This window comes from Miniopterus natalensis, chromosome 6 (assembly GCF_054644295.1).
Source record: "Miniopterus natalensis isolate mMinNat1 chromosome 6, mMinNat1.hap1, whole genome shotgun sequence".
Classification (NCBI taxonomy): Eukaryota; Metazoa; Chordata; class Mammalia; order Chiroptera; family Miniopteridae; genus Miniopterus; species Miniopterus natalensis.
Window position 1 is genome coordinate 36,483,631 of NC_142086.1, and position 288,358 is coordinate 36,771,988.

General features: G+C 40.1%; 5 protein-coding genes, 1 long non-coding RNA gene and 2 pseudogenes across 8 annotated transcripts; 4 read left to right on the forward strand and 4 right to left on the reverse strand.

The window, feature by feature from the left end:
* Nucleotides 1-15,605: 15,605 nt before the first annotated feature.
* Nucleotides 15,606-51,384, forward strand: TMPRSS7 (transmembrane serine protease 7). The gene is made up of 18 exons (XM_087817867.1): nucleotides 15,606-15,711; nucleotides 17,356-17,608; nucleotides 20,828-20,958; nucleotides 23,775-23,842; nucleotides 24,924-25,117; nucleotides 26,053-26,091; nucleotides 26,815-27,043; nucleotides 28,084-28,214; nucleotides 30,053-30,165; nucleotides 33,801-33,907; nucleotides 38,187-38,323; nucleotides 40,207-40,314; nucleotides 42,364-42,474; nucleotides 43,309-43,425; nucleotides 44,931-45,102; nucleotides 47,438-47,706; nucleotides 49,230-49,366; nucleotides 51,163-51,384. The coding sequence occupies exons 1-18, from the start codon at nucleotides 15,664-15,666 to the stop codon at nucleotides 51,331-51,333; spliced, it is 2,535 nt and encodes an 844-aa protein (XP_087673993.1). The 5' UTR covers nucleotides 15,606-15,663; the 3' UTR covers nucleotides 51,334-51,384.
* Nucleotides 51,385-55,717: 4,333 nt separating this feature from the next.
* C6H3orf52 (chromosome 6 C3orf52 homolog) lies at nucleotides 55,718-98,713 on the forward strand. Of its 3 annotated transcripts, XR_015714666.1 has the most exons (9): nucleotides 55,718-55,916; nucleotides 62,425-62,554; nucleotides 71,250-71,377; nucleotides 75,541-75,611; nucleotides 79,322-79,503; nucleotides 83,898-84,233; nucleotides 95,723-95,816; nucleotides 96,044-96,177; nucleotides 98,110-98,713. XR_015714666.1 is itself a non-coding variant. In XM_087818156.1 (6 exons), the coding sequence occupies exons 1-6, from the start codon at nucleotides 55,779-55,781 to the stop codon at nucleotides 83,900-83,902; spliced, it is 654 nt and encodes a 217-aa protein (XP_087674282.1). In that variant the 5' UTR covers nucleotides 55,718-55,778; the 3' UTR covers nucleotides 83,903-85,270. The 3 variants fall into 3 exon arrangements, 2 of the variants coding, with proteins under 2 accessions (XP_087674282.1, XP_087674283.1); XM_087818156.1 differs by lacking the exons at nucleotides 95,723-95,816; nucleotides 96,044-96,177; nucleotides 98,110-98,713 and having other exon boundaries at nucleotides 83,898-85,270; XM_087818157.1 differs by lacking the exons at nucleotides 95,723-95,816; nucleotides 96,044-96,177; nucleotides 98,110-98,713 and having other exon boundaries at nucleotides 71,253-71,377; nucleotides 83,898-85,270.
* On the reverse strand, nucleotides 91,170-101,138 carry GCSAM (germinal center associated signaling and motility). Its single transcript, XM_087817800.1, is given in 7 exon segments — nucleotides 91,170-91,211; nucleotides 91,214-91,468; nucleotides 92,343-92,371; nucleotides 94,843-94,889; nucleotides 95,888-95,932; nucleotides 98,226-98,294; nucleotides 101,110-101,138. Coding segments are annotated over 7 exon segments (516 nt in total).
* LOC148092883 (leydig cell tumor 10 kDa protein homolog pseudogene) lies at nucleotides 93,867-94,735 on the reverse strand (annotated as a pseudogene).
* Nucleotides 101,139-107,847: 6,709 nt separating the features above from the next.
* On the reverse strand, nucleotides 107,848-176,034 carry SLC9C1 (solute carrier family 9 member C1). The gene is made up of 25 exons (XM_016200101.2): nucleotides 175,884-176,034; nucleotides 174,013-174,113; nucleotides 170,894-171,022; nucleotides 167,460-167,625; nucleotides 164,607-164,732; nucleotides 160,762-160,923; nucleotides 158,560-158,659; nucleotides 151,406-151,580; nucleotides 146,390-146,471; nucleotides 144,356-144,522; nucleotides 143,553-143,678; nucleotides 140,790-140,884; nucleotides 137,277-137,396; nucleotides 132,448-132,643; nucleotides 129,158-129,343; nucleotides 126,718-126,867; nucleotides 125,211-125,262; nucleotides 123,924-124,072; nucleotides 122,497-122,622; nucleotides 121,326-121,424; nucleotides 120,598-120,771; nucleotides 116,513-116,644; nucleotides 116,191-116,376; nucleotides 114,114-114,240; nucleotides 107,848-108,026 (listed from the first exon to the last, which is right to left on the reverse strand). The coding sequence occupies exons 1-25, from the start codon at nucleotides 176,032-176,034 to the stop codon at nucleotides 107,848-107,850; spliced, it is 3,456 nt and encodes a 1,151-aa protein (XP_016055587.2).
* A 29,537-nt stretch (nucleotides 176,035-205,571) lies between these two features.
* LOC148092884 (uncharacterized) lies at nucleotides 205,572-206,427 on the reverse strand. Its single transcript, XR_015714667.1, has 2 exons — nucleotides 206,348-206,427; nucleotides 205,572-205,939 (listed from the first exon to the last, which is right to left on the reverse strand). It is a non-coding gene; the product is annotated as an uncharacterized LOC148092884 (long non-coding RNA).
* CD200 (CD200 molecule) lies at nucleotides 206,138-231,529 on the forward strand. The gene is made up of 6 exons (XM_087818159.1): nucleotides 206,138-206,179; nucleotides 217,368-217,449; nucleotides 220,621-220,941; nucleotides 223,245-223,517; nucleotides 225,058-225,165; nucleotides 230,250-231,529. The coding sequence occupies exons 1-6, from the start codon at nucleotides 206,168-206,170 to the stop codon at nucleotides 230,255-230,257; spliced, it is 804 nt and encodes a 267-aa protein (XP_087674285.1). The 5' UTR covers nucleotides 206,138-206,167; the 3' UTR covers nucleotides 230,258-231,529.
* Nucleotides 231,530-233,373: 1,844 nt separating this feature from the next.
* On the forward strand, nucleotides 233,374-234,000 carry LOC148092885 (immunoglobulin lambda-like polypeptide 5 pseudogene; annotated as a pseudogene).
* The last annotated feature ends 54,358 nt before the right edge of the window (nucleotides 234,001-288,358 follow it).

Below are 288,358 nucleotides of genomic sequence, written 5' to 3' on the forward strand. Positions count from 1 at the left end.
CCACTCTGAGAACCAAATGCCATAAATTCAAGAATAAAGCCTTTGACCCCCATGAATTTTTTGAGTACCTTCCTTGTGCTGATTATTTTAGACTCTGGAGGTGGGGTGGGGGGGACACAGGAAGGAGCAAGCCAAAACCCCAGTTCTTAAGGTGCTCTCTATCGATGCCCAGGAAGCGTCCGATGGATGGGTGGTTTTGTCGAATGGATGGGTGATGAATGGCTGAAGGAATGAGCAGTTTACACTTCCCTGGCAATGATCTTCCCCCTACGGCCAGACCCAGGGTCTGATGTCAACATTTATGCAGTCTCTTCACCAGCCAGGAGCGATAGGCAATGCAGATTGTGTGCTTACAGTTATTTATAGGGTCTGAACCCCTCAACTATTGCCTAAGACAGATCTAGCATGGATGGGATGGGTTTTAAAGATTTTCTGCTCCACAGAAAAATTAAGAGGGCAAATAAGCCTGGGAACCACCAATTCATCTCATTCTTGCTACCAGGAGAAACAAGGGGAAAAAGCGATGCATTCGAGTAAGAAAAGGAGTAAGGTCTTTTATTACTATAAGGAATTGTTAATAAATAAGAGAAGGTAAAATAAATGAAACTATAAACATTACCACACTCTGTTTGGGCAGTGGTTTTTCAAACTGTGATCTTTGCAGTCCTAAGCTACCGTAGAGATTTCTGTGGGATCCACATAGCAGGGGAGGGCAGGGCTGCTGAGGAGGCAGACTCCTGGGTCCCCAGTCCTGCTTCAGTCCAGGCATCGCTGATCTTACCCATTTCGTACATTAAGACTCAGCAGAAGATTTTAAAAGAATTAATATTAAAACACACATACACAAAACAACAAAACAAACAAGGGAAAGGATTACACTAAAGGAAATTAGCCTGAGAGTCACCTAAGGGACCTAACGTGTCCTCTGACAACCACTGGTGACCTGTCCGTTCCTGGTAAGATGTCGCGTGAACATGTCAGCTGAATTCCTTCTTCAAACCTTCTCTTGAAGTTGCCGCAAAAGCAAAAGGGGGAGGTTGACAGGTACGCAAAAGTGAAATATAACTGGGAGGAAATTTCTGGAGAGAGATGGTGATACTTGTGTCTGTTTGGGATTGGGAGTCGAGGGGCATGGGAAATAGTTTTCATCAGCAGGGGTGATAGGTTTGGGAGAGAGCTTCCAGGCTCTGCCTGTTTCTCACATTGCCCAAGCTCCACCATTGCTATGCCAGAGACAATAAGAAGCAGAACAACAGAAAAATCAGCACAGAGCTAGAAGGAAGTAGCCTGCCAAATCCATGGCAATGCCAGGGCCCAGGTGGAGTGAGGAGCATGCATTAAGAGCAGTGCTGAACTTGCCAACACCTGGGCATCTCCTCCTTCCAACATGCCCAAGCCACCCCCTCAGGCTCCCAGCCCTTTAGTCCCATCAGATGATTACAGCCTGGAAATGAGCCTGTTGAAAACTGTGAGGTCCTAGGGCGGAATGGTCAGCATTGAGGTAGGAGGTAACAGAGGGTGAGACAGCCCAGTTTGTAATTCCCAAGGCTATCCGCGCCCATATTACTTCCAGCTCCCCAAACTCACCTGAATCTATCCAAGCTATAGCCTCAGATTCTTTCCCTTTTCCCAACTGTGCATTTGCAGTCAAGGTAGCTGATAACCTCAGGGAAATGAGTCCACAGGCAGCAATTGGAACCCCTGAGGGGTGCAGTAAGTACAGCCATCAAAAGACACACCAATCTGCCCTGCCAGATGGAGCACAATTCACAGACCGGATCGAAGAATCATTTACATTCAGTCTAATACACTAAAGATAATAAGGGAAAATATTGGAAACACAGAGCAATAATCCATTATAAAGAATAAGTTGGAAATATGGAACATAAAAAATAAACGAAATAAAGATTGATAGTAAAATGGATTAGAAGAACAAATGAATAAATTGGAATGTAAAGACAAGGCACACTGTAAAAAAGATAGGCACAAATAGAAGGTAAATACAAGATAAATATTAAGTGATATGGGTCAAAAACCATATAATTGGAATCTCAGAAAGGAAGGGGGGGGAAATCAATGCACAGGGGGAAGAATTTAAGAAATAATTTTGAGAATTGAATTGAATTAAAAAAAGGCCTAAGAACTCAGTTTTAAAAGACTTATAAAGTGCCAAAATAATAAAACAATGAGAGCTCTCAGTGGGAATCATTATAGTAAAATGTATGACCTTTGAAAATAAGTAAAAAACTCTCAAAGCTTTCAAAAGAGTAAAAAGCTCATTACATATAAAAAAAAAAAAATCAGTTTGACATTGAACTTCTCAACAGTAACTCTGAATGCATAAAGTAATATTTTCAAAAAATATTGAGTACATAATATAGCTAAGTAACTTTTAAAGCCTGAAAGCAAAAATATTAAAAACTTGGTGGATTAAGTATTCCAGTAAGAAAGATATATTACCTGGAAAAGCTATTTCATATGGGAAATGACAATAAGTGAGTTAGAAAACTCTATTTTTATTTAAATATACAAGGGCAAAGGCAAATAAAAGAGAAAAAAATTTATACCTGTAACAACTCAAACTAAAATTCCAGACAATACCAATATGGTATGTAAAGCATGAGTGGAGAAGACAGAGAAAAGGGGTAGGTGAGACTGCTAAGGGAAATGTCCTGTTTGGAGAAAATACAGAGATATTGATAAGAAATTGTTAGGAGAATACAACTCACATCATGAGGCCAACTTAACATTGGTTCAAAGCCCAAAAGAATTAAAAAAGGAAATTACAGGCTGATTTCAGTGAGAACATAGATATAAAAGATTCTAAATAAAATAAAACCTAACCAACTGCAAACGTATATTTTAAATATCTGCTAGAATGATCCACTTTCTCTCTTTGAGATAATTTTTTTTTTTTTTTTTTTGTAAACTAGATGGGCTCTTGGGGAACCCACTTTTTAAAAGAGCTAGCCCGGAGTAAAATGTGAACCCGTGTTCTGTTCCTTCGTTCCTGGATTTTCCTCTTCTAAAGTCATAGAGAGACCATTTATTCCAAGTTCTGCTCGTTACTTATAATAATACTGGAGAACAAAGGTGATATGACTTATCCAACATCATTTAGCGAATTAATTTTTGGAGGAGAATTTAAACCCATTTTCTTGGATTCCAGAGCAGTGCTCATTCCTTTCTATTACACAGCCTTTCTGCTAATTGTCTTTTAGTAACTTGTCCTAAGGCATTATTAACTAATGTCCTAAAGGGACATTAATTTTTTCCCCCCATTTCTTTCTTTCTTTAAAACTGTCCCTTCCTGGTAATCAGCAAAAGCCATCTATGTGCTGAAGGTAGGAAATGAATAGAAAATCATCCCTGTCGGTCAGCCAACAAGAGTGTATTGAGTCCTCAATATACTTGAGGGATTGTATTATGTGTTAGGAGATACAAAGAAATGTGGACATTGCTCTTAATTGAATAAATTTGTAGTCTAGTTGAGTGAACAGAATAGAATCTACAGCTCCTTGTATCTTTAGTTGTTTCCTTAAGTTTAGGGGCCAAACGAGAGCAGTGTGCACTTGGACCCTCTGGAGGAAGTTCTCTGGCCTGGGATGGTCAGGGAATATTTGCTGGAGGAGACGGAATTTAGGAACCTCTGCTTTGTGCCATCATGGGAACGCATTGTCTGCTTCTACCATTTGTCCCAGGACCAAATAGAGTTAAAACATGAAGAAGAGGCTTGGATTGTAAGACAGATCCTTCCTGGGTGGACAAGGGCCACAGTGACTGGAGAAACACCTACACTCCCAATCCTGGGAGTCCTATTCCATCTTGGACCTCTAGGGAGCTTAAAAAACATCTTGAAATTTGTTTGTTTTCAAGTTACGATTTAAAAGGCCAAATTCATTCAGCTTAGTAAGAACTGGCCTTGATGGGAAAGGTACAAATTATTCCATGGGATGGTTGCAGGCCCACCATGGGATAAAGACACCCGGATCTCAGCTTCACACACCTGCCGCTTCAACCCGCGAGCCAAGGTCAAGCCTCCTGCAGCTCATAGGAACAAAGATTTGCTAATGGCTGGTGCCATCTGTAGGGTTGTACCGGCTGCAGTGTGAATGCATGTCCCATTCTTTGGCTCTCTAATATGTCAAAGACAGGAGGATGATTTAAGAAAATGTGACTCCAGGAAGAGCAGGCCAGAGTTCTCTACTTTCCATATCACCTCTCCCACCAACAGCTGTGACTAAAGCTGGGTCTTAAGTCAATGGAAACACAAAGCTTGCTGTTTTAAAAGGTCTTATTTTTTACTTCCAGGCAGGCTGCTGTCTTAGTTATCATTTACAGAAAGCTCTAATGACATCATAGATGGCAGCACTATTGTTAATAGTAAATGTAATTGCTATGACCTCGAATTAGCAAAACTGCTCATTTCACCAGTCATCGAAACAGAAATAATCCTATTGACTAGAAATCTTTCACTGAGATGGTAACTGTAAAGCACACAGATAAAATTTTAAATCAGGGTAGCTTTATTGGCTGACAATCGCACATCATTCTTGCAAGTTGTTTTGTATGCTGAGTTCTTTTGGATATTCTGAAGGTTAAATTTCCTCATTTAAATAAACCGTGGTCAGCTTCCCTAACGATGCAGATTCAAGGCCATCTTTACACGGCCTTGGTAATGTCCTCACTTGTGCAGATAATGAATAACCTTCAGGCCACTCTCTCCCCTGAGAAAGATAAGATTCTCTGCCCCCAAGCATTGTTTAAGAAACACTTCATCACTGACCCTGACAAGAGTGCTTGCAGGGATGGCAGTGGGGTGGGGGGTGGAGGTGGGAGAGGGTATGGGAGAATAAATGATGATGGGGAAAAATAAAATAAAATAATAATAAAAAAGAACTACTTCTAATGGTAGGTGTCAGTCCTTGATAATTTCTTTACGCATTTCAGCTCCATAAAATAATCTAATAGTTTGATTAGATCCAGAGTAAAGTCATTTTTTTAAAAAAGAGCAACCATTTTCGTCTCTTAAATTATAGATCTACTTAGCATGGTATGTATTCTTTTTAATTACAGGCAGAGTGATTGAGAATTAACTCTGCATAGTCATTATGCAAGCCCTGTGTCTCCTCAGGGACACCACTGTGCCTTTGGAACCACAGGCTAGGGGGCCACTCAGCAGCATTCCTCCAGGCATCTGGTGCTTAATTTTTCTCCATGTGATAGTGACATGCTGTAAATTATAGAAATGGCAATTTTCACATCAAAACAGTTCTTTGCTGTTATGTGCACTCAGCAAACAATAGAAAGAAAATAGAGTATTTTTTAACATTTATACTTTCTGCAATACATGATTAAGCCAAAATTGCCTTGTATTGCAAGTGGGAGTTGTGACATAATCCACACTCATGAGCATCTGAAAGCATGCTCCTGGGAAGCACACAGTGATTCAGATGTTGGTTTGTAGCTGTGTTGTTATCTTGCTACTGCTTTATTAATAACACAGATTTTTATGTTTAGCATGCTTAATTTATTGACTATCATTCTAGCTTCAAGGTATTTGTGCATTGGGCCGGTTTGATAATTTTTCCTCTTTATTTCAAAATAGCTTTTTTCCCCTTGATAAAACTCGGTAAAATATCCAAGCAATTCAGGGAACAGAAAGACCCTTTATAATCCCATCATCCAGGATACACTGCCCACTGATTAGCACCTATGATTGTTGAATATTAAAATGCACTTGTGGCCCTGGCCAACGTGACTCAGTGGATAGAGAGTCGCTGAAGGGTCTGCAGTGACTGAAGGGTCTCAGGTTTGATCCCTGGTCAAGGGCATGTACCTGGGTTGCAGGTTCGATTTCCAGTTGGGGTGTGCTCGGGAGACAACCAGTGGATGAGTCTCTCTCACATCACATTGATGTTTCTCTCTTTCTTTCTCTCCCCTTCCTCTTTCCCTTCCACTCTCTCTGAGAATCAATGGAAAAAATATCTTTCAGTGAGGATTAACAGCAACAAAAATGTGCATGTGTAAACAGCATGTTTTTAGAAAATCTATATCTCTGTTATCCCTTGGCAGCAAACTAGTTTCTCTTTGCTATGACCTGTCCACTATGGAAGCTTCACAGAAATGGGAAGAACAGATACCTTCTCCCAGCAGGATGTGACTCACGGGGATGCCCCAACCAGGTAGAAAAAGGAAGCTGCTCCTTTCTACATGGAAAGCTCTTTTTTTTTTTTTTTTTTACTGAAAATCCATTGAATGGATGTATTACATTTCATTTAATTAATCTTTTAGAATTTTCCAAATTTCACCCTTAAAATTAATGCTTTAAAACATTCTTATACATATAGCTTAACAATAATTTCCTTAGGATAATTTCTTAGAGGCCAACTATCCATTTTTGAATAATAGTCTCAAATAACCATCCACAGCACCAGTGTACAGTCTCACCTGCAAAGTTTAAGTGTGGCTATTTCTCTATACTCTCATTAGTTTAAAAACATATTTGTGAATATTTTGAAAGACACCATCTGCCTACTAGAGTGTTGGTGGAACTTGATGTTCTTCCTGGGCAGCTGCAAAGGAATTTTATGATTACTGGCTTCTGGTCCCAAATCTCAGAATTTTTCATCTCTGCCAAAGAGCACACTAAATCCATGAACTGTTCATGCTTGTTAATGACTCTGTAAAGCACGCAGGGTTGATAGACAAAAGGGTCAACTGGTAAAAATAATATTGCAAAATATGGGACTAAAACATAAATTATCTTTCCAGAATTCAACTTAAATGTCTTAGACAAGAGAACCACAGCAAAATGTGGTTAATTGATTTGCCACTCAGCTAAATAGAAAATCTGATGTGGCTATGAGTCTATTATATATTCTCAAAATAAATATGTCAACTTTTATGGCCCTGAGCTAAGAATGTAAAACTATTTTGAAGGGCAAGGGTAAATCTCACTATGGTTCAGATGAGTTTAGGGCAAATATTGCCCTACTGACATTTATTTTAATGAAACACATTGAGTGGCCTTCTATTGGGTAAAGCTAAATATCCATTCTGGTTCCACATTCTTGGATCAATAATTCTTTGGGAGAACATTGCATCAGTCTTAAGACTGGATGAGCTTGGCTCACATAGAGTGCAAAAGGAAAGACTGCCTGAGAAGAAATCTTGCTTCAGAACAATTGAAGGAAAAAAATAATAACCTAAGAGAATTTCACTTGCAAGATATTTATTAAGCATCTACTAAATATCAGGTGTTATATATAATACATCTCCTCTAATGCTTATAACAATCTTGCAAGGTGAGTATTTACAAAGTTTTCCAAATAAGGAAAGTGAAGATTAGAGAGGTCAAAAGAACTGCCCAAGCTCGCACAATTAGTAAGAAGGGGAACTGGAATTTGAACCCTGAACATTATGATTCCAAAGTTTTATGAATTCCATTATGCAACACCGCCTTCTAGATCCTCGACACAGTGACAGGCTCTGGGGAATATCCAGGAGAAGATGAGGTCCCTCCCCTCCAGGAGCACTTAATCTTTCCCCAGTAGGGGCTCACAGGGAAGAGCTGTTCACAATTCAGGAAAGCAGCCATGATTTTCTGGACCCAGCTCAAAAGATGTGTTTAATTCCTTCCTGAGTTCAGAGCACCCTGTGTACATAGGTAACCAATACTTGATCAGAATTATTCCTGCAAAACCGTGTGCATGTTGTGTAAATCTTTCTTTTTGTTTGGAATCCTTTAATTAGGCCCAGGATTAGGATAAGATGAGTGAGGCACTCTCCTTGGGTATAAAATTTAATTTTGAGAGCAAACAAGGCTGCAATACTCCCCTCTGGTAAAAGAAATAAGAATGGAGAAACCAGGTCTTTAGCAATGTTGTATCCATCAATTCATAGTAATTAGTCAATGTCATTAACTCTTATTTAATTAGTACATTAGCCAAGATTTACTCAGCACCTGCTATCTGTCAGGCCCCACGCTACCCTCGGGGTTTTTGTGAGGAACAGGCTCCCTCAGCTGATGTGGGTTTATCAGGAAAAGTCAGGAATCAGCCCCCTACCTGCGCAGTCCTGCCTCGTGGCCCTGGATTACTGTGGGGAGCGATGACCCTCACAGCCTGATACCAGCCCGGGGGGGGGGGGGAAGGGGGGCAGATTCCATCCTTGCTGACTTGCTAAGATGCCAGGACATTTTCTCAGTGAGGCAGAAGAGCCTGAATCTTAAGAAAGGGAATTTGGCAGCTGTGGGTAATTGTTAGTTGGCGCTATCAAGGACTTCTAGTGACATTCAACTTGTGCAAGAAGTGCAAAAATGCCGTTTAAGATAACTTTTCGGTCCATTGGCGCAAACTGATGCACTGAATGATTACTTAGCACAGACATCCGCTCATGTGCCCTTCATGCTTGACAAGAAAAGCTAGAGGATGGCAGCACACGCCAGTAGGTCGGATGCACGGAGCCGCTGGGGAAAGGCAACCAGGCTCCACAGGAGGCCCCTGCATCCTGGTGCTGGCCCAAGAGCCCTCCCAACCGTGGTTTAGAGTTCTCACTAGAGATCGATAATAATGTGACAGCCGGGAGACCTGGCAAATGAACAGCCGTCTTAGACACCCGAAGGTTTTAGGGAAGCCTTGAGCAAATAAAGGTGGAAATGAATAAAAAATAATTTAGTAGCTAATGCTCCAGAAAGCACACAGACATTGTATGTATTGGCTGGAACAAAACCCGAACCTACAGTTGGTTTGTAATTAAAAGAAGAAAAACAAAAAAAGCAAAACACTGTTTCATACAACTGGCCTCAATCAAGGAAGGAAATGTCAGAGAGTCAAACCACTCTTGGGAGAAAGGGTCTAATTTAATTCTGAAATCGTTCTTTCTTCTGGGGGTGAGGGGCTTGGGAAGGGTAGGATTTTTACTTTGTCACATCACTGATGTTTTTATTTGGATTTTAGCTGTGCTCCCAAGCATCTGACTTTTGACAGAAATGACCAGAAAGTAGACTGAGGCATTTCTCCTCTGCCGTTTGCAAATTACATCAAGGCCACTGGGGCCTCTAATTGGGACTGAGTTGGGTTGATGAGCCAATAGTTTAATAAAGGTGTTTATTTCAGGTTCCAGAACGTGCACACAGCCTGTGGGGAAGTTGGTATGACAAGGCAGTAAACTCCAAAGAAGCTTGAAGAATGGAGCACCATAACAGAGATGAAATTGGTGGAGAAGCTAAACTAACTGTGCAGGGTAGGGCAGGACTGGACCCTGCTAAGAAGCGAGATGTTCTCCAGGACCGGTTAAGCAATGGGGTACACATTTAAAATGACTTTATTGCTCCTGGCCCTTTGTTTTCTCCTACTCTTATTTTTATTTCTGCTTTTTCTTCATACCTCCTTGTGCCAAGTTCATTTGATTCATCTGTTACATTTCATTCTATCATTATTGTTTTCATTTATTACTCAGTCATTTCTCCAATCCTATTCTTTCCATCTGATTAATCTAACTTTTACAGTTGGATTTTAAAAAGCATTCCTTTGTTATCTAGTGACCTTCACATAATTTCCGAAGTCAATACTTTTTAGTTCAGCAGATTCATTCCTTCATCAAACATTGAGCTGACTCAGCTCCTACAGCGAGCCAGATGCCTTGCAAGCTCAATATGTTGATAGCTTTCTGTGAGAAGCTGTTTACCAACTTGGGCCAATGTGGGCCCCCTAAGGTCTCTCTAGTTAAGGATGTGTTATAGAAAGACTTCTGAGCTAGTGCACCCAAGTGCCCCTTATTAGCTCAACCACATGTTTATATTAAATTGTGCAGTCTTTTTACCAGGTACCTAAAAAGGGAAAAGAGGTCTTTTTAATGTGTTCGCTAAGCCAGGAAGAATATAGGCATAAACTGTTACCCTCTTGTCCCCCCATTTACTGGTCTAGTGCAGGACAACCTCCTCTGACCGTTCGCCCTTGGTATTGACATGGCTGACCACGATGCTGTACTAATGGCTCCTCCTGGACCAGGACTCAGTCGTACTGTGCCATCCTCCCCCTCCTCACCATGGAGGGAAAAAGAGAAGAATATAATGGGGTTTAGGATAACATCTAGACAATACGGTTAGAATGCCACCTGCAGCTGCCTCAGGCTATGGCCAGGTTAGAGAATTTCTGCAGTGCTCTTAGAAGCAAGTTTACTCTATTGAAAGAGGCAATTCTCGAATAGTCTCTCCCACTCTTACAGACCTTGCAGGGTGTTATGGACTTAATTATGTCCCACCAAATTATATATTGAGGTCCTAACTGCCACTACCTTAGAATATGACTTTATTTCAGATATAATTGGTTAAGATGAGGTCATATCAGAGGAGGGTGGGTCCTTAATCCAATATGGCTGGTGTAGTTATTAGAAGAGAAGAGACACAGAGACACATGAGTGGAGGATCCCATGTGACAACTAAGAGAGGTAGAGACTGAAGTGTTATAGCTGAAAGCCAAGGAGCTCCAAGGAGCACCAGCTACCACCAGGAGCTAGGAAGAGGCAAGGTGGGATTCTTCCCTACAGAGTTCAGACATGGCTTTCTAGCCTCCAGAACTGTGAGACAATCCATTTCTGTTATTTTAAACCACAGTCTGTCATGGCAGCCCCAGGAAACAGATGTACTGTGTGTGCCAAGAATGCAATGTCCTGATGGCTCTCTGTCTTGGTTATTTTTCCGGGTATGTTTTGGGAGCAACTTGAAGCATGAGTTAATCTCTCAGTCAATGGGTAGGCTTACTTATAACTTGCTATAATAATGGTATTTCCCCAAGCTCAGCGTTCCTCAGCTGTGACATAAACGGCAATCACCTGAACCATATTGTGTCAGTCCTGTGGGACTTAAGGGAAAAAGGAAGCCAATGCAACCGTGCTGTACTCACGCTGTTTGCTGAGCCTTCAGTCTTGTGTCTTCTACCACCATCCATGTCACAGGCTAACTTACTAGCTTGTAAATAAGGTAAGCCAATCTCACATGCAACTGATTCCTGAAGGGGCCTTCCCCCCAGGCTCTCAAGGCTATTACATCAAAGAGGCTAATACAGGAGGGACCTTGTTTTCAAGGCTTTTGGAGACAGGCTATACATATGGCAAAGCCAAATAACCAAGACAACATGAAAGATGTTGATTATTATAACATTATTTAATTTTCATGTACTGGTTTATATAATAAAACTTTTAAGTAAAGGAAAAGAATTGTAGAAAAGCTTGCAGGAGAGCTACAAGTAAGGCGGTGAAAGTGTCAGGGCTTGAATAATGTAACGTGCCCTGGGGTGCAAGATTCAGAGCAGAGGGCTGCTAATAGCAGCCTCCTCTATGATTCTGTGGCATCTTGTTGACACCTCTTTGAGACCACTTCTTACATAATATTGTCATCAGTAGCTTGCATGACTGCTTCCTCAATTGAGAATTTTTTAAAAGGTAGTTATATATTTAATTCATTTAAAAAATATTTGGCATCTGTCACATGGTAGGCATGCAATAAACGTTGAGTAAACAGATGTATGGGTGAATAAATGGATGAATAAAGATTGAAAATGTATTATTTGAAAGAGCGAATTTAGTTGATATGACAGGTGGGCACAGGAAGGTGGCATGGTGTCCCACCGAGGAAGACCTTAATGCCAGGATAAAGGGACTGAACAAAAGGAGACCGGGCTGTGATTGACAAATATGTAGGTGACATTAGAGTTATTTTAGGAAGATTTGGCTAGTGGTGATATGCACCTGTGAGGGATGAGCCTAGAGGAAGAAAACCAGTTAAGGGGATACTACAATAGTCCCAATCTAAGGGTTCTCTAAGATGTCCCCTATAGTTTCATTTTTCTAAAAGATCCATGGGATGTGACACAAAGGATTAAAAGGATGCTCCCTGGGAGTCAGAAGGGAAAGGGAAGCCATGATCACTGTCATGTGAGTTTATTACAGGACACTGAGTGTGATAGTGTTAAATGGCTGGCTGGCTTCCCAGGCTCCTGGGAAACCTTATGAGTCCTCAGGATTCACTCTCCTGCTGCAGAGAGCTCGGTGTTGACTGATGATCAGATGGCACCTCAGCACATGGCCATTTATCATAATAGAGAAAAGTGGGTCCTAAGTGACAGAAACGAACTTTATCAGTTATGGGAGAGCTGACCTCTCCTCTGGTTAGACAAGGATGGAGGTGTCACCCCCACTGCAAAGTGCCTTCTAGTCCAGGGGCTCAGAACCTTGCTCAGGTTAGATCGGTGACTTGGCCCTACCTCCAGGCCTTCAGATGCACTGAGCTTGCCTTTGGGACAGAAGACTGAAATATTTAGAATGTTTCTGTGTGTTGAATTGATTTATTGGATAAGTTATGCACTCCCAACGACCGCTGCCGTATTCAATGGGGAAGTATTTCTCCTTCGATCCAGTTCACTGCACGCTCTCTGCTTGGCTGGCCAGAAGGCCGACGCCTCCCTCACTTCCTTCTGCACAGGGGCCTTTGTTCCTGGAAAGGAATAAAAACCTTCACTGCCTTTCCAGCTGTTCAAGATGGGAAGCATCGGCCTGCAGCTGACCATTGTGACTGCTTTTGGTCTTGTGTTCTGGGATCAAAGGGGCTCTGTGCCAGAATGTTCACGAGCGAGACAGCAACAAGGGGGCGGATGCGTGCTCGCTCACCAAGACTTCACCTTGTACCTCAGCTTTTATTGCCTCTCAAAACCAGTGGCTTCTCTGGAGTACTTGCCTCCTGCAGGTGATAATTCCTCCCCCCAACACCTTGTCAAAAAAAAGTTGCAAACATACAGTTGAAAGAATTCTATAGTGTAAATGCATATACTCACACCTACACTCTACCATTAGCATTTGCTATACTTGCTTTATCATACATCTGTCCATCTAGAGTCAATCATTCTTTTACAGCCCTTGTCTCTACACAATGAAAACATTTTCAGTAATAGTTATGAAATAAAATAAATAATAAAATGGCTAGAAAAACACAGTGAACAATTTATTTGACTTTGTATGTATAACTACTTTAGTAAAAACAAGTTAACAAAACAGATATTGCATACAAAACATTCCACGTGAAGATATCGCACCTTGCAGTTCACACTCTGTATGACATTCATACTTATTAAAAGATGAGTAATAAAAATGCGCTCATTTGGCCCAGCCAGGCGTGGCTCAGCAGTTGAGCGTCGACCTAGGATCCAGGCGATCGGGGTTCGATTCCCCGTCAGGGCACATGCCCGGGTTGCGGGCTGCAGCCGATAAATGACTCTCATCATTGATGTTTCTATATCTCTCTCTCCATCTCCTTTCCTCTCTCTGAAATCAATAAAGATATATTAAAAAATAAATAAAATTATTTAAAAAAAATGCGCTCATTTGAAGCTTACATATACATGTATTATTAACATTCAGTTATAATAGCAACAATTATTTAAAACATATACCAGTCAAAGATTTTTTTCAGAGAGGAGTATTTTATCACTGACATTATTTAGAATTGCTGGAAAATGGTGCTAAAAAAAAAAAAAAAAAAGCCTATAGCAGGTTTTATGACTGCTTTTAAATTCTCTACGTATAGTGCAGCCTCCTAGGATTTGCCACCCCTTCCCATTCCTGGTGATGTCAAAGAAAAACAGAGCCAGACACTAGTGAAAGGCAGTAAAGACAGATTTTACTCACTCCTATCGCAATACGTGAAAGAGACTTCATGACAGAACTGAGCTCACTTCCAAGTACAGTAAAGAGAGCTGTTGATTTATGGCCAATGAGCAGAAAGAGGGGCCAGTGGATAGAAAATTAATAAGAGGGGACATCAAGGGCAGGGGAATTCTTGATCAAGGCAGGCCAACGATTTGTATATTGAGTTGGGGATTGAGGAACTTGTTCAAATATCAAGGCGGAGATTCTCACTAAACTGACATCAGGATTCTTGCTACAACTGGCTGTGCAGATGAAAAACAAGGCCCAAGGACAGGCCTAGTCAAAAAGGTCCCGGACACCTGGCTGGCGAGGCTCAGTTGATTAAGCGTTGCTCTGTGCACCAACATGTCCCCGGTTCGGTTCCCAGTCAGGGCACATACCCAGGTGGTGGGTTCAGTCCCGGGTCGGGGCGCATATATAAGGCAACCAATTGATGTTTCTCACATCAATGTTTCTCTTTCTCCCCCTCTCCCTTCCTCTCTCTTAAAAGAAAAAAAATCAATAAAAACATATATATATATGTATTTTATTTAAAAAGGTAGACTCAGAGGAGCCTGTCTAATGTTTGATTCTTAGGAAAGAGTCCTTGTCAGTGACCACTGCCCAGGGCATATGGTCAACTTACATTGGTGAAATAAGTTGTTCTAGAAATAAGGAAAATAATACAGAAAGGATGGGTAATTAAAGAGGACTTCATTTTTAAATATCCCAATGTTATAATTAAAAAGTCTAAAGCATTATTAATCATTTCATCAGTGCTATTAATAAATCATAAAAGCCAGGAAGGGAATTTGTACTACGTGACATAATTTTTTTTGTCATTCTGTCTTTACTCACTAATCTTTAACCACTTTCAGCAGGCAGTTTCTCACTTGCTTTCTTATGACCAGCCTTTAAATGATAAGGAAGTTTGTGCCTGGGTCAGCAGAGCAGTATTTCTTCTTTAAAGGGCAATCCACTAGCTCTGGCCAGTGTGGCTCAGTCAGTTGGAGCATCCTCTCGTGTACCAAAGAGTCATGGGTTCAATTCCTGATCAGAGCACATACCCAGGTTGCAGATTCGGTCCCCGGTCGGGTGCATACAGGAGGTGGCCGTCTCTCTCACACTTAGATGTTTCTCTCTTTCTAGAATCAATAGCAACCTATCCTCAGGTGAGGGTTTTAAAAAGAAAAGAAAGGAGCGATTGATTAGTTTTCCATTGATGCCCAGTGCCTGCAGGGAAGCACGTCCTTGTCACAAGGACAAGGTGTGTGATGTATGAGCAATCCTAGCCTTTTCCCTTCCCCTGCCTCCTGAGCAAAATTCTGACAAGGCCCCTCACCACTTCCCTCCTCTCCCCAGCTTGAACCGAATTCAGGTCGATGTGGGGGAGAAGGGGAGAGATGGGAACAGGAGACTTTTATCCAAAAGGGCCTGGGTTTACTGAGGATTGCAAGAGGAGGGGGAGGAAAAGGGGGGGAAAAATCCTCTTGACAGGGATTTTCAGAGGGTAGCTGGAAAGCCGAGAGCTAAATTGGAGACAAGCTTCCAGAGCAAGAGCAATGGGATGTGGGGATCTGTAAGAAGTGGAGCCGAGGGTTATAAATTAGATCTTTTAATATTCTTTAGTAGAGGCTGGCAAAAATTTAAATGATTTGTAAATATTTGGGGGTTGTTGGACAGTATCCTTGCGAGGCAACCTTGCCCTGAGGCTCAGCTCTGAGGGGCCTGACTCACATTAGAGTTACATTAAGAAACCTTTAGTTTGGGGTGCAAAGCTGACTGCTAGGTCCCTTTAACATTCACTATATAGCAATGAGGCAGCTTCAGTTTCTGAACTGGACCCGGTGGAGGTAAATTGATTCCTTTCCTCTGAAAGCTAGCTTGAACGCGGTGACCAGTTCTTCTCAAGCGAGAATGTGAGGGAGTGAGAGCTGGCTGTGAGACACCGTTGGAGGCTCACATGCGGAACTCCTAAAAATGGACAAAGAAAACAATGATGTTTCATCCAAGCCTGCTGACGTGAATGTAAGTACCGCATGGGAAGCGTCCTCTGTTACTTGAGTGCCACTTATTGTTGACCCTGTTAGTGAAATGAGACCATGTTACTATATAAAAATAAGGGGAACAATAATGAAATACCTTCCCCTCCTCCGTTACTTAATGGATTTTACAAATGTGGGCTTGTTTTGAAGTGCTGTACTTGGCAACTGACGTGCAGCTGTTTTTCTAAAACTCCAGGGAAATTGTACTGATCTCTACACAAATTCCACTTTAAAATTTAATCAGTGCTAACTGAGACTGCCTATAATGTGTTCCTGCACTCAAGGCCCCAACCCTGGCCTTGTCAGTTCTATGCGTGCTGGCATTTCTATGTGTTTTCCTCTTTTATTTCTTTGGGGGGGATATTTGAAAGTAGCTTCACACCGTAATCAACTCATCCTGCAGTGGGATGTTTTTCTCTTTAGAAATATCATCCTCAGTCCTGCAGGACATCACACGAAATGAGGTCTAGTCTCGTTCAGTTTCACCAGGAGGGACATTTCACTCCAGGGGATGACAACGGTGTTTGGCAAAAAAGAATGGGGGAGCCATGAATAATTCAGGATGTACTTGCCACATATTATCCCACGGATTGGTAGGAGCAAAGGCCAGAAGACATGTGCTTTGAAGGGAGGGGTAAGAGAGAGGAACAGGGAATGAGAGAGCTCTTAGGAGAGCTCAGAAGAGAGATTATTTCTTTGGAGTTGGTGTTCTAGATTGTTGCCTTTAAGAGAATGTGTGGTTAAAAGTCATTTCATCACTGGAGTTTAGTTACCCTGACATGTATAAATCTCTCCTCCAAAGAAGCTAAACTCTCGCATACATTATTAAAGAATTCACGGGATCAAATGGCAGAGGGTTGAGGAGAAAGAAAGAAAAGAGGGGAAAGAGTTAAATAATGTATTTTTCCCTCTGGCATATAACATTTTGCACATGAATACAGTAAAGCCAATAATTTTCTCTGAGCTCTCTCTTTAATTCTTTATTTTGTAATCACCCTTTCGTTTGTGATTGAGGTACGGATCAGTGCAGTGACTGGCATAAACGGGCATGCATGTGCGGCAAAGGTGAAACAAGCACCTTGATCCCATCCTACTCACCGCAATGTCAGCCTTCACTCCTTCCTCCTACCGCTCAGTCCTGAAGCCATAATTAGGAAATCGACTCATTTCTCTGAGGAACTTTTATTGTTATTTTCAAACTCGTTTCAGCCCAGAAGAACTTGGTCATGGGAGAAGGGCTATTTTAATACAAACATTTTAAATACACACGCATCTTCACAGCTGTGTACACAGGAATCGACCCACAGAGAATCCTAACCTCCTGACCTTCAGTTCCTCTAGTCTACACTCTATGAAATTCAGGCCTATCCGCTCCAGCATCTATTTAGCCAAACTGGGGAGTTGAGGAGAGGACCTGGGAACCATTTCACTGGAGTTCACATAATGTCTGTGTGTTTTTTCTGATCTTCAATGTGTGATCGATGCAAGTCAATTTATTGCATTTAAGTTAATCATTTGACTGACATATTTAGACATTTTAGCACCAAGATTCTCTTTACTGAGTGATTCCATTTAAGCTCTAGACTACTTCTAATTAATAATACATCTTTTTTTTTTTTTTTTAAAGATATCCAATATCTCAGTTCAGGTGGTCAGTGCCCCAGGGAAGCTGCCAGGGAGACCAGCGAGACCACCAGTGAGACCACCAGGGAGACCACCAGGGAGACGACCACCGAGAAAACCCATCAACAAAGCCAAACCCAAGAAGCAACCCAAGAAGAAAGCTCCCTTTTGGAATGTCCAGAACAAAATCATTCTCTTCACGGTGTTTTTATTCATTCTGGCAGTCATAGCCTGGACTCTTCTGTGGCTCTACATCAGTGAGTTAAAATCTACCTTCCATTGGGTTTGGGCTTACCCTGCGAGGTCAGCAGGAGAAATGCAGGCCAGATCTGACCCTGGGTGTTTCTGATAGACTTTTCTTATTTCTCAGACTAATAGCCATTTCTGAAACTCTTGAGGTTTTTGGAGGAAGAAACCAGAATATTCTGTCCCCTTTCTTCTTTCCCTACTACTGCTTTGTTCCCACAGGTGAGCAAGAGGAGCAGAGATGGGAGATAGGATGAAAAGAGCTGAGGAGGGTGCTCAGGAGCAAACTTTCACTAGTTCAGAAATGTAATCCATTTAGTCCAATTTTAGCTTTAGAAATGAATGGAATGCTAAGCTGTTTCATTTCCTCATTCCACCCACTGCCCGTTTCTAGGCAACCTGATATTCCAGCTCTCTGAGCTTCATTGTACTCGTGAGCCTTTCTTTCCTCTGTTTTTATGTTTTTGTCTATCTGATTGATTGGATGGGAGTCATAGCTAAATTCTTCCATAGAGAATACTAACCCATGCAGAGCAGCAACTGTAGCCTTTGTTGACTTATGCTAGACTTCCCACTCTATACATCTTAATATGTTTAATACAGGATATGTGTTCTATCAAGGATATTAAAATTTGTTTGGAAAGCAAGATTTATAGGTAAAGAAATTAATGAATATTGTCTTGAGCAGTTCAGGTCACCTATAATTTATGTGGCACAATGCAAGACATCAGGCATACCAAGATGCATCTCCTCCTTTCAAAAACTCACAGATTTTCTACTTTCAAAAAACTCACAGTTTAGTGCTGCAAGAGCATGAGAGTTTATTTTTTGTTTATTTGTTTGGTGTGTTTTTTGTTTAAGTAATCACTTTATAATCATAGAAAAGAGACAACCAACCTACCCAGGGTAGAGTCCAGAAGAGGCTTCATGAACTGGTTTCTGGAAATTCATTTGACACATCTTGGAGCTGTGATGAGCTCACATGAAGAGCTGGGCCCTGTGATCGGCTTGGGGACGGAGTGGTAGATAGGAAGAATCTCTGTTCTTACAGCCTAGTGGGGGGGCAGGAAATCAAGTCAATGGGCAATTAAGTCAAACACAAAAGACGAATAATCCCAACCCAGAACAAATCAATTTATGTCTCATCAGTTCTCTTCTGGCCCTCAACTGATACATTTGCATTGCCCTAGTATTTTTGTATAAAGTTTTGGATGGTCATTGTATAGAAGTAGTTTGTTGGCTGTGTTAAAGTCAGAGAAGATCCTTTCAGGAAGACAGACCAGTATGAGCAAAGGGAAACTGGTATGGACAAGCGAGAACTGTTCAACAAACAACAGTGGTTAGTTTCAATACATCAAATTTGGGTGTAGAGGGTGGCCTGAAGAAATAGTGTAGACAGCTCGTCAGGGAAACCAAGCAGAGTCTTATGTGTTGGGCTGAGCTAGTTGGATCAATGTAGTCAGTTCAAGACCAATTTGATCTCCCTTACATTGTTGTTATGCTTCCTCTTGAGTAGTTACTGATGCCAGAAGGATGTGTATGTGTGAGCTTCCAGATAGAAGCCACAGCTCTCATTCAAATTTTAAAAAGTCTGCAAGGGGGGAAAAACCTCAAAGAAGCACTTCCCTGGTAAAATCAGCAACAAAACAACCTTCGTTTTATATGAGAGGTCTAGTGATCCATCCAAAGTTACTTAACTTGAAAGAACAAATCTAGGACAGAAGCTCAGGCCTAGATCTGCCCCTTACCTTGTGCCCCTCCTCCCCTCTCCACTGCCTCACTCCACTGCTTGGAACTAATGGGACCCTGGGTGGGTCTTACAAGGAAGGTCGCTTCTTATCACTCACAAAGGCTCTACCTTCTTTTTTCTATTTCTTATTAAATTTAATGGGGTGACATATGTTAATAACATTATATGCGTTTCAGATGTACAGTTCTATAGTATTTCATCTGCACGTTCTGCTGTGTGTACCACCTGAGGCCTCGTCTCCTTCCATCATCATATGTTTGACCCCATTTACCTGTTCACCCTTCTTCCACCCCCTCTCTTCTGGTAACCACCCTACTGTTTGTGTCTATGAGTTTGTTTGTTCATTTGCTGCTTTTTGTTTTATATCCCACATATGAATGAAGTCCTGCGGTTCTTGTCCTTTTTTCATCTGACTTATTTCAGTTAGCATGATTCTCATGCACCATCTTTTTAATTCAGCCATCACCAATTATTTAGCATTTCCACGTGCTTTTCCTCTCCTCTCCTTCTTCTCTTCCTTACTTCCCACAAACACTCATTGAGCTTCAAAGCTAAGTCGGGCACTGGCTACTCTATGTTAGGGGTTGAGAGACAAAAAGAAGGTCCTGTTCCTCTAGAAGGACAGCCATCCCGACGGAAGTCATGATACAGCGGGGCTGGTGCCACAGGAAAGAGATCACCACTGCCATGGGTTCCTGGGGGATGGTGCCACACAGGAGGAAGTCTTTGGTAACAAAAAGAAAAGGCAGAAAAGAAAGCCCTCATTTCCCCAAGCTCTTCTCAAACAACAGCAGTGTCTTTGCCTGTTGTCTGAAGGCAACCCAGACACAGTTGTGTCTTTGCCTGTTTCTGGGCAGACCTGATACCCAAAGCCATGGTCCTCACTAGGCAAAGTGTCTGAGCAAAAGTGACCTGACTGAGCTGAGGACCAAACTTAGTGGCTCATCGGGAGGATGAATTTTCCCTGCACAGCACAGAACTGAGGCCTGGCCCCGCAGCCGGTGTAGCAGCGACGCAAGTCAGACGGAGGATGAGCGCCCAGGGGCTCAGTGCAGGTCCACTGGGGGCCCTTCCCTTTTCTCCCACTGCTCTCACTTCTCCTCAGAGCTTGACGATAAACATTTCTTACCTCCTTACCTTCCACAGACTTGGGATCCATAAAATTTGTATATATTCTTTCTGGTCCCTTAGTGACTCTGTGACTTGTAGAATGTCTAAGAGGTGTATCTTTTATCTTTTAGTCTTGTTCTTAAGTATTTGTCAGAAGCTGATAGAGAGAATATCCTAAGGGAAACGGTGATATACTGCTGACGAAAGAGATGTTATTAATTGCATTTTGAACTCTGCAAGCTGTGAACCAGTAGAATATGTAGTTGCCTAAAACTAAGTCATTTCAGGAGCTGATACTGGCATAGATCAGTAATGCCTCATGAGCACACATATGGGAAAGCCCTTACCTGCCCTTTCTCCTGTCTTTCAGGCAAGACGGAAAGCAAAGATGCTTTCTACTTTGTTGGAATGTTTCGCATCACCAACATTGAGTTTCTTCCTGAATACCGGCAGAAGGAGTCCAGGGAATTTCTGTCAATGACACGGACTGTACAACAAGTGGTGAGGTGATGTGGGGGGTGGGCTGGGGTGAGAGACTGGGCAGGGTGGGGTCGGGGTGAGGGGTGAGGGGAGGAGGGTCACAAGTGTTACTGTGCGCAGAGGGGGCAAAGAACATAGTCAAGGAAACATGGGACTTAGCTCATGTTGGCTGTAAAATAGAACTGTTTATTTCTCTCTTTCTGCTGGAAGTAAAAAGAAATGGCTTTAGAGCTTCAGTTTCAGTTTTTCTCATCTGTAAAATAAAGGGGTTGGATCAGGTGATCTTTAAAATACCTTTTAGTACTGACTTTACCTGTGTGCTGGTTGATTCTGTGATCAGCATACATTTATTTCTACCATGCACTGGCATCTATTCACTTAAAGAAAACTTTCTCATTGAAGAAGTAGTACATATTTATTATGAAAATTTAGAAAAGTCTAAAAAATATAAAAGAGGTTTAAAATAAGTAAATAAAAGAGTAAAGTATAAATTTTAAAAGTATAAATAAAAATGTATAAAGTGTAAAGCCCATAAAAGTATAAAAAGAACATTAAAATTTTCTTTAACATCGCCAAAGATAAGTCCCGTTTTACTCTGGACCACACAGGCATAGGAGATAGCTCAATATTGAAGTGTTAGTAGATATTCAGTCTTATAATCTGATCTTTAACTCTTACCATTAGGTTGCATTTTTCTATGCAAGTAAATATTCCTTAAAGAAATAAATGTTAATAGCTGCAAAGTTAGAAAAACCCTTTTTATTGGGTATTTAAGTTGTTTCCAATTTTTGCTACTACTGATAATGCTACAATTAAAACTGGTGCATAAATTGGGTGTAACTGATTACTTCCTTGGGTGATTTCCTAAAATTATTTCTGATCAAATAGAAAATTATCGATTCATTGATCTTGGTACATATTACCAACTAGAAAATTTCTTCTAAATTGTATCTACATATTAATGGAGAAGGTGGCCTGCACAGTGGTGGCTATACTACAGTGACAGGTACACTGTGGTGTAGATTGAGGAAGGGCTGTGAGAGAGAGCAAGCAAAGACAAGAGTGGGCACAGTGGCTCTTATTTATGGAAGGCTTTCTACATTCTGGGTATGTGGTTAAACCTTTTATTTATTTATTTATTTATTTATTTATTTATTTATTTATTATTTATTTATTTGAATCCTCACCTGAGGATATTTTTTCCATTGCTTTTCAGAGATAGTGGAAGGGGGGGGGGGAGGAGAGAGAGAAATATCGATGTGAGAGAGACACATCGATTGGTTGCTTCCTCCACAAGCTGAGGATGGAACCTGCAACCGAGGTAAGTGCCCTTGGCTAGGATCGAACCCACTCTAACCACTGAGCCAAACCTGCTAGGGCTAAACGCTTTATTTGTAATATATTAATTATTCCTCAAATTATCACAAAGAGGTAGGTATTTTGGTCACCACTTTACAGAGAAAGAAAGAAAGAAAGAAAGAAAGAAAGAAAGAAAGAAAGAAAGAAAGAAAGAAAGAAAGAAAGAAAGAAAGAAAGAAAGAAGAGAGAGAGAGAGAGAGAGAGAGAGAGAGAGAGAGAGAGAGAAAGAAAGAAAGAAAGAGAGAGAGAGAGAGAGAGAGAGGGAGAGAGAGAAAGAGAGAAAGAGAGAAAGAGAGAAAGAAGGAAGGAAGGAAGGAAGGAAAGGGAAGGGAAGGGAGGGAGGGAGGGAGGGAGGGAGGGAGAGAGAGAGAGAGAAAGAAAGAGAAAGGAAGGAAGGAAGGAAGGAAGGAAGGAAGGAAGGAAGGAAGGAAGGAAGGAAGGAAGGAAGGAAGGAAGGAAGGAAGTAGGGGATTAAAAATACAGTGGAGGCCCAGCAGGTATAGGTAACTTGTTCTGTGTTGCACAGTGAATTTAAACTCCACAGCTCATATTTTTTTCCACTACGCTATATTATTTCTCAGGTTATTTTTTTCCCCTCCTGGGCAATTAGGTGTGTAATTTTTGCCAATGTGTAGAAAGGGGAATTCAAGAGATGTGACAGATGAGTCATTTTGGTTTTAGAAACGCTAAGTAGGGGCCAAGAAGGTAAATTGATTGAAATAGCTTTCTTTTGAGATGCAATTAATGGAGTTTTAAAACAGCTGGGTGTTTCCCTAGAGACTGGTGAGTGGGGGAAGGGGATGGTTGTCCTGGCTGTGGGCACCACTCGCCCCCTAGTGGTTAATATAGGAATGTGTCCTTAAGAATTTAATTTTTCAACGCCATTTATTAATAGAAAAGAGGTTGGGTCAAGTACTTTTACAGTGTGCTTAAGGAGTTTGGTTTATTAATTGTGGAGAAAATTAACTTTGGAATAGACAGGATAAAGAAATTAATTAGGGTCTATAAAGACAAAAATAAATTAATAAAGGTAACATTATTCTTCAGAGAAAGCAGAATGAAAGTTAAGTAATCCAAGACTGCTACAGGAAGTAAAAATTTATTTGACTTCAAGGAATAGCCTTGGCTGGTGTTGCTCAGCGGTTAGAGCCCTGTCCTGCACACCAAAAGGTAGAGAGGTTTCAATTCTCAGTCAAGGGCACGTACTTGGGTTTCAGGTTCCATCCCTGGCCTGGCCAGGGAGCATGCAGGGAGGCAATCAATCAAAGTGATGTGTCCCTCCCTTCCACTTTCTCTAAAAAAAATAAAAGTAAAAAAAAAAATCAAAGAACAATGTCTGGTTTTGGTGTTAGAGGCCTTTAGTTCGACCACTGTTTTTCTCCTTGGTAGCTAACCAGACCTTGGACCTAGAGCATGCTAGGTACTGTGAGAGGAAGCCAGTGCGAAAGACTTCAGACACCTCGGCTTTTCTTTTTCAGGTAAACCTGGTTTATACAACATCTGCCTTCTCCAAATTTTACAAGCAATCTGTCATTGCAGATGTCAGGTAATGTGAGTCCCTTGCTTTAGGATTTTTATGTTCACCATTATAAATTCCTCTCAAAACCCTGAAAGGGCCAAGATATCACCATTATCAAGCAACTTCTTGGGGTCGGTTGTGGGTTAATTCCCTTTTAACACAACAGTGACCCACTTCTTTGCTATGCTGTCATGCTGAGTTTTTCTCTTTATCTACCCTCTCCCCATAGCTGGGACCAGGACCCCTGTATTAATCACATTGGGCAAAATGTCCATTAACATGGCCACTATATTGGGTGGGAGCAAAAATAAAACAGAGACCAATATTTCTCATAATATGTTCAGTAAAAAACTGATCACTAGAGACCTTCTAAGAGAAAAAAAAGGATTCTATGGTCAAGCAATTTTTTGGAAAAATTATATGCCCTGTATAGTATCTCACCTTCCCCTATCCCCAATATATCTATAGAGATTCATAATCCACTTTGGCATGAGAGTCTTAGAATAAAGCAATTTGTTTACTTTCCTTCACTTTTATTTCCCAAGTTATTTACTATAGAATACTATCTTATGTATTTTTTTAATAAAATATGACAATATTTGTGTAGATAGGAGTGCTTGCTCCAGGGTCAGGCTGAAACCAAAATGGAGTGGATTCCTGGATTTGCTACTTACTAGCTGTGTGGTTTTGAGTTGTAGTTGGCCTTAATCTTCTCATCTGTAAAACTGGAATAATAATAGGACCTTTCTGATAAAATTAAGTGGGATAAAGCAGATCTAGCACTGTGTATGGACACTGTGAGGTATCAAAAATTAAAACTTCCTATTTGTAATAGCGTTGAAAACTGATTGACAGCCATAGAAATAGTATATTCTCCATGGAGATGCAACTATACGCTAATGGTTCTAAATCTGAGCCCAACACAAGAATACACGCCTTCCTTTTCCAGTCCCCATAATAGGAATCAATGACTTCCTAGAGAAGAAAGTTATGTTCAGTTGAAAAATGTGCTCAGTGGCCTTACCTCGAAATCAGTTGGGTCACTGGCTTCCTGCAAAAATCTACTTCCTACGCCGTACCCCTGAACACCTTTCTCTGCTCTCTACAGCAGTAACAACAAAGGTGGCCTCCTGGTCCACTTTTGGATTGTGTTTGTCATGCCACATGCCAAGGGCCATATCTTCTGCGAGGACTGTGTGGCCGCCATCCTGAAGGACTCCATCCAGACGAGCATCGTAAACCGGACCTCCGTGGGAAGCTTGCAGGGCCTGGCTGTGGACATGGACTCTGTGGTACTAAATGGTGATTGTCGGGTAGTTCTCCTTTAGGCGTTCCTTCCTGGGGCACTCCTGAGGCTGTCATTATTGTAGTCACCATTGTAATGAAGTATTCTCTTGTCCCAGTGGAACAGGATTCATCGAAGACATGGGAGCTATGCTGATAAAGGAAGTTGCTAAATGTTACATACACTGATTGGACAATAGAATTGGAGACAAAATATATATTAAATTGAATTTATTAAAGTGTATCTCTCCTTATATTAAATTTGGCTTATTCAAACTAAGGTTCCAAGGAACAAAGTCCTGCAGAAGGAAAATTTTTCTGAGGTTTATCTTGTCTCTTCCCTCATCCAGGCAGAACTGAACCTATGTTACGTAGTATTGCCCAGTGCTCCAAACGACCTGACCCATGGCCTTGTCAAATGCAAATTTGATCATTTGTCTTGATAATATAATGGTTTAATTATTGTGTGACACAAAATTTATGCAGCTTTCTCTTTTCATTTTAATTATATATATGCTAGGCATATGGTAGGTAGTAGATAGGTATCTGTTAAGTGAATGAGAATTCTGTACCACATATACTATTTCAGATGTAGGACTAATTAATATGACTAATTATTATCATATTTGCTGTTTCCTTTTTACCTTTAAGAATATTTAAAAGTTGTTACTGTGGATAGTTTCAAGCATACAAAAGGAAAGAGAGTAGTAGAATGAACTCTCATACACCTTTTACTCGGCTTCGAAAACTATCAACTCGCGTCTGTCCTATTTGATCTCTAAATACCTAAACAACCTCCCTTCCCCTGCCCTCCCCTCACTGGATTATTTGAAAACAAATCCCAGATATGTTGGATTGTTTTTAAAGGACTGAAAATATCTTTCTAGGCAAAGTTCTAACAAAATGAAATGCTGAGACTGACAGTCTTTTTTCTATGTGTTTTTTCACTGCAGCTGGGCTTCGGTCAGATTATTCTTCAACCATAGAATCTGGTAAATGATGCCATGTGGTTTCTTTTCCCCTCCCCCAACTGCCTCCAAATCAGTATCTTTGGGGGCTGTCGTTTTCCTTTTCAGTTGGTGGTATTTGTTAGTGCTCTTTCAGTTACAAGTGACAGAAATGTACTCAAGCTGGCTTAAGCACAAAAGAAACCTGTTTGACTCATATAACTGGGACATACCTGGGGTGGGGGAACTGGCTTCAGGGTGGCTGGGCCAAGTTCTAAGGTAAAATGTCATTAGGACTCTGCATCTCTGCTTTCCCCTATTGAGGCTTCATCAAGTGTATTCTTCTAATGTGTTGGCATAAATGGCCACCTGCAGATCCAAGCTTATAATTGATCAGTTTAGTAAACTTGGTGGGAAATAAACCCACATATATTTCCTGATAGTTCCCACAGAAGTGCTGGGACTATGTCCCATTGTCTCAGGTTGGCTGACATGCCCACGCCTGACGCAGCTTCTTTGACTCTGGCCAGTCTGGGTCGTGTGCCCACCTCTGCACCGGAGGGTGAGTTTAATCCCAACCAAACCATACAGGCATGGCAGGGATAGTTTCTCAAAATAAAATCTAGGTGCTAGGCTCAGGAGAGAGGGGAATGGGCTGCAGGCTGACAAAGACAGCGGATGTCCTCCAGGTGACCTCTTCTGCTCTTTGCTCTTCTGTAAAGGTTTCTAGAAAAGGTCATTCCTAAAACAAAAGTGCTGTCTCCACAGACAAAGGCTGCTCTCAGTACATGTATGCAGATCATCTGTCTCTGCGCTACCCTCTGGAGATTTCTGCGACCTCCGGGAGGCTCATGTGCCACTTCAAGCTGGTGGCCATAGTGGGCTATCTGATCCGTCTGTCGATAGAGTCCGTCCAGATCGAAGCTGACAACTGTGTCACCGACTCCCTCACCATTTACGACTCTCTCTTGCCAATCCGGAGCACCGTCTTGTATAGGTATTACGCAGGCACTCTGTTTGCGGGTGGAAAGGGTTTTTTTTTTACTCTTTTGTAGTATCTGGGTTCCCCTTGGATTTTTTTGAAACATTAGCCTATAAGATACAATATTTATTTTTCTTTTGTAGCATAAAAGAATCAAAGTCAATGTAACAGGACCTTCAGCCAATATTTCTGAAATCTAACAGATTTTTTCTTTCATTTTACTTTTATTGCCATCATAGTGAAGTAAAGTGTTTCAATAAAGTGTGAGAATAAATATTCTGTGATGATTGCATAACATTAATAAAACAATTAAATGTTTTTCCTTACTGTAAAAGAGCATGCTGTTCATTGTGCAAGTGAGGTCAGAGGAAACAATACCAACTATTTCACAAGCCCATTACTCAGAACAAATATCTCTTATATTTTTGCATAAATCTTTTCATTTACTTATGTAATCACACACACACACAGACACACACACATATATATATCCTAATAATTTTTTACAGTAGGAGTGCTTAGTAGTTTGTTAACCTAATGACAGTTGGGCTTTAGTAAGAATTTATTATTTGTTACTGTGCTAAAAATGTGCATGAATTATCTTATTTTTAATAGTGTTTACATATGTATACAACAGTATTTTCCGTATGCATGTATGTATTTATCTTTTGGGGATGAATGTGCATGTTAAAAATCCATATAGTATATAGAGATATGCAGCGAACAGTAAGACAGTCGCTGGCTCCCACTCCTCAGTCATCATTATTGATTTCTTTTCATCCTTCCAGACGTGTTTAGTTATTATGTCATTTAATCCTCACTGCAATGCCTTTCACCTTGTTTGCCCTCGAGGACGGCCATCCAGGGGAATTCTTTGGTAGTCTTCTGTGCCCGTGTCAGCTCCTCTCCAACTGCTGTGCCCTATGGCCACTAGTTGAAGAAGACTTGGCTGGTGGAGTTCGATTAATAAGCACTGTGTGGAATTAGTGCCGGACGGAGGCCCCCTCCTCAATAACCTGCCGTTCATGTCCTCTTGTTCTGTTATCTGGTTTCAGAATTTGTGAACCCACAAGAACATTAATGTCATTTGTTTCTACAAATAATCTCATGTTGGTGACGTTTAAGTCTCCTCAGGTACGGAGGCTATCAGGAATCCGGGCATACTTCGAGGTCATTCCAGAACAAGGTCAGTCTCCCCCAATAAAAAAAAAAAGTCACCCTTAGAAATATTTGTTCTGACGCTCCTGTCGGATCTCTCCCGAGGCTGTGTTATAACACTAGTTGTGTAAGTCAGGGACCCTGACTCAGGGTCCAGTCAGAAGAGAGAGATCGTATCAGTTATTCTAACAGAGAAAATTTAATGTAAAGAACTGTTACCTCAGTATAAAGGTGTTAATTAGGTAACTCAGAAGGCAAAAAGAAAACTGTAAGGCGTCGCGGCTGTCATACGTGCAGGAAGCAACTGGGATAGAGCTTGGAGGAGGGGTTTGTAGAATGAAACTCTGAGGAAGGTTGCTGCTCAGCTGGCGTCGGTGTCTCTGAGTTCAGAGGTGAGTGTTCATGGACCTGGGGCCCAAACCTCTAAGGAGAGGGTGCCAGAGAGTTGAGGCTGGTATCTTTGAGGGAGAGTCAATAAAATGGATGTTGGCAAAACTGCTAACAGGATTCAACTCTGTACAGGAATGAAGTGTTATCCGCGGGGGTGAAGAAGTGTCGCTGGGGTGATGCTCCCAGGAACAAGGGGCAGGAAGTCTGACTCTTCCTCCTCTGGCCTTCTAGTGTCCCACTAGCACCCCCTATTGGCAGAGCCTCTCAGGAAACCAGGTAGCAAAGAAAGATCGTGGTTTGCAGAGTCCCAGCCCCAGCACTGCAAAAGAAAGAAGGGCTGGTTTGGAGCTGATAGGCAAGTAGCTCAGTAACCAGCACATTAGGCTGTCACAGAAGACATTCTGTGACTTCTCATTTACAGTGATGCATGTGAATGCATTCCTAGAAAGTGCCTGTGAAGCAAAAACTTTGAGGATTTAATGAGTTTTACTAGGTAACTGAACAAAACGAATCCCACCTCATTCTTCTCTTTTTGACTTGAGTTAATGAAGTAAAGCAAAACACAAAGAAACCTGGGTCTCTGTGTAATATTTGTTGCAACTGATCAGATCTTGCAGGTCATGTCTTGGTAACTTTTTTTTTGAGCATTGATCAAGCCAAAAGGATCAGAATGGGAGATAAAGATGAAGAGGAAAGAGGATTTGGCTTAAGTAGATAGTGATAGCTATAGTTTCATCTACATTTTAGGGCTTTGGATTATTTTGATAGTTTTTCTGCTTTAAATATTACAAAACCAAATGTAAAATTGATTTATTGAACAAAATTGAACTAGATATTTTAGATATTGTTGGGTTGAAAATTATCTCTAACTCCAAAGGTTAAAAATGTGATTATCTCAGAAATAGTATAGTATACATTGCCCATTCACTCAACAAATATTTATTGAGCATCTGTTATATGCCAGGAATGACTAGGTGTTAGGGAAATAGCATTAAACAAAATAGACATAAATCAGTGCTCTCAGGGAGCTTACATTCTAGCAGAAGGGTTACCGTATCAATAAGAATACACATTTAGATTGCCTTATTTAAACAGAACAACATGTTATGTAAACTTGGTGTATTTCAACAACAAATATACAATTTGTTGAACAAAATAAGTTCAGAAGCTTTAAAAAATGTGTTTAAACTATGTTTTTAAGAAAGTAATAGCATCCTGTAAATCTGTAACCAAAATACATTATTTGAAAACAAATATAGAATTTGAACAAATAGTTTAGCTATATCTATATAGGGTACTATTTCTTTTTTAAAAAACTAGTTTAGATATATACATGTATATGTATATATATATATATATGCTTGTTGATTAAGAAACTGTGCATTTGTAGCAAAAGAAATCTATGCAGTGTGTTTTCCCATAATCTCATAGCTACAAACCATTGTGTGTTATCGGTGTGTTGTTTTTTCCCCCCAGAGTGTGAAAATACAGTGTTGGTCAAAGAAATCACTGGCTTTGAGGGGAAGATTTCCAGCCCATATTACCCAAGCTACTATCCTCCGAAATGCAAGTGTACCTGGAAATTTCAGGTAGCCTAATTTTCCCACTATCTTAAAAAAGAATGTTATCCTATTTTTAGTAGCAGTTTATTTTTTAATTAAATTACCTTTATTTTAAAATTTAATTACAAAAAAGTATTAGTTAATTTTATAACATTTAAAGTCTTGAAATATATTATCTAGAACATGAAAGTTTTTGCAATTCTAACCCTCTGTCTACAAATTAACTATCCTTTGCAGGCTGGGGCTTCTTTTTCCTATTTATTATTTTGTTTGTTTGTATTAAAAATGCAAAGACATTATTATGAAATCAAAGAATTTATTATTTTATTATAACGGAGTTCATTTATTAATTTTTAATTACTTCATTATCAGCATTGTAACAGAAATAATAAAGAAATAATAAATTGGATTAGACAATATATATTTCAGTTGTATAAGTAAACCAGAATGCAAATTTATATGAAATATGCACATTTCCCACTAGGGTTAGACAGGGTGTTCCTACTTTTAAAAAAATTTTAAAAAAATCTTAGTCTGTAACTATTTTTCTTTCTCCAACTGTAGTATCATGTGGAGGAAGATAGGGCAAGATGTCACCTTTGTTCTTTCAATATATATGTATAAAACCATTATTGTGTGACATAGCAATTAGATGTAATCAGCATGCAATATATATTTTGCATTCATTCAATATGTCATTATTGAATGCCAACTACATGTCAAGCGGTATTCTAGATACTGGGATCCATAAGATCAGACACACATGCATAAAGGCTCTGCTTTCATGGAGTTTACCATACAGTAGGGGAGACAGGCAACAAATGAGCAATTGAAATATATGTAGTATGTTACATGGGGGTACAGGGCTATGGAGAAATGAAAGTGGGGAAGGGGGCTCTATAGCTGAGTGGGTGGTGGTTAGTATGAAGGGTAGAAGTCAAGGATTTGTTTTCTTAAATAAGATGGTCAGGGAAAGCCTCACTGACAAGGGGACATTTGCACAGAAATCAAATCTGAAAGCCATGAAGGGACTAACCTTGTGCATGATAACTAGGATAAGAGTGTCACAGGCAAAGGGAAGAGCTGAAGCAAAGGCCCTGAGGCAGGAGCATGCTGGCTGCATATGATTCATGCAAATCAGTTAAATATTTTTACTAATATTTATTAAATTAAATTAATATTTATAAAATGTATAGTTTTATTATACCTAAACCTGTACTTAGTGACAATGTCCTGATGGCTTACTTCCTTAAATTATTTTTTATCATTATTTCAAACATTTTCAAAATAATTAAAACATAAAGGTACTGGACCCTTGCTTACTGCCAGCGTCTTTTTTTTTTTTTTTAAATCTTTATTGATTTCAGAGAGAGGAAAGGAGAGGGAGAGAGAAAGAGATGGAAACATCAATGATGAGAAAGTCACTGATCGGCTGGCCTAGTCTGCAGCCCGGGCATGTGCCCTGACGGGGAATTGAACTCCGATCGCCTGGATCCCAGGTCAACGCTCAACCGCTGAGCCACGCCCACCTGGGCTTCCTGCCAGCGTCTGAAGGCCTCAGAGCCACAGAATCTGAGAGCCTCAAGTGACTATAAAGACTGAACAATGAGGAGAGAGTGAGGGGAAGAAAGGATGAAAGGAAGGGTAGGGGATGGAAGAAGGAAAGACAGAGAAGGACAAATACCTTATGATCTCACTTATATGTGGAATCTGAAAAAACAAAACAAAACTGCCCAGCCGGCATGGCTCAGTTGTTGAGTGTTGACCTGTGAACCAGGAGTTCACCAGTTCGATTCCCAGTCAGGGCACATGCCTGGGTTTCGGGCTTGATGCCCAGTCGGGGGCATGCACAAAGCAGCCGATCAATGACTCTCTCATTGATGTTTCCGTTTCTCTCTCCCTCTCCATTCCTCTCTCCAAAATCCATAAAAAATAAAAACAAAGCAACCACAACAAAAACTGAAATCACAGATACAGAGAGGAGGTTGGTGGTTGCTAGAGGTGGGAGTTGGGCAAAATGAGTAGAGGTGGTGAAAATGTACAAGCTTCCAGTTATAAAATAAATAACTCATAGGGATGTATTATTAACTATAGTTAATAATACTGTCTTGTATATTTGCAAGTTGCTAAGAGAGTAGATCTTAAAAGTTCTCATCAGAATAAATTTTTTTTAACTGTATGGTGATGTATGTTAACTAGACTTACTGTGGTGAACATTTTGCAATATACACAAGTATCAAATCATTATGTTGTGCACCTGAAACTCATATAATATTTATGTCAATATATCTCAATACAACAACAAAAATAAAGAGACTAGGGTTGAATCACAAAATTTTACTACAAACTTAACTGTGCAATTAATATGTTGTTTTCGAAAGACAAAATGAATTAAAAAGTGATTTAATAAAGCTGAATATAAGTGGATAAGCAATATCATACTAGGCAAATGTAAATAGAAAGAAAGCAGGGAATACAACCTTAGTGCTAGGCAATGCTGAAATCAGGGCAGCAACCTTCATTGAGAAAAGGAAGGTTGTGCACAGTGAAGATATAATTATGACAATTATTTGTACACCAAAGGACATAGCATTAATACGTATAAATCAAAACCTATAGCACATACAAAGAGAAATAAATAATGCTTAAATAAGAGATTTTAATTCCTTTCTCTTGGTTCATAACAGAGATAGTGGGAGACAATAAAAAAGGTTAAGAAGGGTATTAAACCATACAAATAATGAGGATATTATACAACACACACACACACACACAGAAATTACCCCTTTTTTAAATGACCTTGGAGCATTCATAAATTTGATCTCAACAACCCTTAATAAATTAAAAAAAAATTAAAAGCAGTATAGGCAATAAATAATCTTTTATCTGATTAAGGTAGAATTAGAAAACTTGAAAATGGGTGAACCAAAATTTTACTCCTTGGAAATCAAAGGAGTCTCAAATAGTTCTAATTAAAATTAGAACTAAAATAATGGCATATCAGACGTAATGTGTATGCATGTCATACAGTGCCATGAATCAGGTAGAGGAGGGGAGTGGGGGGAAAGGGGGGGACATCTGTAATACTCTCAAAAATAAAGATTTTTAAAAAGTCAGTTGTGTGTGTGTGTGTGTGTGTGCACATGCACACTCATATGTACTGTACTATATAGGCAACTCCCTTTTTTGTCTGGTCTCTTTTGAGAAGACCTAGGGGTGACTCAGTAACTGTGAAGAGAATGCTGATTCATTTCTCCTTTATCTAAAAAATCTGAATAGTGCTTTAAATAAACTATGTCATTGTTGTCATCGAAAGAGGAAAATGTGTTCACTCATTAATAAGTGCGTGTTTTCAAAATTAAGCTCATTTAATAGGAGGAAGCTGAAGCCTAGACATGATCTAATGTGACATAGCTACTCAAACGGGGGTCTCATAGCTGTTTCCCTGGCACTGGGCCGCCCCCTTTCCTCTTGACCTTGCTCTCTTCTCCTGTGTTTGCTCAGGGTTAGTGGTCCACCCCACCACAGGCCACAGGCCACAGGCACACAGAAGAAAATGCCCTTAAAAGAAGCCAAGGGAATGGGTTCTGAGTAAGAAAATCTTAGCCTGAAACATGTCCTTCAATTGAATAATTTTTCTCACTTATGCTTGTTTTTCACAGACGCCCCTATCAACTCTTGGCATAGCGCTGAAATTCCATAACTATTCAATAACCAAGAAGAGTGTGAAAGGCTGTGACCACGGATGGTGGGAAATTAATGAGCACATGTAAGTGGTTTCCATATATGAGGAATCTGATGAAAGACCTTACTCAGAGGTTCAAAGCCTTGGATTTCTTGTTCCCAAAGGGTTTGCACTTTACTATTTACAGATAAACAAACTGAAGAATATAGGAGCTAAATAACTTGCCCAAGGCCACTCAGCTTATAAGTGATTAAACCCTTGGGTTTATTTGTTTGTTTGTTTTTAATACTTACCCAAGGATTGATTTTTTAGAGAGTGAGGAACGGAGAGAGAGAGAGAAAGAAACAACGATGTGAGAGAGAAACATTCACTGGCTGTCTCCCGAATGCACCCCGACCAAGGATGAAACCCACAACCTAGGGATGTGCCCTGACGAGGAATCGAACCTGCAGCCTTTTGGTGTGGGGGGACGATGCTCCACCCAACTGAGCCACCCAGCCAGGGGAAAATCTATGTTTTAAGGCTCCCAAGTCCTTGTTCTATTCTGTTGGGCTATGGATGTGCATATTATACTTTACAAAAATAGTTTATCAGATCAAGTCTTTCAAACCATGGAGTCATGGAGGAAAATAACAAATAGGAGCCCTGGTGGTATAAAACTTAGAAACCATTAGTCAAGCCTGTGCAGTAGGAGAGTCCTGATTGGCCTGGTTATATTCTGAGGTTGGGACATGGGTTGAGGTTGATCAGAGAGAGGCTGAGAGAAATCTAGATGCCTGGGCTTCCCAAACCAACATAGTAGATCCTCATTCTCACCCTTAGTTTGTCCTTTAGTTGTTGTTATTGTTTATTTGCTCCTAAAGTTATAATAGGTCTTATATTAAAAAATAGAGGTTGCCCTGTCTTGCAGAAGGATAGCTTCTCTGTTTACTTTGAGATAAGAATCCTTGTGAAGCTAGCCTAAGGGTTTTTGCCTGCTAATTCTCTTCCCATCATTATTTCATGAATGAAACCTTTTCTTTCTTTCATTTACAAAAAATATTCTTACTGGTTTTTAGAGAGAGAAACATCTGTTGGCTGCCTCCTGCACTCCCTCTACAGGGGATCAAACCTGCAACCCCGGCATGTGCCCTGGTTGGGAACTGAACAAGCAACCTTTTGGTGCACCGGAGGATGCCCAACCAGCTGAGCCACACCAGCCGGGGCGAAACCTTTCCTTTCTCAAGGATTTTCCTGAGCAACCCCCTTTCATTTCCTTGAGACTCTTAGATTATTTGCTAAATAGTCATTGGTCCTGTTGTCATTGGAATAGATTCTATGTGATTTAAAGACATTCTTGGATCCGTCATTAACCTGTGCCTTGTAATCCTTTGGGAGTATCTTTGAATCAAGGATCTATTATATCAGAAGCAGAAGACCTGGGTTCAAATTTCAGCCCTGTCATTTAATAGCTACATTAATTAAGACACATTATTTAACCTCTTTAATCTGTAAAATGAGGTAAGAATTCCTACTTAATCAGGTGGGTTTGGGGGGGGGAACATTCAATGAAATAATGCATATTACACACCAAAAAACCCAACATTAGCTAATATTATGATTCACGAGATTGCTTTGGAAATGACATTAAATGGATAAATACTATAGAAGGCTTTAAGGATACTGCATTTTAGTATTCTAATTAGAGTTCTGTAAAACATATCCTTAGAATGCTTTTGTAAGGCGTATGCCTAAGGTAGAGCTGTGTTTTGAAAATGAGATACTCCCCCCCCCCACCAAGTAGCAATCTTTAATACCCCCAGTTTCCATGGGTGGAATCTGATGAAAGGCCTTACACAGAGGTAAGGTTGGTCTCACCCAGATGTGTTGCTGCTAGGGTCTGAGCAGAGACTCCTTCCAGACATTACCGGGAAAGCTTTCTGACCTAAATACTTCCCCTGAAGGGCCAGCTCTTCAATTTGTCCTATGGGCTGGCTAAAGTCCTATCAGATTATTTTGATACTAGCTGAACTCTGGGATTTAAAATGCCAGCCCTATCCTTTATCAGTCCTTTTCATCTAAAAAGGAAATGCTCTAATGAACTAATTGCTGACAGCTTGCTGAGGGTAGCCTAAGGGTGTCGGGTTTGTCACGGGGGAGGAAGAAAGGGTAATTCTGCCACCAGAAAGCTTACTGATCTTGAGTTGAGAGAGCCTGGGGAGGGGGTGTGTATGCTCAGGGCAGTTTGAATGCAGTAGATGAACCCTGAATACACGGAAGGCCTTCAAGTTCCTGAGGAGAAGGCTGCTGTTGTGCTAGAAAGTGGTAGGGTTTAATATCAGACAGAGTTGTGTCCAAAATCCTGCTCCTACTTACTTGCCATTTGAACTTTAACGAATTGCTTCACCTCTTTACATCTCCGTTTTCTTATCTGTTACATGCCTGTACATGTAAACTGAATCTTGCTAAATTGCTCCAACCTTTCACTTTATTAAAACTTTTATTCCATTAGCCACCGACATGCCTCATTACCGACTGTTCCTCTCTAAACTTCAGCCCAAGCATGGATACAAAGATCCTTTCCTCCTGACTCCTTCTCAACATTCGAGTGAGGTCTTTCTTTGGCAGAAAACTCTAGTAAATGTTAACAGAGAACATGAGTAAAATCACTATAAGACACAGATAACAATCATCATGTTTTTAGAACATAGTTTGTATTCTTTTCTAAAAAAATTAATTTTTCAATTACAGATAACATTCTATATTATTTTGTGATAGTTTCAGGTATACACCATAGTGGATAGACAATCATATACTTTACAAAGTGCTCTCCCTGATATTTCAAGTACCCACCTGGCACCACACACAGTTATTACAATATTACTGACTATATTTCCTGTGCTCTACTTCACATCCCCATGACTATTGTGTAACTGCCAATCTGTGCTTCTTAAGCCCTTCACCTTTTTCACCCAGCCCCGCAACATTCCTCCCCTCTGGCAACCATTAGTCCGTTGTCTGTATCTATGAATCTGTTTCTGTTTTGTTTGTTCATTTATTTTGTTCTTTAGATTCTACATATAAGTTTGTATTCTGATCCCAAGATGACCAACTAGAGTAGGCTCTGGCCTCAAAACCTTGACTTGGCTTTCAGGTGCCTCTCAGACACTGGCTTCCACTTGGCAGCTGTTACATTTTCCTCTTATCCTAGGAGCTGGTTATTAGTCCATCAAGTCCTGAACTTCAGCCAGTTGCAGATTCTTAATGAAATGCCCATGAATATTTCCTCCTTCAAATGTTGAAATCATGGGTTACCTCCATGCTCCTCCCACTGAATGAATGCCCGTTTTGTCCTGGAACACACCTGCTCCCCAAGTGCTTTGGGGACCTGGAATGATTTACAGTCACAGATTCCAATGGAGGACGTCCCCCCTCAAATCTTGTGTCTCCTGTTTCCTTTTGAGACCTTGTAGGTTTCACCCTGGGAAAGGCCTTACCTACATAGGGCAGAGGCCTAATTTATGATGAGCTCCTGTGTAATAAGACTTCATGTTTCACTGATCACAGTACTCATATAATAATTACTAACAGGAGGGACATTTTTTTTTTTCCTTTTTTTTAAAATATATATCTTTATTGATTTCAGAGGAGGAAAGGAGGGAGAGAGAGAGAGAGAAACATCAATGATGAGAGAGAGTCATTGATCAGCTGCCTCTTGCATGCCCCTGACTGGGGATCGAGCCCGCAACCCAGGCGTGTGCCCTGACCGGGAATCGAACCCCGATCGCCTGGATCCTAGGCCGACGCTCAATCGCTGAGCGACGCCCGGCCGGGCCAGGAAAGACATTTTCTATGAAGTGATGACAAATAAGAAAAATTGAGACAGAGAAATATTATAGATAGATATTACTGCTTTGAAACTTGGCCAAGGATAAGCTCTGAAGTGTGCATCAGATTTCAATTTAGTTTGAAATAATATTGTTCTCTTTTGCTTTAAGTGTTGCTGGGATTCTTTGTATATTTTCCACCTGAGCTCATGCTCTGCTCTATAGAGAGGTTTGTAGATATAAGCAGGCAATATTACACAGTGATTTACAGCAAAAAGTGGGGCCTAGGAGAATGAAACCCTATTTCTTCTGATTATAAGCGTTGGTGAGGAAAGCAAGGGGGTAGGTAATAGACAATTGATAGTACTGCTCTTGTTTTCTTTAGCAAAGGGGAAAACCTAGGGGGCAGACATTAATCACAGACACTTAGCTTAGAAAGGGTAACTATGAGCTCTACCATAAGAAGTGCGTATGATTAACACATTAGTGAACTCATTGTCAATGGGAATGCAATTGAAAGACCCTCAGACCTTGTGCTCTGATTTTTGTTCCTTCAGGTACTGTGGCTCCTACATGGATCACCAGACTATCTTCCGAGTGCCCAGCCCCCTTGTTCACATCCAGCTCCAGTGCAGTTCGAGGCTCTCAGACAAGCCACTTTTGGTGGAATACGGCAGCTACAACATCAGTCAACGTAAGCCTGGGACCAGCTCCTTAGAAAACCTTAGTAAACTGGTGAAAGGAGGCTAATACTTTATAGCTCTAAACTTAGAGAATTTAAAGGAATGAAAACTGCTTTATTTCTGCAGTTTGCTATTAAATTTTAATTTTTCTAATAAATACTACAAATAAATATATAACAAATATATATAATGTAAACTGAATACATAATAAATAATACACAGGTTACATATTTATTGCTGCTATAGTTTAATTTATAAAGAAATAATTGTTTATTATTGATTTATAAACATATTTGAAAAATAACATCTCTCATTACTCCTAAAATAGAACAAACCCATGTCTTCATTTGTTCTTGCTAGCCATAATTCTTTGTAAATATGATATGTACACCAACTTTTGGTGGACCTGAGACCAACAGTTGTGACTCACTTTGGGAGCACTGGTCGGTCAAGGAGAGCTCAGCTGCCAGTCCTCAGAATGTCAAACTTCACATTGAGAACTGCTGGAACATGACCAGGAAACAGTCAATAGAAAAAGCCATGTTTGAGGGAAGTCATCAGAGCTGGAGGGAGTAGATACTGACTTGCTCAGGAAATTCTTGACATGTTAAAAGGGGAAAAGCCAAGGTTACCCACTTGGGACTCCATGAGGATAAGACTTGAGAGAAAGCTCCTTCAGACCACGTCTTTTTTTGGCTAATCCCCAATATACCTGTTTGTGGATTTAGAATAGTCCACTTCTGAATATGAGAATATTAGCATGTCCAGCAAGGACACAGGGACATAGTAAGCCATCTTATTTTCCAGGAACTCATCCTCTCCACTGTGTGCCATTGAGATAGTGGTGGCCTGACCACGCACTCTCCCCAACTCCTGCACAAGAGAGTGCTGTAGTCTATTCAGGCTGCTACAACAAAATACCACAGACTGGGCAGCTTGTAAGGAACAGAGGTTTATTTTTCATAGCTCTAGATAATTGAAGTCCAAAATCAGGGTGTTAGTACGGTCAGGTGCGGGCCCTCTTCTACATCGAAGACTTCTTCTTGTATCCTCTCACAGTGGAAAGGGCTAGAGAGCTCTGGGAGGGCCTCTTTTATAAGATCACTAATTCCATGCATGTCCCAAGGCACCACCTCCTAACACTATCACATTGGGCATTAGGATTTTAACATATGAATTTGAGGAGGGGCATAAATATTCAGACCATAACAGTGCAGAAGGATTTATTATTTCTAGTACATGTAGTTATAAGCCAAGATTCGTGATTCAAGACCAGGGATGGAATCTTTAATGTGCAGCCTGATTGAAGTGGGGAAAAAATGATGGGCGGGGAGGAGGCAGGAGTATGGAGTTTTGAGGCCAGTCACTAATTTCTCTAGGTCCAAATTTCTAAGATCTGTGGTTACTCATATATATCGAGACAGAGATTGCTTGAAAATATACTAAAGGCACAGACTCCTCAGAATAATGCATCTGATCATAGAGGGTTCAGACCCTAGAGTCCATTTATAACCCCCTGGGGTGTCCGAAGACTGCAGATAAGAATGCTGGGCTCTCTAAAGTACCCTCCAGCTTTCACTTTCTTTGAGTCAAAGGCAAAATCAGAGAACTGAGTCAAGGATGGAGGGAGTAGAAGTTTGACTGTACATGTGACCTGGCTGCAATGCTGACTCAGAGTTTTGGTGAATTCCTTTGCTTTCTTTGCTCTCCTAAATTCTGCTGTTTTTGTTTTTCAATTACCAAGTACCTATAACCTAGACTTGATGGAGAAATTATGTAATTACTACTGCTACAGTCAACTCCCTAATCACTTAACACTTCAGATTTCTTTATTAATATGGTCTGGTGACTTTTAGGGACTCACAAAGGTTTTCTTATTTTTTATTTTCTGCAGCCTGTCCTGCTGGATCTTTTAGATGCTCCTCCGGCCTGTGTGTCCCCCAGGCCCAGCGGTGTGATGGCGTCAATGACTGCTTTGATGAAAGTGATGAACTTTTCTGTGGTGGGTAATCAAGCTTTTACTATGACTGTCTTATGAATAAATAACTTGTCAGGGCCATTGTTGCCTCAGGTGCATACCTGGGTCTTCGAAGCTGTTATCTATTGCTGCATAACAAATGACCCCCAAACTCTAGGGTTTACAACAGTCATTTATTCTAGATCATGAATCTGTGTGTTGTCTGGGATGTGACTGAGTTCATCATGTGGCTCTACTTCAAGCAGTGAGTCCTCCTGAGTTTAGTTCTTCCCAGGTTGAGGTCAGGCCTACACCTTGTGGCTCTTTTCCTCATTGACCTAGGGGGCTAGCCAGGGCAGTGCCAGAAGCAAAGGAGGGAACAGCAAAGTCACATGGTTCCTCTTAAGATGCGGGCTTGCAACTGGCACACCATCCCTTGTGTCATATTCTATCAGTTAAAGCAAGTCAGGCAGCTAAGGCCATGTCAAGGGACAGGGAGATTTATTCTGCACAGTGTGGGGTCATGGCAAGGGTGGGGGTGCATACTATACCACAGGAAGTGAGGACCTGTGACTAATAACTTAGTCAAACACAAGCTTAATTACAACAATCCCATTTTTTAAATTTATTTTGTTTCTTACAACAGTCCTATTTTAAAGCACAATTCTTTCACCTAAAGAGAATCTCAGAATCTGCAGTGAAGTAGCTCATTTATGGAGCATGAATAGTGTTATTATTTTTTACCTGCATCGTTTGCATCGACATCACATTGGTGATGACTAAGGGTTGGGGTATTGGATATTCCTATTTTGGGCAGAGAATTTCTGTTGGTTTTTCATTACTCTTTGCGCATCCCCTCTGAATCTATTTCCAGTTTCTGGAAGCAATATGGGGATAATTGTTCACTGGATTATATGGCACTATTGGTAAAATTTTCTCTGATGATACAGAGTTTAATTCCAATAATTGCGATTGTGAAGCTTTTTAATCTTATTTATCTTATTTATATTCTTGGAGAAATATTGCGGTTAATATAACTAATTGTGAAAAAATTGTATTCATGAAAAGTAACCTTTGACTCTATACTCTTAAAAAAACTGACAAAACAATAAAACTATTTAAACTTATGATGCACTGACCTTTTGAATCTATAGGGTCTTCGATTTATAAAGGGGACAAATACTGACAATTATAGTAACTGAGTTTGCTTTTGTTTTTTACATTATTATTTCTTGCTTCAAACAAAAGTAATTATTCTTACTTTAGAATAAGAACTGTTGTGTGTTTTTTTGGTAATCATTGTTTCTCATCCTGCCATTCTGAGAGCTGTTCCCTAGTAGTCAACTAAGTACTTTTGGAGACTTAATGAATTATTGTAGGACAGCAATGTCCTCTCCCTGCTCCTCACAAGAGATACCTCTGAAAAAACTCTAAAAAAAAAAAATAATAATACCTTCTAAGAGTGCCTGCTAATACACTGTGCCTGTCGCTGGTAAAAAGGCAATTTTTGAAAACACTCCAAAAAATACTGTGATTAATTTACACTGGTATTTCCTAATTCAGGATATGAATCTCTCAGGATAAAATAATTTTAAAGAGAGTTGTCCTTACATATAGACTATAAGTCTGTTGTCCTCTAAGATTTCACACTTATAATTCATTCAATAAACCTTTAATGAGCACCTACTATTTTGGTCAAAAGTTTGAGGTACAGAGAAGAATAAGACAAAATCCCCAATCTCAGGACCCTCCCACTTTGTTTAGGAAGGTAGATATGTTCAATTTAAATAACAGCTTATGATTTTTTTCTTAAAATAAAATCGGATGATGCATTTAATTCTAATTAAACAAACAACCCGCCAGAGTTTAACACATTTCGCAAAAGCAAAAAGTCAGATCTGACAAACTCAAAGTACAATGAATTACACCAAAGTTTAAACATTTGCTTTTCTCCGTGAGTGTGTCAGTTTTGAGGAAAACAGACTTTTCCTTTTACTTAAGTCCTCTTAAACTTTTGTACCTTTGGCGAGGCCCCGCTCCTCAGAGTCCGGCCGATGTCTCAGGCTCACAAGCTTCCGTCTGTTCTCATTCTAGTGACTCTGAAGCCCGCCTGCAACGCCAGCTCCTCCAGGCAGCCGGGCCCTCTGGTCTGCGACGGCTTCAGGGACTGCGAGGACGGCCAGGACGAGCAGAACTGCACTCAAAGTGAGGACTGGTCCTCAGCACTCTGCTGCTCTTCCTATGAAATTTTTAAAAATAAGAATCAAAACACCCCTGTTGGATTAGGATAATCAAGGTGTCTCAGTTTTCCCAGGACTTTTTCAGTTTTAGTACTGAAAATCCCCTATCCTGGGAATCCTCTCGAGCCTAAATGGGACACTTGATCACTAGCTGGGGTGGAGTGTGTGTGTGTGTGTGTGTGTGTGTGTGTGTGTGTGTGTGTGTGTGTGTGTGTGAATACTGGAAGATTTTCATTCCTTATGGCTTTTAATGCTGCTCCAGACTAAAGGACACTGTGGACCTGATACAGGGAGCTTGCTAGGAACCATGATGGGACACGACATTTTTTCTAGCCTCTTCAGAGACCCACACAGCCAGGGCTGTGAACAAATGTGCTGTAGTTCAGTCTGTCCATTTCCCCCCCTTAACGGTATAAAAGGACTGAGTATGGTGCTGATTTTCCCTAAAAATTTTCACAGAGAACAAGGTAATAGCAGAGAGGTCACGACCTAAAGCCACTGACATGGCCTGCTGCTTTGCAGCTCTCCTGCAGTGGAAGAAAGGCAAGGCCCTGAGGTTGATTCTCAGCAGGTGTGCCCCCCTGCCCCCTGCCCGCCTGCCTGCCTGCGTGCCTTCCAATGGCTCTGCTGAGGTGAAGGGACAGGTCACTGGGGGGTCGCTTCATTTCCCTCTGCCGTGTTTCCCAGAGCAGCAAATCCCCAGCCTGTGCCTAAGCCATCCTTGGTAGAGTTCAGCTCAGTGTCATCTACTCAAATCTGTTTTTGGCTAGAAAAACTGTCTTCTTTTATTCATTTTTAGGCATTCCATGCAACAACAGGACGTTTAAGTGTGGCAATGATATTTGCTTTAGGAAACAAAATGCAAAATGTGATGGGACTGTGGATTGTCCAGATGGGAGCGATGAAGAAGGCTGCAGTGAGTAGCAGGAAGTTTCTTCTGATTTCTTCTAGTCCCTCTTCAGTTTTTTCATTCTTTTTTAAAAAAATATGTTTTTATTGATTTCAGAGAGAGGAAGGGAGAGGGAGAGAGAGACAGAAACACCACTGATGAGAGAGAGTCATTGATCGGCTGCTTCCTGCACGAACCCCATTGGGGATCGAGCCCACAACCCAGGCACGTGCCCTGACTGGAAATCGAACTGTGACCTCCTGGTTCATAGGTCAATACTCAACCACTGAGCCATGCCAGCTGAGCCAGTTTTTCATTTTCACCCCCTTATTGGTGTACTCCCCCTGGTAGAGGTTGCCTCAGGCCCAGAGAATATTGGTGCACTGAATCTGAAATCATTCCTCAAAATTAAGTATGTTAGAATAGATTCCATCTTTTTTTAATCTTCACCTCTGAGGGTTTATAAAATTATTATTATTAACTTTAGAGAGAAAGGATGGGAGAGAGAGAAGGAGGGGGAAACATTGATGGGAGAGAGAGAAGGAGGGGGAAACATTGATGGGAGAGAGAGAAGGAGGGGGAAACATTGATGGGAGAGAGAGAAGGAGGGGGAAACATTGATGGGAGAGAGAGAAGGAGGGGGAAACATTGATGGGAGAGAGAGAAGGAGGGGGAAACATTGATGGGAGAGATCTAACATTGTTGCCTCTGTGGGTGCCTGGACCTGGACTTGAGCCAGCAACTGTTTTGTGTATGGGACGGCGCTCCTACCAACTGAGCCACCTGAGCAGGGCCCATCTTCTTTGTTGATAACAATCATTAATGTACCAGATGTTTATAATGAGAACTTCACTTTCTAATAACTCTAATCAAGGGATAAGTTCTTAAATAAAAAACCTATGAGAAAAGAAATGCATACTGGCACGCAGCGGAAGACTTTGTTAATTATGCTTTATGTTAGATCAAATTTAAGTGCTTGTTCTTGCTTTAGCTATGGTTTGAGAACTGTAAGCTGCCATATGTTATTGTTATTTGTGTGACCTCTAATTGGCTAAGTGGCACCGTGTTAACTCTGCATCCCTATCAATACTGTCTACACTGGAAAAGAATTGCTCTGATAACTAGTTTTTCTTTAATAACTTTTCATTAGTCTTGGACTTACAAAATCTTTCTCAAGTGCTTTTCTCAACCCAGGGCAACTTCAAGGACATTCTCAATTCTGTTGCATTTGGAAGTAACCTTTTCCTTTTTACCTAACAACCCCACGTGGCTGTTCCTGTCGGTGCAGCTGTTACTAACAGGTCCCCTCCTCCCCTCACATTATTGTCTGAGGTTCTGTAGCAGCTTGCTTTCTGGAGGGAGTGGTTTGCGGCTGCTCATTTCAAAAACACCTATTCATTGCCCCCTATCTAGATAAGCAGATTTCAATGGTTTACCTGGTTAATCAGTCACAAACTCAGCACTAAACTAGCCTTAATTCCATTTTGCTTCCAACGCTGCCTTTAAATCCCGTGACTCTTCCTCTTCTAAAGGCTGCAGCCGGAGTTCCTCCACCCTCCACCGCATCATCGGGGGCACCGACACGCTGGAAGGGGGGTGGCCCTGGCAAGTGAGCCTCCACTTCATCGGATCTGCCTACTGTGGAGCTTCGGTCATCTCCAGGGAGTGGCTTCTCTCTGCCGCCCACTGTTTCCATGGAAACAGGTAGGGCATCTCCATCTGTACTTTGAAGGGGCACAGTCTGACCACAGAGGATACATCTGCCTTCACGTTGAGGGAAGGAGCTCCCTGTTGGTGGCATTCACTTGATCACGTTGGTAGTTTGGGGGGGGGGGGTTTGTGTGTGTGTGTTTTTGACACCAGTTTTATGCCAAACATTTCTTCTAGGAATTATTGATATATAAAAAAAGAACAACACAAAGGAACATCAAGAATAGATGATCTTTCACTAAACTGAGAAAATAGGATGGGCCTTTCAAGTCAGAGGGAACAAACCTATGGGAGTGTGTGGAGAATGTGGACACAAGTCTGAGGATGGCTGGTGTGGGGGCCCTGTTTTAAAGTGGGAGGGTAACAGTTCTGCACCCAGTTTCCAATGTGGTGATGAGGGTTCCACCAAGCAATTATCTGACACAATCTCGGTGCCCTAAATTCAACTCAATTCTGACACTACCTACCGAGAGGGAGTGTCATTCCCAGGGGTTAAGGGCTTAGTCCTATAAGACCGCCTCTCCCCTATTTCAGATGCTAATTGCAGCCCAGGTTGGCACTGTTACTTCTGACTGACCAGCTATAGGCGGAAGGTTCCAACCGCTTTCTCCTTGGGTTCTATTAATTTTCTAGAGTGGCTCACTCAACTCAGAAAAACATTTATTACTGGATTACCAATTTATTATAAAATGACATAAGCCAGGAATAGCTAGATGGAAGAGATTCATGGGGCAAGGTCTGAGGAAAAGGCACAGAGCTTTCATGTCCACTCTGAGTGTGCCACTCTCCCCAAATCTCCACGTGTTCACCAATCAGGAAGCTCTCTGAACCCTGTCTTTTTGGCTGTTTATGGAGATTTCATCATGTATATATGTATATATATATTTGATTAAGTATTTGATTAAATCGACCATTGCCAATTGATTCAACCTCCAGCCCTTCTCCCCTTCCAAGAGGTCAAGGGAGTAGGACTGAAAGTTTCAATCCTCTACTCAAGTGGTTGGTTCTCCTAGCAACCAGCCACCAACCTTACGTGGATCCAGAAGTTGCCTCATTAAGGTAACACAACACATTTGTCTTTCTCATCACTTAGGAAATTCTAAGGGTTTTAGGAGCTCTGTGCCAAAAATAGTATGAAGACCAAATACATATTTCTCATATATGTCACAGAATCACAGAAGGGGGTTTTGTAAAGGTCCATTAAGATTGGCGTTGGAAAGGCTCTGTCTTTATTGATGGGATTGTTATGGGGCAGGCGCTCTTCCAACTAAGGGTGAAAGGAAAGTTTAGAAAATAACTTCACTTAAAGTATAATCTTATTTGGGACCTACTGGATCATAGATAAAAAATATCATTAATTTCTTATTCAAAATTTTTTAAGTGGATGGAATATTTCAACCAAGTTATACAATTAGAGTGTTTGCTTTGCCTGGAAATTATAGGATTCTTGCTAATGACTGCAATGGCTTTTATGTGACGATTAGTCTTTTATGCTGTGAAACTGCTCCAAGTAATATGTTAACCTTAATACCCTTCCAAGTCCCCAGTACCACCGATGAGATGTCAGCTAAGCAAATTAAGGGCCACACTCTTTGGGTTCTGCCTTTATTTTTCTTCCAAAGCTTCCACACCCTCTTCACCCCACCAGAGTAAGGTTACTGAGCCTGTGGGGATGGAGACCTCACATGGAGATTAAAAGCCCCTCCATTGCTGTGTGAGAGGCCACAAGGGTGAGGAACAGAGTTCTGGAAGGACTAACAGGGAGTGTGGCCCCTGGAGATGGCCATGCCTGAGCAGTCAGAGCAGTGATCTTCAAGCTTCCGGTAGTTTGCAAAAAAGAAGTTCATTACATTCCTGCTTATAGCACTTTGACTTCTAATCTATCCTGGTCTTCATACCATTGGAATTTGGCAAAAGGACCCCCAGACCCCTGTCTTACTAGCCCTGTTTCCATCAAATTCTACTGCCAGCATCACTTGGAAGAATATAACATTAATTCTAGTCACTAACATTCTTGACCTGTGTGTGGTTCATGAAATACCAGTGGTAAGAACATTTCCAACATTTCCTTAGGATGTCACTGAGGGAATTTTCTGGCACATAGCTGTCATTCACCACCCTTACTACACCTTAATTTATCTCTGTTTTTTGTCTGGAGACAAGGGAGGCTCAGAGAAGTTGTGCTTCTTGCCATGCCTGTGGACAGAGCCAGTGCCTACGATGGGGACTGAAAGTCAGGCCTCCCTCTCCTCATCTCTCTGTGAAGTGCTTGTTTCACTGCTACGGTTCATGAAGCCACTGACTCCGTGCCTCGCTCCTTTCCCACCAGGCTGTCAGACCCCACGCCATGGACCGCTCACCTCGGGATGCATGTGCAGGGGAATGCCAAGTTCATCTCCCCAGTGAGGAGGATCGTGGTCCACGAGTACTATAACAGCCAGACCTTCGACTATGATATTGCCTTGCTACAGCTCAGTGTCGCCTGGCCTGAGACCCTGAAACAGCTCATTCAGCCAATATGCATCCCTCCCGCTGGCCAGAAAGTGCGCAGTGGGGAAAAGTGCTGGGTAACCGGCTGGGGGCGAAGGCACGAGGCAGGTGTGTGTATGGGTGAATGGCCATGCTCTTCCCCCCCCAGATAATTATAACTTGTGTTGATGTAGTGCTTTGGGGTTCCTAGAGAGGGTTTTTGTACGCGGTCTCATTTGAGCCTCTGAACAACCCTGTGAGGTAAAATGGAGGAAGGTATTTTATTCCTGTTTTATGATGCTTTCCCTTTACCTCCCCCACCAAAAAAAGCAGGACCCACATCATAAGGGTTAGGGATAAGGGTCTATGAGCAAGGCAGGGTTGAATAGATAGCCTTTCAAACTCATAGGGGCTTGCTAGGTTTTCCAGCGTAAAATAGCAAGAAATTCCTCCTATTTTTAGATTTCCCTTTTATCCAAAGAAGTGATTCATTTTCATAAAGAAGAAAAGACTAAACACACACACACACACAGACACTCTACTGTGTCAACTCTTAGACAACTGTCTGGAGGATTACACAAGAATGTCTTGCCCAAGGACAACTGGCCAAGGTGTTGAGAGTGAGGGCTGAAGTCGAGCCTGTCCTTGGCTCCCCAGACTGCACATTCAGGCCTGGGGTTCCATCAGCCTAGAATTACTCTACTGAGAGGAGTGGCTTTTTATATTTTCTTCACCCAGAAGAGATGTCTTTTTCATTATGCACAAAGGCCTGCATGTAAGATAGGGTAGCCCTACATCTGCCCTGCCAAAGTTTTCCATGGTCTAAGAGTCATGGTTGATTCTAAACATATAGTGAAAAGTCCAAAAGTTGGTGAACATCTCCCCAAGGGTTAGTGTTAATACTTTCCCTTGACCTCCCAACCATCTCGGATTTCCTTGTAGGCATTTCCAAGGGTTTAGGATACTCTAAAGATTCACTGTGGGCAGCTTCTCAGATGCTCATTGCCTTCATTTAGTTATTGAAGTTATGGTCTTCACTGCCAATTTGGACCTGCCGAGGTTTCAGTAGACTCAACTGAAGTCAGCTAACTGCTTGAACACTTCCAGCCTCTCAGGACTTTAACTACATTATCATATCCCACAAGAGGAAAGAGTCTATTCAACCAACTCATCAGGAGATATTTACTGTACAAGCATGAGTGTATGCATGTATTTGTCTGAGTCATCTTAGCTACCAGGTAGATTAAAAAGGAAGTGAGAAAGGCTATCTCCAAAATGTCATGTTTTTATGGTTCCTAGGACACTCCTATATATCAGTTATGCTGCTGCACTTGACTAGTAAGTGTTGGTAATAACGGTTGCTGACTCACAGTCCTACTGAAAGCAGGAGGACATGGTGAAGAGTGTGGCACAGTGGCTCAGGTGAGCAAGTCAGACCTTGGGTTTAATCCTGCTCTGTTACTTGCTAGTTGTGTGCCATTGGGCTTAACCTCCTAAGCCTCCAAGTCTTCATTAGGAAAGTGGGGATCATAATAAAATTTATCTAAAACATTGTTATTGAGCATGGAAGGAGATAATGTGAGTAAACTGTTTAATAAAACTCTGTATAGGTAAAGTCATTGCCATGATGGTGCCTCCAATATGTTTTCCAGACAATAAAGGCTCCCCCGTTTTGCAACAAGCAGAGGTGGAGCTCATTGACCAAACCCTCTGTGTGTCCACCTATGGGATCATCACTTCTCGGATGCTCTGCGCAGGTGTCATGTCAGGCAAGAGAGATGCCTGCAGAGTAAGTCATCTTACTGTTCCCTTGCTTAACATGTTATACTTTCCATAAATGCTTTCAAGTTTGGTCTACACAACACTGGGAGATAACAAGGGCTGGTGCTTCACTTAATTCAGATATTAACTATAATCCAATGGTGTAAAATCATGGAAAGGTGATTAAATAACTGGGTCTATAAAGCTCAGTGTTCTAGTCCCCATGTAGTTTCCTCCAACACTTAGAGAATGAGGTTAGTATTTCTCATCCTGCCATAATTTTCTAAGAACCAAAAATTAAAAACCAAAGCCACGCACCTGCGCGTGCACACACACACAGAGTATTAGGATTGCTACTGATTTCCTTAGCAGCAACCATTTACTTTATTTCTGAAATAACAAGGGTGTTATTCACTTACTCCTTTGACACCAGATTGTGAGAAACAAAAGAGGAGTGGGAGAGGTGACAAAGGATATTTGGTATGCCTCTGTCACTTCTTGACAGTGGTAAAGTTGGAGGCCACTTTTGGGGGGACAATGCTCTGAGCCTCAGATTCTAATCTATGCAGTTATCTAAAAGATTTCCAAGAAGTGAACAAGTGATTTAGAGGATGAGAAAGACAGTGGGAGCTGTTCCCACATCTTTCCACAACCTCAACCACCGTGCCATAAAAACTCACCATAATAGTAATTTCTATCTTCTGAGCTCCTGTTTTGTGGCAAGCATTGTGCTAAGCCCTTTATATAGATTAATTCAAATAAATCTTTTATCCTCATTTTACAGAAGAGGAAACTGGGGCACAGAGAGGGTAAATAAATCACTCAAGGTCACACAGCTAGTCAGTAAATACCTGGCCTGGGATTGGAGCCCTTATTTCTCTAATGCTGAAATTACCGTGTTCTCGGAGCTTGCTGCTGCTAGTCAATTATATAGGTCTGCTCTACCCAGCCACCAGGGTTTACAGGTTAAATTAGACTTAGCAGAGTTGGTGTGGCAACAATTAAAAAAACAACCTGACTCTGCTAGTCAGAATTTATCTAAATCAGGTTTAGAATTGTGGGGATGGGATACAGGGGCAAATTTAAAATGCTTTTTTATCTTTGCCTCTGAGTACGTCATAGCTTTTCTTATCTTCCAAAATGAGAAGATATAAATCTAGATATTATCATTTAAATGATGAATACTGCAAGAATTATTTTAAACTTTGAATTGTTTCGGCCTTTGCTTTGTGGAGTTGAGGTATCAGAAGGGACTGTCAAGTGAGGGTGATTTGTCTGTGACAGTTGCCGGCCAGAGATTTTTAAGGTTGCTGCATTGGACCTGGCTAACTAAGCAGGGTCTCTTCTACTTTCTCCCTTGGGACCATGAGCCAACCACTGACGGTGCATGGCCCAGCGGTAGAGGTCAACCGTCCAAGGTAACCATGCCTCAGAAGGTTATTGTGAAGATTAAATGACCCCAAACAGTGCTTAGCACATAGCTCACATTAAATATTAGCTATTATCACTATTATTACTACTATTGAGGTTTATTATTTGTCTGGGGGTATGTGAGAGTTGTTTCCTGTGCAAAAATATTCTAATGTTACTCTTGGCCTAAACAATCAAATTTCTTGCAATGAATACAGAATTTTGATTATAAGAAAAATAATTCTAAAATGACATTAGAAGTTTCACATTATTTCTTGACACTTGCCCAAACTGCATAATAATTAATCAAGCAAAAACCTGTGGGAATGGGAGTTTTAAACACAATCCATTAGACACATTAATGACAAGATTAATGGCAAATGTACTTCATACATACATTATCTTCCCTTGTAGGGAGATTCGGGTGGACCTCTATCTTGTCGAAGAAAAAGTGATGGAAAATGGATTTTGACCGGCATTGTTAGCTGGGGACATGGCTGCGGAAGACCCAACTTTCCTGGTGTTTACACGAGGGTGTCAAATTTTGTTTCCTGGATTCATAAATATGTCCCTTCTCTTTTGTAATAGTACAGGTTGGATTTTGACTGTAATTTATGTGATATATTATTTTAAAAAGAATGCAGTAATTATAAATAAAATAAGACACACTATTTTTCTTGAGCAAGCTTCAGATTGCATGCATTTGGTATTTATTGAAAAGCAAAGATATGCATTTTATTCCCTAAAAAATTGCCTCAAGGATATAGCCATATTCATTCTCAAATACCAAAGGGCCACTGATATAGAAATGGAAGAAATATTAGGTAATGCTAGGCCTCTAAAACAAGAAATGGGCAAGGTGCTGAGATAATTCATTCTTTATGTTCCTATTCAAGGTACAGCTATTTATAACGTTTGGGGCAAATCTGATATATTGAAGTAAGAAATTTCATTAAAAAAACATTCCTGATATTTAGTGTTCTAATGAACTTAAATACACAAAAAATGACTCCTTCACAAATGCAAATAAAGCTAAATTCACTTATCAACAGAGGAAGTACCAATATTGCTGCTTTTCAATCCCAATATCATAGCAGACTTTCTTCAGCCATGGCATGTGGTAATATTATGTTCAGAGAAATGAATCAACGAGCCAACAGAACTGACAGTGATTTTCACTGAAATGATAGAGTGAAGCACCGTGGTAGTTGGATTGAAAGCACTTGCATGGGATCTAAAGAAACGGTGGTAATTTTGGTCAGCAGTTGAAAGCAAGGGAATTTTTGAATGATTGCTTTGAAAATGAAATTTTTTAGCAATATTAGCATCTGAATTTTGGTTCTTTTATAAAATTCCAATTGTCAAGAATTTTTATTTTCAGGGACTTATATTACCTAGCATAATTGTAAGCCTATAGTACATGCTCAACTTATCGTAGTGATTTATTTTGTCCTGATTTAGAGGATTTCACACTTGATCTCAGAGTAATCTTTCATTCACAGAAATCATATTTAACAATACTACCAGACTAGCAGGATGAGAAAAGAGTCCTCAAGTAGAGGTTGGGACACTCACCTGCATTCTAGGTCAGCTGTCTGGAGATTAAGAAAATTGCAGCTACGAGAAATCAGGAACTGGTTGCAAGTAAGAATTTAAGTGGTTCAGGTAATATTGGGAGGTGTCAGCAAGTGTTGGTGATCAAGAAAATATGTCAAGACAGGAACACAAATCAATACAGAAAGAAAATATGTTTAATAAAGGGTTATTGCTGGAGACTAAAGGTCAGGGGTGGATATTAGTTGCAGAGATACTTATGGTCATGGAAAGTAAGGGAATATTTACTGAGGCTCTGCTTTTGTCAGGCACAGTAATAAGTGCTTTAATTTAATTGCTTCCTTTAATCCTCCTACCTCTACTGGGTAGGAATTATTTTACAATGAGGAAAGAAGTTCACATTAAACACCTTATCCAAGAACATCTAGATGCTGAGAGTTCTAACTTTGCTTGTCTTCAAAACCTGTGCTGCCATATGGATGTCAACCACGTACAGGGGGTAGGCGTATGGGATTCGGAAAATGTAGCCTAGATTACAGACTACATAAACCTAGCTCTACAATACTCAGAATGCATGAGGAGATCTAGTCTAGAGTGTGTTTGTGACAGGAGACATTAGCTTTTTGATCCCCTGGGGATGTGAAGAAGATTGTAGGCATTTGTTCATGGAGAAAAGATAGCTTGGAAGATAGCTATGATCCATGTGACATGACAGAGGGAATCTCCCACTGAGATCCCGCAATCAACCAGAGAACTACGGGAAAGGTCGTCTGGGCCTCGGGTAAGGACGGGAGTCAGGGTCTGAGAGGTCTTAGTGCTTCCAGTCAGGGTGTCTGGCCCTGGGCCTAGCAAACCATCATGGCTGAGAATATCATTTGAGTGCATCAATATGTACAAAGGCACTGTGCTGGATGCAGAGCTAAGTATTGGAAATACAGATGCCTCCAGAAGTTTAAACAGTGAAGAACACAGACAAGAAAAAAATTACTGCTCATATTCTACTTCAGCTGTTCTGGCCTCTTCCTTGGTTCTCAGGCAGAAAAAGTCACCCAAGCTCCAGTAACAGATCTTTTGTCCTGGGGTTCCCTCTTCTTTCTGAAATCTGCACAGCTAACTCTCTTACCTTTCTCTTTCTTCCTTCCTTTCTTCCTTTCTTCTTTCTTCTTTCTTCTTTCTTCTTTCTTCTTTCTTCTTTCTTCTTTCTTCTTTCTTCTTTCTTTCTTTCTTTCTTTCTTTCTTTCTTTCTTTCTTTCTTTCTTTCTTTCTTTCTTTCTTTCTTCCCTTACCACCTTTAACTCTTTGCTCAAATTTCACTTTAAAAAAAAAAATTTGAGGCATATTTGATATATAACATTATATTAGTCTCAGGTGTACAACACAATTAGTTGATATTTGAAAAAAAAGATCACCACAGTAAGTCTAGGTAACATCTGTCACCATATATAGTTGGACTAAATATGTGACATATTAAGCACAAGTGCAATGAGTATTGGTAGCAGAGAAGAATCTGGATAACTTTTGGTGGAGGAGGGGAGTCAGGGAAGATTTAGTGGAAAAAGTATGTTTCAGCTAGGATTTAAAGATAAATGAGTGTGGCCAATGCAGAAAGTAGGCTGGAGTGGGAGGAAAACATAACAAGCAGAGCAAACATCATATACAAAGAAGTGAAGATGGAAATAGAATGGGCTAGAGAAAGGCCTGCCAGGAAGAGGAGTCTGGTCAGGCCAGAGGGGTCTACTGACTATTCAATGCCTGAGAGGGGAGACTAGATGTCAGCTATTGTAGGGAAAGGTATACACTCAGGGTCTTCTCTCTTTGTACCCCAGATTCATTCTCTGCTCGCAACCCTGGGAGGCTGGCGCCCAACCTCCATTACCAGTTTCTAATAGGAGTTTCAGGGAGGAAACTGGCAAGTTGCAAGAGAGGTGAGAATATTTACGCCTACTCTCTTTCCTTCCTGCTGGGCTGCAGTCCTGACAGTGGCTGCAACTGTTTTTGACTATAGATCCTATCAGGAGGGCCCTCCTCAGTGGTCCAGTAGGTCTCAGAGTGCTGATGGCTTCCTTCTGTTGCTAGTCCTCAGGTGCCTCAGCACCCCTTTTGGTTCCTTTAACCTTGTTCCTCCATAAAAAATATCCCAGCTAAGAATGTAGTAGATTCTTGCAGGGTCTACATCTAACAGAGGAAAGCAGAGAAAGCAGAAGTCAGTGCAGGCCAGCAACCGAGTGGCTGCCCTCAGCAGGATCCCATCCAGCAGGCAGATGGAGCCTAGAGTCCACATGATCTGGGAGCAGGTACTAGACAGCTAGAGACCCCATATCTAGGCAGCATCTGAACAGTAGGCAAGGAGGGTGCCAGACTTTTGGACACAGGGTCAACATCTTCTGAAGGAGAACTCATTTACATGTGTCCTGTCCACACCTCAGACTGCTCTCAATATGTGTGTGCGCTGGGGCAGGGCTGAGAGCAGGGAGGCAAGCCTGCTCTGAACAGCAGCTCCAGAGGATCAACGCGTACCAAGCTTAGCCAACATAATTCCAGCTCACAAAACCAGAAGTTATGGACTATGGATTGTGTGTGGGCGTGAATAATTTTCCCTTGGGTGTGTATATGGTGGTGGGGGTGTCTGTGGCTCCTCTTCCCAAAGGTAGATAGTAACAGAGAATATTTATGTATGAATACTTGCTGTCAGTCACTGTTTGAATGTTTTACTGACATTCACTCTTTGAACCCTGGCAACAACTCCAATATTAATGGGTTCTGATGTTATGCCAGGTGAAGAAGCTGGCACAGAGAGATGACACCCAAGGTCTCACAGACAGGAGCCCTGTGAGAAGGGATTAACTTGGGGGGGTCTGGCTCCAAAGCCAGCTGTCCCCTCCACCACTGACATGGTCTCTTTGCCTGCCGCTGGGCTTGTAAAAGGGAGGGGTGTGTTCGTGTGTATAACTATTCATCTTCCTACAGAAGATGCCGGCAGCAAGGGCTGCTTCACAGATATTTGTTGATTAAATGAATGAATTTTTTGCTAGGCAGCGAAAGCTAAGTCAAGTCCCAGAAACAGACAGCTCTGGGGGTGGAATGACAGCTGTCTTCATGGCACAGCGCTGCCAGGTCACCCGTGCCCCAGCCCTCCGGCCAGCCAAGCCCTCCCGCTTTGGATCTGCAGGAACCCGGGAAGGCGGCGGCAGGCGGCGCCCTGAACCAACCAGAAAAACAGCTCTCAGGCGCGCGGCCGGGCTGCGGAGCCCTCGGCCCCGCCCGCTGCCCGAGCTCCCCCTCCCCTTCCCTCCTCCCCTCCTCCCTCCCCCCCCTCCTCCCTCCCCCCCCCTCCTCCCTCCCCCCCCTCCCCTTTTCCCTCCCGCCCCGCCCTCGGGGGGTGGGGTGCGAGCCCGCCGCGCGCCAGCTCTGGACTCCGCACCCTGGGTGTGCGCCGCCCGCGTCCGGGCGGGCACTTCAGTCCTGCTGTGCCGTCCATGGAAGGGGCCGGGCCCCCGTCGCCCGGAGACGAGCTGGAGCTCTCGGTGCTCGTGGGGCAGGCGGACGAGCAGACGCCTCTCAATCGAGCCGCCCAGGTCGTCCCTTTTTCGGCGGAAGAGCCCCGTGCAGCCCAGGTAAGGTCTCCCGGGCCCTGGCGGCGCTGCCCCAGGGCGCTGGGATCCGGGCTCCCCGCCAGGGCCCGAGCCTGGCCCCGCGGTGTCCGGCTTCCAGCCCGCTCTCCAGGCTGGAAAGCCCTCGGGTGGGGCGGCCCCCGGAATGCCCGCCAGCCTGAGCCTGCCCCCGGCCCCTGCCAGCCCCCTCCCAGGCCCCGGCCCCCCAAGACACTTGGAAGAATCCTGCCTAGGAGGCGTGTGTGTGGCTCCTCTCTTCCGAGAGGGGATCCCCAGAGAAAGAGGGAGTTTAAAAAAAGTCCTGTAACTTTTAAATTAGCCCCCCCCTCCCCAAAGAGAGAGGACTAGAGTGACAGATGGCGTCCTCTCCTTTTCTGCAGAATCTCTTGGGTTCCCTCTTTACTACCTTGCCGCTTCCACGGTCCCCCTAACTCTCACCCACGGCCCACCTTCGAGCACCCAAACTGGCGCACAGCCGCTGGACACACACTTGCTCTCCTTCCTCAATGCGGCCACTTGATTTCACCCCAAGAGAGATGGAGATGGTGGAAAAAGCAGCGAGAACAAGGGCTGGGGGTGGGGTGGGGGTATGGATGAGCTTGCCCTGCTCACCGAAGGAAATTAAGTTAAAAGTTTTTGTCCCAAAGAGCTAGACTGCGCGTCATTTGCTTCGGCGTCATCTCAGCCTCCAAGGAAGTCCTCGGTAATGTTTTGGCTGGACTGTTTTCTGATTGAACCCTGCCAGTGACAGGAGCGTTATTCATTCTCATCAGATGCTTGTAAAGCAGCAGAGGCTTGGAATTCCCAGCCATGTACCTTGTGATTAACCTCCAACACTGGCTGGAGTTTTTCTGGGTATGGAACTCCCCATATATATGGTTCCATCCTGGTATCTCTACTCTGCACCTCCACACACCCCCTTTGACTGCTCCACTGTTGATTTCAGGGAGAAGCAGGAAATTCAGAAGGTGAAAGCATTGCTTCTGTTTTCACACTGATTCCTGGAAATATTGTCAAGTTTGCTGTTATAGTTGCCTATAGGTACCCTGGAGAGTAATTTGTTACCTTCTATTTGAGCACCACCCAAGGATGAAAGTGGGAGGAAGATGGTCTAATGCTTGTGCAAGTGGCCACAACTGTGGGCTTGCTGTACCAGTCCTTCAAGGAAGTGTCAGGAATGGGAATTAGGAACACTCGCCTCATGTTAAATCCAGGACGACCCAAAGACTTCATGGCTTGGGAATGAATCCAAAGATCTGAGTTCTGGTGACAGCTTCACCGTTAAAAGATGTGTCCTGGGGCAAGGCTCAGGCCTGTTTTGCCCAGCTCTCCAGTGGTGATAATGTCATGGGGCTAACCCGGTTTCTCCATGAGGCCTGGCAGTCCCTTGTTGAAAACTGGAGTAAAAGAAAATGCCAAACACATGTAAGGTATCAATATTTTAGAATTGTTTAGCACCCACCTAGTACAGATTGCTCTTTCGTGTTGTAATTCAGTGATTTTCAACCCTTTTCATCTCATGGCACACGTAAACTAATTACTAAAATTCTGTGGCACACCAAAAAGTATATTTTTTGCCAATCTGACAAAAAAAGGTATAATTTTGATTCATACACACCCGATGGCGATTGTTGTGTTGGTTGCTGTCATTTTTTCAATTTGACAATCTAAGGGAAAAGAGATCAGTGCCCCTAAGTAAACAGTCAGATATCTGCATGTTTTAAAAAATCCTGTCAGCACACCAGTGTGCCTACTATGGCATACCAGTTGAAAATCGCTGTGCTAATTATTTCCTCCTGAGTCAAGTATGTAGAGATATCCTAGACTTCCTTATGAATTTGCTTTGTAGGTCATCGAATGGGAAACGAGTGGTCAGTGACATAATGGCTTGAAGGTGAAGTGTTACGTGAGCACTTGGAGGGCATTCTAGAAATGCTTCAATGGGAAAAACTTTTTAAAAAGGGAAAAAAGAGAAAAAACTCGTATCTAATGTGTTAATCTTTCTCTTTGGTTCTATAGAATAAGTTGAAGTGTATTTTAAATTGAAAAATCAATATAGAGTTCTTAAAAGCATTGGGTCACACAATATTCAGATTCTTAAGAATTTGTGTGTAGATCTCCTTAAACTGTATGTTAAGATTTCCAATTTTGAAATGTAAACTTGATCCTAGCTGGGGTTTCTCAATGGTTAGAGCCTCGGCCCACAAACTGAAAGGTCTTGGGTTCGATTCCAGCCAAGGGCAGTACCTCAGTTGCAGGCTTGATCCCCGGCCCTGGTTGGGGTGCATGTAGGAGGCAACCAATCAATGACTCTCTCACATCGATGTCTCTCTCTCTGTCCCCCGCCCCCCCGCCTTCCACTCTCTCTGAAAAGCAATGGAAAAAATATCCTCTGGTGAGTATAGAAAAATAAATAAATAAATAAATAAATAAATAAATAAATAAATAAATAAATAAAAGTAAACTTAAGTCCATGTAATTTTATTAACCACATGTTTTGTACCTACCATGTGCCAAATACTTATCATACATAAATGTGATTAATTATCATAAGAAACGTAAGAAGCAAGTGTCAGTATCTATTTTGATTTGACAGATGAAGGAACTGAGTAAAGAACCTGAGACTCAGAGGAGTCACCAGAATACTCAAGTTCACCCCGTGGTGGCTCTGAGATTTGAACTCAGGTTTTTTTAGGTCTCAAAACTATGCTGTTTTTGTTTATTTTATACAGCTAGATATATACCAATATATAATTTAAATATATAAGTATAATATATAATTTATACTCATTTATGTATAACTACTTAAATTAGATATTGCTAATTCCTGTTCATTCATAAACTTACAGAAGTTTATTTAAGAATTGGGTTGCATATTTGAACTGATGTAGCTGCAGGTAGATGGGCAGATGGGTGAGAAGTAGGGAAGAGTTTTAGATCCTTGGGAAGAAGATGCTCCATCTCATGGGTATCTTTCTAGGTCAATCTGGGAGAGTACATGAAGGAGGTGGAAAGAACTTATTTCCCTTTCTTGATCTGGGTTTGGGGCTGGAGGGAAAGGAATACACGTTCACTTAGCCTGCCTGCACTGTAAACATGGCAATAGGGTTGGGTGAAATGAAAAGGAAATTGTGGGTAATAGAATGAGACTGGTTTTCTTTTATGGCTCATTACGTGAGCTCTGACCTGTTTCCAAATAGAAGTCCCAGAGACATTTTAAAGAATGACAACATCATTATGATAATAATAATCCAGTTCATTGATACTTTTGAGGCAGGCAAGACTTTATACAAACAGGCTAGCTAAAAATTAGCTCCATTGCAATGAGTGGTTCAGAATTTAGGACAAGAATCAACTGGCTCCTTTGTGCTTGGATCAACAAGTGGATTAAATCCCACAATGAAGATTATAAAGTTCAGATTTTCCTACATGCTAAGAAAATGTCCCTAGATCTATGTAATATCTGTTCCTGACTCAGCCAAAGAGAAGAAAAGCTTTTTGTACCCAAGAGATAGGTAATCTGGCCATTGTTCAAGGGCCTTGTGTCAGGTATGTAGACTCTTCTGTGAAGAGGGATGTGAATGTAGACTCTTCTGTGAAGAGGGATGTGAATGTCTGGGGAACGTTCAGATGAAAGCCCCACAAATTCTTGAATCATTTAGTGCAATCATAGAATATAAGACTCAGTTTGCAAAAATCTCCAAAGTTCCTCACAGAAGAACCTGCCTATGGCCTCTCCTCATGACCTAAACTTTGGGCAAGAGAAGATGAGGAAGCCAGGGAAGGAGGCAGCGTGTCTTCGTGACCTGGCTTTGAGGGGAGACTCAGCACAGGGAGTGCACACCTGCTGCATTGGAGGCCCCCACCCTCAGGGCACCGTGGGCCCTCCCGGAGACTCTTCTGGAAAATACTGATTCTTGGGTTGGTTCTAGTGCGCAGAGAGCTGAGAGCGCTGTACTCCAGTGTCAGGTTGGGAGTGGCTGACGGACCATTTTATAGTGACTTAAAGCCTGTGAAGATTAATTACACAAGGTAGTCTCTGCCTTAGGATGATGACAGACAGGGGAGGGGGCCAGGCTGTGGGACGGCAGCTTTGGGCTGGACGGAAGAGGCATTTCCTGTGTCTCCGTGACAGCTGTGTAATTCTGAGCTGACTTCCCCCACAGAGTTGTGGTCTCAAACCACCAGAGTTCTAGGTTTGTCACCTCTAAGGGACAGTGGAAGTGAAGGCCCAAGAAATCAAAAAGGTGCACTGGTGCTCACTCTGTGACTCACTTGAGGCTCGAGACTCTGTACTCCTCTTTATGGTCCCGGTTGCCTCTTGTATCGGGACTAAAATGGCACATGTCTCGGTAGCTCTATAAATAGGAAGATATGTTTCTGTCTCCTGAAAAGTTAAAGGCTCCTCTCACTGGGACATTTCCCCCCTACGTGGCTTATTGAGCCCTCGCCTTTGGTGGCTTTGAAGCAGTTCTCTGTCTTTGGGTGCAGGTGAGAGGTGGCTTTGTTCCTGGACGTCAGAAACACCCCAAGAGGGTTTTCCTCTGTTCAGAAAGTCCCAGGGCCTCTATTGCTCTCTCATCCCGATCTAAAGAGCCAGCATGGGGTGCACTTGGATGCTGCAAAGTGTGTCCTCCACTCTAGAATTTCTCAAGGTACATTCTGGAAACTTTTGGAGCCCTCTGGAACTCAGCAACATGTTAATAAGTGCCTGTTACCTGTATGAGCCATAAGAGTGGGATATAAGAATGGGGAAAAAGAACCACCCTTCTCGAGATGTGGTTTCGCTTTACCTGGGAAGATAAGGCCAGTATCTGTTTATATTTGAACTTGAAACCAGACAAGGCAGTGGCAGGTGAGCTGTGTGGACAGCTCATGGACTAAGACCCCTCTCCATGGGTGTGGTGGTGGGGAGGCCTCCATGAATAAAGAGATTTGGCCTGGCCCTCCAGGAGTGAGGAGGCTCCAGACCAGAGGTCTTGATCCTGGCAAAACAATTGGTTCACTTTGGGAAGTTTAAAATTATAAGCTGGGGCCTTCCCTCACCTCCTTACATCTTGGTCCTCTAGGTCCAGGTAGGGCCTAGGCCTGTGTAGTTTAAATTCCTCCTCAGGTGATTCTGATATGCAGCCAGGCTTGGGAACCATTTATTGAGAAAGTTTGAACTGTAGTCCTAAGGTAGACAAACAGTTTTCTTTTCTGATGGCTACCACCAAAATCACAGTGGGAGAGGAAGTGAACAAGGTGTCTGTCAGTTCGAGAGTGAGCTCCCGGATGCGCCTTGCTGCTGCTCGTGGGGCAGGTGAACACTCAGTCATGATTGCTCCCATTTGTTCAGGTCCTAATGTTTGTTTAGCAAGTGTTTCATGTGCATGATCTCCAGTTTTTACAACATCCCTGTGAGCTAGATTATAATTTGTTTTACAGTGGAGGACTTTGAGGCTTGGAGTTTTAGTAGCTTGCTGATGGTCACCCTGGCTTTAAGTGGAGTAAGTGGGATTCTGATACAGAAACACACTTTTCCCCCATCATATTCCACTGTTTTCCATGATGTCCATATGGGAATTAGCTAATGGCCCAGTGGGAAGTAGGGAAGTCATGGAACCTGTTAGGGCCAGTGGCAGTGCTGGGAATGGAGGCAGCCCCATAGCAGCCGGGCTCGTTCAGAACCTGGAGCTCCGCACAGTGACACAGGGAGGCTGTAGACAAAAGGGAGCCCAGCCAGCTGTGCAGTGACATGCAGCAGGGATTAGTCCTGGACAGTCTCTCGGAATTGCATCTTTTAAAAGGCTAAAGGCTCCCTCGCAGGGCTGTTAGGATGACGTGAACTAGCGTTGGCTGTAGTTATTTTACTTGACCCTACACTGTGCCTCACTATGCCCATTACAGCCTGTTTCCTGGTGTCACTCCCATCCTTCCCCTCATTTCCCTTCCCAGACTCTTATTACATAGAGTCTGGGTCACAGCAGTAGCTTTTTAGCTTTTTCTTGGTATGTCCACTCTGAACTACACATCACCTTTCTTTAAACCTTTCATTCAGCTTCTGTGTTCCAGAACCTTCAACAGGTCCCCAGTAAACACCAATTAAGTCCAAACTGCTCTGGCAGCACTCAGAACTCTCTCAAATATGCTCTAACCTGTCACTCTTTCTAACCTTACCTCTCATTACTTGCCCCTGAAACCCATCACTCAATCAGATAAGGCTCTTGGCCTCTTCTATTATAAATCAACACCAACACCAAGGATGCTCTTTCCTGGGTTTGGAATCCTTTTCCCTGTCAATCCTTCAAAATCCTCCTGTTTCCCCACCTCAGACCACCCCCCAGCACATTGCTTGCTAACTCTTCTGTGAAGTTCCCCTCTACCCCTTTGTAAACTTGACTCAGTAGAACGTAGCCCCTTGAGGCCAGAACCCTGCTGCCTTCACTTCTGTATCACCATCCCACGCTAAGTACTGAAACATGCTTGTTGAAACCAAACGACAGCCTCACAGTCTCCCTCTGCTTTCCAGGCTGACCAGAAGAGCCCTTGGAGCTCCTGTAATAACACCTTGTTTGGAAAATGTAAACTATGGATGGCCATCACCTCCATTTTTCTAGGTCTCTTCGTAGTGATCATCATCAGCTTATGTCTTTTTGGAGGTAAGAGGGCTGATACATGATTATATTGATGCATTGTAACAAAACTGTTTAATGCTATGACTTACGCTGAAACGGTATATGGACTTATTGCTATTTCATTATTTATAATTTGAATTTAAAACTGGTTTGGAATATGTTACATGGGTGGGAGAAATACATGATTCTTATTTGTTGTTTGTTTTATAAACTCTGGAAGTAGTATGGAAACCACTTTACTTTAAATTCTACCCGTTGGATCTTGAAGATTTCTTGAATTTTTTACCTGTTTTATTTTATTTATTTATTTTAAAAAATATATCTTTATTGATTTCAGAGAGAGGAAGGAAGAGGGAGAGAGATAGAAACATCAATGATGAGAGAGTCATGGATTGGCTGCCTCCTGCACGCCCCTGACCGGGGATCGAGCCCGCAACCCAGCATGTGCCCTGACCGGGAATTGAACCATGATCTTCTGGATCCTAGGCAGATGCTCAACCACCGAGCCACGCCCGGCTGGGCAAATTTTTAACCTATTTTAAACACTACTTTATATTTTTTTGTATCTCTAGACCTGCTTTTTTGACTTTTTTCTTATAATTTCTTTAGAAAAAAATTCTTACTTTATCTTATATACCTGGCATATGATTATCATACAAAATAATGTATTTGAAAGTTTAAAAAACTTTACAGAAAGGTGCGCCTGTAAGCTGTCATTATTCAGACTTATTTTGGAAATAACTTTATTGTATTTATGCTGACTGTATGGACAAAACAAAACCTTACATGATGTTAACTGTACATTTTACATACATTTTCTCATTTTTAAATTATTTATTATGAATATAAAAAATACATGTTAAATTGCTCATAAAACTTGTCCATATTAATTGATTAATTAATTTTTTATTTATTTTAGAGAAGAAGGGAGGGAGAGAGATACATTGATCGGTTGCCTCCCACACATACTCCAACTGGGGATCAAACCCACAACCTGGGTATGTGCCCTCACTGGGAATCAAACTCACCATCTTTTAGTGTAAGGAATGATGCTCCAACCAACTAAGCCACATTGGCCAGGGCCTCATCCATATTATAAATGTTTTATTATATTTTCTTCTTTCTGTCACTTGCATTTTGAAAATAATTTGAGATCAGATACTCTTTTGGTAGTCCTATGGCCTACCTTTTAAGATTTTAATGTATTTAAGATCATTTTGCCCATTTATTAAAAATTATTTATGAACATCTTTAAGAATTTTTTAAGTTGAAGTATAATTGGCATATCACATTCTATTAGTTTCAGGTGTACAGCATCATGACTCAATATTTGTATACATTGTGAAATGATTACCACAATAAGTCTAAAAGCTTCTGCTTTTTTTTTTTTTAAATGACTGCATGCGGTAGTCTTCCCCACCATTTTGAAGCCTTTTAGGTAGTTACCAGTTTTTTGATTATCAGTATTAAGTTTTTTATGACGCATAAAAAGAGCACCCTCCAGTGGGCAATCATTTCAATTCAAAACAGGAAAGAAGAAAACTATTTTTATTTGTATGTGTGAGCAATTGTAGGGAGAAAGGACTCTTCTGGAGCTGGGATACTTCTGAGGGTGATTCAGTCCCACCAGGATTTGGGTTGAGTCAGGTTCTCCACGGCAAACCCAGTCATAGGATGAGAGCAAGAAGGGGAGCCCCTGAGTCTCCCCAAAGGGGGCCCTGGGAATTTTCCTCTGGAACTGCACTTGCCATTCTCTTCCTGTTCCTCCTTCTCCCAACCCCTTCAGCTCCTTTCCCAAAGTTGTGTGGCCTCCGAAGCAACAGGGAAACATTGATAACATGTGCCAACCTCACAGTGACAGCGTGTGAGTTTCTCTGGCAGGCACCATGTTTACTTACTTAGGACACTGCTGAGGTGGGATGGATGAGTCTTTGAGGCCATAGGCTGGTTTGGAGGTGGGGAGAAGTTAATAAGAGGTGCTACACCTCCTCCATCCTGCTGAGGACAGTCATTTTTGTGTGAGCATTTTGTGTGATACTCCCTCCTCCCATCAACTCCCACGTGTGGATGTAGAAACTGGAGTTGAGTCACACAGTTTTGTTCTATCACAACTAGTTGGTGCCATCCTAAAAGTTGACAGATTTGTCTGTTGGCATCTGGGGCCTGTAACAAAGGGTGATGCAACAGATCTAGGTGGTTTAATATCCAGGATTCTAAAGGGCAGGACTCAAGAGCTGTCTTCTACTATCAGAAAGTTATCCGGCCCCCTTCAGCTCGCAAAGAGCAATCTGCAGAGGAAGGGATTCCATTTCCCTCAGCACTTTCTCAGGGGGACATCGAAGTTCATAGGATGGTATTCGGGGGAGAACTTTTTAACACTTGTAGTGGAAACTTCATTTTCCATTTGGTTAGAAAGTTGTATTCTTAAAATGTTAATGCTGCCTAGCTGATGTGGCTCAGTTGTTTGGAGCTTCATCCTGCACACCAAAAGGTGACAGGTTTGATTCCCACTTGGGGCCTGTGCAGGAGGCAACCCATCGGTATTTCTCTCAATGTTTCTCTCTCTCTTCCTTTCTCTAAAATCAACAAATTAATAAATTAAAATTAAAAAAAATTGTTAATGCTGTAAGAAAGATTTTCAAACTTTTACATTTTTTAAATCAGAGAAATACTTTTTTTACTTGGCACCTCAGCCCCTCAGGAGTTTGAGCCTGTGGGAGAGCCATGATAGGTGGTGGGGCTGCAATACTTGCAAAGGGGGCGAGGACAGGACTCCCCTCTGTGATGGCCTCAGACTCACCTTAAGCAGCTCTGTAGCCACTCTGGGATGGCAGTCTGCAAAAATCAGCCATTGCCTAAGTGCCAAGCCCATTGATAGGAATCAAATACTTGTAGAACTTCTGGACACTGTGTTGAAATGCTGCTGCCTGGGAAAAGGGCATTGTCGAGAGAGTCAAGGGCTGTAGCTGTGGCTGGCTGGCCGGGTGCACTGAGAAGCGAGGTTCCTCAGGAACTACATGTGCCATTCTCTTCTTCCTTCCCTTCCTCTCAGCTCAGTAATCTCATGTCTTAGGGCTCTGTAGTTCTGGTGGCAGAGGTGTGAGTAACTGTGGAGCTGGAGTGGACACAGCAGGGGACACACAGTACACCCACCCCAGAAGGCAAAGGGTAACTAGTTGGGGAAGAGACAATGGAACACCCAGGGCGAGGCGCCTGGGGGTGTAGGTGGGGGTGGGGTTGGAGGGGTTGGGGGGTGGGTCATGTCACTGACATTGTTAAGAATGCAGGCAGAGCAACCTGTGCTCGGTTTGGTTTTATTATTGATTCTCTGCAAATTGTGCACCCCTCATTGTCTGCACCTGGGGTGGCCCCTCCTGCCGCTCTGCCTGTGGTATGCCATTGAACTCACGCCAAATTCACGGCTCAGCCTAAGGTGCTGAGCCGGGGCTGCGTGCACACTGTGAAGGGGACGCTGGCACTCTCACAGGCTCACAGCAGACAATGAGATCATTTTAACTGGAAGAGTTTATGAGCAGGGCCCAGGGAATCCTGTTGAATTCACAGGCCTTTAGGGAAAAGGTTAGTAATGGATTTGCTGCTCCCTAAGGATTGATTAAGTCCTTAGTGTGAAGAGTAAAAGATAAAAAGCCCTCCTCTCTCTCAGTCATCTTCTTTCTGGATAATTTGGAGAATCAGTTAAGCATCCTCAAGACTTTTGTTTTCTTTACTAATTTTCCCCAAGCAGGGAGGAGAGAGACGCTGAGTAATACCTTACAAATGAAAAACCTTCCTTCGTTTGGGCAAAATATGTAAAATATTATGAAAACCAAACTATGACCAGTAAATGCATGCTTAGAAATACGATTTAAAGATGATCAGATTTAACACTCTAGGGATCCCTATGTGATATCTCCCAGCATTATGGATTTCTGTCTGACCCCTGTGTCCTTTAACATGTAGGCTTTTCCATGAGTAGGGACGCTATGGTACCAAGACGTAAGCAGGGACTTCCCAAGTGATGCTGTAATGAGTGGATTTATTTTGTCTGTGAATTGGGAGAAAGAGCTCCTTTTTATGATATCACAAGGTGTTGGCAGACAGACAGGTTGCACAGGGCAATGCTCCCTGGTATTGGGTGACTCACGGGAAAATCCTAGGCAGAAAGCATTAGCAAGCTCCAAGCTACCAAGGTCTTTGGGGGCAGGAACATAATAGCAACTCTGTAGGCCTAGTACTTTGAGATTCCTTCATTTTCACCTGTTCTTCTTTCCCTCAAGTTGCATATGTTTCTCTGCCTTCCCAAGACTGACCCCTTCACCTGTGCTTTCCACAGAATCCTCACCAGCTTGTTCTGACCTGTGGACCTTCAGAATGATCATCGCTCTCTAAGCACCCTCAGGCTCTTCTGAACTGAGGCCTCTTCAAATGTGCTAGCGCCTTCTCTCCTTCAAAGCAATCTTCCACCAGAATCTTCCCACTTTATATGGGTATTTTTTTCTCTTTCTCTTCTTTCACCGGCAAAGTTCTAGAAAGAGAGGTCTGCATTCGGATTTGTCGCCTGCGCACTCCTAAACCATTTGTATCCTTTGATCCCAATTTGTCCTTCCCAAGGTCACCGCAATTGCTTGATCATGAAACATGATGAACAGCCGCCCTCCTACCCCCTGTCCTATTTGCAGCCTTCAGCTCTATTAACTGTATTGTACCCTTCTGGGTCCATGGAACTCCCGGACTTTAGGTCTCCTGCTGTTTCTGCCTTTGGCCTTCACGTGTGGTGCATGAGACTTGTATTCAGCCGTCTTACTTTTCACATTCTTTTTTTTTTTTAATTTTAAAATTTATTTTAGAGGGAAATGGAGATAGAAACATCAATGATGAGACAGTCATTGATTGGCTGTCTACTGCATGCCCCATACTGGGGATTGAGCCCGCAACCCGGGCATGTGCCCCGACCGGGAATCAAACCTTGATCCCCTGGATCCTAGGTTGATGCTCAACCACTGAGCCACACCCTGCTGGGCTTCACATTCTTCATCCTTTCCCTTGAGGAGCTCATTTGTTCCTCAGTCAATAGCCATCTCCTCTTGGAGGTGACTCCTAGGTCTGTCTGTATCCACACACTTTTCCCGAGTTTTAGTCATACTTTTTGCTGGACATCTCTATCTGGAAATAACTATCATCTCAATCATTCTGTATGTGAAACTACAATTCTTGTGTATTCTTTTCCCAGTAAGCTCACCCTTTATAGTTTCACAGCGAATTATGAGGCCAGGTTGATTCCAGCTCTGCCACCATCAAGCTGTGTAAATTTGGGCAAATTCTTCAACCCGTTTGGCTTCAGTTTCCATACTGATAAAATATAAGTGATTTCTGAATCTGAGTCCACAGATGTACTCAACCCAGTACTTACTAACTCAATTGACCTGAACGAATTATGCTTTTACTCTAAGCCTCAATATCTTTATTTTAAAATGAAAACATTAATGTCTAACTCATAAGGCTGATGTGAGGATTACATGAGGGAATATCTATAAGTGTTATCAGCGTGTCTGTACATTATGCTTTATATAGTAGCCCTTATTCTTCCTGTTACCCAGGCTTGATATTTTGGAACATTTTAAAAAAATATATGTTTTTATGGATTTCAGAGAGAGGAAGGGAGAAGGAAAGAGAGATAGAAACATTAATGGGAGAGAATCATTGATCGGCTGCCTCCTGCACGCCCCCTACTGGGGATCGTGTCCGAGACCTGGGCATGTGCCCCTGACTGGGAATCGAACTGTGACCTCCTGGTTCATGGGTCAACGCTCAACCACAGAGCCACACAGGTTGGGCATTTGGAACATTTTTTATTTCTTCTTTTCTTCCATATCTAGCAAATGACCAAGCTTTATCAATCATGCCTTGATAATGTCTTATAGCAACTTTCATTGTTGACTACCCAGCTACTGGAAGGCACCATGCTACAAACTTTATAGGTGTTGGTTCGCATCTTTGCCATCACCTACAATGTATGTTGGTGTTTTCTGTTGCAGAAACAGCTTCAGAGTTAATTTAAGTGACTTGCACAGATCACATTGCTAACAAATGGTTGAGCTTGGTTCAAGCTGAGTCCGGCTACCTTTAAAGTCAGCTCTATTTCCACTATCCTGGGCTTTCTCCTTCCCACCCTCCCTCCCTCCCTTTCTTCCTTCCTTGCACTTCCCACTGCTGTCAATCAAAATCTCTCTCTCCCAATCTTGCGCCTCTCTGCTGCCACTCTCTCCTGGTTCCCTTTCATCCCATCCATCGCCACCAGGTTTACCTCCACCTCCTTCCTGGGTGACATTTAACAGCCTCCATTACCTCCTGCAGACCTCTGGCATCTGAGGCCTCCCTCATTTCTTATATTCCAACCAAAGAGTTGATTTTGTGTACCTGCAATGTAATTTACATGTTTCAAGCTTTTTAAAAAACATTTCCTCTAAATGGAATGTGCTGCCCAGATGAAGTCTCATTAGTGACATAAAACCTCTTTGCTGACTGGGTAAAACCATTGTTATTGTTATTTTAACAAACACAACTTTTTAACCTGGTCTTGAGGACAGACGATACAAGTTAAGTATATGTCATTAGAACTATTGCTATTGGAGATCTCTTTTCGAACTTGGCATCTCTTCTCAGGACCCTTGAGTTCAGCAGTTATGTGAATTATGTATCCATCCTCTGGCATCCCCTTTTCCTTTCCCAAGCAATGATATCTACTTTGGAAATGTACGCGGTGGGTGTAGAGCTCAGAGATATCCATTGCAGCATTATTCACAGCAGTGGAAATCTGAAAACACTGAAAGATTCAAGAAAATGAACAAACCAGTTATGAACATCATGCAGCCATTAAAATAATCTTTGCAAGGGATTTCAAACACACGGGGAATGGCTTTTGACATGTAAACAACAACAGAATGAAGACAAATAAGCAATGACAGCAAAACACCAAAAGCAGGATACAAATGACCTTTTCATTAAGACCTCAATAATATAATATAAAATATGGGGAAAAACTTTTTGATTAAAGAATTATTAGTATGTTGCTTTGCCACAATTTCCTATACTTTGCAAGTTGTCTGATACTGTCAGAAAAACTAATGTAATGACTTACAACAAATAAAGATGCAGGGGTAATTCCCTGTCTTTGAGGGTCCCCAAGATTACCACTAGATTCAGTGATTGCTGGGAGGACTCACAGGACTTGGCATATAGTTGTAGAGATGACTATGATTTATTACAGCAAAAGTATATAAAGCAAAATGCAGAAGAAACAAGCTCCCAAGAGTCCTCTCCTGGTACAGTCCCATAGGACACACTTCATTCCTCTAGCAATGAGTTGTGTCAACAAGCTGTGAAATCTTCGCACTAGGGAAGCTCATTAGACTCAGTGCCCAGAGTTTTATTGGGGTTGGCCTGATAGGCAGCCTCTGCCTGGCACATACTAACATTCCAGACTCCCAAAAGGAAAGGAGATGTTCATCATAAGCCGCATTGTTTGTACAAAGAGTTGAGGCACAGCGAGCCACTCTTATCAGGGAATGGTGGGAACGTTTCCGAGACTCAGGTTCCCACCGGCCAGCCGGCCGGCCTTGAGTAGCTGGGCCTTTCTACGCTGGCAGCCTTGGCTGCTCCGTTAACTCTTCTCTGCTCATTCCCCTGTTCCTCGTGCCTCACGTTTCCAGACTTCCTCAGGGAATAAGTACCAGAATTCTTCCTTCCTTTCACCTGCTCCCCCATCAGATTCACTGGATTGATTCCACTAAGATCTTTTCAAAGGCCAATAAAAGAGGATGATTATGTTACATTTGAAGCACGGAATTTGAGAAAAAAGTCTACAGCAACTCTAACACCTGGTTCCGCCCACCCACACCTTTCTCAGGGCCAGAGAGGTGGTCTGTGCGTGGGCTCAGATGGTAAGGCCGAGGCGGAGCTAGGAGCATAATTAGTACCATGGGTGCCAGCTTCTAGCTCCTGGCACCTGACTTTGTGTGTTTTTCCTTTAGCTCTAACTGCATAAAAATCAGTTAGCTCAGGCATTAGAGCACCAGCAGCCACACAGAGCTCATTGTCCCAGGAATGTCAATCCGGCATGCCCTGGCACTGAGTGCAATTTGGTTTCCCTTCTGCAAACAGAGAGTGTCAACATTCCTCTCCTGTGGCCATGTTCTCGAGTGATGACTTCATGCCCATCCTGTGTAACCCTGGGAGATTTCAAAGCATGGGCTCACGCGCTCATATTCGAGTCCCCCTCTGTTCTGGTCCATGATGATTCCTTGAGCTCACTCCCTGTCCCCCATCACCCATTGTTCGTCCCCCTGCCCCGGCTGCCCCTCAGCACCTGCCTTGACACCTGTGTACGTAGCTAAACTGCTGGTTCAGTCTAACAAACAAATTCATGTTCTTTTCACTCCATCCTGCTGGCCCTTTCCCCAGTCTATATGCAGTGAACTCTGAGACCCCTCAGGGCATAAAACCAACAAATAAAATTTTTATTCGGTATTACCAAGAGTGGAAAGCATTTCCGTTCATACTTGCTTACTCTTGCCAGGCTTTATCTTTGATCAGTGCTCATTGTTTTTTGTTTTGTTTTGTGTGTTTTTAAAGTATAGCAGCCAATGAATAAATAAGTTTATTATTTTATGTGTATGTTTGCTTTACTTTTGCCTTTATTTCCATCCTTCACTCTCTTTAGTAGCTTATGTCGATGAAGATGAAAATGAAATCCTCGAGTTATCATCAAATAAAACGTTCTTGCTCATGCTGAAGATTCCAGAGGAGTGTGTTACTGACGAAGAATTGCCTCATCTGCTCACAAAAAGGGTAATGGGACCTTATGCACTGTTTACTGAGTTCAACCGTTAGAATATGGGTTCTGCTACAACAGTAGGCATAGAGCTATAGAGTAAGTAGCTACAAGCTTGGATTTTTTTTTTTTTTTTTTTGGGGGGGGGTCTGGATTTTCACAGAAACAGACTTTTACAAATGGACTTTTTGTCATGCAAAACCAAGGGGAGAGCCCTGGCCTCCAGCTCAGTGCATCTGGAGGGAAGATAGCGTTTTGTCTCTTCACTCTGCTCTTACATTTGATTTAACTTGTAGTTTCATTGAGGGTCTGTGATGTGTTAGATAGTAAGCCAAGTGCCAGGGTCACAAACTGTGCCATTAGTGGGGGCTCACAGCCCAAGTAGAGGGAGCAACTAGATAGATAGTATAAAATGGTGTGATAGATTCTATTGCTGAGATGCATACAGGATGTTTTACAACCATAAAGGGGGGCATCTAGACTACCTGAGGTAGAGACGGAGGCTTGGAAGGCCTCCTGGAGGAGGTGATACTCGGGGTACGGGTCTGCACAGCAGTGTACTATGGCCTCCACATGCTATGTAGTGGGAACTTGCAGAGGTGAGGCTGATCCTGAAGGTTGTCTTACTCTTTGGTAAAGCCCTAAAGATTTTAATCTGCAGGTTGATGTGGTCAACTTTCATTTTCACTTTTCCGTGTAATGGTGAAAAAACACTAGAGCTAGAGTTTAGTTAGACATATCGCAGTAGTCCAGATGACAGCTGAGGGAGCCTTGAACTAGGGCAGTGTCAGGGGCAAGAAGGAAGACTCAAGTGAGATTTAAGAGGTCTTCTCACGCAGTCAGTAGGGCTTCATGGCTGGGTGAGTGTGGAAATGAGGGAGAGAGTGATTCCAGGCTCCTGGTTGGGTGGCCCCCTGGGTGAGTGGGGCATGATTCATGGAGTGGGAGGTTCAGGGGAATGAGCCTTCTGTGAAACACGGGTGCTCTGCAGCCAGACCGAGGGCTGGTTGGGGCAGTTTTGGTCATCCTGTCAGAGATGGGGTGGTTCACAGCCAGACCCACGCGTTTCTGGCAGGGAAAGCCAAGCCAGGCAGCCTGCCGTCCCCTCGCCTTCGCAGCGGCAGGCCCAACGCGGTGAGCCCTGTTCACCTGGCTCCCGCGTGAGGCCCGCCAGAGCCCCTGAAGGAGGCGATTCTGCCTCGGTCACCCCGGAGTCAGCTCTGAGGATCCAAGTGCATAACCTCGATTGCTCTTTTGGTCACAGGAGTTTGTACTCTGGGAAGGTGATTCCTGGTTTCTCTCCCTTCTGTCTTTCCTTATTTGTATCTTATCTGCAGCTCCCCTTTCCTCCTTCCTTCTGGCTGCTTCCAGAGCAAGCCAAAGAGCGAAGAGCCCCTTGCTGCTTTCTTCCTTTTGGTTGCTTTTTTAATTGAGGGCTTTTGCATCTGATGAGCAGAAATGAAATGAATCAGCGACCACACGTGCCACCAGTTACAGACTGGACTCTATGCCAAAGGAAAACGGATGCTAATCATTCACCTGAGACCCGTATCTCTGGCACAGAGCCAGCCAAGAGCAGATTCGACGGGTATTTTTGGCTCATTACTGTGTAGCTGTAAAGGGACTGGCGGTGACTCCCGGGCCAAGTTCACAGGCCTCTGAGCCGGTTTCTTCTTTGATCAATGAGAATCATATTGCTTCCCTTTCACCCACAGGTGCATATGAGATGCATAGAAAGAACCTTATGAAATATATTTTTTTAATGATCTGATTTGCAGATGATAAAAGTAAGGTGCACTGAAGTGAAAGGACTCCTGACCCCCAGCTTCCCAGCCAAATATGTTCAGGAACAAAAATGAGGAACTTGGAGATATTGTTGTTTTATTGTCAGATTGAGAACCCCCTTTCTTCCACTTAGGCCAGTTTCCATAATTTTCTGGATGTGGAAGGTAAATGGGAGTGGATATTGGCATACTCTGTCCTCTCCCTTGCTTTGTTGCCTTGCTTGTGTGAGCACAGTTTTCCTAGCCCCTCTCATATCTCACCGCCAGAGTTTTCTCTGAGGGTTGGGGCCATTTCTCTGCTAAAGCCAGCCCATTAGCTATGTGCATGTGCTGGATGCGGGAGTTAGGATGGCACCTCTGGTAACCTACGGGAGGGAATTTCCCTTATTCTGGAAGCTGTTTTTTAATTAGCCAATATGCCTGGCTCTCATAATCAGCTCACTGGGCTCCTAGCTCAGTCTGCACCCAGCCTCTTAAGCACAGTTTGGGAGACACCAGAGCAAGGGCTAAGGAGACCCCTGTTTCTTTGGGCCCAAAGTAGATAGTGTGGTTAACAGCTTCCAAATACGTAAATATGTCCTAATTACAGCAGGGGACTATGCCACCAAAAAGAACCTTTGAGTGGACACTAAAAGTGATCTGGTATACCACTCCATCTTTTAAATTTTTAACTTGAATGTTTTTCTGAGCACCTGCTATGTGCAAAACACAGTACTAGGTCTTAAGGATTAATAAAGGAAGGAAGGGAAGGAGGGAAAAGAGAAGATTGGAAGGAAGGTGTCCATATAAGAATGTCCAAATTTGTAGAGAATTTTTATGAGTTCATTTGAGATAAACTGATATCATGGTGGGGAGCAAGATCTCAAATGCTCTCAAGAATGACTGTTTTGCAGTTTCTTAAATATGTTCGGAATTAAGGAGGGAACATAGGGAAGATCACATGAAGATGTGTGAAATGAAGGCAAGGAAATCTCTATGATTAGATTATAGGATAGTTAACAAGATTATATGCTTCCTTGTGGGTCTGAAAAAGAGGAATACTCCTGGCATTTCAAAGGTGTGTTAACCTAGATGCCTAGATGTGCAAGAACAATGAACAGAATTTGCTTAAAGCAAATTAAAACAATGTAAAGCACAATGTTATACCCTTCAGATTGGCAAAAATCTAAAAGTCTGGTAACACTAAGTGCAACAAGGTTGTGGGAAATGGACCACTTTCACATTCTTTAAGAAGAGTAAAATGGAAAACAATTTGGCAAGATCTAGCTCAGTTGGAGATGTCCTTACTCGTGGACCCACCAAGTCGATTTCTTGGCGTATGCCCAAGGGAAACTCTTACACGTAAGAGAAGAGAGGCACAGAGATATTCAAGGGTGGTATTTTTAGCATAGTTTGTAACAGGAGAAAATTGGAAACAATGCACATGACCGTCTTTGAGGAATGGAAAAGTTGGCACCGTCATTTAATGAAATCTCCGCAGAAGTTAGGAAAGGCCTTCATCTAGATGCACCATTATGGGTAAATCTCAAACATAATTTCAAATGAAAAAAAAAAATCATAAAAGATTATGTAGACTATGGTGCATATTTTATTTTAATAAAAACACTAAATTACATACTGCTGTGATTACAGCAGGAAGTATTACATTTATAAAGCATGCGTGAGAAGGATACACGCCCACTCCAGGACAATGGCTTGCACTGGGCAGGGGAGGGAGGGAAGATGGAATTGTGTAAGAAGAGTAGCTTTAGCTTTGCTCTGTTTCTTACAGTGAAAAGCTGAACTGAATGTGGTAAAATGTGAAGGCAAGAATCCTGGGCCATGGGAACTCAGGTGTCATTATTTTTTGTGATGACAATATTTCACGCGTAAAAAAAAAAAACTTCATTATCTTTGCAATTATGCAGCAGCCCCACTTGGTCCCATTTTCCAGGGAAAGTGCCCTCCCTGTGGTCTATCATGGCCATTTCTTCTTACAATGAAGCTCTAGAGAAAGAAAAGAAGAGCCCTTGTCCAGTGATGTGCCAGGCCCTGAGTGGGCTGTCCTGCCGTCTCCCCAGCCACTGCGTGTTCTCTCCTTCCTGTGTTCCTTGGGGTCTGTGTGGGCTCAGGCTGCTGACCACTGTCATCATTAAGGCCACAAAGTGTCAGTGCAATATATGAGAGATGTGGAAAATCCCAGCCTGGCCACTTGTTCCTTAGGAAATGAGATTCTTTTAAGTGAGGGTGAACTTCATCTTTGGTTGATGCCAGGCCCACCCCTTTCTTCTTCACGATCCAGTCTTTGGATAAGTTAGTTTCTAGCTAGTGTGGAATCTCCTTTGGGAGTGGTTTTGCTTCGTCAGGTGATACGCAGTAGCATGGGTGGTGGTTTTACTTGTTCCTGTTTGTTTCAGCTCACAGATGTGTACAGCTCGTCCCCGTCTCTGAGTCGTTATTTTACTTCAGTGGAAGCAATGGACTTCAGGTAAGAATGCAGAGAATCTGGAAAGCGACACTTTTTACCTAGAAGGACTTCCCGAGTCTCAAAGCACAAAGGGAACCAACGATAGAATTGTAGTGTCAGGGCTGGGAGGGTCTTTAGACACCAACTATCTCAACTCCCTAATTCTGCAAAGGAGAACAGTGAAGCCCAGGTTAATTAGATAACTCAACAAGGTCACACAGAAGAGAGGAAAAGCCAGTCCCAGGCACACCATTCCTGTTTAACAGAGAATGCACAAATGAACTGAGACTACAAACAGAAATAGATCTCAGATAGGGATGTGATGTAAATGATAGAAGCCAGGTATTGGCTTGTGATTTTGAGCAACACAAGTAATACAGGAGCCCACGTTCCTTTTATAATATGAAAAATATGAAGATATGTACTACAGGGAAAGTCTGCCTTCTGTTCTCCACCCCCGCCCCTCTTACCCACAGACACTGTGTATGCCAGTCAATTCCATACACATAGTGAATTCCACTCCCTTCTACAGAATGAACAGTCATCAGCAGTTTGGTGTGATTTCTTCTATACATGTATTTACCGTACATACTGTATGTACTCCACATGTATAGCATGTGCACACACACATATTTTTCTTTTGAAATTTCCTCCTAATCTTTAATGTTTTTGTCTGTGTCAATAAACACATCCTTTTGTATTGTTAAGACAAAATTTACCTGACTAAGCTTTATTATCTGCTATTCCTAAGGTACCCCTGGAATGTGACCATGAAAGGCATTATTCCTTTGAGCTTCCCCTCTCTAACCATACATTTCCAAAGCCCACAGTATGAATAGATCTGAAAGGGGAAGCGTGTGAAGCAGGTGTAGCACAACAGGGTAGGACGGAATGGACCTGACCTCTGGAAGCTCATGCAGGGGCAGGTTGCCTTGGCAGCACTAGTCTTCCTTCTTTGCGGATTCCTATGTACATCTTACCTTATGGAGACTCTTTTTTCTTTTAAACTTTACTTTTCAATTACAGTTTACATTCAATATTATTTTTATTACTTTCAGGTGTACAGCATAGTAGTTAAACAATCATATCCCTCACGCAGTGCTCCCCTGGTATTTCCAGTACCCATCTGACACCACACGTAGTTATTACGATATTATTGACCGTATCCCCTATGCTGTACTTTACATCCCTATGACTGTTTTATAACTACCAATTTGTACTTCTTAATCCCTTCACCTTTTTCACACAGTCCCCCAACCCTCCTCCCATCTGGCAACTATCAGTCTGTTCTCTGTATCCAAGAGTCTGTTTTAATTTTGTTTATTTTGTTAATTAGATTCCATATATAAATGAAATCATACGGTCTTTGTCTTTCTCTGACTGACTTATTTCTCTTAGCATAATACCCTAGGTCCACGCGTGCTGTCGCAAATAAGATTTCATTCTTTTTTTACAGCCGAGTAAGGTGACTTCTCTGGCATTGCTCGATTTAATCATAAATTGTTAGTATTATTAAAACACCAATAGAAAAGGGAGAAATGCATAATTAGACCCAATATGCTTTCCTCCATGCACCTGCCCCAACTTGCAACTCAAAGACTGAGACAGAGTTGAGAGAAGGATGTATTCCCAGCTTGAAGGGCTTTCCCAAGAATACAGCCTCCGATTATGAGTTTAGAGGAGGTGGGATTGATAATGGATTGGGGTTGAGACTGGGAAAAACCCATCAGAAAAATGAGTGAAACGTAGTTAGAAATCTGAAGACTTACTGTTAGAAAATCTGCCTCTAAAAGCTATTGATATTAGTATTTTGGATAAAGAAATTCTGCCTGGGAAACATTTTTGCTTCATTTTTAAAAGTCTAGGCAGAGTTTCAACAATGTTGAAATGAGGAACCAAAGCCATTGCCTCCAAAAACGCCATTGCTGCCTGTGAGCAGGAGACAGCCATGTGCCCTGCTGACATTTGTGTCAACAGGGTGATCCTGACCTCTTTCCTGGACCCGCCTAATGGGAACCTGGGAAATGCCCATTGATTCATGAGCTGCTGGACCCACATAGGTGGTGGGCATTTGAGCCAAAGCCCACAGGGTTCTCTGCTTCCCTGAAAATCCCTTTTCTCCTCCTCAGAATTCAGCCCTTTGTAAATTCACCCCGAGACCTGAGTTGGCGGGGTGACAGTGGGCTCCCCAGGCTGTGTTAGGCAGAGCAGTCCTCTCATTCAGCATCTGGCCTGGTCTTCCCCAAGTCAGCCTCTGGTCTTTTCCATGAGCCACCCCCAGTCCTGGCCGGTGGGAATTCAGGGTGGCTGTGTGAAGATGTGACCATCATTAGCGGTAATTAGAAGATAAAGCACAGGGACACCTGTAAACTAGAGCTGCTGGCTTAGAGTTTGAAAGTGCATTTTTCAGCCTGCCTGTAGTGGCATCCTTGAAACTCTTTCTCCAGAGTCTCGACTGTTATTCTTTTGAATGACAGGGTTTGGCACATTTCTTGGCTGCCTTAGAGTTTCTAAACTGTCAGCCTCCTTAATGTAAAGGAATTGGCGTATGTGACCTCTGGCCACACGAGGGAGCTCTTTGCCTGTCCTTAACTGGGGCAGCATTCACTACTGGGACCGGTGCTTTTTTTTCCTCCTTTTTAAAAAAACTATGTTTTTATTGATTTTAGAGAGAGAGGAGGGGAGAGGGAGAGAGAGATAAAAACATCGATGAGAGAGAAGCATCAATTGGCTGCCTCCTGCATGCCCTCTACTAGAGGTCAAACCCACAGCCTGGGCATGCACCCTGACCAGGAATGGAACTGATGACCTCATGGTTCATGGGTGAGCGCTCAACCACTGAGCCACACTGGCTGGGCGGGACTGGAGCTTCTATAAGACTTGCCTTAGGGTGAGAGTCTCAGATGTGATCACCTCTTAATTATTTTATTGCTTGCTCTTAATTTGGATCTTCTTGAAAGTAATAGGATAATTGTGGAAAAATCTTAATGTTGATGTAACATTTAACAAATAATGTAATCTTATCAACTGAGAATAGCCCTATGATTATTTTTATTTTGGCAATGGGAAAAATAGGTTCTAGGAAGACAGCACTTCTTTTCCTTAGGTCCCCTTCCTAAGAGCTGCAAAGCTGGCAGCCTCAGGAGTGGAAATGGGACAGAACAAGTTTCTTAGTTTGGGGACAAACTGAGGAGGTATGATTTGCTGCTGGTACACAGGGCAGTCAGTGGGAGCCCAGGAGTTCTGCACCCCTGATGGCAGGGAGCTTTGGACCCTATCTTAAACAATAATGAACTGGCTAAAGTGAATAGCTCTGACTAACGCGCACTTGCTGGGGCAGGGAAAGGAGTGTAGTGTGAGCACATGGAGAAGGGAACACCAGGGGAGAAGAGAGCTTTCCTTGCCTGCCTTGGGGGTCAAAGGCGGGTGTTGGGCAGATAGTGTGCCAGCCCTTGGATCTTCCTTGACAACAGCCGGGTCACATCTCTCTCTTCAAAGGCCTCTCAGTGGACTCCTAGGGGATGTGTTCTAGGTGGAAGGAAGAAGTGAGGATCACCGGGACGTTTTGTGCTGGACCTATGGAGGAGGGTTCCTCTAGGACAGCACACCCTCTGCTATTTTATATTTGGAAGAACATGAGGAACTAAAAGAAATATTATTGCTAAAACCAATTCCAGAGTTGTAATGCGATTCAGTTATATTTGACTTTCTCTGTTTAATTTGCCTTTCAGAGAGGAGAATGCCACAATAACCTACCACCTGCAGTTTGAGGTTCCATCGAAAGATGACAATTTTCTGAAGTATATGATGAGTGAGGAGTTGGTGCTGGGCATTTTGCTACAGGATTTCCATGATCAGAACATGTCTGCTTGTGAGGCTCTGGGGCTTGATCCAGAGTCCCTCTTGCTCTACGGTAAGTCGAGGAAGTCAAGAAGACAGAGTTGTGACCGTAAACAAGTGAACCATCCTGGGGACAAGTGGTTTGGGTAGATTTCTATGCAGGTGATGTTTCATGTTCTGTGGAGGTTATACAGTCTCTGCCCTCCACCCTGAGACTGAGTAGTTGGGGGAAAATCATGAAAAAAATAATTGAACTATCAAGATGGGGATTGCTGAATGTTTCCTTGTTATAGTTCCCCCATGTGCTAAGCCCCATACCCCACTTCATAGTGTCATTAGTGCACTCATACTTCATTTTATTGCGCTTTGCTTTCTTGTGCTTCACAAATGTTGCATTTTTCACAAATTGAAGGCAAGACCCTTCACAAGCAAAAATATTTGACTCGCTTTATTTCCACCCTCTCTTTATTGCTGTGACCTGGAACCCAACGCGCAACATCTCTGAGGCAGGACTGTAAACCTCATGGAAACACCACAGTTTCATAAGAGAAGGAAGTGTTAAAGAACTTTAAATAAGCCATATAGCTAAATCATTGAAAGGTTATCTCGGTATGGGGACTTACCTCTTTTTCTGTTGAAGGCCGCTGAGTTCATTAAGAAATTAATAGAGGGGCATAAAAAGGCAAATTAATCTCTCTGCTGAGAAAATTTTAATAAATTGACTCATCCACTTTTAAAACGAAGAGCAGAGTGAGCAAATTAATATGTTGTTTAATAAGCATAGAAGACACCCTGCTTGTCAGGAGCACTTTGAACACTCTGCACGAGACCTGGCGAAAAGGAAGGTGGGGGGTGGACTTACTGCAGCTTTGACATGTCCTTCTGTGTGTCTCCCGAAGCCTGGCCCCTCTCTCCGTCTCCTCACTTCCCACTCCGAGTCCCCCTCGGAGATGCACCGGCTCTCCTTAGCCCCAGGTGCCCACAGTCGTGGGTGTCTTATTTCCCCGTCGACCATCCGTCAGAAGCACTCTCTGCACATTAGTAGTAGTCAGTCCTAGTGGGATGAATGGGACGGGCAGATCAGAGGAGATGTGCTTAGCACCAGGCACGTTGCCAGAGCCCAGCATCAGGGGGTGGAACAGAGAGGTTATAAAGCCCCCTTGGGACAACAGCGTGAGAGCTGGCGTTTGTCATGATGGGACTGATTTCCTGATGACAGGAGGTGAGAGGAGACTAATCTCGGCCTCGGGACGCAGAAAGTTGTAGTAAGCAGTTCTTAAAGCCTCCCTAGAAATGATAGAAAGAAAGACATTCAGAAGGCCAAATTTCAGCTCACTGGGATAGCCTCCAATGAATAGTTTCCCCACAGAGCAGCTGAATAAATGCAGCATGTCTGTGGGCCAAGCTGATGGTGCACATGTGTGGAGTGAAGGGTTATGCACCCTCTACAAGAATTTTAGGAAGAAAAGAAGGAAGGAGGGAGGAAAGAAAAAGCAAGAAAAAAGATAGAGAAAGAAAAAGAAAGTAAGAAGAAAGAAAAGAAAGAAAAAGAAAGAGAGAGAGAGAGAAAGAGGGAGAGAAAGAGAGAGAGAGAGAGAGAAGGAAGGAAGGAAGGAAGGAAGGAAGGAAGGAAGGAAGGAAGGAAGGAAGGAAGGAAGGAAGGAAGGAAGGAAGGAAGGAAGGAAGGAAGGAAGGAAAGAAAGAGAAAGAAAGAAAGAAAGAAAGAAAGAAAGAAAGAAAGAAAGAAAGAAAGAAAGAAAGAAAGAAAGAAAGAAAGAAAGAAAGAAAGAAAGAAAGAAAGAAAGAAAGAAAGAAAGAAAGAAAGAAAGAAAGAAAGAAAGAAAGAAAGAAAGAAAGAAAGAAAACCGAGGGCCCCCTCCTGTGTAAATTGGTGAGAGAGGGAGTCTACGCTACACGAGATGCTCTGACCACGCTGCTGTGGTGACTGGTCTTTATTTTCCCAGCCCCCTCTGTAAATACTGTGGTTACCAGTTCTTTCCAGACATAGGCGAGGGAGGGGGGAGGGTAAGAAAAGGTTTGAGAGTATTACGAGGTTGGGAGTATAATAAAGGGTGTGTTGCTTTTGAGGCCAGAGACATTTCCTGCCACTGGCCCTGGGGGTGCTCCCCAGGAGACTGTACTTTTTCTCTCAGACATTTCTTCTGGGGGCCTCCTGTGACCCCCATGGGCTTGGTGGGTTAAATCCACTTCTGCGATGAGCTGGGTGGCTAGTTTTCTACAAAGATGTTTTAATTCTTCAAAGAGCAGAGATTCTTATAATTGTTGGGTTCATGTACCCCTTAGAGAATTAGAAGACAGCCAAGTGCCTTCTCCCCAGAATAAAAAGCACAGAACACCTCCCCCTACAAAACATTTTACAATTTCAGGGATTCCAAGGACTCTCTGAGTCCACTCTGTGGTTCCTTTAGGGTTCATGGGTGTGTGTGTGTGTGTACTTGAGAGTCAGAACCTTAAATTAGGCTCTAATTTGGATTCGAGGGGCATTTTATGTGTATATCTCATTTTCTAATTTGAAAATACAATGACTGATGTAGGTGCAGGCATATTTTGATGCCTTATAAAAATAAAAACTTCCCTTACTGTTATAACTAGAAGGGAATTTTTATATTTATCTTTTCTTCCCAGTTTCATTCTGAGATATAATTGACTTCACACATACTGCACAGTGATTACCACAGTAAGTTCAGTTTATATACATCACCTCACATGGCTACAGATAAAGAACAAAAATTCAGCAGAGTAAACTTTAGAGATCTAATTGGTTTCCTTGGGTGATTCATGAATCAAGCAGCCTCCCATTTAGTAAACAGAAAGGTGCACAGAGGAACTATACTAAATGGAAGGGTTTTATAAGCAGAAAGAGGGTGGGGCAAGGAAATTGAAAGAGTGGATTATTTCAGGCAAGGTGACCTTCCCTTAGGGGAGGACTGGGGGTTTTGTCAGGCAGATTACCTCACCAGTGACCCAGAAATTCCAGAGTGGCTTTCGGCCTTTCTCAGGAAAAAGGTTAAGCAGTAAGTCTTGGTGGGGCTTAGCAAAAGTGACTTCATTCTGAGTCTGTTGTTTTCTTTTGAACCATACAAAAATTTTCTCCTTGTGATAAGACTTTTTAGGGTCGTCCCTCTCAGCAGCTTTCAAATGTACCACATCTCAGTGTTAACTATAGTCACAATATTGTACAGTACGTCCCCAGTACTTAGGTATGTTATAACTGGAAGTTTGAAGTTTGTACTTTTTAACCACTTTCACCCAAATTACCCCCCGCACACACACACATGAACCACCAATCTGCTTTCTTTTTCTATCAGTTTCATTTTTTTTTAAGATCCCACATATAAGTGACACCCTGCAGCATTTGTCTTTCTCTGTCTGACTTATTTCACTTAATATCCTCAAGTTTAAAAGAATTTTGTTTAATGGATTAACTCCTTCCCCCTCCCCGTCTTTGAGCCTGTGCACCTTATGGATGGGTGGGGCCTGGGTATAAGGAGGAGAAGTCGGTTTTGCAAATGTCAAACAGTGGCTTCTTTTGGACTTCGGGGGCTATTTTGAATCTGGGTTAGTTATTTTGCCCTGGTTTCTCACAGGGAAAGGAGCCAGCTGGTAGACTGAGGGGCAACAAAGGCAAAAACCAGGGGTCCACTGAGGCACTGGCTGCTGACATAGGCACCTGTGTGAATCCTGTCCTTGAAAGGACCACCTGGGGCATCAAGGGAAACCATTCTGGTTGTTCATAGATTCTCCAGAAAACCTGGAGAGTTCAGCCAAAGAACACTAACTTTCGTTGAGGGGAGTTCTGCACCCGCCTACCCTCCTCAGGGATATTTGACAATGTCTGCAGGCATTTTGAGTTGTCACTATTGGGAGTGTATGTTGGATACTAATATCTAGCAGGAGGTCAGGGATTCTTCTTATACGTCTTACGGTGCTGTCTACTACAAAGAATTACCCAGCCCCCAGTGTCAACTGTGAGAGCCCCGTGGCGGAGCACGAAAAGATCTCTACGCAGTGTCCCAGGCCCTTGCGTTGCCACCGACCCCTTAGTTGGGCCAGCTCACACCATTTCCCTGGTCAGAATTTCTCATGATAGATTGTGCATCTTTTAAAAAACTGAAAATTCGGAGGTATTTTTATAGTGAGATCATGAAAAAGGACTGAATGTTAAAATGTCCTCAGTATCCAAAACACTTCAACAAATGTTATTTGTCATGAATTATACCCAAACAAATGAGCCAACAATGTGCTACTTGATTTTGGGAAGGATTCAGAGGTGCGTGTGTGTGTGTGTTGACTGAAGAGTAAATTTCCTCTGTTAGGAATTTACAAATATCCCAATTTTATCCAAATATATATTCAAACCAAATAAAGTCAAGTGAAAACATGCATGTTTAAAAGAATCATAATTTTTTAAAAAATTAGTGTCTTTTGTTTGTATTTTCTTTTCAGAGTGAAGCAGTGGAGGCCGGTCTGTGTCTGAAAGCGGTGCTCCCCTGAGTTGTGGGATGAAGACAATTCATTCTATTTTACAGAAAAGATACTGTGAATTAACATAGAAAGACTTGGAATGACCTCCTGATTGTGCACAGTTATGCCAACAAGCAAAACAGCACCGAGAGCTGCTCTGGCTTCACTCGTGATGAAGACAGGAAGCCAGATGGGGCAGGGCGACGGGGCAGCTGGTTGACTTTTGGGTGTGAGGTCATTACTATTCTTGAAGCACCAGCTGTCTCCACCCACATGCGGACACTTTCCCTTTCGAGCACAGGGAGAGGAGGCGGCCAGGTGAGGGCGACTTGAGCCAGTGGCTCACTGGGATCCCCTCCCACTCACCATCACATTAAATCTACCTCTAAGCAAGCCTGTGTGGAAAGGGAAGGCACTTAACAAGACCCGAGCAGCACGGTTCTGGGGCTGCGTTCAGGACCTGCAGCTGCATTTTTTAGCAAACCAGCCGGCAGGCACATCATCCGATGTTACTGTTATTCATAGCTGTAGAAATGAGATGTGTGTCTTTAAATTACTTCGCGTGTCCTCACTGTGGGTGACTCCTGGACACCTCTGCTAGGAACATGGTTCCCTGTGAGTGTTGAACACTCTGCTCTCATTTTGGAGAGTTTTTCCAAGTATATTTTCACAACCTTCCATCAGGGAATCATGAAGACTCCTTACCGCCTGCTGTGGCTGTTGCACCCCGGCTTTTCATGACCCGGTGCCAATGGCCTTCCTGTAGGACTTTGTGTCTCCTTATGAAGGTGGTTGTGAAACAGGAAGGACCACGCTCTGAAACTAACTGTTGGAAGCTTAATGCCAGTTCATTTGCAGGGTGGGGGAATATCAGTGGCTGGATCGGTCATTTGCAGACATAGCCTTGCCTGCCATGAGAGAACAGAATATTTTTTTCTCGGGCAAATTGTTTGCTGGAACTTTTCCAGGAGGAAGAGTTTGTGGTCCTACAGTGAGAGCTCCTTAGCCCTAACATCTCGGTTAGGTCGGCCTCGGGTGGAAGTTAGCGTGGGGTAGCTGTGCCCGGGGATGTGTGCGTGCTGTCTCAGGGAGACTGGCCTTGAGTTCTTTAGGACCCTGGGCTCTGGGTGATGTGAAAACTTTCCTTCTTATTTAATGAGAAGATATGTTTATTATAACTGTCTCATTTTGATGATAGTTCCTCAAACTAGCGAAGCAGGTGAATTATCCTGCTTCCTCTTTATTTTTTACATGTCAAGTATAAGCTTTAGTGTGTTTGTACTTTTTAGAAAATAGCGGAGAACTTTCATGGAAAAGGATTTTAAAATGTTTATGATAAATTATTTTTGCCTCTGCATTGTCGCATTTGCATTTGCTCCATTGGCGTGGACTCTCCAGGGCTGATGTGGGTGGGTGTTTTCTTGCAGTAAATGGTGTTGGAAGTGATTTTCTCATTTCCCTGAAGGCAGCTTCCCCTTCTGAGGGAATCAGATTGAACCCGGGTGGGCAGAGTCCTCTGTTTCGGTGAGTGCAGCGCAGGCACTTACCTTCCCCTTCCTCCCAGGCCCCTCTCTGGCAGGGCCGGGTGTTCAGAGGGCCTGGGACTGGAAGGAGGGGCTGCTTCATATCTGGGGTCAGTGCTTCTGTGAATTAACTAAGGGGTTGGTTTTGATCTTCCCTTCTCCTTTGGAAAGCACCAAAATGCAAGTACCTTGTCCTGGGTTTTGACCACTTGCGAGTCATAGGATTTTCCATAGGGTAAACTCTGTGGCCCATGTGGTGTGGAAAGAACTGATCTTTGTGACTAAAGCATTTTGGGGGGTTTGGAAAAAAATGACACATATACACTGCTCTGCTATCAGAGGTGAATCTGTTATCACACATTTTAATGACAAGCATAATGCCTGGTGCATAATAAGGTTTTAGCAAATACCTGTGAAATATTTCAATGATTTGAGAAATAAAACTGGTCTTTTCTGGAAGTCCCTTAGGTATGGATACAGCCAATCAGAAGAACCCATCCCCCCAACCCCAACAAAAATTCTGTCCAAAAATTCTTAGTTCAAATTTTTTTTGCCTTGCAATTTAACTTAGTTCTGCAGATTTTTTAATGATGAGTTTTGCAGAAGGCAATCAATAGAAGACACCAGTGAAGAAAGTAGTGATAAGCAAAGAAACTTCTGGTCTTATAGGGAGTCAGGCTCTGCACAGATGAAAAAAGGAACAACAGGGGGAAAAAAAGGTATTGAAATTAAATAAAGACATACTATAGAGCTGTGGGTGGTCAGAGAAAAGAGTAGCCATTATAGTTTAATTGGAAAAATCTTTGTCTAGGAAGTAGGGCATAAACTGATCCTGAAGCAGTGGTGGGATTTGAATTAACAGCTTTGCCTTTCTTTACACGTTTGTGTCATATTAGGATCAGGTGCACGTTATCTCCTTTCCCGTTTAGACTCTGGACATAAACTTCTGCCCTATTCAGAGTCTGATTGGTGCTGAGAAAAATGGTAGCCGTCTCTCTAAGTCTTTCCTTCTCTGCTCCCACTTCTGTTCCATTGCTTTAAAATAAGTTAATTCACATTCTTACTGCATTTCTGGCAGCTGCATCCAAACACATCCTTCAGTATTTTTCTTTATGATTAGAGATCATATCCTCTTAGTGTTAGAAGGTAGTCCCCTCCTCTTATAGTTAAGAAACCAAGGTCTGGAGAGTTAAGAAGACAAACCCAGAGCCCCCCAGTTTTGGGGAGCAAAGCTCAGCACACTGGACAACCACACACCATCAATAACCTCCCACCCTGATGGGCACCCCAGGGTCATGCCCAGTTCAGGCGTGGTTGATATCTGGGAATTTACAAGAAGCATGAGTGGAGAGAGGACAGGGGTAAGTTGAGAAGTGTCATCAGCAGACTGTAGAAGATTCTGTGGGATTATGATGACACTCAGTCCTTCCCCAAGTACCTTGCAAAAGACCCCTCTGTAAGAAAGGGGAGGGACTAAGAACTGAGGCCTTCTCAGATCCAGTGGTTTTTAAGTTGCTTTCTGAACACAAGACACTGACTTGGAAGAGAACAGAGTCACAGAAACGGAAACAATCTCTTATTCTCTGAAGGTTTCTGTGGAGTTCTGGGGACTTACCTCTTTCATGCTGCTTATGCTCCTCCATCCCCAAGAATAGTTGTAGCCCTTGTCACCCACGGTTGTCCTACTAACATTAACATTTTAATTTATTCAGTGTCAACGGTAGATTTTCCTCACCTCTTTGCCCTTTTTCTTTACCGCTTTTCTGTTCTAAATAAAAATTTATTCACTGACTCAGGTTACTTATAGGTACTAGTATGAACGCAAACCAGAAACCACAGAGCCCACAGTAGCTGCATAAAATGTGCCTCTGAGAACTCTGGCTGTGTGCAGTTGAGACCAGCATGAGGAGGGGAGTTTTCTGATGTATTTGTGACTTGAAGTTACAACTTAAATCCTCAGCCTCATTTTTAAAAAAAAAATCAATAACAGGAATTTTTTAACTAAGGGGCTGCATCCCCAACCCCTTGGAATTGTATACAAATACTATGTGTGTGTGTGTGCATTTTCTGTGAAGAAGGTACACAACTTTCATCAGAAATCCTGAAATTTGTAAAAAGGACCAGCATTACATACAGACATTGGAGGTATTTCAAAGCACTCCCAAAGGGCTCTCCTGCTCAAAAATAATTCCCTTTCACAATCCCTCAAATTTTGTTATAAGAACAACTTTCTTTGGTTAAGCATTTATACTTAATATGTTCCTGATAAAAGGCACATACTATTTCAGACACGTAATGCTTTTGCAGGATAAGACTCAAACAAATATACTTATCATGTTGTACTAAGAACATTTGAACCTATCAGCTTTCATAATAGTTCAATATTCAAGTGAATAATTCCAGTGTAAAACCCAGAATTTCAGGTTTCTGCCTTGCACATCAGCACATGGTTTTTCTCTACATCATAAAGATTTTGGTTTCCCTTTGCTCATTCATTTATTCAGGGTCTATGTTAAATAAATTACATATATTAGGTGTAATCCTCCTGTTTATGGGTGAAAAGGCTGAGCCTCCAGGTTACATGCTCAGGGTCATGGAGGCAGGAAGAGAGAACTGTTGTAGGCGGTGGGAAGGCCCAGGTGTTAGACGGGTGGGTTCAGACCAGACCTGGGTTCAGCAACCTCGGAACTTGAGTTCTGGCTAGGGAAGAATTCAGAGCCAAGGCCCAAACTATAAGAGAACATTTATTTGGTAAATCACAGAGGTAGAAAAAGTAATTTTTAGAAGAAATGGGCTTAGGAAACAAGTTATAGAGGCAAAGGAAGGGCCCTTGGAGCTTGGGAGTGAGGAAGCTAATGGTCACGCACCTTCTGGGGAGGGGGATTGGAGGGGAAGGGAAAGGTAAGGGCATGCGCCCAGGAGGGAGAGCTCACTGGGTCCTGTCCTAAGGTTTTAAGGATGGAGATTTTAGGGGAGGTCCCAGGGGAAGATCTCAATAGAATATTCAGTAGTTTCCAAGGTGTGTCCTTTCAGGATTGTGGTCTCCACTGATGGTTTGGTTGGTGCTGGGGCAGGGGGTCATTACCCAATGCAGGTGGTCCTGAGGTCAGCCTTGGCGTCACTTGTCTGGTTTTGCTGCTTTTCTGGGCCCTGGAGCTAAAATACAACTGAGGCCCAGCTGGGCGTGGCTCAGCGGTTGAGCGTTGACCTAGGATCCAGGCAATTGGGGTTCGATTCCCGGTCAGGGCACATACCCAGGTTGTGGGCTTGATCTTCAGTTGGGGCCGTGCAGGAGGCAGCCGATCAATGACTCTCTCATCATTGATGTTTCTGTCTCTCTCTCCCTCTCCTTTCCTCTCTCTGACATCAATAAAGATATATTTAAAAAATAAATAAATAAATAAATAAAATACAACTGAGGCCTAGATGTTATCTCTAGGGAGTAAAGGTCAGAGGGTCCATGATCAGCTATATGCTAGGGCAGGAAAGGTCACCCTGGGGGTGAGGTCCTACCTACAATTGTCCTTTGCTAGGTGCCCAGGACTTTCGACCCTAGTGACCTTTTGTACCTGGCCCATCGTCCTTACTCTGCTCATGTCTGTCTAACTGGCTACCACAGAACCAGGATTTAAACAATTGATTATCTGACTCTAGAGTCCACACACTGTCCCTTAAGCCATGTTAACATCTTGTACCTGCCACCACCCATGCCTCCTTTTGAACTTGAGTGAATCTTGGCCAAGGGTAAAAGTTAGGGTTCCATGTGAAAGAATTCTGCTAAAAAGAGGAAGTTAGCCAGGATAAGACACTAAGATGTGATTGGCTTTTTAGCTGAAAACCACTGACTGGCTGAAGTCTCAGCAAACCTGTGTTGACACATCCAATCTCAAGCCACTGGATTTATCCTCATTGGGCACTTAGAACATTTTAAATAACAAGATTACTTAACTTTGGTTAGTTTTGGGGGAAAAAACAACAAACACATGAGCATCTACTGCTTGTATAACAAATGGCTTACTATTTTAAAATCCCTAAAATTAAAACAATGCATGGGTTAAAACAGGAAGTTGAGAACACAGGTGTGGATATAGAAATAGTCTAATTTGTTAATTGTTATTGGGCTCACTCATCTAATTTGTGGTTTAAGATTTCCATACCATTTTATGAGTTACAGCAATACCCCAACACATTTCTGTTTAGTTTATCTCAGTTCTGATTGTTTAGGGCAGGGGTCTACAGACATTTTGTGTGTGTGTGTGTGTGTGTGTGTGTGTGTGTGTGTGTGTGTGTGTGTTTACAGGGCCCAAAATAAATATTTTTGGCTTTTTTTTGGGGGGGGAGGGTGCAGGACCCACAGTGTGTATCATAATTACTTGAATCTCCTGTGGTACCTGAGGCATTATATAAGCAAATGACCATGGCTGTATTATTCCAATAATGTTTTATTTAAAAAAATAGTCAGTTGGCCAGATTTGGCCCATGGGCCACAGTTTGATTACCACTGTTCTAAGAGTATTCATAATTCTAGGAGCACTGAAGAAAAGATGAGAGAAAATAGTCAGAACATATAAAGAAGTGCTTATTCTAGAAGGGATGTGTGTATGCATGATTTTCCCCACGCGGACCTTTTATTCATATTTTATACATGACATAGTATTTAATACACACATATACCATAGAGTAGAGGCTCTTCTATGTAGTACATTGAAAGAACACGAAGTTGGAAGCCAGGAAATCAGATTCCAGGTAAAGAGCTGCCAGTAACTTGCAACATTACTTTGGGCTAATGAGTCAAAATAAGATTGTGGAATTAGAAGATCATTCTTTGATGCTACGATTTTCATATTAAGATTTAAATGCAAAGTTAAATAAATATATGGACTAGAATTATACGAAAACTATATAAAATTTTGGCCTGGGCATTACTGATTCACCCATGTAACCAACCAAGCCACCAGGGCCAGAAAGTGAAAGGACACCATATAAAGGACACCACTCAGAGGTATGGAGTGAGGGGAACATACAGGTGCCCACCCGAAGGCTGTGAGTGAGGAGGTGGGTCCACAGACACATGTGGAATGAGTGGACTTCTCCTTGGGTACACTTCGTATGATGGGTAAAGATTCCTTGTGACTTCAGAGGACAACCATGTGGACATGTTATAAGAAGAACCTGGACAAAGGAGCATTACCCTTTGTGATGTGCATAGCTGTAGGGGTCCAGGAAGCCCCTCTTGCCTCTGAGCACAGCAGCCCATTTCCAAAGCCACTTAGAACCAAATACCGCCCGGCTGGGCGTGGCTCAGCTGTTGAGCATCAACCTAGGGTCCAGGCAATGGGGGTTCGATTCCCGGTCAGGGGTGTGCAAGAGGCAGCCAATCAATGACTCTCTCATCATTGATGTTTCTATCTCTCTCTCCCTCTCCTTTCCTCTCCATGAAATCAATAAAGATTTTTTTTTTTTTTAAAAGAAAAAGAACCAAATACGGTCACTCCCTTCTCTAAGGGTGGTGTTCGGGATAGTTGGTTGATTTTTGGATGTTGACTGTTGAATAGGATCTAAGAGGCCCTCTGGTTTATAAACCATGCTCTTCAGAGACCCCTGTAGAAAGGGCTATTTTGTGTATGCGGAGGTGAGGGTGGGAGAGGCAAGTAGAGCTCCCCAACCCCAGCTTTTATGTGCCAGTTTGGAATAAATGTTGGTCCAACTGCTTCCCTACAAGTTGGAAAACCTAGCCACAGAAGGGCATGGTTGTAGATGTGGATGTTGCAGGGTATGAGAGGAGATTCTATCGGGCACTAGAACTTCATACTCATCTTCTGGGGAAGGCGGATGCCTAGGGGTAGAAGGCATATGGAGAAGTGAGTACTCAGTCTCGGTTTCTCTAAACGACCCTCTGGGCTTCTTGGCCTGGGGGATCACGTTCTCGTAGTACTCCTCAGCAGAGTTCCCCGATGGCCTTCTCCCGAGGACGCGGTGATCGATGAGGGCGTAGCAGAGCTCCTCTGCAAAGCTCTGGTCATTGTTGCCCTGCTAGTTAAAGGAGAGCCATCGTCAAGACTTGGCCTCTTGTCATCCTCTTTACACTTCAGTCTCAACACAGGCGCGACCCTGGGCAAAGTCTGTCTTCCATAAACCACGTCCCCTCCATCTCTTGGCCTTTTTCCCAAGTGGCTGCCTCTCCTCCAGCACCTAGCCCAGCAGCCGGAGTGCTCATGCTGCCTGGAGTATTCAGCTTACCCAGGTACTTGCTCTCTGCCCCGTGTTCCAGAGTGATCCCCTGACCACTCTGTGTAACTTCCAGTCTCAGGGCCCTGAGAGCAGCCCATTCTTATAAAAGAGAACATTCTGATGACACCTAAATATGATTGTGTTATGATATTTAAACACCCATTCTACAGATATTTGCACCAATATGAAGAGAAACAATGGAAGAGAAGGTCTCATTCAATGAAACCTCAGAAGATTAAAAGGAAAGCAGCAAAGTACACAGGAAAGAGCCAGGATTTGGGATTGAACCTTGGTTCTGAATCAGGAAAGCTGTCTGGCTTTGGGGAATTTCACTTAATCTCTCAGTTTTCTCATCTGTAAAATGGGGAAAATAAAAGTACTAATCTTAAAGGGTTGTTGTGACACTTACATGAGATGATGCGCACCAAGTGCTCAGCACACTGCCTGGCACAAACTCAGTGCTCCACAGGTACTAGTTTCTTTCAATAAATAATACAACAGAGGTGTCTGCTGCTTCTGCCACCAGACCTATATACATCCCTGGGCTTAGAAGCACAAGCATCTAACGTCTTTCCTTCATGTTAAGGTCAGAAGGGGCCAACTTCTCCTGCCATCTGGGGTGTCTACATTTTCACTGTCAACTCAGATAAAGGCTTAGAGATGTTCATGTTACCTGCTTGGTAGCAGATGATGTTCCTTCACCTGGAAAATAAAATACACTCAATAAATTTCGGGTCATGGGGAGAACTGAAGGGGGACTGGGATATAAGCAAACAGAGAACCAAGGAACAGCTGGGCGAGCCCTTATCAGGCTTTCCTGCCCTACCCCTCATCCCTGAGGAATGACAGGGCCAACTAAACAAGGCACAGCCAGAGCTATGCCCAGGCTGAGAGGCTGAGTGGAGGGAGACACATTTGGTAGGTCTTCTGTTAAGAAATCACACTTCCCTCCTGCCCTCCCCCATCTCTCCTTCCTTACACAAAGTTCATTGCATGTCTGCCCTGTACCAGGCAATGAGGAGACAAAGAATCAGAAACAGTCCCTGTACTGAAGGGGCTCACAGGCTAGCACAGGAGACAGACAGGGACCTAAGATAGGTCCATGATGCAGGGGAGGGCTGTAGTTTTTACTGTAGGTGACAGGGGAGGGTGATAGTGTGTGAGCGCATGCTCAAGGAAAGCTTTGCAGAGCAGTAAACTCTTTAGCTAAACATTCCCACTCCTGAACCTGCTGGCAGATATAAACAGGAGCAGTTTTTCAAAAGCAACTGGCTCTGGCCATTCAGCAAAGAGGGAAACGGACACACTTGCTACCCCCTCGCAAACACACCTGCTCATAAGCAAATCTGAGCTTTCACAAGGAAGCCTCGGGATACCACCCTACAGGAGGCGGGTGTGCCCCTGTTAGCCGCCTGCTCACAGGTGTATAGGCCTACTTTCCCTCAGCTCTGATATCCCAGATGCTCTCGTGGCCTTCTAGGGCTTCCCTGATTCTCCCACAGGAAACTGGTGGTGAGTTTCTGCAGAACAGGCCTCATTTCCACCAGCTTTTTCTCTGATGCAGATGAGGGTTTCCTAGGAACCACAATTCCCCTGGGTGAACCGGCCCGGGTGGGAGGGCCTATTATTCATTCACACTCTTACAGAGGGAGTTTCTAAGATTCAGAGTGAATGGACTAGGCTCTCTGGTTTAAGCCCAGGAAGGCAAAGGCAAACTTCGTTTTTCTTTAGAAGTGTAGTTACCTGTCTTCAGGCCTATACTTTCTAATTCTCTTTTCTTTTCTTTTCTTTTCTTTTCTTTTCTTTTCTTTTCTTTTCTTTTCTTTTCTTTTCTTTTCTTTTCTTTTCTTTTCTCCTTTTCTTTTCTTTTCTTTTCTTTTCTTTTCTTTTCTTTTCTTTTCTTTTCTTTTCTTTTCTTTTCTTTTCTTTTCTTTCTTTTTTTTTTTAAATGACAAAGCCATCTTTATTGCTCCGGGTTAAACCAGGCAACAAAGAAATTGGGGGGTGGGAGGAGTGGAGGGCTACAAAAAGTTGGTGAACATTTCCTCAGGGCCACTGCTGAGTTCTTGGCACCCTGGGAAGCTGACCCAAGCACCACAGATGTGCTGGTCATCTGCTCACGGGCCAGGCCCACCCCGGAACCTCTTCAAGGCTCTGGGGAGCAGGGCTCCTTCTATCCATGCTGCCGCCTGTGGGGTCACCTGTAGAGGCCTGAGCATGGGGCAGCGTCCGAGTCCTTAGGAAGGTGTCCTGGTGGAGGGGGAAGAGCGTGCCTACTTCTTTGTGGCGGGGCTTTCAGCGGTACCAGCTTCTTGGGCAGGCTGGCTCCGGCTTTCACATCACGTTCAGTCTTCTTCCGGATCCCGCCCTCCAGGCCCTTCTGGAGCTTTTGCTGTTGCACAATACGCGCCTTCTTGGGGGCGATAACACGACCTCCCTTCCTCGGACCCTGGTTCCACTCCAAGGCCGCCACCACCGCCACCGTCTTGCTCATAGATGGTCTCTGTGCCTGGAACTTGCGCTGCCTCTGGGCCTTGATCCCCTGATTCTCTTTCTTACATGGGATACCATTCACCGCCCTCTCCTTGAATTCTCTCCTCTCTCCTTAACTTCAGTCTTGTCCTGTGACCAAAGACCACTGCCTCGGCTCCTAGGTGGCCTTCCAGCATCTGCTTTTGCCACGCTCTGCACTATCTGGTCTCTGCAGAACAACCTGGGTGATGTCTTCAATGCAAATGTAACTGTAAATGTCCCCTGTTCAAAGCCCTTCAGTGCCTTCTGTAGTTCCCAAGACAAAAGCCCCATTCCTAACCTTGATGGCCAGGCCCTGCCCCTCCTGTGTTCCCTGAGCCCAAGCCGGCCTCCCGCCTCCTCCGTGCTGCCCCTTCTGAGTGCCTCAGGCCTCCGCCTCTTGCATTTACTCTTCCCAGTTAAGTCCTTCAGCCTCCAAACCTCAAGGACTAACTGAGTGAAGGATATGGAGATCAATAAGCCAGTGCCTGCTTCAGTGAGCTCACAGTCTAGTGGAGAAACAGCCGTGCAGTCGGACCAATTGCAGCAAAACATGTTAAGTTTGTACAGAAATATGCTCAGGGAGCTCTGGGAACACAGAGAAGGGGCAGTTTGGAAATGAAAGTCTATCAAAAGTGAAAGTGCTGAAAGCAATAACTTACTTTCCTTTGGGAAATCTTGCCTGGCTTTAAAAATGTGTATATTTTTCCTGTAAAAGAGAAGGAGGGTAAATTGGTTTTTTGAAATTCAGAAACTCTCAAAGGAAATTATACTCCCTACAAAAACTTATTTTTAATTCTTTCATTTGTTAAAGTTTTATAATCCCCTCCCTTCAGCATTGAGAAATGAAAGGATTAAAAAAAAAAAAAAAGGAAAATGAAGACCAAGTAGAGTCTACTTTTTTGTGTTTCTCTCTCTTCTGCTTCCTTTTCTCAGTCTGGCATGGAATTGATTTAGAAGAATTATGGTGATGTTATAGGTAACATTTTTGGAGATTTTTTTTGACAAAATATTAATTTCTTTCACATCATGTGAGTTAAGGAGCCATGGTTATTTCCAATCCCAACCCTAACCGCAATCTATCATCTCCAAACAAAGAAGCCAACAAACAGATGAGCACAGAGGTGACCACACTGAGTAGACGACACCCCAGAAAAAACACGACATAAATATAATAGAAGCCTGTTATCACCTCAGGAATCAAGGCCAACATCTGCTCTAAGGAGAATGACCATATGTCCTGCTTTGCCACGACAGTCTAGCTCATGTCGTTAACAATCACTTAGTGACCCTTAACTATTTTTAGAATCCCCTTCACTCTCAAAGGGTCCCCAGTTTAGATAATGAATTATATGATAGAGGTGGTTATACATTCTCTGTGCAGGGGACAGAAACGTGTGCTACTGTGCAGGGGGACTCTGGGGTTTGCAGTGTGAGCGAGGGGCCTTTCTCTGCCTTGGTAGCCAGTTTTATCTTTGCGTCTGAGGCTTTCCTATTTGAGGAGCATGTACCACCCATGAGACTCTTGTTCCTGTTTTTTAGCAAACCCGAAGCATCATTTTCCTGACTGACTCAGATGATTGTTAGGGCTCGTGACAGGCTTCCTCTGTGGCCACAGACAGCAGGGAGTTCACAGGTAACTTGCAGCAAATGCCACACTGAAACCACACAGAGGGAAATAACTCCTGAAAACAAGGCTCCACTCACCATGGGAGGCAGAAGCACCCTTCAGCAATGTGGCGGTCCCAGCACCTAAAATACCGGAGAGATGACACAAATCACAAAGTTGGTTTCTGCAGCTTCGTTAGGGCGACTCTTTTCCCTTTGCCATTTCTGTGAAATTTTTTCTCTCTCTCATTCTAGGTGTCTCCTTGGACACATCTATCATGCCAGAATGCCTTCATCCTTCCAGGACATTAACTGCCTTTTGGAAATATGAAGATGACACTGTCAACTCCTGATTAGAGAAGAAGCTCTCTGCTGTGTTCTTGGAAAAGGTAAAGGGCTTCTCATCCTCACTTTCAGTGACTTACCTGGCCCTGTGATGAAGGACACACAGAGTTATCTCCAGGAAATCAAGGCACAAGTGTGTGAACATTTCAGAAATTTCCTCCAGGCATGGGTTAGGCAGTGCTTATAGAGGATCCCACTGCACTCTGAATGTGCCCTGTACATACCGTATTATAATCGCCTGCTCACTAGAGTGTATTCCACACTGGACCATGATCTTCATAAATACGGGGACCATATGTATCTGTTCATCGTGGTATAGATCACCAACATACACCACAGTGCCGGGCATGTAGCAAATACATTTTCAATACATATTTGATAAATGAACAAAGAGCTAAGAACAGAGCAATGCTAATTGGCTCAGGAGATCATCAAGTCTGCCTTCATGGACTCAAGACTAGCTAAAGAAACAGGACTTGTTATAATCTACATGGCAGAAAGACTTAGGATCTCCCTACAGGCGGACGTCTAGGCTGAAGTCTACAGTATCCTCTGGGCATCTTTCAGAACATGAGGCGTAGTCAAATCCCACCTGGCCACATGTGAAAGCCATTTATAAAGTACTGCATGTTACACTAACACTATGTTAAAACATTTGGAAAATACCACCCAAAAATATCTTCCCCCATGCACTTTCCCAGGAAGCTCCTCCAGAAAAGGCAGTGAAGATGAGGCGACTGCCTGTGACCTTGGCTGTGGGCACCAGGACGGCTGAGGGCTCTGGCAGCCTCTAGGGTCAATGTCCTATCAGAGCCTTTGGGGCTGAGAGGCGAGGCTGTAGTTCTTCCTCCTCTTCAGGCTATATTTAGGGTTCTTTAAGCCATTTGTTTATGCCTCCTGTTTCTATGGCTAAAAAAACACCAGAAAAAAACCATTGAATCACACTAATGCTAAGAAATTGGGTTCACTGAACATGGGAGTGAAACAAAAGGAGACGGTTGATTTTGAGTTACAGGATCAATATCTCTGGACTTCTTGAGTCATAGTTTCCTAATCTATAACATGAGGGTACTTATACTGCTTACCTCATGGAGGTCAAGTAAAGTTAAATATGGGCTAAAGCTATTTTTACACTGGCTATTTCCCGCACTCAACGTTTCTGCAATATGTTTTTGCATTTCAATGAGAATATTTTGGTTTGGGGTGGGTTCAGATAACCTCTGTAAAGGAGGCCAGATGAATGTCTATGACACAAAGCTATGGGCCAGCAGTTCTAGGTTCCTGTCTCTTGCACAAAGCTTGCCTGGCTCCCAGTCTATTCGATCTCTCCCTTGTCATAATGCCCATGGCCCTTCTGTCCTGTTTCATCATTTGGAGTGTATTCAATAATATGTTCAATGATTCCTCCTTAGCTTGCAGTGAAGAAATGCACATTATTGGGGAGAATCTCTGGGTCCTTAACTCCTAACCCAAGATTTGGCTCAGTGGTTGCTTTTAAAACGATATTCTTTCATAATTTTTTGAAATCATGGGGAAAGTGCAGATGACTCTACAGACCACAGAACAACTGGCTTTGCCATCCTTTGGGATTCTTGGACCCTGGGACACTATTTCCATTTGTTAATGAGCTCTGGCATTCAGAAGGCCTGGTTAGAGAGGATTCATGAGAAAGCATTGGTTTAACAGCATCAAGGTAATCACGTGTGTTTTTCTCCACAAACCTTCCAACAGTTGTAGTGACGTGGGGGATATGGTCACCTCAGGATTAGAAACATAGAGCTTAAAAATGAAATGGCTGGATGGAACTTGAACACAAAGATACTTGAGATAGACAAGCAAAGAGACAATAGGAAAATAGAGGTCTTACTTCTGTTTGATACAGGTTACACTAAGCTTTTAACAAAATGGAACATCGCGTCCAAAGGTTCAACATAATTTTGTTTTTTGTCTTGTCTCTTCATTTACTATCATTACAGCTGCTGCTGGGTGCAAGCAGGGTCCTGTACCGTGGGGTAAGTGATGTCAGGACCTGACCGGCTTCGCTCTTCATGGGCGAAGGCTGGGAGAGAGGTTCTGCTCCATTTGCTCTCACCTGGATGTTCTCTGCTTGAGGTTTTGTTTTCTCAGATCCCAGGATATCACTTGCGTGTTCTGCTGCCACCTAAAACTCAACATACCAAGAATGAGCTAAGTATTTCCAAGCTTCCCAGCTCTCTTTGTAAGTTTTCCAACTGTCCTTATTTCTGCTGTTTGTGTTGTAACCCCAGATCGCCTCAGCTTCCCTTTGTCACCCTCATATCTGTCAATACGCCCCCTAAAGCATACACAGCAATCTTTGCTCTGACGCTCTCTCCGTTGCCATAGCAACAGCCTGCCAGTGTTTTCCATGCACAGCCAAGCCTAAATCCTTTGTTCCCAAATGTCCGGGAATCCTCAGGATGACCCCGAGAATATTTGTGTTTAGAGAGGCCTATCTGCTTGGCGCAGTTTCAGGGACTCTACACAGTAATGGGGAGGTCACTGCCTCTGGCTCATGTAACGTGCCGTCTTCCACAGAAAGCACCAACACAGAGAGCATGAGAGATAAGGGGAAGAAGGGGTAAATTTAAAACACACACAAAAAACCAATAAATTGTTTTATTGTTTGGATTGGATTTCTGTATAACAATTTTTTCATTTTGGGGGGATTGGGGATATATAGAGAAACAAAGTAACAATTAGATGCTACTTACTGTATGCTAACTACTTACTATATGCTTTATACACATATACACATATATACTATATATACTACTTATTGTACTATACATACTATGTATACTACTAATGAAATGTATATAATGTATATAACATATACACTTTCCATGTTATATCACATTTAATCCCAGAATAAATCCATGATGTAGATATTATGATTCTATTTTTTACCAGTGAGGAAACTGAGGCCAAAAATTAGGGGACTTATCTGAAGCCCCCAACCAGTAAATGGGAAAGTGTGGGTTTGCTTTTGGCAGATTCCTGTCTCTAAGATTCCGAGCTCATCTCATGAAAGGATAGGCGTCATTCTGCCCCAAACCAGGGGGAGTTTTCCTGGCCTTTGTAACAAATTTGATCTGGGGAAACATGGTGGAGGTGTGCTAATTGGGTGATAACTGGGTGAAGTTAAAAATCAGATATAAATAAATATAAGACTTCTCAATATATTAAGAGAGGCATTTTAAATCAGCATGGAAATGAAGATGTTGGGCCAACTTACTATTTGGAAAAAAATATATCTGACACCATATACTGAAAGTATGGTGCTCAATCTAAAACAATACAACCATAAAAAATTATAGTGTAGATTTATCTTATCTTGGGATGAGGAAAGAATTTTAAGCATAAATTGGTAGAATCAAAAAATCATTCTAGATTTAATTCAATTGTGTTTAAAATGTAATAAGAAAAACAAAAAGTTTGGATGGCACAAGACACAGAATGGAGAATTTTTTTTTTTTTTTTGTAGTATTTATGAGCAAAGGCTAATTCTTTTAAACAAAGTAGAACAAAATCCAAAACAAAAATGGTTTAAAGATATTTCTGACTTAGATGAAGAAATACACATGGCTGAAAAATATAGAAGTTAACATAAGATATGCATCTAATGTTATCAGTAGTTATAACTGCGATTTACCAGCTTATTTTCTTTGTTTATACTTTATGTATTTTCCAATTTTTTGCAGTACGTATTAATGTTATAATCCTTTTCCCCCGCACTAACCTTCTAAAAAAAATTACAAATGTGACATCAATCATGACTTTTTCAGTCACGTCATATTTATATTTTGTTTTATTTTTTTCTCAACAGTTATTTCTTTATGTTTCCAATCATTCATCCAACACTTATTGAGTGCCTACTATATGCCAGAAGTAATCCCAGGAAACAGGAATTCAAAGATGAATAAGAAACAATCTCTATTTTTTAAAAAACAATCTCTACATTTGAGGACCTCGGATCTAGACATAAAAACAGGGATTTATAATCTGATAGAAGAATGCTGGAGTTGCAGACTGACAAAGGCTTGTGAGGATGTGAGAGGAGTTTCAACACTAACTGACTCTCAGGGAGGAACAGGAGACATTCCCTAGACTTATCAAGTCTCTTTATAGCGGGTGGCATTTTGGGTCCTGTGCTCTAGCTCCCAGTGGCATGAACTGATAAACTCAGACCTGGGATACCAAACATAATTCTATAAAAGCACCCCCTCTATCTGATAGGTCATTTTCCCTAGACCACCTCCCTTGGTATTATAAGGATCCTTTGTTTTAAGTGACATTAATTTTTACAATAGTTGCTTTGATGTCAATGAAGATGATGGTCTAAGAAAACAGTATCTTCTAATTATTGAACCTTACTATGTGTCAGGCACTATGCCAACATCACACACACTAGAACCCTCCAAGGTAGGTATTATATCACTATTTCCATTTGAAATGAGAAAACTGAGGTTCGTTAAAGTTAAGGCAAGTTCTCTACCAGTTTCAATGACCTCTCTCTACCTGTTTCAGGAAGTGTGCCAGACGTGATCTCATAATGACAGGAAACTTGCTATTTATTTTGAACTTAAATACTAGTGATTAAAAAAGTGGCGGTGTCTTTGAGCTTCTTGTGGTACATTATGAGACCAGGAGAGCATCTCTTCTTGGGCCTCAGAGAGTTGTTCCATTTCCCAGGTGGTGGTCTATCACATAGTCCTCACTTGATAAAGTCCTCCCCCTTTCACCTGTTCTTCACCAGCTGCCCACTATGATTCTCTGGAGAATGCCAAACCTATAAGCAATTAAACTTGGTGTCTGGCACATAGTAGGCACTTCATTCTTGTAGTTCTTACTTAAGTCTCTTTCCCCGTCCTCCAAGAGGAGACTTTTTTTTTCTATTTCTGACTACATTGCCCTGACCCATCTCCTCTGGTCCCTCTTACGGAGTCTGGACTCACCTGTTTTCCCTCAGCAGAGTGTTCCCCATCCTCTCAGTCCTCTCGGTGCCTTCCCCTCAGCCTGCCTTGCTCTCTCACAGGGCAGCTCCTGACTTACAGATGGGGCTGTGTTGCTCTGGCCACCAGTGCAGAGAGAGCTAAACGGAGAAGACTATCTCTGCACGGGGAGGAGGGGAGGAGCCCAGGGAGGGGAGAGTCAGAGGTGCACACGTGCACTACTTCCTAAAATGTCAGAACCTGAAAGAACCAGGCTATTGTTCTTAAGCAGAAGTCATTGGTCAATGAGAGCGCTGAGCCCCTGGGGAAGCCCCATCTGCAATTACAGTCAAGTCACGGAGTTTTCTCCTCAGGCACCTAAATTATTAAATCACTTTGTAGCCTTTGAAAAGTGAGAGGGGGGATTTTGATTTTAAAATAAGAGAGATTTAAAGCAAATTAAAAGTCAAGCCACAGACCAGTAGAAAATATTAGCAAAACACACATTTGATAAAAGATTTTTATTCTGAATATATAAAGAACCCTCAAAACTCAGAGGAAAACAGACACTAAAAAACAAAATGAGCAAAATATTTGAACAGACACTTTACCAAAGAAAATATACAGATGACAAATAAATACATAAAACCATGCTCAACACTACGGTCATTTGGAGATGTAAATCTAAACCACAGTGCAGTACCTTTACACACCTATTAGAATGGCTAACATTGAAAACAAAAACTGACAGTACCGAGTGTTAGCAAGGGATTCAGATGGAGCGTCTGGAAGCCTCGTGCACTGCCGGTGGGAACACAGTGTGGCAGTTTCTTATGAAGTTAAACCTAACCTTACCGTACAGCGTAGCAATCCACTCCCAGATGTCTATCCAAATGAAATAAAAGAAGACCTGCAGGGAACCTCTATGCAAATGTTTATATCTGCTTTACTTATAATTGCCCCGCAAAAAGTGATGAGCGGCTAAAGGCTTGCATCCACACAAAGGAACGCTGCCTGGCAATAAAAAAGGAATGGGCTACTGCTGTATATAACAGCATGGCTCAGTATCAAATTACGCTAAGTGTGGTAAGTGGAAGAAGCTAGACTGAAAGTCTACTGTTTGTGATATTCAGGTCAGGACAAGGCAAAACCGTAGAGACAGAAAACACATCACTGGTGGCCAGGAGGAGGGGCGAGAGTGAGGTTAACCTTCAAGAGGCAGGAAGGAATTTGTTTCGTTGTTGTTCTGTGTCTTGTGGTGGTGGCTGCATGACCGTGTGCATTTCTCATAATTCATAGAGCTGTATACCAGTAAGGGAGCACTGTTACTGTATATGAATCACATCTCAATGGGAAAATGAGGTTAAAATAAGAAATGGACTTGAGGACAAGAATCACAAATTTTTGTATTGTTTTTATATTTGATAGTTGGTTCCAGTTCGGTCATTCATTTGCTCCTCGGTTCCTTCAACAAGTCCATGTTGAGCGCCTGCTGTGTGCCGGGCGCTGTGGGTTCAGCGGTGAGCAGAGTTGATGCTGGCCTGCCCTCATGGAACTCCTTGAAATAAAATAGAAGAAAATGCAAAATACTTTATGGCTTATCCTGGAGTAATACAGAGGTCATACCTGCAACAGCCAGGAGGAGCATGGGGAGCGGCTTAGCAGAAACAGCGTTAGGGAAACTGGGGCACTACTTGTGCCACGCCAGGCCCATCGCACAGCACCCTCGCCGCCGTAGCTGCTCTCTAGACTTGAGTCTGTCTGTGTGTGGGATTTCCTCAATGGCCTCTGTACATTTTGCACTACCTAGAGGTCAACGGTAGGGAAGCAGGCTTTCTCAGCAATGTGGAGGAAAGACGAAATGGACAAGGGAGCTTAGCCGGTGAGTAGGGCTGTTGCTGACTCCTCACCAGTGTGAATTAATCTTTCCCAAACCCTGGGTAGGGCAGCCTGAGCAAACAGAGTGTACGCTGCCCCATGGGGTGGCTTAATTAGGTCCAACGTTGAGCAAAGGCTTTTCTGACTTCAGAGAGTCAAGCCATAGGGGTAAGGGTTGGAAATCAACCTGCCATTTTAATTTAGGGATGGGCTGGGGATTGCTCTCTAACTTTCAAATTTCAGTTATACTCAGGCTACTAGATGGAGAAGCTGAGCTATGGAAGTGTTAGCTACTAATGAAACCTTATGATTGTGTAAGGTGGCAGGAAAGAGCAAGGCATTTATAATATACACATTTATTGCTGTGAAACCAACTCTGGACTAAATAATCTACCTCCAGTCCACAAATAAAAGTATATAGCAAGCCCTGGCCTCTGTGGCTCAGTGCTTAGAGTGTCAGCCCAGTCAAGGGCATGGACCTGGGTTGAGGGTTCCCTCCCTGCCCCCCGTTGGGGTGTGAGGGAGGCAACCATTCCATGTGTCTCTCTCACATCGATGTTTCTCTCTCTTTCTCTCCCCCTCTCTCCCTCCCTTCCACTCTCTCTGCAAAGCAATGGAAAAAATATCTCCAAGTGATATTTTGTTTGTTTTGTTAACAAACAAAAGTGTAGCAACACATATCCCACACACAAAGAAGCCAAAATAGCAAATCTTGGAATCTTACATTCTCTTTATTCTCCTCAGTGCCTAATACTTAGGAGAAACTCTATAAATTGAATCTGAAATAAGAGCCTGGATGTTTGTAAGCAAATGATGGTGAAATTAGAGGAAGTTTGAGCTGGAGTTTTAAAATTTACTTTCTGATCCTTTGGCATTACCATAGAGAATCAATGGCCAGTGCAAAGACTGTTTTGCTCTAACCCCAAGGTCATAGGACAGTGATAATCAGAATAACCATTTGTTGAGAGCTTTCTATAATCCACACATTGTGTTAAATGCTTTAGATACAATTTCTCATTTGCTCATGCAAGAATTCTATGGGGTAAATGTTAGTTCCTCTGTTTTATAGATACGAATACTCAGTAAAGTGTTTTGCTCAAGGACACCCCAATATAAATTCAAATAGGGTTGGGACCGTATCTGTAGGGTGTCCCCCAAATTATAAACACACTTTAACTCCTGTCAGATCACTTACTTTTCAACCCTTTTCAGGTTTAACTGATTTGAAATAATGGGTGAAGCCAGACTAAGCTTGGAACAAAGAAAACTATCCTAAAGTGCCACTAGCCTTTTTTTTAATGGGGTTATATATGAAAAATAAAGTTTACGGTACAAAACCACAACAGTAGACGAATTGAGGACGCACAAATACTGAATGCAATGATTCTTGATGTTTGCGATTCCATGTTCGCGTTATCAGCAGTGCCTGGACCAGAACGGTCATCAGTTTGAAAACACGCAATGACAAAAAAATTATTCATTTCTGTAGATTCTTTTACATGTTGATAATGAACTGTATGTTAATAAACACTGACTTCATAATCGTTCAAAGTGTGTATACATTTGGGGGGGACACCTGTATTTATCGTCCTGTTTAATAAGTACCCGTAGAAGGATAAGCTTGGCTTTGAACTCTGGTCTATATCACTCCAGTGCATCTGGAAAGGCTGATACATTATTTGCATGTTTGGAGTGTGTTATGGTTTCCCAGGCCTTGAGTGGTTTTCAAACTTCCAGCTGGCCTCAGCTGCCAAGGCAGGTTAGAGGCCTTTCAGTGAGGTGATTCTTTGTGCCCCTTCAGTCTCAAAGAACTGGACGGCACAAATCTAGCCTTAGCCTACTCCTTTTTAGATGTTTGTGATTAAGAAAGAAAGCTGGGAGAGCTGCTTATGCATAAGAAAAATGCTTTGGAACATTTTATGATAGGAAAAGGACTGGTTTGTTTCAGAGTTCTTGTAGAGCCAGGAACTGAGTAGCTTAGCTGAGACTACCCTATTCTGCTTCCCTCCAGAAAGTACACAGAGACAGTGAAGCCTGCGTGGTGGGTAATGCTGAGAGGTCTTCCCGAGTATATTTTTCTAACTATGTACTCCTGGTGCAGGGTGTGAGCTGATGAGAAGTCTTGGCTAGTTCCAGAGTCATGTGTCTGGAACCTATGACTATTAATTGCTGATATTCCTTACTAAAGAGCATTTGGTTCTGAAGAGGAGGAAGCAGAGTTCCAGGACCTCTTCAAGCGAACCTTGGGGCTGGGATTTTGTTTCCTGGTGGAGGGATGCTAGCATATAGCTCCACCCAGTTGCTAGGAACAATAATGGCACAGAGGGCTATTTTACTGTAGGGAGATTGTTTGGAAACAAAATGGAACTGTGTTTAGGTCACTGACAGGGCTTTTCCAGATATAACAGGCAGGTAGACGCACCAGCACTTCCCTGTCATTGTTTGGGCCACGACAACCCTTGGAAAGAATGTCTCTTCACTTGTAACACTTGTTTCCTGTTTCTCATTAATAAGATTAAAATAGAATAGGGAAGGTTAAATATCTGGAGAAAAATGAAAACTAGGTTTAGTCATTGTAAAAGTTAAGAGCTAAATTAAAAAAACAAAAAACATTCCAAGGGTCAAAGGACTAACGAAAGCCTTTTATCTAAAAATTTTAAAAGCTGCCCAGCCAGGTGTGGCTCAGCGGTTGAGCGTTGACCTGGGATCTAGGTGATCGGGGTTTGATTCCTGGTCAGGGCACATGCCCAGGTTGCAGGCTCGATCAATGACTCTCTCATCATTGATGTTTCTCTCTTTCTCTCTCCCTCTCTTTTCCTCTCTCTGAAATCAATAAAGATATATTTATTTTTAAAAAATTAAAAAATAAAAATTTTAAAAGCAGACAATGCTCTGGGCTTTCTGAGCAAGTAAGTTTCCAAAGAGTCAAATGGAAGTGAGCTAAGCACCCTCCGCAGGCCAAAGTCTGTACAACACATTCTTTCAGATGAAGGAAGAATCCTGGGCACAACGGTATCCTGCTGACGAGGGCCGGAACACACCAGGCATGCTGCTGATCATGTCACATCTCAGGGCCCTGTTCAGGGTTCTTTCCCAGTGTGAAATGTTTACACTCTCTAGGACCTGAACCTAGTCAGACACTGACAGTGACTATCATTTGTGGAGTGTAGCCTACTCCTCTCCAATGGTCTAGATTTCCAAAGCAAAAGCTAGAGAACTTATAAAGCATCACAAATTATTTTGAATGTTGTTAGAGGGTTTGAGTCCCAGTGTCGTCACATCTAATATTGACTTTGAGTAATTTATCTGAATTCCCTAAGCTCCATTACTTTTTCTGTGAAGTGGGGTAATGGTAGCACTTTCTTCCTAAAGGTCATGGGATGATTGCCAGAGCTAATGAAGGCAAAACCCCCAGAAGAGTGTCTGGTGCATGCTGAGCTCTCTGTGACAGCTACTGTTGTGGAGAGAACTACTCCCTCCTGTTGTCTTATTCCAGATTCAGGGCTGGACTCTCCATTGCCCTGACACCCCTGGCCTGACAACACCGCCTCCTTCATTCTGCTGAGATGCAGTGGCTGACCAGGTTGACAGATTTGGAAGCAGAATCTGGACTTTGTCAAGCCCCTTCTTCTTGATTTCTTTTTGAAGAGAAATTGCCCTTAGAAATGTTGTATGTTCTACTGTTCTCAGCTACACAGTAAGCTTAATGATAAATGCCTGCTGCAGTTACTATATACAATTCTGGAAGTCAGAAGGCCTCTCTCTGTCAGCTCAGCCACTAATTAAGGTGTGTGTGGGGGGGGGGGCTTGGGTGTGTGTTTCAGTTTCCAGCTGTCTTCATCCTCTGTCTTAATTTTCAGTTGGTTCAGAACTCAAGAGAGGAAAGGTACTCATGGAAAAGATCCCCCAGCCCCCCAACACTAAAAGAGCTGCTATGCAATTATCTCTGGGGGTGGGGGGGGGGGGGAATGGTTGAGGTGAGTTTTGGAAAGAAGTGATCGTTTGATTTAGCTTTCCCAATAAGAGCAAACCAAATTATCTGCTCCACAAGGACATCTTGTGAATGGAGCCTCTATACTTGGCTTCTAAAATGTGCCTCCCACTAGCTGCAGCAAGAACAAAGCTTGGAATAGCGTTCAGGCTTCCCGGCCCCCCATGGAAGCATGACCTTGAAGACAAACATTTAAATGTTTATTAATTCTTCAGATACTTATTTAGTACTTCACATACTGGAAGGGTATATGGTGTAATAGCTAATCACCACAAAAGGCTTGTTGTCAGTCTCTGCTCTGCCTCTTATTAGCTGCAAGGCTTTTGGCAAATTACACTCCTCATTTTTTCGTTTTACTCTTTTGTCAATTTGGAATAATAGTAACAAGCTTATGTGGTTGCTGTGAAGGTTCTGTAAGCTCGAAACTGTATAGCATTTGTTCTACATCTGGCATACAGAAAGCACACAGTAATTCTTACTGTTAAGACAATTTTTTAAAAATATGTGTTAGGCATTGTGCTCCTTGTTATAAATATAACGGTGAACGCTGGAAGTTTCATTTAAGCCTGTGTCCTATGGTTTGGTATAAATCAGTTTCCATTCTTTACTATTTCAATACCCGGAACACTCCCAAGAAAGGTGAACTACAATAAATGACAGAACTCAAACCTTGGTTCAAGAACAATGTTTCAACTACATTTTAATAAGTAATACTTTATTTTTCATAAAGTGAATTGAACCATTTTTGCTCTGGGAACAATAGACAAACTAGGTGGCATAAGCTTGCTTTCTGGCTCTAAAATTAAAGCTTACTCTAAAATTTTCTGAGGTGTTTTAGATATTTAAAGTAACAGATATTTTAAATCAAGGAAATTTGGCAAAACATAAGAATTTTAAAAGGAATGGTTGCAAGGTCCAAACTTCTTTCCATGTGGCACCAAGAGCATCCACAAGGGATCCAGCTTGAAGTCGCTCCCTCTTGATGTAGGGACATGTATTCCAGAAACAGGACGCATCTCACGACAGCAGCAAATATTTGCATCAGTCTTCAAAACAGCCTTGTCAACCATTCCTAACAGAAATGGGAAAAACAATAACAAACAAGCCCAGAAATAGCTTGGAATATTTCAACATTGACCTGCTATCCAGAACAGGATGTATTAGAGGGTCAGTGTCGTTCCCACATGATAAAAACTGGGAGTCAGAGTCGGAGAAGGCACCGGGGCCTGTGGAACTGGACAGGGGAATTGGCGGATTATCAGGAGGAGGGTTTCCCATGTGGGAAACACTGATGGAAGCCATTCTCACTCACTGAGCTTCAGCTCTGGCTGGTCCCACTCCCATTCATAGCACTGTGACCGCTGAGTGTAAAGGGTGGTGGAATGGAATGGACAACTTTCAAGTACTTTATATTTGAGGAATGCTTAATCGTTTCACAGCCATGTTTTTCATGATAAGAGTAATGTAATCACATAAAAAAAGAGAGGTGAACAAAACCATCTGTACTCTCATCTTTCTAACACCTAATTGAATCATCGAATCATTTGGATTTGTCTTTTCTGGCCTTTTTTTATGTTAAAAATGTTGTACATATAGTTTTGCCTTCTTTTATATTTTACACTGGACTGCTCGACTAATCTTTGTAATGGTTGTATGGTATTTCCTTGTAGAGATGATGTCCAGTAGTGAAATTGCGTACTTTCCTGTTGTTGGGCACTGGGCTCTTTCTCATTTTTTGCCATTAGAAAGAGTCGTGTGCTGCATATATGGTACATATGTCTACTGTAATGCTTCGGATTACTCTCTTTGGATTGATCCCTAGATGCAAAATCACTTAGTCAAATGTGTGAGCATTTTTATGACTTTTGTTACGAATTCCTTTTACTCATCTCCCAGAAAAATGTGAGAAAACAAGCATGACTCTATTTTCATCAATTTCAAAGGAATAGATGTTATCGTTGAATAAAAATTGTTTAAAAAAACCACACAAATGTCAATACATTATTGTTATTTCATTTTGCATTTCTAATTTTCTTCACAATTTGGGTATTGTCGCTTCCCCGAATTGGCTGTTCATAAGTTTGCCTATCAGAATCATAATGTGTTCCTTATCATTTTGTATACATTTTTCCCAGGTAAAGCTATTGATCGTATTGCAAATAATTCTTGCAAATACTTTTTAATAGTGCATTGTTAGTCTTTAAATCTATTTTTAAATATGGTATTTGTCATAGAAAGTGGCATTCGAGAGTCAACATTTTTAAAATGAAGATAAATGATTTATCTGAAGGTCATTTTTTAACCTAGTGATATGCTCTATGTAACGTAGAGTCCTATGAAGCACTCATATATACAGATAATTCCCCACAGATGCCACATTTAAAACACCAACAGCCAGACTGGTCTATTCATTGTTCCCCCAAAATCTTGCTCTCTTATGTCCTCTACTCTGAACATCCTTTCTTTTCTCCGTAAAGACTTTGCTCATGCTCAATAAGCAGCTGTTTCTTTTTTTAAATTCATTATTGACTGTTTATATATTCCACAGCCTGAAAAATGAGCAGCCGAATTGAGAGCAGCCAATGGTGCAAGTGAGGTTTAGTAGAATATAGAGAGGAAAGCACGAGTCTATCAAGTTATCCAAATCTAGATTAAGGAATCTTACTTTAGAATTAACTTTCCAAGTTAGAATTTAGAAACAGTGTCATTAGAAGAAGCAACTGGCTAGTGGAAATGATTGTATTGCAAATAGTGACTATGGAAAGCGGTATATAATTCACACCGCCACACAAAGCACAGATGAGCTTCTGGCTTCCATCTGTGTCTGTCTGCAGGAACAGGGGCGGCCCTGGCCACACTGAGGCCGTGGCAACTTACCAGATGTTCATCGAGGTTTATTCTAGGTGTGCTTAGAGGTGTTCTTCTCCTTGAGAGTACCGAGTGTTTCTTTATGCTTTTGAGGCTAGAAATTAAGATAGGAGATAACAGTCAGATTTCAAGACTGTTAATAAAAGCAGGGCTGATGTCAAATCTGGCCTGTAGGGCAGAAGACCAAGAACTGGGACTGCTTGATGTTGTGACAGGCCTTTTCGTTAGGTGAAGATAAAGCCACAATTCTGGGGTGGTGGTGGTAAGGGTAGGATTTGGGGGGAAGTGGAAAGAGAGCTGTCTCCGAAACATGGCCAGGATCCAACATCAAGGAGAAAAAACATCTACTAAGTCATGCAGTTGGATGGTCTCTCTGTGTCTCACTAACTGATGTTCCTAACACTTACTGGACTTCCTCTCACTTTCACACTACTTCCTCGGTATTGGTAATCATCGTGCAATCAATTTTTCTTTGATTATGAAAAACAGCACTCTGGGGGCACAGGTGCAAGAGGAGCATCAGCATCCACGACTGGGCAGAAAGAAGCCTAGCAGCGGGCTCTAGGAGCCATCTAGCATTTTATCTTAACTGCCCTCCTCCTCATTTTTTTAAAAATCATAATTTTCCTTTGTTATTTTCTTGTCTTCAGCAGCAACTGTTTTGGGAGAATAAGAGGAGGCGACTGGATCCATATATTTAAGAAACATAATGTCGGAGGAGTGAAAGAAGTTTGGAGAAGTAGTTTACAAAGCTGAGACGGGATTAATAGAGACTAATGGAAATTACGCGCATGGATTTTTTGTGACGTGCCAAGCTCTTTCCACTCAATCCCCACAGCAGCACTAGGAGACAGGTATTGCGATTACCCTGTTTTATAGATTGCAAAAATGGTGCTTAGGCAGGTTAAGAAATTTGTCCAAGGTCACATGGCTAATAAGTGATGGAATCAGGAGACAAACCCGGGAGTTTCACGCCAGCGCCCATCCTCTTAGCCCCTGTGCTAGCGGGTCAGAAGTTCCAGGTAGCAAACAACCACCAGCAGAGTTTTGAGGAAAAGCTTCCCCAGGAAGACTCCAAAATACTTCAAGAGGGAGCGAACTTCCTCCTACTATGTAGGGTGGGAACTTGGGTATTAAAGAGGAGTGGTGGCCTCTTGAAGGCCCAGGAAACTTAGATACATACGAGTCAAAGATGGACTTGAAAAGAATACCTTCAGTGTCCCCATAGAATCTATAACCACCTTTCGTTCAAAATTCATTCATGAGGAGAGATTGGGGGGGAAGGAGCCTGTGTTTTCAGAAGTTTATGCCTAGTGCTAATTGAGCAAATGGGCTGCATTGATGTAAAACGTATTTTTAAACAACCAAATACACAATTTTCTGGCTTGTGTATCTATAGCAGGCACTTCTCAGATTCTGGGTATTACAATCTGCATCTCCTGGAGTAACACAACCATTTTGGCAAAGGCTGGAATTGAAAGTAAATTCTCTACCCCATCTGGAACTCCCTAAGATCCAGTCTACAGGTAGGCTGGGGTAGATATCACCAGGGACTTCCACTCTGTTTCTCTTTGCTCCCATTTCATTTCCAGGGCCCTATAGTGTTTCATACTTTGGGATCTTCTTGCAAAGTTGGTTTAAGGTTTTGAAAAATCCCAAGATCCTCAAGTGGCTTATTCAATTTCATAGGGGACCCTGAAATTAATCAGTATTTGTGGGACTTTCTGAATAACGTAGGTTAACCTAGTTAGATTAGAGCATTTATTATTGAGCTCCTTCTTTGTGACAGGCATTGTGAAAACAGTGGCAAACTGCCTTCAGCCTGGAAGATCCCCAGTGCACAGCTGAGGTATAATACGGCCTTCAGACAAAGTTTCAGCACAAGGTGAAGTGTAAGGTCACGTGCACTCCAACCGCAGCCACCCCACTAGTGCCTGGTTGCTTATGTGATTCAAGAGGAATATTCTGGCATCTCCTGAACTTTGTTGTGGTTTTTTTTTAATCATTTCTCTAATATTTACTTCAAAATAGGAATACAATTTCCACTGTACCTTGCACTAACAGAAAGAGTTCATATCAAAGTCTACAAAATGATTAGCAGGTGAAATCATTCAGAATAAAAGGAACACATTGGTAGTTTCAATACATGCAAAATTCTCTTTTACCCAAAATAAAACTTTTGAAAAAGGATACTTTAAATTTACCTCAGTAGATGTTTGAAGGACTTCTTCATGTATTGTGTTTGAAGATGGTTCAAAAAAAGACCCTGTTAGTTCAAGTGCTGAAACACAGAACTGTTTCAATTAGTCCAACTATCAAATTCAACCAGATTCGAACCTCTCACAGTCAGGGCCTATGATCTGAAATCGGTGGTAATCTCAATGGTGGGAAGAAGAGTCACTTTTTTAAAAAGGGTTAGAAGTCTTTTATTATAAAGATTATGTAATAAATGTGCAGAAAGTTTGGAAAATAGGAAAACAAAATCATGGATTGTCCCACCATCCCCAAACACTTTTATATTAATATGTATTGAAAGCACTAGGCCCACTGGTAAGCAATGGGGATACATAGGAAAGCAAATGAGCTATGATCCCTGCTTTCCTGTAGTTTGTATTCTAATGGACTAGACAGACCATCAAACATACAAAACAAAAATACAATAAGAAAAAACGGGACCATATGCGATAACGGGCTATGAGAGCACACAGGAGAATGCAGTTTTGTGAATGCGAGATGTTATCTTGATGGCTCCTTGAAGAAGTTGAATTTAAAGGATAAGAAGAGGTTTGCTTCAGGGAATGGGGAGTGTGGAGAGGGGAATATTTAGAGGGTTCCTGGCAGAAGGAAAAGGAGGAACGTGAAGGGTTAGGGAGCGAGACACCACCAGCTGTCCCATATCAGGTGAGCCAGCATCACTTGATGTGACTCAGTTTTAGAGAGAGGAGGGGCGATGACTGACAGGTGGGCAGATGATGAAGGTTCCAATACTACGTCCTGTTGATGGCGAATCTAAAGGTCAGTGGGGACTCATGTGATGACAGTATTGTGTGTCCACATGGATTCAGCTTTATAATTGTAACATGATACTGATAAAATTTATTTAAAATTAGCAACACAATGTTGCATACATCATTGCTATTTTTACTTGACATATGTCATTGGTTTTTCCCCAGTAACTATGTGGGAAATCAATTGTTGATTGATGTGTTAATTTAATCAACCATTCATTTATCATTAGACATTTTGATTACTTCTAATTTTTGTTTTTATAGGTAATGCTCAACTACCATTTTTTACTAGTTTTGCTTTATTTTTTCAGTTGTCTAGAAATTATATTATTACTAGTAATTTACCATTTTGTTGAAGTATAATGACATAAATAGAAATTATATTACTTACTCAAAAGATATGAACACTTCTATAGCTTTTGGAATCCTGTGATAAATTTACTTTATCAATTTATACTGGTATCAACAAAGTAAGAATATATATCAGATTAACTACTTTTTCTTTTGGTTAATAGTCATTATAATTCTTTTAAAAAATCTCACTAATAAATCAAACACTTAATTTCTGTTTCTTTAAATATTAGCAGTATTGAACATTTTTTCACATTTTGTTTTCAATGTATATTTTTCTTTCTGAATTATCTTTTGCTGACCTCTTGATTAGCTACATTTTAATGAGACTAAGAATTTTAAAATTAATTTCTATATTTCTAAATTTAGAGTATTATTTCCCCTTCAGTGAAATGATAAATATTGAATTATTATTACTTATTTCCATAATTTAATTCTTTACTATTCAATTTTTTAATCTACCTGAAACTTATTTTCTGACTTTTAATCAATGACTTAATAGTAATTATTAAACAATCATTACTGTTATGATCTAATTTTTATCATGAGGAGTTTGTATGAAGGTTATTAAATAGATATCCATTCAGTTACAATGATTTATATCTCTATTGTTCACTCAGTACAACACTATTTTCATTATTACTGCTATATAATATATTTTAACTTGGGGGAAGAGCTATAAGCTCCCTCATTAATAATTTTTTCATATTAATTTGATAATTATACATGTTTATTCTTATAGATGAAATATAGAATAATTTCTAACTATAACTTAGATATTCTTAGTCTGAATACATACATTAAAAATGTAATATGGCAGTTAAAAGGATTCCTCAGTGCTCTAGGCAGGATGAATACAATTTCCAAATATTTATATGGCTATTTTATAAGTGGAAAGTAAGTTTTCAATGGCTCAAAGAAATCTAACTCACTTTCTTTTGCTGTTGGACCAGATGCTTTAAATGCAGGCACATACTTTGTACCGGTCCATCTGAATTTTTTCATATTAATCGAAGTCTGAACAATCACTACCTTTGTGAAATCTTCAGTGCCTTGTATCTGAAAATTGACAAAATATAAGTTAATCTGAGTAAATACCATACAACTAAATGTTTCTCTGGTAAGTTACTATTCCCGACCTTCCCTAAATATCTGTGCCTGAAAATTGAACACATCATTACATATTAGGAGAGATATTAAAATTCCTGAACATGTTTGTTTTGTGAAAGTCAATATTCCACACACCTTCATTGATTTTTAAATATTTTGCTCATTTCTCTTACAAGTAAGAAAAATGATCGAGGGTTAATCATCAATGACCCCTTAAAATAACACCCAGATAGTTATTTTGTTTTTGTTTTTATTTTTATTTTTTACATGGCAAAGAGTTACTTTAAAAAACAATGGTATTCTGGGCATGTGAAGTTCAGCACAGAGAATATAGTCAATAACATTATAATAACTGTGTGTGGTGCCAGGTAGGTACGTGAATTGTTCTTGGGATCACTTTGTAAATTGTATAATTGTCTAAACACTGTGCTATACACCTGAACCTAATATAAAATAGTATTGAATGTCAACTGTAATTGAAAAATTACAGGAGCTCAAGAGATTCTTCAACTTTGTGTTGGGTTGTTTTCAGTATTCTTTGAATCACAGTGAGCGGGCTTTATGCCTAGGGGAGTGCACAGAGTTGGGTAGGTTTGGGGCTACCTCGAGAGTCTCTTGCTAGACCATCCCATCTAAATTCCCAACTAGCACCTACACCAAAGTTCTGTTATTAGGTATTCAAGAGCAGAGGTCGGAGCCCCATAGTTAAGAAGAATGTTTCGCTTCCTGTCCCTGGGCATCCCATTGGTGCTGGTGGTGTTCCTCTTATCCTTACCCCATGGTTTTCTTGTGTCCCAGATTTACCCTGTAAGTACTTCTGGCATAGCGGTAAATGTTTTATTTAATATATTTTATATTTCTCTCAATGTGGTTGAGAGCTCATTTGAGGGCAAGTTGCAAATCTCATTTGTCTTGATCACTTCAGCATCTAGAGCTGTTTCTGAACACACTGTAGTATACAGATGATGTGCTGTGCGATTGTACATCTGAAGCCTATATAATTTGTTAACCAGTGTCACCCCAATAAATTCAATAAAAGGAAAAAAATAAAATATATACCTAATTTAATTGAATCTAGGTTCCTCTTTCCATTTAATTTCTGTAGCTGTATTTTATATGTCCATTGATTCTTCCTGACACATGCCCCATTTATTCTACCCCCAACACACCCACACACACCCATGCACACACACACACACACACACACACTGTTCTTTCTTTCCTTCTTCACAAGGCATAGCTTCTCATTTTGATTGGAAGAAAACTTGACTGCTTAAAAACGAGATGCTTTTTACTTTTATATTCATTTCAGAGTAGCTGGGGAAATATCACTGGTACTCAGTTGAATGTGGGCCAGGAAGGACCTTTCTAGAGTACTAATGATAGAGTCCTGAGAGTATAGTCCTTTTGCAATGTGTAAATGCACTTAATAGGCCCTCTTTTGCTGTTTACAACTGCAACAACATCTAATTGTGGCTAAAATGTACAGCTTGGCCTGCCTCAGTGACATTGAACAGGAATAGCTTGGTGTTTGGGCTACCCAGTGACAAAGCAATCAATGAACTTGGGATGCTTGTGTGTTTATGGAGTGGTATGGGAAAGGGACAGGATAGGAAGGTGGAAAAGTGACAATATTTTTTAAAAATATATCTTTATTGATTTCAGAGAGAGGAAGGGAGAGAGAGAGAGAGATAGAAACATCAATGATGAGTCACTGATCGGCTGCAGCCTGCAACCCGGGCACATGCCCTGACCTGCAATCGAACCCCGGTCTCCTGGATCCTAGGTCAATGCTCAACCGCTGAGCCATGCCTGGCCGGCGTGACAATTTTTTTAACACTAATACATTGTTGGACATATGGCACATTGACCTGAAGACATGAATCAATATTTCTTTACCTGGTGGCATGTTAAAGGAATTAAGGAAGGTGCTTTATAAACTTTTCTTAATTGGCAATCTTCCACAACTCCATTTATGAGGATGACATAAATTACAGTTTCATCATAGATATCACACTTGGTGCCCTTTGGTATATCTTTTACACAAACATTACAGAGTTTTAATTGCATCTTGTAGTTCCAATCCTGGATGGAAAAAAAAAATTGTAGTGTACTGTTTGTTTATCAAGTTTAATATAAATTCCTAAATAGTTAATTTCTAACAGTACTTGAACGCAATTCCACTTAGCAAAAAGGACACGTTTACATAAACACTTCTTACCTCATAGGATAAACGTTCCCTGATTTTTTTGGCAGTAATAGAAAGTCCAAGTTTTAGCCACATTTTATATTCCATTTGAGGACAGCATTGTTTAAAAGTTCTATACAAGTGGTTTTTGGGAATAAAACATGTCTGGAAAAAGAGGGATATGAACTTAATATTTTATTCTGTGCACCTATAGCTTAAGGATATAAGTTTTACTCATTTATCTGTAATATTGAAGCTAAGAATTTAAATTATACAAGATTCATATTATTGCCTGGAAACCTAATAAAATGTTTATATTAATAAACATTTGTGTGATCTTATTATGCACTAAATATTAAAGACTATATGATCCGATGAGAGATTCTTTATTTTTCTTACAGATTCTGAAAAGAAATAGAAAGCAAAGTATCAAAAAGCATTTAACTTTTTTAACTAAAGATGTAAATATTTTTATAAATACATTCTTTGAGGGGAGCAAACCTTTCAGGCAACAATGAAATGCTGCTGCTAACAACAAAAATAGACTATTGGCTGTTAGGAATACGGTGCTCTGAATGTATAAGACATTGTGTATGTTGGCTTTAGTTTCTCTTGTGTAAGCACCTGTGAGTGGGATTGCCCTGACCAGGAATCAACCCCGACTCCTGGAGCATAGGCCGACGCTCAACTGCTGAGCCATGCTGGCCGGGCTCTTCGTACTTTTAATTTACATTTCTCTGAGAGCTAATGATATTGAGCATCTTCTTCATGTGTTTATTGGCCATTTGTACATTCCTTTGCTAAGTGTCTGTTCAAATCCTTTGTCCAGTTTTTAACTTGGTAACTTGTCTTATTTCTGAGTTGTAGGACTTATTTAAAGGTTCCTTTGTCAAGTCCTTTTTTAGATAAAGGTATTGTGACCACCCCCGTGCTCTCCGACAGTTGACTTTTTTGTATTTTTCATGGTGTCATTTTAAAAAGCAGAAGACTTTAATTTCAGTGACATCAGGTTTATCAATATTTCCTTTTGTGGCTGGTGCTTGTTTGTGTCCTGGCTAAGAAATCTTTGCCTATTCAGGATCTCTTGTGTTTTCTTCTGGATTGTTTTATGGTTGTAGTTTTTATGTTCAGGTCCATCGTAATTCCCAATTAATTTCTGTGCATAGTGTTCCATTGCTTCCACAGGGATATCTAGTTTCTCAGGATCATTTGTTGAAAATACCATTATTGTCAAAAATCAGTTGACTATGTGAGTGTGGACTTACTTCCGAATTCCATCCCGTTTCATTGATCTATACTGTCTTCACCTTAGGCCAATGCCATGTAAACTTGATCATTATAGATTTATAATGTCTTTGAATCAGGTACTGTAGGTCACCTACTGTTATTCTCTATCAAATTTGTTTTATCTATTCTAAGTCCTTTGCATTTCCATATAAATTTTACAGGCAGCTTGAACATTTCTGTAAGATTTCATTGAGATTGCATTAAATCTATAGATCAATTTGGGAAGAATGGACATCTTAATAAAATTATGGCTTCCAATCCATGAAGTTGTTCTACCTCTCTATTTAGAGCTTGTATGAGTTCTCAAGAAAATATTCTGTAGTTTTCATTGTAGAGGGCTTGCATATCTTTTGTTAACTGTATTCTTTCCACTTATCTAGTACAATCGGGCTAGAAAGAGAAATAAACTCACATAAAAATTATAAAGAAAACACTAAAATTGTCACTGTAGATTACATTATATCTACACTTCAAAAATCATAATCTATCAAAACTAACTAGAATTTGTAGCAAATTTAGCAATGTAGCAAGATACAACTTCAAATTCCAAAAATTAATTGCATTTTCATATCCAAGCAACAAACAACCGGAAACAAATTTCTTCTTTTTTTTACAAAAAAATCAACAACAACAACATTGAAAGAGATAAAATGGCCCAGCAAACATTTATTTCCCAGACATTTGCTTTGCCATCTCCAGGCAAACTGCTTTCCTCCCCTTCAGAGCCCCAAACGACTATTCCCCCTTCCCCTTAGCTCAAGGATGCATTTGTCCTGGCCTGATTTCTCCTAGCACCCATATTCTTCTAAAACTTTGTACGCACATATGTAATTACACCTGGTCATTTTCTTCTGTGAATCTGTCTTACGTCCTTTTAAGTATTCGACCAGCCAGAAGACCTCAGAGGGGAAAGGGGACATTTCCCCAACACCTCAAAATGACAAAACAGAGCCTTAAACGTCCCTAACCCCTGGCACTTCTTGACCTCTAATATATCTGTTCCATTCTTAGCAATCTGGTAAGTTTAGTTTTGTCTCACCCTGAGCCTGTACAGCTCGGTCTCCCTGGGGCAGCTCCTTGGCCCGGCTCTGCAGATCGCCACCAGGTTGGCTGCCACAGCCCCCGACCTGTCCCCTCCCAGCTCAGCAGGACCACTTCCTTCTGTTTGGGGCATTGTTGCTTGTGATTGGAAACTGCCCTAGGCGCAGGGTCAGGGTGGATGTGGGGCTTATATTGGGTGAGTTTTTCTTCTCTCAAGGTCTCTAGGCTTACACTCCCTGTTTTCCAGTGGCTGACAACATTTGCCTCGAATATTTTGTCAAGTTCTATGGTTGTTTGTCGTGGGTGTGCTAGTTATGCGACCGGTCACTTCCGGTAGCCAGAAGCAGAAGGACAGAATATTTCTATGCAATCCCAAGCGTTGTACAATTTCACTTGTAAATATTCTAGTATGCACTGCTGAATGATAGGGGCCTTTCAAAGCTTTTCCTTGCCGCCTTCCTCCTTCCACTCTCTTTTTATGCCACTGATTTGCAGGGCGTAAAATAGGCCATTTGACCTGCAGGGCCTCCCACATTCTAGATTTATCTAATTATTTTCTCCTGGTGTCAATTAACTTGTTTCTCTCCTTCCTGCATTTTCTGTTAACTGGTTCTATCTAGAGGCCTCAGGTTTTTCTCTTTTCTTGTATTAGAAGACTTCAAGGGCTGGCAAGAGGACTTCAGCTACATCATATCATGAGGTACCCGATACTAAGTTGTTCCACTTTTAATGAAGCTAAGATTGTTCTTAGTGTCAGCCTGGCACTTTCATTATAAATTTTACCATTAATACTCCACATCAATTGATGGTTGTAGCTTAGATCCGTTATTTCATTAGGGAAGGCATGATGTAGATATTCTAATTCTCTCATTCTATCTATGTTAGCTGGGATTCTTCACAAAAAATTTTTTTCCTCATTATTTTTTTTCTTGTTACCTTGGAAGAATTCATAGAGGAAAGGCAGGATACATGTTTCATTCTTTCTATTGATATCTCAGCAACCTTATTGGAAATTTTTAAAAATTGGTGTCATTATGACTTACTGATTTTTATGTATTTATGGGGTTCAATTGTTTGCTGTCATTGTTCTTTTTGAGTTCAAATTAGGCCAGTGGGAGCCCTTGTTGATTTAAGGATTTTGTCTTCAATCTTGTCTAGGGAAACTTCCATCCGATTTGCTCAACTTTTCTATTAATAGATCCTGGCTGTCTGACTTTTTCCCTTTTTAACCTTCCAAATTTTGTACTGATAGTTAACACATCCCACCTAATTTCCCCATGAGAGATCTCATATGATTGTGTTTTGTTTTGTTTTTTGATTAAATATTTCTTTCTTTCAATATGATAGATTAATTTTGCAAGGCATTTTGTTAGGACACTATACCAGGTAAATACAATTCTGTTCACAAGTTCTGTTCCTTTACCATTCTTAGTTTTTTTTTAAATATGTTTTTATTGATTTCAGAGAGAGGAAGGGAGAGGGAGAGAGAGAGATAGAAACATGAATGATGAGAGAGAGTCGTTGATAGGGGGCCTCCTGCACACCCCCAGCTGGGGACCGAGCCGGCAACCCCCGGCATGTGCCCTGACCGGGAATCGAACCGTGACCTCCTGGTTTACAGCTGGCCGCTCAACCACTGAGCCATGCTGGCCAGGCACCATTCCATTGTTTGTTTGTTTTTTAAATCTCCACTAGATGATAAGCATGTAATGAGTACAAAGATAAGCTTAAATTTGATACTAGATATTTAACAAGATACAACAGTAAGACATAAGGTGATGTTTTCTGACCTCCACTACAGTTTTGCAGATGGCAGAATATTTCATGGGTTCATTAGTTAAACAGTTTAGCTCTCCTATTATTTCCCCACTGATCACATAGTCTGAGTAAGTTATCTGAAGATCTTTTTCCTCCGACTGAGGGAGTGTTTGGTCAATTATCAAACCTGGTTTTGATCTTTGAAGCTGTTCAGGAACAAAAAAAGAGAGAAATATGTATGCCAGTTAATTTACCAAAATTATCTAATTTATGCCTTTCTTTTCTTTTGGTTTTAACAATTTCATATGTACATATTATTTTGAGAATATTTATTACTCATAGATTTTAAGCATATTTATTAAATTAGTAATGACTTAGAAACAAAGCATTCTTGCATACTTAAATCTTTCTGATTCCTCCTGCCCAGCCAACCTATACCTGCCTTAAATGGCTTAATCCCCAACTCAGACAAAAGCAAGATGAATTACAATTTATATTATAATTTTTCATCTTAAAGGTGATCCTTTTAATTTTTTGTTATCTATGGGAAAGTCTGGTTTCATTTGCTCAACATTATGTTTCTGAGCTTCATCTACAATGTTATTTATTGTGTTTGAACAAGAAAAATTGCTGTTTGGATGGCAGCTGCTGACCTAAAAAAGGAACAATGCAGTTCTTAACATAGAAAACTACTAATTGTCAATTTTATAAAGTTTTTAACTAATGCTCACAAGGAGATTTAGAAATAATTTTGTCTTACCTTTATCATGCCTGAAATAATTATATAAATTCCTTTGGGCTCATCACCTTCTTCAAATATATCATTTCCACAATCAAATGTTTTAAGTTTGGCTCTGTCCTAGAAAATATTCACCAAATACACACTATAAACAATATTTTAAAAGTAAATATCACTTAATAAGATTTCAGGTATTGCATTAGTAATAAATTTGTAAGAGAGAACAGAAATTATAAATAGCAAAGAGAAGAAGGTGAATATTCCTAAATGCATGTACTGTCAGATGGGGTGTTTATACATGGGTTAGGAAAGAAATAATCTAATCTAGGAATAAGAATGTAATGGAAAGATGACAATATTTTATCTGGATGAAAAACAATCAGGACAGATGCAGGCTAACGGCACATATATGTTTCGTGCATACTCATGCTCTTAAACATCTAATGAAGTAAATAAAAATTTATTTGTTAAAAATATTTTAATCAGGTCAACAAATATAATTGGTCTTTTAGCACCAAGTACATATAGACAAGGAATGTTATTAAGACAAGGTAGGCCCATTTGTTTATTCCACAAACACTTATTGAGCACCCACTATTCAATATGCAAAGTCCCAGGAGATGAGTATTCAGAAAATGGGTGAGCTAAAAAATACAGTTTGGGAGGGAGATATAAAGGTGATTATAATGTAATGTACTCAGTGTTGTAATAAAGCTATATAATGAGTACAATGGTGACACCTTTGGTCCACAGGATAATCTACTGGTAGGGTGTTTGACCCCAAAGCCTCTTTTTCTAAGTACCTTCAGTGGAGATGTTTACAGAGAAGCAATAATCAGGGAAAGTTTGAGAAACAGGTGAGAAAAAGGGCATTTCAGAGCAGTAAATAGCACCCACAGTGGAATGGAATTAGGAAACAGTATGAAGTGCTTGGTTCAGTATAGAATATAGGCTATATGATGAATGAGCAACAGGCAGTGAAGATGGAGAGGCAGGCAGGAAGCAGGCTGTAGAAGACTTTGCAGTCACTCAAAGGGATTTTGATTTTATCCTATAGGCAATAAAGGACACCTAAAGAATTTTAACCTGGAGAATATCATGGTTAAATCATTATTTTTTAAAAGATCACTTGTGGGTACATTAAAGATGATATTTCCTTAAAGAGGATATTATTAGGAAATAAAAATGTTACCTGAATAAAGCTTATCTGGCCTTTGTCTTTATCTAGCCATGGAATATGGTATAGTGCTTCAGTAAGAGTAAGTGGCTTGATAACAGGTTGAAAATCCAACAACTCTCTTTTTTTGTCCATTATTAACTAAAAATCACAAAATTTAAGAAAGAAGATGAACAAAAGTAGTGTTCACAGAATGTTTAAAACAATTATGGCTTTGTACTGTTTATTTTTCTTGCTTTTCTGAGACTTTGGTTTTTCCACGGAAACGTCCAACTTCTCTCCTCTTACAGCATTTTTCTGCTGTCATATCCTACGGTCGTAGATCAAACTTTTAAAAGTAAACCTCTTTACTGAAATGCAGCAGATAGGCAAAAAAAATGCACAGATCGTAAAAGTTCACTCAAAGAACATTGACAATGTGAAAACATCTGTGTAGCCAGAATCCAAATTAAGAAATAAAACATCTACTGTATCTTAGAATCCTCCCTTATGTTCTCTACTAGTTATTGCTCCTATCCAAAGTTAATCGTTGCTCTATCACCAGAGTCTAGCTTTGTCTGGGTTTGAGCTTTATTTACATAAAATCAAAGAGCATGTACTTGTTTGTGTCCGGTTCCATTTGCTCAGCATTGTGTTTCCGAGATTCATCTACAATGTTGCAGGGAGCAAAAATTCGTTCATGTCATTTTCATTGTTGTATAGGATTATGTTGTATTATTATACCATAGCATTATTGATTACTGATTAACACTTTGGTTGCTCCAGTTTGGGGCTTTGTAATGCTGCTATGAGTGTTTGCTGTACATATGTACATAGTTCTGTTAAATATATGGTTACATAATCTAATTGCTATGTCATAGTATATATGGTCAAATTTAGTAGATTTTGCCAATTTTCTAAAGCGGTTGCATCAAATCACACTCCTACTCTAATGTCCAATTGTTCCAACATTTTTTTACCCTTGGTATTGTCAGTTTAAAAAAAAATTAAGAATTCTGGCGGTTGTGTATTGGTCATTCATTTTAGTTTTAATTTGTATTAAGCTTATGAAATGATATTTGGCACATTTTGTTATGTTTATTGACTGTTTGAATGCCCTCTGTTATTCAGTGCCTATTCGAGTCTTTTGCCCATTTAAAAAAAAGTGTTTTCTGTCTTATTCCTATTGATTCATAAGATAATTTTATATACGGTGTTAGGGAAGGGTCCAAGCATAGAAAGAGGTGATCCCTCACTATGACAAGACAGGAGAGAGAAACTGACCACTGGAGCTACAGGAAGGAAACTCTCTATGGTGTGTGCTTTGTTCTAGAGAATTATTTTAAGTTAGATATTCATATCTCAGGGATGGCTTATATTGGAAAGAGCCAAAAGTAGGTTAGAAGGTCTTAAATGACTATATATCAAATCAATATAATTGTTTTGAAGATAGTCTATCTCACCTTGTTAATTTCAGAAGCTTCAATTTTATGAAGAATTCCTTTTAACCTAAAAACCTTAATAATTTCTCTAGCCAAATTGAGCATGACATTAATCTCCTCCTTTGTTTTCATAGTGACAGCGATTTCTGGGTGATCATACTCTAAGTAGCCTGAAAAATAACAAAATATTTTCAGATGACATAAGGACATTGTTTAAATACTTCATTTAGACAATAAGCTAATATTTCTGCTCTAAACCCGTGGAAGGCAGCCCTCAGTACAGGAAAATGTCTCTCTTCCTGATGAAGCTTCTGCAATCAACCATAATTCACCAGCTGTTGCAGAGCCCTGCCTGCCATTTTCTTGACTTCAGTTCAAAATTGTGCCATAAAGGACAGACAGCCTCAGTCTTAGGATTAACACTTGCACTGGACACTTGAGAGGCTCTCCTGGGCTTTTCTATTCTGTTTGACTCAGGAGTTTTGACGACAAACTCCGCGCTTAGCTGTGGTTAAGTCTTTCACTCAGCCTGGGTCATTTTACACTCACCCTGCCTGTGCCTCAACATGCCTCACCCCCCACGCTCCCTGCCTGTCTAGTCTGGATTCCTAGGCGCCCACGAGAATTTCATTCTCTTGGATTGTACCTTTGGCTTTTCCTTGGGCATGATATCTTGTGTGAAGTGACAGCTATCTTCCACGCAAGCTCTCCCAAGCATGGCCTCATTCCCAGGCTTGCTGTGCCCTTTTGCTCCCCACCACCTGGTACCCAAATCCCTTCTCCTCATGCATGAACACTATACCACGAGGAATGTGTCTGTCCTACTCCCGGGATTTGTCCTGTGCTAGGAGCGTGACTCGGCATGGTGCTGGGCGTAGGCTGTGGCTACGTTTGGGCATCGAGCCTTCCAGAAGCCGCAGCAGAGGTCTGTTCTAAAGCCTAAACCCTCAGACAGCAGCCCTGTGGCAAGTGGCACGAAAAAAATAACTTCTTTCGTCGCTCAGGAAGGTCTGCTCACTTCTGGTTTGGGAGAGAGCAGAATTTATAAGGCACTGATAGCGTGTGTAATCATGCCATGCAAGTGCGTTTTCTTTAAACAGAAATTAAGAGGCCTGCATTGTGCCATAAGGCAGAGAGGGCAAGTCCCGAGAGGGAACGTTATACTATTTGGTCCAGCCGAAAGTGTGACCATATCGATTGTTGAAGTTATTTATTGGTAGTGAGTGGGTTCCCTCAAAGGGGAGTTTATGTATCAAAACCACTGATGGTAAGAGATGAGCAGGACCCTTTGGGGTGAGCGCTACCTACCTAGCTCTTTCATAGCATGCGCCGTATTCCGCATCACCCTCTTTAGTAACACCTAGGAAACAAAAGACACATTACCCCCACTGGAAAACAGACCGTTATAAGATGCCTGAACATTTGCACCCGATGGAGTTTTAACCTAAGTGAATAACTAAGGGAAAATATGGAGAACTTTTCTGTGATTGGGATTGAATCGTGTGCAGTGAATCCTGTGTTGCTCCAGCGAGCGTGGTGGAGAGGGTGGGAAGCCACACCACCCAGGCTGGTCTTGAGGAGCCTGAACGCGAGTCATCTATTTGGCTTTAAAGTAACTTGCTTTAGGATCCTGTTGGTTCTGAAAAACGTGGGCATGGTAGGTGCTTTGTCGCTCAACTTTATGACAGCCTCCAACTTTGGGGTGCACAGGTGGCTTTCAACCCTAAGTGAGTTAGGTTTGGCCAAGCTGTGCCAGAGCAAAAATGAGGACATCTTAGAGATTCAAGTCCTCTTGTATTTCCTACTGGGTAGCCTCAATTTGAAGTACTAAGTAGGAGTGGTTAGGAAAAGTAACAAAATTCAGGAAAATAGTTTTAAAATTATAGGTGGAGAAGGGAGGGAAGATATGCTTTTTGTGTTCTACTACATGCAAGGTGCGGAAAAAGTAAGCTTACCGTTGTGAGCATGAGAAACACAGTTTATTCTTGTATTATTATTTACTAATTGTTGTGTTATTTTCCATACAAACAACTATAAACCTACTTTGCCCCCCTTGTATTGAATGTTCAGCTTACTCAAGTACAAAGCTTTGGACATATGACATATAGCATTCAAATATTCTAAACTGCCTTGAAAGGTAAGACATAGCTGACAAACTTGTGTGCCCATATCAGTGTGAATATGCCTCAGCCGAGAAAATAAAAATTGAAAGCTAGAACTTAGGCCCTAGAGTTCCCTTTGCCATTTACGTGTTCTGGGGCCTAATCATTTTAACCTCTCTTGGCTTCATTTTCTCCTCTGCAAAATGAGGGAATTAGACAAGGTTTCCCTCTAGATGAGTTATTATTACTTCTTTCTGTTTGCCAGGGCCTCATCCTTTACTTCTTTTATTATTTACTGTGGGAAAATCGGGGCTAGAGAGAAACAGAAAGAATCTTTGTGAATTATGAGGAAGCTCAACAGCACCACCACTTCCCGTCCTCCAGGATTTCTTATGTAAAGTATCTGCAGCCTGACAGATCCTGGAACTTGCATTGGGAGGGTACTGACCGCTTCACATGGGTTTCACAATTGCCTCGGCAAGGACTGAAAGGCATGTTCCAAGAGTTTTGTGACTTGTTAATATGGCACAGACACTTTAGTAAGGATGCATTTCACTAATATAAATGTGGACTAGTTTAAGTTTTACAAATATTACCTAGCAAACCACGGATCAAAGACCACATCTACATATACAGACAGAGAACATGATGGGTGAGGGCAAATGAGGGGGTGGGGAAAATAAAGCCTTTTCTTAGTATTTCCTTTTTCTCACCTGTTTAATCTGTTTAGAACTTGCAATCTGATCAATTATAGTCCTTATGTCCGATTCACCTTGCACAAATCCTTTTAGTATAGCATACTTATAGGACAGCTGGTGACTCAACCTTTTATCTATTAATTGCAGCAACTTTGGAGTTACGAGCTGAAAAAAGAAGCCTGCTATTTAATATAAATTGTACAAATTTTAGCTGATTAGTTTAACTAAAATAGATAATATTAAGGGACGACATGCCCTCAACAGTAACTGTAGTAACCTGTCAAGGTTCTTGTTACTGTATTCACGGTATCTTTGAACTGCATGGATAGAACTATTTCCCTATTACTAATAATGCTGGGCACCTGTGTAAAATGATGGCTTTATTCTTTATTTTCCTTGCAGAATTGTATGCTATTTTCAACTGGTTTAAATTCTTAGAAAACAATGCAATTGATATTTTTCTGGTCTTAAGTATAAAATGACTGTCTACAAGGCACTGTCACCGTTACCTGCCAAACCTCCTACTAAACTTTTTACTAGATAGTTCATTTGGGGTAGAACGTACCACAACTATATTCCCTCTTCGACCCCCACAATTAATTTCTCACTGTTTCTTTGCTGAGGGCTTAAGTCTCCGGGTTATCTGTCACCATTGTAGAGTCCTCTAACTTCAGCAGAGTTGGCTGCTCCCTGTTTTCCTGTCCATGCTCCATAATCTTCATACTCTGCCCTCCAACCACCTGCCATCAATCTTTGTAGAGCTTATATTCATCCTTCAAGGTTCAGTTCAAGTGTCAACTAGTAAAAGAAGTCTTTTATATCCCACTAGTGTTCCGTGCATACTACCGTCTTGTATTTACCCTACCTACCCTTCTTCAATAAGCTGTCTGGGGGCAGAGACTATATCTAATTCATCTTCACATTCCAAGGGCTTACCATTTGACATAAGGATTAAGAATTTTTTGACTATATAAACAAACTTTTCTTAAGTGGCTTACCAATTTCTTCATTTAAAATATATGGGCCCGGCCAGTGTTGCTCAGTGGTAGAGCACTGGCCTATGAACCAGGAGGTCATGGTTCAATTCCTGGTCAGGGCACATGCCCAGATTGTGGGCTGGGTCCTCAGTAGAGGGCATGCAGGAGGCAGACAATCAATGACTGTCTCTCATTGATGTTTCTCTCTCCCTCTCCCTTCCTCTCTGAAATCAATTAAAATAAAATATAAAATAATAAAATAAAATAAAATATAAAAATTTGGTTGACTCTGTATATCTTCCTATCAGAAAGAATTAACTGGTTACTGGAATACACTAGATTTGCCTTCCTCACATCAAAATGCACACTAGCATTACTTACAGTGTCAAATAATACTAAAAGGGAAAACGCTACTAGTTGCATACTTCTAGATCTGGCTGGCTTATGCCTTTCAATAGCAAAAGTATTTTTAAACTTGTGTGAGAAAGCTCTACATGTAAAGATTCTAATCGGTTAGCTTTATATCTAGATGAAGTGTATCTTCTTTAGCTTTGTATTTCCCATAGTGCTTGTATGTGTTTTGTTTGTGTATGAATAGAGAAAGAGAGAGACAGAGAGAGAGAATATCTGTATCCATACATATATATAAATATATGTATATTTCTTATGCTTTGTGATAGAAGGAGTGTTATGTCATTGAAATAAAAATATAGAAAATAATTACCCATCATATTTGTTATAGAAAGATCTATAAGACAATGAAAGGTAATTTTTGATGCTGTGATTCTAAAATACTTTAAATTTATATAACATAAAATGTACATTTTGGTTTCTTGATTTTTATGAATGTGTACTATTTGTTTTGTCACCATGAATGGTTTGCATGGTTATTTTTTGTTGTCGTCGTCATTGATTTACATCTTTTATTTCAGGCATCTATAATAATAAACATTACTTTGGAGTTAATTTGTAATTTTATTAATATGAAATGTTTCTTGTGCTCTCTATTAAAAAAAGCTATGATGAATATTTCTATACTTCCACATACTAAATGAATTCCTAATATAATTTGAATATTTATAATATGTTATAAAACTTAATTTGTCAAAGGAATCTAAAATTTAAAATACAGACATCAGCCCGGCCGGCCGTGGCTCAGCGGTTGAGCATCGACCTAAGCTCCAGGAGATCACAGTTTGATTCCCGGTCGGGGCACCTGCCCGGGTTGCAGGCTCCATCCCCAGTCTGGGGCGTGCAGGAGGCAGCCGATCAATGACTCTCTCATCATTGATGTTTCCATCTCTCTGTCTCTCCCTCTCTCTTCCTCTCTTTGAAATCAAGAAAGATATGTTTAAAAAATAAAATATAGACATCAGCCCAACAGAAGTGGAAGCCATAAAACTAGTCAACTTATTTTAGTTTACATTTTATAAAATGGTCAGAAGAATTTGAAATTGCATGATTTAATAGTTCTTTACCTTCAAAATTCGTAGTATTCGAATAATTCGAACAGTTTTAAAAAATACCACCAATTGAATCAAATTAAAAGAATTAACAATGGTATGTGACTCAACAATTATTACATCTATGATGCCAATTAATGTAATTCCTAATTCAAATAGGTTCCAGGTATGCAAAAAATATTCCTTCCTCATTGCTGCTATCTGTTGATTTAAAAAGAAATTATATTATTCGTTTGTGCTTTTACTATACCATTTTTCCACAATAACTGAAACATCACTAGTTAGGGTTTTCTCTGATCTACCTTAAGACTCGACTTCTCTGAAATACTACTACATGATCATATTTTAAATTAACAATTTGAAATTAAATGGTTAATATATCAAAGTCCATTCCCAAGGAGTAAATATTCAAAAGAAGTATTATTTTATGATAGTTTATGAATTCCTTCCTTCTTTATTTCAAAAAACTCTTATTGAAAACCTACTGTATCTAAGAGAGTGGGAGATGTCAAAAATATTGTGGATTTCAGCCTGGGAAATTGGGTTTCCTATGGGGTTTTAAAGAGAGTAGGTTTGTAGAAAATATACCTATTTTGAATATGCTCTTTGCGATGTCTGCACAATATTTGGCTGGAGAGATCCAGCCAGCTATGGCCTGTGTCACCTGAGGCTCTAGATACCAGCTGAGCTGGAGACACGAAGCGAGGAGTCACAAGGCTGGAATGGCAGTTGACGCCAGGGAAGTGGAGAGAGAGCATGGCCTCTGAGGCCCTTTACAGTAATTCACGGCTGTGACTCCTGTCTCAGTTTCTCTATCCCCCGCACAAATTTAACATCTTTCCAGGATGCGCCTTGACCAAGCTACCACAGCTCCAGCCTTTGGGCATGAAGCTCCTCGGCCCGCAGGGCCCCTCGCTCTCGCCTGCTACGCTGCGGGCACGTGGCACCCGTTCCCTGCTTTGGCTCTCACTCACTATTCAAGGCTCAGCAGCCGCATCTCTAGCCTTGACCCTGTTCTGTGCGAGAAACTCCTGCTGCTTCTGGCCTCCACGGCACCCGCGCAGTCCTGTATTATAATACTTAAGATACTGACTTGTAATTTTGATTAATGTTTTCTCTTTCAGCAGCCTTATACCCCTACTCACCATGATTCAAAGAAAGTACAGGAGGCAGGCAGATTCACGTTCCAGAGAAAGCGTATGCTTTATTGTAAATTAAGAAATTGCTCTGCTGTTTATAAACAGATTCCTATGGGTTTCGTGGTAGAGTCATTCCCTTCGAGCCTGCTCACACTTGGCCAGGCTGAGGAAATTCAGCGTCTGAGCCTATAAAGAGGAAGACCAGCTCCTTGTCTTATGAAGCCCCACCCACATCGCCATTTAGCCTCCACGGGTGCCTCATTTCCTTCTTATGGAAACAGGTATAAGCCGAATCATTCTCTTAGGAACTTGAAAAAAATGGTATAAAGAATAAGACTTTATCCAAATACCAAGTATTCAGAAATGTGAAGGGGTTCCCTTGAGGTCGCTAGAATACAGCCACAGGCGAGGAAGAGCCTGGTGTGGAAGGTAGGTAGGTGTGTGGGCTTCAAAGCAAAAGGGGTTTGTCGAATGTAAGTTTGTCAAAGAATGTTTGGAAGTTCAGGCCATGCCACCCGCTGGCTCTCAGATGAAGAAAAGTGATTACCCTTCCTCTGAGAAAGATTCAAAAGGCTCATTCCTCTAATAGGTTGAAGAGTGTTTGGGAAAATGTTGAAAATACAGGAAGGAAATTTTAAGGGAGCATCGTTTATTAAAAAGAACAGTAACTTGGAGGGTTTGGATCCCATTTATTATTCATTAGCTATGTGACTTCAGGCCAGTTGCACAACTTATCAGACACTCAGGTCACTCATTTGTAAAATTCAAGGCATGGTATATATACATGGTGTCCCCCCAAAAATGTATACGCACTTTAACAGCCGAGAGCTCAATTGATGTTTCTTTCTTTTCAGATCTCACCCACTGGAATTAATAATTATTCAAAGTGTGTATACATTTTTGGGGAGATATATATATCCTAAAGATACACACACACACACACACACACACACTCTCTTTAAAGGTTAATTTAAGGATTTGAAATGTTATAATCAAAATGACTAGTACTTTATAAGTGGATCATTTATTTTTATTGTTATTAACATAATGGATATTTAAAAAGGCACAGTACAAAGGAGCAGAACTGAACTAAATAGAAAAGAGGGTAAAGGAAATTCTAAGTGAAGGGAAGTCTGAAAACTCAACAGTGAGGATGAATCTTGAGTTAAGTAGACGGGAGACAAGAACAGGGCCGCACCGCTGGGAGTATCCTCTCAGCCGTGACGTATAACCACGTCTCCACAGTCCGGGGCTCCTGTCCTAAGGGGGCCTGACTGAATGCAGCTGTGGCTATGCGTGGCTATCACAGCAGCTTAAACGTGGCAGAGTACAAAAAATAATAGAGCTAGAGGGATCTTCACTGATTATTTAGAGGAACCCATTTTATAGAAGAAAAAAATTGAAGTTGGGAAAAGTTCAGTGACCTTGTGAACAGTTTGCCAGAGAAAACCAAAACCAGAGCCAAATTTACTGAATTATAGCTCTGCACTCTTTCCACTATAGTACATGTTACAGGATAAAATATTACATATTTTAGGGAACTCTTTACTCTCACCCTCACCCTATAACGAACCTTAACATCAATTGCTTTATTTTTTTAAATATATGAAATATCCTATGGTCACGCCAACTAACTTGGAATTTATTACATACAATGTGATGGGTTGTGAATCTCTCCACCCCACCCCCCAACATTAGCACTCTGCAGTAGCATTTTAATTTTCCGCTAAAAACTTGAGACTCGTTAGGTTTGTCCAAATATCATACATAATTCTTCTATTTAAATCTTCTGGCTAAAACATTTTATTTTAAAATTTCTTGATACGTATGACACAATATTGTTATCAATTTGTGGGTGTATATTTCCATTATTTAACCACTACCTTTATGTTGGATTTAAAAATTAAATTATGATATCATTTTTAGTATAAATGAGTATCTATCAATCTACTTAGCCATTTATTTATCTATTTAGTATGAAAAATAAAAAAACCAACATCCATGTGCCTACTACTCTGGTAAGTTTAAGAATTTAATACACTCCTTCAGAAAACTGTAGCTAGTGTTGAAAAATGAAGTTAGGAAATCTCCCTCTTGAATAGAGCGCGCACACACACACACACACACACACACACACACACACACACACACTTACTTTAGATTTACCTTAAATAGGCACTCCAGGAAGTAAAAGGAAAGAAAAAAGAAGTTAGAATGTCTTAATTCAGTCTCATAGATGTCATCTAATGTGGGCACCCAAGTAATTACAAGAGGGAATATATTCATTAGTATCACAAGGAATCCAACAAACTCGAATTCATCAGTAAATACTATCTTATGGAAGGAACGAAGAAAGCAGTATCTGAAAAAAAGGGGAGGGGAGAGAGTTTTACCTGATAAAAGAATTACATTGAATTATTTTCATTCTATGTCCAGCTCTGTTCTAATCAGCAGGCGCTGCAGAGCCTGGTTTAGTTCTGGAGGGAGCCGTCAGCAGCTAACGCTTTCGGGCATCCTGCCTCAGATTCTCCCCTTTGGGAAACCACCAAGGCTGGTTTTGCCTCTGTCTTCCTCACCTTCCTCACCTCGCACGCATTTTGACTGTATTTTTTAAAAAATTCCTTGTCTGATGATATGTTTATTGATTTTACAGAGAGGGGAAGGAAGACACAGAGAAACCCTGATGTGAGAGAGAACCATCGATCAGTGTCCTCATACGTGCCCAACCGGGCATTGAACCCCTAAACTAGGTATGTGCCCTGCCTGGAAGAGAACTGCATTTTTTTTGGTGTACAGGACAACGCTCCAACCAACTGAGCCACCCTGCCAGGCTTCACTGTACTTTCAACAGAAATACTTTTGTTTATAAGATATGGACAATTTATACTGGAAATATTAAAAACACACACACACACACGCACAAAAAATCCCTTCCACTTTCCAATAATTCCACTTCTCTGAGATAACTACTATTAACAGCTTGAATATTGTTCCAGTCCTTTTGCTTATATAATCACTATCTATAAACACAAAAGAAATTATATCATACATATTGTCCTGTAATCAGCTCCCTCCCCCCCCTTAACAATGTATTATGAGCATCTTTCCTTGTCAAAGCATAAAATCGAGAAAAATTCAGGATGTGTGTGATGGAAGAGTTTGGGTCTACATTTTATAAAAAATTTAAAGTAATGTATATGCTTTGGAAAATATTTTCCATACCAAGTATGCTAGAGGATGAAACTGTGAATGACTTTACTTCACGTATTTTTAATTTTATGTTTAATTATTCAAATAGTATAATAATGTATTTTTATGGTTAAAATGCAAATGAAATGATTAATTAATTACTGATCAAAGATTGATTAAAGTACTGGATCACTTCCTTATTCTCAGAGGCCAATCTGTTACACAGGACCTGAAACTTTTAAAATTTGGTGTCCTATTTAAGAAAAGAACATAAAACATGAACACATATATGAGCCTGTCCTTAAACTGGTGGGGCCCTCCAAGCCTCCAGGCAGTGAGGCTGCTTTTCTTGCCTTCTTCCAGCAACAAAGTCATATCTGGCACAGTGTTGCACTTGAGGTTACCTTTTGCCTAAATTTATAGTGAACTGTAATCTGACTTGTTTATGCCACATAGGTAACTTGAAAAAGATACGATGTGGCTAATTTACAACTCCTTTAAATCTTTAATGTTGATGTTAATGTCTTGATCCTGGAATGCTAATTGCTTATTACTATTTTGGCTAGGGGCTCCACTTGGCCACCTGGCCCTTCCTCCCATAATGAGTCCTGTTCTGTAGGTCAGTTAGACAATTTGAGTGTTTGGCTAGATACTAAGTTTGTTCATCCCAATTATACACTTAGAGATTCAGGGAAATAAACACATAGTGGGCCTGCTGGACTTCTATGAGACAGACTGAGTCAGAAACTTTATATATCGTCTAGCCTAAAAGCTCGCAGTTTAACTTGAGGACTATGATGGTATTTCAAACTTTTGGTACCAGTATTGTTTTAAATGCCATATCCCCCTAGTAACTCTGGTAAAGTGACTAAAGGTCCATTTAAAAAAAGATTGAAAGAATATTTCTCCTGTATACTTGTGATATTGTTGCCATCCTTTCTCAAGGGCTCTGGACCTGAGAACTGACTTAGATCTAGAGGAAAGGTGAGAGATCATGATTTTCCTTTGCAGTACATGAGCTCATCCCTTTGCCCACCAGCTATCTGTAGAAGTGAAGTAATGCTGAGTTTCTGTTTGTCTATATTGCCCTTTGACATACATTATTTGTTAGCCATTCCCTGATTTGCTGTTCACAAAATAAAGTATGCCTACCCTTTCTCTGACATTTAAGTGCTGCCTGCCATTTGTCTTCTGCCGTACCAAAATCCTTCTGATACAAGAAAGACCAATTCTATTGCAGCATCAACTATTGTCAACCACGTCCTGCAGAAGACATCTATCATCGAGTTTATCACTGTTGCCTTGGTGAAGGGAAATGTCCTTCAGGTCTTCCCAGAGAAGGTCACGTGGTTGGTTCTTCATTCTCATATAATTAATCTAGTTAAATATTTCAATTTTTATCATCAGCACCTCATTTATTGTAGGTTTTTGGCCTGGTTAAGCTTCAAAAACCATCCCAGGTATGTAATAGTATCAACTCCAAGTGTCCTTGACAGAATGTTGAACCTCGCTCCACTCATCATGGATAAGACCATCAGGCCAATAAATTCGTCATGATCTAGCCTTCTGCTGCAATCTTCTTAAAGCCCATTCCCTTATGTATTCTACTAGTGTTCTCTGATATTAGTCAGGTCTTGTAATTCCTTCAGTTGATAAGTTGTAGTATCCTGAAATAAGCACTATATTTTACCCTCTAGCTGTGTTGAGGTCTGACCTTGGAAGCAATGAAAGGTGTTAGAGACTAACCTTGATACAAAGACAAGCTTCATCTTGTGATGTCTTTGCAGCATCTGAAGGTGCTGGGAGGTTATTATCTTTAGCAGGGTAGAGGGAGCTGCTTCTTCCAGGCCAGAGTGTTCATGAGAACGGGGGGTTTAAGATCCTCAGGTTCTCCACCCAAGTGTTACCAATTCCTATCTCAGGGTCCTGGTACTTTTCTATCGGAGGCATGACATTGATACAGGAGCCCTGCCAATGCTTTGCATTTATTCTTATTTGCTCAACTCTAGCTGTATTTCCCCAAATTAGATATATCATATTGATTTTTTATTCAATTATGACTAATTTAAGTTGAATTTTAAGAATTATAGATATTTTTCCATTTTTCTATTCAGTTTCTTTTGGTGATTGACTTGTTCATGTTTCTGAGTCCATCACTTATTAATTTCAACATTTCAGTAACACTTATGGTCCATATTGAATAATTCTAATAACTGAAGTTTTAGGGATATAAATCTGCTGATTTTCTGCTGATCTCTTTTGTGGTTATTTGTTTCCTTGTGTGTTTGCTGATCTTTGATAGTGATGGCTTTATCCATTGGCTAGAGAACTTAATTTTGAATGGAATGTTATTCAGCACTTACTAATAAGTATTAACATTTGTTAAGTGCTTACCTAGTGCTAGTCCCTGGACTAAGGGCTTCTACACATACTATGTAATCTTTACAACAATCCCATCAAGCAGAGGAGAATCCAACTAGCATATTTTAGCATCTATTATATGTCAGTTACTTTGCCATATGCTTTACATAAATCAGTCAGCTAGCCTCAAGAATATAGCACAGATATTATTATACTCATTTTTCAAATGAGGAACTGAGACCTGAAAGACTCATTCAGCTAATAAGTGATGGAGATGGGATTCTAAATCAAGCATATAACTCCAGAATCTGTATTACCCACTGAGATAAATGGCATTTTGGAGATAGTATAAAGGATACATTGACTATCAATGTATGTTTTTCAAATTTCCCTTTCTTTAAGTTATAGCAACAGAAATAATTACTCAGAAAGTTGTAGCTTAATTTAGTATTAAAGGCTTTAAAACAAATATAGCACAGAAATATCCTTTTGTTATTTATTGAGTGTGGTGGATTAGACACTCAATCTTCAATACTCTTATTGAACTGGACAAAAGAAACAAAAGCCATCCAAATTGTCAAGGAAGAAGCAAAATTATCTCTATTCATAGATGACATGATCTTATATACAGAAAATCCTAGAGAATTCCCCAAACCAAGAGCTAATGAGTGAATTCAGCAAAGCTTCAGGATACAAGATCAATATATAAAAATCAGTTGTAGTTCTATACACAAGGAATAAATAGTCCAAATGTAAAATTAAGGAAAAATTAATTTATGATAGCATCAAAAAGGAAAAATACTTAGGATTAAATTTAACTGGAAAAAAAATGGAAAAAAAAATTTAACTGAAAACTTTTGCAGTGAAAATGGTAAGACACTCCTGAAAGAAATTAAAGAAGATCTTAGAAGTGAAAAGTCATCGCATACTCACAAATTTGAAAGCTTAGTGTTGTTAAGATGACAATACTACCCAAAGCTACTAGATTCCATGAAATTCCTATGAATATCCCAATATTCATATTTTTCCAGAAATAGACAAGCTAATTAAAAAATCTGTATACAGCCCTAGTCTGTGTGGCTCAGTTGGTGGGAGTGTTGTCCCACACACCAAAAGGTTGCGGGTTCGATTCCCAGTCAGGGCACATACCCAGGTTGTGGGGCGGTCAGGGTGCATATGGGAGGCAACCATTTGATGTTTCTCTCTTTCTCTCTCTCCTTTCCTTCTCTAAAAATCAATGAAAATGCCCTCAGGTGAGGATTTAAAATATTTGTAGACAATTGCAAGCAACCCCGAATAGCTGCACCAATCTTAAAAAAGAGAAGTGAAGTTGATGCACTCATACTTTCTGATTTCAAAATTATCTACAAGTTGTGAAAAAAACAATTTGGTGACTTCTCGAGAAATTGAACAAAGTTTTCACGTGATCCAGCAATTTCACTTACCTCGATGGGACTCCTTTTTCCTTTTTAGTATTATACACCCAGTTGAGCAATACTTTTCTAACAAAGGTAAGGACTGTTTTGCTTTCAGAATAAGTCTTTATTGTGTCAGGACTCATATATCTGAAAAATAAATAAATAAATAAATAAATAAATAAATAAATAAATAATAAATAAATAAATAAATAAATAAATAAATAAATCTTTAAACATGCTTTTTAAATTTTGGAATAAGTTTAATGCAGCATTGTTAGAAAGCAAAAAGACTGTTTTGTCCAGTGATGACTGGAAATGAGACATTTTCATGGACATAGGTTCAAGTCACAAAGTTATAGATACAGTAGACATACAATTATGAAGTTATATTGTGGAGCTCACTTATAAAAAACTGGAGATACGTGTTTTAAAACAGTAGAGAGGTAAAGGTTCAGGGATAGGAACATGCTATAGTTCAAATATTTGGGATTCAACTACATACGGGCTTTTATGTTGTATCCCCCATTATCTGGTGAGGTAATGAACAAATTACCTCACTAACCTGTTTGCTCTGTAAAATGGAGGTAAAAATACCTATGCCAGCCTGGGATAATTAAATGAGAAAGTGTGTAGGAAACATCCAGCCCATCTTACATATCCTCTCACCTCCTTTCTTTCACCTTCTGGGCAAGTAGTCAGGGAATTTATGGGGCAAATACAAGTGGTGGGTTAAGAGATAAAATGGTTTCTTAGAGAAGCCAGTGTAGTAAAACCCTCAAAAGACATTTTGGTGGCTCTTGTCTCAAGCTGTCTGTAGGTTTCTTCGGACTTTTCTACTGAGACAGCTTAGATCTGTGGGCTATGATTTGGTCTTGCTTAGGCAATTCCTTTGGTTTTATGAAGAACTTACCTGTTGCTGGCCAGATACTTCCTCAGAAGGACAGAGTTCTGTCCTTGGGCCTGAGGTCCTCCCTTAAAAAGTGGCTTAATGGAACGTCATTGGTGACTTAAGTTCAAAGGTAGGCCTTGTCCTTCCTATTGATTATAATGTTCCCACTCTGAAATTTGGGCAATTTCCCTGCAAATTGCTGTAACAATTTGCTGTAACAGGGAAACTGATGTAACTGAAAATAAAATGGTTCAGTTCTGTGATTCAATATAATAATGTGGGAATTACATGAAAAATCACTAATGTGTTTATGACTTGATTCATTCCTAAGTTTTGAAATATTTATTGGACACCTGTTATGGTTGCTAAATAGTGGGGATAAACCATAAGCAAATACTAGTTTCTGCCCTCAAGGATTTAGCAGAGTAGTGGAATAAAACATGCAAAAAACAATTGCCATAAAGTGTAGTAAATGCTGCTGTGGAGATAATATGTAAAAGGACATGCTGGACCCACAAAGGGGAGCACATTTAATAGAGTCATAGGGAATCAGGAAACCTTCCTGAAGGAATTAATATCTAAGATATGATCATTTCACAAGTTCTTATGAATCCTAAAATTCTGTAATATCAGTAAGTGTGTGATATGTTACAGTCCAAATGACTAAGTAATTCAGGCTCCTGCATTCCTATTTTATATCAATATGTTTACTGTTTAGACCTATATTAAGAAGAGTATGATTTTTTTGAACTGGATATTAAGATGGCTTAGCTTTGAATCCAAGCTCTGTAATTTATTAGTCAAATGACCTTGGATACATTATTTAATCTCTCTGTGCCTCACATTCCTCATCTGCAAAATGAAGGTAATAATGATAGCACTTATCTGATAGGATTTTTAGACATAAAATTGGTAATATATGTTAAATGTTTAAGACTATATCTGACACAGGACTAAATAAATAAAAGCTCTCAGTACTCCTTTTTAAACCTGACACTCTTTCTCTCCTTAGATTTTTTTTTCTTGCCACAGGATATCCCAACACATGGGGCTGCTGATAGGAACCATCAGTAAATGGCAAAATCAACTCCAAGGCAGCCCAGCAAAGGAGCAAGTACTCAGTACAAGTGTAATTAATAGAACGTTCTCTGGGGCTTGGAACACCATTTCACTAGTCTTGATATTCCCCACAGTGCCTGGCATATAGTTTTGTGCATATTAATATTCAATATTTATCACTTACATGTATGAATAAACATGTAATATAGTCAATATTTATCACTTAAATGTATGAATAAACATGTAATATATTCTGAAATTTGCCTTCGTTGTCCACTGTGAGTGTTTTCAACTCTTTACTCCCCTCCTCTCACTGTTGACCTCCCCCTTGTGTCCATTTATTCACAGGCATGTGCTGCTGCTGCCTTCTTGGAGAATTTAAGCAAGAAAAGTCAAGGCAGTGGGCTGAACTGCTCTACTGTTTTTCTGTTTGTTTGCTTGTTTTGTCTTGTTTTTACATTAATTTTTCCTGGACAATGGAGTGATAATGCTTTCAGCATGTCATTAATTCATTCTTCAAAGTACACATCATATTGTTTTAAATTGATCCCATTTGCCCAGCCCTCTTCTCAAACTACCCTAATACAAACTCAGGTCTCCTAAGCATTCGAAAGGCTTGGAGCAAGAGGTGGAGAGCCTTCTACTATATATGAAATATTTAAATATTATTAACCAAGAAACCAAAATTTTAAATAAGATATTTTATCTCCCTGTCTTGACAAATATAAGGTCATAATTATTTGCATGGCTAGGCTTGAAATTAAAACTCATAGACTCTCTGAAAATCTGTTCTTGAACTCTAACGAGAACATGCTCCAGTGTCTGGCATCTTCTCTCCCCACACACGGCTTTCTCTCTCACTGTACCCCAAGCTGGGACATGTGAGCGGACACCAGGCTGACACACCTCTTAGGTTTGTACACATCATCTTGTAAGATGATGGTCCACGGGACAAGGTCCCAGAAGGTCCCACATATGAACTTAGGATCACTTGAGCAGGGAATGTTGGGATCCTTAGTATCAGGAGTGTAGACCAGAATAAGAAGCTATGTCTGGCATTGTAGCCTTCATCCTACCATGGGGATAATCTGAGGATAACCCTTAAAACCCTGACTTTGAGGAGCTCACTGCTTAGCCTGGAAACTTACTTCTGAAGAACTCATTGCAAGTGCATGCTGAGTATTCAGAGAGGAGGCGTTGTGGCAAGATGTGCCCTTAGGGATCAAGGAAGTCTTTGACCTAGTGAGGTATTTGAGTGGTCCAAAACCAACCAACCAACCAAACAAACAAACAAACAAACAAAACCCCGACAAACAAAAAAAGCAGTTTACTACAACTTAGGGTTGGGGGAGCAAAAGGAGAAAAGGCAGGGCATCTCAGTCAGAGGAGCAGCTTCTGAGCGAGGACAGCAAGCCAGGGAAACTGAGTGTAGGAGATCTGGCCTGATCGTGGGGTATAGAGCGGACAGTGGCTTGCACACAGAATACTGGGTGATCCCAAATTACCCGACAAAAGCAACACCACGAACTTGCACGATTTCCTACATGCCGTGGTTTAGGAGGGTGGAAATTTTCTCTTGAAGAGGTACTTACTCTCCCTTCTCACTGAAGCTTCCTGCTGCACCTACCAGCATCTGGACAGCACTCTGGGACAGAGTCTCATTTCTGTATTGTCTCTGATAGCTTGCCTAAAAGAAACATTAAGTCAAATCCTTATACAGCGTGAATAACAATGGCAATTTATTTATTCCCTTTAATGGAAAAACAATCTGTGAGAAAGAAGTCAAAATCTCCAAATAATCTAGTATCTTTATAAAAAGAATCTGTCTACAGAGTCCAGACCATAAGATCAGTGTAGAAGATAGGCCTGAGCTATGGGTGGAATCCAACTGGTTCTGTAGGGAACTAGGATCCTGCTACATATTAATTACATTTTCCAAAATCTGTGGAGTTCTGTGGCCAAATAAGTATGGGAACATACTGCAAGCTGTATTCCCATCTTAAAAGTTTGTAATGGATATTAGAATATTAAAAGCTCTGAGGAATTCTACAGTGAAGGATCCTGATTTACATTTTTAAGTCCATTTTCCTGAATATTTTCACAACAGAAGTCTGTTGTCTCCAGTCTATTATTAGCATTAAATGAACTGTTACTGTTCTGCAGATCATAGTCATTCATTTATTCATCCCATGTATTGAAAGCCCCTTCTGCTTCAGGTTCATGCTGGGAAAACCACTGTCTGACACTGCCTACGGCCACAGTGTGCTGAACACTGTTGAAAATCACTGTGTAGACCAACTTCCAAAAGTGGAATGTATGCTATAACTAAAAATTCCTAGGTTCCATCGAAGACATTCTACTTGCACAATCATTTATGGATATTAAAACATGGTTTTGATCCTAGTGGATACTAGGAATAGATATAACTGAATTTGAAGATGAGAAAATTCAATAGCATAGCATTTTTCTCCCCAAACTTAATTAAAATACTTATAAAATAATGTGACATTTAAATATGTTCCTTATTCTCTAAGATAAGCACTGTAGCTTATGGGAAAATAAGGAAGCTGAAAATGATAATGGAACTCATGAAAGCAATACAAATGATAAAGCAGTTAGTTACTAGAAAAATGTTCATTCTTAAGTCATCATTCACACCAAAATGTAAGAAGAATTTAGAGAATGGTTGATTCCTAAAAAAATCATTTATTGAACTCTCTACTATACTATTGAATTAACTGATCTATATATGTTTTATATAAACTTATTTAATTCTTGCAACAAGTTTGTGAGGAAGGTATTCTAATCTGTATTTTATGGATGAGAAAGCTGAGGCCCAGGGAGTTAAGCAGTTTTGCCAAGATCACATTAGCAACTCCGTGTCTTCTGCTTCTCCTATGCCATGTGTTGTCATGCTGTGTTTCTAACGAACAATAGTAGAGAAGATATTGCCCCAGTTAACAAGGGCTGTCTGAGATTTAAATAGACATTCCCAAAGCTTTGAACACTTTAGACTGATAAATATTATGGTTAAGAGCAGTGAACATTAGACTTGAGACTGCAAGAACCAAATCAACAAACTGAGATAAACATGAAAATACGTCTAGAAGGAAGGACCAAAAAGACATGAGGTGAGATGAAAATCTAGAGTAGAGAGACCCAACCTACTTTGGAAATACCAGGTCTCCTGATTAAGAACCACACATAGAAAAAAAATTAACAAAGATATAATACCAGAAAGCAAACATTTTAAGACAAGGAATCAAGAAGGTACATGCAGTGTATATTGCAAAAACACAGGATATTACAGGTGGAAAGAATCTAAGAGGTTGTTCAGTTAGCCTAAGTTTACTCTTTTACAGACAGGGAAGATAAAGACTGAAAAGAGTAGGTCCTGAGTCACACATCATATTAACAATGAAAGCAAGACTCAAAATGGAGTCTCCTGCATGGTTTTAAGGGTTCTTGAATAGTATACTTTCCTGAAATAAATTAAAAATCTGGAAGTGACTCAAAGACATGATCTCATGAAATCTGCTGGTGAAACACAGCACCATAAGGGCATAAGTTCATCCTTCATGGCACTGCCTCAGTTGCTTAAAGAAATTATTTAGGTCTTTGGAAAAGCTGCCTTTGAGACTCAACTTGTCTGTCAGGATTGCTGCTGGAGAGAGAACAGTCATATCCGATAGACCTTTTATTTCCGAAGTTAGACTGAGCAAGTAGAATGCTTAGAAGCCTATATGGCTGGAATAGCTGAGAAACACATGACAGTTCCGTATGCAACGGGGAAGGCCCAACAGGAACATTGCAAGAGGATGAGTCATGGCAACTGGTCGATATGATATTCTGCCCTGGATAAAAAATGGTAACTAGGCTATTAGCAGTTTCCCACAGAGTCCTTTATTCTGCCGTGTTACATAATTTCTCTAATTTTTACCCAAGACTTTATATAAAAACATTCTACACTATGCTTTGCAGTTATTAGTGAACTTGGTGGCATCCTTTTATGAGAACTGGCTTGGACCCAGAAATAGGTAGTGTCTTGGAACTGGCTGCATAACACATCTGAAGGTTGATTTCAGCTGTGTTTCCTGCCATCAGGACCTGTGAAATTCCCACTTCCTCATAATAAAACACTTTTTACTTAAGCTAATTTAAGTGGATTTTTTTCTCTCTCTTACTTTTTGCAGTCAAGCAGATTTCTAAGGCAATGCCAAACTTCCCTTTGCCTTTGTAAACGATCTGTTAAGCTATACAAGTGAGCATAGTCAAAATATCTTCCACAAGGGAGAAAGTTTTCAGTACAATGTTAGGTCAAAAATAATTTTAAAAGTGTATGATAAAGTACTAACTATTTGTGCTGACAGAAGACGCCTGTTGGCCAGTTCCATAGCTTCAATGTTAAGGGTCTCATCTATTTCCTTGTTACAGTTTGGACAGATCACCTTTTGATGTTCTGTTGTTTCTCCTTGGCTCAGCTAAGTAAAAATAAATAAATAATAAATTAATTAATTAATTAAATAAAAAATAATACATGAATATTAACATATTGTTTAGCATAAGCCTCTAGCAATTCATGTGCCAGTTTGGTTTGAAAAATTATAGAAAGTTTGCTAGATACAGAAAAATGTTCAGGTGAGTTTCCTCATTACTTGCACAGCTATCTAGAACATAAAATGATTGCCAGTTGCAGGGGGGAAGGAGTTGTAGCATATCTTTATCTTTACTTGGCCTTGTTAACAGTTTGTAAAAGCTACCACATACATAATCACACTTTAAACCAGTGGTTCTGAAAGTATGTTTCCCCAGTAGCAACAGCATCACCTGGGAATTGTTAGAAATGAACATTCTCAGATTCCTCCACACACCTACTGAATCAGAAACTCTGGAGAATGGGGCATCACTGCTCCTTCTTTTGAATTTACAGCATATATTTTGTATGTACTCAAAGAGGTTGTCACTTCTTCTTTGCCCTACAGTGGTCACAAAATTCCTTAAGATCCCCTCCTTACTATTGTGGTAAATAGTTACCAATACAATGTCTCTGTCAATTATAGGTATTAAAAATTGTGAATTAATATTTATACCATTTATACTTATTTAAGGACAATAATACCTACTTTGAAGGGATAAATAAAAGATATTACTTGCTTACTGCATATGGGTTTTGAAATACAATTGCTTTCTCAACCATGTTCCAATCTGCATTAGCAAGATCTTTGTCAAATTTGAGTGCGGAGGCTGTAGATTTGGTTGTCTCTTGAAAATGTTGAAATGTATAATAAAGTGACTTATATTTTGTTGATGTGATGTCATGCAGACCTTAGATACAAAGGGCACATTTTATCAATAGTAGAAACATCACCATTTTTATCTAACTTATAAAGCTTCCTTTTGTTCTTACTTCATGTACTAAGTAACTTTTTTAATAAAGACTCAACATAAATTGTTTAATAATAGGAACACTATCAATTTCAAAATTTTCTACTTTCATACTCCTCATAATAGCTAATATTTACTGAGGGCTTCCCATATGCTGAGAAGCGCATCTCAGCACTTTGCACGTATTAAGTTTGGTGATCATCTTGATCACCTTTTGAGCTGAGCCCCTTTTCCCAGTTTGATAGATGAGGAGACAGAGGATTAAACGCGTAGACCAAGTAAAGCAAATTGCCTTTCTCCAAGTCGGCAGGCCTCATCCAGTTTGTTGGAGGCCTGAATAGAACAAAAGGCTGAGCAAAATAAAATACACTCTCTCGGACGGATGGTCTTCAAGATGGGTCATCGATCCTCTCCTGCCTCCAGATTTGGACTGGAATTTACACCATTGTCTTTCCTGGCTCCCAGGCCTTTGAATTGCATACCCATCTTCTATGCCTATACATGCTGTACACATATAGGTACATATATATATAAGGTATGCACATATACAGAGTACATGTACATATATGTCCTACCTATATTTAAGATCACATATATGATATGTATGATATATATTTATTCCCATATATATCTCCAAATCTCATTAAGGTTTGAAGGAAGGACTCTTACTATCAGACACAAATTCCCTTTTTTTGAGCCATAGAATCTTGTTTGGAAAGCAATAATGTTTCATGAGCAAATGTTCACTGCTCTCAGTGCAAGTAAACAGATGCTCCACAGTAAGAATTTTAGGTTTATTTAGCTACTAAGTAGAACTTCTAATACTCTTTGAAAAACCTTACTTTTTTAATCTGTTTTTCCCATTTTACTATGTGAAGGCCCACAGAATTAAAAAAAAAAAAAAGAGAGAGAGAAAGGAAAAAGATATTGTTGCAAATATGAGGGAGGGAAATTGGGTAATATACTATTATCCAGAAAGATGAAATTTCAGGTTGATAAAATATGCCATTAGAGTGAAAGCTCCATGTGTAATAAAAAGGGTAATGGAGCAGCTAAGAATATAATGGATTAAAAGCATCAAGGCAATGTGTTCCTAGTTCTTAACTGCCGTCACCTAGTCGTGTGTGGCATTGGGCAAGGACTTTGAACTCTCTAAATCTCATTTTCTCAATTGTTAAAAAAGTAGGGGATTAAAATAGACACATTACGTTATGCAAACATCCTCCTGAAACTGCCTTTCCTGCTTCTCTCCTTATCACTCACCTCCCCAAATTAGTTATCTACAGAACTAGGGTGGTCTTTTTAAGGCCTTAGTCATATACTAATTACACATATAGCTTCTTCAGTAATCTACCACCTGTTGTGTTTTATAATTTATTTATATGTGATTTGTTTACTTTGATGCACACATAACCCTGATATTACCTTATTTGACTTTTTTACTGACTACTTATCTCCAATGTAAGCTCTATCAACTCAGAAATCTGATTGGTTTTCATAAGGTATCACTGTCAGTTAAAATGGTGCCTGACATATAGGAGGCTCTTAATAAAATTTGTCAAATAATTGAATAAACTTACTGTATTATGTTACTTAAGCTGGACTAATGTAAATAAGTTTTTTTGTTTTTTTAAATAAACAAGCTTATTGGCCTAAGCCTTTCATATGACTTTACATAGAGATCCAATTTCCTCTTCAATTAGACATTGTCGATTTGCTTATATAGCTTCTTCCTTCATTTTTACCAATTCTTTAGCATATTTAAAATACTTCTCTCTTCACTCAGAATAGTAATTGGTAGGCTTACCTAGTTTACTAACTACCATCGGCAAAACAACTCTATTGACAACCAGGGTAATGAGGCATACTGACACTGCATGAAATAATACCTAGAATTGAAAAAAACACAAATTACTGATGACAATTTCATATAATATCTTTTATATTTACTAATGTAAATTAAGCTAGGCTGTACTAGGCAGTGATATGTTTGCTCCACCTCCTACTTTGTGTCTCTGTCATCCCTTCATTATCATCAAGGAAGAGCAATTAATGTTTTTGGTGCCATTTGTTTTCTGTCTCTTATATCCCAAGTTGGTCTCCACAGACGAGTGGAGCAACACTTTTCAATCTGAGACTATACACTTCTGTTGATTTATGGAATTCTGACTTCCAGAATTTTTGTTAAACCCCTAGCCAGTTCTCTGTTCTTTGGTCACAGATAGAAGGGACAGAGCATGAAACCACGCCAGTGACCCTTCCCAATCAATCCCTACCCCATGAGAGGCGACTACTGTTCTAATTTCTGTCTATAGATAAAAACTGCCAATTTAAAAACCTTCATATAAATCGAATATTAGGTTTCTTATTATAGTTTCAATTTGTATTTTCCTGGAGTAATGTAATGTTGTTGAGCATTTTAAATGTGCTTCGTAGTACACATATTTGTCTTTAATCTTCTTACCAGGCTCTTCTATAGAGTGAAACGTTTTTATTTTTATAAAGAATAATTTATTTTGTGGATTGTGCTCTTGGTGTTAAATCTAAGAACTCTGCCCAATGCTACATTTCACAGATTTTATTCCAAGATTTAAAAAAAAATTAGCAGTTTTACATTTTATATTTAATTCCATAATCCATTTTGAATTAATTTTTGGGAAAGATGTGAGACTTAGGTCAATGCTAATTTTTTTGCCTATGAATGTCAAATTCTTCAGCATCATTTGTTAATAAGACTATTCATTTTCTACTAATAGCATTTGTACCTTTATCAAAAATCAGTTGAGAATATTTGTTTGAATGTATTTCTAGGTTCTTTATTCTGTTCCATGTGTTTTTCTCTCTGCCAATGGTGCATATATGGTTTTAGATGCAATTTTATATGCAATTAGGTTTTTATCCAAAATGTGTCCAAAAATATTGGTTTAACATTCAAAAAACCATATGCATGTATATCTGCCAATATAGTCTCCATTACTATAAATGTAATAATGTCTTAAAATTAGGTATACTGACTCCTTCCACTTTATTCTTCTTTTCCAAAATTGTTTTTGTTATTTTAATTCTCTTGCCTTTTATTTTCTTGAACAATTATACATGAGATTCTATCTTTAATTTGTTTCCTTGAATCAATTGCTAGTATATAGAAATGCATTTGATTTTTTTATACTTATATTCTGAGACCTTGATTAACTCATTCATTAGTTCTTCTGGTTTTTTTAAATCCTTGGGATTTTCTATATAGATAATCATACCATCTGCAAATAGAGATAGTTTAAATTTCTTTTCAATATTCAATGCATATTTTCTTTGCTTGTCTTATGGTGCAGGCTACAACTTCCATCATGATATTCAATAAGAGCAGTAAGAGTAGACATTCTTGCACTGTTCTCAATATTAGGAAGAAAGCAGTCTTTTATTATTAATTATAATAATATCTATAGATTTTTTGTAGCTGTTCTTTATGGACAGTAGGAAGTTCCATTTTATTTCTATTTTGAGAGAGATTTTATTATAAATGGATATTGAATTTTGTTAAATGCTTTTTCTACATCAATGATACTATTCTGTAAATGCCAACTACATCCTATTGGTTGATGGTGTTTGTTCATTTCCTCCATATCCTTGCTGGTTGTTGCTCTATAATTTTCTGTTTTATAATTTGTTGAAAAAAATTACAGGGAGGAGTGTTAAAGTCTCCAGATAAAATTTGCCTATTTCTCCTTTTAGTTCTTAGTTTTTGCTTCACACAATTTCCTAGTCTTGTTTGGAACATATTAATTTAAGATTGCTTATTTTTGTCCTTCTGCAGTTCAATCCACTGTTAAGCACATAAAGGAAATTCTTCATTTCAGGTATTATATTTTTCAATTATGGAATTTCTCTTTGGTTCTTTTGATTTCTTTTTTTTTCCACAGAAGTATTCCATGTCTTCATTTCTTATGTCCATCTTTTTTTTCTCTCTTTAACTTTTTGAATGTATGCTTAATAGTGCTGCTGGTTGCAACATCTGTGACATCTCTGGGTCTGTTTCAATTGAATAATTTTCTCTCAAATTATAAGTCACATTCTCCTGCTTCTTCACATGTATAGCAATATTTGATTTTAAGTTGGACATTATGGAGTCTACATTCTTGAGAGTCTTGATTGCTGTCTTCCCTTAAAGAGTGTTAAGTTTTATTGTGTCAGTCAGTTAATGTACTGGCAGATCACATTATCCTGCTGAGGCATGGTTTTGGTCTTTCTTCGACTGAGTGTAGAGTAAACTTTACTGTAGGGTGTAATTCTCATTTCTGAGGCATGGTCTTTCTGGGGTCATGACAACACGTGTGGTGTTCATGACGTTTATACTGTACCTAGTCGGAACTCTAGCATCTGTCAGTTCTGTGTGGCCTCCAGAATGTCCAAAGCTCCCTAGTGGGTCTTTTCTGCCAGTCCTTTTCTAATTCTCTGCTTGCATGGGTTAGTTTTGGACTAATGACCCAAGGGAATCCCCGTGCAGATTTCTGGAGCTCTTTCTCTTTATACTTCTTCCCTCCTTGACCTTCTGCCCCACAAATTCAAGCTGCTTCAGCAGCCCTAACTCTATTTTTTATGCTCAGTGAGACTACTGTTCTCTGTTTGGCCTCCACATCTTTGGGCCAACATTTGGAAGAAAGCCAGAGTGAATGTGAACTCACCTAATGTGTCTATCTTTCTTTCAAGGATCTAACCATGCAATGTCCTTGTCCAATAACTAAAATCAGTTGCTTTATATATTTTAACCAATTCTATAGTTATTAACTGTGGGAAGTAAGTCTGATATCCACTATTCATCATGGCCAGGGCTGGAATTCCACAGACATTTGTATTTTTTTAAAAGTTCCTGAAGCATTCTAAAGTGCTTTCAAGGTTGAGGGCCACTGAGTTAGTTAAGTATAGTTTAATAGTAGTAAGAGCTAACATTTACAGAGCAAGCCTATCAAACAATATATCAGGCTTATTTAATCCTCACAATTCTATGAACTAAACACCAATATGGTCCAATTATACAGATGGGAAACTGAGGCACTGTAGCTTACCCAAGATCATATAACTAGTGAGTAGCAGAGACAGGATTAAGTTAATATTTTTAACTTTTTACTGTAGTGCCTCTTCACGAGTATTAATAAGTTAGCTGTAGGGTTCAGCCAAATTAAAGTAAAGAAGGAGTGTTACTTTCTTCTCACCCAGTTACTACTAGTGAGGACATTTCATTAAATGATTTTATTTACTAAGGTTTTATTTTAAAGAAGGTCAACATGGCATCGTCGTCATCATCATCATCAAAGCTCATATTTATTGTACATTTACTATATGTCAAACAATATATTATGCATTTAATGTGTATTTTCAGTTTCTCATAATAACCGTTTGAGACAGTGGTGTGCTAGAGCTGACTCTTACCAGTTCATGAGAGCTGATCATTACATTTTCAGGAAGTTTATGAGCTGATTGATATGCTGTTGGTGAGAATGATCACACCACAGAAACTGGCAATTTCTACACATTAGAGCCCTCCTCCCCTGAGAATGTCACTTGCTGAACAATCACTAGCAAACCATTGGTATTATTATTAAGTCTATTTTAGAATGAAGAAACTAACATATGGGATGGGAGTGAGGGTTAAATAACTGGCTGATGGCCACACAGCAAATAGCAGCCAATTAAAAATGTCAGAACATAGATTTGTGTGCAGTGTACACCATTATACTGGTCAGAATATATGGTAATGACACTAACCTTTTTTTAAATTTATATTTATTGTTGAAAATATTACAGATATCCCCCTTCCCCCCTCCACGCTACTGACCTAATCTTGATTACTCAGGCAGGTTGAGATATGTTAAAAAGAAAGGCCATATAATATTAGATAATTTTGGTTTTAAAAGCAGTGTTTGAATATTTAGTTTTTTAATGTTTGGACTATTATTTAATTAGACACAAAATAATTTCCTTGCCTTTATTCCCTTTAAACTTGGAATTTATGTCAAAAACCACAGTGGAAGTAATAGATGCATTGTGATGTCTGAATAAAAAATTTCTTATAGAGATCTTACCTTGAGATGAGGTAGAAGGAGAGTCATGCCCATTTTGTTCTGTTGGGGAAAGTTTGGGGGTTCTATCTGGGACATAACTTCACTTGACAATGCAATGTTTTGGTTCCACCCAAGGGGGTTTTGCTCAGTGGTTAGAGCATCGGCCTGCAGACTGAAGGGTCTCAGGTTCAATTCCAGTCAAGGTGCCTACCTCAGCTGCAGGCTCGATGACTGGCCCTGGTGCGGGCCTGTGCAGGAGGTAACCAATCGATGTGTCTCACATCGATGTTTCTCTCTCTCTCCTTTCCACTCTGAAAAACAATGGAAAAAAATGTCCTCTGGTGAAGATGAAAAAAAAAATGTTTTGGTTCCTAGCATCACTAAATGTAGACTCATAAAGTTGCAGAAGGCAATAGAGCCAATCATAACTAGGTTTCTGTTTTTCTTGAGTGGGTATTAGAAGTAAAAAAAACATTTACTGAGTGCATGCTCTTTACCAGATACTATTTTAAATGATTTATACGTTTTAATTCCTTCAATCTTCATAATAAACTATCTTTAGGAGTGTGAGGAAGGGATTTAAGGATCCCTAAGCTAGAGTAGGGAAGAGGAAAGTTGCCAGTTGTTCTTGCTCTGTCCCATCTTGCCATCATAGTTAAATCACTCCCACAGGCCAAGTGGGGTTGAGCTACCCCACTACAAACGCATATTTTAGTACACAGCAACAGTTTTGATTAAGTAAACAAATAAAAAATACATTTCTTTACTTGCGATTTTTCCCTCTCAGTTCCAACAGAAAGGTCAGAGTAGGCGAGCAGAAGGGCCATGCTTACATTAGGCACCCCTCTCATTTCACTCGAGACCATTATGAATGCCCAGCGCCAGCTGAACCCATCACCAAGTCGAGACAAAAGAGGGCTCAATAATAGAAAGACCAGAAGTCTGAAAGACAAAACAAATTTTGAAAAGTTATTCTCATCATAGAAACTTCTTTCCATTCCATCCTACTCTCTTCCTTCCCATCCGTCCCCCGTGGCTCTTTCCCGGGCTGCTGGCATAGCATCAAAGGCAGGCAGACGGGCACTGCCCAGAGAGGCATGCCAGGAGGACGGCATTCAGCTTCTGTTTTGCCCTGTTGGGGGAATAGGAGGAGAATTCCCCATCACCTTTGAGTGGTGCTTTTTTCAGGCAGAAAAGGAAAGTTAGAGATATTTTGTAGATGTATGTTCTCTGTCCTAGGGCCCCAAAGAGAAAAAAGAGCAAATGAAAGCATAAGAAAGAAGGAAGAGTTCTCTCTCTTTCTGTGTAGGCTTATATCTCGCTGAATCTGCATAATATCGGTCAACTGTTTCTATTTCTTCCAGTTACATATCATTCCTGTATTTCATACTAATTGTATCTGATCATTTGGGACTGATTTTCATTTACTTGGCACTAGCCAACTTGATGTAGACTCCCAACTGATTTTCCCCGACGCAAGTAGAATGCTAGCAGTTTGGGTGATGGGGGTGCAAGAGCTCTGAGACTCCGGGGACCGCATTGTTTTCCTCCCTCTGCCGTCTCTTTTCCACCTACACAGGCAGGCTCTCTTCTGCCTCCTCGCACTGGAAAGGGACTACAAAAATTATTTGTCCCTTGTAAAAGGACATTTACAAAGAGGGCTTCCTTATGATTTTAAAAACCTATTTCCAACTATGATTAGTAAGAAATTATTTCTTACGCAATATTAAACAAAGTAAGAAAATTAAAAAAAAATTTTTGATGGGCATTTAACTTCATGAGCCCTCAGAAAAAGAAAATCCACTGGATGAAATGAACCAAATGTTAATAGTGGTTGCCTCTAGGTTGTAAGATTATAAAAAAAAATTTTTTCTTATCTTCGAAAATGTTACAGAGGTCTAACATTGCTTTGAAATGCAGTTAAAAATTGAAAACAAACAAACAAAACACCTAAGCACTAATTTACTGATAATTCCTTGGAAAGTTTAAGAATCAAATTTTCATTCTAAGGGATGAAACATTTTTATTATTTAAAAGAATATCTTCAGGCTTATTCAGTGTCTTATTAATAGAAAACGTTAAATGATGTTCTTACCTTAAAACAGTAAGTGTGAAGTAGATATTTAATGAATAGTATATATCAGAAAATGATATATATAAATACGTATGTGCAGGAATTAGAAGTCCAATGAAAGTAAACACCATAAGAAAAGAAATAAATGCTAGACAATTCCAGAATCTGCATTTTCAGAAAGAAATTAAATATAGTTAATTACAGTTAATTAACATATTTATTGCAAGGCTCATCTACGAGTGAGGTATTGTGTTGGGCATTATCAAGAAAGTAAAGATCGATAAAGTATTTACCAACACTCACTGGGCTTATAATTTAAAGGTGCACTAAGGCAAGTAAATAAACAATTCTAAAGCAATTTTAACCAGTTTACATTTTTTCATGTAAATTAGCATCTATCTTTTGGGATTGACTTTGAAAGACTTGTTTAGGTTATAGTCACCCCACTTTGACGGAGCTCCTTCAGACATCACGATTCACACAGCTAAAAATACTGACTGTGAAGTCCTTGTGTCAATAGGAAGAACTAAACTATTGATCCCGAAAGGGAACACTGAACTGCTGGTCTGATTTACATGGGGAGAGAATGAAGCCTTTGCCTAAAATCCAAGCAGCACTGAGATGTGAATGAATCTTTTATTCCCACAAATGCCGTTCCTAGATTCTCCTTTTGCGGTTCGTGAGCATGTGTTTATTCAAGTGCTCCAGAGCCCAGGAAAACTGTCATTGCCCAAACTGTGCCCTCATCAGCTGCATGCAAAACAGAAAGCACTCTGAAACCCAGCACGGCTGCTTGGACCGTGGGAGGCTCTCTGAAAATGACTTCTTGTTGCCTTTCTGTATATTTCATGTCTTTAGTGTCAACTATTATAACAAAATTAATTGAAAAGATTAAAAAGGTACAAGAATGCAGTTTTATGAGAGGAAGTTGGCTTGGTTTTACCCATATGTTTTCAGGCTCTGTTCCTAAAGCCCTTTAAAGATCATTTTTGTCTCTTCGCCAGGAATACTGCTTTTGCTTAAAAACAAATTTAATGCTAAAAATAAACCTTTCTCTGTTGCATTAGTAAGAAATCTCTGTGTCTGAACTATATCTAAGAGGTAAAAATACCTAGGCATTATTAGAGAAAAATCTAATATAAAACCTTCTAGCTTAGGAAATATTAAGGCAAATGATTAAAAATATTTTTTCTATGACTAAATTTAGGCTTATTATTTTATGTTGAGAGCTATCATCCCTTTCTTGTACATGTGTTGGCCATACCTTAAATTCTGTTATCTTCTGGATTTAAATATTGCATCCAACATTAATTTGGAGGGAAACACACTAAGATATATTTTATGACAATGGTGTAATGTTTCTGTTTTTTAATTCTTTTTTGGACTTCCCTATCAAAAGAAAATCCAATTTTGCACCATAAACATATGCACCCCCCAAAAAATTTCTCAAAGCATTAGATCTACCTACCCATACAATTAAGGAAATCACTTGTAAACATTGAATGGGGTAATTCAGTCAAGGGAGTGGTGAATGTGAATCACTATCATACTTTTTTAAAAATTTTTATTTTTAATATATCTTTATTCATTTCAGAAAGAGGAAGAGAGAGGGAGAGGAAGAGATAGAAACATCAAGGATGAGAGAATTGTCATTGACCGGTTGCCTCCTGCATGGCCCCTGCTGGGGACTGAGCCCACAACCTGGGCATGTGCCCTGACCGGGAATCGAACTGCGGTCTCCTGGATCCTAGATCTATGCTCAACCACTGAGCTATGCCCGGCCCGGCAATCACTGTCATACTTTACTACTCATTTAATGATCATATAATTTAAAAATTAACCTTAATATTATGGAAAAAAGACATCAAATACTAAAAGTCTTGTTAATTAGCATAAGATGTAATCAAACCAATGAAGCCATAAATATTGAGAAGTTGTCAAGACCTTTCATTTGTGGTAGAAATTAATGAGATAAACCCGGTGAGGAGGAAACCAGATTTTTTAAGGAATCAGTCTCCATCAAATTCATAGTGGTGTGAACCAAGCAACCACGGTCCAAACCCATCTAATAGATGTGTGCATGTGTGTGTGTGTGTGCGCGCGTGTGCGTGCAATAAGTCAAGCACACCCAAAAAAGAGCTTCTAAATATTTTTTAAAAGTCCTTTTCTTTCATTTGGTGATCTTGAGTTATACTAATAAAGCTAGATCTTTTATTGTAGCAAAGAATCACAACTTTGTCTGTATGTAAGTTTTATCTGGGGAGAGTTTTTAAAAATCAGAAGTGCTATGCTCTCACCCTCATAGATTTTGACTATTGATCCAGGCACCGGTGTTATTTTTATTGCCCGATGTTGCACAGCCACTAGCCTAGATGAATGATAAGAACTTGTGGACTGGACATTTTAGGCATGTCAATCTGCTTGGAATAAAAGATTATACAGGATGGAAAAAAGTAGTTCCTACTTGGAGAATTTCATTCTAACAAGGTGATGTATGAATAGAAGCATGAAAGAAATGAGGCAGCTACTTCTGCCCACATATAGGGAAATATGCCAATATGTAGAGGAAGGGCATTTCAAGAGCAGACACACAAGGACGCAAGCCCAAATAGGAACATGCTTGGTATGTTTGAGAAACAGGAAAGTGGTCAGTGTGGTTAGAACAGAGTGGGTGAGTGTGGGAGTGGTAGAAAAGAATCACAGAGATAATGGGGGGACATATCATAGGACTCTGTTTGCCATTAAAACAACTTTGACTTGTAGTCAAATGATATGAGAACTTAGATGACTTTAAACAAAAGAAATGATCTGAGAAAGGAGGAAGTGAGGTGGGTAAGGATCAGTTAAAGATCATAGGATCAGAGCATTATAGTATCACCATGTTTGCAAAATTGTCAGACTTGAGGTCCTGAAGGGTGAAAGCTGAAAAAATGGGAGATGGGGCACTTCTGCTCCTCAAGAGTAGTGTGGACCTGTTACAGATTGTTGGAGTATGTAGTAAGATTTATCATTATCTTAGGTTTCAACTATTTGGGAGAGTAGAAGCTAGTACATATCATATTTTAGATACTAAGATTCTCAAAATTGAGATTATGAAGTGGTTATTTGTATGACCATATAAGTGGGGAGCTGAAGCAGGGTAGTGGACAGGCTCACAGAAGGAGAGGAGGTGCGGGAACTGAAAGGTGAGGGAGCAGAAGCACCAGCTGTGTGGATATTGACCGACAGCACCAAGAACGGTGATAGAGTAATGTTGGCGAGAAGTCACAGTGAGGGGAGAGGGGTGAAAATGTTCTCAGGGCTCTAGGGCTAACTACAACCGAGAAGGTGGCAGATGGTACAATCTGATGTCATAAGCTTCAAAATTAGGTTGTACTGAGGGAGGAGAAACAATGAGATAGAAACAACTCAGGTACAGAGCCTACTTCAACTCTAGGCTCAATAGCACCAAGGAAGCAGGTGAGAAAAATACCATGACTTCTAGGGAATGTAAGGGAACTAATGTCTTCAGGGGAGATCCAGCTTTCTTTCTGTTAGAGCAAGAAGGTGAAGGGAGCCCTCAGAATCACTTCCCATAGATATAGCTGAATATTAGTGTAACATTTTAAATTATCCTTACAGTTGTGGCCCAGTTAATTCTGCCTAGTTGCTAGTACAACTAGCTTTCATTGTAATTGACATGAAATTTTAGTGAAGTGCTCCAAAATCCTATAGGATCCTATACTTTTAAGCTTCTGACTTCTGAATTTATTCTATCTTCTATAACATTCCTTCAAACTCCAAAAATCATTGATTGTTTTCAGGACTTCTGTTATAACACCTTGCTGGCCGGTCACCAGTAAACGCATGTTTCCATGTCTAAACGTTGCTGAGATAACCAGTCAAGAGATAACTCGTGTCTGCACCTACATTAATTTAAGTAACTTTAAACACCTTGCTGACCAAAGTAGCTGGCTGCCCGGGCGAGTTCTGGCTTGAAATAGCCGGTCATTAACACATAGGTCGCCATTGTGTTGTGTGGGTCAAGTTCCCACCCTCTGTGTTGGAGCCTCACAGAAAGCGCCCTTATTTTAGGCTGACAGATTCCATACATCCCTGCCAGGTGCCTTTGAGCACATTGGTACATTTCTACTAAAGGTCAGTCTTGCTTTTAGGTTGGCCATACTTTCTTCTTTTATAACAAGACTTACATTTAGTTTGGCCATAATTTCTTTTAAAACACTGCTAAATCTCTTCGAATGCCCTAGCTTGACCTTTTAATTTGCTTTGTGTGGCATCTCTCTCTCTCTTTTTTTCTTTCACTATTTCATTGTTATTTTATTAACTTAAGGACATGCACCAAAGCACAGGTTTAGCACAATGTTTGCCTTATTCCATACAGTCATCTTCATTCCTATTTTACAGAGCTGGCAGTTCATCAGTAAATCAAAGGAGTGATTTCCATCTTCTAAGGGCTGTTACTCGGTGGCTTATTCTGTTGGTGGAACTTGTGTCTCAACAGCCTGTGAAGTTCGAGTGCGTGAACCCAGCGCCTGGAGTTGCTGATGTTCCTCATTCCCAGTTCCCAAGGCAGCTTCCCTGCTTAGTCACTTCTCGTTGCTGCCTCCAAACTCGCCTCTTGTTTTGTTTTTATCTTCATTGTTAAAAATATTACAGATGTCCCCTTTTTTCCCCTCCATTGATCCCCTCCATCCTGCATCTGCCCCACCCCCAGGCCTTTCCCACACTATTGCCTGTGCCCATGGGCCATGCATTTATGCATATAAGTTCTTTGATTAATCTCTCCCCACCTTCCCTCTGAGATCCCTCAGTCTGTTCCATGCTTTCATGTCTCTGGATCTATTTTGTTCATCAGTTTATTTTTGTTCATTATATTCCACATATGTGTGAGATCATGTGGTACTTGTCTTTCTCTGCCTGGCTTATTTCACTTAGGATAACACTCTCCAGGTCCCTCCATGCTGTCCCAAAGGGTAAGAGATCCTTCTTTTTTATAGCTGCGTAGTATTCCATGGTGTAAATGTGCCACGGCTTTTTTATCCACTCATCTACTGATGGGCACTTGGGCTGTTTCCAGATCTTAGCTATAGTAAATTGTGCTGCTATGAACATAGAGGTACATAAGTTCTTTCTGATTAGTGTTTCAGGATTCTTAGGATATATTCCTAGGAGTGGGATCACTGGATCTAGTGGCAGTTCCATATTTAACTTTTTGAGGAACCTCCATACTGCTTTCCACAGTGGCTGCACCAGTCTGCATTCCCACCAGCAGTGTAGCAGGGTCCCCTTTTCTCCACAGCCCTGGTGCGGCATCTCTTTATGGTCTTTAAGATGTTGGTCTTCCACTCTAGTATCAGTGCCATGCTGAGCCCTATTGGAGCTTGAGGCAAAAGGAACTATCAGTAATATTGATTTTATCTTTATTTAAAATTTTAATCTTTTCACCATGGATTATTTTGCATTAGTTTGCCCGAAAATATTGTGCTAAAACATTATTTATCTTGATTATTGAGTTTTTTGGCACCCTCTAAAATTGCCTGAAGTGAGTGTCTCGTGCCTCACTTGCCTTACTTTAATCCTGGCCTGTCTAGTGGATTAGACTGGACATTACTGAGCATATGGGGAGGGAATTTGGGGGGGAATGGGGGCCAGCATGAACTCAACATGAGCTTGCAAAGTTTGCCTAAAGTTAGGGGAGTAGTAGGAGCAGGCAAAAGAGTTTTTAGGAAGTGCTTTTAGTTGGGTAGTTCCGATCAGCATCTCGCTTTGATCATGTACATGTGGTTGCTATTACAATAGTAGGGCTTCTACTGTATGGAACAGAGTGAAAATATGCTAGTCACTCACTCGACAAGAAGTACTTCAACTCCTGGCTTAAAACTTGTAGAATTTAAAAGAAGTCCCATAAAGGCCAGCGTAAGGAATCCAGAGATTTCAAGTAGCTCACCTATTTTTAAAAAGAAATAAATATAAAGTATTAATTTTACCAGGGATGAAAATGCAGTAGTACCTCGGTTTTCGAATGTCTTTGTTGACGAACATTTCGGTTTCCGAAGGCGGTAAACCCAGAAGGAAATGCTTTGGTTTTCCAACCCGCCTTGGAAGTCGACCATTCCCCGCAGCTTTCACTGAGGGCAAGTTTTATATTCTTTATTTTAGTTCTGGCTAGAAATGGTACCTAAGCCAGAAACTAACACCTTAGTTAGTTTTGAATCCTGAAAGAAGAGGAAGGTGTGGACATAAGGTGTTAAGGCACTCTGGTCTTGGACTAGTCATTGTAACTTATTTGGTAATGGTAAAATTTGGGAACTATTTATGATGGCTACTATGAAGATACTAAAAATATAAGCATTAAGCCAGGACAGAGTGAAAGTCCTTTTACATTAGATTTATATTCACCCTGTATCTTGTTTTCATAAATTTTTGTCCTAGAAGTCTTCTTTCTAAAATGTTTATTGAGAGATATTTTGACTCAATGTTTATTATTTCCTTGGGTACAGCCCTTATTATTGAGGTTATGCTTGTTTACTAAATGATGTTAGAGGAAATTATATTTGCTGGAATATATTTTTGCAGGAATTTAGGTGTACACAATTTAAGTAGTACATGACAAAGTACTTGTATTGACTGGTCATTTTCTCACTGTCCATTAATTCATTAACTCGATCCTGTAACATCAGTAGATTGTAATTGGCTTTAATTCACTAATTCGGAAACCTCAAAATCCTACATTCTGCCTTTCTTTCCTCAGATATGAAAATAACAAATCCTGTTATGTTAGTACTTCTAAAAGAGGAGTTTTTTCTGTCTCATTTTATTCAGATTTTATACTTCTTAGTAAACTTTTAGTAAACAGTTTTCTGTTTAGGCCCAAACTTCTGGATAAGTTTATTCCTTGATATTTTATAAGTTTTGCCAATGTAAACAGAATCAAATTTTCATTATATTTCCTAACTAGTTACTGCTGACTTATAAGGACACTACTGATTTTTTTATATTAACTTTATATCAAGCTATTAAAAAGTATTACTAGCTTAGTTTATTAATTCCCTTGAGATTTCTATGTAATCAAAAATGTTGCTACTAATATAATCGTTTCTCTTTCAAAAGATGTATAAACTTCCTTCTTTTTTCTTATTGTACTACCTAGAGCTTCCAGAACAACTTTTAATCTTGGGCATGAGAATGGGCAACATTGTCTTATTCTTAAATGTAATGGAAATACATAGTTTAAGTTGTTAACTAGGTATTATCACATATGCCAACTTCAAATCATTTGTAGAGCTATCTGAAGAGCCAGGCTGAACGTGATTCTGAGGCTATATCAGGAAATAGTGATATGGCTAATTACCAATACCCGCCACACTTCCATGAGAAGAAAGTGGTGGTAAGTGGATTAACAATAATTTGTTTTATAATATGTAGCCTTATTTGATCCATAATTTCTATTTTTATTTTCTTTTTGATCTTAGAGTTACCAAGAAAAGTATATTTAATGTTAGGCAGTTAGAATGATATTTTTTAAGACCCTCCTTTTGTGGTTAGTATTTAATTGCATTGTGGTTTTAGAATTTTATTGAAATGTTCTTGTAGTTTAGTTTTATTTCTGCAAATGGTCTACAGGTATATGTAAAGGATATGCATTATGTTTTGGAAAGGAAAACTCTTTACATATCTTACAAACCACATATTTAAGTTTTTATTTAAATCTTTTTATAGCATACTAATTTCTTTCTTAATTGGTTATGAAATTACAGTAGCTGGGAAAGTCATACTAGAATATCTCAATGTAACTATGAGCTTTGTCAAATTCTCCTGTTTAGTAATGGTATTTCCTTTATATATTTTGTCATACTGTTTTCTGTTGTGTAGATACTAATATTTTTATCTCTTTTGATAGAATGTTTTAACAAAAAGATTCCTTCTAGATCAGTTAAGTTGTTTTAAACTAACTTTTGCCTGGTATGTTGATTGTGGATTTTTATCTTTGATATCTTTATTTTTAATTTTTCTATATGATTTAATTTTAGGGATAGGCCCCTCACTTACAAATAAAATAGATGAGGTACACAACTGAAACGCTGAGACTTATATGATTGACATCATCACCAAAAACAGTAGACATCCACAACTGAATCAGTTTTGCACATAGAATTCCTAACAAGAAACTTGTTAGATAGTATGACAATATTGGCTCCATGATGCTATATGCTGCAAGAAAGGGGAGAAAAAAATAGTGAATAAAACTTACTTAATTTTAACTGATGCTATAAGTCAACTTTCCTTTTTGTCATTATCTTTAAAAACCGCTCATTCATACCCTTTAAGGTAGATGTAGGGTATTTTAACATTCCTAAATTGAAAATTTCTTCTCATATTCTGAAAGCCACACTTAAGTTTATAAAAGTCAGTCAGTTTAGTTAAGAGCTTCTTTCAGTCCCCATTAAGGAATATATACATTTATTCAGTACCAAACAGTATAAATTTTGGAGATATGGTAATGGACAAGAGGTAGAAAATCTCTAAACCCATGTACTATATTCTAGATCTAACATAAGACACAGAGACAGCACAGAGTGAGTCTCCTGTATTGCCCTGACCTGCAAACCAACTGGTTCCTTACTGCTCCACAGTTCATGTTTTCCAGATTTTCCCCTGATAAATAATGCTGCAGTGTATACTTCTGTACATAATTTTTTTGTACTTCTCTGATCACTTCCCTTAGGCCCTAGAAGTAGAATTATGCACTAAAGGACAGTTACATCTTTGATATTGTTATATTTTGCCAAATTGCTTTCTATAGTCATTACAATGCCCCTTCCTGAAAAATAGGAAGCCTAAGTCTCCAATATATTCCTTTGCTGGAATCAGGCATGCCAGTGGGTGAGAAAGTCCTCCCCACCTTTACAGGTTGCATTTGAATCACAGAGGAGCAGAATTTGAATCACAGATGAGAGTGGGTCCTGGGGTCAGAAAAGCCAGCTCCCACAGGAGGAGAGCAAGAACAAAACCACAACAAAGAATGGCCAGCAGAAAACAGCAACAGCGAACACAACAAAAACAAGGCTAAATTTGCCGGTAAGTCCTAGAACTGTGCTGAGCTGGCAAAATGAGGGAGAAAGAATTTTTTATGAATCCTTGTGTATAAATGTCCACTGGGCAGGGGGACGCTATGAAGAGTACCAATGAGATTTAGATTCCTTCTTACCTAACATCATTCCCATGGCTGAAAGGGAGCCCTGGTTTCTACAGGTGCCAAAGATTTAACATCTGTAGGGACAGTGTGAACATGGGAGGAGAGTTTCATGAATGGCCCTCTACGTCACATCTGATCCAGCATGGATTTAGCCATGTTGATAATTTTGGGAATCCAGTAACTGAAAGAAAGGAGGCCGACTCTGGTTTCACAAGGATGCAGGGAACTGGACTTAAAAGAGCCAGTGTGAAAATTGCTTTCACTTTTAAGAAAGGAAAATAGCTTTTAATCAGTAAAATGCTTGCTGAATAGATTTATTAGGCAGGAAAATCCTCAGAGCAAATTTATTATTTCTTACAGTGTTCATAAACTTTTCATACTCAAGTTGGAACAGGTAAGAACTCTGAGAGCAATAACTTTTCCTAATATTTCCCTCTTATGAAACATGTGCTAACTTTAAAGGCAAAGCAACTGTTCAAATAAGTTATAAAAATAATTACGGTGAAAATTATGTCACAATTGTGTCAATAGATAACAATGAAATATAAATGAAATATCGGTTAAGCTTACTAAGTTTCTTCCTTAATGGGAATTTTTCTTTCAAAACTGTTAAAAATTCAGAAAGCCCTAAAGGCTAAGAAAATAAGTTCACTATTCACTACAGCAGAGCTTTAGTGAATTGTAATCGTTTCTATTATATTTTAGTAGGGTGATTGCTTACAATTTTTACTTCTCTGAAATGTAAACAAATGCATAATTGGGTTTCATTTATTATTATCAAAAGTATGAGGCAAGCTGTATGAAAGCAAGGATTACTAGGGTCCTGGCTGAATCACCGGGGCCTAGAATAAGAACTATAACATTGTACATATCAAGAAATAATTGTTGGATTAATGAATGAATGAATGAACTTCTACATCAGTACCTTTCTTTTATTTTTATTTTTTTCCCCCTCCTCTTTCCAGTGACTATAATATCGAGAAAGTTCTCTTGATTAGACTGTAGATGTCATCTCTGACATGGTTCCCTGAAATTCTGTGGGCAATATTCACTATTTTAAATGAGGCCCGGTAGAGTACTGGACCAGGTTTGTAGGCTGGGCAAGGATCCTTCTGACTATTATGCAAGACTGTACTTCTTTGCATTTTTCAGTTTCCCCCAAGGATGGTCCTTGAGTTTTTAAGATGCTTCTGAATATAGATAACATATCTCTTTGTTGATCCCTTGAGTCATTTTCAGGAAGACTTTATGAGCAGGAAGTTTTAGGGTGAAAGTCCCTGATTATTACTACATCATGTCACATTCCTTTTTACTCAAATTTTGGAAGAGGTTTATGTGTGTAGTGGTTTGGCTTTCTCATACACCGCAGATCACATACATGAAGCATTTTAAGAGAATGTACTTTCCTGTGGGGTTCTAGGTTCGCCACAGATGTTCCAAGATGCCATAGCCTGGGTAAACTAATTGGATACAGAGCAAAACTAAAGGTGAGTGCTTCTTGTGCCCAAGTAGGATAATTGTCCACCATGTGGACCAGCTCCCTTGAAGAAGAAATAAGAGATTGATGGTCCCGAGTGGTTGGAAAGGTAATTTGGGTTATGTTTGGTTGTTGGGGAGGGAGGTAGTAGAAGGATCCCACTTCAACATGATTGATTGTTTGGCATCATGCAGACCCCTTGGTATACCAGAACCTGGTCTGGAAGCACCTCCTAAACACTCCTTTTTCAGGGGCCAGGCAGGTAGAATGCGAAAATGCTGCAAAGGCCTTGAACACGGAAGACATCCAGTGAGTGGAACAGCTGCACATCAGCAATTTGCTCCAGAAGACTAGTCATTGTTCTTCCAAAATCAGTGCAAATGACAACACAGTAAATAAGGTAAATAACTTCTTAGTGGTATTATGAAAATATCTGACTTTATTGACAACCTTAAAGGGTCCTGTGGACTACCTCCCCCCAACCCAGACGCTACACTCTAAGAACCACTATTCTAGGAGAAAGGTGTGGGGTTTTGGTCAGAGAGCAGCACATAAGATACTTTTGGATATACCAGGAACACTGCATTTCTTGTCCTGAGTGATAATTACACATACATCATTTATTTTATACACACACACACACACACACACACATATTATTAAAGAAAAAATACTTATGGTTCGGGGCTCTCCGAATGTGGTAAAGGAGCTCACGGGCACCTTGCAACTTCTCTGCTTGCAGGCACTGCTTTCAGGCCCTGTAGATGACCGTGTAGCTCACACTGCCTCCCTGAGCTCACAGCCTTCTCTGTTGCCCACAGGGCCACAGTCCCAGGAGAAAGGGAAGGGAAGCTGCCTCTTCTCATCGCTGGTGAATGCACTCACTACCTGGCTTATCTTCGGAGTTCATCTTCAACACATCAACACCTCATTCTTACTGTCAGGTATAGTGGTTTAGCCTCGGCCTGTGCAGGAATGCTGCTTTTATAAGCATCTTCATGAAAGTCCCAACTCACAGCACAACAAAATTACAACTACCGTTCAATAAGGGATGTGTTTTGTAAACACATGTAGTGCTTTTTAAAAGGTAAATCACTATACTGATACTCACAATTATGCTTGTACAAGTATAACTTGTGATGAGGTATTACAAAATTGATTTCAGTTTTCAGAAAATAGAAGTTTCTCTTAAGAAATTAAGGAAAAAAAATAGGTCCTTACCTAAGGAATGGTTCATACTTTTCAGGTCTGTGTTAAATTTCAAAATACTAGCATACACATTAAAAGACATTATAGCAGTCATCAGACTTTCTCCATTAATTAAATTGATGAGGCCTCTAGAAAGACCTATGGAAGGAAAAATATTTTGGGTGAAAAAGATAAAAATTTTATTAGCGAGTAGGAGAATATTCTTAGCTATGGATGTACATCACATAATTTTCCTACATACTTAAATAAACTTTAGTCATGTTTGGAAGCTCTCTTCAAGAAAATTTATTTATATATTAACTGTAGTTATATCTAGACCATCATAATTAGGTACCAAATTAACTGTGCTTGATTATGGTTTATGCAATTGCAATAATAAGCTATAGCTCTCATTCCTTGTTTCAAAGCAGATGAAAACATAAATTCATTATTTTTTAATTCAGTGATTTGGCCTATATAAATACTTACATTGTGGATATACGGCAAGATCAAAACCAATGACAGGATAAAGTAAATTCATAAACCAAGGCTTTATAACACTGCACCTAAGTGAAAGATTAAGGCAATTGTCCAGATACTCTCACTATAATAGAAATTGTCTGCTTTTCCCATACATCCATTTTAATGGGTTTAGAAATCTAGCTCCATGAATGAAGAGCGCCCTGATATTATCTGCTTTGATTCTAATTTTTCTTCATTTATGATATCCTAAGTTTAGATAGCAATCAATTACCATTTTTCTGTGCTATTAAATATGCCTCTAGTGGCAAAAGTATAACTTGGAGCAACTTTGATGATTTTCCACATTCCCATAGGAAAGAAACATTATTGCAGGGTAAAAGCCCTTCCTGTGAACCAACCGTTCTATAGCTGTGATCAGAACCTCACACAGTAAGAACGCTCCCTGGAGAGAAGAAAAGCAGGGCGGCCTGTTCTTGTGGAAGCTCGACTGCCTGGACGGTTCTCTCCTTCGCCTATCCCTGAACCTATGCCCTTCGCTGTGAGGCTTTGCAGTGTCTCTCACCAAGAGGCCCAGTCTGTTTTGTTATTGAAACTGTGTGCAAGCAGAGGCTTGGGGAAAATTTCTGCTTTCTCTCTCTTGGACTCCTGTCACTATCGTGGCAGCATTTCCTGGCTACCCTACTGGAGGAATGTGAGAAATGCTTGGAAGAAACATGGATCCTCCTAGTCGAGGACATCCTAGATCACTCAGTGTCCAGGTGACCTTCCAGCCGACTGTAAATTTATTAATGAGCCTCGCCAAGATCAGCAGAGCCTAACCCATATCATCAGAACTGCCAAACTTAGGAGAAATAACACATAATTGTTTCAAGCCACTGTTTTGGAGCTGTTACTCAGAAAAACCTGGTATTCTTATATAATTATTTTGTTTTAGAAAATAGAACTATAACAAAATGTGAATATTTGGAAATAAATAATAGAATAAGGAGCATAAGAGAAGTCAACAGACCAGAAAAATCTCAAGACAATGTGAATGTACTCATGTACTCTACTCATAGGCCTGCGCAGATTTTCTTATTTCTTTTATTTTTCTTTTTTCTTTTTAGAATAAAATTTTAAAATGTTAGAATCTTGCTTTGAAAATGCAAATAAAAATATTTCCAAGAGAAAAATACTTTATTTATTTTTTAAATGATACAAAGTGAGGAGAAAAACAAAGTTCCAAAAGTAATGGCAAGAGGGCTAACATTTACAAGAATAACCTTGCAAATTAACCCAAATAAATTGTTTAAATTCAACAATGGTAGGGCAGGGCACCAGCAGAATGCTAACTAGATTATCAGATTATAAAGTTAAAGGAAATATGGAATGTTCTTGTTAGCATAGAACTCCCCCAAATCTTTTAAGTTGAGAAGAGGCTGGTACTGACAGGGTCCCATAGGGTAAGGTGAGGTGATAGATGCTAGTACTTCCTTCTAAAGTCCACCTCACAATCTTAGTCTCCTTGCTTTGAAGACTTGGCTTTCCTTTATTCATATAGATACACTTGATGTGTCTCCCTTACTCTATTTCTACCTGCCTCAGACAGTTCTTTCTCCTTAAACTGGCCATAAAATAAAGTGTGTGTGTGCGTGTGTGTGTGTCTATAGACACACATGCAGGTGTGTGCCATATAAAAATTCTATTTTTAAACAAATGTTATAGTTCTTGTTATTAAAAAGTGACTGGGGGAAAACAAATTAAGTTATTGTTTTTCTTGAATGAGGCTCTCAGATTTTTAACAGGTTATGTTGATTTAGTATTTTACTTTGAAATTATACACACACACACACACACACATATACACACACACACATATATATATATAAATATAAATGTATATATCTCCAGAAAAGTATACACACTGACATACTGTATGATTGGTGATTTTATCATTTTGTACTTTTTAGGCTTTGGGTTCAAATGGTGACATTGACTCCAAAGACAATTTTTATTTTTTATTTTTGGCAAATGGCCTTATCTTAATGACAGTTTTTTCAAAGGAAAAGAGGTATTGGGCAATAGAAATGTCACCACAATGTATATGCAATATTGTAAAGCACCCAAAACTGTTCTGTTGGTTCAAGGTAGAAGCATGGATAAAGTAGTCAAGAATTCCAAATAACCCCCTGCTCTATTCTATAACTGAATATAAGACTTTGAAAAATATATACTAAGTAAGCCCATCGCTGGAATTTTGCTCTGTTTTAAACATTACCACCCAAATTTCTATGCTCAATCCCAATGCCCCAGTAACACACTTCACATCTTGAAGAGCTACAATGAACAAAAGATCTTAAAAACAGACAAGTTAAATACAGAATATGATAGTTTAAACATGGGAAAGGAGAAAAATATACCTACCAAGGTCTCTTATAGCAGCTGCAGTCAGCATGGGATCTGAACTCATAAGGATAGTTGAAAATAATAACCATGGGCTGGTTCTCAAATTTAATTTATTCACAGATACCAGATATGAAAGAATTAAGGCATAATTGATAAAATATCCAGGAACTGTAATTAAAATTATCTGCAAAGAAATTTTACAGATAGAAAAGTTAGATTGACTTTATATTTCATTTTTAAAAAGCAGACAAGCAGGATTATTGAAGATGTACAATCACACTCAACCCATCAAAGGAAATTTTAAGTTATTTTATTTAACAACTATGTGCTTGCAACTCTGGAAATAAAAGGCATATATTGCAATGAGATGCCTAGGACCTAAGAAGTGCCATATCATAATTAAAAAATAAACGTTCAGTTTTCTTGATAAGGCTATTAAATATACATATGTATGTATGAGGTATATACATACATACCATATAGACATACACATTTGACTATGTGTAAAAACTGAGACATAGTCTATAACATAGGAAAAAAAGAGCACAAGTTTAAATAGAAGTGTCAAAAAAGAAAAAGAAAGAAAATATGATAACAGAAAAATGTAGGGAAATGGCACAGAACTATAGAAAAGATGGAAAGAAAAATTCTGTTATTTAAGGTCTGAAAACCTCCCTACCTTCTGTGTTCCCACCATCGCCTTCTACTTTCTCTTATTTTACCTGTAGTGGTTTTATTTTATTACCAATTTTATTGCTTTATTTTATTAGCAATTTTATTACCAAATGGACTTGGGAAAATGTAGTGATTGTGCCTGAATTCATGTGTAAGAATTCAGAATTGCACCCCCATGTTCACTGAAGTATTTTTTACAATACCCAAGACATGGAAACAACCTTAAAATGTCCACCAACTGATGAATGAATAGAGAAAATGTGATATATATGCAATGAAATATTATTCAGCCTTAAAAAAAGGAGCCCAGCAGGCATGGCATCAACTCATAATCCAAGAGATACTGGTTCAATTCCCAGTCAGGGCAAAAGCCAGGTTGCTGGCTCGATCCCTAGTGTGGGGCTTTCGGGAGGCAGCCAATCAACGACTCTCTCATCACTGATGTTTCTATCTCTCTCTCTCTCCCTTTCCCTTCCTCTCTCTGAAATAAATAAAAATATATTAAAAAAAAAGAAAAAGGAAATCTTGCCATTTGTGACAATATGGATAGAACTTTAGGGCATTATGCTAAGTGAAATAAGTCAGACAAATAAAAAATACTGTATGAACTCACTTATATGTGGAATCCAAAAGAGAAAAAAACTGAACACATAGATACAGAGAACAGGTGAATGATTGTCAGAGGCTGAGGGCGGGGGATGGGTGAAATGGATGAAGGGGTCAATAGGTACAAAATCCCAGGTATGAAATAAATAAAACATAGGAATGTGCTATGCAGCATGGTGGCTATAATTAATACTGCCATGTTGTATATTTGAATGTTAATTAGACTTATTTTGATGGTCATTTTGAATATATTCAAATATAAAATCATTATGTTGTATACCTGAAACTTATATAATGTTGCATATCAATTATCTCAATTAAAAATATAAAATAAAAGAGTAATTGTAATGATTTTATAATAAGGTTGTGAAATGCTCTTACTGCCTTCTGTTTGTTTAACTCTTTCACTTGTAGAGAGACACTCGCTCAGAATGAACTGGGGAATGAGTACTGGACTCTCATGCAGGAGGCCTTGGTGCAGGTGCGAGCGCTGAGTGATTTTGGTTAAGTCACTTGATCAAACATCTCTAACCCGATTTTAGAAGTGGCAGAACCATGGTAGAGTGTTTACGGGGCACTGCTGAGAGGGGTCTTCTGTGGATAAAGCCTGATGATAGCATCAGAATAGTGAAAGAAATCAGGGCCCTGTAGATCAGTTACTTCTAGGGTGAGTCAGTTCTAATTTTTAAGGTTTTAGTGGTCAGGATTGCTGTATTACTGACTCTTGTTCCAAGGAACAAATTAAAATAAGGCTCTGAGACGAGAGGATTGCAGGTCAGAAGGCCCAAATCCTTCCACCACATAGCTGTTGTTGATACGTCAATAAATCACATGGCATGTGGTTTGCAAAAGTGGCTGCAGTGATTCTGCTTCCTGAAGCCACACCATTGGGTAGCCGTCTCCCACTCTGACTCTGGGTCAGTCCTGTGATTCATTTTGGCTAAAAGAATGAGAGCAAACATGATGCGAGGAGAAACTTAAAAAGCGCTGGCAAATTCCAGCTTTCCCTCTCCTGCTGATGTTTGAGACTCTGCACCCACCATGCGAAGAAGCCTAAGATAACCTCCTAGGTGATGAGATATATGTGTGGCAGTGACACCTATTGCCTACAGCCAACACTAATAGCACCAACCAACAGACACACGAGTGGGCCCTCCAGCCATCCAGCTCATCTGCTGACTCGGCAGACCTCCAGAGTTAAACAGACTCAGCAGACTCAGGAAGCAGGTTGCCAGAGATCACCAGAACCGGGCCAAACTACTTTTATATATCTCTTCTTTTCTTTTTTAAAAAATATATCTTTATTGATTTCAGAGAGAGGAAGGGAGAGGGAGAGAGAGAGAGAGAAACATCAACGATGAGAGTGAGTCATTGATCGGCTGCCCCCTGCACACCCTCAACTGGGGGGTCGAGCCCGCAACCTGGGCATGTGCCCTGACCCAGAATCGAACCACGATCTCCTGGATCCTAGGTCGATGCTCAACCACTGAGCCACACCTGGCAGGGCCATCTCTTCAATTTCATTTTTTGGTCATTTGTCTGACCTCCATTTTTTTAGACTCATTTTTCTGTTTCAAGTATACATTGTTTTAATAGTTTTGCTTCTAAGTAGTTTAGGTAATGGCCTTATGTTTACAAAATTGTTTTAATCACTTTGAAAGAAATGCACCCCTGCTTAAGATCTGGAGCAATTTTCCTCAAGGGCTTTCCTTGATGAGGTCCAAATCTGACACAATTAGAAAAAAATGGTAACAGTTTGTAAGTTAGAGTTATGGCTGTTTCTTGTCCTTTTCTTCTGCATGTGGGGTGGGAAGTCCTAGAAGGTGAGCTTTTAAAATATAACTTTTATTAGCAATTTTTTTTTACTAGACTTAATGGATTTCATAACAGCTCTCTCATAGCATGTCAGAGTTAAAATTATAACCAGCGTTAAGTTCTACCACTCAGATGTTCAGAATTACTTTTCTCCTCCATAATTTTTTTACCTGAGTCTTCAGGATACTAAACATTTGTCACTAAAATATAAAGTTGATTTTACTTCTCCCTCACCTCGTATTTTTCCCCTGTCTTCTTCGTTTTCTAATCTGAAGGAAAAATTTTAAAAACCTGAACATAGATAAAATGTAGTGGCTTATGAGCGAATGATATTATTGAAAAAGAATACTTTTTACCTGCCAAAATAACTTCTGGAACATGTAAACATCCAGGTCAAATGCAACATTAAAGATAATTATTGGTGTAAATAAATCAAAAAACAAATGTGGGCTCATCCATTGTACGGCATCTGTATATTGTAGAACCTAATAATATAAAAAATATGTCATTTCCTCACTTATCTATCCTTCTGTTAGCATAGACTACATGACAAATACTCCAATCTCCAGCAAAAGGGGAAAACATACATCATAATATAATTATAGTAAGTGCCAACGTCTTAACTCTGTCAGATTTTTATAACTTTCTATCAGATTATTACCAATTATAGTGGAAAGTTAATGCGCATATCTATGTCCATTTCATTTTTTTAAAGAAAATAAATAGGAAGTACATTTGCATGGGCACTAGAGACTATCTGGCAGATTTTCAGACATACAAGAGGAAGAAAGATATTTCAGGTAGATGGATTATCATGCACACAATCCACAAAGGAGTAAACAATCACATCCAATTCTGGAAACTACAAATAACCAGCCATGGCTTAAATAGCAGTTGTGTGTGGAAGAATAACAGTGTGTGGGCGATTAATGCAGCTCAGGAAATAACTAATGGTGTTTATCACAAACTATTGAATTGGTATTTATAAATTTTATTATGGGCATCCATTAATGTCCACTCAGCACGGAAACCCTGAGAACCTGCTGAGCTGGGTGAGATCTATACATTTGGGAGCTGATGCTCTTGGCCTCTTGTGCTTCTGTGTCCTGAGTGGAGGCGCTGACTGCCTTTCTTCCAGACTTTCTTTTCCAGAATATTTGAGTGAATAACAAGTTTGGAAGGTAGAACAAGTGTTTCTCTCCAGAGCAAGGGGCAGATTTGGTAAAGATAGTATCTCCCTCTGGGCAAGAGGGCGGATGAGCTGTGTATCCCGCGCTGTTCGAGTTCTCTAAGCTCAGGTTTCCTCTCCCGTAACCCACCCCGCTGCGCGGGCAGGTCTCCCGTGGCCCCCTCGCCTTCTCTCTGCGGGGACTGCGCGCCAGGCTGCCCCGAGGGAGAGCCGCCGCAGGGACTACGGTGTGTGGGCGATTAATGCAGCTCAGGAAATAACTAATGGTGTGCAGTGCGGGAGGTGCGGGGACTGCGGGGTCTGGTGCCGAAAGGGAACCGCGCCGGGCGGCGGCAGCTGTTAGGGCCCTTATGCGCCCTGTCCACGTGGCGGGGACCTCCGCTCATTCCCAGCGGGACCGCCAGACCAGCCGGGGGTGGGGGGCGGGGGGGAGGGGGAGGGGGAGGGGGAGGAGGGGGGAGGGGAGGGGGAGGAAGGAGGGGAGGAGGAGGGGAGGGGGACGGGGAGGAGGAGGGGAGGGGGACGGGGAGGGGGGGAAGACTGCGGGATAGAGCGTGTTCCCAAGGCCAGGCCCAGCGGTGCCCGCCTGCCACCTGCGGAGAGCCTGCGGCTGGGCCCTAGCACCCCAACCTCCTGCGCAGCCAGAAGGGCTGGGGGTGCTGACCCCGGGGAGCAGGAGGGCGAGGCACACTAGGGAGACAGCGCCTGTGCTGGGGCCAAGCCCAGGGTTCCTCAGGGGCCCTCCTACCAAAGACAGCCCGGGGAGGCCCCAGGGAAGGAGGGAGGAAAACCAAGGGGATGAGACCCCAGGTCAGCACCACCTCAGCCTGGCTGCCACTGCGACTTCAACCACCGATGCGGACGCCCACAAAACCCTAAACCCCAAGACGCCAAAGCGTCCGGCGCGCTCCCGAGGCTGAGCAGGCCGGCCGCGCGGCTGCAGGCTTCCCACCGGGCGCTCGCGGCTCAGGCATCCAGCAGGGGAAACGAATGCGAATTCCAGCGAGAAATGAACAAAAGCTTGGAGCTGAAGACCTAGCGCTTGCCTTTTGCCCACTGACCAGATAACTAGAACTATCTGCATTATCTCTGCAGCACCGGGTTTTTATTATTTTTATCTAAAGATGTCTCTTTTTGGTAATGACAAATGTGGTGGTGTTTTGTTTGATTGATTGTTTGTTTGTTTTAAAGCCTGGTTTGTCTCAACCCACCTTGAAAGGTTTTTAAATTGTTTCACATCTAGTCAAGTTGAGATTTTTAGGAACCTCATTTTTAACTTGTAATAAAGGCTTACAACTTAATTTTTTCAAAAAAGTCAACAAAAACTTCAAGCACCTGTTAATAAAGGTCTTAAATAATTGTACTTAAAGTTGCTTTTGTATCAAAATCATATGGTTATAAAACCTGTTCATGACAAATAAAGTAGCGATCTGCTTTTGTTCTCACATGAACGTATGTTTTCCATAATTTTTTTTTTTTTTTACATCACTGGTCAAGTTTGTTTGGGAAAGTCAATCATTTTCACACATATTCTCATTCATATTCTGACTGACTAGAGTAGGCGCTGGCAAAATATGGCCTCTAACCCAAATCTGGCTCAATGCCTGTTTTGTAAATAAAGTCTTATTGGAACACAGTCGTGCCAGCTCACTTATATTATCCACCGTGGCTGCTTTTGAACTACAGTGGCAGATTTGAGTAGTTGTGACAGAGATTATACAGCCTGCATAATCTAAAATATTTACGATATTTACTTTTACAGATGCCAATAATGCCTTTTATATCCCTTATAGAGAGCATATTTGCTTTCCTCTGACTCCAGCTGCTCCCAGCTATTTGTTAATACTGGAGTCATCTCTACTTTATGTATTGATTGCATTGCTCCTCACTTCCAATGCCAGATACAAGGTTCAACTGATATTTCTTGACATATCCTAAGCCAGGCACCCTTAGAGATCAGCCTCCACTCTAAGGGAGATCTTGCTGAAACAGTCCCCGCTGGGGCAGTGGATTGGTCTGGTGTCAGAATTCTCCTGCGGCTCGGGTCCTGCGCCAGCAGCTCTCACCCTCTCCGGGCGTGGCTTTCTTGTCCACCGATTCTTGTCTGAGCTTCGCCCTTTTGCACCCGCTTCTTTTTCCTACGTATCTGATGTTACCCACATCCTGAGCGTCGACCACGTGGCAGGACAGTGATGAGACACGCGTTTTAACAAATCTCCTTAAGCCATCTTTGTATTTGTATGACTCTTGGCTACAGCACAAAATGCTCATATTTACTATACACACCTTGTCAGATGTAAAACTGAGTATTTCAAAACAGCATCCGATTAAAAACAGTATCACAGGGAGAGGAATTAGAAAGTCCTTCAAGTGCAGGTTCAAAAATGCTGCAAAAAAAAAAAAAAAAGCCTTTGTTGAAAAGCAGTAAAATATTATCTTCTAAGAGCTTTAATTTGATATGATTTCTTAATACTGAGGACGACGAAATACTGTTCAACTACCTGCTTCCTACGTTCCTGTGTTTGAAACCCTCCTTGACACCTAAGCACACGGAATCAGTGCAACTGTTAATCACTAGATCCCTGCTTGACCTGCTCTATGAAGTATCTCATTTTTTATAGTCGTTAGTAAGCATCGTTAGCTATCCTTGGTTCCTGGAGAACTACTAAAATATTTGGAGCAGTTTTTTTTTCACACGTGATAAGTTAGGTGGTCTCTTTAGCAGTCCTGCAGTAAGAGGCTAACGAATAACTAAGCTTGAATGAAATCTCGTGGCTGATTCCCAAACAACGAGGAACTAGCTATAACAATTGGCCCAACGAGAAGAGCTAGCTACCTATTACTGGTTAGCTATTACACAGTAGAAAACATGAATATTTAACTTGACTATTCTTTATCACCGAAGTGCAATAAGCAATATTACAGCACTTTCTTCAGTTTAATGTTTTCTGCTTCTTCTTAATACAATTCCTAGTCAGGTCAAAATGATGCCCTTGTCATAATCTGGTTATTATTTAACAAGAAAGGAATAAAGGAAAGACCAAATTATGTAAGCATGCCATTTATACAGCTTTTCCAAAAGAGCTGCATTTAACACTCTCCAGGTTTGCTCCCTGTTGATTGATGGGTGAAGGGACTGGACCAAGGCGTTTTAGACGCATGCCCAGTAAGGTCTGAGTGCCCGGGGAAGGCGCCTTCCTGTCAATCACGCCTGGGGGCCAGTCAGTCGCCAGGGTGGGCGTGGCCACCGCAAGTGTGCGCACCCTGAATATTTAAACGTCTCGACAAAGAAGCAGGCTCTCTTCTCTGTCTCACGCACCGGGCCTCAGTGACTCCTGCTGCAAGGGGCTGTGCTCCCCGGGGCCCACGTGGCTCACAGCCACGTGGGGCTCCACACTGTGGACTCTGCTGAGCTACACCCAGCTGCCACATGGATGAAGGCTCTGGACACTGGCCTTGCTTTTGGCTTTGCTAAATCCACAGCTGCCCCTCTTCCAGTTCTCCCTGGGGGCTTCTGAAAATACTTAGTTCAGTGCTACCCCAGGAACCTTGCTCCCACAAGTGGCTGAGGAATTCAATCTTCCGGTAACAAAAGAACGCAAAAAAAAAAAAAAGAAATTCATTCTTTTGGTTTCTGCAGTGCTCTTTTCTTCTCACAAGGGCTAGGAATAATTTGTCATTTGGATTAAACCAATGGGACACCCTACCGAGTGGTTAAAAAGTAACTGAACCATTCAGAAGACCTGTCACTTTGAAAATTTTTGTTCAAGTAGAGAAAGCAGTGGAACAGCTGACTTTAAAATATGAGTGAAACTATAGTTTGTGATAATATAGATTTTAAAAATCCCCCAACCCTTGATTTTCTGCTTACCTGTTTTAATTCTCCCCATTACTTACATCTATTCATAGCCTATCAAGTAAAAAAAGTGTAAATATTTTGAACCCAATAGAGGTGAAGAATATGGATTAGATTTTACATGTTTCTTCTCAAGGGTAGATTATTGTTGGATTCATGCAATTGAAAACCTTGGAACAAAGGTATGAATTTAGGAACAAAATTCTAATTTCCTATTCCTGCTACTTTTTAAAAATTCTTTTTGGTGGCATTTACAAGATCTATCTGTAGAATAAACTAAAATAAAGAGAGTTGCACCTACCTCCAATTGCGCAGAGCAAAGCCAATACTAGAATGACTTCAGGGAGGTCCTGAGGATAAACACTGAACTTATTCTTGACAAAGTCCTCCCAAGTGCCAGTAAATCCTTTGCTAAGAAAAGTGTGACTATAAAGACTGGAATTCAATTCCATCCTGTTGTTTCTCACAGACCATCTGAATCCAACTCTTGCGACGTTCTGCAAAACTCACATAGGATCAAAAGAAAGGAAGATTTGCCTTCTTGGTGGCCTTTTAACGCTTTTCTTTAAAAAACAAACAAACACAACAAAGCCTTATTTCTCCTTAATTATTTCTAGTGGTATCTTAGGGTCTGACAAAATTAGGGATGCCTCCGCTTCCTATGATGCTTTCTGTTTAAATGAGATGAAAAGCTACAACCTCAAGTGATAGAGACTAGCTAGTGTCACCCTGTGTTCACTTAGCATTTTTCACCTGGCATCATCCAACTGCCTGACAAGATTTTTCACCTAACTTGTAGCCAGGACCACAAGCTGGTGCAGGTCACTTAGCTCTGGGGATGGACAACTGAGGAGTTTGTCCTCAGCTTCTCTAAGCCTCTGGAATTATGTTCATGGCAGCTATTCCAAAGTGGGTAGCAGGATGGGGGAGGATATTTTGATCTCTTCTGTTGTCCTATCCAGACAGAAATTAATAGTTATGATGATATTCAATCATAGCCTTCTTTCACCACCACCCCCCATTCGGAACACTAATAGGTCAGGTTTTCTCTAACTTTTATATATCCATATGGCAACTAAGAACATTAAAAAAATATCGAAACCAAAAGGATGTAAAACAGGGGAGTTGTTACATGTTCTACCTCATTACTTCTTGGAAGAGAAACAACAAGGGTCATGATGGATTTTGGTTTGAAGAAATCGATAGTAGCCGCAATCTGCCAATCCCACCTGCTTCCACGGTAAGGAAAGTTTTACACCGGGGGTCTCAAGCTTCCTGAAGGATAGTCTTCCAATTCTCTCTCTCTCATAACAGTGGCTTAACATTTTCTAGTGTCCACTATTAGAATCTGATCTGGCTGCCTTGCCAAGTAATCAATTAGTTTTACTAAATTTCTCATAATCCAGAAATGTCTTTTTTCAGTTTCAAATATATATATTCTTATATGCTCTTTTCAGATTACAGAAACAATATTTTGAAAGAGAAAATTAATTAAATGAATACCTGCTTATTGTAAACATTTTTGACATAAATATGTAAACATTTCAAAAAGCAGAAAATCATCCACAGTTATGTCATCTAGTGGCTCTTATATATTTTATTTACATAGGTGGGTTCATACTTAGTAATCATACCTTATGCTCTTTTCCACTTGGTATCGTGTCAGCAGCATCAAAGAGCCTTGTAAATACCATGAAGGAAGGTTGCAGCATATTAGCACCAATATAAAAGTGCCGACTCGGGTCAGACTGCTTGCACGCAAAGGCCTGGTGGGCTGACGCTTGCAGGGTGAAAAGCTGAGCAACTTATTTCAACTCTGTTGGCCTCCACTTTCCAACCAGTATAGCTTCTAGTCTGTGTAATCTCTCTCCCTGTATTTACTATTTTTACTTGGAATCACCTGGGGAGCTATAATAATGGTGGTGTCTGGGTCTTATTCCCAGGGATTCCTGTTGACATCAGTCTGAGTTGCAACCTGGGCTCCCCAGGCAATTTTAACGATAGCCAAGATTAGGGACCACTGTGATTCACCCAATACAAAGGCTCAGTTTTTAGTCTCAGTGGCAGAATCTTTTCAATATTCCTGGGTCAGTTTTTGTGAGAAAGGGTATCAATGCCTTTCAGTCAAAGATGACTGGAAACACATCTGTAGCTGACAAGTTTAGCTTGTTTGTTTGTTTGTTTGTTTCATCTCCCTGAAGGAGAACTTTCACCTTGGGGAACTGCAGGCTGTTCAATAAAAGGATGTAAGAAAGAACTTATTGTGGATATGGGTGTGGCTGGGTAATTTTGAAGAGGGTCTAAGTGAGGGGTTACTATACATTGGGTTGTGTCAGAAAGTAGGGACAATTCTGTGACTGGATATCTCAAATTTTCTCTCTAGGGAGGGCGGGCTAGAAGGAGCTGCAATGGGTGCAGATGCAGCAGTCACTCATTTTAGCAGAGAGAGGGAATATTTGATATTGTGTGGGTTGTACAGTGACTTTGTTTCATCTCGCTTTATTATGGTCTCAAAATGAGAATGACCTCATGGATGTGGATATTCTTTGAGAACACTAATGCCCAATAGGAGAGCAACATGGGTGAGCTGTGTCAGTCTGACTTGTAACTTTGAGTGAGACCTAGCTGTGAGTGTCACACTGGTGTACTGATGTCAGGAGGGGGTTTTTGTTTGTTTGTTTGATTTTTGTTTTACCTCAAAGGAATCCTAAGTTTCTTAACCTCACTTTAACATGTCAAGAGCTGGGGGTAGACCAGGAGATCTTGATAATAATATAAGTGATAGAGCAGAACAAGCTCAGCTATCCCTATAAGAGAGGTTCTTAACCTTGGCTACACCTTGGAATCACTTAGAGAGTTTTACAAATATAGGTGCCTGGGTGGCACCCCTAGAGGTTAATTTAATTGATCTGAGGCTGGGTATTGGGAAACTTTTAAAGCTTCCCAGTGATTGTAAGGAGCAGCCATTATTTAGAAGCACTGCTCTAAGACAAACCCATGCCATTGTGATAGACTGGTGATATTTGCTCTTGTTAGTTTAGCTAACAGTAAACTATTTAGGACACTTATTAACTTGTCCACTGTTGCTCCAGGACTAAACATCCTGGGCTTGACAAAAAAAAAAAAAAAGCATTTTTTGCATGTTTTCAGAATTTAATACAGTTAAGTAATCTATTGTTTTCCAAACTAAAAGTGGGGATTTGTATTCTCATAAGCACTTTCTCATTTCTAAAATTGTTTATTTGAGAACTGTACCAAGAGTTTACACAGTCAATCTTAATAAATCACTTTCAGAAAAGAATAAAATTACTCAAGTCTTTTCCTTGTAATTTACAAATATATAAGCACTATTTGGCTGTGAATACGTGGCAAACACTCAATTTGGCTGCTTCAACCTCTACTTAAAATTCTCCTAACAAATCTTTTCCCTAAGAAATGATCTCACCATAAATTAGCATGTCAATGCTAATATTACTCTAGTTTGATCATTTAAAGGATTTGGGTGAAGAACTAGCAGTGATAACAGTTTTTCCATGTAATTAAAGCTCTTCTTCAGCTTAAATAGACTTTTGACAACTTTGGATAAGTTTATGAGTCTGTCTCATTGAAGAGAAATATTGATTTGTCTTGAAATTACCATTACCACGTAGGTTTCCCGCTAAATTCTCTTTGTGTGGAGCTAATTAATGACTGACCTCTCATAAATGGCATGTGGGTTTGTCCTCAACAGTCAGCCAGCCTTTCAAAATTCTTTCTCATGGAGTGGAAGTCATACTAATTCACCCCGTCCCTGAAAATGGGAAGTCTTTCTTCCTCTTTTTTCAAAAAAAAATGTTTTTATTAATTATAGAGAGAGGGAGAGACAGAAACAACCATGGGCTGCCTCCTGCATGTCCCTTACTGGGGATGGGGCCCAAAACCTGGGCATGTGCCCTGACTGGGAATGCAAGGGTGAGCTCTTGGTGCATGGGACAACGCTCAACCAACTGAGCCACACCGGCCAGGGCTGTCTTCCTCTTCTTAATCAGGACATTTTGTAGGATTCAGGTGGCAAAGTATCCTGAAGAGGGCACTGTGGGATTGCAGTAATCTTCACAAGCTGCCAAGCTCTTGCCTAAGGGTTTATGACAGATAAACAGCTGGGGCTGGCTGATCTCCTCAGCAAACTCTCTTACCACCGAGCACAGCAGCCTCTTACTCACAGACTCTGCAGGTGGGCGGTGCCCTGCTAATCCGGCGTCACTTATTCCTCCCTCTGGGCTCCAGCTCAGCTCCAGACACCTGAGGGGATCCAGCACAGCATCAGTGTGCTTTCCACTCCCAGGGCTTCACTAAGGCGAAGGAAGGGAAGGGGCACCAGCCAGGTGCATAGTTAGGAAAGCTGACAGAGGAAGTTCCTGGAGGAGGGCCAGGGGGCAAGGGGCAGACATGCCAACTGAGCGGCTGGGTGACTTTTGGGGAAGTCCTTGATCAGCTGCCAAAGGAAAAGTGGAAACTCCAAGAGGTACCTGGGTGGCTGAGTGTGTAGCTGGAATGCTTTTGTTCCTCTCAGAGGGGTGGATGGAAAGTACCGGGGTGGGAGGGCAATTCCCAGAAGGGGAAACGAGGAAGGGCTCACCATGCAAAGCCTCAGCAGTAAGGGAGTGAGAAGCGGAGGCAGCCTGTTCCGTTCACCCCGAGCAGGCACAACCGACTGCACGGCCCCGTTGACAGTTACTTGCTGCAAGCCCCGCCCCCCGGCCCGCATCCATTGGCCGTGAGTTCATAACCCCTGACTCGATTGGCTGATGAAACACAGCTGAGGGCGCCGCCCAGCAGCATCCCCCTTGCACACCTGCGGCAGCCTCGGAAGGCTTAGGGCGTGCTCATACAGTTCTTAAATAATCAACGGTGGAAAGGGACCTACAGAAATTGTATTGCTGCGTTAATTTAAAACTTCGGTACAGGGAATTTCTGACAAAGAGCCTATGGACACTGCTTTCCCAGAATTCTGGTAGCAGTGAGTTTCCAGAATAAGAAGAGAGGTTGGTAGAGATTTTGAATTGTGGAAATGCAGGTCACTGGGTTGGGGGGGGGGGGGGGGAGAAGTAGAGCTATTCTGGGCACGTAGGAGAATGGAATCAAGACAGACAGGAAAGGTGAACTTTTAATTTTGGATCATTTATTGGGGAAATTTTTAGGACTAATGATACACTCATTTCTTTTTTTGTTAGCATAATATGTAAAGGATATTTTAATTGAAATTACTTATTGATATTATCATAGAGGTAATTTTCATATTCTCTCACTCTCATCATAAAATATTTTAGGAGGAATTTTGCAGTGATTTTGAAATCTTAGATACTTCTTTGGCTTGTGTGATACCTTTTTATGTTTTACTCACGCAAAGCCTTTGTCAAGCTATTTCAATCCCTACCAAAAAACTGTGCAGAGGAGAGAGGTCAAAAAATGGAAAGTGAAAAGAGAACCCACCAAAGACCGAAGTAAATCCTAAAGAATCTCTGATTCAATGATCTTCCTGGCTCACAGAGTTCTCACAGTCTTCATATGTCATCTTGTTGTGGCCACAAAGCAATGGACTTTGTTGAAGGAAATTCTCTTCACAAAGCTAACAATATAAATCCATTTGGGGAGTGGTTAGTCAAGGAAACTAAGAAAGGCTTTTAAAACTGATAGAGTGCACATAAATTTTTTAATGAAATAAAAGTTGAGGTTGTTTATGAGTAACTCATATAGATGAAAATATAAGGATCACATGCAAAATATCTTTTATTAGATCTAGAATTAGATTAACAATGAAACAATCACTATATACACTTGTGAGAAAAATATTAACATTTTATTTCCTGTTCTCTGTGTTTCATTTATTTCTCCAGTCTCACTTAATTCTACCCCAATAAATACAAGGAATAGGCCACTGTATTTTTACATTTTTTTCTTTCACTTATTTGGGTGGAATTTAGTGGAAAACAGTCATGGTTTATTTCTATAATATATACTGTGAGTGATTTCCTCTCATCCATTACTTGCCTTTTTAAATTTTGATTATGCTTTTTAAAAATTTCACCATAATTAAATTTAAATGTTTTAATGTATGAAAACCTATTGATGCTTTTTGTCTATGATTTCTTCTTTCATTTTTAAGCAAAGTCTACCCTTTGTGGGTAAGAAGTTTAATGTATATTAAAAACTATTTCTAATTTTTAATAAATTGATTTTTAAAAACCCTGTTTAACTCATATCCCTTCAGAATTATTTTGGTGCATAGTAAACCTACTATCTCCATTCAGGAGAAGCAAGGTCACGATCACTTTTCACTGAGATGGTTGATGAAGGTTCTCCAGCGGAATCAGGATTTGAGTCTTTTTAAGATAGGCAGTAACTGGTTAAATAGATGAGTGTAGTGAAGAAATGGGGCTATCTGGCAAAATAAAAGTCACCTTATCTGCATTATTTCTATATACATAGGAACCTTGGGGGATAGAGAGATAAATGATAAGTGACTTCTTCTCCAAAGCAGCTTACTTGTATGTAAACAGCTATCAATAATGTGATATGTAAAATAATAAAAGCAATTATGTTCATTCTTGTTGGAGAAGGTCATGGAGAGGATAGGACTGCTGGTTGTCCCAAGAGCTGGACCAGGCAATTGGAGGCTTTCCCCCTTCCCTGTCCTTGGAATATACATTCCCACAGTGGAATCCATTTTCAGGGACACAGTCTTGAGAGAGCAATGTATTGTTGAGACCATCTGAATGGTATATGAGGCTGAACAGAGGTAAGGCCTCTATATAAACTTTTAAGAATTTGGTAGGTGAGTGAGGAGATCTATTTGTCTTGCAGTCACCTAAAACAAGCCTCATTAAGTAAGTTTCCTTGCTTATTGAATCTGCAGCCTACCAACCTGTAATGGTCTGCCTCATTTTTCAGTCTCTCCCTGTCCTCTGTGTATGGGGGCCAGTTTCAGATTACATCCAGAAGCTCCCACATTGTTGCGTCAATGATTATTTATACAAAGCAATAATGAACTTTTTCTGAGAATTAATAAGAGGGTGGCATAAGTGAGTAATATCTTAGCAGATTTTGAGAGAGACACTAAGCTTACATATATACAAGGTTCTGTGAAATACTACAATATATTTGGGAAATTCACTATAGTGGGGCATTGGAGCAATATTATCAGTCTTGATGGACAGATAGAAGACTAAGGAAGCTGAAGAGTAAATATACAATAAGATAAGAAGAGTAGGTAGGTAAGGAAGGTGTGATTGAAAAAAAGGTCTCAAAAGTTGAAAAGTTAAATAGAAGTAAAACTTTAAAATTTTTTTCAGTAAGTTTGAACATACACACACACAAAAATTTGGTTTCCAACTCAATTTTTACCTATATATCAACCCATAAAACTAAAACCAATACAAAGATACAGGGTATTTTAAGCAGCCTAGAATATCTCCTATACCTCTCTCCAGTTAGTATCCCTTCCCCCAGAATTACCATTATTTGGATTTCCATTACTTTTGAATATTTTGCTTATTCTTGCATTTCATATAAATGGGACCAAACAGTATGTGTTTTTGTGTGCCTAGCTTCTTCCACTTATTATTTTGTGAGATTCATCCACAGCATAGTTTTCTTCTTTCTTTTTTACTGCTGTGTAGTATTTAATTTCATGAATATTACTACAGTTTATTTATCTACTCTAGGGTTGAAGGACATTAATGTTGCTTTTAGTTTTGGCTACCACGAATAAGGCTTCTGTAACATTGTTGTATATCTTTCGATGGACATATCCATTCATTTCTCTTAGGTGTGCATCTAAGTGTTAATTAGTGGGTCAAAGTACATGCAAAATACAACTGTAGTAAATACTGCCAAAATGATTGTACCAATTTTAAACTCTCAGCAATCTTGGCAATACTTGATACTGGCAATATTTTTAAAAATTTTTAGTTATTCTGTTGGATGTTTGGTATTATTGTATTGGTAGATTTAATTGTTATTTAACTGATGAATGATAATGTTGAGAACTTACTTTTTCATGTGTATATTGACCATTCTTGTTTGTGAAGTGTCTGTTTAAGTCTGTTGACTATTGTTAAAAATGGAATTATGTGAGATTTCCATTTGGGGAAAGATAGAGTCTTATGTATTTTTCCCTGTCCCTTTCAGTAAATACAGCCCAAAGCCCTGGCTATTATATATAGAACAAATATGAAAAGACTCTGAAAGATGAAGGGAGGGGAGCCAGACAGTATGGACTTTGAGCCCTGAGTAACTACACAGTGATGAGTTCCCTGGATTTTCTTTTTACCTCCTATATCTCAGACTGGGTACTGTAGAAGCTGGTAACATGAAAATGCCAATGAATACAGATTTTTAAAAGACCCAGTAAAAGCCTGTTCTCTCAAAGGACTAGGAAAGGGGCAACCAAGCAAGATGGAAAACGTTTTTCAATAGCTGCTGTACTTCTGTCAAACACACAGGAAATCTTTCACCTCCCTCTCCCTCGCACAAACAAGAGTAAACACCAGCAAAAGCTGAGTGGGAGGCCTAGACTTCACCCATGCAGGACCACAAGGTGCCAGAGCCCTGTCCCACCTCCACCCTTACCAACCAGAATGGTGACACAAAAGGCCTGGTGGAAGCCGGGACTTTTACACCCACCAGGCAGTAGAGAGGCACCTCCTGACCCTGCAATTCAGTGGAGACCACGCGGGAGCCTGGACTTCCACTCGCACCAGTCAAACAATGTACTCCGGCCTCCTCACTGGGCGGCAGAGGAGGCCACAGGGAAAGGCAGGACATTCACCGCCATTCAGCTGTGAAACAGGCTACTCCTCATGTTGCCAGTGGAGACCATGCAAGAGCAGTAAGAAGAAGGGTACCCCATTTATACTGCCGAACACTGACCTATACGGTAACCTTGATCACGTTCTTTATTTCTTCATGTGCATTTCAGTTACTGCCTCATAGTGTCTTAGTTTGGGCTGCTATAACTAATTACACAAACTGGGTGGCTTATAAACAACAGAAATTTATTTCTCACAGTTCTGGAGTCTGGAAGTCAGAGATCAAGGTGCCAACGTGGCCATGTTTTGCTGAAAACCCCCTTCCTGGTTTACAGCCAGCCACTGCTTCTTGTAAGGGCAGTAATTCTATTTATAAGGGCCTCACCCTCATGGCTCACTATCTCCCAAAGGTCCCATTTCCAAATATCATCACATTGGAAATTAGATTTCAACTTCTGAATTTTCAAAGAACACAAACACGTAGTCCATAACGTGTATCGTTTCATTTCAGCCTGAAGGTGTCCCTTTAGTATTTTTATAAGGCAGATCTGCTATTAACAAATTCTTTCTGTTTTTTATTTGGGAATGTCTCTTTTTTTCCCCTTCCTTTTTGGCGAATAGTTTTACCAAATCTGAAATTCTTTGTTGATTTATTCTCTTGTAGCACTTTTAATATATCTTCTGACCTCTGTGGCTTCTGGTGAAAAACCAGAGGTTAATATTGTTGAAAATCTTTTGTGCACGTGAGTTGCTCTCTCTTGCTGCTTTCAAGATTCTTTCTTTGACTTTTACAGTTGAATTATGATGTGTCTATGTGTGGATCTCTTTGTGTTTATTCTGCATAGTTCGCTGATCTTCTTGAATATGTAAGCTAATGTTTCTCATCAAATATGGGAAGTTTTCAGCCACTATTTCTTCAAATATGCTTTCTCCCCCGCTGTCTTTTAATTTTTAAGACATGATTTGCTTTAGAACATTGTGCTGGAATCCCAGTCATTCTTTAAAGTTTTAATGCTGTGTTTACATCTTTATTACTCACAAGAAAAGAATCAGAAACTGGGTCTTGACCTCAATAGAATTTTCTGTTTCCAAGCATAGCAGCGTTGCTACTCACAGACTCAGAAGCTAGGCGCCTAATCCTAATACCTCTTTATTCACAGTGCACCTCCCTCTCTCTCAGGAATGGCTCCCAACACCAGGGGTCTTAGATTCATAGAATCCGTTTCCTTTCCCTTTGGGAACTGAGTTTTCTCTGTCTCATTAACGGCCAACAGCTCTCACATGGGTAGGGAGCTTAGCGTGTAGGTGTAGAGGCTGAAATTTAGGTAGAGGGAAGGTTTCTCTTAAGGGGAGACAGAGAAGAAACACCTCCAACACCTAGAGCCATAGGAATGCTGGTGGGGGACAGGGGGATGGGCTGCAACCATCCAGGCCAACGGAGGACTTAGTTTCCTCTGAGGCAAACGCAGAGGGCAAGTTCTGAGAGGGGAAGGTAATTTTTTTACAGGGATTTATGAGTGGCAAAAGGGAAAAGAGAAGGCTATTGCCCAAAATGTGTCTTGTGTGTGCACACATTATTTTATGTGTGGGGGGGTGGGGGGGTGGGGGGGGTTACAGGTATATGACTGTGAGATGGAGGTTGGGTAATGATCTCACTCCAGAGAGGGCAAGCCCTTCTGTGCTTCTCTGAGGACAGTGTTTGGCCTGGCTTCCACCCCCACCCCTAGTCTGTTTGGCTAATTAAGTGTAATTCTAAGACTATCTGGCTACGGATCACTACCCTAACTTGTAAGACAGAGCATTCAGTCCAGAAGACACTAATCATTAAACCAGCGGTGGCAGAAGTGCAGGAGGAATACATCTTCACTTTCAAATGAGTTGTTCAAAAGTACGCTGTGAACTAGTAGTGAGTTAGCACTGCTTTTCAGGCTCTCAGCAGGAGGTTGACATTCTGGGGAGGCTGGTATGAGTTCCTGTGCATAACCCAGGTGTCTGGGTTGGAATTTAAGGGAGGAAAATAGAAATCAAAAGCACCGGGGAAGGGGGGCTTTCTCTCTATTTAAAGCAGTATGTAGAGAGAGGAGTTTATAAGATGAAAACAATCTGTATCTGGTTTTCTATATTTCATTTTAATGTGTAAGTAGCATTTAATTAGAGACTTTAATGATACTGCAGGGAACTTATTTTTTAATTTTCTATCAGATATTTAGGAGGTAGATTGTAGGAATTTGGATGCCAAGAGAAATGATTTTTAGAAACATGGCATACTTCTGTGTAGAGCAGTCTTATCACTCACCCTTACTCATTATGGATAAACTAGTGTGATATTTATCATGTACATAAATAACAGAACATAAAAGACTGGGAAAGGGTAGTAACACTCCTAAAAGAAAAGCTAATTAAATGTTCTTTCAAGCCAGCGGGGAAGGTTTTAGAGTCTGTGTGTGGAATGATGTGACAGCTGCAAAATAACAAGCAGTATGTTTAAGAAAATTATATGCATAGACCTAAGATTCTGAATAAAATTGTAGGTCAGGTAGACAAGGAAGTTCAGAATTAAGGAGGAATACATTTTTAACGAACTTTCAGAGCAAGTAGTTAATGAGTTACACCTTTGGGTACAATAGCAAAAAAACTAACAATTTTATTTCAATGCTAGATTTCAGTTAGAAAAGAAAATACTCCAAGTGTTAGTGAAGATTTTATCATCTAATTTCACGGAATTTCCACTCTACCCTGTTCTCCAGCCCCTCATCTTGGGGCCAGGATCAGGTAACTCTTCATTTTTTCTCTCAAATGCATTAGTTTGGGAATCAGTGGTGAATAATTAGCAGGCTCTATCGTCATTTTTACTTTTATAAAGTTAGGCGACCAGGACACTACGTTTGGCTCTGCATGCCAGCCATGTCGCTATCCAAGTTGTTGGCAACTGGCAAACAGCTTAAGTTGAGCATAATTCTAACAGTGACTTAGTCAACAGAGAATGAAAGAATGGAAGCACTGCTTCCGAAGGGAGCCCACGTAGCTCATGCTAGAGACCACAAACCTGCTGGAAGCAAGTGAGCTCTTTGCAGGGTAGCTAGGTAGGTAGTTTTGCATTATTCCTTGCAGCCCATTTGCTTTTAAGCTTGAGTCTGACTTGTTTTGAGGCTATTTGTGATGGTTAAGAAGTTTCTTTTTTAATTTTTATGTTGTCAAATCTGTTTATTTCCTTTGTGGGTTTGCTTAATGTTCCATACTGAGGTACTCTTGAGACACATTAAGATTTTAATAAATATTCAAGTCCTGTTATTTTCTAGCCATTTAAAATTATTTGATTACAGATATTTAACTCAAAACCACCTAAAATCAGTTTTGGTCCATGGTAAAGATGATAATAAATGTTGTGTTGGAATTCAGAAAAGAAAAAAAAAAAAATGTGATAACTTCCACTTAAGGAGTTTTTCCTGGGGGAAGTATCCTTTGAATTCAATCAGATGGTTTAATCAAAAGTTGAATGAGGGATGACATATGCTGAGGACAAAAGGAGTGTGACAAGTAGGGAAAACCAGTATGTTCATGTTACTTCTCCTTAATTTACTTCAGCATATAAAATGCAAACTGGAGAAGACTAGTTCTGTCAAGTAACTCAGACTAGCGGGGGAGACAAGCATATGAACAAATAATGATGAAGGGGTGTGGTAAGCACAATTACAAAAATTGTGTCTGGCCCAGCCTGGCGTGGCTCAGCGGTTGAGCGTCGACCTAGGATCCAGGTAATCGGGGTTCGATTCCCTGTCCGGGCACACGCCCGGGTTGTGGGCTCGATCAATGACTCTCTCATCATTGATGTTTCTATCTCTCTCCCTCTCCCTTCCTCTGTCTGAAATCAATAAAGATATATTTTTTTAAAAAAATTGTGTCTGGTTTTTTGGTTCAATAATATACTGGTAGCTTTATCCATATAGGGGTAAAGGGTAGATGTAGTTCCCCACATGTTATTGCTTTATCAACTAGTGCTGCAAGAATGTTTAAAACATGCAATACTTGACTATTTAAAATAGTCAGGGGCACTGACATCTTTCCCCTTAGATTGTCATATTCAAAAATGACAACAGCCAACAAAGCAATAGCCATCTAGTATGATGAATCAAAATTATACCTTTTTTTGAGTCAGATCAGGAAACAATATATTTTTTGGTGTGCCACAGAATTTTAGTAATTAGTTTACGTGTGCCACGAGATGAAAAAGGTTGAAATTTGCTGCTGTATAATGTCCCATTGTGTAAATACCCTAATTTATTTATCATTTCCACTGCTGATTTGCAGTTGGGTAATTTCTTGGTTTTGACTATTATAAATAGTGCTTCTATGAACATCCTTGCACATGGTTTTTGGAGACCATATGTATGGAGAGCATAATATGTTTCTATTCAGTATATACCTAGGAATAGATTAGCTGGTCATAGGATATGTCTGTGTTCAGCTTTATTATACAGTCAAAGGGTTTTCCAATTTACACTTTCATCAGAGTGTATGTGAATTGTGTTTTCTACACAACCTCACCAAATTTGGTATTTTCTGTCTTTTATGTTAGTCATTCTGGTGCATATGAAGTCTGGGTTTTAATTTGCATTTCTTTAATGACTAAGGAAGTTGAGCATCTTAAATATGTTTATTGATCATTTAAACATTATCTTTTTTGGATGTGCGTATTCATATATTTTGCACACACACACACACACACACACACACATATATATAAGGCTACAAGTCCTTTATTATATATATGTATAGTGAATATCTTCTCTCACTTTGTGGGCTGCCTTTTTACTTCTGAAGATGTATCTTTAGAAGTGCTGAAGTTATTAAGTCCTAAAATAGGCCATTTTTTCACCTCTGAATCTTTATCATTTCATATTACTGAGAAAGAAATAAGGCACCAAATAATTGTTGACGTGTGTCTTATTTAAGTAATTGTTGGCTACTTCAGACAAACTTTATTTTTAAAGCTGTGTTTTTTCTTTCATATTTAGATCTTTAATGCATTTGAAATAGATTTTGTTTCTGGTCTTACATGGCAGTCAATATATACCACAAAGGTATCCAATTTACACTTGTCATTTATTGGAAAGATCATCTTTTTCCCAATCCTATGTACTGTGTTTTTCATTTGTCATATGTATCAGATGACCATATACGAGCAAGTCTATTTCTGACTTTCTATTTCATTGTATTAATCTATTTTCTTATCCCTGAGTCAGTATTACATTTTATTACTTTAGCTTAATGTCTGGATAGTAAATATTCAGTTTAGTGCTTTGGTTTTTTTAGATTCAGCTTGTCAATTTGAGAAATTTTTTTTAACTGCTTAAAGTTTTATTCAATTTTTATTGACAAAATTTTAGCTTGGAAAGAACTGACATTTATGTTTTTTTCCTACCTATAGACGGTATATCTTGCCAGTTATTTAAGCCTTTAAAAAAATTTTTCAGATATATTTTATAGATTTAGGTGGAGAGGTCTTACATATTTTTCAATATATTTATTTTTATGTATTTCTTTTTTTTCTCTTTTTAAAAGACTTTTTTATTTTTAGAGAGAGAAGAAGGGAGAGGGAGAGGGAGTAACATCAATCAGCTGTCTCCTGCACATCCGCTACTGGGGATCGAGCCTGTAATTCCTGACATGTGTCCTGTGAGCCCACAATTCCTGGCTTTTGGTTTTGGGTGTGGAGAACTTTTGCTCCAGGGCAGTATGACCCACAAACTGGAGCCAGGATAAAAGGAACTCCTTTCAAGACTGTTTTGATATTAATCACTTGTGTTCTAGCCCAGACCAACATTCCTCTCTGGTCTCCTGGTACAGGCTGGATCCAGAAAACAATCTGGTTGTTCTGACCTGGTCAAGCGTGTGAAGCAATTTCCCGTACCTGGGTAGCAGTTACATACTAGTACACTTCCCTCCCCTCCCTGCACATAATTGCCTGGTGTCTGCTTAGCATCTTGAGGATCCATTTCAGAGTGTACAAGCACACCCCCAAAACACCAGCGGGCCTCATGTATTTGAAGAACTACGCATCGCACACCGCAGCCAAGAAGGAAAGCACCTGGCAGCAGCTGTAGGCTAGTTCTGGGCGGTCTGACTGGCTACCGATGCCCAGCTAAAGGAAACTAGAGGCAGATCTACGGGAAATGCACCAGTCTCCAGAGCACATTCGAGCTATGGGGAGGACTTGGAACTCAGAGCGAAAGAAAACGGGGGAACAAGAGCAGGTGGGAAGAAAGGGCCTGTGAGAATAAACTGAAAGCCAATGTGGCATGACCTGGTTGCCACGAGCACCCAGCAAGGGAGGACTGATTGTCAGCCTGATGCAGAGCTAGTGGGATTATGGAAAACTTAAAAACCAGAACAGCAGTACTGCCTAATACCCATGGCTCCTCCAGCAGACACCCCAACAGATTTAGGGGAGCCCTCTGAGGTTTCATTTTACTTTGGCTGTGGTCCTAGGAGCATATCATGCTATGCTGAACCTAGCCACTGTCTTTTTTTTTTTAAGCACACCCCCGAACTATGGAGTCCCAAGATCAATTTTCCTTTACCTGGGAGGAAAAATGATGGACTTTCCAAGTGCTTCCTCGAGGTTATATAATAGCCTCACCATATGCCATGGAATGGTGGCCCAGGATCTGTCACTGTTTTCTTTCCTGACCCCAGTAAAATGGGCCCATTATATTGATGACATAATGTTAACCTGTGAAGATTTGCCTCGACTGCAGAAAACCCTGCAGGCCTTGTTGGAACACCTACAAAAGAGGGGACGGGCAGTGAATCTGAAAAAAATCCAAGGTTCAGACACTGCAGTGAAGTTCTTGGGAGTCATATCCGTGTGGGTCAGATTCGTGTTGTTCCGAGGCTGTCACAGATAAAGTACCTCACAGTAGCCAGTGAGCCTACCCCATGCCAAAAAAATGCAAAGAAGGTACAGGTTTCTGTGGGCTCTAGGGATACTGGTGAACATTTATACCTCATTTATCACCCTACCTTCATCCCTATACCCTTTAGTAAAAAGAGAGAGAGACAGAGAGATGCATGGGACTGGGTAACAGAACAGCATGCCACTTTCAAGAAAATAAAAAAACCGGTCAAGCAGATCAAAGCCCTTGGAATCTCAAACATGGGTTACCGTTTACATTCGGTTTGATTACCCCAGAAGACATGAGATAGGCATTATGTCAAATGCAGCAAAAGAAAATAGTGACCCTTGGTTCTGGTCCCAGCTGCGGAAAGGGGAAGAGAACAGATGAATCCCAATACAGCAGCAACTTCTGGCAGTTTATCCAGCGCTCCTGCAGGTGGAGCCACTTCGTAGGGAACAGCTGGCTACAGGAAGAACTTGCCTTTCCATCAAGGGCTGGATCAACATCCCACCAACCCGCCTCTCCGTGGCTCAGCCTCCTACGCAGACTAAATAGCGTGCTTGCTTACAGCAGAGGAGTGCTCTGTCAAATAACCCTCTGTCTTTAGAGATGCAGTCACTGCTAGGTCCTGTTGAATACATAGATCCTCCAAAAGCTACTGCTCCCATCCCTGTGCTGGTCCCTTAACCTGTAAAGAAGGAATAGGGCGAATTCTGCTGGATCCGGGTACACTGCTGGTTCTGTCTCTGGATGACAATTGCCATCTAACAGTCCCCTGATACTATCTGGATGGAAACAGGGACAAACCACAGTAGCCAATGGGTTGAATTAAGAGCTGTCTGATTAGACCTTACACATGAACCCTGGTTGTTGATTTTGTACACTGATCATTGGGCTGTGTTACAGTGACCTTGTCGCTCAGTCGATGGGAGACAGAGAGGTGGAAGGTTATGAACAAACCTTTATGGGGACAAGAGATGTGGAAAAATATTCGCACTGCCTGCAAGAGCCTGAGGGAGGCAGATATTGTTTTCCATGACCCTGCCCAGAGGGTAACCAGAAACTGCATGCTATGGCAAAAATATGTGCTTTATCAAGTTGACATAACAGATTGGGAAGAGTGGGCACCAGAGTATCTGAGTGAGATGGTGCATGTCTAAGGAGGCAGGGCTGCCTTTAAAATGCAGTGATCTGGTTAATGCAGTTGCATTCTGTCCTGTCTGCTCCAAACATGCCCTAGACAATTGCCATGAGAATCTGGTGCCATCCACTGAAGCACCCAACTGGTAAGGGGCTGACGTCAGCTCTCTTCCCTTGATTAAAGGCTGCAAATATGGTCTGCTTTGTGTTGACACTGCCTCTGGCTTAACTCAAGCCTTTGCACGTAGGTCAGGTGATCAAGCTGCTACTACAAAGGGACTAGAAAAGTTAATATGTATGGGTACTTTCCTAGGCATGTATACATTTTAATAACCAACCCATGAGGGCTACTGCCCCGTATACCAGATTAGAAACTCAGGAAGACACACCTAACATGGTAAAGGAGTAGAAAACAAAGGACACGGCAGGAGTCCTGACACTTGCCCTGGATGAATGATCTATGATCCAAGCCCTTTTTCTCTGGAAAGGGCACTGTTTACCGGGATGTGCAATGGAACATGAACCAGGATGGGTCAGTTACTTCCTGCCCATGGGTGGGGAGGAACTGCTCAGCCCCCAGTGGGATCTTGTTATTCTAATGCAATCAGAACCTGTGGAAACACACAATATGCGGACTTTGACGTGCACCACTGAAAGAGAGGAGACGGTAGGGGTCCTAGTCTAGCATATTCCCCTGACTATTCACCTCCTATGCTCTGTAGTGCCACCTCCCCTCACCAACATAGTGCAGTTTACACAGCCTGGCCAAGTTCCTAAGGCTGTAGCTGCATTAACATCTGAAGATCAGGCTACAAGTGTAATTCTCAGAGAAGGAGAACATCTCACCATTCAAGTCCCTGCTAAATATTTGTTTTTCCAACCTTAGACTGCCATTATCGTGATATGTGGTTACAGATGGGGAGTCTGACGGAAAGTCTTCTTGCAATGGACTCATTCTTGGAAGATATAACCATACACATAGGAACCCTGACTAAATTTACTCAACAAACTCTCAGTGATAGTCCGCAGTCTGTCCTTGTTAAATACTGAAATGTCCCTAATGAGAAAATCTGTTCTACAAAATAGGATGGCCTTAAATATCATTCCAGCTTCACAAGGGGGCACCTGTGCCATCATCCAAACTAAATGCTGTTTTTATACCAGATGAATCTGTTCATATCTCTTCTTTGTTCACACATGAAAACCCAAATAAATGCCTTAAGTGACCCAACCCCAAGCCAAGGTGACTACTAGTACACTGTTTTGGCTCTTTGGGAACATGGTAAAAAAAATTATTACTGATACTTGGACTGCTTCTCTTGTCTTTTTTCTTGCATGTGTCTATATTTTTGCTGTGGACTGCGTCTCCGATGCCGTCAACGGGCAACCAAGCCAGCTACCTCCCTGCTGTTGAAACCCCCTGCTGAGTGCTCAGGGTACCTGGCAAAGGAGGGGGGCATGTGAGATTCTAAGAGCTAGTCAAGAGGGGTGGGGTGTGGAAAGAGAGACTGCTCCATGGTGTGGCTGCTGACTGACCCACAAGCTGGACCCAGGCAGGAGGGACAACGTTCATCATGAAACTGTCTTGGAGATTGTTTAGATCTTACCATGCATTTTGACACAGACCAGCACCCCTCTGCTGCCTCCTGGTATGAGCTGGGTCTAGAAAACATTCTGGTTGTTCTGAGCCGGCCAAGCATGTAAAGTAATTTCTTGTACCTGGTAGCAGTCACATTCTTGTGCACATGATTATCCCTCTCCTTCCCCAATGTGATTCTCTGGTGCCTGCTAAGCGGCTCAAGGATCCATGTCATCTTGCAACCCCCCAAGACAGGCATCCCTTAATAAAATCCATTAATTACCAGACTGGAACGGCCAGCTGCTTTCTTCTGTGTTTCCCTACCCTCCATTTGTGGAGGCAGAGTACCAGTCCCAGGACCTTCCCCTGGGTCTGCATGTACTAACATGGTGATTATTAAAAGGCTTTTATAAACATCTGTATGTAGGTGTTTTTTTCCTTTTGCCATTTTTTTAAATTTTAATTTTTTTATTGTTGTCAGTATTGCAGATGTCCCCCATTTTCTCCCTTTTTGCCCTTCTCCACCCAACCTCCACCCCATTCCAGGCCTTCCTCACACTATTGTCAGTGTCCCTGGGTTATGCAATATGCACATACAATCGTTGATTAATCTCTTCCTGTCCCCTCCTCCCCCGCCTTCCCTTTAAGATCTGTTATTCTGTTCAATGCATCCATGACTCTGGACCTATTCTGTTTATCAGTTTATTTTGTTCATTAAATTCCACATATAAGTGGGATAATGTGATGTTTTCCTAACTGGCTTATTTCGCTTAGCATAATAGTCTCCAGGTCCATCCATGCTCCGCAAAAGGAAAGAGCTCCTTTTTTATAGCCCCAAAGTATCCATTGTGTAAATGCACCACAGCTTTTTTATCCACTCATCTACTGATGGGCACTTGGGCTGTTTCCAGATCTTGGTATTGTAAATTGTGCTGCTATGAACATAGGGGTGCATATATTCTTTCTGATTGGTGTATTGGGATTCTTAGGATATATTCCCAGAAGTGGGATCGCTGGGTAGGTATGTAGGCTTTTTTGTGTGAATATAAGTTTTCAGATCAGTTGAGTAAATACCTAAGAGTACAATTGCTGAATCATATGGTAAGAGTATGTTTAGTTTTTTAAGAAACTGCTAAACTGTCTTTTAAAGTAGCTGTACCATTTTTCATTCCTATCAGCGATGAATGAGAGTTTCTGTATTTGTCCACATTCTCACCAGCATTTGGTATTGCAATTTAAAAAAATTAGCTATTCTAATGGGTATATAATGAACTCTCATTATTGTTTTAACTTGCAATTTCCTAATGACAAAAGGTTTTGTGCATCTTTTCATGTGCTTATTTGTCATTTTTATATATTTTTGGTGAGTTGTCTTCAGATTTTTTGCCTGTTTTTAAATTATATATTTATTTAGCTTTACATTTTTCTATTACAGTTGATGTTCACCATTATTTTGTAATAGTTTCAGGTGTACAGCATAGTGGTTAGATAATTATATAATTTACAAAGTGATCCCCCGTCGATAATTCAAGTACCCACCTGGCACCATACATAGTTGTTACAATATTATTGACTATATTTCCTATGCTGTACTAACATCCACATGACTGTTTTGTAACTAGCAACCTGTACTTCTCAATCCCTTCGCCTTTTTCACCCAGTCGCCCAACCCTCCTCCCCTTTGGCAACCATCAGTTTGTTCTCTGTATCTATGACTCTGTTTCTGTTTTATTTTGTTCATTAGATTCCACAAATAAGTGAAATCATATGGTATTTGTCTTTCTCTGACTGACTTATTTCACTTAGCAGTTTCCCACTCCCATCATGTAGCCGTAGGTGTTTTCTATGGAAATAGAGAAGAGATCCTGGCTTATCTGCCAACTAGAGTTTCCATCTCTTCTTCCAGAAGATATATTCTTCCCGAAGAAAGGTAGAAATTCTACTCCCATTCTAGCATTTTCCCACATTTTCTTGATTCCTTTATGTTTGGGTAAATACTACGGAATAAGCTTTGGATGTCAGTGATGGTGGGGGAAACCTGTTTACCTCCTAATGGTGTAAGTTATCCAGTGGCATTAATTATATACTAGTTATATATTAATAGCCTGTTTTTTATGTTTCATAGGCAATAATATTTTCCTTGAGCTTATTATTGCCTTTTACCCTATTTAATTGGTCTCATGTCTCATTAGTCTGGGCTACATTAGTTTATCTCTTTTGATACTAACAACCATAACTGTCACTGTATGTGGCACTGTCAACATTTGTTTAATCCAGCAGGTAATCATTGAAGCCAACCATTAAGAGTTCTTTCAATAGCTGTGCCTATAATAATATTAGATTGAACCATATGATGTTGATAACATTCAATCTTTTTTATCTATAAAGTAAGCAATTTTATAAGGTTAAACCTAATATAAATGCACTAGGTCAAACCTAATATAAGTAAGGAAAAAATCATCTGAACATTATCAAGATACGACTAACAAAGCGTCCAGTCATGAAATTTCAATTCAGAAGATGATTCTTTCTTCCTTAACTGTGTGACAAATTTGGGGGACATAAATCCCTGACTCTGCTGAAATCTTGAATAGAGCTTTCTTTCCCCATTTTTGTTTACTTCAGGGCTGTGTTCACATTTTAGTGCCAAATTCTTCCCATTCAGCCTCCTCCGCATATTTTGAATGAGCTATGTAGTATCTCATTGAAAAAGAACATAGCTAAAACTAGAAGCTGAGATAATGTAAATGCTGAACAGTCAAAAATAAATGACACAGCCTGGCTGATATGGCTCAGTGGCTGAGCATTGACCATTGCACCAAGAGGTCACGGGTTTGATTGCCAGTCAGGGCACATGCCTGGATTTCGGGCTCGATCCCCAGCAGGGTGTGTGCAGGAGGCAGCCGATAGATGTTAATGTTTCTCTATCATCAATGTTTCCATCTCTCTTTCCCTCTCCTTTCCTCTCTCTCTAAAAAGTCAATAAAACCACATTTAACAAATAAATAAATAAATGGCACAAAGATCCTCAACTAAAACACATGCACTTTCTAAATGTATATCAGGGAAGAAGCAATTGCTAACTAGAATTTCTCCTTTCCTTCAGTGGTAATGGAAAATTCAAAGCAGCAAATGAAGAGAGGGTGAGAAGTTACAATGAACAGAGAAATGACATCGGCCTGACAATCAGAAAGAGGACAGGGAATCTATCATGAGCAGACCTAAGGATGCAAAATGCACCATAGTTCATGCCATTTAAAGTAACTGCAAATTTCCTTAAGGTCCATCCACAGTGTATAGGTTAGTTTTTATAGTATATCCAAGAACTATCATTGATAATCATAATGATGACCTTTTGTTAAATTTACACTGCAATGAAAAATGTAAGTTGTACTCAGAAGGCTATACAGAAAGAAGTGGAGTTTGTACAGTAGTCCCCCCTTATCCTTGGGATATACATTCTCAAACCCCAGTGGACCCCTGAAAGCACAAATAGTACCAAACCCTATATATACTATGTTTTTTGCCCTATGCATACTTACCTATAATACAGTTTAATTTATAAATTAGACACAGCAAGAGATTAACAATAAATAAAAATAAAATAGAACAATTATAACAATGTACTGTAATAAAAGTTATGTGGATGTGAGCTCCCTCAAAATACCTAAGCACTTACCACACACAGTGGCTGTAACTGTTGCAGTTTGAGGTGCAACAGCGAAACGAGCACAAATTTATTTCTTCTTCGCGATTTCGCAAATAGAAGGTTTATTCTTACCATAGATCTTAGCAACCTCAGCATACGACTGTTTTCTTTCCTTATTCAGTTGAGAACTTACCTTTTTAATTAAAGGAAGCACCTTATAGTTTCTCTTTGGCATATTCAAACTGCCAGCATCACTACTCTTGCACTTTGGGGCCATTATAAGGTAAAATGGGTGTTGCTTGAACACAAGCACTAAGATACCTTGAGTGTCGATCTGATAACCGAGATGGCTGCTAAGTGACCATGGGTGCATTGCAGCATACACCGTGCAGACCCACTGCGCACAGGGGCGAGTCACATCCCTGTCAGGACGCAGCGGGATGGAGCAAAGCATGCGAAACGGTGTGAGATTTCACCACAAAACAGCACACAATTCAAAACTGATCAATTGTTTATTTCTGGAATTTTTCATGTAATATTTTCAAACTGAGATTGCAGGTAAGGGAGGGACTACTGTAATCCAATTTAGGAACGCTGTGGTCAAAATAGTTACTGTAAAATCTTGATACGTAAAATTTTACAATTTGTACAATTTTTTCTTAAGAGTGCAGGCTTTGGAGTCAGAACTGAATTTGCTTCCCAGTTTTGCCACCTAATCACTTCGTATTTTAGGGCAATTTTTTTTGACATCTCAGAGCTTCCATTTTCCCATTTGTATCTGATAACTGAACTCTCCTAGTTGATGCAAATAATCCTTATAAAATGCTTATTACATTGCTTAAAACATTAATCTTAACTACTAATAATTATGATTATACATTTATTTTTAGAGGATATTAAAGAGTTGGAAATTTTCATTTAGTAATTGAGCAATATTTCATCAAGTGACTAATACATTTTGTTTAAACATTTTTAGGTCCTTATAACTAGGTGGTTATTTAGATGGTTCTATCTTTTTTTTGTTCTTGAGAGTGATAGGATAATATTAAATATCTCTCTTCAATTTGAATATGCATTAGTATATTCTTTTATAAAATGGAATATGGTAAATAATCTCATAACATCAACTTGAATGTCAACAAAGCAATCATGTATCAAAAGAGCATTGGAGATTAAAGGTGCCAAAATGGCAGTACTGTGTAAAGTAAAGAAGCATAGTCATAAAGAACATGTTTCTGGTTTGTGTTTTCCAGGTACTTCTGGCTCTTCTAATATGTCAGGCTACAGTTGTATCTACAATTTTTGTATTTTATCATTGTTTATATTCCTCAGAGAAAGAAAAAATAAGTTGTAGCACTACTTGTCTGTGATAGAGAAGTTGGTAAAATATGGCTATTTTCAAATCTGGAAAAACAAAATTCCAAGGGCTCTAGAAAATTTGTCACGGAAAGAATCATCACTGAAAACTCTTTTCCATATGCTTGGCAATTCTTGCAGTCAAAGATATATCCTTGTTTAATGGTATCCTAATTGAGATTGTTATAAAGGTAAGCAGTTAGTAATCATTAATGCTTATGGTGAATTAAGTTTAAGATTCTTGAGGACAAATTTTTGACAGGAGAGAGCATCAACTTTAGACAACTGGTGGGAGGGGGTTCATTGAGTTGTGAAAGAGGCTGAGATTGGAAGATTGAGATAAATCTACCCCAAAAAGCCACAGAAAGATGAACGGGGTGTTACTTTACAGAGCTGATATAATAAATTATCAACTCTTTTATTCAACAAATACTTCTAGAGTGTCTATACTGCAATGCATTGTTCTCAGAGGTACAAAAAAATAGACAGGTTCTTTGCCTTCAGAAGCTTACATCTCAGTGGAGATAGTCAATGAAAAAGACATAAAATAAACAAAAACAAACAAAAATGAAAAAATACTCCGTAGTGATAAGCATTATTTAGAAAATAAAGTAAGTCCTGGCCAGTGTTGCTCAGTGGTTGCAGCATCCGCTGGTGCACTGAAGAGTCTGGGGTTCGATTCCCAGTTAAAGGTATGTATCTGGGTTGCAGTTTCAATCCTGGGCCCCAGATGGAGCATGTGAGGTAGGCAACCAATCATGTGTCTCTCTCACATCGACGTTTCTCTCTCATTCTCTCTCTCTGTCCCCTCCTTTCCACTCTCTCTCAAAAAAAAAAAAAAAAAAAAAAAAAAAAAAATCAATGGAAAAAATATCCTCAGGTGAAAATTAACAAAAAATAAATTAAAAATAAAAAGTAAAATGATATTGTTGATAAAACTATAAGGGTAGTTTATGTTGAGTGGTCTCTCTGAAGAAGTGACCTAAGAAGTGGGTAAAAAAAAAAGTTGTGAATGAAGTTCATGGTGAAGAGTGTTCCAGACAGAAAAGGAAGTGTTCGTGTAGATCCCAAGGTGGGAATAAGTTCAGTGTGTCCCAAGAAGAGGTCAGTGTGGATAAGACAATGATTTAGAAATAGAGATTGGGGCCAGTACAGGTTAAGCCCACAGGGGGTTTCTACTACTTGCAAGATCAATCCACTGAAGCATTTAAAACAAGGGAGTACAAGGATCTAATTAATACATTAAAAAGATCTCTCTGGAAGAAATGTGGACAAGATGGGAATCCATAGTGGCCTGGACTAGAATTGTCCCAGTGGGAATTGAGGGATTACAGATATGTTTATGATGATAAGATTTGCTGATGGATAAGATCTGGAAAAAGAGTGAAAGAGAAAAATTATCCTGATGATTCTAAACTTTTTGGCATAGATAAAGGAAACTCACAAACATAGGAAAGATCAGAGGAAGAACAAACTTTGGAGGAAGGACCAAGGATTCTATTTTGAACATGTTAATTTTTAAATGTTTATTTGACATCCAAAGAAATATGTCAACTACCTATATATATGAATCTGAAAGTTACAGTGCAAGTAAGGACAAGAGATATACACTTGCTAGTATAGAGGGGATGTTCCTTAAAGGAGAAATCCTCAGTTATGACTCTCGCTACTATAGGGTAGAAATAACATGCAAGTTCTGAATTGGTGAATTTATATGCTGAATTAAGCATTGAAAAGATATTTTGATCCATCTCTCAAGACAATTTTAATCTGAATCTCCCACTTTTTTATTCACAGCATACTCTTACAGTGGCAGTGCATTGCAATGTACTTTGTTGGTCACAAAGGGGAGTGTTTGGGTGTGTTCATCTATGGATACACCAATGTCATTAAATCCCTAGATCAGAGAATGTATTTGAACCAAAGAATTTATATGCACATATGCATAATCCATGGACACAGACAATAGTGTGGTGAAGGCTGGGGTGGGGGGATGCAGGATGGAGGGGATCAATGGGGAATAAAAGGGGCAAACCAACTACTTTCTGAAAGGTTAAGGTTGGTGGTGAGCAGACAGGCTAAATAGCCATTTCAGATGGTGAATAAAGAAAAATTGAATTTATTTAAGGAAAAGGGAATGGATGGGGAAATCCAAAGGCAAGGGCTATTGGATCCATGATGGCAGAAAAAATATACTTGGGACAGTGAAAGAAGGAAGAGCATAGAAGAAGGAACAAGAGCTGATTCTTTGAAAAGGTAAATAAGATTGATGCACCTTTAGCCAGACACACTAAGAAACAAAGAGAGAGGACCCAAATAAATAAAATCAGAAATGAAAGAGGCGATATAACAACTGACCCAACAGAAATACAAAGGATTGTAAGAAAGTATTATGAGCAACTATATGCCAACAAATTGCACAACATGGGGGAAATGGACAAATTCCTAGAAGCACACAACCTTCCAAAGCTGAATCAAGAAGAGGCAGAAAACCTGAATAGGCTGATAACAACTAATGAAATTGAAGCAGTAATCAAAAAACTCCCAGCAAACAAAAGTCCTGGACCAGATGGATTTACAGGCAAGTTTTACCAAACATTCAAAGAAGAATTAACACCTATTCTTTTCAAACTATTCCAGAAAATTCAAGAGGACAGAAAACTCCCAAACTTTTTTTATGAGGCCAGCATCATCCTAATCCCAAAACCAGATAAAGATACTACAAAAAAAGAAAATTACAGGCCAATATCCCTGATGAACATAGATGCTAAAATCCTCACTAAAATACTAGCAAACCGGATCCAGCAATACATTAAAAAGATCATACATCATGACCAAGTGGGATTTATTCCAAGGATGCAAGGCTGGTACAACATCCACAAATCAATAAATGTGATATATCACATAAACCAAATGAAGGACAAAAATCATACGATCATATCAATAGACACAGAAAAAGCATTCTACAAAATCCAGCACCCATTTCTGATAAAAACTCTCAGCAAAGTGGGAATAGAGGGATTATACCTCAACATAATAAAGGCCATATATGACAGACCTACAGCCAACATCATACTCAATGGGCAAAAGCTAAAACCATTTCCATTAAAAACCGGAACAAGACACGGGTGTCCACTTTCACCACTCTTATTCAACATAGTACTGGAAGTCCTCGCCATAGCCATCAGACAGGAAGAAAACATAAAAGGTATCCAAACTGGAAAGGAGGAAGTAAAACTGTCGTTATTTGCAGATGACATGATATTGTACATAAAAAACCCTAAAGACTCCATCGAAGTACTACTAGATTTGATAAATAAATTTGGCAAGGTAGCTGGATACAAAATCAACATCCGGAAATCAATGGCATTCTTATACACCAACAATGAACTTTCAGAGAGAGAAACTAAAAAAGCAGTACCATTTACCATTGCAACTAAAAAAATAAGATACCTAGGAATAAACTTAACCAAGGATGTAAAAGACCTATACTTGGAAAACTACGTGACACTGAAAATAGAAATAGAGGAAGATTTAAACAAGTGGAAGAATATACCATGCTCATGGATTGGAAGAATTAATATCATTAAAATGTCCATACTACCCAAAGCAATTTATAAATTCAATGCAATTCCTATCAAAATACCAACAGCATATTTCACAGACCTAGAACAAACATTTCGAAAATTTATATGGAACCAAAAAAGACCCCGAATAGCAGCAGCCATCTTGAGAAAAAAAAACAGAGTGGGAGGGATCGCATTACCGGACTTCAAACTGTATTACAAAGCCACTGTAATCAAAACAGCCTGGTATTGGTACAACAACAGGCATATAGATCAATGGAACAAAATAGAGACCCCAGAAATAGACCCACACCATTATGGCCAGTTAACATTTGCAAAGGAGGCAAGAGTATCCAATGGAGTAAGGACAGTCTCTTCAATAAGTGGTGCTGGGAAAATTGGACAGATACATGCAAAAAAAATGAAACTAGACCACCAACTTTCACCACACACAAAAATAAACTCAAAATAGATAAAAGACTTAAATGTAAGTCAAGAAACCATAAAAATCCTGGAAGAAAACATAGGCAGTAAAGTCACAGACATCCCCTGTAGTGGACTTTTCACTGATACATCTCCTAGGGCAAGAGAAACAAAGGAAAAAATAAACATGGGACTACATCAAACTAAAAAGCTTCTGTACAGCAAAAGAAAACAGACACATGAGAAAATGCTCGACGTCGCTAATCATCAGAGAGATGCAAATTAAAACCTCAATGAGGTGTAACTTCACGCCTGTCAGAATGGCTCCATCAACACATCAACAAACGACATGTGCTGGCGACGGTGTGGAGAAAGGGGAGCCCTGGGACACTGCTGGTGGGACTGCAGACTGGTGCAGCCACTGTGGAAAACAGTATGGAGCTTCCTCAAAAAATTAAAAATGGAGCTGCCGTTCGACCCAGTGATTCCATTCCTAGGAATGTATCCTAAGAATTCTGAAACATTAATCAGAAAGAATATATGTACCCCGATGTTCATAGCAGCACAGTTTATAATAGCTAAGATCTGGAAACAGCCCAAGTGCCCATCAGTAGATGAGTGGATAAAAAAGCTGTGGGAGATTTACACCATGGAATACTACGCAGCTGTAAAGAAGAAGAATCTCGTACCCTTTGGGACAGTATGGATGGACCTGGAGAAAATTATGCTAAGTGAAATAAGCCAGGCAGAGAAAGACAAACATCACATGATCTCGCTTATACGTAGAATCTAAAGAACTTAATAAACTGATGAACAGATTAGATTCAATGACATGGAAGCATGGATCAGACTGACGAATGTCAGAGGGATGAAGGAGGGCGGGTGGGTGGAGGGGGAGAGAGTAACCAAAGAATTTATATGCATATATGCACAACCCAAGGGCACGGACAATGGTGCAGAGAGGGACTGGGGAGGGGGATGGGACAGGGTGGAATGGGTCATTGGGGAGAAAAAGGGACATCTGTAATATTTTAAACAAAAATAAAATTTAAAAATTATTAAAAAAAAATTATATGCCCCAAAATGGATAATCTAGAAGAAATGGATAGAGTCCTAGAAACATACAACCTACCAAGGCTAAATCATGAAAAAGTAAAACGTCTGGATATACATCCAAAGAAACCCAAAACACTAAATTGAAAGAATATATGCACCTTATGTTTACTGTGACAACTAAAATATGGAAGCAACCCAAATACCCATCAATAGTCGAGTGGATAAAAAAGTGGTGATACATATATACATATTACTCGGCCATAAAAAGAATGAAATCTTACCATTTGCAACAACATGGATGGACCTAGAGGGTATCGTGCTAAGTGAAGTAAGTCAGACAAAGAATAGCGTGGAATCCAAAGAACAAAATAAACTGACCAACAGAATAGAAACAAACTCATAGATACAGAGAACAGACTTACATTTGTCAGAGGAAAGGGTGTTTGGGGGACTGAGTGAAAAAGGTAAAAGGATTAAGAAGTACAAATCAGCAGTTACAAAATCGTCAAGGGGACGTAAAGTACAGCATAGGGAATATAGTTAATAATATTGTAGTAACTATGTATTAGACATATTGAGGGGATCACTTTGTAAGTTACATAAATATCTAACCACTGTGCTGTACACCTGAACCTAATGTAATATTGAATGTCAACTGTTGCTGAAGAAAATATATATATATATATATAACTCTGTAGCCATATTTATAAAAGACAAAGTGGAATTCAAAGTTCTTTTTACCTCCCCAACACTTTGAAAATTTAACTCACAGCCCTCTGGCATACAGCACTGCCTTGTGACCTTTAATGTCACTTTGATTCTCTTTCCTTTGTGTCTCTCTCTTCATTTTTTGAAGCTTTTAGAATTTTCTTTTTCAAATACATGTATATTTTAAAATATATCTTTATTGATTTCAGAGAGAGGAAGGGAGAGGGAGAGGGAGAGGGAGAGAGAAACGTCAGTGATGAGTCATTGATAGGCTGCCACCTGCAGGCCCCCTACCCTGGACTGAGCTGCAACGGGGGGCCTGTGCCAGGACCGGGAATAGAACCTTGATCTCCTCGATCCTAGGTCCATGCCAGGCTCGTTTTCATTTTCTTGATTTCATCATTTGAATTTCCCTATAAGTTGGCTTTCTGTTACATATCCTGTTTGGCATTCCATGAGATGAACATTTTATTAATCTTTTTTTTTTTTAAGAGTTAAGAACTCTGGCCCGCATGGCTCAGCAGTTGAGCGTGGGCCTAGGATCCAGGAGATCCAGGTTCCATCCCAGGTCAGGGCACATGCCAGGGTTGTGGGCTCCATCCCCAGTCTGGGGTGTCCAGGAGGCAGCCGATCAATGGTTCTCTCATCATTGATTTTCTATCTCTCTCCCTCCTCTTTCCTCTCTTTGAAATCAATAAAGATATATTTTTTAAAAAAGAGTTAAGAACTCTGGAACTTGTTAAAATAAGAATTCTTATCATCAATACAAGTGGAAGAAAATTCCTCACTTTTTAAAGAAAAAAAAGGGTCACATCATGAAAGGGGAGCTTATTACAGAATTTATTGCTTCAATAATTGATCCTACATAAAAATAAAGGCAAGGAGGGGATAAATGGTGATGAAAAAAGTAAAATAAAATAAAACAAAAAGAAAAATTTAATTTAAAAATGTATATGTTTTTTAAAAAAATGTTTTCTGGTTAAATGCAGCTTCAAAATCGTTTTTCATTTTTAGAGGTAACAGTTGAGGAAACAGTAACAATTTCCAAAAAGAATCGATTCCGAACATGCCCACTCACCACTGCGACAGCCATTCTTGCTAAGGCAGTTTATTCTGGTCTCTGCCCGCCCCTTTGTTTTTTAAATGAAATGGGGGAGGGGCGGTGAGTCTTTTTCTTCCCAAAAGCGCATCTCTGAAAAATACCAAGTGGTATGAAGATGGAAAAGGATGATTAATAAAAGTATTGGCGGCTGAATTGGAAATCCCACCTGCCCACATCTCTGCGCCCGCCATCGCGGGTGGGAGGAGCGGCTGCGAGTCGGCGGTGGGCAGCCGCGCGGGAGCTGCTGCGCGCTCGGGCCGGCGCGAGACCCCCTGGGCGTCCCGGGCGCGGGGCCACCCTGCTCGGCCGGCGGCGAGGATGGAGAGGCGGGTGAGCGGGGCCGGGCAGGGGCCGGAGGGCGCGGGGTGGGCGACGCGGCACCGGTGGCCCGGGCGGCGGCGGCGGCGGCGGCGGCGGGCTGCGTGCGCCCGGCTGCCGCTCGCACCGCCCTGCTCTGGAGCCGGGCTTTCTCCCGGCGCTTTCGTCTCGGAGCTTCACCTTTCCCAAAAGAGAATGTCGCCTCCCAAAGGGTGGCCTCCAGGCTCTTGACTTTCTGGTTCTCTGGTTCGACGCCTTTGGGGAAAAAAGGGTGCTGCCACGTTGGGGCTGCGGAGATGCGTGCCGCGAAACCTTTGTCTTCATGGGAGCGCAGCTGGGACGCGCCGCTGGGCTCCTCTGGCGGCGGGCGGCTCCCGGCTCTGGCTGGAAGTCTAGGAAAACGCTTTCTGTTTTCCACCGCCCCTCGGAGGGGCCAGCGGGTGCTGTCTGGCTCCCTGTTGACACCAACAGCTGGGGTGGGGGCTGCAGAATTCAGGGCTCCAGGAGCGCTGGCAGCCTCCTGGATGCTCTGGTTTCTTTCCCAGCCTCTGGGCCTTTGCTAGGGAAGCCATGAAGGATCCGATAAATCAGCGTTAAAAACCCTGCGCATCTAGGAGAAACAGACATTTTGTGTATTCAGGATCTGTGTATCTGACACGAAACGGAGGGGGAAAGGTGCAATTGCATTGGTATACTTTATTAAAAAAATAAAATTATAATGAATAAAAATTAAAATCCAAATCCAAGTCATGCATCAAGGTAATTTTTTTTTTTTTCTCCCATATATAGTTTATTGGCAAGACCACACGCCCAGTTATTTTGGTACCTTTCTTAACAAAGAAGAATGTTCTTAACAAAGAACTGATGTTCACTGTGTGCCAGATGCACTTAATCTTCACCTGAGTACACAAATAAATAGCAGAGATGTTAATATTTGACTACATGTTGGATCAGGATTTGGATGCAGGAAATTTCAGGAAAAGAAATATGAATAGGGGCAGTGTAGCTGCCAGGTGGGCAGCTGTCAGGTAAGACCGCAGCCTCTGTGAAACCTGGCCCCCCTGGCGAGGGGTGGAAGTGGACTTCCTCATTTCTATTGTACAACCTGCGTCTGATTTGACTAATGAATTTTTTAGGTACCTAACACATATTGGCATTTACTGTATCTTAAACTCTGTATTAAGAGCCTTAAATGCACAATTCTCGTAGTAACCCAGAGAGAGAACACCGTTTATTTTTTACCCTCCTCAATATTAGCTGTTGTATTTTTAAAAAATTATTGTTGATATTCAGTATTATTTTATATTTGTTTAAAGTGTAGAGCATGGTAGTTAGACATTTATATACCTTATGAAGCGATCCCCCTGATAATTCCAGTATACACCCGGCACCGTACATAATTATTTTAGTATTACTGACTGTATTCCCTATGGTATACTTTACAGCCCCATGACTATTTCGTAACTGCCAATTTGTACTTTATCCTTTCATCGTTTTCATCCAAACCCCAACCCTCCTCCCCTCAAAACCATCAGTCTATCTTCTGTATCTATGAGTCTGTTTCTGATTGGTTCCTCAGTTAATTTTGTTCTTAGATTCCACATATAAATGAAATCATATGGCACTGATTTCACTTAGCATGATACCCTCTAGGTCCATCCACACTGTTGCAAATGGTAAGATTTCTTTCTTTTTATGGCCGAGTAATATGTATATAAGTACCACCACTTTTTATCCACTTGACTATTGATGGGCACTTGGGTTGCTTCCATATTTTGGCTGTTGCTTATAATGTTGCAATAAACATAGAGGTGCATATATTCAGATTTCTTCAGATATATTTCTTCAGAAGTGAATCACAGGGGTCATAAGGCAGTTTCATTTTTAATTTTTTTAACTGAAACTCCATACTGTTTTTCATAGTGTCCGCATCAATCTGCTTTCCCACCAATAGTGCACGAGGATTCCCTTTTCTCCACATTCTCACCAACGCTTGTTTTTTGTTGATTTATTGATGATAGCCATTCTGACTTGTGTGAGGCGATAGATCATTGTGGTTTTATTTTTTTATTATTCCATTATTGTTTTTTAATCCTCACCTGAGGACATGCTTAGAGAGGAACAGAGAGAGAGAGAGAGAGAGAGAGACACTCATGTGAGAACGAAATATCTGTTGTTTGCCTTCTGTAGGTTCCGTGACTGGTGATCAAACCTAAAACCCAGGAATGTGTCCTGCCTGAGAATGGAACCAGCAACCCTTCTGTGTATGAGTCAGTGCTCAATCAACTGAGCCACTCTGCGAGGCAAAAATAATGTGTTTTTTAAAAAAATTGATTATAGAGAGAGAGGAAAGGAGAGGGAGAGAGACCTTGACTGAGCAGGGATCTCGCCCATAGTCTGGACATGTGCCCTGACCTGGAAAAGAACCGATGATCCTTCAGTGCAGGGAATGATGCTCAATTCACTGAGCCGCACTGGCCAGGTCTTAATTAGCATTTCTTTGACGCCTAGTGACATTGAACATCTTTTCATATGTCTATTGGGCATCTGTATCCCATTTGGAGAAGTGTGTATTCAGGTCCTCTGCCCACTTTTTAATTGGATTATTTGTTTTGGTGTTAAATTGTATGAGTTTTTATAAATTTTGGATATTAACCCTTTATCGACTGTATCATTGGTGAATATGTTCTCCCATTTAGTAGGTTATCTTTTCATTTTGTTGATGGTTTCTTTTGCAGAAACTTTTTAGTTTGATGTAGTCTGATTTATTTTTTCTTTTGTTTTCCTTGCCCTAGGAGATATATCAGAAAAAAGTATTACTAAGAGCAGTGTCAGAGAGTTTACTGCATATGTTTTCTTTTAGGAGTTTTATGGTTTCAAGTCTTACATTTAAATCTCTAATCCATTTTGAGTTGATTCTTGTGTCTGGTGTAAGAAGATGGTCTAATTTCACTTTTTTGCATGTATATATTTAATTTTCCTAACATCATTTATTGAAAAGGCTGTCTTTACCCCCATTGTATATCCTTGCCTTCTTTTTTGTACATTAATGGACCATATAGGTGTGGGCTTATTCAGGGCTCTCTTCTGTTCCAGCGATCTATATGTCTGTTTTTATGACAGTAGCTTGCTGTTTGGATTACTATAGCCTTGTAGTATAGTTGATATCAGGTAGCATGATACCTCCAACTTTGTTCTTCTTTCTCAAGATTGCTGTGACTATTCAGGGTCATTTGTGGTTTCATAGAAATTTTTGGAATATTCGTTCTAGTTCTGTGAAATGACATTGGTATTTTGATAGAAATTGTGTTGAATCTATAGATTCCTTTTGGTAGTATGAACATTTTTTAAATGTTGATTATTTCCTATCCATGAGCATGATATATGCTTCCATTTATTTGTTTCTTCAATTTCCTTCTTCAATGTCTTAAACTTTTCCAAGTACAGGTCTTTTACTTCCTTGGTTAATTTATTCGTAGGTTTTTTTTTATGTAATTGTAAATGAGATTATTTTCTTAATTTTTCTTTTGAATAGTTCATTATTAGTGTAGAAAATGCAACAGATTTCTGGATATTAATTTTGTATCCTGCTACTGTACTGAATTCATTTATCAGTTCTAGTTGTTTTGGGGTATAATCTTTAGGATTCTCTCTATATATTATTATGTCTACAAATAATGACAGTTTTACTTCTTTCTTTCCAATTTGGATGCCTTTTATTTCTTTTTCTTGTCTGATTACTGTGGCTAGGTATTCCGATGTTGTGTTGAATAAAAGTGGTGAAAGTGGACGACATTGTCTTGGCACTGATCTTAGGGAAAACACTTTTAGCTTTTCTCCATTGAGTATGATGTTAGTTGTGGGTTGTCATATATTATTATGTTGAGGTATGTTTCTTAAGTTCCCACTTTGCTTAGAGTTTTTATCATAAATGGATGCTACATTTTGTCAAATGTTTTTTCTGCATGTATTGAAATAATCATAGGATTTTTATCCTTCATCTTGTTTGTGTGGTGTTTTATGTTCATTGATTTACAAATGTTTAACCTACCTTGCATTCCAGGAATAAATGTCACTTGATCATGGTGTGTGGTCTTTTCAATGTATTGCTGAAATTGATTTGCTAATATTTTGTTGAATATTTTTGCATCTATGTTCTTCAGGGATATTAGCCTATAATTTTCTTTGCTTGTGATGTCTTTGCCTGGTTTGGAATCAGGGTAATGTGGCCTTGTAAAATGAGCTTGGAGCCTTCTTTTCTCTTAAATTTTTTGGGATAGTTTGAGAAGATTAGGCGTTGATTTTTCTTTGAATATTTGATAAAACTCACCTGTGAAGCAATACAGTCAAGAACTTTTGGGGTTTTTTCTGGAGTTTTTTAAATTACAGATTCAATTTCATTGGTACTAATTGGTCTGTTAAGATTTTCTCTTTTCTCTTTATTCAGTCTTGGAAAATTGTATGTTTCTGGGAATTTATCCATCTCTTCCAGATTGTTCAATTTGTTGGCATATAATTGTTTGTAGCATTTTCTTATAATCCTTTGTATTTCTGTAGTTACAGTTTTCACTTCTCATTTGTTTCTGATTTTATTTGAGTCTTCTCTCTTGTTTTGTTTTTGAGTCTAGTTAAAGGTTTATCAGTCTTGTTTACCTTTTCTTATTTTGTATTATATTTAGACTCTATTTCATTTATTTCTACTTGATCTTTATTATGTCCTTCCGTCTACTCATTTTGGGTTTTGTTTGCTGTCCTTTTTCTAGATTCTTTAGGTATAAGGTTAGGTTGTTTATTTGAGATTTTTCTTGTGTCCTGAGGTAGGCTTATATTACTATGAGTTTTCGTCTTAGGACCGCTTTCCCTGTGTACCATATATTTTGGGTTGCTGTGTTTTCATTTTCATTTTTTCTCAAGGTATCTTTTGATTTCTTCTTTAATCTTGTTAATCCATTCATTGTTTAGTAGCATGTTATTTAGTCCTCATGTGTTTGTGTGTTTTCAGTTTTCTTCTTATAATTGATTTCTAGTATTATACCATTGTGGTCAAAGATGCTTGATATGATTTCCAACTTCTTAAATTTATTGAGACTTGTTTTGTGGCCTATCATGTGGTCTATCCTGGAAAATGTTTTATGTCCACTTGAAAAGAATGCATATTCTGTTGCTTTGGAGTAAAATGCTCTAAAAATATCAATTAAATCCATCTAGTCTCGTGTCATTTAAGGCCAGTGTTTTCTTGTTGATTTCCTGTCTGGAAGATTTATCCATTGATGTCAAGGGGGTATTAAATTCCACTACTATGTCAGTATTACTGTTGATCTCTCCCTTTATGTCTACCAGTATTTGCTTTATACATTTAGGTGCTCCTATGTTGGGTGCACAAATGTTTACAAGGGTTATATCTTGCAGTTGGATTGCTCCCTTTATCGTTATTTAATGTCCTTCTTTGCCTCTTATTACAGCCTTTGTTTTAAAGTCTATTTTATCTGATGTAACTGTTGCTGCCCCAGGTTTTTTTTGGTCTCCATTTGCTTGAAATATTTTTTTCCAACCTTTTCAGTCTGTATGGGTCTCTTCTTCTGAGGTGGGTCTCTTGTAGGCAGCATATGTATGGGTCTTATTTTGTTATCTATTCAGCTACCTGGATATTTTTGATTGGAACATTTAAGCCATTTACACTTAATTATTAATACTTACATATCTATTGCCATTTTATGCTTTATAATATGATCCTTTTTTACCAATATGTTTTTATTGATTTCAGAGAGAAGAAGGGAGAGGTAGAGAGAGATAAAAACATCAATGATAAGAGAATCATCGATCAGCTACCTCCTGCATGCGCCCTACAGGGGATTGGGTCCCATCCCCGGCATGTGCCCTGACTGGGAATCAAACCTGGACCTCCAGGTTCATGGGTCTGTGCTCAACCACTGAGCCACACAGGCTGGGCATAACTATGATCCTTTTTGGTTCCTTTTCTTTGTTCTTAAAAAAGCCCCTTTAACAATTCTTGTAATACTGGTGTGTTGGTGATAAACTCCTTTAGCTTTTTCTTGTCTCGGGAGCTTTTTATTTCTCTCTCAGTTTTAATGATAGCTTTGCTGTGTAGAGCAATCTTGGTTGTAGGCCCTTGCTTTTCTTCACTCTGAATATTTCATGCCAATCCCTTCTGATCTGAAAAGTTTCCGTTGAGAAATCAGCTGATAGTCTTATGGGAGCTCACTTGTAAGTAACTAATTGTCTTTCTCTTGCTGCTTTTAAGGTTCTCTCTTTGTCTTTAACCTTTGCCATTTTAATTATAATAATGTTGGTGTGGGCCTCTTTGGGGTCATCTTGTTTGGGACTTTCTGCATTTCCTGGATTTGTATATCTATTGCTTTCACCAGGTGAGGAAAATTTCCAGTCATCATTTCTTTAAATAGGTTCTCAATCCCTTGCTCTTTCTTTATTCTGGTATCCCTATGGTGCTAATGTTGTGCTTCATGTTGTCCTAGAGGTTCCTTCAACTATCTTCATTTATTTTTAAATTATTTTTTCTTTTTGCTTGTCTGAATGGGTGTTTTCTGCTACCTTGTCTTCCAAATTGCTGATTCAGTCCTCTGCATCTAATCCATTGATTCCTTCTAGTGTATTCTTCACTTCAGTTCTTGTATTCTTCATCTCTGACTTGTTTTTTATGGCTTCTGTGTGTGTGTTTTTATGCTTACTATATCTTTGTTGATGTTCTCACTAAGTTTCTTTTCTATTTCTTTTTTTTAAAAATATATCTTTATTGATTTCAGAGAGAGGAAAGGAGAGGGAGAGAGAGACTTGGAAACATCAATGATGAGAGAGTCATTGATCGAGCCCGCAACCCGGGCATGTGCCTTGACTGGGAATCGAGCCCCAATCGCCTGGATCCCAGGTCGATGCTCAACCGCTGAGCCACGCCCAGCTGGGCTCACTAAGTTTCTTGAGCAACCTTACAACCAGCGTTTTGAACTCTGTATCTGGTAGTTTGTTTGCCTCCATTTTATTTAGTTCTTTTTCTGGAGATTTCTCATGTTATTTCATTTGGGACATGTTTTTTTGTCTTCCCATTTTGGCTGCTGCTTTGTGTTTGTTACTATATGTTGGATAGATCTGCTACATTTCCCATTCTTGGCAGGTTGCCTCATGTAGTAGGTGTCCTGTGGGGCCCAGTGTTCAGTCTCCCTGATCACCTGAGCCTGGTGCTCCAGGAATATCCCTTCTGTGGGTGGCATGTGCCCTGTTGTAGTAGATCCTTGATTGCTGTTGGTACGTCAGTGGGTGTGATTGACCCTCAGGCTGACTGTCTATGGGGATTGGCCACCACCACAGCATATAAGATGCTGTGCAGGGGCTGACCCTATGGACCAGGATTCGACTCAGTAGGGTCTGGTGCTGGCCGAGACTACCCTTTGGTTATGTTACTTGTGAAGCTAATTGGATGGTGCTCTGTTGTGGTCTGAAACCATCCATTGGGTGTGTTGGTTCTGGGGCTTCTTGGGGGGTTGAGCTTTGGTGCAGCTCAGTGTCAGACTCTGCGTGTGACCAGCTGGGGCTACCTATTAAGAGCTACAAAACTATCCCCACTTGGTACTGTCTGTGCAGAGCCTGGATGTGTGTAAGAGAGACCGTGCTGTGAACTTAGGCTTGCACCAGTATGGAGCCCAAAGTCAACTTAACAAAAGGCCAAGGCAACCTAAGACCTGCTCCTGCCTACCATTTGCCCTAAGGTTCAGCTGCTGAAAGAACCTAGGGCAGGCCCTAGCCAGGTTTGCTCAGTGGTTAGAGAATCGGCCTACAGGCTGAAGGGTCCTGGGTTCGATTCTGGCCAAGGGACTTACCTCTGTTGCAGGCTCCAGCCCCAGGCAGGGCAGGTGCAGGAGGCAGCCAGTTGATGCCTCTCTCTCACATAGATGTTTCTTTCCCTCTCTCTCCCTTCCACTCTCTCTTTTAAAAAAAGCAATGGAGAAAATATCCTCAAGTGAGGATTAAAAAAAACACCTCAGAAGGAAGTATGCAAATTGCTGAGATGGGATCTCAGGGAATCACGGAATCACCAGGGTGGTGTGAGTGGTGTTCACCAGGTTAATACAGATTCAAAATAGTTCAAATTTGGTGCCAGTGTTGAACCTGAGACTATCCAGCAAAAGCCACCACCTATCTGGGCCTGCAGACCTTTGCAGTGGGGTGGGGTCCCAGGGAGTTATCAGGGTGGAGCTAGTGGAGTTCAGCAGACCGATACAGAATCAAATTTGACTGTGTGGGGAAGAGGGCTCAACACATAGACAATGGTTGGTGTCTTTCCAGCCCTTACCCTGAAACTGCACAACTCAGTTTGTCTCTGTATGTCTCTGGAACCCACCTACCCCCATCCCCATCCCAGCCACTGTCCCTCTGCAGGAGCCCAAGGTGAGTGCGTGTAAGTGAGACTGTGTGCAGGCCCTAGAAGACACCCAGGTTTCTAGCACCCTTTCATCTTACCTGGATGGAGGGAATCTCTGCTGATTTTCATAACCAGATGTTATATGGGCTTCTCTTCTCAACACTGGTGTTTTGATCTGAGGAGTCCAGTATGAGGCTGAGACCCCTTGCACCTCAGGGGAGATCTCTGCAGCTGAGATACCTCTCTGGGTTCTCAAATACCACAAGTGGGTGTAGGACCAGCCTGTTTTGCATCTCCGCCCCTCCTACCAGTCTCAGCATGGCTGCTTCTTTATATCCTTAGTTATAGAATTTCTGTTCAGCTGGTTCAGATGGTTCTCCAGGTTGATTGTTCTATAATTTAGTTGTAATTTTGGTGTGATCATGGGAGGAGGCAAGTACAGCATCATCCTACTCTGCCATCTTGACCAAAACTCCAGCATCAACATTTATTTAGTGATTATTTGTGTCAGTCACTATTCTAGGAGCTTTACATACAATACTTCATTTAGTCTTTTTACTATTATTTTTCCTGCATCTTAGAGAGTTAAAAGCATTTGTCCTAGCTCACACATCTAGTATTTCTGCTATCCTCAGCTCAAGTCAGCCAGAGTACATATGTGTATACTTAATAGCTAGGCTTTCCTTATAATTCCCTTTGCCTCAATTGTTGTGTCTTTGTTTCTCAAACATTGCTGGCTGCCACTTCACACATCTTGTGTTTTGGTGTGTGTCTGCTTTCTCTGTGGTCCGAAAACAGGTATTCCCTATGACAGCCAATTCATTCTGCATTTCTCATCTCCACCTTTGCTAAAACTTGGATTTCCACATGAGAGAGTCATCATGCTTTAAAAAAAAAAAAGTGGTGTGGAATTAAAATGTCAAAGAAGACATTTTAGTTTCTGAAACCAAAGTTTTAAAATAGCAAGAGCCTAAGCATTTGAGTTTTTAAAAGCCTAAGTGCTAAAAGACCAAGAACATATATTTATTCCAGAAAGAGTTAATGGGAGGAATGGAAGGTGGTGGAGCAACCAGCTTTCTGACCCTAAAGAAAATAAATATTTTTTATTCTGGGAGAGCAAAGAGGGATCAACTAATGTCTAGGTTCAGACACCAGTTTATATTCTGGAAAGGAGACCCTGTATCCATCCCCTAAGAGTAGGGAATTCAGGAAGATGGTAAATATACCTTACAAGTAGATGTTAAAATCTAAGAACAGAAAGCCCCTGTACCTTGCTTTCCTGGGGGCAGGGCTTAGGGACTGTGGATAGGATACAGTAAAACAGAGGTGGATAGATACATGGGAGTCTAGGCAGAAAACCTTGCAGAATTTCCCTTTGCCTAGCACAAGAAGAATCCAGGAGCACGGAATCAGAACATGTGAAAGAACCAGAGAGAATACCTTGTAAGCACAGAATTTAATTGCACAGAGATCGATGACCTGGATAATTTGGGAACACAGCAACCTTAGGGAATGCCAGCATGGATAGGCATTTGTTACCAAGGATTAGTAGCCTTGTCCCAAGGCTTGGCATTATGTAAGCCCTCAGAAATATAGATGCAATGCCAGAGATTGGGACAATCGTGTAGTGTTGGGTTTGCCAGAGTTGAACTGAAAAAGATAATGCGACATTGAAATTAAGTCTCTATTTCTAATTGGAATGAACTTCAGTTAAAAAAAAAAAATACAAAAAATGCACATTTCTTACATACTTTTATTGTAGAAAAATTTATAAATATAGAAAAAAATGTAAGGAAAAGTTACGTTTCTTGCCTATACCCTTTATAATGAACACCTACATGTAGACCAAGTGAAGAGATCCATGCGGCTACTGCACAAGAAATTATTCTGTCTACATTCTGCCCACATATTATAGCAAAATGATACCTAGAATAACGCTCCCTTAAATACCAACAGGATTTATAAAAAAGCAAGAATTTATGCCAGACATTTGAAAATAAAACAATAAAGAAAAAAATACAGCCGTTACTGGGTTTTTAGTTTTAATTTTTATCCATTGTCAATCCCCACCCAAGGATATTTTTCCCATTGCTTTTCAGAGCGAGTGGAAGGAAGAGAGAGAAAGAAAGAAAGAGAGAGAGAGGAGAGAAACATGGATGTGAGAGACACATCGATTACTTGCCTCCCACTCGTGCCTTGACCCGGCCGGGAATAAAGCCTGCCGTGGAGATACATGCCCTTGACTGGAATCAAACCCGCGGGCCGATGCTCTAATCTCTGAGCCAAACCAGCTAGGGCCATTACTGGTTTTTAAAAGGTACAATTTATTTAAAGTTTGCAGAATTTGCAGGAAAATCTACCTCAGCAAACTGCAAGACAGTCTCTTGTTTCTAACAGGTGGTCCCCCTGAGTTACATTTGTAATATTAACCGATGTGGATTATTTGGAAGTGGGTACTCTCTAACATTTGTAGTCTCTGTTTTCTGTGTATTCGTGGCCCTTTGTTTTCCTCAGAGATCCCATGCCTTCGGGATTCTGCTTTTGACCATGGTGGCTTTAGGAGCCAGGCCTCAAATTGCTGGGGATTGCCGCAATGGAGGCGCCTCACTGCAGCTTCCCCTTCTCATATCCTGAGTACACTCTGTTATTGCTGTTATTTTATTGTCCTTGGTTCTGCTTTCTCAAACCAAACTTCTCTGGTGTTTAAAACTTTAGCTGCAACGTTCCCTGAGATGGTGACGGGATTGAAGCTTCCTTAGCTTTGTCCACATTCAAATACCTGTTTTGTACTTTGCTCTCTGCCTTCAGGTGTTCGAGAGGTCCTTCTGTCATCTGTCTACCTACAGACTGATTTGGTTCGTGGCCGCAGTGATGCTATGTAGGGCTCGAGGTAAAGATGCTCCATTTCTCTGCATGGAGTCCAGGGGACCAGATACGACTGGAGAGCTTTGGCCACCTTTGTTTCTGCTGTGTTGGTTCATTTGCCTGCATGAATGTTGAAATGTATAATTGGATTGGGAGAGTGAGAGTGATTCTTTCTACTTTGCAAAGTATTTTTGTTTTCAAAGTGAAAGGAGACTGTTCTTTAGACACTGTTTCTGTAGATAAATTCAGGCATGAAAAAATTCTAAATTAAGATTTTTTTACATATCAGCTCAAATAACTTTTAAAACAATAATTACCTATGTTTATAAAGCTATGGGAATGCTTGGGGGAGCATGAATGAATACAACCTTTTGGGAAGGTAATCTGGTAGTAAGCCTTAAAACTGAGTGTGCCCCTCTTTTACAGAAAAACATAGAAAATAATGAAATATAGAGGTTACCTAGGTTTACATAGTCTGTTATATAAAGCATACGCCTGTGATATTCATGTATCTGCTGCATTTCCTAGTTGTCCTGGAACTTCCTCCTCTCTTCTTTTAGAGGCCACTCTTTGCTTTGCAGCTGGCCTTTTATCACCTTCTGTGATGTCTGCCTTCATAAGTGAAGGAAGGGCAGACTTCACATCACCTGCAACACAGGATTTACCAACTAACTGGGGGCATTTAAATGGGATTCTATATAAGCAGTAAAGAATTGTAAACTCTCCACTAAATGTTTTTTTTTTTTTAATATATATATGTGTGTGTGTGTGTGTGTGTGTATAAAATTGATTTTAGAGAGAGAGGAAGGGAAAGAGATAGAGCGATAGAAACATAGATGAGAAAGAAACATGGATCAGCTGCCTCCTGTGTGCCCCCTACTGAAGATTGAGCCTGAAACCCAGGCATGTGCCCTGACCGGGAATTGAACCCACAACCTCTTGGTTCATGGGTCGACACTCAACCACTGAGCCACACCATGGGCTGGGCTAAATGGTTTCTTCATAGTTAAAGAGAAAAATCAGCTAGGAAGTTAAAACTCTAGCGTTGATCCATTTCTACTCTCCATTCTAAAAGCAGCAATTTCTTCAAATCGCTAATAGGCAGAATCTCAAAAAACTTTTAGGCAGTCCCATTCCCAACAACAGGTATTGTCCTCAGAACTTTTCACATCTAGCAAGAGCCCACCTCACCAAAACTGGACTCACATAACACTTAGGGGCTCCAAATTGTATTTGTTGCTATGCCCATCTTTTTATGCCTCATGTTGAGAGAAAATTGTTTGCTTGTGCTGACTTCTTTTTTTCTAATTACACTAGCCAACATTTTATCTATATTATTAGTCTTAAAACAATAGATTATGGTGTTTTTCATTAAGTCTTCATTTTATGTACTATTTTATTTATTTTATCTTTATTAATCTCCTACTTTTTTTTGGTGGGGGGCAGGGGATGTTTAGATCTGTGTATGTATCAATTTTTCAGTCTCTCTTGTTTCCTAATAAATGAAGTTAGGGTTAAATATTTCTCTCTGAGAACCACTTTATCAGTTTCTACGGATTTTAACATATTGTATTCTCAATGTCATTTATAGTGATTTATAATTCTTGCTATTATTTCTGGTGCATTTAGTTAAAAGAAGTATGTACATTTCTAATTTTATTGCATTGTGCCCTGTGTTCAGGTCAGAGGATAGCACATTTTTTGTATCTTATTTCAAGTTCACTTTTGGAAAATGTTTCACATGTTTTTGAAGAGATTGGATATTCTCTTTTGGGTAAAAGGTTGTAAATGCATATATATATATATATATATAATTTATATATAAATATTTCTTTTTCAAATCTTTTATATTTGACTTTTTGGCTTTACTTATTTTCTTAATATATGGAAGTGAAAATTCTGAGAAAACTATACAAACTATCCCATTATGATTGTGGATTTATAAAAAAATTCTTGTAGTTTTATTAGCTTTATTTTTGAATTATTTTTTTAGGTGCATAGAGGTTCATGATTAATATATCTTATTTATATTGTTCTTTTTATTATTTTGAAAAATATATATTTGTCCCTTACAGTGTTTTTGTCTTCCAGTCTCCCTTTTCTCTTCTTTTAAAAGTCTTATTGGATCGATCCTGAAACATTTCAGGCCTTTGAATTTTTCTTTAATTTCTTCCCTATCTTTATTCCTTTGTGCTACATTCTGAAAGAATCCCATGGTCTTTCTACATGCTCATTTACTGTGGAGTGACATCCATTCTGCTACGTCAGCCAATCTGCTCCAATTTTATATTTCTCATTCTCTACATCTCTAATTTTTACTACTCACAATTCTGGCTTCTTTTTACACTTAAGATACCACATTTGTTCTTGTTCAAGTATTTATTGATTTATGAAATCTTTCTTCGCTTGGAATGAACTCTTGAATTTGTAAAGTTTGTTTTTCTTCCATTGTGTTAGCTTTCTCAGATGTTTGTTATTATATTGAGATTTCCCATGGAATAACCTATCATATCAATAAGAGTAGCCAGCATTGGAGGGGGAAAAATTATTGCCACGCCTTATACTCCGCACTGGACTCGGTGAAAATGGGAGAATGTGTAGATTGTTGTTCGGTCCCCAAAGCTCTCTGCTACCGTCACCCCCCAGAACAGTGTCCTGTTATCTCTCTCTAACTTACGTTACTGTGTTCGCCACTGCTTCCTGGGGGCAGACACCGCTATTGCTGCACCGTCCTCCCTCTTGCTTGTGTGTGGAATGTATAGGGATGTTACATCTTTTTTGTTTAAACTAATCACTCTGCCTATTGTCCATTTGCTGTCTCCTGCTCCTGGCTTCTACCTCTCTGGGAGTAATTCACTTGGTAATGCTTCTATCCTATCTGACAGTTCTCATCTTCTACCTCATTCCACCCCCTTTTCCAGCATATAGGGATTCTCCACACAATTTCTTGTCACTGAGAATTTGCCTTCTTGTTTTCCCACTCTGCTACTTTTAAAGATGGAAAAAAACATGTTTGAACATATATTTCCCTGGCACCATTAGAAATGTATGTAAATGTTTTCTTCTTTGCCTTGTTCTCTATCTTTTCTGTATTTGACTTTGAACATGCATTGTTTTTAATCAGAAAAATTTGTATTCATGTATGTATTAAATTTTAAAATATAATTATTATTTTTTTATGATTCCATGATGAAAGTGCTGACCCAAGATGAAAGAGAGCAGCTGCACAAACCTGTTTCCTTACGATGCTTTCTGGAAACTTCCGAGGAAGTCCTGATTGTGACATGGCAGAAAATGAAGGCTTCAAGCCCAGACAACATGGTCACTTTCAGCAAGGATCATGGGGTTGTGCTCCAGCCGGCCTATAAGGATAAGATGAACATAACTGAGCTGGGACTTAAGAACACAACCATTACCTTCTGGAATACCACTCTGGACGATGAGGGTTGTTACACGTGCCTCTTCAATACCTTCGGTTCTGGGAAGATTTCAGGAGTAGCCTGCCTCACCCTCTTTGGTGAGAATCTCTGACAATACATTGTCTGACTAGAAATCTTATTTTCAAGAATGTTTAGAACTTGGTGGTAGCACCTAGTTTTTCAGGATCTTAACCCCAGAAAGATTTGTTAGAAGACACTTAGCCTTTCATGTCTGTTGTAACTATGGCTATGGTTATTGGAGAGTTCATGAGGCTACACTGAATCTCTTCCTGGAGCTATCTTTTGCTCTAAGGAAGTCTGTGGTCAGCAGAAGTAAATTAAGGACCAGGTAAGGACAACCAGTTCTCCATAAACAGTGATATGATGCAGACCTGGCATTGGCATTAGCAATCATGTGACCATCGAAGAGCCCTGTCTGCTCTCTGCACACCCAAGTTAATTTGTCTGCACAGTAAGTGTGGCATAGATTATCTGTAGTGTCTCTGACAGCTTTAATATTCTTGGATGTAAAATCAGAACCCAAATGGGCTAACCTGGAACAAGTTATGGTGGTTCGTCCCATTTTGTTTCAGTGTAGCTCTCGGGTTTGATAAGGGGACATGCAGCAGAGGCTCTGCGTACTTGATGTCAACTAGAAATTTAAATGGATAATGCATTTTTTCAAAAATCCAAGAGGCTTAATTTGACAAGATTCCTTTCCTCTCAACTGACATATAGCTGAGATCAAGAATTGAGAAGTAGGAATGGGGGGTAACTTTGGAGCATGGCACACTTGGTGGTGGTTTTAGGAGGGAAAAGACAAGCTTAGACAGGGTTATTAGGAATGTTAATGTGAGAGCTTGACCACACCAGAAAAACTGGACATAGGGCAAGAGGAGGTTCAATAGATAAGAATGCAAAGGAGATATGACAACACCAAGTACAACGCACACTTATTTGGCTGTGATGAATCCCCGCTGCAGGATCTTACGTCAGGCTTCCTTCTTCATTTCTACTTCTTCCATTCTCTCTCTCTCTCTCTTTCTCTCTCTCTCTCTCTCCCCCCCTCCCTCCCCCTCTCTTTCCAACCTCTCTCCGTCTTTCCTTCCTTTCTCCCTCCCTTCATTTCCCCCCTTCCCTCCCTCCCTCCCTTTCTTCTTTCCTAGCTTCTTCCTATCTCATCTTTCTTCTTCTTTCTTCTTGTGTCATGTTTCTCATTTCTTTTTCTTTTTCTTTTCTTTCTCCTTTGCTCATCTTTTTCTCTTTCTGCTATTCCCCCTCCTTTACTCATAATCTTTTGTATTATTTTTGTCTGAAAACCAGACTCCTATGAGTCCTCTAGCTAGTAATATTGTTCTTTACTACATTGCCCTAACTTTTCCACCCATACCTAACTTTTATCTGTCATTCTTTGATACACCAGAGAGCCCTACCACCAGTCCGGCCAACCATCAGCCTTCATTTCCCTTCACTTTTATTGCTCTTTCCCAGTGCTCAAAAATGTTAATAATCTAGGCACTCTTTGGACAAGGCCACAGTTCTGTCACTTCATTTCCTCCAGCCCACTGCCACCCACCCCTCTAAGTACAGACCAGGTTTTAATTTAGCACTGGCCTCTAATTATCTTGCGGGCTACAAAGCCAACCACAGAAAGACAGTTACACATTTTGTTCAGCAGAGATAAACTGTATTCCAATGAAAATGAACTCAGTCAAGGGACTTTTAAAAAGGAACAGGGTAAAGCTGGCCTAAAAATAATGTCCTTAACTCTATCGGGTGATCCCCAAGGTCTTTCAGCTGTCATTCTGTGATTTTCTGGTTATTGGCTATGAATTCATAGTTTTTATTTTGTATAGATATTCCAAACAGGGACTTCCCAAGTTTCTCCCATGCAACTCATTTACTGGTTCAGCTCCAAGAAGAAAATTGCTAACGTTAAGCAGCAACCTCTCTATGGCCTCTCTGCTCTGAAACTGCCCTGGTGCTTCTGAGACGTGCAGGCCACTTGTATGGAGGTGCTCATTGGTGGTCATTGTCAAATTATTTGTGAGTAATGCCCAGAAAAATGCACAGATACTGCATTGCCCATGAAAAAGGAAACCAGAATCATGAGGCTCTGGACTATTTGAGAGAGAAGATATCCTCTGTCCATCCAGCTAACTCACCTAGAGACAAACTACAGAGAGGATTTTTCTCGTCACAGGCCGGTCCCCATCCTGCAGGTCAGAGGATTAGACATAGGAAGAACTGAGAAGGCCTTAGCTGGGATTGGATGTGCTACCTTATCTTTCTGGCCCCCACCATCTTATTGTAAAAATCATTCTGTCATCTCTCTGAGAATTCAAAACTCAGACCAGGTACTTAACTGATAGCAGACCATTATTATTATTTTTTGTCCCAGTACAGCCCAAAGTATTCGTTCGCTATAACCTCTCTGAAGACCACCTAAATGTCACTTGCTCTGCCAATGCCCGCCCAGCCCCTATGATCTCCTGGAAGGTCTCTATCTCAGGAATGGAAAACAGTACTGAGGTTATCACACACCCCAATGGGACCACGACTGTCATCAGCAGCCTCCACATCAAAGATCCCAAGAGTCAGATGGGGAAGGAGGTGATCTGCCAGGTGCTGCACATGGGAACTGTGACTGACTTCGGGCAAACTGTGAACAAAGGTAAGAGAAGGTGGGAAAAGATGGCTGTGGTCACACCTGTGTACACACACCCAGAAGGTGGCGAATGCTGTGCAGAACCTCTTCACCTCTTAGCAAAACACCTCATAGAGGAGAGAATGGATTAAGCCAGGGAAGGAAAACAGAGTTGTGGGAGCCAATAAAGCCAATGATAAATGGTAAATGTGGCATGGTGCCCCCATACCAAATGCTGAGATCCATGCATTCCTTTATCCTTCCAAGCTCGCATTTACTGTGTCTGTCGTGTGCCAGGCTTTGCAACAGTGAGCAAGTCTCAGGGAGTGTCTAGTCTACTAGGAAATACTGAAGCAGCTGAGCAATTGTAAAACTGCAAATTAAGTGCTTCTATAAGAAAGCCACGGTGCCCCCTGAGAGGATTGCGGGTGGGAAGGAGAGGCATCAGCTCAACTGGGGAGATCAGAGAGATTACCTAGGAGACATCTGTGCTGAAACCTTTGTGGAATCTACACTGTGGGAAAGGGGTCGATCTGAGGTGTTTGCCTCGCTTCTTTTAAAACGAACTGCCTCCTGTTTGAGACCCTTTTTGCTCTCTTGTGTTTCTAGCTAAACTGCTACCTCCAGGCCTCATGGATACAGGAGGTAAGGGTTATGGGAGAGAGCGTAAAGGGAGGAGTGATAACAGCCACAGTTTCTTTCTCTGTAGTTTTGAAGCACTATCTCTGGCCGAGGCACTCCGGAAGAAGCCTTCTAGAAAGATACTGCTGCTTTTTGTGGGGGAAGGGATTGGCATTTTGAACAATGAAACCTGAAAAAGCTCCCCATGTTTGCCTCATTGGTGCGGTGGCCTCTAAGGAATATCTCTTGTAGGCATTTCTGGAGTCCTTGAGAAAAAAAGACTAAATGAAAAAGTCAACATTTAGGTCAATTTCATCAAAAGGCTTGTGGTGTTAGATTTGGACATGTTTGAAATGAACCTCAGATTCAGCCAAGGCGGAGGGTAAATTTTCTTGAAAAACAAGAAGCTGAAAAGGCACAGGTCTCTTTTTCCAAGAATATCAAAAGTAACTTATATTACTTATAATGATTTTCCCTTTATATTTTTCTGTTTCCCTAAACTTCCTCAGTAAACATACTTTAATGGACAGTATGAATGACAAAGCATATGTGCTTTGAGGCAAATAGATCTCTGAACCAGCCTTGGTTCAACCACTCACTATGCTGATTTGGGGTTTATTTAACTTCTGAGCCTCAGTTTGTTTGTTTTTAATGTTAAATAGTCACAGTAATACCTGACTTGGAGTGTTTTCAGGACTAAATGAGATAACACATTCAAAGTTCTTATCACATAGTAACTGCATAAAACATGTTACCTATTATTATTATGTAAGTGTTTTTACAACGGTATGTCATAAATATAGACATCAGTATGTATACGTTTAAGAATAATGTTCATTGAAAGTTTAACTAATAAAAGCTCGCCACGGCTATTGCTTATCTTTATTGCCCTGAGCAGCTTCCTTTTCTGACTTTGTTTTCCCTTTTTCCCCTTCAATATCTATAGGCTTTTGGTTTTCAGTCCCACTACTCTTAAGTATTGTTTCCCTGGTAATTCTTCTGATCTTAATCTCAATCTTACTATACTGGAAACGTCATCGGACCCAAGACAGAGGTGAGTTATCACAGAAAAGTACAAAGAAAGAAACAAATGATTTCTGAATGATAATTTGGGGGTCACATGAAGATGTAAATAAGGGGATGGCAACAGTGTGTTTTTGTTTTGTTTGTTGTGTCCCAAATACATAAGTGTTAATGGTATTTTAAAATAACACTTTGGCATCATGTTCTTGCCATTGGACGTTAAACCGAATGTTTGTGTTTTTGGTTTGGCTGAGATAGTTTAAAGGCTGATCGTTTTGTAAATTGAGAGTGAGGGCTGATGAGAGGAAATGTGGAAAATGTTTCTGATGGCTCTAAAATCCTCTGATGACAAAACCGGAGAAAAACATGCTGTGTTCTTTCTATCTCTTAGTGAGAGGAACAATCTCTTCTCTTTTTATAGGATTTCACAGGCCAGCTATTCCATTGAAGAGACTGCGAAAGTGTCCAAAATGATCAATAATTAAGTAGTGCTTTCTTGTATTATACTCTCACTGGGTCTCAAACATTATAAACAACATATAAGTGAGCCGTACTTATGATAACTGTGTCATATCATTCTGCCCTTACAGACTATAAATTCCTCCCCATTCCCACCAGCATCTATCACTGTGTCTTATGTATACTAGGTGCTCAATAAACCTTCATTAAAATAGTGACTGAATAAATGAATGGGTAGAAAGGTAGATTTTCAAACCGATTTTTTAAAATTTCCTTTTTTCTTGTTGTAAATTTAGTACCACATAAATGCTAAGTCTAAAACCTTGTGAGACATTATAAAACTAAAGATGCTGTAGAACAAGAGGAGTCAGCTAGAGAGAGAGAATTAAAATTTTCTGGTTTCTGAACACAGGCATAATTTATTAAAGCTCATGCAAAACTGCTATTTATGTGAGCTGATGGGAATTTCCTAGGGTGAAGGGTGATATGGGAGTTTTCTCCATCTCAGATGACTGAAAGGGAAGAAAAGAAAATGTTGGCTTTGAGTATTATTTTAGATGTCTGTTAAGTCTCACTCGAATGCAACCTCTTTCTTGTAGTTTATGTCTCATAGATTAATATCTTTCAAGTTCTAGAGTTTTTGAACACTTAGTTTTGCATAAGACTTTTGTAAACACCAGATTCATTCTTGTGGTTTTATAAGAAAAGCAACAAATCTTGTGTCATTTACCCCTTCGTAGAAGTAGATCAGGTGTTTGTTCTGTTAGGGAAGGGAGATTGCAGATCAGCAAGCCCATGGAGCTCCTTAGCGATTTGCAGAATACCAAAAACAGAAGGCTGATTGTATTTTATCCAAACATTTTATTTTTCCTATTAGGAACTGAAGCCTAGCAGAGAAAAGTTGACTTTATGCCCTAAGATCACACAGCCAGTCAGCAGCAGGCTTAGGACTCCCTGGTCTCCTGACCTCTGCCAGAATGTTCTCCTCATGTGCCCTTGGAGTCCTGGCTTGAAAGGTGCTATTGTTATCAGCTGCACTTATCTGTGTTTGCTGTTACTGCGGTATTCTTTTGGAAAGTTTAGTAGGAATGTATAAAGTGTTCAACTTCTTTTCTAAAAGTCCCTTTTGGACAAGAATCATAATGCAATCTCTTTAAGCCCAAGGTGAATTCCACTAGCAAGGGGCATTTGCAAAAGAATTGTCTTCTCTGTTCATTAAGTCTTGGATTTTCTGAGAAATATAACTGTTTAATGCCTTATCCAGTTCCTGAAACAAAAAGAGTCAGCTTATCTCTGTGCCCAGGCCTTTTCTCATTTAAGTACAGTAGTTCCCCCTTATCTATGGAGGATACATGCCAAGAACTCCAGCGGATGAGGGAACCCGAGCACAGTACTGAATTCTGTAGATACTACATTTTTGCCTATACACACCTCTGATAAAGTTTACTTTATAAGTTAGGCACAGTAAAAGATTAGCAAAAATAAGAAAACAACGATTACAGTATACAGTAATAAAGTTGTGTGATGTGACATTATTAAGTAAAATAAGGGTTACAACAGATACCCACTCCTGCAGTTGATCTGATAACCTAGATGGCTACTAAGTTTCTAATGGGCAGGGAGTATATATAGTGTGGATATGCTGGCCAAAGGGAAAATTCACATCCAGGCGTGATAGAGTACAACTGTGTAAGATTTCATTCCACTACTGGGAACCCTGCAAAGTTTAGGTAGTAAAGGGTAAAGGGGATCAAGTATATGGTGATGGGAGGAGATTTGACTTTGGGTGGTGAACACACAGTGCAATATATAGATGATGTATCATGGAATTGTACCCTCAAACCTATATAATTTTATTAACCAATGTCACCCCAGTAAATTTCATTTAAAACCATGAATTGTTTATTTCTGCAGTTTTCTATGTTCTATTTTAGACCTCAGTTGACTGCAGGTAACTGAAACCCTGGAAAGCAAAACTGTGAATAAAATGGACTACTATAGACACCTGGCCTGTACTGAATCTGTTAAGAACTAGGAGTGCCGTTTACTGGCGATGTCTTCATGACATAAGGACAGTTCGGTTGATTTCACTGAGTGTTCAGTGGCATATTTTGAGTGCCTGGATTTTTTGTTTGGTTTCTAAAATTTTAACAACCGTATCACTTGACCCCATATGTTTAAATAGCTAGTAAAATAAAATATTGACTATGCTGGAGACTTAAATGTTCAAGGCTAAGAAAATACTAGTTTAAGACCAAAATTTAAGTTGCACAAAGTTGGAAGAAGGGGAAGAAAATCATTTTTCATTTCTTCAAGTAATAAATTCTGATTGCCAATTTGTGATAAAAGTGAATAGTCCTACCACCTTTGCTTTCCATCTTTCTTTCCTCTTACTTTTGGGGTTTCCCTCCCTCTTCCCCCCCCCCCCCCATCATCTCCTTAAGACTTAAAACTTCTGGATGGGCAGGGAAAATGTCACCAAGATTTGTGACTTGACCTGAAAAATGATGATGTAAACAGAAATAGAGGGGGAACTGAGAGTGTGTGTTTGTGTGTGTGTGTGTGTGTGCGTGCTCATGCCCATGTGTGTTCAGTCTGTGGAGAGGAGAAGAGGGATGCGTTAGTTCTTGAACTTATTGAATATAGGTAGACAAAGAATCATCTCTGTGGAGCTCATCACCAGAAAGACAAATCTGGTAGGTAAGGAAAGTCTATGAAGTAAGGTTCAACTCTTTGTACTCTTTGTTAGATAAAGTTTATTTTAGATCAAAATCATTTATTGATTGCTCACAAAAACATAAGCAGATTTATAGTTTTTGAACACGGGTAATTTCTAAAAACTGCTCTTATTTTTATAGAGAAGTTAGACTCCCTTAACTTTTATGTGGTTCTGTATGATGCCAGAGAGTATGATTTTGACTTTTCTCTTTTTCAACAGCAAGGCTGCATTCTGAAGGAAGGTGTACTGAGTTACAGGCACTTTCTCACTGCGCCATTCCTGGTAGGATTGTTGCAGCTCCTTCCCATGAGACTGCGGCAAAAAATAATAGGTTTTCAGAGAACCCTTGTTTTTTTTAATGAATCAAGTCCTTTATTACTGAAATAGAAAGTAAAAAAAAAATTAAAATTTCCCAGGGAAATTTTCCACCATTCTACAATAGTTATTTCTTTTAAACCCAGTTGCTGTCATAAATTTGTTTCTTCCACATATACTACAATCAAGTTAACCTGGGGCTAAGAATGATCTTTTATTTCTCATTAATCAACCCAAAATCATTATATGCTTCTCAGAAACAAAAACATCACTTTGAGGCAGATCATCATAGACAATCACTTAATTTCTAGAAATCTTTATTTTCAGTAGAAATTGTCTTTTGTTTCATTGAGTCAAGGCTGAACTGGAAAACAATAGAAAATGCAGACAATCATGTGAAATGCATGCTCCAAACTTCACTTTTTCTTCAAGAGCTTAGCTATTTCATGTAGAAGTGTTTTTCTGTTACCCACATTGTCTATATAATTACCTTGATTTCTTTCACTTCACAATAACCTAATCTGTAAGTGGGCCCTTTGCAGTGATATCAATGGCAATGTTAGTAAAACACTGCATCCTGGGTAGGATCATGTTACTTTCTCCTATTTTAAGCTTAATACTATGTCACATAACAGAGATGACCAATAAACAATTTGTAATGGTGAAGTTGGTGATTAGATGAAAGGACAATACAAAAAATATTTGTTTACAAAAAAAAGAAGACTCTCTGCTTTGCTAAATAATTGTATTTACGTTTCCAGATGAAGGTTGGATGAGCGGTAACCCTCATCCCTACCCCAATTTCCTCATAGTTCTCAGAAGAAATGTAATGCTTTTCTAAGAAAAGTGTTAAGCAATCTTTATTGAACACCCAGGTCAGAATTCCTGGGTTAAATCTTGCATTTCAAGGCTATTTTTTTCTATAAAATGTTACCCTTGAAGGGGTGCATATGCCACCCATCATATAAAAATGTCATGGTACAATCTGGTCACAAAGTTACTGGCTAACAGACCCTTTAGCCTGGGCATTCTTGCCTGTGCTGTTCTGTGTCTTTTGGAAATATTAGCATGGTTCAAATGTGCAGAACTTTTTCAAGATTTGATAAGAAATACTTAAGATTACACACAGTGAGAGATAGTGCCAAGATAAAATTCCAGGTCGTTTACTTCACAGCCTACGTGTTTTGTAGGGAGGCCCATGTCCTCCTAGTTTCTGTGCTAACAAGCCAGCTGCCCCTTAAAGAATCTCCATTTGTCTGCTTTGTGACCTTTCTTAACTCAATGTCCAGCAAGTTAGTATCCGCAGGAAACAAAGCTCAAAGTCTTATAGATAAAATACACATAGATAGTTTGGAATTCTCGGACATGTTCTCTTACTTGTAGTCTTAAGTGATTCTGCAAACCTTTACTTCCTAGAAATACCTATATATTCTTTTAAAGAGAATCACACTCCCCTCACATCACATTGGATCAAGAATGTCTAATTCCTTATCTTTGCTGATGAAATCTGCATGAGGAGAATTCTATGATGATTGGCCCTTCTGTTGTTTATCTTCTTAAAATCTATTAAGATAAAAATTATAAATGAGCAAAGTTAACACCTTGATCTTTCTTTTATCCAGAGCCCTAGAAGAGTCACAGAACCCTGGAAGTTATTCTCTGGTCTACTTGAATCTGACACAGGAGGAAAGCAGGACTAAAAGGTTCATTCTCCAGGGACCTATGCGAGCAAAAGAGGTAGAAGTAAAAGGCCTAAGAATTTCAAGACTTTCTACTGCCATCTAAGCTAATCAGTGCTTGTGTGAATTACAAAAGGAAGTCATTTTACCTCTCAGGTCTGTTGTAAGGATTGATTTTGTAAAGCAATGCAGTGTTGTGCTGTTGAATGGACACTGGACTTAGCATGAGGAGCCGCAGTGTGAGGCTGATTTTGGCTGAGACTGGTAGCAACCGTGTGTTAATCACTAGTCCATTAACTTCCAAGACAGCATCCAGAAAATTAAGGAGTTGGACCAGATAATTTGCTATTCTGCTCTAAAAACTGATGTAATTCCAGTAGAAAGACACGAAAAAGAGAGAAGAGAGAAGTTGGGAAGGTTAAGGACCAAAGAACTTTTCTGAGATTACCTTTTGCTTTTCTGTGGCTGTTCCATCGCTTCTTCCCTTGCTGTGCTTAGGTCCATGAGTCTGCTGCCTTGTCCCTTGATATCTAGTCCACTCCCTGCTTTCTGCTTTGCCATAGCTGGTCTCTCTAGAACCCTTGGTTTCACTGCTATTCTTCATGTATTTCTGTGACAGTTATCACATTGAAAATTGGACTGAATTTATTGTGAAACAACATGGCAACCTTAACTTTACTTGCCTATTTTTATAGCAGAATAGACATTGTTAGTCTTAGGCAGCAACTCACATTTTTTAAAAAGCATGCGTTCCTTGTCCATTTGTCTCATAATGTGACCTAGCCCTATTTTAGTCATTCGGAATTCAGACTAGTGTGTATAATGAAAATATATTATGAAACCAGGCATTTAGGTGTCCTAAATAGCAGTCGGCCAGTTCAAATGCGTTGTTCTCCTAGCTTTCTTCTCCCATGAGTTCACTCTTCATAGTAGCTAGCAGTGGATGCATGTGTGGGTGTACAATTCCCTGTGTTCTAAATATATTGTTTTAACTAGTGGAACACTTTTTGAACTCTTTAATAATCATAAGACCAAATTAGTGACTTTTTCAGTATCTTTGGCTCTCTTGTCTCTGTCCAGTGACCTAGAAACTAAAACTTAAGTTGTTTTCACTATTGAATTGGATATTTATATATTTAGTAAGCTTTTCAGATGTTATTTAATTCTGTGTTATTTCTTACATTTGTATAAGATACTGAAGAATTAAAAGTGTGAACTCTAAATATTTGGTTTATGATCTTCTGTTGGGAAATGTGGAGATTAATGATAATCTTTGTATTTTTCCTCTGTGAGTGAAACCCTCCCCTCCCCTGTATCTCTCACCCCTTAAAGATACCATGGAAAGATGTCCCTGATCTAATCAGTGGAAATTCCTTCAAGTTGGTGGCTGGGTCCTTTAGATATGACCTGGCCAATTTTTGAACACACCTTTATATGTGTACTTTCAGTTTTGCTTTTAGATACCAACTTTTGCAAACTGATAACCTCACTCAGTTTGGAATTTAGTAGGAATTACCACCCTGCTTCTGGTTTTGCAATATGTCTGGTATCTCAGCTGCCAGATCAGGCAGGTTAACTTAACGCAGAAGTTCTCAACTCTTTAGGTCTCAAGACCCCTTTCCATGCTTAAAAACATTATTGAAGACCCCCGAAGAGTTTCCTTGTAAAGTGAAATATGTCTTGATATTTGCCATAGCTGAAATTAAAACTGATAAATTTTAAAAACAAATGTACAAGCCCACATTCTAGTAGGCATCAGAGTGATTGTCAACATCACACATCATGTAGCTTCTGGAAACTCCACAACACACTCGTGAGAGAATGAAAGTGAAAAAGGCAAATAATGTATGGGGATAATTGTGACAATCTTTTTGACTTTATGGACCTCCTGAAATGGTCTCAGGGACAGTACTGAAGACTGCTCAGCACTCTCATTGTCATATTATGTATTATATTTCTGGGCTTCAAAACGGACCCCAACCCAAAACACCTGTACTGTCCATCCCTCCTGTACCCCTGCCCAACAGAACACAAAGCTTGGCTCCCTTGGGATCAGAGCACAAGCCTTCCAGGTGGGCAGAAGACTGGGAATGCAGGGGACACGCTAACTCCTAGATTCCAGCTCACCCTGTACCCTGCATCCCGGAACCACCTTGGGTCCTGCATTCATCTTCCCTGGGCCTTGGTTTTCCCACCTGTAAAACAGGTACACTTGGCTCAAGGAGTTGCCCCAAAGCCCAAAGTAAGAAGAGGTGCACAGGGCACCGGCACTGGTTCAACACCCGCTGTGTGCTGGCACTTAGCAGACACATGAGCTCATTCATCCTCAGGCCCTCCCTGCTGCAGAGGGACTCTCTCCGTTTCACAGATACCAGCAGCTGATGTCCAGAGGAAGCCTAGGTCTGGATGGTTTCAACATTCATGAGCTTGACCTTACTTCTTGAGTGAGGGGTAGAGATCACTCTCTGCAGCACCCTTGCCTAGCTAAGAAGTAGAGTAAGGAGCTGACCAAACCTACCAGGCTTGACCAAACCAGCCAAGGAGGTGCTGGGCTTGACTGGCAGGAGTGGAGTGTGCAAGGACCCAGCCTGGGAGCCTGGTCAGAAGAGAAGCCCCAGGCCCAACCCAAGGAACTTAATTCTTCATCCACTGGGCAGTTGGTTGCCCTCCACAGCCCCTTCAGGCCCCAGGGAGATACTCTGTAGACCAGGGGCAGCCTTGGGGAACCAGGGAGGAAAGAGGAAAGGAGCAGGTGTGTCCCACCCAGCGTGGCAGGGGCAGGGCCAGCAGGGGTTGCGGTGGGAGATTATTGAGCTCTGGTTCCCAACCACAGCAGGGCAGTTGGCAGATGCCACTCTAAGGAAGATCCCCTGGGGTAACAACCCTGGAGAGAACCAGGCACTGAAGGCAAGCACCAGAGAAGGCCCAGGCAGGGGCAGGGGCTCTTCAGGGCACACTTGGATGGCCACTGCCAGTGAGGACTAGGGACACCTGTCAACAGCACCCACACCCTCCAGGGAGTTTACACTGAAGGTCAGGCCAGATGTGCCTTTGACCCTGAAGGCAGATGAAGCCCAGGACAGGCCAAGTGAACCATGAGGACACCAGGGGACACAGCCCTGGCCCCAAGCAGTGCTGACCCCTGAGGCTGCTAAGCCTGGCTATGGCCACCCATGGCCTGCTGCCCCTGACTACAGCCCCAGGCCCCCAAGACCTGAGAAGGAAGCAGCCCTCAGAGCCTGAGGGACAGCAGGTTCCTGTTCCAGGCTGGCCTCCGAGGGACAGGCCCCAGGTGCTGGCCTGGTGGGTGTTAGTTTCAATCACTGTGGTTAGCCCAAGTTTGCACCCTCAGCGATTCTGTTTCCACCTCCCCTGAGGAGCTCAACAACAACAAAGTCACACTGGTGTGTCTCATTAGCAACTTTCACCCCAGCAACTTGATGGTGGCCTGGAAGGCAAATGGCAACCTGGTCACCCAGGGTGTGGAGACCACCAAGCCCTCGAAAGAGAGCAACAACAGATACACAGCCAGCAGCTACCTGAGCCTGACGTCCAACAAATGGAAATCTGACAGCAGTTACAGCCGCCAGGTCACACACCAGAGAACTCCTGACTAAACAGCTGTTTTCGCAGCGCCTACGCATTCCAGCCACTGCCTTTCTGAGTTCCTCTTAAAATGCAGAGAGCCATAGGACTAATCCTCTAGTCACTAATAATCTGATTTAAATTGGCTTATTAAATGGATTACCAGTTGCCTTGCAGGAAACTGAGAGATTTGGACTTACAACAGGCAGGTTTTGGTGGACAAGACTTGGGAGGGTCATAGAGAATGGAGAGGAGGAGGAAGGGGTGACTCGGAGCTGGTGGATCTGAGGTTCGTGGAGTGCCGGTGTCGCCCTGTGACTCCAGCTGGCTCATCCCTGGGACGGCCTCACCACCTCCTCCTTACTCTTCTTATATTGCTATTCTGAATTGGAAACAAGCAGCTTAAGCTTTGCGTATTTAGCCAGACTGGGAAAACTGTAGGGAAAGTCACTTAGGATAACTCAGTCACATAGTTCTCCTGATTGTAAAAATTTAGAAAAATTCCCAGAGTGGTGGTAAACCTACTCAGAGACAGAGAAAAGAGGGGGGGAGGGGGAAGCCTTTTGTGCTTAAATAAAATTAAAACTGAAAGTGAGGATTTGAAAGGTAGGAATTTATTAATCACAAACTAGGTAACATTTCATAAAAACAGGTTCAAAGCACACAAAATCCAGTGCTCTGTGTCCCCTTTACCCATCCTGTAATTCATCCTACATCCTGCTTTCAGAAAAGTATATCCTGTTTGCTCTGTCAATATACTCAGGCTCCAACTCCTACTCCCAGTCCTACTACCTGGCCTAAACCAGCACTATTTTTCTCCCAGATTGTTGCCAGAGCTTTCTAATTAATCTCCACTCTTCTGCTTTCTCCCCCTTATGATCTATTCTTAAACTGTTTTAAAATATAAAGTCAAGACAAATCATGTCATTCTTCTGCATAAAATTTCCAAGTACTTCCCATCTTATTTAGAGTGGAAGCCAAAGTCTTTACATGGGCTCTCAGGCTCTACATGATTGGGCTCCCTGATGCTCTCGGAAATCATCTCTTACTATTCTTTCTCCTGATCTTGCTCTGCCAACCACACTAGCCGCTTTGCTATGTCACCAACATTCAGACATGCTTCCATCACAGGGCTTTGGCACGGACTCTTCCCTGCCTCTCTGCCTGGAATGGGTGTGTGTGTGTGTGTGTGTGTGTGTGTGTGTGTGTGTGTGTGTGTGTGTTTCAGATACTGCACCCATCACCATCTGGCATGCAATATATTTTACCAATTTATTTTGTTGATTATCTGTCTCATTCCTTTAGTGAGACTGTAAGCTTCATGAGGGCAGAGTTGTTGGTTTTAATCGTCACCCAAGGACATGCTTTTTATTGATTTTAGAGGAAGAGAAAGAGAGGGAGAGAGAGAGAAATATCGATGTAAGAGTGAGACATCAGTTGCTTGCCTCCTGCATGTGCCCTGACTGGGAATCAAACCTGCACCCTGGGTATGAGCCCTGACCAGGAATGAAACCCTCGACCTTTTTGGTGTATGGGAGGACGTTCCAACCAGCTGCGCCACACTAGCCAGGGCCAGGGCAGAGATTTATTTATTTTTTTTCCCCAAAAGATTGGCTATTTTTATTTATTTTTGTTCAAAATATTACAGATGTCCCTTTTATCTCCCCATTACCCCTTCCATCCTATCCCACCCCCCTCCCACCCCAGTCCCTCACCACACCATTGTTTTGTGTCGTTGGATTATTCATATATGCATATAAATTCTTTGGTTACTCTCTCTCACCCCACCCACCACTCCTCTCCTTCCCTCTGAGATTCGTCAGTTTGATCCATGCTTCCATGTCACTGAATCTATTCTGTTTATCAGTATATTAAGTTCTTCAGATTCACATACAAGTGAGATCATGTGATGTTTGTCTTTCTCTGCCTGGCTTATTTCACTCAGCATAATATTTTCCAGGTCGATCCATACTGTCCAAAAGGGTATGAGATCCTTCTTCTTTACAGCTGCGTAGTATTCCATGGTGTGTATGTCCCTCAGCTTTTTTATCCACTCATCTCCTGATGGGCACTTGGGCTGTTTCCAGATCTCAGCTAAATTGTGCTGCTATGAACATAGGGGTGCATATATTCTTTCTGATTTATGTTTCAGGTTTGTTAGGATATATTCCCAGAAGTGGAATCACTGGGTCAAAAGGCAGCTCCATTTTTAATTCTTTGAGGAACCTCCATACTGTTTCCCATAGTGGCTGCACCAGTCTGCATTCCCACCAGCAGTGTACTAGGGCTCCCCTTTCTCCGCACCCTCGCCAGCAACTGTTGTTTGTTGATTTGTTGATGGAGCCATTCTGACAGGTGTGAGGTGATACCTCATTGTGGTTTTAATTTGCATCTCTCAGATGATTAGCGACGTCGAGCATTTTCTCATGTGTCTCTTGGCCATCTGTGTGTCCTCTGTGGAGAAGTGTCTATTTAGGTCCTTTGCACATTTTTTAATTGGTTTGTTCGTCTTGCTCTTGTTAAGTTGTATGAGTTCTTTGTATACTTTGGAAATTAGCCCCTTATCAGATATATCTTTGGCAAATATGTTGTCCCATACCATGGGTTTCCTTTGTATTTTGAGGCTAATTTCTTTTGCTGTGCAGAAGCTTTTTAGTTTGACATAGTCCCATATGTTTATTGTATCTTTTGTTTCTCTTGCCCTAGGATATGTATCAGTGAAAATTCCAATACGTGAGATGTCTGTGTTTTCTTCTAGGATTTTTATGGTTCCCAGTCTTGTGGGGTGGGATTTTGGAATGTATGTCCAGTGGAGCCCAGAGGTGTTTTCCTTATACTTCTAAGCTATTTGCTCTGGGTGTGTCCCTTTCGTGGGTGTCCCTTTTGTGGGTTCTTTGGGCTCTCTTGTTGTGACTGAGTCTAGACTGTTGTTGACCCGTTCTTGGGAGGACTCTCCTCTCAGGTTGGCTAGCTGTGTGTCTCAGCCCCAGCCACTTCATGGGAGCTGTTAAACTGCTGCTGGCAAGGCAATACACAACCAAACTGCCAGGAAACAAGCAGTGTCTTACAAAATATCTTGACAATCATAATGAAATCATCCGAGGTGAAAGCAGAATTGCAGAATTAGGAGAATGAAGTGAGAACACAAATGTTAAAGCAAAAAAAAGAAAAAAGAAAAAAAAAATAGAGAGAAAAGGATATTATTGCTAATACTGAAAAGTTTTAAAAAATAATAAACTAAAATAAAAAGTAAAATATAGAGAAGCTACTGGGAGATAAAGGGGCAGGGAAATGATTCTGAAAGAAGGGTGAGCAAAACATTGAGAGTAGAGCGTAGGAATAGGAAAATAGTTGAAAATAAAAATACAATAAAGAGACAAACAGAAACAAACAATCAAACAAAAAGACAGGAAAACAGAAGGGAGAAAAAGAAAAGAAAGAATGAAAAAAGTTATGCCAATGGAACAAAAAGAGAGAGAGAGATAGAGTCCAGGCAGGGAGGGAGTTCAATAACAGATATGGGGGAAACGATAGAGAAAAGCAGTAAACTTATTGGTTATAATGATAATGTTCCAGCAATTAAGCAGGGATATCAACAAAATCTTGATAAAAGAACAAAAGACAAAAAAAAAAAAAGCAAATTAAAAAAAAAATTTCTTTAAAATTTAAAAAGAAATTGTTTTATTTTCTCTCTTTTCTGTAAGGGAAAAAAAAAAGTCAATCAGGTGAGTTTCTTCTGGGCAGCTTGTGTTGTCTGCGGCTCACTGTTCTGTGTGCTGATTTCAGTTCTCCTGGGAGGTGCTTGTGTATCAGCCAATGTGAGGAGCCGTCTAGGTTTGGCTCTGGGGTCCTTAGGTAGATGGTTGATCTGAGGCTCTCCGTGGGCCACCTCCTCTTGTCAGCTATTTTGCAGCCTTGTAGTTGCCTGGTCTTGCTCCAGAGTCTTCTGTAGAGTCTTTAGGGTGCAGGGTGGCTAGTGTAGCCCAGGGTATCACTCCCCTTAGAGGTGTCGCTGTCAGGCGCTCACCTTGCGGGAGTTAGTCTCTGCTCCACCGCCAGGTCCTCAGTCCCTACCCTGTCCTCTGATTCTAGTTCCCCAGGCTCTGTCCTGCTGCAGCTTCAGATGGATTTCAGCCTGTTTCCTTTTCTGTCTGGGCCATTTCAGCAGCCTGGGCTCAGTGGGTTCGATTAAAGAACATTCCAGTGAGCCCTTTGCCTGCCCAGCCCCCAGCAGGGGTTTTCAGCGTTTCCTCCAGTTCCCAAACAATATTTCCCAAGAGACTTCTTATAATATCCTCCTGTGAACTGTTCCCCCTTCCCCCTCTGGACTGTGCCCTGCGGGGTGTCTGGGGCCTCAGTGAGCTGAACCAGCCCCTTTCCTATTGGGAGCAGTGCTCCCGGCTGCAGGGAGCACCCTCCTTTCCCAGATCTGGTGGGCTGATAGCATGGGGCGTGCTAATTTCAAGCTCTCCATGATGCAGACATAAATCCCAGCTTTTGCTGGTCTGTCTCCCCAGTGCAAGCCAGGAAGGTGGACAGTGATCAAAACTGAAAAATTCACCAAGCAACACATAGCAGAGAATCTGCCCTGCGGGGTCCCACCGTCCCCATTGTCAAGGCGCCAAGCAGGAGGGGTCACAAAGTTAGTTAGCCCCACGCAGCTCCCCTGCACAGCTGATCTCAGTAAAGCTAGGGAAGCTCCTTGCACCCCTCAGGGCGGGTCAGAAATCCTAGAATCGCCCCACTGGGAGCTCAGGCAGCTGGAGACCGGATCCATCCCATAGGCAACTCCAGTCTGGCTCTGTCGGCAGGAGGGGAGGGCTCTCTTCCCCTTCCCCAAGCCACACAGATCAAATGCTTTCTGGGGTTCTACACAACGCCTTACAGGAAGGCAGAGAGTCCCTGTATGTGGCTCCTCTGGCTTATTTCTATCTGGGAGCCACACACTGTGGAATAGCCTTTCCTACGGTCAGCACCTGGTGTAAAAGATGCTGGTCGGGTGCCGATGAGAAGCTTTGTTTCACTAGGAAGGCGCTGTCCCCTCCTTGCAGGCATACTGTTCTCCTGGGGTCCCTCTCCCCTCTGCACAGGGTTCTCCCCTTTTCTTCTGCTCGAGGATTGAGATCCCAGCTTTTGGATGCCAGTCCACACTCTCAAAGGGAGGGCGCTTTGCAGCCTCTAGCCCTAGGGCCTCAGCCCAGCACAGGCTTCAGGGGGGACTCCCCCTTTCTACACCCCCCCTTACCAGTCTCTCTGTTTCTTCAGTGCTCCCTACTTGAAATAGGTCCACTCAGGTATATTTCTCTGGTTTTTCCAACCTGGTTCTGCAGTATTTTAGTGGTAAATCAAGTCCGTGGCTGGGAGCAAGGGTGTTCTGCTTCTTGTCACAGTGCGGCCATCTTCCCCCTCTGAGATTTATTTTTTATGTTTCCTTGCTTTTCCTGAGCATCTAGTACAAGGAATCAATACACATTTCTTGAACAAATTAATTGTATGCTAACACATTATGGGAGGGAGGAGTAGGTCAAACACCTTTACATTGGAACATCCTTCATGCCTATGGGAGAGTGTGATTGAACTAGAGAGGAGCAAAAGGACTTTTAGAAATCAGTGGTCATGAGGCCTAGAACAAGCATAATGAACTTAGAGCCAAAAGAGTGGAATTTCATTCCCATTCCTGACATTTAGTAATGTGTGATCAGTCACTTAATCTCTCTGAATTTGCGCTTCCTCAATTATAAATCGGGTGTACACCAAGTGTCTTAATGAGGGGCTGGAAGGCTCAAGTGGAACTTTATGTGCTGAGGCATGTTTGTCCTGTGATCTGAAAACTCCCAATGGAATAACACAGGACTCATCCTCAGTTGCTTTCCAATTCCTTCCATCGTCACAGTCAGCCTCACCCTTGTCTGGAAGTGGATGCTAGACATGGGGTCGAAGAGGAGGTGGGCGTGCTAGCAGTGGGAGCTGCCCTTTGGCTGGACAGAGAGAAAACCTGCTGGGCTTTGCTTCAACACAAGCAGACACCCCAGCACACCATCCAGAATGACTTGGCCTTTCCTTGCGTCGAAGATAAGGCAGAGGGATAAAACAAGCAGAAGTTAAAGTTCCTTCCTGTTAGCATTTGGCTTTCTGAATACAGTTTTGGCATCTTGCTCTGGAGTATTACCAGCCATAACCTGCTATCAGAGATGGCAGAGGGCCCTCCAAAACACATAAAGGGGGAGCCAAAATTGATATCCCTGAATTCTCTCCTTAGCGTTATGTTGCTTTACCAGGTCTGAGAACACATTATGATAGAAAAACTGTGCCGGAGCTCAAAAGGCTCCAAAGAACTCAACAGATGCTTGGATGCCTTCAACTAAAATCATATTAGTCCGGATAGTGAAAATTTCAACTCAAAGAGTTGGAACTCAAAAAAGGGAGTTATGTTTTTTTGGAAGTAGCTTTCATTTTTTATTCCAAAAGCAGAAAAGCATGGAAGCTCAGCTCCCCGATGATGCACTTGAGATACCACATGTTTCAGTATCTGGTGTTTAGTCTGTGTCTAGTAATGTCTTTAACTTGTATGCATGTTGGTTTCTCTTCTTATAAATCAAAGATAATATTCTAAATATCTTATATAAAAACAAGTCATGTGATGGCTTTACTTGCTCTTAAGTAATGTAGTAATTAATAGTCCAGATGGCTCTTAGGTAAGAAGTATCAGGAGGCACTAAAATTTTAGTGGCAGTGAGCAGTCTGATGAAAACACATTGATTCTATTATACGGATGGGACTGGATTAGACCTGTGTTTATGAAAACATCCTAAAAATATCTTAGAATTTGTATTCCCCTTTTTTGCTTGTCCCAGTGGGTTTCTAAGAGGCCAAGTCAATTCTGCAGTTCCCCAAACATGGTTGGAAATCTGTAGGTAAAGGAAATGCTTCTCTTTACTTTGTCTTAAAGCTAACTTTAATTTTCAAATCCTTTGGAATAAGAGAGTGCATTCCTTGAGGGAACTTCAAGCCTATGAACTTGTATTTGATGTGACTGGTTTTATCCCCAGTGTGTCATCAGAAGCCATTATCTTGTATATACAAGGTTAGCTACAGTTTGAGACCTAGAGTCTTAAGAGTCTACTGGTATTAATGCTCCTGGGTAAGCTGGAACCCCCTGACACCTGCCAGTAGGCATGGCATCATGTGAGTCTCCATGGAAAAGATAGTGGAAGAATCATAGAAAGTCAGAGTTAAAAGGGATTTCAGAGATGAGGACACTGAGGCCCAGAAATGTCAGGTGACTCACTGAAATAACACAAGCCTCACTTTAGGATAGATGAGAGAACCAGGCAGCAGAAATTCCCAGTGTAGCTACAAAGACTTATGTGGCCTGACAGGATCTGGTTAGGGATACTAACTCAGCACAACAAAACTATTTTCTACATTAAATATAGTTTCAGAACCGCAGGACTTACTGAAACCCAAAATTTTCCCAGATTGTATATGGTTTAAAGCTATTTATATCATTGGTTTTTGACATACCTCCAGCTTCTTTGGCAGTGAACAAGTAAACATCTGGTTTGGTAGACAACATGTACAGTTCTCATCTTCTGCTTAAATTATGAGGAATGCTATCTTTTGGCTAGAATAATTTTGAATGATTTTAGCAAAGCTATTTTTTTCCTTGTATCTTGAAGGGCATGTGCTAGATAAACACATTCTTGGGTAAGGAGGGGAAAGTTTCCAGAAGTATCAGGTTAAAAATGAAAACAACAAAAAACCCAAGAACCACTTATGAAGCTGACACTTATAAAATGCCAGACTTGAGTGAATTTTCATTCACACTCATCAAAAGCTAAACATATCAGAGAAAACATTTCAAAAGTGGCCAGAAGATGAAAAGAAAGAAAACAAGTGATTTCACAGGTTTGGGGCACATGTTTGGCTTGGCTTATTGAACAAGAAAATGGAATAGAAGTGATGATGCTATTGGATGAAGTTTGTTATAATTGGACTGTATAACAGTTAAATATTAGACAGTGACATTGCATTTGTATTTACTATTTTATACATGTTTCTGCTAGTTGTGTTTATGGTAAGAAGAACAGCATGTACCTTGCAATGGGTAGCATCTATCAAGCATTGTTTCAGCCCTCCCACTGTACTGGGTCCTGAGAGATAGTTGCAGAGGGAGGCTTTAATCAAATCCTTTTTCTGAAGAAATTTAACACTTAATCATAGACAAAATAAACCTACCTGCATATATTTTAAAACATCTTGTGAAAATTCATGAAATAGTGTCATAAATGGGAAAAAAACTTAGAAATGGATTTACTATCATTTGATTTATACTTTGATTCTACATCATTAGAATGAAATGATGTGATGTCTTGGATATGGCTGACAGGGAAGAAGATTGTTCATATGTTGGTCACCATTGAAACTGAGGTTCATTATACCCTTCTTTCTACTTCTGCATATATTTGAAAATCTCATCTCATAATCCCAAGTTTAAAAAAAAACCAGGCTCCAACTTTGTCACGGACTACTTGAGGGTGGCCTTTCATCTAAGCAAGAACACTGTTATCTCCTCTATTTTCACAATCTATTTATCTTTGCACCTTTTCACCTGGTTTCCCAACAAAATCTTTCCACAATCAACAACATATAATTCTATTACTCTTGACCTTTATCAATGAAATATAATCCCAAATGCTCTGCTTTCATTCTTTCATTAAAGTTCCGGTGTTAAAATGATTATACAAGCACTCTCTTGACAAAGGTCATAGTAGGAAAGTAGTCAGATGGGATTTACTTTGGGATTCAAAGATCAGCATGATCAAGAAACATGGCAGAGAGCTTTGCAATAGTTCACCATTTGGGGAAACTCTCTTTATCTCCAGTGCTTTGTCACTGTTGCAGGTGATCAAGTAGGAGTGATATTTACTTTACACCTTGTGGGAGTATGACTGGCTTTCTCTATGACTAGAGCGTCCCTGCTCTTAGTTTTAAGTAGATACAGAAGAGCAAAAATGAGGGAAGGAGAGAAAGTTAACTCACTATTCCATCGTCCAGAAAACATACTGTTAACATTTTGGAAGAGCCAAACCTGACAACTGATGGAATTGAATTTACCATTATGGTTGATATGAGGGCTCACCTTTTACTTGGTTCTGATTTTCCCAATTTACTACTTTTAGTTATACATATTTAAAAACTGCTTTAAATCACTTTGGGGAAGAGGAAGGGCAAATAAAAGTTAATGCTTAAACTACTACAGTAAACCATTGATTTCACAGACCTCTATTTAACAGACTTCAGATTTAACAGACAAAATGTCCAGTCTATATGTCATATATGAAAATTAACATCTTGTGAATTTTTAAATGCTTTTAACCGAGATTTGCAATTATTAAATTAACAGGTTTTTTGTTGTTAATTCACTGTTATTTTTAACAAATTATAGCTAATAGACCATATGTTGGAGAACACACTGTAGTCATTTCACAGACATAAACATTACATACCTACAACTATAGTCTACACATTTAAGTCCAAGAGTCACACGTCTAGTACACAGTGTTTGGGGTATGATTAACATGTGCTCACACTGTATCTGGCTCAGTAATTGGTTCTGTTGTCCTGTGGCATTACTTTCTGTAGCAGTTTAAACACATGGGGCTGATGCTCCCACATGCTCTAAGCCATGCTCCAGCCGTGTGCATTGGTTTACTCATGGTGCCTGGTGAGTGCACGCATTTACTAGACCTAGTCAATATAAATTTAAAATTACTGTAACACATATAGAAAACTTTTCTGTGAAATTAAACTTTTCATACACAATTTTAATTGCACAAACGTGTCTCCATAAGTAAAAACAGGTAAATGAATCTGTCAATTTTTAACATACACATTAGAAAACCTACTTTATTATATAAAGGACTTTCATCTTTAACGGACACCCACTCACCCAAATTAATCCATAATATCGAGATTTTACTGTATTGTGGATATGTTAGGCAACTCTTGCCAAGTCTAGGTCTCCTGATGTAATATCTACACAACCCTGAGGTTATGAAGATTAAATCAGAAGAGCTCCTGGTTATACACTGAAAACTTCAAAGTGCTATAAAATACTGATAATAAAGAGAGCTAATATTTGTTGGGTATTTTGCTATTTTAATAGGCATAGTGCTGATTGCTGTTCATATAGTATGCCATTTCATATTCACCACAATGCTATGAAAGAGTTCTATCATTCTATTTTACAGCAACAACAACAAAATACTAGTGACAACAACTACAACAAAAGTCCTAGAGACTTGAGAAGGCTAAGTATTTTTTTCAGTTGTAAATTGGCAGAACTATATGAAAAGAATTTTGACATGATATAAATTTTTGAAGTAATTTTGATCAAAATATTTTGAAGAATTTCTCCAGGAAGGAATATCTAAAACCCAGCCTTTGGTATTATTAAACAGACCCCCTTACTCTCTTGTAAAGTAATAAGGTCCACATCTTAATCTGGGGAACCTGAGAATGTGATCTTATTTGGAAAGTAGGTATGTGCAGATATAATTTAAGATAAGGAAGGAACTTGAGATGAGATGATCTTGAATGCTCTCACTTTGCCCTAAATCCAATGCCAAGCGTCTTTACCAGAGACTCATGGAGAAGAGGAGAAGGCTGTGGGACCATGGAAGCAGAGATTGGAGTAGTGTGGAGACAAGCCAAAGAATGCCTGGAGCCACCAAAAGCCAGAAGAGACAAACAACAGATTGCCATAGAGCAGTCAGAAAGAGTGCAGCCCTGTGGACTTCTAGCCTCCACCACAATGAGAAAATAAATTTCTGTTGTCTTGAGCCACAAAACTTATAATAATTTGTTATGGTAGCCCTAGGAAAATAATAGAGAGATCCAGAAAACAGAACTAGAATTGGAAGAAAGTAAAAGATGAACTTTCTAATCATTGGAAATGCTCAGGAGTGTGAGAGGCTGTTATGAAACTGCTGGTCTTTAGCAATTGGAGTAGTGGTTCAGTAGTTGAATGGTCAGGAGGGAAAGTTTATTGCATGGACTTGGGTGTCTTTCAAGACTCTTTTATGCTTTTATTTTCTCAGATTTACATATTTCTTTTTTCTTTCTTCCTTTTTTTTTTTTTAAATATATCTTTACTGATTTCAGAGATAGGAAGGGAGAGGGAGAGAGAGAGATGGAAACATCAATGATAAGAGAGTCGTCACTGATCGGCTGCTTCCTGCACACTCCCGACTGGAAATCCCACAACCCAAGCATGTGCCCTGACCGGGAATCAAACCTCAGTCTCTTGGATCTTAGGCGGATGCTCGACTGCTGAGCCATGTCCGGCTGGGCCATATTTCTGACTATAGTTTTCTGGAATCGCTATTCAGGAATCCCCAGATTTTATTCACATTATTGTTCATTATTTCTGGTTGGATTAGAAATAATACAGTTAGGTCCAAACAGGAAGGTGAGTTTCCAGGGAAGAAGCCAGTGTTGACCATGCCTAGAAAATAGATTGGCAATACCTGGCAGAGCTTCGTGTCTGTGCAGCCGTTTCCCTAAAGCTGATTCATCTGATGCCGTCCACACTTACAGAGGAACACTTTCTCACTGGCAAATAAAGAAGCTGCCTTCTTAATATTATTATAACCTTTCTTTGAGCCACTAGCCTGCCTGGGGACTAAAAACTCTTAATTGTAGTTGACCTTAAAGTCAGTTAAATAATTTCCCTTGCCTTGGAGAGGGTTTAGAATTATTTGAATACAATTAGGTTATCCAATTAGATGGCTTTTAGGAAGCCACAGGTAGGAGTTCTTAACCTAAGTTTCTCTTTCTTGAAACTCAATCCCATTATCATTAAGTAAAAGAATGAACTTGATTTTTCTCTTGTCTTTCCAGTCCACCCTCCTGTACCTAACTTTTCAATTTTGCAGTTCTTAAAAGCTTAGATATAAAACCTTTCATTTTCTCACTTTGTACTCTTTCCTTGTGTGATCTCATCCTTGTCTGTTTAAACCCCTCCATCTCCCCAAGTCCCTGATCTTTTTTACTGTCTCCAGTTTTGCTTTGTGCAGAATGTTATATAATTGGAATCATATAGTGTGTAGTCTTTTCAGATGGCTTCTTTCACTTAATGAAATGCATTTAAGGTTCCTCCATGTCTTGTCATGGTTTGGTAGATTTTTGTTTGTTTATTTTTAGCACTCCATGATATTTTATTGTCTGTTTAACCACAGTTTAATTATCCATTCACCAAGGACATCCACGAGGATTGCTTCCAAGTTTGGGCAATAACGTTGATATTGCCCAACATTCCAGTGCAAGTTTTTATATGAACAAGTTTTTAACTCATTTGGGTAAATACCATAGACTATGATTGCTGGATCACATGGTAAGAGCATGTTTAATTTGGTAAGACACTCCCAAATTGCCTTCCAAACTGGCTGCTTCATTTGCTTTCCAACCAAAGATAAACAAGAGTTCCTGTTTTGATTCAGATAAATATGCAGTGGTGTCTGTTTGATGTGGAACATATTTTCACATGCCTATTTGCCATCTGTGTATCTTCTTTAGTGAGGTGTCTGTTAAGGTCTTTGGCCCATTTTTTAATTGGGTTGTTTGTTTTCTTATTGTTGAGTTGTAAGCATTGTTTGTATATTTTGGATAACAGTCCTTCATTAGATGTGTATCTTAGCCTTTTTCAGTCTTGGGTTACTTACTTGAGAAAAATAAAAGGGATGCAATCAATACCTTCTTTCTTTAGTTTAATAACCTTCAAATTAGCTGCCATTAAGTTGAAAAAGAAATGGGGAGGCATGAAGGTAGAGAAACAAAGAGTAAGGCAGGCTGGAAGCCTGTATCTAGAAAAGAGTACTGTATGCTTCCTGGACACAGAAATCACTGGAAGAAGAGTACTACAGAAGCCTTGTAAGTTCTGGAAGAAATTGTATTACAAAAGAAATCATAAAACATAACTATAAAGCATTTGATTGTTGGAGATGTTGAAAAGGCAGTTGGGCTCCTTTTGAACAAGCAGGTGGTGGACATACCCTGCAACACCCATTTCAGTGCCCAGCCTTTGTGCTTGGCATTGGTATGAATAAATGTTTGCTCCTTCCCATACTGTACAGCCACCTTAATGATGGTTTTATTTTTCGCTTGTAAGTATTAAGTTCCTTGAGCTAGGGATAAATCACTGACATCTCTGCTTTGAGGCTCCCTCACTGATAGGAGCGACAGGATCTTGGTAGCTAGTAAAGCTCAGGATGGTATTTAGAGAAGAAAATCTCTTAGTTGTCGTGGCCTAACTAGTGAGACTACTCATTTTCCGTGAAATTATTGTGCTTTCTCTCCTCCAATGGATTCATCTGATTCTCTCAAGGGACACAAGACGGGCCTAGAAATGACAGAATTTATTCACAAGTTATTCATAGTAAAGACACCTACTTCTGTTAACATTTTGAGCTCTCATTTTGCGCCCCCCAAGAAAACCCTTCGGGTCTTTTATTAGAACTAAAAGTCACAGTTTACGGTCTGAGTAATACTTATGGGGATTCAAGGCAGAATGTTTTTAAAGGATCTGTCAATAATGACAGCATGCGGGCACAGTGTGCTTTCAGGCCCTGTCAATTTTTGATGAGGCCTTGCTTGGTGCCTGGGTTCTGGTGAAATGCACACATCTGCTGGTATGTCAGTCAGAGGTTCCCAGAAGGCTAGTGAACTGTGGTATTAACCTCTCATCCCTCCAATTGCTCCAAATCCTGGTGCATCCAGTTGGATGTCTCATTTAAGTAATGGGGGGGGGGAGGGGGGAATAGGAGAGAGAGAAAAAAGGCAGGTAGGGAAGGGAAGAGGGAGAGAGAAAGGTGCTGCGGTTTACCTTCCCTTGGGTTTCCAGGGGGAACACAGCTGCTTCTACCTGGGGAAAGCCTGCCACATGCTCCACATTGCCCTCCTTCCCAACTTTCCCTTTTCTCATCCCTTCACCTAACCTCCTGTTCCCATTACATCCATTCCTCTACAACTCGCTAACAAGCGAAATCAGATTCAGAAAGAGGTAGAAATCCTGGAGACTCATGACCACAAACTGTGTTTGTGAGATAACAGTGGTTCCTAAATTGTAAAAAGAAAAAAAACTAATTTATTACTGACCCAAGACAATAATCAGGGCAAACCCTTCCTAAAACTATCTCTCTTTCCCCAACTCTGCCAAGAAGGTAAAAGCACAAAAAAAGGAGCTTTCTTACTCTGTATCTTCCCTTCCCTTCTTAGTGTTTCGTTCTACGTTTTCTCAAAGGCTTCACAGACTTTATCCCATTCTGAAACCATTGTTTCTTTCTAAGATGCTGCAGGTTATTCTCCTGGTACCTAGCCCATAAGAGAGACTTAGAAAACACTAGTTCTCTTTACTTTTAGTTGAGGAGAAAGTGACCTAATGCACTAATTCACAATAAGGTGTTTTAGTTACTTCCAATAAGAAAAATTTCTATTTTAAAAATGTAGAATTCTGGGAAAGGCTTATTAACTGACCAGAAATCAAATGCTTATCATGAATCACCTCATCTAGTCACAGATGTATTTTGTTTGGCCTACAAAGTATTTTAACAAAATCGGAAAATATTTTATAAAAGTGAATAACCTGACTCCGACTTTTTTTGTTTGTTTTTTTGATTATTACATCTTCTGGAAGGTCTCTGCTTGCATAAATCCACTGCTTTCTTTAGACTAGCCATGACTGAGGTTGCCAGAGACCCCACCACATCTTGTCTTAGACTGCTTCACTCATAGAGCTTGAACTTGCAACTTCCGATCAAAAGAAATTTACAAATATCTAGATTTCATGGGCCCCCTGCTCCAAGAAGCTCCCACTGAGTCCCACCCACACTTTCCCTAGGCTAGATGTTCTCATCTTCTGGCTCCACTCACTACAGCCCGCCTTCCTCTAATTTCTCTGTCTCCCTCCCCAGCAAATGCAAAGTATCTTGGGTACAGAGTTTTAATGTCCCCTGTAGCCCCAGCGCTGTCAACATGAAGAAGAACGCCTGGTGGGGACAGTAGGCCTCGCCAGTATGTGCTTCTCCTGGCATTTCCCACTGAGATGCAGTAGTCTCCCATCATCCATGGTTTCTCTTTCCATGGTTTCAGTTGCTCGTAATCAAAACATGGCCCTAAAATATTAAGTGGAAAATTCCAGAAATAAACAATTCACAGGTTTTAAATTGCACGCTGTTCTGAGTGGCGTCATGAAATCTCTTACGGTCCAGCTCCTTGCCGACCAGGGTGTGAATCATCCCTTTGTCCAGCGTCCCTGCTGAATCCACTGGCCGCCCATTAATCACTTAGGAGCCATCGCAGCTGTCAGACCGACTGTTGTGGTATCGCAGTGCTTGTGTTCAGGTCACCCTTATTTTACTTAATGCAACAGAACTTTTATTGCAGTATATTTTATAATTGTTCTATTTTATTAGTGGTTATTGTTTTAATCTCTTACTGTGGCTGATTTGTAAATTAAACTTTATCATAGGTATGTACGTATAGGAAAAAAGCATATTTATCAGGGAACTATCCACGATTTCAGGCATCCACTGGCAATCTTGGAACAAATCCCCAGCAGATATAGGGGAAACTACTGTACTTCCAGAGGGTTTTCTAGTTTGTTATTTCTTTAAGTCTATCCTCTCCTATGATTTCCTTTGGAGGACTGCTTTTGAGGCTATAGTTGGGTAGTCAACAGAGAGATAATTCTACATAAACAAACTGTTTCTCCTAAAATTCAAAGACTTGAAAAAGTGGTAAAATACTGCATATATAACTCAAAACTCTGTAGTAAGGCTGCACTTAAGAAGCAGACATTTGGAACAGAATATACATCATGATACATTTTCTCTGTCTTTACAAATCTTGCTTTCCCTGCGAGGCATAGCTCAAGTGTTCTCTCTTCCTAAAGATTGTTTTCAGATTTCCCAGGCTAAGATCCTGTAGTACTTTTACAGATTTATATTTTGATGCTTAATGTAGCACTTAATTTGTTTTTCTCAGTGGCCTGTGCAACAAACTCTGTGTCTTAACCTTCTTGGTATTCCCAGTGGCCATCAAAACCAGGCACATAAAAGATGCTCAATAAATGTTTGTGGAATAGATTAGAGTTGCTTCAAATTTGGGATCATCAAATGAACTTAAAATTGTTTTTATTTGAAACCATGGGGGAAAAAGGAAATTACTAGAGTGCACCACATGTGATAAAGACAGCTATTAACTCATGAAATGCTCACAAGTATGTACTCTGGGTCATAAATAACATAAAATGTATTTCTTCCCATGGGTTATATGAAAGTGCAAAAAATACTAAAATAAAGCATAGCTGAGTTATTCATATCTGCACAACTCAGCACACATTTTAGCATATATTTTGGTAATTTTTTTGCTTAAAAACTTTAATGTACATGTCATTTTTCAACCAACACAGCTATCCTTTCTCCTAGGAAAATTTCAGATAATGTGCTGAGATCCTCCTATAGCCAGATGATTATGTAGACACAATCAGTTTCTGAGGAGCTACTGTTGACAGACAAACAAAACGTAGCTTGAGTTGAAAAAAACAAAAGTCTCCCCCTTCCTTAGCAGCAGAGCTGGGGTACAGACCCAGGTGAGTCAGGTTCCAAAGCCCAAGGTCTTTTTCCTCTGTCTTACTGGTGGAAACTATTGCCCTCAGAAGCAGAAGCTTCCCTCAGAGCTGCCATGCAAGGCCTCTTGAGGAATGACCCTGACAATCCATCAGGGAGATCAGGAGGGAGTCCCAGAACTTTGCATGCTCTTCTGGCACCATGGCCAGAAGAATATACCTAAGGAACTAACAGTAAAGGTAGAGCAAGATCCCTACTGTACAGGACAAGGCCTGACAAGCCAGCCCAATAATCGCCGCTCCCCCCCCCCCCCCCCCGAGTTCCCATAGAAAGAACAAACCATTCACACTCTGGCCAAGCATAACCCCATTTTTCCTGTACCAAAAGCTGACAGCCGGACAAACTATTGGAAACCCCTTTACTGCAGTGCCTTTGTGGTTACTGAGCATAAAGTGAGAGAAGAACTGAGGGTCAGGGCTACAGTTCGGCTCTTACGTGGGTGAGACTCCGCAACTGTAGCCTCTGGCCAGCTAATAAAGGCTCCAAAATTCAAACACAAACTCTGGTGGTCGTCTGTCCCGGGTCACCCCAGAACACTCTTGGCAAGACCCTTCTCCCCACATCTCTCAAATTCACCATCTTTGTCAACATTACCTGATACGTTTATGTCAGTCACTGTGAAAAGCCCAGGGCTGGCTGCTAGGAAAACACTCACTCCCCAGACACTAATCTTTAATGGGTGCTGTGAAACCCCTTGCCTGACCCTACCTCCCTCCAACCCCCAACTCCTGAAATTCTTCAACTCTCTTCCTTAGAATTCATGACCGGCGATCAGCAGACACCTCTATTTCTTCTGCCTTTTTTTCTGAAGGGTTCCTTTCATCTCTACACCTACTGACCCCGGTGTCTGTTGGAGACAGTGTTCCCCTACAGCCCCCTGCAGTGGTTTTGCTTTCCTTGAAACACTGGTCCGGGGTATGGTGTTAGTAGGTGTCTTTTTTGTCCCTCATTGCCACTTCTAGGCCATTTTCCTTTATAATGCCATGAAAGGCCATTTTCCTTTATAACGCCACGAAAAGCCCCTTCTTTGAATCTCAAGTCATCAATTTACTAATCCCTCTTCTTTCTTATAACCATCTACCTCCCTCAGGTCTTTTTCCTTTATTCCTTGAAGATTTTCATTCCTGTCTAATTGTCACTGCCTCCTAAACTACTTCTGTCTTAATTATTGGTGATATCAATATGTTCATGGATGAATCTTTGAATTTCCTGGCCTCTTCCCCTTCATCAACCTAGTCCTTACCCTACCTCAGGCACTCACTTCTAGGATCACATCCTAATCTTTGTTGTTATAGAAGTTGCTTCTCCTTCATAACCTCATCTTCACACTTCCCGCTGCCATAAGACAACCTCCTGTTTAATTCCTCAAGTACTCCAACTCCAACTGTTCTTTATCTGTGGTTTTCTTAATCTGTGCTTCTCAGCAGAGGGGAATTTCAACATACACACCCCAGCCCCCCAGGAGACACTTGGAAATGTCTGGAGACATTGATGGTTGTGACAACTGGATGCTAAGAGAATGCTACTGGAATCTAGTAGGTAGAAGCCAGGGATGCTGCTAAACATCCTACAATGCACAAGGCAGCCCACCACAACAGAGTTGTCCAGTCCAGACTGTGCCAGACTGTCGACAGTGCCAGGTTGAGAAAGTCCACGTAACATGACCAGGAGCTACAGTCCATTGATTCTACCATGGTATTATGGATTGAATTGTGTCTTCCCCCAAAAGATATGTTGAGGCCCTCACCCTTGGTTGTTGGGAATGTGAACTTATTTGGACATAGGGTCAGTGCATACATAATTAGTTAAGCTAAGATAGGGTCATGCTGGAGTAAGCTGGGCCACTAATGCAATATGACTGGCATGAAAAGCATGCCATGAGAAGAGAGACACAGGGAGAACTCCATTTGAAGAATAAAGATTGGAGTGATTTATCTGCAAGTCATGGAATGCCAAAGATTGCTAGCAAACCACCAGGAGCTGGGAGAGGCAAGGAAATTATTCCCTACAGGTGTCAAATAGAGCATGGCCCTGCTGACACCTTAATTTTAGACTTCTGGCCTCCAGAACTATGAGACAGTGAGCAATCCATTTCATGGTACTTTGTTACGGCAGCTAATGCACATGGTTTCACTGAACTTGCTCCACTTATCCAGCTTAAATAATGGTGGCTGCTAAAGCAATATAATCTGCAAAACACCTAGTTATTCCAATCAGGAAGCAAAGAGGTTGAAATCTGGGTATATGTTACAGTTTCATCTTTCCAAATCAAGTGATATAATGATGTGAGCATATATAACAGAATTTTAGTAAGGTGAAACTGGAAAAAGGGCCAGGACTTATGTAATATGATATCCCAATAGGTTCTCCATTGACATAGCAGATCCCCTGAAAAGGGGCTTACCTTGCAAACCTGAGCTAAATCTTCTTGCGATATGCTGTGTATTGGTTCATTGACCATAACCCCAAGTCCACAGCATTGGTATCAAATCTCTAGGCTTTAATTCCTTGACCATAACCCCAAGTCCACAGCATTGGTATCAAATCTCTGACCGAAGACTCTGAGTGTATAATCTCAGCTACTGTGGTGGGTCTGAAATGATGATTCTGTTCTACTTAGTTAAGTAAAGGACTTTGCAAGCCTGAGAATGCACACAAAAATAAACATATACATGAGGAAAAAATAAATAAGATATTATTTTTCGCATACATTTATTTTCTGCAAATATAACAATTATGTTACTGCTCTCTATATATACTTTGTATTAAAGATGTTTAAAAGCAACTAAATAATAAAGGGGGTTTTACCCATTTATGTTTGCAGTCAATTTTCAATAGTTAAGATAATCTGATTTATTAGATTCTTGAGTTTAGATTTTAAGTTGTTAAAAGGCTTAAGAGAATGATGTAAATGTACAAGTTTTATTATTAGCTTTGTTTTAGTTGTTTATGTGTTTGAGATGGCTCGGTTTATGGGTTTGTATGTCTTTTTTCTTAAGTGATTAAGGTTCCTGAGGAAGTTCATTATATGACATATGAACTGTAGATGGAAATATTGACAGGAATGTAAGTTATCAGATCTGTAAAATGTACTTACATATATAGAAATATTCAAATTACTGAACTTATGCATTCATTTGTTGAATTCTATCCATTTAAAATATAAAATAACTAAGTTTATATATAGTATCTAAAGAATTATGCACATTTTGTTTGTGAAATGCATAAGCTAACCTAACAATTAACAAGTACAAACTGTGCTTAAGTTCTAATTTACTAGATTTTTGCAATTGTATTTCAAAACTTAAGAAAAGCAAGGTTTTTAATTTAGAACTATGATAATGCAGGCTGCTGTAAGTATTGTTTTCTTCACACAAAAGCCTCTATGATACAAAAAAAACCCATAAAAACTCAACTTATGTCAGCCTCAGATGAATCCAAAAACTCTTTCTGATGAAAGTGACTTGAGGCTGAAAGAATCTGACTTAGCCAGAATAGAAAAAGCCTGAGCAGGAGCCAGGAATGACAGTGTAGGGGACCATGGAACTTCAGTTTTATTGGATCATAAAGGGTGGAACAGATCCCTAGGAAGGTGGATGCCAAACTCTTTAATTGGAAAACTGTGCAAGAGGCAGGTGAAAAAAACACTTTCCAAAAATGCCTCCTACTTCTAAAGCACACACACACACATACTGGACATGGTAAAAATGAACCTAACTGGCTTTTTCCAGCGCTCTTTCCAAGAAGAGGCCTTGGTGGGCAGCGCCCACTGGAAAACAAGGTTCTGGTTGTGCTCCCTTCAGCAGAGCCTGATGCCAGTTCTGTGGCTCAGGAAACAGAGCTCAATTGTCTCTTCTTCTGCTTCCCTCCCTTTTTAACCTAATAAGTTTCCTAAGAGGCGGTTATCCCACAGCAGGCGTCCTCCCTTTCTAGCCAGAGGATCTCCATCTACATGGAAGTCATACAGGCTGAATGGGAGGAAGCCTTAAAGCAGATCACGAGGAAACATGTGTGAAGGGCATAAACACAGACCGGGTAGACCTCCGCCCTGTCGCATGCTCCAGACTCCGCGGCCTGACCGCTCCTCCTCCAGGGCCTTCTCCCAGGCTCACTGGGGCTCAGCCCTCGGACCTGCCCTTCCTCCTAGGCATGCAGGCCTTCCTTCTCATCTGCTCTTTCCTCTGCCTCGAGACCTCGGTCTTGTCCACTCCTGTACTTCCAGTGTCCAGAACAGTATCTTCACATAACAGCCACTCAGAGACCACGCGTGGACCCCGGAATAGAGAACAGGAAATGCGAGAACCGCGTTCAGTTGCCTCCTTAGTGTTTTCCACCTTAGTTCACCCAGGAGGCAGAGAGGACCCACCTGGGCAGCATCAGACTTGCTCTCTGCCTTCCTGTTGGATAGGTTTGGCCACCATCCTTCAGGCAGCTTTCTGGCAAGTTCACAAAGCAAAGTCTTTTAAAGGCAGAGATGGCCTGTGTGTACTCAGTCTGTTTTTCTCATACTGGTTTCTCTGTGCCCTACCCAACCCCACTAAATAAGAGACCAGAAGAAAGGGATGCCAGATTGGCATACAAGAGCCTTGGATTAAGGCTCTCTTTCCTATTTTCTATTTACTAATTTTTCTATTTTTTTAAATATATCTTTATTGATTTCAGAGAGAGGAAGGGAGAGGGAGAGAGAGAGAGAAACATCAGTAATAAGAGAGAGTCATTGACCAGCTGCCTCCTGCATGCCCCATGCTGAGGATGGAGCCCGAAACCCAGGCATGTGCCCAGACTGGGAATCCAGCTGTGATCTCCTGGATCATAAGTCAATGCTCAGCCACTGAGCCACATCGGCTGGGCTAACCTTTCTATTTTTCTCTGTGATGACTTGAGCAACTCACTGATCTCTATACATCTCTATCCTTACATGCAAAAGTATTTAAAGACAATATTTGCTTATAAAGGATGGTGAATAACAAAGATGATATTTGTAAAAATTTACTAAAGTTCTCAAGAGGTGTGTGTGCAGAAACTATGTGAACTTCTGATGGTGGTATTATTAGTCATGAAATGAAAGGACATTTCGGTTGGTGGGTTTCGAACTGTATTTCAGATAACTGAAAGATGTCTTAGAGGTATGTTCAGTTCTGCAAATGTTTTAGTTCTGTTTTTTGAATATAGTTCTTTTAAAACAGGCTTCCATTTTAAGTTCACAGAAAACCTGAGAAGGAGTTATAAATCTTCCCACATACACGCTGGCCACTTCGCTTACACAGCCTCCCCTACTATGGAAACTCCAGTAGAGTGCTACATTTGTTGCTATCAACCAACTTACATCATTATAACCCAAGTCCATACTGTGCCTTAGGGCTGGCTCGTGGTGGTGTACATTCTGTAGGCTTCCACAACGGTACAGGTAGACCTCAGAGATATCGCGGGCTCAGTTCTAGAACACCACAGAAAAGGCACACCTATTTTTTGGTTTCCCAGTGCATATAAAAGTTATGTTTACACTGTACTATAGTCTATTAAGTATGAAACAGCATTGTTTCTAAAAAACAATGTACATACCTTAATTTAAAAAATGCTTTGTTTAAAAATGCTAAACATCTTCTGAACCTTCAGCCAGTTCTAGTATAATCTTGCCTCGATGTTGAGCTGCTGCCTGAGGGAGGGTGTGGCCTCCATGTGGAGCTGCTGACTCAACAGGGCGATGGTTGCTGAAAGTTGGGGTGGTCATGGGAATTTCTTAAAATAAGACAACCATGAAGTTTGCTGCATCAAGGAACTGGTCCCTTCATGAATAAATTCTCTGCAGCATGCGATGCGGTTTAACGGCATTTTATCCACTGTAGAATTTCTTTCAACATTGGAGTCAGTCCCCTCAAACCTTGCCGCTGCTTTTTGTTATCATTTCAACAATCTTCACAGCATTTCCACCAGGCGTGGACTCCATCTCCAGAGACCACTTTCTTTGCTCGTCCATTAAAAGCATCTCCTCACCTTTAAAGTTTTATCATGAGATTGTAGTAATTCAGTCACATCTTCAGGCTCCACTTATAATCATAACAATACTACTACTACTAATGCCCCAGAACAAGTACAATAGTAACATGAAAGATCACCGATCACGGATCGCCATAACAAATATAATAATAATGATAACAAAATTTGAAATATTGTGAGAATTACCAAAATGTGATACAGAGACACCAAGTGAGCAAATGCTGAGGGGGAAATGGTGCTGATAGACTTGCTTGATGCAGAGTTGCCACGAAACTTCAATTTGCAAAAAGTGTAATACCTGTGAAGCACAGTAAAATTCAGCACAATTAAACAAAGCACACCTGTATTATGATATGTGTCCACCATTTTAATATCGTATAGAATAATTTCATGCCCTAAAAGTCTTATTTACTCTGCCAATTTATCCCTTCTTCCCCTCCCCCCCCCACTCCTGCAAATCACTTATCCTTGATCTTCTCCATAGTTTTGCCTTTTCCAGAATGTGTTACGCTGCCTTTTCAGATTGGTTTATTTCACTTAGTAACAAGGGTTTACGTTTCTTCTATATCTTTTCATGTCTTGATAGCTCATTTATTTTTAGCACGGAATGCTATTCCATTACCTGGATGGACCGCAGTTTGTTTGTCTTTTCTTCACCAGTGACATCATGGTTGCTTCCAAGTTTTGGCAATTACAAATAAAACCAGACAAACATTCCTGTGCAAGTATTTGTGTGGACGTGTGTTCTCAGCCTCCTTTGGGTAAATAGCAAGGAGTGCAATTGCTAGATCATTTCCTTAAGAGCATGTTTAGTTTAATAAGGAACTACTAAATTGTCTTTCAAAGTGGCTGGATCATCTTACATTCCCAGGAGAAATTAACGAGAGTTCCTGTTACTCCATGTCCTTACCAGCATTTGGTGGTATTAGTCTTTTGGATTTTGACCATTCTAACAGTGGTGTTTTGTTGTTTATACAGATGCTTATTTGCTACTTGTATGTCTGCTTTGGTAAGATGTCTGTTTGGGTCTTTGGCCTCTTTTCAATTGGGTTTTTCATATCCTTAATGTTGAGTTTAAGAGTTTTGTGTATATGTTGGATAATAGTCCTATATCAGATATTCATTTTGCAAATATTTCCCCCAGCCTGTGGATTGTCTTTTCATTCTCTTGACTGTGTCCTATGAAAGCAGAAGTTTTTTTTAATTTTAATAAAGGGCAGCTCATTAATTATTTATTTAATGAGTCATTCTTTTGGTGTTGTCAAAAAAGTCATCACCATACTCCAGTCTCCTAGGTTTTTCTCCTAGGCTATCTTCTTGGATTTTTAGTTTTGCATTTTATATTTAGGCTTATGACCAATTTTGAGTTAATTTTTTGTGAAGGGTGTAAGGTCTCTGCCTAGATTTATTTATTTTTGTTTGCATGTGAATATCCTGCTGGTCCAGCATTATATATTGAGAAAAACTATCGTTGCTCATTGTATTATCTTTTCTTCTTTGCCAAAGGTCAGTTGACTACGTGTATGGGGGCTATTTCTAGGCTTTCTGTTCTCTTCCATTGATCTATTTGCCTATTCTCTTGTCAGTACCACCCTGTATTGATTACTGTAGCTTCATAGGTGTCCTGAAGTTGAATAATATCTGTCTTCCTGCTTTGTTCTTATTCAATGTTATGTTGGCTATTCAAGTCTTTTTCCAGTGTATGTAAACTTCAGAATCAGTTTGTTGAGATCCACAAAATATCTTGCTGACTTTTTGATTTGAGTTGTGTTGAACCTATAGATTGAGTAAAGATGAACTAATATTTTAACAATAATAAATCTTCTTATCCATGAACATGGAATTTCTCTTCATTTATTTTGGTCTTTAATTTCTTTCATTAGAGTTTTGTCGTTTTTCTGATACTAATCTTGTATATATTTTGTTAGGTTCATACCTAAGTATTTCATTTTGAGAAGTAATAATGTAAATGGTATTTTGTTTTTAATTTCAAGTTCCACTTGTTCATTGCTGGTATATAAGAAAGCGATGGACTTTTGTATATTAACCTTGAATTCTATAACTTTGGTATTATTACTTCTTAGTTTCAGGAGTTTTTTGGTTTTTTGTTTTGTTTTTTAATCAATTCTATTGGATTTTCTACATAGATAATTATGTCACCTGTGAACAAAGACAATTTTATTTCTTCTCAATTTGTATACTTTTTATTTCTTGTCTTATTGCATTAACTAGGACTTTCAGTGCATTATTAAAAATGAGTGGGGAGAGGGGTCATTCATTCTTACTTTGTTCCTGATCTTAACAGGAAAGCTTCCAGTTTCTCACTATTCAGAATCATGTTAGCTGAATTCTATTTCTCAAAATACATTTTAAACTGTTATATGTTTAAATAGAAAATGACACTGAAGTATGTTTGCATGCCTAATTTTATTTTATTTATTTTATTTTTAAATTTATCCTTATTGTTGAAAGTATTACAGGTGTTCCCTTTTTTTCCCAGTGATCCCCTCCACCCCACATCCACTCCATCCCCAGGCTTTCCCCATACCAATGTCTGTGTCCATAGGTTATGCATATAAGCATTTAAGTTCTTTAATTAATCTCTCCCCACCCACTCCCCCACCCGTGCCTTCCCTCTGAGATCCCTCAGTCTGTTCCATGCTTCTGTGTGTCTGGATCTATTTTGTTCATCAGTTTATTTTGTTTATTACATTCCACACCTGAGTGAGATCATGTGGCACGCCTCATTTTAAATAAGTGTAGACAATTAAAGCACTATATTTTTCTGCCAGGGTAACTTCTGGGCAGTCTTGGAATGAAATTCATTTCTTCATCCCGAAAATTTTCATAAATTTGTTATTGATTAGGAACATTTTATGTCTGGAGTGGTTTTTACTTCCTTGGATGACTATGCTACGCTGCCTCAACACCCTCCGCCACCCCCCTCCTCCTCCAAGAAGGAGCCAGCACATTAATGAACTGTAGCTGACTCAGTGAAATTCTGATCAAACTAGAAGAAACTTTGACATGGAATTCAGGCCCAATTTACTACTAGCTGGTTTAAATGCTGAGAAAGGATCATTTCCATAGTGTAGACACTGAGATTCCCAGTACTGAATTCAGTGGCATATATAAGCCCGGTTAAAATGACTCCATAACATTTCCATAGACTTCTATTAGTGTCTTGGGCCCTAAAAAAAAGTATTTTATCATATGTTCAAACTTTTTATGAAACGTCATTATAGTTAAAAAAGCAGAGAAATGAGCTGGTTCGTAACACTCTCCCAAAGGCCAGCAGAATGGGTTGCGTAACCCCCAGGCCTTCCCCTAGGAGGGCTGCCAGACGTTCCCCTCTTCAATCTTCTTCAGCTCCAAGTTCAGCTTCAGTTTATCCTCTGACCCTATAGATTGCAAAGGGGAAAAGTAATGAGGTTTTTTTCCTTTAAAAAAATTTAGAGGGCACATGAGAGAAAGACATCTATTTGATTTGCTGTTCTACCTATTGATGCATTCGTGGGTTATTTCTCGTATGTGCCCTGACTGGGGATCACACCCATAACCTTGGCATATGGGGACTACATTCTAACCAACGGAGCTGCCCATCCAGGGCCTTGTTTGTTTTCGTGTGTGTGTGTGTGTGTGTTTCAGTTCATAAAATATATTTACATTTATTTAAACTAATTTATTAAGAAAGGCTTCATAAGGAATAAAGGTAATATAATAAACATGCAATACATCCCCACCAAGTTTAAGAAATAGATTATTGTCAATTACCAACATTGTTTAAACTCCTAGGAGGGCAATCTTAGTATTTATTTATTTTCTAAATTGTTAGAGTTTTGTTTTTTCTCTTGATACCTTTTGGAAATAATAAAATCCTATGTGGGAACCAGATGCCTGTTTATTGGCTATAAAATATTATACTGACAGCCAAACCAGGACACCTGTAATATGTGTCAATGTGACTGAATCATTTATTCATCCATTCAGTAAACATATATTGAGTTTCTGTTATTTGGCAGGTGCTTGTATTTTACTTAGCATTCTATGGTGGTGTTCTTAGTTTGAAGTGAGATGATTCCTATAGTTTATTTCTTGCACCACATGGTCAGTCTTAGGGCTCTTTCAGTCCCACCGCTGGGGGGAACCTTGTATACCTCTGCTTCTCTCCGAGGTAGAAGGATCCTTCTTGTTTTTGCCTGAGCCTATATACCTGTTATATGTATCATAACCATCTGCCTTGGATTTTCAAGGGCAGTTCTGTATTCAAATTTTTGGCTCAAAAAATATGTTAATTACAGTTATGTGTAAATGGTGTCTTTATTGAAAACATACTGTATATTTGTCTCACGAAAGAAATCGTTCTATAAATATTTGTTAAGTAAATTGATAAATGTTTTAATTTGAGGCAGATTTATCAAAAGGAAAAAATATATCACACTTTTCAGCTAGATTGGAGCACTTTGAAAGGGAAAGTAAGATCTGTACCATCGCAAGCTTGCACTTCTGCCCATAGGTGGGTGACTCAAGAGTCTCTGTTACAACCTTTGAAGATGCTGGGATTGTGCTATCTGCACACTTTCTGACTAGGATGAACAGCCCTTTCTCTTCTGCTCCATCTATGTAAATCTTTCCCATCCCTCAAAGGCAACTCCCCCAGGCAATTCCCCCAGGTGCACTCTTTGACTGGTGCTTCCCTTGACTGGAAATTAGACATGTAAAGACCTACTGATAAAAAGAGAAAAATTCAGATGGTTTCCTCTAGGCTTTTGGTTCCTTTTGTTTTCTAACTTCTTCAAAGAAGTATAGGGGGATGAGGGTGAGGGGACTCCTTTTCTCCATATATATATATTTTTCCAACAAGACAAGTATACATTATATTCTAAATATAACAAACCAAAGTGTTTAAATAAGCAAGCCAAGTGTTACGTAATAGATTTTCATGCCCCCAAAGTGATTTTAGATTTGCCAAAATTACAAAAAGAAAAAAACCCCAAAAACTTCTGTATATTTTTATTTTTTAATCAATAATTTCTGATCTTGCTCTCCTAACATAGTTTTTGATGCACATTTGGAAATTAATCATGTACTGCTTCATGACATGATTTTATGTAATGCTATTTAATACCCGTGGAGTTGTTTAATAGTTCACTGATTTAGAAACATGCTAAGGGTTCCAGAACAGAGTAGGCTCCCCAGGAATCTTGGAAGAAGGAAAGGAAGAAGTTTCAGGGCACTAAAATTGAGATTCCAAATTGAAAAGGAAAAGAATGGGAACAAACTTTGTTTGTGTCTCTAGAGTGAGAGCTGCAGTCTCTGACACCTACAGGAGTCAAAGGAGGAAAGCTAAAATAAATGATTTAACAAGAATAGGGTAGGATCTATGTCAATCTTGAACTCAAGCATTAAGTAGTAGAAAACAGAATGGATAGGAAAGTAAGGTATTGCCTTTGTAGTACTGAGAAATTAGTGTGTGGATGGCAAAAATGAACCTTTTTAAGTGTAAGTCTTGTTGGTATTACTCAAATATCCCAAAACATCCTTTGACTGAGCCCAGGGTGATTTTTCCCAAGTTTCTAATGGAGTATCCAACTTGGCTTGAAGCTCTTGAGACCTCCATTCCACTTGGAATTGAGATTCTCAAGTGAAGGGTAAAAAAATTGGAACAAAGATGGTGCCACTGGACCTTTAGAAAAAGGGTCTTGTCTCTACCCAGAGCTCTTCAGTAGAAATCCTCATGCTCTGTCTGTGTCGGTACCTCCAGGCTAGCCCTGGCCCTTCTCCTCACCTTGGTCCTGGCCTCTTGGCCTTGGAGCCGGTGTCCTCCCATGACTCACCCTCCATCCCCTTTGAATACATTCTTTATTTGGACTAGTTGATTCTCAACTTCAGTTTCCCCCAAGATTTTGCCTTCAGTTTCCCCTTTGCCCTACAATCTATTCTTTCATGCAACGACATGTTACCAAACTCAGTGCCAGTTTTCAGAACCCCAGACAAAAGCAAAGCCCTGAGGCCTGTATTTGCTAAGAAAAAGAATTTGGACATAGATAATTTTGCAAGAAAATTGAGAGAAAAGTTTAGCAGAGCAAGAGCTCCCATACCAGTTGATTCCCCCAGTTTGGCAGTGATAGAAGCCAGCAGGCCTTGATTTTCATAACACGGAGTCTCCAGGTCCCAGCAAGGCTTCTGCATTCACTCCGCAAATAGTCTGATTGTGCTTGAAATTCTCACTGAACGAGGCCATAAGGTGGGGAGAGGAGCTGCATATCTCCAGGACAAGGAAACTCGAATACTTGCCACAGTGAATATAAACCACTTTAGACCCTCATGGAGAACATGAAGAAAATAGGGGAAGAACAACTCTCGAAGTCGGTAGTGGTAGGAAACCACTCTCAAAGATCACTGAGAAAGCACCTGGCCTCTTCGTTGTCCTTCGCCTCATGCTCTGCCTCCAGGAAGAAAAACTACAGATGTTTCCACAACAAAACACTCTGCACTTAACGGAATAACGCAGCTACTCTGGACTTGGGGCAGGAAGACCCTAGTTCACCTTCTGGTTTAACCATCACTGTTTATCTCCCTCAAGTCAGTGACCTCTCTTAACCTTATCTTTTGCATTTTTTTAAAAAAAGAGATGATATAAGAATATTTATCTCACACTGTTGATGAGATATATACAAAAGGTAATTATGTAAAACAAGTTTCAAATACCTATTCGTGTTTTAGCACTGATGGTGTTCACACTAAGTATTTGTGATTTCAATTATATAGGTTAGAAAGAAAGTATGAAAATTTTTGTCCAAAAAGGTGTATTAAAAAAGACCTCAAGCCCTAGCCGGTTTGGCTCAGTGGTTAGAGCATCGGCCTGCGGACGGAAGGGGCCCAGGTTCGATTCCAGCCAAGGGCACGTACCTCGGCTGCAGGCTCAGCTCCTGTCAGGGTGCAAGAGGGAAGCAACCACTAGATGTGTCTCTCTCACATCAATGTTTCTCTCTAAAAAGGCAATGCAAAAAATATCCTCGGGTGAAAGTTAAAAAAAAAAGAGAAGTCCAGCAGAAGAGAAATAAGTAGGGTTTTGGAGTTATACCTCTGTGCAAATAGCAGAGCAGCAACATACTAACTACACTGTAATAGATTATCCCTTTTCATGCCCACACGTCTCCTTTTATGAATAATTCTTTGCATTGTTTTCAAGGTCTAATGAGAAAGCATAGCAGGGCATAATGTCAGTGTTTTTCCTTTCCTCCCTTCTATTTCTTCTCAGTCTCCCAAGCCCATTAAAACCCTAGAAAGGAAATTTACCTAAGTGTATTCAAACATGGGGATATCTTAGAGCTTGGTAGAGAATAAACGATTCTTTCACGCCAGACAATGCTCAATAGACTATTTAGCTTTTGCATCTATAACCTGGTATCATTCATACTCTCATAAATTTATGACACCTCTAGGTTACAAAAGTTTCGGGTGATGCAAGATTGACTTGAGTGCACACAGCTCTCGTTATGAAGAGAGGTGAAAGGCTACCTTGGAAAATCATGTGGTCTATGGGTATCACTCTGACCTCATAGATTTCCTTTTTCCTGAAGTGAAACAAAGATGTACCTCCTTAACTGATGACCTATAATTTGAGGAATTTATTATCAAGTCAACTAGTGGTTTTATTCGTGTTTACTTATGATTATAATGCCTTACTTATGAGTCTGTGGTATGAATAGTTAAGCTTCTGTCAGTGGTATAGTAAACTGAGAGACTTGAAAAATGACACATTTACCCAACAAATAAAAATGTGTATGGAAAGTTTTTACGTACAATGCAGTGGGAGGATGAGGGGAAGGCAGAACCTAGCATGTTTTTAGTGCACACAGTTGTTTTAAATGAGACAAGTTCCTCAGCGCCACACCTATTTCATCATGCAAATGTCATCACTGCCTGTAACTCTCCCAGGGAGCAGGGCGAGTTGTTTCTTTTTACTGTTATGCTCAGTTTTTGTGAGATTAGTTCACAGGGACCGAATTGAGTGTTTGGAATTTATTAAGCCAGCGGCTACGAGGGGTTTACGCCCTAAACAGACTCACAGCCCCAAACAGTCTTCACAGAGAGAATATAAAGGCAAAACCCACATTCCATTTGGCTAAGGGGGCAGGTGGGGGGCTAGTGAATCCGCAGACAAGAAGCTAAGATAAGCAATCATTAACCTTCCTGGTTAACTATTCCCTGGAATTTACACGGGCGGAAACCTTTACAAAGTTTACAAAGATCCAGAAGAAGGGGAGGAGGCCATTGTTTACCAAATTTTATTGCTCTTGCCCATCTTCAAAGTAGCAGTTGTAAAGGTTGAAATGGGAGTGTTCTACTTCATTACTTCCACCCTATATCTTGAGAAACCACTACAGGACAAGCAAGTTGGCAAGAGACAATGAATGAAACTGTCCGAATCCGTGGGAGCAGTAAGCTGAGGCTCCCCATGTCTTGGAAATGAACACAAACTGCTTGAGGGGTAACTGAAAACAACAGCCCAGTGCTCTTAAGACTCAGAGAAGCTTTGCTTCAAGATTTCCCAGATAAACGCGTCAGGAGGAAAACGGGACCAACCCCAAATATCTCCTGTATGTGGCCAGAGTCTTTCCATAGCATCAATGAGGGGAGAATTTGTTGGGAAATGGCTTTCATTTTAGGCCATAAAGCCATAAAGTGTGGTGCTGAATAGTGAGTTTATAGGGGCTGTTTGACATACTCCAGTTGAAATAAAGAGGGTCCTTAAGACTTTGATTAAATTTAGTTTTAAATTCTAGCTTTAGAAATCATCTCTCTCTCTTTCTCCCTCTCTCCCTCCTGCTCCTACCCATCGGAGATTTAGCCTTTCTCCTGGATAATAGAAATAACTCCCAAGGCAGCAGAAGACAGTAGCCTGGACCTGACTTGACTAATGGTCACATGGTCCAGACCTCTAGCAGGCTAAAGATAATATCTTGACCTAAATTATGTTTCAGCTCCTGAGCCCTGAGCTGGAACCACCCCAGGCTACCCCATAAAACCAGACAGAACAACACAGGAACAGACCTCAGAGCTGTCCTCCACATGGGAAGAAATGATTACTTACCCTTACCTCACCTCCAACCAATCAGCTCCCAGCACAAGTTTGAACCCTTAACCCAGTGTCTTAGGATTTTGCCCTATATAATCAATCTATAACCTACTGTTGGGGGAAAGCCCCAAAAGTCTAAATTCAGGATTGATTCTGAAAAAGTGACATGTGGCCTTATTCAAATTCATAAGAGCTTTAATAGGAGAAACTTACATACATGGGCAAAGCAGCTGCTCCCAGTGGTGGTGGGCAGGGAAAAATCCATATCCTCCCAGGATAGCATCTCTTTCTTACAGGGGGTTAATAGTAAAACCATTTGGTGGGTAGTCACATAGATGACCAAAAAGAACAATGCATTTCTAAGTTAACAGAGAACATCAGGCAGTTATCCACATTCTCTACATTCATTAACCGCCTTCCTGGGGCCTGACCTTTATCTTTGGGCTGCATTCTGGTTTTCTGGGTAGAAAGTCAAGCCTGAGGCTATAGAGAGTCAAATAGTCACAAAGGTTAAACAGAGTCCAACATTTCCCAGACGCCTTTACTGCTGTAGATGTATTGCACCTCTGAGCTCCCCTACACCTACACATCATGGGAAGTTCAGGCTTTTAAGCATTAGCTTCCCATTATCCTGAATGGTGCCATTTATAATAAAATAGTCACTATTTCTCTACTGCAGTTCTAAGTGTTCAGTGTTTGGCTCTGCTATCCCCTGGTGGATGAACTCTTTGTGTTGGGTAGCATGGCTTCAAAGTGAAGTGCTTCCTTACTGTGAATACAATGAATATGTGTAAACCATCTGAGCACTGGGATTCCCATGAAGAAGGGAACTAAAAGGGAGGAGAGAAATTTAGGATTATGAAGGGCAATTCAGTAAAAAGGCTTGCCTGGCCAGGTGTGGCTCAGTAGTTGAACATTGACCAGGAGATCCCAGTTCGATTCCTGGTCAGAGCACATGCCTGGGTTGCAGGCTCGATCCCCAGTTGGGGGCATGCAAGAGGCAATTGATCAATGATGGCTCTCTCATCATTGATGTTTCTATTTCTCTCTCTCCCTCTCTCTCTCTGAAATCAATAAAGATATATATATATATTTTTTTAATAAAGTAAAAATAAAAAGGCTTAATATGGTTTTGATTTGAATAATTAAATAATATGACCTTACTTGTTCCCTTATCTGAAGTGTGTTCAATTGGTTATCCTTCTAGGTATAACTAAAAATGCAGTGAGAACTATTAGCTCAGATTTGCAAAAGGTATCACATTTATTTTATTCAAAAATCAATTTATCCACCTTTCTCTCCTGCTTCCAAATCAAAAATTACTTTATTTCACATAAAAAGAATTCCTCTTTTGGGGTGAAGGTTGAACGTGGATCTTCTTGAACTCTAAGAAAATATGATTATAATTCTACTAAAAAATAAAAAGCATCACACATATGCTAAGTCACAGTTACTCTTGTCACCCTAAGTATTAGTCCTTAATAGCAACTGCAAAAACCTACCAAGATAAATTAATACTATGAAAGGTACAACAACAACAACAAAAAAGGAAACCAAAATAGGAAAGTTTATGTTATCAATTCAGCAGTTAGGTTGATAGTTTCAAGCATGTTTTAGTATTTCGTGATGAGTCTGATTTCCTAACAATTTAATAGTAACACTCTTGAGCAAGCTCTTGATAAAGTTACTCAAATTGTACTCCAATTGGGCAGGAATAATGAATCTCAAAGGATGAAAATTTGCCAATTAAATGTGGTGTCTGTATTGAGAAAAAGATTGCATTTCCTGATGGGAATCTTTAATGACACAAGAACTGATACTCTAGAAAGTAATTTTTAAAAGTAATCCAGAGAACTATTTCTAATAAATAGTTTTCATGTTTTAAGTTATTGTGAGAGTAGTGGCAAGCACAAATTTCTTAGGGAAAATCATATTGCAGTAATTTCTGTTGCCTTTTATATCATAGGGCCCCATGAGTATTTCAGCAAATAATACAGGTTTACCACTTCTCCCTGGGGCTTTCTTCCCATTTTGAACTTCTGAAGCCCAGTAATTTGCATATAGTGGGTTTTCAATTAATATTTATTGGATGAATGAACAAACAAATTGAATGAATGTATGAATGAATGGATAAAAGAAGGGAAATTTAGAATATCCCATTTTGAATTAATTTGTTATACTCAAAGTTTGATTTAATCATTTCTTTTCTTCTTGATGGGCACTACACAAGAAATAGTTCTAATCTTTTGAATTGCTGCACAAATCTACAATTCCTTTAAAGAAATTGTAGTAGAAAAGTAGATAAAATATAAGGTATCAGTAATAAGTTCTAATCTATATTCTTATAGAGCTTCGCTACTTGATTAAATTACTAAAACTCTCAACTCAAACTTTTAAAATCTGAAATTAATAATTATTCTGGTTTTATTATGAATAACAGAAAAACCAAAATGTGTAAACAAGTTATATGCATATATATGTGTACACACACACACACAGCAGGTGAGTGTGGTGACTGGTCAGAGCAATATATACATACATTTTATCAAGTGTGTAATTAGATATGTGTGTGTGGTTGTTACACATCTCATTATACATGTTTTAAGATTTTTTACTCTTGAAGGAATAAATAGGATTAAAATAAGAGTTTTCTTAGAGAAAGAGAATTTTGAAAGAGTGGAGGAGGCAGTCCTTCGATACACAGATGAGAAGCAATAACTGAGAAGTTCTGACTGGCCAGGCATGAAGAAAGAGGGAGCTGAGGAGATAGAAATTGCTGTGTCGGGTATGATAATATTTTGTGATGGAAAAAAAGAATAAAATTGGGCAAAGCCTGGAGGTAAATTCTCAGAACAATCTTTCCTAAAGGGCCAGTCAATCAAATCTTAGCATAAGATTGGGAGGATAAACACAGGGAGAAAAACAAACAAATAAATGAGTTTTAATAATAAAGGTAAAAGAATATCTCATCTTACATGTGCTTTTCCCTTTTCATCATCTCTGTAATAATAATTTGTTTTACTTATATATGCATAATGAAACATTTCTAATCAATAAATATCAGTAAATATAAAAGTTTTATTTTGCTTACCCTAGACAGAATGTCTACTTTTAAATTTTGCTACTTTGGTGCTCACTTCGGCAGCACATACACTAAATTTTGCTCCTTTGCTCTGATCAGTCACCCACATCCACCTGGTATTATAATGGGCAATGAGGCACGAGCAGAGTAGGAACAATAGGTCAGATGCAGAAGGTTGCCAGGGCAGAAAGCCCTGGTGCCTAGCAACAAACAACTGTAGGGGGGCACCTTGTCCCCCAGGGTGAGCTTTCCTCACTTAGCATATTGCCGGTTATATAATTTAGATCCCATGACCTTTCACATGGCTGATCTTGTGGTTGGGACCCTCCCCTGACCTTTCCTCCCCTGGCATGTGGCTAGTCATGTGGTGACCCTTTTAGAGAAGGAACAAGGGCGTCAGAGAACAGCCTCATATGACTCCCCTGCAAGCTCTGTATGACCACTTCTTCAAGCATTAGTCCTCAGGACAGTGATGTTCTGAACTGCATCAAATAATCTTAGGAATGAAGCCTTGGGTCTGCTGACAACAGAGACAGAGATAACATTGAGGCTTCAGTTGTGTTTCAGCTCCAGGCCCAGAAAAGCAGCAAGGCAGGCAGGGTGATGCCATGGCTGACGTCAGGACCAGCTTTGATGACTAATACCCCTGCCCTGGTACCGACCCATCAGTAGAGGCCACGACCCTGAGAGGACACACCTGGAAAGCTGATGAATATTGCATTGAGATCCTCCCCTGGAATCTCCCTTAAAATCCCTGCCTTTGGAGAGGGGAAAATCCCTTAAGACTTAGTTTCTCTCCCCCACCCCCACCCCCCCAGCACCTTCTTCCTTTAGATGTGTATCTTTGCTTTCTTTCTCCTAAGCTCCAAGGGCCCTTATTTTGCCTCTGTAACTTGTTTCCTGAGCACACACAACCCAGCTGGCCCACTTCTTCCACTGCTAACTTTTTCTACCTCTGTGAATTCCTAAATAAACTTTTGCTTGTATTTGAGTCTTAACTCTGAATTCCTTTTTGCCTAGAACTCAAGAACCAAGGTTGCTGAATTGAGGTCCAATCTCTGGTAACATTCTGGTGCCGTTTTGTAGCTAACAGCATGTTAATGGAAAATTATTACAAAAGAATTCAATAGGGATTGACTGTAAATAATCTTTTCTCTTTCACAATACCTCCACGTAGATTTACAAGTGACAGATACCTATGAGAGTCATTTAATGGTAAAGTCAGATGAATAAATATTTTCAAGAGCTTGATAAAAGGCTGTTGGAAATTCTATATAAGGTTAGGCAACAGTTAAGTCTGGGTCTTCAGGAGGCTATAGTAAACAAAGTCAGTGAGTATGTTTTATGGTAACCAATCTGTTATTTAGAATTCCAACCACTGCCCTGCCGGGCGTGGCTCAGCAGTTGAGTGTTGACTTAGGATCCAGGTGATCGGGGTTCGAGTCCTGGTCAGGGCACATGCCTGGGTTGCGGGCTGCAGCTGATCAATGACTCTCATCATTGATGTTTCTGTCTGTCTGTCTGTCTCTCCCTCTCCTTTTCTCTCTCTGAAATCAATAAAGATATATTAAAAAAAAAAAAAAAAAAAAGAATTCCAACCACTACAGCTCACTTCCTTACTTTATAATAATCCAACGTGAACATTGCTTCTGAAATAATGCATGACACAGAAAGACAATAATTCTCTCCTACAGGATTATGATATCTTTATATCAAAGCACTTTCATGAATTTTATTATTTATTATCATTTTACCTATTGGGAAACTGAAGTTCAGAGATGTGGCTGGACTGATCCAAAGTCTCATAGCTAGATAGTGTCAAAGTTAGGACTCAAATCCCATTCTCCCATTTCCCAGTTCAGTACCCTTTCCAGGGTATCCTGCCAGAAAGTGTCAGATACATGAAAAAATTAAATTACATTCTCTTTCACTTTAGTATGGGGAAAGACATCCTGACTCATTGGCTTACTTGATAGAAAAGAGTGACTTAACCCAAGACAAACAAGCTGACCTGGGACCCAAACAGAGAAGTCCTTCATTTTCGGCCTCTTTCTATTGCTTTATCTTTGGTCATTGATTTGCATCGTTTTCAAAGATTAAGAAAAAAGGAAAATGTCCTATCAGGAAGTGCATAACGGGAACTATTTATAAAATATGTGCCCAGCTGGTCATGGCTCAGCGGTTGAGGATTGACTTAGGATCCAGGAGTTGAAGTTCGATTCCCAGTCAGGGCACATGCCCGGGTTGGGGGCTCGATCCCCAGTCGGGGGCGTGCAGGAGGCAGCCGACCAATTACTCTCTCATCATTGATGTTTCTGTCTCTCTCTCTCCCTCTCCCTTCCTCTCTCTCTGAAACCAATAAAGATGTATTTTTTTTTTTTAAATTTTAAATATGTGCCAAAAATTATTAAGTACCATTAGACTATAAATCGGTCACTTACTTCTTCTATTTAATGTTCTAAACTTGAGTCACTTGAAAACAAGTAATGAAGAGCCTGCCATTGACCTCATCTGTATATAGTTTAAATTTACAAACTATCCCCTCAAATGTGAACACAAAACATGTTTCTCATTCTTTGAATCCCCAGCACTTAGAATGAAGCCTGACACACACTTGAGCATAATAAATATTTGTTGACTAAATGAATGTAATGACTCTGCAGTGGCCATGGGAAGCCAGGAAGGAGTAATGAAAGAAAAAGAAAATCAAACATGGCAAAGATAGGGCTCTTCTCCTCTTATCTGCCTGGATGGTGACAAGATACTACCTAGCTTTGGCAACAGTGGAAACCTGACTGGAGAATTTTCTGCTATTTCAGAAATGGGATGCTTCGTTTTCAAGGAAATCAGAGAACAAAGTTTGCTGAATTAAGTTTCCTTGTGCATTCAAGGGATGGTTACCAAAAGGGAGTGGGTGGAGGGACGGATGGCAAAGGGAAGGGGAATATAGTCAATAATATTGTAACGAGTTTACACGGTGACAAATGATTACTGGAATTAGTGAGGTAATCACATTGCAAAGTATAAAAATGTCAAATCAGTACTGTACACCTGGAACTAATATAGACAATATAAGATTGTATATCAACTATACTTAAAGGAAAAATAAATAAAAAAAAACACACAAATGTTATTAATAATCAAGCTCATATAGACATTCCTATTGTATAAGAAAAAGAAAAGACATCAAGGGAAAGATCTACTTCCTACAAAGCATTGTTCTTGAGCTATCCCTGTGCGGTGCTTTTCAAACACTGATGTGCCTGGAGAACTTATTGAAATATGAGGCTTATAGATTATAATTCAATGAGTCTGTGGTGAGGCCTGAGATGCTGAGCTGCTAACGGCTCCCAAATGATACCAACACTGCTGGTCATGTGTCAGACTTTGAGGAAGTAGTGTGTGCTTTGTTTACTTTTGCAGGTTCCATAATTTCCTTTACCCTAACTCAAAGCCTTACTCTTTCAGTATTAATACATACTCGATGCCGAATACAAGGGTCTTCAATGTCCCCTCAGTGAACCTCTGGATTGACCCTTTACTCTTCTAGTATCACAGATTATATTAACGTTAAAAGTTCAAGCTGTTGATGTAACATATTCTGATTAGTCAATCTTATTATTGTAATATTTTTCATCATTGAGAAATCCAAATTAACCACTTCAGGAAATCACTGACGTCACATCTGAAAAATTCAATCAGAAAAATTCCCTTTCTCTTCCCCCTTTATTTCTATTACCTCAAGTTGTGAGTTAAGCTACTCATCTCTGAAAACTTAAGTGACCATTCTCGATCATGGTCTCTTTAGGTTGTCAAGTATTTCAAAAGTACTTTCCCCATGTTTAGACAGTATTTTTAAAATCTTCGGCTCTTACATTAAAAATGTATTTTGGGTCCAAGAGGTGTTATATACTCTTTGCATCTTCATTATGATTGTGTATTTCCTTCATTTAATTCATTAAGGTACTTTCCTCGAGAAAATGTTACAAAAGACTCATGGAAAACCCAATGAATAATAATGCTATTGGTATCAATAAAGAGTAGTTTTTTCCCGTTCAAGTTTAGCTCTCACACGGGTCCAGAATTTTTATTAAGAGAAATTTCTCAAAGCGTGTTCTTGTTCATTTACTGAAAGGAGTCCATTGGCATTGAATTCAGATTTCTGTTAAAACAGGAAAAAGAAACTTTAATTTAGAAACTGTGATTCAAAGACACAAAATGAATTCCAGAAGCCTGGAATAATGAGGACTGATAAAAGGCTGCAGAGCAGGAGAGGGCAGATTCTCTTCATGTAAATTCTTCCCTCCCTTCCTCTTCCCCCATCCCCAATACCCTTACTGCTAACAAAGAGGGTTCTTAAGACTTTGATTAAATTTAATTTTAAATTCTAGCTCTAGAAATCATCTCTCTCCCTCCCTCTCTCCCTCCCTCTCTCTCTCTTCTCTCCTCCCCACCCTCTCCCATCTATACACCTCAGAGACCTAGTCTTTCCCCTGAAGACAGTAGCCTGGACGTGACTAATGGTCACACAGTCCAGACCTCTGGCAGGCCAAAGATAACATCTTGACCTAAGTGATGTTTCAACTCCAGAGCCCTGAGCGGAAACCACCCTTACCTACATTCCCATGAAACCTCAGAGCTGTCCTCAAGGCCTGAAGAAACAATTCATTACCCTTACCTCACCTCCAACCAGTCAGCTCCCATCCTGAGCCCAAACCCCTACCCCACGGTGTGTTGTGATTTTGCCCTGTACAACCTGTAACCTACATGCCATTGTGGAGTTCTGGCTTTTGAGCATTACCCCCCATTCTCCGGGATGGTGCCATTCAGAATAAAATAGCCAGTATTTCTTCCCTGCAGTTCTCAGTGCCTAGCGTTTGCTCTGCCAGCGCCGGGTGGATGAGCCCTCTCCGCTCTGTAACTCTGTCAGCTCCGCAGGCCCCTTCTTCACTGTCTTTTGCTCTCCTCGCCTCATTTCAACTAAAGGAAAAAGACTACGGACAAAGGAGCTATCTAAAGTGGAGGGATTTCTCTCCCACACAAGGGAAGGTTCTAGACTATGAGCAGGACCAGACTAAAAGTTAGTAGCAATTCCCACAGCACGGGGCCAGAGCAGAGAAGAGCCAGCGAGCTCAGCACAGGGCGCTAACACCATGCTCAGTGGGACCAGCTCCATCAGAGATCAAACTCAGACAAAGCTATGGGGCTAGGGGGGTTGATGTTAACAAAAGCAGCAGAGCTAGCAAGACTAATAATTTACATGAGAATAAGTTATATTTAACACTTATAAATTTACATTTTGTTTGATATTTTGCGGTACATATATTTTTACATATGAAATGCACGATATATTTAGCTATGTGGGGTTTTTTTAATTTTATAAATTCTAATCAGGTTTTTAAATAAAACTCTGAAGTTGGGAAATTCTAAAACAAATCCCTAACTATTGTGTGAAAAATAATATAAGTGAACCCTCTTCAAACAGAGTTGGAGCTGTAATCCCAGAGGAACTACACTGCAGGTCTTATTCTTCAAACCTCTGAAATGTTAAAACTAGGCAAACAAACAACAATAACAAAAACCATAGCTAAAATAACCTTTGGACTGAATCTAAAGCAGCATTGTATTCCAAATAATTGTTTGCAAAGATAACAGGGAACAGATGTTATGACTACCTGGCTTGAAAATTAAAGATATTCTTTAGAATTAGCATCACTGTGTTAGATTTTCTGCATCTATAGAAATTCCTTCCTTAACTTAACACCTATAGAAATTTCTTCTATTTGTAATTATTCCCTTGCACCTCCTAATCAAAATTCTATTTGGGTTTCTGCCTGAAGCAGTGCTTCCTGAATAGCTATTCTCTTGGATCTCAAATAAACACTTGGTGCCTCTTACTCTGGCTTTTTATTTTTAGGTTAATTAACATTTTAATTTTTCTCCAGTATTGTGCTCACCTGCTCAACATGTTTAAATCTGAAGTGATATCTGTCCCCCAAATTCTTCCTCTCCATCAGAACCTTTAATAGCAGGAATTGCTATTCCTTCCTAGGCATTTAAACCCTGGACGTTATAGCTAATGCTTCCTTCTCACTCAGTCCCCATATCCAACTTGCTACTAAGTCTCAAAGTTCTGCCTGTTAAATATTCCTTGAATCCACCTACACCACTCTCCTTTCAGCTGGCAACATTCTCTCTCACTTGGATGACTTCAAAGCCTCAGAATTTACTCCCCGTCTTTCCCCTCTTGTCCCTCAAGTTACTTATCCATAGATGAGTTAGTGATGTCTTTACAATGGCTAGTGGGACTAGAAATACTACAATGCTTACTCCAACAAGGCCTCTGACAGGAAAAAAAGGTCAATAACTGATGGCATTGTCCCCTCAAGAGAACAGAAGTGCACCCAGAAGGTATGAGACCTCCCTTCATAGCACAGGAAAGGAAGGGTTGGAGGCAAAGGAGGTTTTAAGTCAGATGAGAATAGAGACAAAAGGGGGGCTGAGGACACTGAAGGGAGATGAGTCCCCTGCCTACGAGAGTTAATTCCATTCCTAGAATATCCTTGTCATTGGTAAAGGCCACTCCAAGGCATGGGGTAGACACATCCACTGGTAACTGAAGCCAGGAATTCAGGCTACACAGGAAGACTAGTTAATTCTGGAAACCCAGGCCTGAGGAGGGACACCTCCTCCAGGAGATGGTAACAGGGGACAGAACAGGAACACCCGAGCTCTCCTATGATCTCCTCTATTATCTCTCATATGGGAAACCAAAATTCAATTCAACAAGATTTGCTTCTAAGATGCATCCTAAAGAACTGGAACAGATTTGACCCTCAGACCTTAAAAAGGAAAAGATTAATTTTCTTTTGTAATACAGCTTGGCCTCAATACCAACTTGGGGACCAGGAAGTCTGACCTGTAAATGGATCTCTAGTTTATAACACTATTCTCCAGTTAGATTTGTTTTGCATAAATAAAAACAAATGGAATGAAATACCTTATGTTCAAATGTTTATAGCCCTTTTCCAAGATAGGGGTTTAAGGAAAACTTACAAAATGTATATTTGCTACTGTTGATGGTCAAGCACTTCAGAGATACATTTTACCCAACAAACAGTCCCAGACATCAGGAAAAAGTTACCAAAAACCAGCCTTAGGACCCCAGATCCCCACTGAGCAACTGGTGGAAATAACTTTCAGTATTTTTAACTGAGACAGGGTGAAGGGAGAGCAAAAAAGCCATCCAACAGAAACAAAAGGCTCAGTTTTAAGCCATACTTCGCCTCGAGGGCACTCAGTTCCCAGACTACAACGAATATCAAAGGGCCACTGTTATTCCTGCAGACAAGAACGACTCTGGAAAAAGGAGCGCCCTGGGAAGGGGCCTCCTCAGAAACAGTGTCCCTTCTTCAGCAAGTTCAGCCATTGGAAAAGGGACTGTCGCAGGGGCCAGGGGTCCCCAGACCAGAGCCTACCCACACAACAGCCTTGAACTCAAGGGGCCCTACACCCCACTCGGCTCCCACAAAGAAGAAGGGATGGAGCCAAGGTTGACCCTTGAGGTGACAGGTGAGCCCATTGCAGTTATTTTAGATGTGGGGACTTCTTGCTCTGCTCTAACTGACTCATCCGGACCTCTTCTTTCCAACACCTGCTTGATCACTAGCGTGAACAGGCATCCTCAACATACAACCATTTCACATAACCCCTCAGCTGCAGCCTTGAGAATCTCACTTTTAGTCATGCCTTTCTTACAAACCCTTGTTCCCTTATTAGAGGGGGACATCTTGCCTAGCCTAAGCTTCTGGGTAATTAAAACTATAAACAAGGCTAAGTTAATTAAAGGAAAATTTTAAAAAGTGAATCTTTTAAATGCTCCAAATTCTCCTCCTAGAGGGCCAGAGCTCTAGCTGGTGCCCTGCCCAAGCTGCAGAACCTGCAGGAGGGGTGTCACTCCCCCTCTTGTAAAGGGAAGAATGTGGTACTTTAAGTTCAGATGGAGGCCTCATCTCCAGCCTTCTAAAAGCATTCAAGGAGGGAGAGGGAGGGAAGGAGGGAAGGAGGGAAGGAGGGAGGGAAGGAAGGGAGGAAGGAAGGAAGGAAGGAAGGAAGGAAGGAAGGAAGGAAGGAAGGAAGGAAGGAAGGAAGGAAGGAAGGAAGGAAGGGGGAGGGAGGGAGAAAATGTATGAGCACACTCATCAGCACAGATGCACAACCACGTGGGGTGGGTGGTTTCCATTAAAGTAGAAATAAGACCTTTCTGGGGAACAGAAAATAAGAAACTCTAAATGGGATCAAACCCCCTCCACCCCTCAAGCCCCATTTCTTTTTTCAGTCTTACTAGTCAGATCAGACATGCCTCCTTGAGGAGGGGCAGAGGTCAAAAATTAGAGGCAAAGGTCATTTTTTTTCTTCTCTTTAAACTTCAAGCTTAGCCCACAGGCAACCAGAAGTGTGGAATTCCTCCTGGGGAAGATCAGAAATTTATAATCTTGTTCTTACCTTCATGAAGATGCTTCCCTCAAACACTGGCCACAATTTATTTTATTTTAATTTTTTTTATTTAAAAAGTTTAATGCTGCCCGGCCAGGCGTGGCTCAGCAGTTGAGCATCGACCTAGGAGATCACAGTTCGATTCCCGGTCAGGGCCCATGCCCGGGTTCCGGGCTCGATCCCCAGTCGGGGGCGTGCAGGAGGCAGCCGATCAATGACTCTCTCATCATTGATATTTTATGTCTCTCTCTCTTTCTCCTTTCCTCTCTCTGAAATCAATAAAGACATATTATAAAAAAAAAGTTTAATGCTGACACTATTGCAGATGTCTCCTCTCCCCCCTCTTGCCACCTCCACCCACCCCTTCTCCCCCTCCCTTGGCCTTCAGCACACTATTGTCCGTGTCCAGGGAATATATCCTAACCACTCTTTAAGATAAGGGAAAATAAACAGAAAGTTAAGTTAAATATTAATGAAGCCTTTATGGTCAGGCTCAATACTAAGCAGCATCTGCCAACCCAAGCATTTATTAATAACAAAACTAATATTTTTATCTTATCTGTCCAAATCTTTCTGTCTCTCAATTGAATCCATAATGGAGAGCTTTTTTTTCTAAAAAAAAAAGAGTATTATTTATTGTCTCCCTAAAATCCAAATAGGAGGATTTTAAATAAGAAAGTGATATTAGGTAAGCTATGTTTTTTAAAAGATTGTTCTGGCTACTGGGTGAAGAATGTATCTCAGATGATCAAGGGGGAAGGTAGGAAAGCTGGCAAAGTGCTGCCGTGAGAGGAAAAATTACCATGATTTTGAACAGGGTGCTATTAAAGGTCACGGCGAGAAGTAGGTAGAACAAGGATTCATTTTTGAGGAAGAACCAGCTGATGGAATGAAGAAACAGAAAGGTGGTGGATGCTTCCTAGCTTTTTGACATCACTGAATGAGTGGAGTGTCATTAACTAAATAGAAAAGACACCAGAAGAAGGCTTAAAAGTAGAAGTATATTAAGAGTTCTCTGTTAGACACATCAAGTATGTGATTTATATCAGACATCTACGTGAAGATAGCAGGGACAAAGATCTGTGAATCAGGAGTTTAGAGGAGGGCTAGAGATATAAGCTGGGGCATTATTGGCATAGAAAGGTATGTCTTTAGGGGGACAACTCATAAACTATAAATATAATTCTTAGAATGTAGAAATAATGTAAATATTCTACACTTGAAGACATTTCATGTAAAGCAACAATAATGAAAAGATATTTTAGGCATTATTTCTTTAAGAAAAATTCAAAATTTATCTCTCTAAACCTGCTATTTAGGGCACTTTTTTAACAATATAATGACACATGAGGAGTACTTGAGCACTGCAGTTTTAATGAAATTAAAGGGAAGAGTATATCGACAATTTTGACAGGAGTGAACACATACAGTATGTGTATGGTGTGCACATTGACTCTGTCGCACACATTCAATGACACTCATCTCTCCTTAGCCCAGCGAGCACATATGTCCCCACCCCCCACACCTGAAACAGCATCTCTTCATGAAAACATCTTCAGATCTTATACATGAAAGTTACATGAACTGTGCTGTGTTTCAGTTCTTTATTTCGGTTTTGTTTCTGTTTTTAAACCTCTATAACTAAATGCTGAAGCTACTAAGCGTGATTTCTATTTTAGAAATAAACAAAAACATTAGGTGCTGAAATTCATGCTGTCAATAGGTCCTTTAATATCATGACCCTATGGGTACATGATAAGGTAACATTAACATTGATAATCCAAATTTTACCACTGTTCATCTCTTCATGCCTGACTCAGGACCTTGGGCTAGCCCTGCCTCCTTGTCTCCCCACTCAGAATTGTTGTAATTTTTTAAATGTTTCTAGGAAGTTTATCGGATGTGCTTACCAAGACTGAATCATGAAGAAACAGAATACTGAATAGACCAATAACAAATAAGGAGATTGAAGCAATAATCAAAAACTTCCCAAAATGGAAAAGCCAAGGACCAGATGGCTTCTCTGGTAAATTCTAGCAAACATTTAAAGAATTAACACCAATATTTCTCAAATTCTTCCAAAACTGAAGAGGAGGGAACATTCCCAAATTCATTTTACGAGGCCAGCATTACCCTCATACCAAGCCAATAAGGACTCACAACAGACAAACAAACAAAAAAACCAATCACTGATAGACCAATATCCCTGATGACTATAGACACAAAAATTTTCAACAAAAGATTAACAAACTAAATTTAACAACACATTAAAAGGATCATATACTTCCAAAGAGGTGGTATTTATCCCTGGAAGCAAGGATGCTTCAATGTATGCAAACCAACAAATGTGATACAACACATTAATAGAATGAAAGAGAAAAAGCATATGATCATCTCAATAGATGTAGAAAAAGCATATGACAAAATATAACATCTTCTCTTGATAAAAACCCTCAACAAACTGGGTATAGAAGAAATGTATCTCAAAATAATAAAGGCCATATACCACAAAACTACATCTGACATATTTAAGAGTGAAAGACTGAAAACTTTTCCTCTAAGATCAGAAACAAGACAAAGGTGCTCACTCTCATTACTGTTATTTAACGTAGTACTGGAATTTTTAGCTAGAGAAATTAGGAAAGACAAGAAATAAAAGGCATCCAAACTGGAAAGAAAAAAGTGAAATTGTCATTATTTGCAGATGATATGATATTATGTATAGAAAATCCTAAAAACTCAACCAAAACTTTACTGGAACTACCCAACAAATTCAGTAAAGTTTCAGGATATAAAATCAACATACAGAAAGCAGTTTGTATACCCTAACAACAAAACATCTAAAAAAGAAATAAAACTATCTCATTCTATATAGGCCCCAAAACAATAAAATACTTAGGAATAAATTAAATTAAGAGAGTAAAAAAAGTCTAAACAGTGAAAACTATACAACTTTGATGAAAGAAATTAAAGACAAAAATAAATGGAAAGATATTCCATGTTCATGGATCAGAAGAATTAAAATTGTTAAAATGTCCATACTGTGCAAATCCATAGAGTTGATGCAATCACTATCAAAATCTCATTAACATTTTGCACAGAAATAGAAAAAAAAATCCTAAAATTTTTATGGACCCACAAAAATCCTAAAATAGCCAAAGTAATCCTGAGAAAAAAGAACAAAGCTGGAAACATCACACTTCCTGATTTTAAACTGTCCTACAAAGCTATAATTTAAACAGTATGGTACCAGGATAAAAATAGATGTGTTAGGCCAACGGAACAGAATAAAAAGCCCAGAAGTAATCCTCTGCATATATGGTCAACTAATATTTGATAAGGGAGCTAAGAACGCTCAAGGGGAAAGGATACTCTCTCCAACAAATGGTGCTGGGAAAACTAGGTAACCACATACAGAAAAATGAAATTGGACTCTTATCTTACACTACTAAAAAAAATAACTTGAATTGGATTAAAAACTTAAGCATAAGACCTGGTAACATAAAACTCCTAAAAAAACACACACACACACCAAAAAAACATAGGGAAGATCTTGAAATTGGTCGGGGCAATGATTTTTTGGATATTAATGCCAAAAGCACAAGCAATAAAAGTAAAAATCAACAAGTGGGACTACATCAAGCTACAAAGCGTCCGCACACTAAAATAACAAAATGAAAAGGCGACCTACAGAATAGGAGAAAATATTTGCAAATCATATATTGGATAAACAGTTACTATCCAAATATATGAAGAATTTATACATCTCAATAACAAAACAATTTAATTAAAAGTGGGCAGAGGAACTGAACAAATAGACATTTTCCCATGAAGACATAAAAATGACCAATAGGTATATGAAAAGATGCTCAACATCATTAATCATCAGGGAAATGCTAATCAAAATCACAATGAGATTTCACCTCACCCCTGTTAGAGTGGTTATCATAAAAAAGAGAAATCTCGAGATAAGAAGTGTTGACAAAGATGTGGAGAAAAAGGAACCCTTTTTCTTGGACACTACTGGTAGAAATTTAAATAGATGCAGCCACTATTAAAAAATAATATAGAGGTCCCTCAAAAAATTAAAAAAGAACTACCATATGATTCAGCAATTCCACTTCTGGGTACATATCCAAAGGAAATAAAAACTGAATATTGAAAAGATATCTGCACTCCCATGTTCATTGTAGTATTACTTAAAATAGAATAGCCGAGGTATCTATCAACAGATGAATGGATAAAGAAGATGTGAGATATACATATACGCCATTTATGACAACACGGATGGACTGTGAGGGCATTATGCTTAGTGAGATGAGCCAAAGACAAATATTGTATAATATCATTCGTATATGAAATTTAAAAAGCTGAACTCATAGAAACAGAGTAGAATGGTGGCTACCAGGAGCTGGGAGATGGAGAATTGGGGAGATGTTATTAAAGTGTGTAAATCTGCAACTAGAAGATGAATAAATTCTGAAGATCTAATATATACCATACTGACTATAGTCAACAATAAGGTATTAAATACTTTAAAATTGCTAAAAGACTAGATCTTAAAATTTTTCACCACAAAAAAGAAATGATAATTATGTGATCCGATAGAGGTGCTATCTAAAGCTAAGGTGGTGATCATATTGCAATATATAAATGTATTACATTTATATCATGTTGTACACCTTAAATTTACACAATGTTATCTATAAATTATACCAATAAAAACTATAAATCTTAAACATATTTAAATCTATATAAACTAATACCAAATAAAATTTAATAAAGCAATTATTTGAAACACTAAGAGCTACTTAAAATAAATTTATGAAAAGATAATATTTAAATGTGATTTGGTCATAATGTCAAAGGATCTCATGTCAACCACATACAGTAATTTTTTTTTTTTTTGTAAAAAAATTTCAAACTTTTTAAAACGTTTTGCTTCTATACTGCTTGGGAGAAATTGAAATATTTATGTTATCCCTAAATATTTTTTTCTGGCTCATTCACCTTTTAAATTATTCCACATCTTGCTTGAGAAGTTTGAGATCTTTTTGAAAGCTTTTAATATTCTTAGCAATTGTTTTGGGACTAAGGTATAGTGTTTGTTATTATTGTTGTTTTCAGAGAAAATGGTTTGATTCTTTTATTTTTTCAGTTTCATAGAAACTAATTAATACCTGTATCAATTTTAATTTTGTCATGTTCACATTCCCCTTGTTTGGAAAGTCTTTGAACTAGGGTAAGAATTATGTCTACAATAAAGTTTGTATTGTCAATTGACTTCTTTTGTCTTTGTTTATGAGAATTTTGGAAGTATAGAAGAGTGCTTTTTAATAAATAATATATGCCTGATTAAACATTTCAATGCAGTATATAAGTATGAGTATATATAAAGAGTTAATGATTCATGGATCTTTAAAAATGTCAATAATTTTACACACAAAAAAAGAAAAAGTCTTGTTATCCAAATATACCACAGTCTACCAGAATATTGAAAATCAATATTGTGATCCAAATTTCTTCTCTAGCATTAACTAAGTCACAACCACAAAATCTGGAATTGTCTGTAGGGGAATGAAGTGGAAATTCCTTCTTTTCTGTGGGAAAATGAAGAGTTATAGGCAGTGTTCTATTCTACCACCTTCTTGTTGCTCTTATAACAAAACATAAATGTTTTACTCTGTTTGCAAGAATCTGCACGTGCAAGCCCCTAGTTACCTCTTTGACATCACGTAATACCACTCATATTGTCATGATACTTCAGCCGCACTGGTCTTCATTCTGGTTCCTGAACTGCTAGGCTCCTTTTGACCTTTGGACCTTTGCATAGGCTGATTCTTTGTGCAAGAAATGCTCTTCCTCCAGAGCTCTGAGGGCTGGTTCATTCTTGCCATTCATATGACAGCTGAAATTCTTACTCCCCCAGAGGAGCTCCCTGGCCACTGTTCCATTGCCTAAAGTACCGATTCATCGTCTCAAGACTGTTTTGTGTTTTTTTTCTTTTCCTTTTCTTCTTTAATTAACTAATTAATTTTTAATTTATGTTTCTCCTACCACCTCTCTGCCTGACCCCATAAATGAACCATGAAAGGAAAAACTTCAATTGCCTTGTTCAATACTACAGCCTCGGTGCCTAGAACAATGCCTGGAACACAGTTGGCACTTAGTAAATTTTGTTATGTAAGTGAATGAATGAAAGAATGAATAATTCTCTCTCTCATCATTTGTGACAGGCAGGAATCACATTCATTCTCCCATCCTTATTGCCCAGACTCATCTAGGTTTCTCACCTCAGAACTTTTTACCTCTCAGTGTATGTGCACAATAGCGTATTTGCCTGGAGTTATTTTACTCTTTACCTATCGAACTCTACTCTCAAAAAAAACCCCACCTCACATTCACATGTATGGCATTGATAATAGCAGGTCTAATTGTTGTCAATTTGTCAGTCTTGATAGTACTTTTTCACTCTTTTAGTGGTGTCTTTTGAAGCTTAATCTTAACATAACCAACTGTATTAATGCCTTTCTTTATGCTTAGGTCTTTATGCCTTTACACAGAAAGTGTGAACTATTCCAAGTCACAGAAATGTTCTCTTATATTTACCTCTAAAACTTATTATTTTACTTCTCACAGGAAAATATTTAATAATTCCAAATATTTCTTGTGAGAAAGAAGTTGATAAATATTTTTTTCCATGTGAATATCAAACTGACCCATCATTTCTCACTGTACTGCAATGTTACATTTTTCATAAATCCGTTGATTCTGTTCCTGAACTCTATTCTGTGCCATTGGTCTGTTTTTTATGTTTGAGCCGAGACTACAATGCTTTCATTGCTATAGTTAGTTGTATAAATTAATTGTATCATATAATATATTAAGTATATAATTAATTATATAGATTAAGAAAAAATAACTTATTTATAGTTTTTAACAAATCTTGTTATGTAGTACCATCTCTAGCTTCTTTCTTCTTCAGGATTGCCTTGGCCATGCCTAAGCCTATACACGTCAATACAAATTATAGATTCAACTTATCAATTTCCACATAAATAAAACAAACAGAAAACTCTGCCAGTACTTGATTGAGATTTACATGGAAATGACATGGTTGGGCAGTGAAACCAATTTGCAGATTCTTAATGCCAAACAGAATGGAAAAAAAACTTTCTTTATACTGATATATCACATATTTAGTAAAATATTTACATCTTGGTGATATATTAATGCATTTAAAAATATTTTACACTAAGCAAGTATCTCAAAACATGATACTTTACCCATCCCTTGAAAACTACTGATAGATTTCTGTAGCTTTCATTGTTATACATCAATAAAAATATTTTCCAAATATTGTGGATTCAGAGAAATTTAGTGATAAACTTCTGAATCAAGATGAAAGATTTACCACACATACATATCTCTTCAACCCCCTAAAAGTCCCACTGACATGATAATAAAATAGCTTAAAACATTATAAATATGCAACCAAAGAAAAGGTGAGCACATGTTTAAAACCAGGAGATTTTAGCAAAATTATCAAAGATGAAAACTGAATGTAAGAGCAAATGATGAAGCAATATGGAGAAAAGGGAGCCTAGGACAGAGATGGCTCCAGGAGAAAGGAATGCAACCAACTCCTTTGAAGAGACTCACAGTTCAGACACAAATGTTTTCTAACTTAAACTCTAAATCCGGGACCATTGATTGCGTTCTCTAATTTTCTCAACCACATGCAGACACAAAGGTTGCTACTTACTCACATCCCACCTTAAAAAAATAAATAAATAAAAGGGCCCTTTCACAAGGAAATTAAATAAATTATCTGAGATCAGCTAAGGCAGAATATTTGGATGCCAGTTTCTCCAGAGCAAAAATCTTTACATGTTAGGTTAGTGCTGGAGTTCAGAACACAATGTAGTTACAGCTGAGAGAAACAAGAAAAATAAATAAATAAAACAAAATATAGAAATAAGTCATATAAAATTTCCATGGAGTCAATGACAGTAATTCCTAAATTTTTTACATTAGGCTAAAATATAGATAACACCTTATTTAAAATTCCTTTTTGTGTATTTTCAGGTGCCCCTAAATTGGACTCCTGTGTCTCCTGAAAAACCTTTAGTACAGAAAGACAATTTTCACTAAATCTTCATTATTTTAAGAGTGTAAAAGCAAAGACAAGAGATAGGGTAGGGGAAACTACTACACAGTTTTTATCTTTTTAACTGTGCATTAATTTGGAACAGAATACATTTGTTTTCCTACTGCTAGTTTTTCTCCTTCTCTTTCTCTATATTTCTCTCCTTCCGTTCCTTGCAAAAGTCATTCAGAGTCCCTTTGTGATTCTTATCCACATGAATGGTCAGCTGGAAATAAGGTATCATAACATATGATAGAGAAATACCTGTTTCTTCAGTGGTCACTGTGCCTCTTAACCCTTGTGGGCCTTGGATCTCTTGTCTGGAGCATGAGAGGCATGAACTAAATAAGTCCAGTTGGTCTTGGCACTTGCAGTCTCTAAAAGGTCAGGGTCCAGCCTCTAGGACATCAAGTGTACTAACATTCATATCATAAGGGTACCAGAAGAAAAAGGGGGTTTTCAAGGGATTGAAAACTTAGTTGAAGAAAGAATGACAGGAAGCTACCCTAACCTGCTGAAGGAAACAGACTTACAAGTCCAGGAAGCACAGAGAGTCCCAAACAAGAGAAACCCAAAGTGGCCCACACTAAGACACATCATAATTAAAATGCCAAAGGTTAAAGAAAAAGAGAGAATCTTAATAGTAGCAAGAGAGGAGCATTTAGTAACCTACAAGAGAGCTCTTATAAGACTGTCAGCTAATTTCTCAACAGAAGTTTTTCAGACCAGAAGTGATTGGTGATTGGCATAAAATATTCAAAGTGATGAAAAGCAAGGACCTACAACCAAGGTTACTCTCCCAGCAACTATCATTTAGAACCAAAGGACAGATTAAAGAGCTTCACAGACCAGAAAAGGCTAAAGACATCACCACCAAACCAGTATTAGAAGAAATGTTAAAGGGACTTCTTTAAGAAGAAGAGCCTGGCCGGGTATAGCTCAGTGGTTGAGCACTGACCTATGATCCAGGAGATCAAGGTTCAATTCCGGGGCAGGGCACATGCCTAGGTTGCAGGCTCGATCCCCAGTGGGGGGTGTGCAGGAGGCAGCCAATCAATAACTCTCTCATCATTGATGTTTCTCTCTCTCTCTCTCTCTCTCGCTCTCTCTCTCCCTTCCTCTCTCTGAAATCAATAAAGATATATTTAAAAAAAGACAAAAAGATAAAAATATGAATAATAAAATGGCAATAACTACATATCTACCAACATTATTTTAAATGTATATGGATTAACTGCTCCCATCAAAAGACATAGTGTGGTTGAATGAAAACAGGACTCTTACATATTCTGTCTACAAAAGACTCTCTTCAGATCAAAAGATACGCATAGACTGAAAGTAAAGGGATGGAATAAGATATTTTATGAAAATGAAAATGGAAATGGAAAAATAAAGCTGGGGTACTAAAACTTAAACCAGGCAAAATAGGTTTTAAAATATAGGCTATAACAAGAGACAAAGAAAGACCCAGCAATTCCACTTCTGGGTATTTATCTGAAGAAACTCAGAACAAGAATTCAAAAAGACATATGCATGCCTATGTTCAGTACAACATTATTTACAATAGCCAAGATGTGGAAGCAACCTAAGTGTCCATCAATAGATGAAGAGAAAAAGAAGTGGTGCATCTATACAATGGAACATGACTCAGCCATATAAAAGAGTGAAATCTTGCCATTTGTGACAACATAGATGGACAGAGAGGGTGCTGAGTGAAATAAGTCAGACAGAGAAAGACAAATGCCATATGATTTCACTTATATGTAGAATCTAAAAACCAAAATAAATGAACAAACAAAACGGAAACAAACTCTTAGATACAGAGAACAAATTGAAAGTTGCCAGCTGGGAGGGTGGCCGAGAGGATGGGTGAAAAGGCAAAAGAAATCAAGAAGTACAGATCGCTAGTTACAGGATAGTCACGGGATGTAAAGTAGAGCACAGGGAACATAGTAATATTGTAATAACTACATAGGGTGTCAGATGCATAAAAGATTTATCAGGGTGATCACTTCGTAAGTTATATAAATGTCTAAGAGTGTACACCTGAAACAAATATAATATTGTACGTCAACTGTAACTGAAAAATAATTGAAAAGAAAACATAAAAATAAATAAATAAATAATAGGTCAAGGTCCAGGACCTCTGCCGCAGCAATTTGCTACAGGAGGCCATGTAACCAGGGAAGCAGAGATTGGAGTTGACCCAATCACTAGCCAAGAATTGCTGGGAGCCAACAGAAGCTGGAAGAGGCAAGGATCAGATGCCCCTAGAGCCTCCAGGGGGAACACAGCCTTTCCGACCACTTGATATTGGCCAGTGAAATCAATTTTAGACTTCTGGCCCCCAGAACTGTGAGAAAATAAACTTTTATTTTTTAAGCCACCAGGTTTGTGGTCATTTGTTACAGCTACAATGGGAAATAAACACACACACATAGCATGTGTATAAGTGTGTGAGCAAAATCATCTTTCTTGATAACACTAAAGGATAGAGAGAGGCTTAGGAAGGGAGCAGAGATTTTTAAATGTACCAATTTTCTTGTCTCATTCAATTGAAGGACATAGTTACTAATTAGACTTAGACATTGTTAGAAAAAATATACACTTAATTACATGGGATACAAAATTAACTTTTAGAGAAAAGAATGAGAATATGAAATATTTAAGTAAGTTGAGGGAAAAAGAGAAAGAAAACAGGAAATGTGAAAAAACAACCAAAGCAGGCTAACTGTAAAATATGAAAGAAGAGGTAAGGACAGGTTCAATCAAATCAATAAACACATCAAAAACAAATGTTATATTACTCCATTTACACAGAAACTCATTTTAAAAACGCAAGTATGTATTATTTAATAATACCTATGGTGAAAGGATTTTATGAAATAACATTGCATCTCTGGGAGTTGGGCATATTGACTGGGAGGGGCATGAAGGAGCTTTCTGATGGGATAGTAATGCTCTATGTCT

Bases quoted from the DNA above. Each gene is read 5' to 3' on its own strand.
- TMPRSS7 (XM_087817867.1), top strand. From the start codon at position 15,664: ATGGACAAAGAAAACAATGATGTTTCATCCAAGCCTGCTGACGTGAAT. The intron at 20,959-23,774 runs GTGAGGTGATGT...TTTCTTTTTCAG, and splicing joins CACGGACTGTACAACAAGTG to GTAAACCTGGTTTATACAAC. The intron at 25,118-26,052 runs GTGATTGTCGGG...TTTTCACTGCAG, and splicing joins GGACTCTGTGGTACTAAATG to CTGGGCTTCGGTCAGATTAT.
- SLC9C1 (XM_016200101.2), bottom strand. From the start codon at position 176,034: ATGGAATTGAATTCCAGTCTTTATAGTCACACTTTTCTTAGCAAAGGA. The intron at 174,114-175,883 runs GTAGGTGCAACT...TTTTTTTTGCAG, and splicing joins TTTGCTCTGCGCAATTGGAG to CATTTTTGAACCTGCACTTG. The intron at 132,644-137,276 runs GTAAGTGAAATT...CCTTTTTTTCAG, and splicing joins GAAAAAGGAGTCCCATCGAG to ATACTGCTTTCTTCGTTCCT.
- C6H3orf52 (XM_087818156.1), top strand. From the start codon at position 55,779: ATGGAAGGGGCCGGGCCCCCGTCGCCCGGAGACGAGCTGGAGCTCTCG. The intron at 55,917-62,424 runs GTAAGGTCTCCC...TCTGCTTTCCAG, and splicing joins AAGAGCCCCGTGCAGCCCAG to GCTGACCAGAAGAGCCCTTG. The intron at 75,612-79,321 runs GTAAGAATGCAG...TTTGCCTTTCAG, and splicing joins GTGGAAGCAATGGACTTCAG to AGAGGAGAATGCCACAATAA.
- CD200 (XM_087818159.1), top strand. The intron at 217,450-220,620 runs GTAAAGATGCTC...CCATGATGAAAG, and splicing joins GATGCTATGTAGGGCTCGAG to TGCTGACCCAAGATGAAAGA. The intron at 223,518-225,057 runs GTAAGAGAAGGT...CAATATCTATAG, and splicing joins CGGGCAAACTGTGAACAAAG to GCTTTTGGTTTTCAGTCCCA.